Source organism: Stegodyphus dumicola, chromosome X2, assembly GCF_044657685.1.
Source record: "Stegodyphus dumicola isolate Sdum_Otavi_A_Nest chromosome X2, ASM4465768v1".
Classification (NCBI taxonomy): domain Eukaryota; kingdom Metazoa; phylum Arthropoda; class Arachnida; order Araneae; family Eresidae; genus Stegodyphus; species Stegodyphus dumicola.
The window spans coordinates 33,621,570-33,859,964 of NC_140781.1; the positions used below are offsets into that span (position 1 = coordinate 33,621,570).

At 32.9% G+C, this 238,395-nt stretch overlaps 2 protein-coding genes, 1 long non-coding RNA gene and 1 other non-coding gene across 5 annotated transcripts in view; 2 read left to right on the forward strand and 2 right to left on the reverse strand.

The window, feature by feature from the left end:
* aPKC (protein kinase C iota type) overlaps positions 1–1,632 on the forward strand; it is a 15,199-nt gene extending 13,567 nt beyond the window's left edge. The window contains exon 1 of the mRNA XM_035374157.2: positions 1–1,632. This exon is cut by the window's left edge and continues 13,567 nt beyond it. The gene's annotated coding sequence lies outside the window, so the exon portion shown is untranslated.
* Positions 1,633–20,094: 18,462 nt separating this feature from the next.
* On the reverse strand, positions 20,095–46,260 carry LOC146992723 (uncharacterized). The gene is made up of 2 exons (XR_015039228.1): positions 46,126–46,260; positions 20,095–21,188 (listed from the first exon to the last, which is right to left on the reverse strand). It is a non-coding gene; the product is annotated as an uncharacterized LOC146992723 (long non-coding RNA).
* A 4-nt stretch (positions 46,261–46,264) lies between these two features.
* LOC118183110 (ubiquitin-conjugating enzyme E2Q-like protein 1) lies at positions 46,265–159,367 on the forward strand. Of its 2 annotated transcripts, none has more exons than XM_035352538.2 (3): positions 46,265–46,397; positions 109,043–110,197; positions 157,428–159,367. In XM_035352538.2, exon 2 carries the CDS (start codon positions 109,227–109,229, stop codon positions 110,163–110,165), a length of 939 nt encoding a protein of 312 aa, XP_035208429.1. In that variant the 5' UTR covers positions 46,265–46,397; positions 109,043–109,226; the 3' UTR covers positions 110,166–110,197; positions 157,428–159,367. The 2 variants fall into 2 exon arrangements, with proteins under 2 accessions (XP_035208429.1, XP_035208430.1); XM_035352539.2 differs by lacking the exon at positions 46,265–46,397 and adding an exon at positions 74,358–74,453.
* Positions 159,368–176,332: 16,965 nt separating this feature from the next.
* On the reverse strand, positions 176,333–176,405 carry TRNAR-ACG (transfer RNA arginine (anticodon ACG)). Its single transcript has one exon. It is a non-coding gene; the product is annotated as a tRNA-Arg (tRNA).
* Between the last annotated feature and the right edge of the window lie 61,990 nt (positions 176,406–238,395).

The window sequence follows — 238,395 nt, forward strand, 5'->3', positions numbered from 1 at the left end:
ATCCTTTCACTCCTTTATCCTTTTTTAAAAATTTCATTTTCATGCCATTCTGATGGTTTTTCTTAAAAGAACATTAATAATTTTGTGTTAAAGAATAAAGGAACTTTATTAAATGATAAAGGACTAAAAGTTTCTGATCAAGAATTATCTCATTTTCATAAATTTCTTTTGCTTTCATCCTTCGTTTTTCTATCTAAATCTCTGTGTTTCTTGCACCTGCTTTTTTCAACCCCTGAAATACCATAAATAATTTGAACCACATCTGATGTCTCTGCACATTAGTAGCAGAACTTTCTTACTTTACAATGTCAGGGATGAGATTTTTCGGCAATAATTGTTGCAGAAAATTAACTTCGTTAAGTGTGTTACCAGTGCATGAAAATTTTCTTTTATAACATCATCAAATTTTCAGCTTCAAGTACTAGTCAGAGAGCTTTTTTATGGGACACTGTACAGATAGATGATCAGGAGTTCAGTGTGTAGGAAAACATTTTCCTCCACAATGTTTAGAACTGTGAATGTTTCATGTATTCTATTTTCTGCAAATACATATTTATATTTTTGTTAAGTACCTAAGAAGATATTTTAAGTGTTAAATCTGTGCATATTGCTGAATGATTTTTTTGAGAAGTCAAGCATAGATATTTTAGAATATTTGAATGCATAACATTTATTAATAAATTGTCATATATGTAAAATGTGTGTTTTTATTATGTCTAAAATGTAGTTTTCAGTCTTTACATTATTTCTCTTAATAAGTTTCAAAAATGAAATATTTTGAATTAATGTACATAAGACTGAAAATTACTGTGTGAGGATACTTGCTTTTTTCCCCCAAAGTTACGAGATATGTGGCTTATTTTGATACTTATATAATTTATTATTTGTGTAAGTACTACATTCCATCAAAACATTTTTAATTTAACAGATATGAAATCCTTAAATTTGAGTAATGAATTTTAAATACCTTGTGTATTGGCTTTTATGTTAAACTTATTTTTTCAGAAAGACTTACTTGTCTTACATACATTTTTACTCATTATACATGGTTGCAAATATGTATTTTTATAAAATTAACTTATTCAAATCAAAGTATTTAGATATTTTATGTATATTTTTGTAAAATTTAATACAACTGATGATTTATTATAATATTTGTAGACAATTTTGTATAAATATGAACTTCAAATACATTTTTTTACTTAAATATATTAAAATTTATTAAGAACTGCATATAAAAGCATTCTTAAACTGGTTTTGGAAATTTGATTTTTCATAATGCATAAAATTATTAATTCATGAAATTTTAGTGATATGCCATTCCTTACCCAAAATGGGTTCATGATCATTCCTTGGAGTATTCTTTCATATTTTAAGTATTCAAAAATCAAATTTCCTATTTATTATAACATTTTTATTATTATTCAGAACTAATTATAAATTATTTCCCCTGCTGTCCATCTACACTTGTTAGCATTTTGTTGTGTTGATTGATATTTTGTATATGAAGATCATTTCCAATTTAAAAAATTTGTGCCTTTTTTCCTAAATAAATACTTATTGTTCTTTAGCTGTGGCATTTCTAATAAAAACTTATTCATAGAATTTAATAAAATATTTTTAGTAATTGTATTTGTAAAAGAGAGTGTGTTGTAACTTCAACTATAAATATAGTGTGACTAAATCAAGGAGTTATAACCAAACAAATAGTTTATAAATTGGAGATCTAGCCATAGTTGGTAAGGGGCCTATAATTGGCCAAGGAATTTTGAATTATTTATTATTCCATGCAGAGCTTAAATAGCACTGGGGTCCACCGGAGCTTGGCTCCAATACTTCTTAGTTTTTGGGATAAATCATAATTCTAGACGGAGTGGACCGGAGCCCTAAATAAGAAGGCTCGGGCACTTTTTTAACTGGAACAACAATTTCAGCAGAAACCTCATCTCGAAAAGTTTATTCTTGGTAATAAAATTATATTAAAAATAGCTTATTAAATTTTAATACATATCTGTACATTTAATTTTAATCATTTACTTACTTTTATCTCAGCATTAATTAATTGAATAGTAATTATTAATTAAATAACAGTACAAATATTAATTATCGATATTAATTTAATAATTATTAATTATTGCCTGATTCCATGTAACAATGGTTGCTTACAGGTTCCTCAGCTGCTTAATGTAGAAGTTTGAAACATCCTGAGCTTTGTTCCTGGAAAACAGGCTGGTTGTTTTAACTTCCCCATCTTGTTTTCTGAATGCAATACAGTTTTACATGAAAAGTCTTCTGTGAAAACATTCCTTTATTCTTAAACAGATAGCTGATGAGGTCTTTGACATAATTAACCATTCAATCAGTTGATAAAATTGCAGTGCATTCTAATGCTAATTTTTGAAACTTGCGGTGTGCATTGAATCCATAGCATTTTCATAAAGAGGGAGCGATTATAATTTCCAAGATATATGAAGGCTCGATGCCTCGGGTACATATTGATTCGGTATCTGCGATGTACTATGGTTCCAAGAAATTTTGGAAAATTTTATGAATTAATGTCACAAATTGTGCATCAAGTGAGAACATGAAGCCTTATATTGTGAAATACAACACCCAAATGTTCCTAGTACTGTCTTCCATGGCAGTTTACATGATGAGCAATATGTGCAACTGATTCAATGTTCCATTTCTCATGCGATTTTTTCCATGAAGAGAATGGTAATTTTTCATTGCTAGCGAATGATCATAATCAATCTGCTTTCAGTAATACTGTACGAAACTTAATTTTTTAATCGACCTGCCGAGGGGGGGGGAGAGTGTTTTATGTAAACGAATTAATGAGTCCGTGAAACAAAAATTTCTGCGAACCCGTAATCAAAATTACCTAAGCTATCATTAATTAAAATTTTTGTAGCCGTCAACATGTTGAAGGTAGCTCGCATGTGCATTTTCGAATTGAAATTTCTGAAAGATGCTTTTACATTAAATTCAGTATTTTGCCTGACAGAATTAACTACATTACGTGGCATCTTAACTCTGTTTTCGTTGTCTTTGTCGTGAGGTTAAAGTAGTTGTAAAGTATGAGTAAAGTCATAATTTTTCCTATTTCTTGTTTTGCAAGTTACGGATCCTGCCTCTTTCCCGGAAAAGAGTCTTTGGCAGAAGAGAAACAGTTTTCTAACCAGAACTCTGTATTCTTCGTTCGAGGCTTAGCAAAAAATAAGTTTATTTGTTTAAGGGTAATTTTACATATAGTCTGGCCTCCGTTAATTTACAGTTTCTGAATCTCTGACTCTTGAAATAGGACCCTATGCTGGCCAATAAGGCTTCCAACAGGATGTTTGATAAAAAATTTGTGCTTTGTTCTATTAATGTCAATGTTGTTATCATTTCTTAAACACAGATCTTATAAAATGGGTTTAATATTTAAAAATTATATATATATAGGCTGTATTTAAAGCTTAAAAGAATGTTGTCTAAGTAAATGTTTCTGCATCTGATTCGGTCTAAAAAAAAGAGGGGAAGGATCACCAAAATCCTTCTGAAACTGTGCATGTTTTTAACTCCAAGCTTACATGATTTGTAACCTTTCAATTAAAAAAAAAAAAAAAAAAAAAATATCGGACTTTATGCCGGACACTAAGGAATTCCAAGAAGCAACACTTAGAAAAAACAGGTGTTCCATTCTTTAAAATGTAATTCCAACAGTTACTAGGATACTCGGGAGAGGAAGAGATGAGGATACTTCATGTTCTGTCGTTAATTCACATCTTATGGAAAATTGTGTGGTAAATATGTTTTGGAAACTGAGTGGTTTTGCTATAAAAAATTGAGAAAAGTAGGTTAGACGTATAAATGGCTTCGTAAGCGATGTTCCCTTGCACATTTGTCTTGAGAAAAACAGGGTAACTTTGGGATATTGAGGTACATGTAAAAAAGGGATGTGTTATTCAGATGACAGTTCAAAGAGGCTTGGCTGCGCGTACGAAAAACAGGGCTTTATATGCTATTCCGTGAGAATTAAGGGAGTATAAAATGCATGTATTCATATGTAAATCACCCCCTTAGGGGGAAAAACAAGCCTCAAAATTATGTACTGACATGTAAATTGAATTAAGCTTGAGAGAACTAAATACATCAATTTTCTACTGATGCGGCCAGCACATGACCCAGCATTAAGAATATTATCACTTCCGTTTGACTGTTTAAATAAAATCTAATTTGTCTATAAACTGTATAGCTCAATGTTTATTAATTTTATAGCTCAATGTTTATTAATTTTAAGCACTACTCATTTTTTATTATATTCTCCCAAGCAATGAACAATGAACAAACAATACGTGCTCATGAATACATTTGTTCTCATGCTTTGATTTGAAAATATCCCATCGATCGTCCTCTGGTCATGTAGTTTCGAATTCAAGAATCGATGAATTAATCTTAAAATTTCACAATCACAAAATTTTTAAAAATAGCATATCTTTAGAATTCTCGATGGAGTGTTAAGTTTTGTCATGCATTTCTTTTCCAGTCTTTTCTCTTATAGCAAACAATGTTCAGTTTTCTTTGTCATTTTATTTATTTATCATTCTAACTTTATTAGTTGAACATCACTTTCTTCGCCTTAACCTACATAAAATTGAAGAAAATTTTTAAAATCAGCATATCTTAAAAATGCCCAATGTGGTTAATTGTTGCCGAACCCCTTTTTATATTCGCTGTATTATTGTATTTTCCGTATTATTTCTTTAATACACAGCGATAAAATTTAGTGGCAGCATTCTCTCATTTAAAAAGTTATTTGATACAATAGTGAAACGAACACATAATTGAGGACTGAGGCTATGTTTATATGGCTATGAGGCTTATGTTTTCGTAATTGAGGACTTAGGGTAACATTTCACCGTTTTCGTAACAAGAGCTCATCTTCATAATGAGCTTATTCTTGTTGCGTTTAGCTTAATTCCAAGACGTATTTAATGCAATGTAGTACCGTATTCTCCCAAGCTTTTTAGTGTCAGATTCTGACATAAAAAATATTCGCGTAATTTTCCCTTTCTTCGATGCGTTCAGCGAACGACCTTTCCTAAATTTTAAAATGGATTCTTCCACTTACTTATTGTTTTTATCTTACTAATAAAGGCACACCTTCAAACTAACTGCAAAGGTTATGCCGAATCTTTTCTTTCTAATAGTTGAATTTTATGCTAGCCTCATACAAGAAACGACCGATCACACGAAACACGAACTGACATTCAGTCTACGATTTCGCCGAGTCAGCTGCACATTCATCTTCTTTAATTATTTGTGAATGATTTAACTCTTTGAAAGACGGCTTTCCTGCTGAACGTCTTACTCACTCGTGTGAGTGGTTTTCAAGACTGACCGTTTCTGAAGTTCCCTTGTAGCTCACTAGATGGCAATCAAGAAACATACGCCAATCAAGAACATAAGCCAGTAGTTAATGCAGCAATTCGTCTTCAAGAAAATAAGCATCAGCCATCGAAGAGAACAACACGACGATGTGCGCTTTGCAGTACCAAGAAAAATCCTATGAGAACAGTGTGGGAATGCAGCACATGCAAAGTTTGAAAAACTGTTTCTATGAGTACCATAGAGACTGGTTTGTAGGGATGTGTTCTGTGGCCGGTGGTCACCGACACTAACCACCAGAAGTGGTCATTTTTTTTCCACGCATCTTGAACAAAATATGTGTAATTGTCGGAAATAATTTCATTGTACGAGTAATACCTGACATTGTAATACCTGACATAATAAATAATGAGTTTTCCTGAAAAACTTAGTTGCCTTTTCCCGCCTCTCAAAGAGTTAAAGCCTAAGAAATGCCAGAGATAACATTAAAAACGGCCTAGATTCAAGTTACAATGAACTTGAGAAAGATTGGTTTTCTTTATTTAATTATGGCAAAGCATTCGAGGGTTATCTGTCTAACAGGAGGGATGCCTTCGTGGAAGAAGTTGCAAGGGAAACTGGCTCGTGTACACGTTACACATGGGGAAATCCACGAAAGTGCCCATGCAGCCAGCCCGTTCGCCGGTATTCGAACGTCGGATCGAACTATCGATGCTCAGTGACTTTATCGCTAGGCGCTAGTGAGCTTGAAGTAGGAACAAATATACGTTATTAAGATATTTTAATATCACTATGTTTTCTTACTGGAATGTGTGTTTCTTTTAAAGAAATAATATGATAATTACTTGTAGCTTATCCATGACTGCTTTGCATTTGTTATGTTTTTACTGTAACTATGTCCAGAAATTAAATTATTCGCATAATTTTCCTCTCTCGATTTTCAGACTAAAATTAGTAAAAGTAGAGGGGAAAATATGCGAGGAAATAGGGTATGTTGTTCTCAATCACATAGCTGTTTTAAATATCAAATTCAGCTTCAGTTGAAGTACACTGCTGGCCACCCAAATTGCTACACCAAGAAAGACGAGAGATATCACAACAAAACTTATTTAGTAGATAACATGACCAAGTATCAAATGATTAAATTTATAGATTTCTGTGAAGTGTGGTTCCTTCTAGAATCAGTAGCTAGAGTAGCCGCCATTGTTGGAGATCACCGCTGCTACACGGCTCGGCATTCATTCAAGGAGACTTTGGATGTGTTCTTGGGGTACGGCAGACCAAGCAGCTTCCACACGTTGCCAAAGTTGATCTGGTGTGGAGCTTGGGATGTAATCTGGGTCGATCGTTCAGCAACCATGGACCACGTTTTCTATCGGCGAAAGATCCGGAGAGCGAGCCGGCCAGGGAAGCAGTTCAATCTGGCGATTGACGAAGAACCCTTGGACAATGCGTGCCACGTATGGTCGCGCATGATCCTATTGAAATATGGCTGTGGGCAAGCCCTGAAGGTAAGGAAGGACAACTGGCTGCAACACCTCGGAGATGAAGCGCTAGCCTGTTTAAAATACCGGGAATGTGTATTAGAGGAGTACGAGAGTGATATCCAATACCGCCCCATACCATAATACCTGGTGCAGGACCAGTGTGGCGGTGCATAACGCAGCTGTTCAGCATCTCTCTCTCCGCGGTGTCTCCAGACTCGAATCCGACCATCGTGGTGTTGCAGACAGAAGCGTGACTCGTCAGTAAAGACAATTTCATTCCATTCTATCGTCCACATCCTTCTTTCATCGCACCATTGGCGGCGGAGACGTCTGTGGTTCTGCGTCAAGGGTAGATGAAGCAATGGACGTCTTGCGGACAGACCACTCTGCTGTAAACGGCGCGCAGACACTGGATGATGCGGGTTGATCTTTACAATATGGTAACTGGTAGTTTGGCGACATTTTGGAGGCGATAAAGGTTACTACCTGGGACTTTGGTAATAATGTGAGCAGTACTCAGTTCCGATTACGTATTATTTTGCGTGAGGGAAATGAGAGATCATGGGATATGTCATGTGATATTAATGGACGAATTACGGTTCTTTAATCGGAAAAGGGGGGAAATCGGGAAAAAATGTGGAAGTATTTAGCTTTATTCTGTGTTGTGTGAAACAGTGTTGTTTAATTTTTGGATCTCATGGCCCTAACTAAAGGGAATTTGAAATGGGTATTTAGGCATTGTGATAAAGAGAAGTTTGCTTTTTATTTAGCGGAGGAAGTATGGAGGAAAAATTCGCAAAAAAAATCTTTCAATAATTTTATTGAATGAATTAGAAAAGTGTATCCGCCACGTAATCAAGATTCTGAAGAAGATTAGGTAAGTTAGTATTTTTAATTATTTGAAGATATTATTTTTATGCATTGTTCTAAATGTAAGGTGGAAAGGAATTTGGTATTATTGGGAAAATTGTTATTAGCAATGATTTAGTTTAAAGTAATTAGGATTGTAAGGTAATTTTTATTAATTTAATGTATGTGCTCATTTGGGATTTTTTTTAAGTAAAAATAAGCCGACGTGTACATGGTTTAGTGATATTTTAATTAAATGATAGTTATTTTGTGAATTTTATGTTTGTAGGAATTTGGTATACGTTTAAGTTGAAATAAACGTGCATGGAAATAATTTAAATATTTGATACTAAGTATTTGTAATGCTTGCGGTATGAATTCGTTGGTGACGTGTATAATGTAATAGATGATTTAGAGGTAAAAGTTTTTGGATATTTTATGTATTTTATATGTGGAAATGTTCATATTTGTAAAGGGTAAATACTTTTTCGCGATCAGGTAATTTCATATATGTTCTTTTTACCGGGTTTAAAGATTGAGAAAATTGTCATGTATTTTCGTGAAATTTTTCTAATTTATGAGAAAAAAGCAGTGTACATGGATATAGTGAAGAGTTTGCGCAATGCCATTTTTGTGCAATTCTGGGATGTTTTTTTAAGTAAAAATAAGTCGGCGTGTACATGGTTTATGTGTATGTGTTATTTTGAAAAACGCGTAAGGAGTATGGTATTGTGCACTTTTTCCCAAATTTGCAGTGAACATTTGTCATGATTAAGCAGTTTTGTTTGATAAAATTTCTAGCATAAGTGTAATTCGGCTAGTAGATTGTTGGAAGAAGTGTTCAGTAGATAAAGAGGAAAGAAACATGTCTTTACTTCGTGAAGACAAAATGGCGGCGGGGAAAAAAATAGAGGGTTGCTGTAGGAGAGTTGGTTGCCAAATTTTCGCCAAAAAATCGCCAAGTTACCATATTGTAAAGATCAACCATTTTTTACAGACTAAATGTGCTGTGCTATGGTTCGTGACGACTGAGCGATTCGTCACTGCCATGCGCACAACGTTCCTGTCATCACGTGAAGTGGTGCACTCAGGTAGATGCGATCGAACACGTCGGTCCGTCGTACCCTCCTGTATCCAATGTTCACATATCCGTATTACAGTTGTTTGGTTTCGTCCAACACGACTACCGATTTCCCTGAAAGATAATCCACACTCTCGGTAGGCTACTATCCTTCCTCTGTCGAACTCGGATACTTGATCAAACGATGATCGCTGTTTACTACGAGGCATAATTGATCGTTTTTTTGGAAAAAAAAAAAAAAAAAACAATTGCCGAACTTGAAATCGTCGAAAACTCCAAGCCTTAAATAGCGCTTTGAAGTGGCGCCACAGGCGCGCGTGAAGTGCGTCTGCGCTGAAATTCTAATCATTTGCATATCTCGCCTCCGCTAAAGTTATTTGCATGCTTCCTTCAGGGTGTTGCATCTACGGTGGTCAGCAGTGTATAAATCAATAATAAGAAAGTGCTTTAAACCCATTATCCACTACATCAATCAATACATAGTTAAAACAGGTTATAAATTTGGTCTTCCCATTAGTATCTTTTTAGATGGATGAACCACATTATTAAAATGATTAAAAATGAAGTTCTTAGTATCAAATTCCGAATTTTCAAAATAAATACTCAGAGCTATTTAACTACATCTAGGTACTGAAAAATCAATTTATCATTATAATAATTTTAGCGCCATTTCAGGTACTGTTTATTATAAACTCACTGAAACCGAACTGAATAATAAAATTAAATACAAAAATTCCCATTTCAGTCAAAAACATTAATTTCAGAAAACTAACAGCTTTCCACAAAATTAAAAGATTTCGAATAAATCGTACTACAACAAATTTCTCTATCTTTATACGTTTCCAGAATTTCATAAAACACTAAATTCAGATTAATTGCAAATGGAACTAAAATTTATAAAAAACATCAACTTTATTTTCGAAAAAGTTAAAAAAAATCGTTAATTACGTAGCCCACAATTCCAATTTGCCTCCTAACCATTACTGGATTATTAAAATTAATCAAAAGGAAATTAAAACTTAAAACGAGTACATTTATGATATTAAAAGTTATGATTTTGAAAACCTATAGACCTCTCTTCCCTTAAACCATTGGTTTTCAACGGGGCTTGTACCGCCCTCCAGAGGGCAGCGCAAGGTTGCTGAGGGAGTGATGAACATGTTTGGGCGGTAAGGACGATGAGCATTTCTTTTGGCACTCGAAATCTGATTTACACCATTTGTACCAGCAGTAAAACGAACTTACGCGACGTTTGATGCAATTCAAAGAATGGTGAGACGAATCTGCAAAAAATTCATCCTGACAAACAAAATAAAGATTTGTTTTACCCGAACATCAAAGCCAGTTTTCTGAAAACACCGTCTGTCTCAGGGTTACTAGCAACCTCATCAAAAAAAAAAAAAAAAAAAAAAAAAAAAAAAAAAAAAAAAAAAATCGACGTTGGTTTGATAACCTTTTATAATATATCAAAATTCATTGTTAAATCAATGAAAGCTTATACCGTGGGCGAAGATTTGATACTGCCGGCTGTGCTGTCAAGGAAGTTCTAGACCATGCAGCCGCATCCAATGTTATGAAAAGTGTCCTATTAAGCAATGATACAGTGTGACGACGAATTAACGGCATGACGGAAGACGTTGAAGCTTCGTTATGCAAACATTTGATACCCACCGAATTTTCTCTTCAGGGTGATGAATCAACCTTACCAAGTACTAATGATGCTTTACTGTTAGCGTATGTCCAGTTTGTGAAGGAAAGAAAAATTATTCGAGGGATTCTTTTTGCCAAACATAAAACATATAATTGCAGATACTGAAGGTGAATCTATTTTTAATACTGTCAAAGATTATTTTAAGGAGTAAAATATTACTCTTGTAAATATTATGTCTGTTGCCCCCCCTAAATGAAGATCCTACAATGGTGGGCCGTCATCATGGGCTCATCGCCCTTTTGAAGAAAGAGATACCAAGTATTTTAGCTGTTCATGCATGATTCATAGTTTGCATGAGTCATTAGAATATGCCATCTCTACCGTAAATAAAATTGGCAGTGATGCTGTCAACGATCAATTAGCTGTGTAATTGATCGTTGAGATTAATCGGGTAGCTGTGTAACAGCGGTTCACTGGCTTTCCAAAGGCGCCTGCTTGGTTCTGGAATCTTTTCGACTCTGTACTTGAGTTCCTCGAAGAGAAAAATGTAGCTCTGGAAGATAAATTACTACAATTTAAGATTGATGTTGCGTAAATGACCGATTTATTCGCAAAATTCATTTTAATTAATTTACAGCTTCAAGGCGAAGAGCTCAATTTGATCATAGCAAAATCTGTTATTTCTGACTTTCTAAAAAAACTCACTTTGTGGAAGTAGAATTTTGATCGCAACGAGTTCAGCCAGTTTCCAATCTTGTTTGATCTCCATAAGAGCATTGAATCCCGTTCGATGAAACACATAGTTACTGTCAGCATCTTTAGTCCTCGCACAAGACTTTACTGAGCGGTTTGAGGATATTTTGTCCTTGAAAGTCCCTCAGTGGTTCATGAACCCTTTTATGAAGCAGAGACAGCAGAAGCTCAGCTTCAGGAGGAACTGGTAGAATGGTTCAACTAATGAAACTTTGAAAGCTAGCTTCCAGAATGGTGATCGTCTCACAGAATTTTTCATTCAAAGTAACATCAGTCGCCTCTACCCAGGATTGTGGACTATCGTGAAAAAATTTTTAATTCACTACCCTTCCTCTTACCTAGTCGAGGGAGGAATAAGTGCTGTGACTGATCTAGTTAAAAAAAAAAAAAGTTCCAAATCGTGGAAAGAGGGGACTTGCGCCTTCATCTCTCTAAAACTATTGTACCGAACGTTCAGAAACTGGCTCTGAACCATTAAGCATAGACATCCTATTGATCATACTTGATTGTTTCATTGATATTACTCTTTTAGTATAATTTTCTATTCTTTTTTAATTATTTAATTAAGAATAAAGAATTTTTAAACATAAAACATCGCTTAAGTAATATTTCTGGTATTAGTCATTTCAGTTTAAACAAAAGAAATCAAACAAAACAAACAAAACAAAACCTTCCAGGCGAAACTATCGAGTTAAATCAGACAAATTTGGTATGTAAGTCTACTGAAAAAAATTACTTTGAATTTTTGCCTTTTATAATTAAGGAACCCCCCTTTTTCCAAACCTAAATTACATGATTTTTACAAAGGGGGGAGTTGAAAAATTTTTCGGTCCTTAGGGGTCGGCAGCTTCTAAAAGATTGAGAATCACTGCCTTAAACGAAATCGATAATAGTTTTATCAAACTTTACGAAATTTTTCCAGAACTCCATTGATTTTTTTGGGGGAAAAATTTAAAAAAAAAAAAAAAAAAGAATTACCTACCTAAATGTTCACTTTTCCATAGTTTTAAAAGTTTAAAGATAAAAGTTTTTCTACATATTATTTGAATTTCCTTGGGCAAGAATTTTTCAACTTTCATTTGCAATCTATTTCTTTTTGTACAAAAGTTCAAGTTTATGCAAAATTAGGAACAAAAGGTAAAAAAAAAAAAAAAAAAAACTTTTAGATGCGGAGATAACCTTATTACTTTCAGTAATTCTGAGTTAATTGAAACTGCTAATATTTCAAGGAAAAGAAAAAAGAAAAAAAAAAAAAAAAAAAAAGACTTTTTTAACTTCTGTACCATTAAACTTGTACATCGGAATTGTAATATTTCTAAAAAAGTAATTACTTAAACCATTGTTAATCAAGTCCTGAAAGTAAAAATATTTGCACTGGTGCTGAGAACTTTAAAAAAAAAAAAAATTCAGTAGCTCAGAATTTCACTCATCAAATTCCACTTAATTTTATTAACTTAATTCTCCATACATTATACGTTTAATATACTACATATCGTTTTAAATTTTCTTGTTACGTATGATAGAAAATCCTTAAACCAAAATTGGAGGTGTTTACTTGGATGCGTAATAATCGTAAGTATCTTTGTAAAATTATATATTTTACAAATTATATACCAAAAAGTCTAAAATATATACCAGTCCTAAAATTATATACCAAAAGGTGAAGGCTTTTAAGTGTTATCCTCTTTTTCCGCTTCACAAGTTTTTCTACTCCCCGTTTCATACAAATTACTTGTTTTAAATTTTACATTTTTAAATACTTAAATTCAAAGCTAATTCAGTTTTCCTCACGATTAAAATACTTCTATTAAAGTTTATTTTTAAAAATTAAAAATTTTAAGCAAATATTTTTTTTTCATACTATGGACATTGATAACTATACGTGCTCATGTACACATCTGTTCAAATATACTCTTCAGACGCAAGTGGACACGTATCCGATCACACCTTATTAAAAAAATAGCCCTGTAATAGTTAGTCAGTAACTTTCTTTTTCACTTAAAGTTTCCTTGTCTTAGATTATCTTAGTTGATAATGGAAATTATCACTTTGTCAATTATAGATTTATACTTCTGGCTTTTAAAAAGTGCACCACCAAAAAGCTATTTTCTAATAGTAGAACCCTCGATATCGAAGATGTGAACGAATCCATTAGGGAGCGTTCTTTCATTGGCTTAATTATCCCAATTGGCGTTAAATGAATTTTGTTTCTAGGCAACACAACTTTCCTGCTTCATTGAAATTGGTATAAAGACTTTGCCTAAATATTTCAGTTTTTCAACTTTACACCAAGATGGCATGAGAACGAAATATTATAACGAAGCATGCAAGTTGAAGACTTATAAACTCATTCACGCATGGGTGGATTTATGTTACCTGATTGGCTACAGCTTGCGACTTTGTTCGACATGTACAAATGAATCTGATGACATAGGTATTAAGATTATGACTATTATCTCCCCATAAAGATAAATGATTGGAAGTTTCTGTACAATATAGCATTCATTTTTACTTTCTAGGTAAGCCTAAAGACAGCCAGTGATATACGTCTTGCAGTTACAAACTTTTAAAAGAAACTGAATAATTTCCTAAATCAGGCTACTAATACCGTAGATGAAAAATATAATCACGGGGAGTAACCTCCTATCGGGAAGGTGATTACTAACAGAAACTCCGGAAGGTTTTGCATAAAACGCAGGACTTCTCTCTTAAAATTAATAGTCTAACTGGAAGACTTAATCGTTCGTTCATTTAAGAATACCGCAGAGAATTATGGCATGCTAAAGCTGAAAATCTTGTGCGGGTCGCACGTCTGATCGGTTGAAAGAGATGAATCAGGCGCTGTGACAGCTCATCTGACAATCAGTCTGTCCTCCCGATCTGTTGTGGCCCTAGGTCGACCGCTACCATCATGACGCTGAAATCTGCCATTGTCCAGCCCATTCTTGTCAGCATCTTCTAATCGCCGCATCGCTTCGACTCATATGACGAGCAATTCTCCGATTTGCCCAACTTGCCTCTTCCAATCCAATGATATGACCTCTTTCAAACTCTGACAGTTGCTCGTAATGAGCTCGAAATCTGCGGCGAGGCATTTTTTCAGCTGTTGAAAGGTATCCTAAATCGCAATGCAACAGAAATTTTTAACCAACAGTTCAAGAACAGTTCCTTATATACATCTGTTGGATGCGCTGGACATCGCAGTATTCATTCATTGGACACCAAATTTTAATCATTTGCATATTTGGTCAAAACATTTACGTGTACGAAATTTCAAAGCAATCGGATGATTCTTTCTTGGGGCGTCGATTTTTTTAAAATAATTTTCCACCCATCTAGCAGTGAATGTTTCTAGTGCGTAAATGATGAGCGTTTCTTTTCGAATTTGCGCAAGTGCCACTAAAAAAAAATGTATTAGGCATATTTCAGATTAAAAAATTAAGTGTGAATAAAAATAAATAAATAAAAAAAAAAAAACACTAAATATTGTTGTACTCCCTTTGTCCCATAATAGTAGTAGCAGTTGATGAATTTAATTTGTCCCATAATAATAGCAGCAAAAGAAAATAAATATAGAATGCAACATTTAACATGAAAAAACTTAAGTTAAACGATAAAGTAAATATATTACTCATTTTTATTTTGAGTGTTCAAATAGTTTCTGGATTTTTCAATAATTTTGTTACTGCATTTAAAACTCGTAGGTAAGATCCTTTGGCTGCAAAACCTTGTATTCCTATATGCGTTAGCTTAAAATTATTGAAGCCCTCATTCTTCACTTGGTATCTCGTTGAGGCACAATTTGTTGAAGTGACAGAAACGCATTTTCCCATATTTCGGGAGAAATATTATCAAAGGCTAGGTGTTCTACTTGAGTGGTACCTCTTCTGCTGAGAGGAATATATCAAAGTTTTTCAAGTGTTTCTCCATAATGTTTGCATTTACGCCTAAGAATCAACATAAACGTAAGATTTACTTTGGCAATTATTTTCGGAAGCACGTTTTCACATTCTTGATATGATCGTTCTGTTACACTTAAATTGTTTTGCAACTAACGCAGTTGCACCTTTCTGCAAGTTTTCGCTTATCTTTCGATGCATCAAAAACTGGAGAATCGCAACTCGATCTTTGTTTGAAAACTCTTTTTTTTTTTTTTTTTTTTTTTCATCTTACTTATAGAATAAGTTAGTATTCAAGTGAAATAAAACAATTGATTTCGATCAGCGGATGAAATTGGAAAAATATTTATAATTCTTAATAAGTAGGTTAACCTGAAAAATGGAAAATGTGTCAGAACAAAAGACAGGTGTCATGAATCATTGATTTTGATTGAAGTCTTCTCAATTTTGTTCTACAACTTAACTTACAGCCGCGTTCGCAAATAATTTTCGTTTAAATATTCATTTGCTATTATTATTATGGGACAGAGGTAGTAATTAAAAGGAAAAATGAAATAAATGTTAATCAAACGGATTTTTATCACTGATACAATTTTTTGCTTGTGACAATGACTGACGGATCTCTTTTTAAAAGTTTGGTGTAAAAAGCGTAAAGTTTTTCATTGCTTTTTATAAAATGTCCTCTTCTTTCTTCATTTGGGACAATTTCCATTGCATCCTTTTTTCATTGGGTCAATCTCCATTGCAAAATAAGATAGCTCAAACTGGCCTTTTTAACAATTCGTTTAATTTCCTTTAAGTTAAAAGCGATTTATCTTTTTCTTCATTATGTCTGCTTTCACGGTCTGCTGATGCTATAAGATAAACGAATACTTCATTCATCATTTCTCGATTAATTCTTTGACTCCCTCTTCTTTAGTATCTAAAAACCCTTTGCCTCCAGTTGCTTTTGTAATTTGTACGATTTTTTTGGCTTAATTTTCATTCGATGGAAGTCCTTTAAAATTATTGATAACTTCTGGTCAGAGCTCATTCCGGCAAACATTCACTGTTGATGAATGAACGTTGAATTGCATGTGAAAGAAATTTTACTGTTTTACCATTTAAATCGAAACAAAGTAACGCGTATAAGGGAATCACGTTTCGCAAATCCACGTTCTGCAAGGGTATACTGTGTGTTAAATTTTAATAATTGCTTTTTATGTTAAATCATTTCAAACTTCAGTTACTATACAGCAAAAGTATTCTTAAAAATGGTTTTGAATAACGAAAATAATGAAATGAGCATTTAAAATTTTATTTCTTTTAACGAATGGATTTTGTTTTATTGTTAATCTGTTAGCTTGGGTCATTTTCTGTTTAATGAGATAAAATAAAGCAACGAATGCTTTATGAAGGGGGATACTTCAGTTTGGAAAAGTTTACTTTTCCACTTTTTTCATTTCGAAACGAATTTTGCAGATAACAGCAGTTACTTAACATTTTAAAATATCACTTTAATAATTTTTTTATGTTAGGTATTTCTTTAATTGTCTGCCAGTGTAGAATCGCTTATTGTTGAGCTTTATTAAACATTTTTCTTATGTTATAACATACCACGCTGTTATACTGACTAAACATAATTCATCGCTTTTTTTCTAACAGTTTCCGCTAACTGAGCAAAAGTAAATTTTGATTTAGGAAGCTAACTACCATGTGTTATTTATATATATTATACATCCTATATACACGAAAATGAGATTCCATCTTTTGCTACATTTTCGTTCTAAAATTTGGTAGGGGTCATATAAACAAGTATGATAAATGAAATTCAGTTTAATAACGATCTCCCGCAGGTGTTGTAACTCAAGGTTTGCCTGGAACATGTCTTCTAGACACAGAATCCTCGGATTCAAACTGATTCCATAGTTGGTGGACTCCACTACGAGACACATTGAAGCGTCTAGCAGCATCAGCTTGCGACATTCCCATTTCCATCTATCCGATTACCCGCCACCTCAAAGAATCGGGCAAAGGAGACTTCTCCAGGACATTGATAGACTATCCTGGATATTGTCCACGAAACTGTAATAACAACTGAAGATCAAAACTCGTGAACAAAAGTTACAGTTTTGCATTTTTTTTCTGCAACTCCTACATAAGTATTCATTTCTACAAAATAAAACTGGTAGAACATGCTGTTCCTTAACATTTGGAGGGCAGTGTATATAATTTAATTTTTAAAGTAAAATTTTTTTTGTTTAGTTTATTATTTACCTTAATTTATTATTTATTTATTTTTCATTTTATTTCGTTTATGTTTTATTTATTGTTATATTAATTATATTTGTTCTATTTTCTAGAATCTCGCAGCTTTTGGACTTTCTGTGTTAGGTATTAACATATGTGTGTGAATGGGTGTGAGTTGGTAAAAATTTTAGCCAGGAGGAGAACTAAATCTTAAAATGTCTTTTCATTTTACACTAGCGGGGAAAAGTACCTTTTTCATTTCGCTGTGAAACAGAAATAGAGCAAATTGCTAAATAGAGTTTACATAAAACTTTTTTTGGGTAGGTAAGCTGTATAACTATCTGGAACTTTGGAACAAGAAAAAAGAATTACTTAGTTTATGAGAAAGTAGACAAGGGCTATCTGGCTAAAAAGGGATGCTTTCGTGAAGGCCTCTTGAAGAGAAACTGGATCGTATTCGCGTTATCCATGGGGGAAAACACAAAAACTCTCTTGTATTTCAAACCGTTCTCACAGATCTGAATCCTGGCTGAAGTGCCAATGTTCAGCAGTTTTACCTTTCGGCCGCTGGTAGACTCTTTTTGGATAAAAAATTCTTGATAAATCCACTGCGCTTTCTCTCGGAGCTGAAACCTAGGCTTCCGTTTAAGACATTGACATGTTGACTGCTATTACACAAAAGCGAATGGAATGGTTATATTAGATTGCATATAATATTGTGTATAATGCTAGTGATAAGACATGGGGGCTATCTGCAGGTACCAAAGACATTCTTTTCTCTTTCTTAACTGCATGCGCGTAAACAATGAACTCTTCTTTACACTAAAACATATCATAACAAAATCGTGTAATGAAAATTTTCGACCATTTTGATAAATCATATTTTTTACACAAATAACCACCCCATTTGTTATAAACACAACCCTGATGTAAGTCACTGCAGTTTGAAAACAAAATTTGATTATTTTTACTAGGCATTATTTTTGACGCAAATATAATGTCTAGGTAGAATATAAATCTCCCAAGGTAGCGCGGCAGCGTCGTTTCTAAGAGAAGCTGGCTCGGATATACGTTACACATGGGGAAAATCCCGAAAACGCCCATGCAGCCAGCCCGTTCGCGAGATTCGAACCTCGGACCGAACTACCAGTGTTCAGCGTCTTTACCGCTCGGCCGTTGGTGAATCTCGCTTAAGTAGGAGTCATGACTTAGTGTATGTTACCAAAACACGTGAGACTCTACAAGATATTCAAATGTTATTGTGAATGCTTATGTTTACCAAGGAAAAAAATTCCCAAAATGAAATAGAACTAATGAGTTTAACTTTTTTTCACCGAAATAAAAGAACTGAATAAAGCCGCATACTATAAATGTTCGATCTACACTAAAAGCGTCGATCGGTATATTGGAGACTCTATGAAAAGTTAATGCGTCAATACATTATGACTTACAGCAGTTATTGACGGTTTTTGTGAATACAGCCTCCAAATTCAGTTAAATCGTACCAAAGAATCATTACTACCAAATGTCTCATAAACAATCATCAGTAAATGATCTTTGGCGACTCTGTTAAATGTCAAACATACATATTTCAGAAAAACCTTTCTAGTATGTTTGACGTCAAACATACTATTTCAGAAAAACCTTTCACAACTTGCCATTCTTCTTAGACGATAATCTGTGAAAATGATCAGTATTCCAGAACGTATTAAATATAATGGTACTGTAACATCAATGACAATAATATTCTCTAAGGCTGTTACCCTCTCGAATCATGGATGATTTTTTAGAAGGTTTCAGTGTATAATTTATAAGAACAGAAAAATATAAAAGGAAGAATACGACAAAATTTAAAATCGCATTTCCTGTTTCGATTCATTACCTATCAGAAAAAATTATTGATGAATTCATTATTTATTTGTGTGAATTATAATAAAAAATTAAGTTTAATTCTTTCTCTACTTACAAAAGGCTCCTATCTCTAGACGACTATGCGGTCACAGGTCTGTTTCGGAGCTCGCGAACCCTGGTGGCTGTCAGGTCCGCCAACAGCTTGATCCACCTTCGTGTTTAACAGTAAGAACCAATGTGTTTAGCATGACTTTTGACGTACATAAAATTCTATATTTAATATAAGACTATTAGTAGCGTGATAGATAATATTTTACTTCAGAAAACTTTTGGGACAGACTTTAGGTTTAGTATACTTATTGATTGGTATTCACCATTGAAATATTGACTTTACCTAAATATGAATGATCATGCATATAGAAGGATATTCTCATTTTAAGAGGGCTAACGGTTTTGGGATAATTTTCTAGAGAAGAATTATAAATAGAGTTGGAGTGGTGTCCAGTACAAAGTTTGCGCAAACACAATTACACAAGTTACAAACCTATAGTTAACTTTAGCAATTGCAGTTCTATAGTTAGCTTTTGCTACTCAAATAGACCTAATCGCCGATGAAGAAGAAAATACCACCAAACCTATCTTAATTAAATCCAGATATAAAATTAAAATTAATACAGATATAAAATTGTAAGTAAAATTGTAAAAATATAAAGAAAGTTCCTTTTCATGTATGAAATTCAGCAGAGCCAAAGGAAGGTAAAATTTGATGTTTAGAGATAATTAAGAGAAGTTTAGAAGCAAAAGAAATTATCACAGTCTTAATTGGAAATAAAGAAGCATATGTTTCAGCAAATGAAGAATTTCATGTCTCATAAGTAATTATTTAAAACTGGTAGGCAACAAAAATTAGCTAAGACAAAGTAGGCTGCTGTATTAAAACTTTATTTATATCGAAAGGAATCTTTTTTTAAGGGATTTTCAAAAAAAGTTATAATTAAAAATAAATAAATAAATGAATAATAAATTCAAAGTATTCCAAAGGGAGTAAAAATCTTTTACATGAAACGAAATGATGAAGACGACTTTTTCCTTCTTGTTTCCCCATTGATACGCTTGGTTGAAAACTGCAAAAAAAACCTGCCCTTCCATTTTTACCAAATAAAGAATCCTAATTTGGACTTAGTAAGATGACATTGATTAGACTTCTTATTGGCGATGAAGCTCCGTTTAATCGGCAAAAGTAAAGAAGTATGGAAAATTTGAGCAAACTATTAAGTTTGCTGATATTGACAAACATATTATTAATATATTATAAGTATTGATTTAGTCTGTGAAAAATCTTGTACAAATTCCGTTTTTTTCTTCAGAATCAATAAAGGTTTCAAGTTTGATTTTAAAACAAGAGTGTTAGTTATTTTTGATAAATATAAACATAACTTCCAGCGTTATGCATTTAGTGTGTTTGTTACCAGCAATGTGTAAAAGCCTGCATTCTATCGAATATTCAGGTATTTTAAAGAATGCCGAAAATTGGCCGGCAATTTATGAAACTATTAATATTTTATACATTTCCTAGGCATTCCGTAGAATGCCACATGACAAACCAGCGAAGTATGAAATGCATCTCTGATTCGTACATCTTCCAGCTTTACATCTACGAAATTAACTTGTGTTAAGTGCGTTTCCTTTCAGAGATTTCTTCTCGGCAGTAAAAGCAGAGTATCTGCTACAAACTTCTTCGGTTCTTCATTGGCCATATTCTGCCGCTAGAATTGTAATTCTGCTTACGTCCATCGCTTGCCGTTGCTACTGTTGATTAGCCACTGTCGTTTGTTACTACCACCTGCTTATCATCATCGTTAGAAATGTTCAAATTTTTTGAGCACGAAGATCCATTTATATATTGCATTCTTCACAGCTAGACAGCAAGTAATGTTATGGAAGTTTGATTTATTGGTATCACCCATATCAGCTGCGCTTCATTCTGGCACTGAAATACCCATTAGCTTTTGTACCTATAAATGAAAAGTACAAGAACAGCTATTTATGCAGAATTATACATGAATTTCTCAAAAAGATGCAAATGGAAATCCTAGTAAAGATTTCATAACTAAAACTTATTTGCTGGTATAAAAACAAAAGAAACTAGAGAATTCATGAAGCAGATCATTAAAGGTAGGAAGAACAACAATGCAAATAAAATAACTTTTGCAGTTCCCTAACCTGTTTCTATCACATTGATTCAAGGAAAAACTTTCATTGGCTCTAGTAACTGAAGTAATTCTGGGGATTTACGCGTACTAAAATTATATTTAAATAATTTTTAGCTAATATAATTACAGGACAATAGTAAGCCACCGTCCTCAGTAGACAGAAGCAATGTCGCAGTAAAGAGTATATGTTTAGTGGTTTAAGGTAAAATACATAAAAGAAATCCAAGATATTTTTGTAAAGGTGTAGGGTTTATATTTATTTTAACTAACATTTATTTTAAGTTTAAACAATCTTTCCTGTCAAGCCTTACTTCTCCCTGGAACTGCCAATGCCAGAATATGTAAATTTTAGTAGAACGCGCAAGGATTCAAATTATCAGCGGAAGTATTCTGATTTAAATAGAAGGAAACGAGTTCGGTGTGATATTCTTACATCACGAGCGCGGAGGTAGTTAGCGAGAAATTGAAGAACCCCGCGTTTCGGCCTATGTGCTTGGCGGGAAGTAGTGTTAATCGTTCAAGTGAGCTTCAAGTCTGCTGAATTAGCAGCGGTATTGTAAAACGCGGTGAGTTAGTTATTTTAGAGAGCCTCGTAGTTAGAGTCTTGTCTTTTGTTTCTTTTCAGGTTATTATTTTTATTTGACTGCCGACTTGGCACCGTCTGTAAGCGTCAAGAGGACGCAATTGTAATTTATTACGTTGAATAAAAAGGGACTTAAACCCTTTACAAGACTCTGTGTTTTATACAGTTTTCACAGTCACCTCTTGGTTGCGTGCAAGTTGGAGGCGCGCAACGTTATATTGGCGCCCGAACAATTATCGAACTGAAATGGCCGAAAATTGGATGGAAGCCGCTGGACAACACCAAGAAATGACAACTCAGTTGGAAGGATTTGGATACCTGGTCCAGACTTTGAGAGCGTCAATCAAGCCAAACGTCTATTTCGACGGAAAAAATTCGGTGTCGGTATTTCTCGAAGGTCTAGAAAACCACTTTCAGCTCTACCCTGTGCCTGAAAGACAAAAAGTTGCCATCGCCACATCAGCACTAAGAGGACAGGCCGCGCTATGGTGGAAAAATATAGGTAAATTTTTATTAGGGGAATTTGCAAGCCAGACATATACATTTGAAAATTTCAAAAAATCGTTAGTAAAGGCCTTCCCCATAGTGAAAGATCGCGCACGGCTGGAAGCCGAACTATATAGTTTCTATCAACGGGATACAGCACAATTGACGGACTTTATTTTACGAAAAATCAAGCTAACGGATATGCTGTATGGAAAGAAACCCGATGCGGAGATAATTGAAATAATATTACCAAGATTGTTACCCGCTGTCCAAGACTACTTTGAAATTAGAAACCCAAGCACATTGCAGGAACTTTTCGAATTGGCGGTGAAGTTTCAAAATCGCAGAATAGCGGAAAAAGCGAGAGGGGAAACATATTCTCAAAGTACCCGAAGGAAGGAGGAAACCAGAAATGGAAATCGCTCTTATGGGGGAAAGAACTATCAAGCTAACGCATCGAAACTCGAAGGTCAAGGCCCAAAAAGAAAATTTGAAAATAAACATCCGCGTACCCAGAAGACACAGATTGAAAAGAAAGCTTTAAACGAGTAGAGGGGCCTGTGAAAGGGAGGGTCCAGACCCCGGAAGTTTTAAAAAAACCCTCAAATAGACATTTAAACACGGTCATCGTAAAAAACTCACAGCTACCAATTATACAAGTCCTGGTTGGCGATGTACCAGTAGAAGCCCTCATCGATACAGGAGCAGAAGGAAATTTTATGAGTGAAAATTTCTTCAAAAAGAATTTTTATAGGATACGATTATTTAAAACCAGAAATACGGAAATTATAGCGGCGCAAGGAAAAACATGTCACTGCATCGGGAAATTATCATTAAACTTACAGGTAAAAGAGGAAAATCTCAAGGTATTAATTTTTGTGGTGAAAGACCTGCAACACTCTCTTATTTTAGGTATGGACTTTTTAAGGGCCGCGAGGGCCAAATTAAATTTTCAAGATAGTTCCGTGGTGTTGGAGATGGACCAGAGGGTGGTGGAACCTGTGGAGACACCGCAATTGGACCTTAGCCATCTGAATGACCATGAAAGGAAAGCAATACAGCAAGTGGTGAGTAATTTTTCTCATTTATTTTCAGAAAAACCAGGAAACTGCCAAATAGTCACGCACAAGATTCAATTAAATGCCGAAAAACCTTGTAGGACTAAACCTTATCGGTATGACAAACAAAAAGACGTAATCATCGAAGAACATATTCAGGAGATGTTAAAAAATAAAATAATAACGCCCATAAATAGTGAGTACGCGAGTCCAGTCGTACTATGTAGGAAAAAGAACGAGTTTCCTCCTTCGGATAAAAGGGCTTGGAGGTTTGCTATTGATTACAGAAAACTAAATAGTATTACCAAATTTCCAGTTTACCCTTTGCCGGTTATAGACGAGATCATTAGACAGATCAAATCGACAAGATATATGTCTACTTTGGACTTAACGTCTGGCTACTATCAAATAGCTAAGAGACCCGAAGATATACATAAAACTGCGTTTATAACAAAATCGGGCACTTATGCATTTTTACGCATGCCCTTTGGGTTGTGTGGGGCCCCATCAACATTCCAGAGAGCTATGGACATTGTTCTAAAGCCTGTCCTAGGAAAATCAACTTTAATTTATCTAGATGATATAATTATAACGAGTAGTACGTTGGAACAACACATTAATGACCTCGAACAAGTTTTTAAATTATTAAAAGAGGCCGGTCTTACAATTAACGCCTCAAAATGCAAGTTTGCAACTAAAGAACTTAAATATCTCGGTTATAAAATTTCGCAAAAGGGTATAGAAACGCAAGATTCAAAAATAAAAGCTATTAAGAATTTCCCACCGCCCAACACCGCCAAGAAACTTTCTTCTTTCCTTGGATTATGTTCTTACTATCGATCTTTCATAAAAGATTTCGCTAATATTGTTGAACCACTCTTAGTAATCAAAAGAAAAAGGGCTAAATTTACGTGGACAGCGGAAGCTAACACAGCTTTTGAAAGATTAAAAGAAGCGCTTATTAATGCCCCTGTTTTAAAATTCCCTGAGGGGGACGAAAACCTGGAAATTGCAGCAGATGCGTCAGACTATGCGGTGGGTGCGGTTCTTATGCAAAATAACCATCCGCTGGCATTTTTTAGTAAAACATTGAATCAGACACAAAGGAATTATACAGCTACAGAAAGAGAAACATTAGCCGTATTAATGGCTGTACACAAATTTCGAGTTTATTTCGGCAAATCGCCAGTAACAGTCTTTTCGGATCATGCGGCTGTTGGTAGACTTTACTCGGGAAAAAACCTAACGCCCAGGTTAATAAGATGGGCTTTAAAACTCCAAGAATATAATATCACAATAAAATATAAACCGGGCAAGGAAAACAATGTAGCTGACGCACTTTCTCGTATAAAACTGGACGATGAAGGAAATGAACTTAAATGCGTTGTGTTGACTTCAAAAATTTTAGATTCTAGAGATACGGTTATTACTGAACTGAAAGCTGATCCTGAATTTGGAAATATCTATGCTTATTTGAAAGACCCCGAAAGCTTTGAGCATACAGATATCGATGCGATAAGAAATAGAGCAAAAAACTATGAAATAATAGATAATTTATTATTCTATACGAAAACAACAAACGAAAATCTTGAGTATAAGCCAGTCATCCCAGCCTCGCTTCGATTAAGCATTTTGAAGGAGTTGCACGAAGAAAAAACAGCGGGCCACCTCGGGGTCAGAAAGACTATAAAAAGGGTACGCGAGGCGGTATATTTCCCGCAATTATACAAAATATTAACGACGTATGTCAGGTCCTGCAATCAATGTCAGTTAATAAATGATATTAATTACAGCCCGGCCGGGTACTTAAATAGCATTCGCGCTACATTTCCGAATGAAATTTTAGGCATAGATCTCCTTGGTCCCTTCCCCCAGAGCGAGTTAAATAAAAATCGTTTTCATTTAGTAATAGTAGATCATTTTTCAAAATGGATAGAAATTGTTCCTCTTAAACGCGCGTCAGCCAAAACAGTCGCAGATGCATTCTTACACAGATACATTTTAAAATACGGTGCACCGATAAAAGTCATTAGCGATAACGGAAAACAATTCATTAGTCAAATATTTGAAAACATATGCAATGGACTTGGCATACGCCATATCAAAATGGTTCCGTATAGACCACAGGCTAACATAGCAGAAAGAGTTAAAAAAACATAGTAAAAATAATTCGCAGTTACATGAGCACACATCACAAGCGCTGGGATGGCTACATAAATGAATTAGCTAATGCTTTAAGAACGGCACATCATGATACTACGGGAAAAACTCCAGCAGAATTATTTTTAGGCAGAAAGTTAATTACGCCTTTAGATAAATTATTCTTTGTGCAACAAAGAGAGCAGGAGTTTAAACAAAAAGATGTGCAAAAGCTCATTGATCAGGCGCTTAAAACCTCGGATACGGGAAGAAATAGGCAGAAACTATATTACGATAGAAAACGCCGTGAAGCAGATTTTAAAGTTGGGGATAAAGTATTGAAGCGGAAATTTTCTTTATCAAGTGCCCCAGACAATTTTATGGCAAAGCTAGCTCCAAAGTTTGAAGGCCCCTATGTAATTCAGGAAATCAAAGGAGTAGTCTTATATCTTAAGAACGAGAGAGGGGAAATCTGTAAAGCAAGTCCCGACCAGGTGAAAAAATACTATAATCCAAATGATTTTGAAATCCTGAAAAGTTTCTTGCAGGACTCAAGTCTAAACGAAATAGAAGGTCCAGAGACTACAACAACTATTCCACCACCCAAGAAACAGAGAACTGAAGAGAGACCTAGCACTTCTACAATCCGGACGTCGGTATCAAAAAGAAAAAATAATTTTCAAACTCCAGCGTTTAAGAAAAACAAAAATACAGATGCACCGGGTAAAGAAACCGTGGTAAAGAGAAAAACACCACCTACAAAGGATAGCAGGAGAAATTACACATCAAGGAGAACGCGCACACGGCCACAGAGTCAGGTGCCAGCAAGGCCGCCGTTCCGGAAACTGAAACGCCAACAGGAGGCACAAAAATACGAGGAACAGAAGAAATTCAAGAAGGACTCCAGACCGGAGGACGTCAAGACCAGCCGTCCCAGGGAGAAACGGAAAGGCCAACAACCAGACGATTACTCCGTCAAGAGGCCAGCATGTAGAGGACGCAAAAGAAAAAGCAACGTGGAAGACACTCGGAGGGCAGTAAGGAGAAGATTAACATCCATGAAACCTCTAACTTGGGACCAATTCTGCCAAAAACGAATGACGGAGTTTCAAGCATCGAAAACTCAAAGATAAGTTAAAACCTTCTATAATTTTTTTTTTCTCTTTTGTTCCGAAATGTTATGCATAAGTACGAAGTTCTATGTTTTGACGAAAGTCAATATGTCTCGGTTGAGACTTAGTTTTGTTTTACTTTATTTAGCTAAGGCAAAAGTATTATTTTCTTTAAGTGTAAAAGCTAAAAACAAGCATTTTCTGTTGGTCGAAAGACTAATTCTGTTATGTTAAAGCCAAAATTTGGCCGAAGATAAAAATAACTTCGTATTCTTGTATTAATAAGAATTTTACTTTCACTGCCGCCAGCTTGGCGAAGAATGAGTAAAGTAAAAATTTATTTTCTCTTATTCATTTTATGGTAAATTGTAAAAAGCATATGTATTAAAATTTTGTAAATGTATGTAAATACTTGAATGTTATGTAAAAGTAGAATTTAGTCTAGAAGCATAAAATTGTAGATGCTAAAAGTGAATGCTTAAAAGCAATGAAGTCAAAATTTAAGTATTAAACTGTAAAGTCATGCTTTAGAGCGAAAGCCTGCATGTTTAAAGATGAATGAGGGGGAAGTTAGAATGAATGTGTTTTGTAGGGTTCTCCACCTACATTTGAATTTTTAAGACTATTAAAGTAGCTCATTGAGTTGTAGAATGTCGAGTAAGGTGTGTCTATTTGGTCGTTGAATTCTAACAAATCATGGTGGTTAGGGGAAGTGTTGTAAGACTAAAACACGAATATTCCCGTTTGACACCACACACGGTGGAGAACCAGGGTAAAGTTAAATTAATGCTTGAAAAATTGAATGAATGTGAAGTAAGCAATAACTAAGAAAAACGAATCGTTTAAAAACAAAAATTTATTGTGTCAAGAAAGTGTAAATTATAATGTATGTAGAAAGATACTGATACTTATTCCTTCCAGATGCTGGAAGGAAAGACCAAGATTGATTGATGAAGTCCAGGAAAAGTTGCTGTAAGAACAGAGCTTTATAACGAGCAACAGAATTTTAGTATATAAATTGTTACATAAGATTTTTTTTTGTGTAAACGAGGTTCTCGCCAATTAGTTCAGAATTAGAGAAACTTACAACAGGTCGTTTGTAGGACCTGCTTCCAAGTTTTCCAAATTCTGGCAGCGGCAAATGTAGGGTTTATATTTATTTTAACTAACATTTATTTTAAGTTTAAACTATCTTTCCTGTCAAGCCTTACTTTCCCCTGGAACTGCCAATGCCAGAATATGTAAATTTGAGTAGAACGCGCAAGGATTCAAATTATCAGCGGAAGTATTCTGATTTAAATAGAAGGAAACGAGTTCGGTGTGATATTCTTACTTAGCGAGCGCGGAGGTAGTTAGCGAGAATTTGAAGGACCCCGCGTTTCGGCCTATGTGCTTGGCGGGAAGTAGTGTTAATCGTTCCAGTGAGCTTCAAGTCTGCTGAATTAGCAGCGGTATTGTAAAACGCGGTGAGTTAGTTATTTTAGAGAGCCTCGTAGTTAGAATCTTGTCTTTAGTTTCTTTTCAGGTTATTATTTTTATTTGACTGCCGAGTTGGCACCGTCTGTAAGCGTCAAGAGGACGCAATTGTAATTTATTACGTTGAATAAAAAGGGACTTAAACCCTTTACAAGACTCTGTGTTTTATACAGCTTTCACAGTCACCTCTTGGTTGCGTGCAAGTTGGAGGCGCGCAACGTTATAAGTGAATAATTAAAAACTGGCGAATTTATGTTTACTGGTTTTATTATGTTACCGTTAAATAAATCAATATTAAGTAGACAGCGTTAAGTAATATAAAAAAAATTAAATGTTATGATATGGGTACTTATGTTATAGAACTATTTCATATGCACGTATATATAATTGCCTTGTTCTCAGGGGAAAGGAAAAAAAACTGTTAAGATCTATCAAAGTAGGTATTAAAGCTACTTCTAAGAGGAGGGTATTCATAAAAGGGAACAATTTAACTTCTTCGCAGTAATTCGATTTATCTTTATAAGAATTAATCCGAAATTAACTCCTATCACAGAATATTTTAAACTAGTTTGTAGATGTATAATAGGCAGCTCGAAAAACGTTTATTAAATCAATTCTTCAGAATGAATGTTCTAAATATCTTACTCTAACAAGAAATTCTCATAGACAGTGTATCAGGACTGGTATTCCTCTTTACTTGCCTTGGAAACATGAACTGTCCTGACTCGAAACAGGGAGCTTACTAAAGCTATGTTCAATAAATTGTGAAGTAGACAATACACACAGGAAGGGTATACGAAACCCTTTATTTTTCTATCTTTACAGAGATTTCCGGACTTCGGAATACAGAGACCAACCACTTGTGGTCTGAACGTAAGAATATAAAAATATTAACTAAAACTCTAACTAAACTAACTTTGGATTAATATACAAGTGCCTACTTTAAGATTGGCCGTTAATTAACAAAAAGCCGTATGTAGTACAGAGAGCTGCTAAAACTACGATACGTTTGAACTATCAATAGGATTAAACCTCTGGCCTTGAAGGCAACCAGGAAACGAGTAAAACTACTATGGCAAGTGACCTGCTTCTAATAACTCCTTCCTCTCTCTTGCTTGGCAAAAAGCCACAACTTGGCGTTAGCAAGACAAATTTGCATAAATAAGTTAAAAGCTTTTAATTCTGGCCGGAAGTAGAAAATAAGAAGTGATAGTAAAGATTTAAAATAAAATAAACGTTAGTAAAATTTAGGATCCTTACAAGTGTACCATTAAGAAATACCTTAAGTAACTAAATACTTATCTTAGATATCGGAAAGAGACAGAGTATTTTTATACAAGCAAAATTATTCCGTTATTATTTTTACGAAACTATCTTCTTAACATCGTTGTAAACATCGACATCCTAGCAAATAATCAATAAGATTACCATTTACCAGCATTCGCTAACAGCGTAAGAGATATTGCTAAATGCTGCGCCAGGGTAATAAGGGATAACAAGATTATGTTGCATTAAAAGTGCAAGGTAACTTCATTATTCATTTTTCTGTTGCGGGAGTGAGGTTTACAGAAAAAAATGTTTCTTAGATATTAAGAGTAAAAACATTAGCAGAAAATTTGTATAACGTTTCGTTTACAGGATATGGAAAAACACAGGATAAATTTCTTTTTATTACTACAATATTTGATACTTATTAAGTAAATATAACTCGGAGCCCATCAGTCTTTGCTTGACTCAATGCTTTAATGATAGTTCTATTATCCAGACAAAAGCGTCATTTGTCAATTTACTGCTCACGGTCTAACACCTCGCCCGGTGACAGCAAAACTCCCATCAGATTCATCAGTAGTATCGCGCAACACATCAGTTCTTTTACGTCCGAGAGCGGAGCAGATGATTAAGCACCCGTGACATTTGGTATGCGATCTTCCATGACAAAATATCTGTTTGGAGATTGCTGTCTTTAATTATTCAGATGCGCTTCTCGTCCCCTAAAAGAAGGCAATTTTTTTTTATACGCTTCAGTACTCGCTTGATGTTTTCCTTTTCGGATCATTACTTATTTATCTTCTTTAGGTGGTTTTGAATTGGTAACAAATTTGCATTCTGTTTAAAGAAGGATTCGAGCGATAATAGCGAATGCGAGTGATATTTATAATGAATAATGACTAAGAAACATATTTTTTTTCGAATTGTCTTTACTGCTTTTGTAAAGCTCAAGCTATCTGACGATTGAGTTGATGATCAAAGACAACTGAAGTCTACATAAATATTGAGAAAATATCGTTGCAGCTAGTAAATACTTTTTATTTTTTAATAGTTAATAATAGTTAATAGGATTAAGGGTTTTTAATACGACTGAGAGTCTGAATATCTGCTGCTGGTCACAACGTTATGTCCTTACCTCAGATTGATGTTTAATCAGAATGAGGAAATAGCAGTATTTAAGTTGTTAAACATATATTAATGTTTTGGACAGCGAGCAGCAGCAGACTGGAAATTAACTCAAAAGTTGACAAAATATTGAATCTACAGTTGGTATAAAATAAATTAATAAATCAGAAAGAAAGCAGCGCATAATTATTTATTTACTTGAGTCTGTCGACTACATAGCCTGTAGTCATCGTCAGTTTAGAGTTTCAAATAAATTTCGGGCTTGAAGAGCTCATTGTATTTCTATGCCAATGATATCATTGAAACCTCCCAAATGATCGACATCGCCATCTGCCCTGTTGTAATTTTCGTTACCAGCGCTTGAAACCATAAGCCTGATAATTAGTTTTTTGTGCTCTTTTTGTTTCGTTGTAAAGTTAATCCAACATTGGAATCCACATCTGTGAGAAGATGTTACAAGTATTTCCTTCGTGGCTTTCAGCAAGTTCCGAATCGAATGCTTAGGAAAATAGGACAAAAAGAATAATGAACAACGTTTTCATTGATCACAACAGTAAAAGCTGTGAATAGACAGGGAACGTAACACAAAGCCAATAAATTGTTTTTGACTCTCCGGTTAGAGTTACTGAGCCAGCTTAGAGCATATTTAAATTGTGCAGTCTTTAGCTACTATTTCACCTCTTAACTTAAATATGACTGTTCCTTTAGTTGCTTCTGGTTGATTTTGATAACAAATGCGTCTATTAGTTAAAGTCTTCTTAAATAAAAAAAGTTGTTTAAACCTTTTCAAGTCTTAGTAGTTACTTTCAGACATAGTGATAATTTGTTTCACGTCTGTTAAGGGTTTTGGACCAACACCAGTTCCTCATCAAGTAAAACCTCGTATGTTTTACTTTATTGACGAATTTACAGTTGAAATTTATAGTTTGTTGCTGTTTCCCTGCAATGCGAAGTACAATAATTATTTATTTTTCATTAATATTATGTTAGCATCCTATCTCCGTTATGGATTTTGAAATTTTCTACGAACAAAAACCAAGTTTTCATCGTCAGAGCTCTCAAAGAAAGAGCGCACATTTCATGTTATTTTGAACACTGTAAAATAAATTAGTATTAATTCTCTTAGGCTACGCCTCAGCGAACGCTGTCACGCTTGAAACCTTTTCTTTAAACAGCACCTGCTGATGGAAGACGTTCTGCAAGTTTTTTTGAAGTTTTTTCTGCGTGACATAAACGAAGAAAGTAACATGAATGGGAAATACATTACATTTTATTCTCTTGGTGTTTGCCTAATTGCATCTACAAGAATATCAGTGTTACTTTACTTCCGTAGAGCAATTATCCTAATATCTTGAGAAGACTTGCATATTTCTTCCTCACGATCACGTTTATGCGAATCATATCTGAGAAACGATGGAATAGCAAACAGTACGAATACTAACACAATCTTTAGTTCAGATACGTGTGTACATATATATGTAAGAAACGAAAACTGAATGGTGTGTGTGTGATTATGGCAAAGCCTCGAGGGCTATCTGCCTAAGGGTAGGAATGCCTTCGTGGAGGACTTTCTAAGGGAAACTGGCTCGTATACACGTTACACATGGGGAAAACCACGAAAACGCCCATGCAGCCAGCCCGTTCGCGGGATTCGAACCTCGGACCGAACTACCAGTGTTCAGCGACTTTACCGCTCGGCCGCTGGTGGGCCCGAAAACTGAATGGAATGCAAGCGAGAGGGGATATAATATGGAGAAAAATTTAGCAAATGAATTAACACAAAAACCAAGAAAATGAAAAACATAGATTATTATGAAGCGAAACAAAATCTCAATAAATAAATAAATACATAAAGTACTGATAACCTAGTGCAATTCAATAACGAATAAAGCAGTAAATAAAAAATAGTAATTAATCTGAAAGAAAAGATGATATAAGTAAATCTTCACCAAAAATAATTTTTATGCAGCTTCAAAAGGAAAAGTGTTTTTTTATATTGATTAATAAAGCATATAGTTTAAGTTAGGCATTATTCCTGAAAGCAGAGAAAGGTGAAATTACGGTAAACTGGACAACGATAATAAGAGTAATACGACTGCAAATGACAATAAAAGTACCTTTCAAATTAAGCGGGAAAAAAGGAGCCAAATAAAATATTAATACATAAGGCACAACTATATCGGTGTATTTTCACGTATGTGCATGCATTCTTATAATATAAGTATGTACATTTAAGACACCTGTTTAAATGTTTGTCCTTTTAATTTTAGATTGACAACGCTGCCAAATCTAGAGATGGAAAAGCAAGAACTAATAACAAGAAGGTAATTGTGCGGTGTTGATTCATAAACGTGTGCAAGGCCTGCGAATTAAAAAGTTACAGTTTTTAGCTTGGCAACAAGCAAAATAAGCGAAAAATTTAGCTTACGAAGTTTCACAGTGTTTCTTTTCAGTACTGAAATGTATCGATATAAGAGTTTTCAGACGTAGACAGATCATAAAAATAGGCTGTCATTACGCAAATTTCGCCCTTACCAATGAAATATTCGAAAGAAAAGGCAAGGAAAAGTAATAACTTATACACTTAGCTTTAGTTTATTTATAATTATCCTGTTTGCAATAATCCTGCTTGCATTTGTAATATCCCGTTAATGTTGCAAAAGACTTACAAACAAGCACAAATTATCTAACCTTTAGATTATTTTGAAAGTATAAAACAAGGGTCGGTAAAATGTCATGATAATCCTGTTTTATTTTTCCAGCACTTCCGTTAAATAAGCTGGAAAAAAAAAAAAAACCCACAAATAATGAGTATCCTTATATGGTTCTGCTTCAGGCCGAGGCTATTGTGGAATATGCATACCTACAAACCAGCGCCATCATTGAAATTTGACATCATTGAACATCATTGAAGACATCATTGAAATTTGTGGACTGTTTCAGAATCTTGTATCATTTTGCCCAGAAATACTTCATCATTCGACGAGACATTTACGTAGTAATCGTCTCTTTTAAGATTTCAAGTTCCTGTTGAATCTCAGATATTTGTTCGCAAACAAGATCAAAGATAACATACGTTTTACTTTTTAAACTAACCAAGTTGTTCATAGAATACTTTTATTTGGCGTGAAAGAATTTGCATTAGACATTCACTTTCAGTCAACAGATTATAAAAATAGGCTGATAAAAAACTAAAATCTGAAAGCTTATGCTATTATATAGGTTCAATTTATATTTTAATAAAAGCATTATAAGAGTGATGTTGCCTATTTCGTAATTTTTATCTTAAAACTTTCTTGTAGCTCCTATTTCTTCCGTCAGACATCACAACTATGCATAGTAGTTTGACTTGAAATACTGAGAGAATTTGTAGTAGAGAAAGAGAGAGAGAAAGATGCGGAATCCCCCAGGCAGCTGTTAGTCCTTCTGTAGATTCTGTTTTCCACTAGTATGCCGATATACGTGTGGCGGGCGTTTTTGAATTTGTTAGCTAATAAGGATAGAAGCCGCGATAACAGGTGTCGGATTAGTTAGGAACTGAAATTATGTGTTGTATTACACAGATTCAAAGATTTGTAATTTCTAAGACTTCGCAAATAATGGCGGACAATGTTTGCTAAATTTTGATTGAATCTACAATGCGTAGATTTAATAAACCTTATAGTTAAGTTTTACATCCTCTTCGTGTTCTTTGAATTTTAGATTTCCAGTTAAAGGTTAAAACAAGAATTCGTTGAAAGTCTAAGAAACTTTAACAAGCCTAATTAATAGCAAAAGGTTTAACCGTACAATTTAAGAATATAACTGTTGGGTATACTTCATTATTTGTTTTGTTACTGCTATCATATTTTATTATTGAAGCTATTTTACACATCAAGAAATAACAATAAATTTACAGACTTATTGCTTATTGCAAACTGTGAAGATAGATACTGATACATTTTATGCATGCTTTCACTAAATGCATTATTTGACAGAATATATCAGAAGTCTACTAGCAGCTCTTATATCATATTATGTAAGTGGAAAATTTACGCTTCTTTCCTCGGAAACATAGCCAGTCTGAGGCTATATCAGAAATATACCCTCAGAAATATAAACTATTATATATATTACATAATTAAAGGGAAATATATATATAATTATATATATTATTAAAGGGATTATATATATATATAATTAAAGAGGAATACGCCTATTAAAATATATATATATATATATAGATATATATATATATCTATATATATTAAATATAAAATTAAAGGGGAATATATATATAAATATACTATTAGAATATATAATTAAACTATTAAAATATATAATTAAAGGGGAATATATATATAATTAAAAGGGAATACGCCTATTAAAATTAAAATACATATGAGAAAAAAACTGTTAAGCGTTATATTTTAGTTGTAAAGTAGTAACTTAGCACAAACCGCAGGCTATCAAAAGTGGCCTTGTTTTTTTAAACATTTAGCTTTCGAAATGTACTTCTAATAAGGAAGTTTATAGAGTTTGACTTGCTTTGGTAGCATAAACTTGACTCAGACTCCTATCAGAAGTAAAATAAGTTATCGCTGTATCTGAAACTAACCACAAAGGTCTTTGAAATGTTTCAAATAACCTTTTTATTTAAACAAACATGAATATAAATGCACTACTCTTGCTAACAGGATCGACCACCACTTGTGGCGATGTAATTAAAATAACAGTCAAATTAAATTAAAAAGTAGGTTATTAGTCAAGTACTACGCAATTAAATTTAAATCGAAGTTGGCTCAAAACTCTAACCGGTGTCACAAATTAAATGTCGGCAGCAAATAACGAAAACCTGAATAATCTGAAACAAACTTCACTGAGATGGCAGAATTAAGGTAAACTGGCCTCAAGAGGCAAAACCACGCTCCGTTCTACAATCTAAAAACCTCAGCTTAAATACTCCCTAACTCATTTGCATTTCTGGCTAAGAAACGGAACGGAGAAATTATAGTAATGGCTGAAATTATATATAAATGGTTAATGCAAAATAATAGTAACGTTATAAGATTTTCAGTATAACATAGAAAATATTATGAAAACAGTTTTGTCTCCATGAGTGACAGAGCACACTAAATGTGAATTATAACATTTTTGTATGTTCTCGTAAAGCGGTCTCCCAGCAGCTACGTGTGTGAAGTCGCTGAACACTGGTGGTTCTCTGTGGGATCGAATCTCGGCGAATGAGCAGGTTGCATGGTTGGTTTTCATAATTTTTCCTATGTGTAACATGGATATGAGCCAAATTCCCTTAGAAAGTCCTCTACGAAGGCATTCCTTCCCTTACACAGATAGCTATCGAATGCTTTTGCGATAATCAAAATAAACGAAACCTCGTGAAGCAAGACATCTAATTAGTAAAATATTCATTGCTCTGTAATAACTAAAAACAATCGCTTGTTCTTACGTAGAAATATGTACGATCAACGTTTTTATGTCACAAAATACAAATTTAATAACGAGTACTGCTTTTCCAGTATGAGATCGCTAATCACAGAAATGAATTATGTTTGTTTTGCAGTTTTTTTCCCTTAAAAACGGTTGAGAAATCAGAAATTTTCCCCTCTGACAGGAAATGAAAAGTTAGTAATTGCGTTTTTAAATATCTCCGATGAATATTTTGCTGACTGAACTTCTTGCTAGCAAAAGACCAAGCTATTATTCAGACATATTCTGTTAAAGGAAATAAATTATCTACATTAGTGCAACGAGCATTTTTATTGCTTATATAAAAGAAGCTTCCAAAACTCTATTATCATTGCCTGAAAGACTGCTTTTTGGTACATATTTCTAACCGATTCTATACTTTCATTTTAAAAATTAACAACTTTGCATATGCCATTAAAAGATTTACATCTGTTATTAGCTTGAATCTTTAATGGATTTACATATCTCTTACTAGTTCATCAAATTTATTTTGAAGTGTAACATGCCCTGCTAGAAGCGAGGAGGACAAATTTTCTACCAGATCCTGCTCCACCTAACATACTTAGTTCATTACCTAGAAGTTCGTTATTCCTAACTTGCCACGCTATTAGATAGAGCATAGTGGAAATTTTCAAAGATAATTAAATATTAAGATACCAAATTAAGATACTTAACAAAATGTTTGATTCCTTGTAGGCAGAAATTTAAAAAAAAAATATTTTAATCTTTCAACTTTCTTCATGTTACTCAGAAGAGTTGCAAGTAGTATAAAAGTTTGGTAAACTTAAAACCAATTTCTTAAAAGCCACGCCGCGTGAACTTACGACATGGATAAGGTATTCGAAAAAAAAAAAAAAAATAAAGGATTTATTTCCTTAAATATTGATTCTAGCCACGTACTTCTATTCAGAAAGTTTCTCAAAATAAAGTAGAGAACTTTATGGAAGTAGATTCAACAAATGCGGCAGAACGGCTCTGAAAATACGAAATCCAATAATAACATTTATCCTTTAGTACGTCTAGCATGAAAAAAGCGTTAAGAAGGTATGCGTAACTTGTTAAACTTATTTAAAAAGCCTATGGGTAACTTCTTAGAATGCAAAATGGTTGCACAAAGTATTTTTACCTTTTTAAACAGTTCAAAGAGAATTAAAACTAAAATACTTAAACTTTCAATATAAAACTTTTCCCCCTCTGAAAATTGCGAATGATGGAAAATACTTTGTGTGCTGATTTGATTTTCGTTCACCATTCAAATGTATCTAATTATTGCAAATTCTTATATCAAATTCAGCAAACAGTTTTTTTTTTTTACATGCATAAGCCATATGAAAGGCAGGCAGATAAGAATTTCAAGTTTTCTGCTTGTATAAGTGTTTATCGGTATACTGCTTAGGCAAGATAACTAGTTTTTATTGCTTAAACTTGCTGAGGTATTAGACTTAATATTTATTTTTTTATTATGCAGGAATTTTGCTTGTTTTAGATATTTTAATTCTTAACAAAGATAATAATCAATTCTATGTTAGATATGAGCGACCATAAAAAGTATTTGAAAACTATAGGGGGAACAAAATAGGAAAAAGATGAAGATAAAATATTTAGGAAGTAGTCAAATCGCAGGTCTGGGATGACTTTTAGCTGCAGCTAAAATTTTTACTTTAGCGCTAACAAAATTTATAACAATTGAGTGCTTTCCCCTTTTGGTTCTCTAAGCTTAAAATGAAATATGATTTTTTCCGCCGCTTGCGATTGGTGTTAGTACCCGCAGCCAGAATCTGATGCATAAATCTATTTGCTGTTTTGAATTACTAATTTTTTTTTTCTGAAAGCACTATAGTTTTTTTTTAAAGTGAAGGAAAGCGAGAAAAGAAATATAAAATTTCGCTACAAAATACTAGATACTATTTTAATCATATTTAAGTTAGAAATAATCCTAGTCCTTTCCATTTCCTTAAAAATCGCCCACGAGCAAAGGATATCCAGAAGATCAGCATTTGGGAAAATTTCAAAAGTAGAATCCACATTTATAATACACAGTTATATGTAGTCAGGTCCGAGTTTGGCCTAGCACACATATATGCTAGAGATATTTCACTGCTCCTGTCAATGCGAATCTTAAACGAGTTCTTTAAAACAACCCGACATACGGGAACCTGATAGCATGCTTTATGACGGTACCATATAATTTGCAGGCATACAAGTCGACAAAAATATTTTTTGTCGTTTGTGAACATTTTTATGACGACTATCTTCTTAAAGCCACTAAAACATATTTTCGAGGACGCAAATAATACCGATACTGGACATCACTTCTCTCTAAGATGATCACCTCCACAGAAAACCCAAATCCTCTGGAATAGTGAGTGGTTGTCTTACAGAGGTTGACAACACACCTGTATCCAGATTAAAAAAATTGTTCACGGTGTCAAGCGAAAGTAGTATGCATCCATAAATTTACAATTGCTATCGTCTTACTTTCTCATTTTCTGGTTCACTGATAATATCAGTTAATTGAAAACTTTCAAACAATTCTTTTCTGTAGCTAACAGCCTATTTTATGTTGTTGTTGTTACCATTCTCAGTTACCTGACAATGGTCAACACAAGCCCACCGTATTCATTGTCGCAAAGAGTCAAATGAGCTTGTCGTTGGCAAGAGCATTCATCACCATATAGGTGACAGCCCGACTTTAGTTCAGTTCAGCCCCCCAGCTTTAAGAAAGAGCATCCCGTGGGACGGTTCAAAGGGTCTCCCACCCCTACCACCAGCCTCTAAAGAGGGCTTTCGGATCGCCGCATATATTTAGAGTGCCCCCATGCCGCACAGAATCTATACATTTACAAACGTCCATGCCTTCTCCGGGATTCGAACCCGACAGTTCCTTACGGTAGTCAGAGTCACTAACCACTATTCCAGTTGGGCCGCAGCCTATTTTATAAAAATCTATATTATTCATTCATGCGTCATTGTATAAGGCATTTCACCCACCTTCTTGATGTGCCTTCGTGGTGTAGTGGTTCTGCACGCTGGGCCGATATTGCAGAGGTCCGTGGTTCGATTCCCGGCGATGGCGTTTGCTAATTTTTCATTTCTCCGGCGTTACCAATTAACCTAATGTCTCTACAATTGACATTTTTTAGGTATATTTTTCATATGTAATTTCAGAAAACTCTTATTATCTGATGGTTTACTAATTGCACTGTCGGAAAATTTTCAATACTGCAAATATATTTGAAAATGATAACATAAAGCTATTTTTGCGAGCTGTTTAATGTACTCTCCTCTCTATAGGATGACCATCTCTGAAAGTGAGCAGTATTTTTGAGAACATAGACAAACATCGGTATTGAACAAGAAACATGAAAAAAGAACAATGCCCTTGCTTGGACTTGAATTCCGGACCTTTCGACTGTTAGCCGAGCGTTATTTTGAATTACACCGCGAAGGAACGTGGTAAGGATGGAGAAAAACCTTTCAGTCTCCCCCAATCAAATAGCAATTTGGGAGGAGGGGACCAGGTCGCAAATACTGCCGGTGATCAATCTCAAATCCTAATGACTCTACAAGTGGTGCCCGCGCTACTTGTAGAGTCATTAGGCGTATCGAAATAGGAAACATGAAAAATATACAATGCCTTCGCCGGGGCTCGTACTCGGAACTTTTCTATTGCTAGCCAAACTCAACTAAATACATTAATAGTTTCATTTATATTCATTTAAAACTACTGTAAAAGTTTACTGAAAATATCAGTTTTTGGGTAGAATATAATTGCTATATTCTGTCACTATCAACTAAGCAAATGGAAGGAGCAGTTTCATCCAATAAACATTAAACCGTGTATTTTGTTTTCATATCATTAGAATTATCATATATTTATCAATTAGACTTTTAAGACTTCCTTTAATTGTGATCTGAGAAGCCATAAGGCTGACTCTTTCATCTTAACAGATAATTATTAATTAAGTTATTTCAAATCATATTAGCTGTTTCAAATCATATTGGCAGTTTCATTTACAATTAAACTTAATGACTGAGATGCGCAGGAGACAAGGAAGTCTTTCGGATTTTAATTATTTTTCTTATTATTCAAACCAATATGCTCACCTTTTATCATGCCTTTTCCTTATTATTTCGAACATTTAATTCATAATGGTCTAACAGTTCACTTAGATAATTAAATTTTTCCCTGCAGTGTCTAGAACTAGATAAAAATCCAAGAAAGAGTTCTCAGACTGCAATACTAGGAATGTTAATATTTATAATTAACTAGAAACTGTTATAGCATGTAAAGTATTGTCAAGGTCTACAGAAAAATAATTTGCTCTCTTTGAAAATGACTAGTTTTTTGATTTTATGTCATTTGTTAAAATGGATGTAACTTAGGTTTTTAAAAACAGGGGTTAAGTAGTGAGCTATAGGGAATTTAAGCGAGTTGAGGCTACTTTACGTTTATTTATTTTCAGGGATATCAAGGTCATTCTACTGTTGAATCCTTCTCTATTTCAGTAGAGAAAACACTTTCGCCCGTGTTTGTAGACTGCAATTCGTCTAATGCAAAACGACTAACACATATAAAACGACATTATTTCTAACTGTGAACACTACAGCTCCAGTGCCGGATTTAGCATTTTTCCTAGGTGAGGCAAAAACTTAAAACTGCCGCTCTCACATATCTTCCTTTAAGATTCCCTAACAAATTTTAAATTTTTTAATAAAGATAGAAATGGGTAGGGTTTGAGATAAAACGTAAAATCCATTTTATAGTAAGAAATTTTTTAGCGTCATTTTTGTTATAAAAGAAATAGACATAACAAATTGTTTAGTTTCTTTACTTATGGCAAAGCACAAGGGGGCTACCTGCCTGAGAGGAGAGATGTCTTCGCCGAGGTCTTTCCAAGAATAATTGGCTTCCATGCAAGTTACGCATGAATGAAGGAAACGCCCATGCAGCTAGCAAATTCGCCGGAATTCTAACCCCCGACCGAACCACCAGTGTTCAGACTTTACCACTCAGCCGCTGGTGGCCCGGTATACATACCAAAAGTTACATAGGTAAAAAACCCGTGCGAACCCTCCTAATGCAGTTTCCTCTCTGGTGCAATGAAATAATCAAATTTACATTTTCCCTGAAATATGCATTTTTTCAATATTTGCAGCAATAATTACTTATACTAATAAATGATACTAATCGAAAACGATTCAATACTAAACACTAAAATAGTTCAGAACAGTACAAAAAGGGGAATCACACATTATTAAATAATAAAAAAATTCATTTAAACAAATATAAGCAAATTACAAATCACTAATTCAAAGGATTGAATAATTTTACACCAATTTCTTTATACTAGCAGTAATTTTAACCTAAAACGTTAAACATTAATTTCACAATAACGCCTTTATGTAAACTACTCAAAAACTCTCTTATTGTTCTCACACAGCCCGATAACATAATAAATATTTACATATTCACGCTATTTTTGCACTGTAATAATCAAATTTACATTTTCCCTGAAATATGCATTTTTCAATATTTGCAGCAATAATTACTTATACTTATAAATGATACTAATCGAAAACTATTCAATGCTAAACACTAAAATAGTTCAGCACAGTACAAAAATGGGAATCACACATTATTACATAATACAAAAATTCATTTAAACAAATATAAGCAAATTACAAATCACTATTTCAAAGGATTGAATAATTTTACACCAATTTCTTTATAATAGCAGTAATTTTAACCTAACACGTTAAACATTCATTTCACAATAACGCCTATATGTAAACTACTCAAAAACTCTCTTATTGTTCTCACACAGCCCGATAACATAATAAATATTTACATATTCACACTATTTTTGCACTGTAATAATCAAATTTACATTTTCTCTGAAATACGCAGTTTTGCAATATTTGCTCCAATAACTAGCCAAACTAATGGAAAATGATTCAGTACTAAATACTAAAGCAGTTCAACATAGTACAAAAATTAGAAATGATACATTACTAATTAATAGCTGAAACAAATATATACAAGTTACATATCACGAATGCAATGGATTCAATAATTAACATACCAATTTCCCTGAATTAACACTAATTTTAACCTAGCACTATTACATACTATTACATAGATTATTGCTATTACATAAAGACGTTACAGTGAAATTTCATTTCACTGTAACGTCTTTATGTAAGCTACTCAAGAACTGTACTATCGTCCTCACATAACCCGATAACATTATAAATATATACATATTCACACGCTCTTGGTCGGTATGGTATGGCAAAGCACCCGAAGGATATCTGCCCCAGCCAACTTGTTCGCCTGCAATTGAACCTAGCGTACAGCGGTCTTCAATTCGGTCAATAATAGGAGCAAATTTTTAAGATAAACTGGCTCGTATTCATGTTACATATGAGGAAAAATCACAAAAACTGTCATGCAGCCAAATCGTTCTCTTAAATTTGAAACTTTGGTCAAATTGTAGAGACATTAGGTATTTTTTGGAAGCAGGTAAGATGAAAAATGAGCAATCGCCTTCGCCGGGAATCGAACCACGGACCTCTGGAATACCGGCCCAGCGTGCAGAACCACTACACTGCGAAGACACGCTAGGAAAGTGGGAGAAATACCTTATGAAATTACCAAATGTTTAATGACTTTACCGCTTGATTGTTGGTGATCCCACAGTTCTTGAAATTAGGCTTATGAGATCCTGTGTGTTGAACAATATATTAAAGAAGATAGAAGGTACAATATTAGTAAACGCAAAATTATGCTGAATATAGATTTACATGTCTGGTAAATGAGTTATATTTATCTCTGTGCCATCATGAAAATTATATCACAAAAATATCAAGGAAGAAGAAAATGTAATCTAAATATTAGGAGCATTTGCTATTAATTCTAGTATGGCTGAAAATTTTATAAAAATTGTAAATGACCTATAGTAATCACGTTAACTTGTTGCATTATAAATAGCGAAAGTTAGAGATATTATTAGCATAACTCAGCGTCATTTCTCTAAAAAAAATTTTTATTGAAACCTACATTGAAAAATAACATGCATACTAACGATTAGTCAACATGAAGACGTTAAAAACATCTTCTGATAACTAGTGTTATGATGCAGAAGTTTCTAAAAATTATTATTTAAATATAAATTATCATTTAAATATAAATTGCATGAATACAATACAACAATGTACAAATTCTAATATATAGCATAAAGAAGTATATGACGCAAGTTTAAAAAGAAATAGGTGAACAAGAAATTAAAAATTTTAAGCGATGAATATAAGGAAGTTAGAAATTTGTTGTTTAATTATCAAAACGTTTCATCAATCAATCAAACAAATCACTATTTCAAAGGATTGAATAATTTTACACCAATTTCTTTATAATAGCAGTAATTTTAACCTAACACGTTAAACATTCATTTCACAATAACGCCTATATGTAAACTACTCAAAAATTATTAATTAAAAAAAACTCATAATTATTAATTAAATGTGTATTATAATTTGCACATTTAATTTTTAAATTAAATCTGGAGAATGTCAACATTCACATAGTCGCTTGGTGTATGTCCGAAATATTTTCCAAATACTCTTATTTCTGACTTACACCGGTCAATGTCGACATTCAACATGTACTAATTGTGAATGTTGAACATATAAGAATATTATATTTTCTTCTCTGTAATTCAGTCGCGAAAAAACGCACTTGAGACTTAAAATAAGAACTTAAGAACATAAGAACTTAAAACACACAGTACATTCAAAATGAGAAAGTAAAATAATAGAAGTTAAAAACTGACTTAATTATACAGTACGTTCTAAATCAGAAAATAAAAATAAAGTAATAAAACACTTACTAAATTATGTGATTCAAATCTTATTAATTGCAACAACTTAAACTATTATGACACTTTATGACCTTTCTTTTCGACCTACACCAGAGCATATCTGTGATTGTCGACATACACCGGTGAAGGCCCGAATGTATAAGAATGTAATGCAATATTCGATCTTTCACCGACGTATTTGGTGAATGTTGACATTCTCCGGTGAAAGTCGACATTGTCCAATTTCGGTCTTTCACAGTAACATATACATCAAATTTGACATATATATTTATAAAAGCTTTAACTACACTTAACAACATCTTTCCGCTTTAAATAAAGCCGATATATGTGGTATTACGTATATTAAAGAACATTAATTTATGTGTCTTCTGAATACTGGCATTGAACACATGTTGAAATATATGAATTTATTTTGCATCTTCATAACATACGCATGTTTTGAGACTTTGATGCTCAATATATTATGCATATATAATGAGTCTGTATTAGTTATTTGGTGTTTTTGGTAGAGACGTTTGTAAATTATTTATAAATACATACTTTAATTTCAAGTTAATATTTTTCAGGTGACGAGAATAATTCATCAGTAGCAATTCAGTTATTTTTCAGCACTGCTTTATCACAGAGACGACTGGAACTGAAGTCTGCTTTTACTCCCCCCCCTCTTTCTTTCATAAGACTCATAAGTTAAAAAAAAATAATACTTAAAACTGAAGGTATTCATCAAACACTCGTATGAATGCACAAATCTCAAGTAATGCTAGCAACATCATACACTTATTAAAGAAAGTGTATGAAGGTTTCCAGCAAATGAGGTGCTCTACTTCTTTCCCAGACTTTTATAAGTCACAACTCCATTCAATTCGGTTTTAATTTTTTTTTCTGGTTTCGCTTTCCTTTGGGATATTTGGAAAGTCTGAACATCTATCACAATCGGAAACATATTTTAGATAATTAATTTTTGTGTTTAACAATTTTTATAAATTTTAGATAATTTCTAATTGTTTTATTCGAATTTACAGATTTTCAGAATTATCTTTTTGAAAATTCGGGCATCATTTGCAAAAATTAAAAAACAAACATACGGCTGTAATCGTTCTTATTGTACGCTAAAAAAGCTTCTTCTTCTTCTTCTTCTTCTTTTTTTTAAGGGGGCTATACAAACTAAAATTTCTTGATATTTTATAAAAAAAAAACTGAGTCATTTTGCATAAACATAATTTGAATAAATTTTAAAGATAAATATATTAGTTTTAATCAGCGTTTCATAATTAATGTTCATACAGTTCAGAAATGTTATAAATACAACGTAAAAAGCCAGTACACTGAATGAACGTATAGTAAACTGAACTGTACTAAATGAACGCTTAGTTGTAAACATTTAAATTACATTAACTAAATAAGATGTTTTACTGAAATGTTTATTGACAGAGGCAGTTTTCTTCTTTTCAGGAGTAAACTCTTACTGAAGTGAAATACATATTATTTTTGCTTCCTCATAATGCATTTCAGATTATTTTCTTTCATAGGCTCCATAGAGCATAGTTTAAAATTTATAAAGAAACATCTCTTATAATTAACACAATACTATTTTAGGACATACTAATCTTCTTTTTCTGAACTCATCTGCTTTCATTCCTATTTTGTCCGCCGAAACTTCATTATTCTCTCTTAATTTGAAATGTATATATATTGTTTATAGGAACTAAAGTGTTTCTTTACGTCATCGTATTTTTATCACCTTCTGAATAAGTTAAAAAAAATTATTCCCTATTCTGTTAGTTTGATCTGGCAGATCTTCTGTTTACTCTTTTGCCCGTACTCTAACTAACAAACTAACGGATTTCGCTCAGACTGTATATTATATTTTATTAGGTTTACTAATCTCTAAGTATCTAAGTATCTAATCTCTTTTCTAAATTTTTTTCTTTGCATTGCGAAGTTTTAATGTTTGAATTTCCGTGACAGATAGGTCCCTTTCTTTTCGGAAAGCATCGTAACAGCTGACAGCCATTTCTCTCCTCTTCCCGAATATCTCGATTCCTATTCTGGCATGATCGTCTCTGGACATTTTCTACTTATCTGTCATTAACGATTCGTATTAAGATTAGAAGGAAAAGTGAATGAATTTGTAGTGGTATTTACTTTTGCAGTCCGTGCGCATGGATAAAGTCCTCTCATCATGGATTTGAATATCGACTCTTTCCGTTCTTGCTCTAGCTCATCTAGGGAAGAACGCTAGGGGTGACCGCGTCCAGCCAATGAATGGCGTCGTATGACGTCACGTGACGCCATCATCTCCCCCGCCGCGACACGTCCGTGAAGCTGCAGTTTCCGTAGGGGGATCACAAGCTGCGTTTCAGAATAAAGCTATAGACCCACTCGGCGACACAACATCCAAGTGACTGACTCCTCAGGTACCGTTTTCCCTTTTTGTATTTACTAATTTTTTCCCTGTTTCTTTACTGAAGCGGCTCAGGCCGTCAGGGAAAAAAGCAGGGATGGTGATTTTATATCTTTCTCTAGCCGCTAGCGAGTAAAATATTTTCACTTCCGTGTATCTTTAAATCCTCTTGAATCCGGCGATTTTAATCTCGATGTATCGTACGGATCGTGATGGTTTGACCTTCACCTTTTATATACTGTTACCCTCAATCTAATGAACTAGAGAAGGCAATTAAAATAGTTTAGGACCATAAATCTTCAGATAAAAAGAGAATTTGCAATTTCTTTTTTTAAATCCGATAAAATATGAACGACGGAATTCCGAGAGCTGATAAGTACCTTTTCTTTCATTAATATGATTTTAAAATTAGTTAACCAAAGTAAAAATATTTGAAAAATTTTATTGTGTCGAACTGCTTATTTATGACATTTGATACTGATATTTAATTACAGTTTCAATTGTTTTTGTTTATGTGAAAAAATGTAATGAAAATAGCAGTTCGAGGGAGAAAGAATGCGTGAGAGAGTACGATGGGATGCTGTGTTTTCTTGGGAGTTTATCAATACATACGGAGAGCAACTCAAAGAAAACATTTTTATTTTTTCACGTAACGAATGAAACTTTAAACACAAAGTGATTTTTCACACAAATTGAATTAAATACATTTCTTATTTTACCCGCAATTTTTGTTACGAATTTATCTCTTATTCATTTACATGTAGGCTTTTTGTAAATTTATTCGTCAATATGCATCTGTTTTCTTTGCCGGCCTGTATGTGTGTATGTGCTTTTAGCGCATAAACGTGTTAAAGAATTAAAAACTGTAGTACTTCATAGTACGTTGGATGCTAAAAGTGATCACAAATTTTTACGAACAAAATAAGTCATTTAATTATTAATAAAATTGTGGCAGATAAATCAGCATGGCGCTTCTACTTGAGCGAAACTATATTCGTACTGAATATCTCCTTAAGTACATAGGTGATGAGAACTCACATAAAAGTTACAGAGCATAAGTGTTCGTGTGGCTATAATAAGATTCATATTTTAATAATTTACACTGTTTCAGGAAATAATGAAGTATATCTTGGTATAAATTTCAATTAACCTAACCCTTACTTTATAGATAATTTTCAAAAACAATGAACAGAAATTGATTTTGTTTTGAGATGTATTGAAAGTAGCAAACACTTAAGACGCGTTCTTGAAGTATAAATTTTCAATCGATCCGTAGAATATGTCTGAAATATAAAGCTAGATTACTCATGTATATAGAATAATAAAGAATAAATGCAGGCTACCAAAAAAATCACTATCGCTTCTACTTGTCATGACGTGACATGACTTGACATACAGCATTTGACTATATATATAGATATTCCCAGTCCTTCGTTTTTGATAATATGTGTTCCTATGTGCATAACTTTTCTGTAGTAACTGTGGTGTCTAATAAAAGAAGTAGCACTTCAAAAACTAGCATAATAAGTGTTATGGGTATTTAAACATCTATATTCTTAACCAAGCAACGTGGAAAATATTTTCATCCATAAGACATTTTTGAGTTTCAAAATAAATATAGGTTTCTTTAAATTAAGCAAAAAGAATTCTAGAATATCCTTCACAGGGTAAATCTTGCTCAGGGATATAAAAAATGATTCGAAGGAGTCATAGAAGATGTGATACTTTAGGATAAAACAATCTTTTTTACCCATAAATCGGATAGAAAACGATTCAGAAGTTTCAAAGCAACGATTTTCAAAAATGAAGAGTTAACGTCAAAAGCTATAAAGCGATTAGAATTTAAAGTAAGAATCTGCAAGTTATCTTAGAAGGCATTCAATTTATTCTCAAATTATGTAATGTGCTGTTTACACTTGAATAAAGTGAAATGTCTTTGGAGTTTTTTCAATAGAGTTATGGAAAGTAAAATCCACTCTAATCAGTTTGCCTGCTTTTATTTTTTCACGACATTAATTAAATCCAGCTGATCTTTAGAACTCTAATTTTTAACTTAGGTATTTATTTTTAGAATTTCGTAAATTCTGCTACTAATTTTTTTGCATACGCTCTTCGTGTCATATGTAAGTAATTACTAATAGCAAAACAATATCTTCAAACAAAAATTAATTCTATCATATGGCACTACATGCTTAAAAAAAATCTGGATGCGTATGTTTAGGATGTCGTATCTCAAGAAAGATCAAGAAATCTCTGGAACGTGCCAAATCTAGACAAACATGATTTTAGTTGCATTCCATTTTGCATGGAGAATAAAGATTATTAATCCCGTTTCATTTCTTTCATGTTATTTATTCATTTCTGTTCTCACCGTTAAATACATGATAAAACTGATACTTTGTTAAGTTTATTTGTAAGCAAATTTATAGATATTTCTAAGAAGATGTGTCACTGAAAAATGAAAAAAAATTTCGAATATATTTTGTTCATAATCAGTCTCAGATTCCAGTCATTCTGTTTATTACCAATCTCAGATTTCAGTCTGTCTTTTATTACCAGTCTCAGATTTCTAGTCATAATAAAAATCTGTTCAAGCATTTAGGATGAACTAATTTTATAATAAAATATTTTTAACGCAGAAAAGCTAGAAAACCTGTCGAGTGATTGAAACTATCTCAGTTCCTTGTAGTGGTTTGCCAATAAAGCAAGTAACTGTCATTTTTCAGATTAAAATACAAAAGCGAAAACTTTCGAAATAGTAATTGTATTAATTGTTAAGCAGTGTGATATATTTTAGGTAGACTTTAAATTTATTTTTCGAACATACTTGAAACATGGTTTCTTAATAAGAAAAAACTTTTAAAATCAGCTAACGTTTAAAATAAAAAGATGCAATTAGTTTAATCACAATATTGCTCGAAACATAGAAGATTTCAGAAGACCACATACTGGTAAGGGTTTTCTAACGAAATACAAAAAATATCAAACACAGATGCAAACATACAGTTAACGCTAATACGATTTTACCTTCGTTAACTTTTCTTAACTAACTACCTTTCTTTTTAACTAAATAGCAAAAAATGTATTGTCTTTTCCTATATTGTAACGGTTATCTCCGCGTGGGAATGTTGAAACTATAAATAACGACTAGCAATAATACTGGCAACGAGCAGCAGAAGTTGAAATTAATTTGATTAGTTTACTTAAAATGACGCTATCGCTACGAATTGCTTTTATTTACCAGTTTATATATATATACATATATATGTATATTTATATCAGTAGAACATTATCTGTTGGTATTTAGTACCAGAGCATTTGGTGTAATAGATGCTTTAGTAGAGAAGACCATGACAGTTAATTTATCATATTAAATGCAAATAAAAGATAAGTTAGGTAAACTTAAGTGATTGATAAAAGCTTTTTTAAGATATATAATTGTTAAGGAAAAGTGCAATAAAGTTTAAAGCCATAAATCAAAAATATGTTGGTTATTAAAGGAATCCGTGACATGTATTGCAATTATTGGAATTGCGGAAGTAGATTATAAAATAACTACGCATTTTTTTTCAGGTGCAGCCCATACTTAAGCTGTTAAATAAATTAAAAGAAAAATGGGATGAAATATAGCGGTAAAAGCTTGTAATGGCGTCATAGAAAATTTTTTATAATTTTGAAAACATTTTTCTGACGTGTTTATTACCGTAATGTCGTCGCAGTTTTATAAGTTAGTTTGTCCATCATAATTTGTAATCTAAATCCTAATGATAATAACATGCAATAATAGAAAGGAAACATATTTTATGGTGGCAGTTGATGTAAATTAAGGTAGTAGTAGAAGCAGGTGCAGAGCGTTTTTAGAAGCTACCATGTACTGAGACTGATGACTGGAAAATAAATTTTGTTATTTTAGAGCGTATTTTCTTTGGTCAGAATGCAATGCAACGTAGACTAATATTACTTAAAAGTTTTCAAACAATTCTACTTTTCTGCCTTAATAGTCCAAACTAATTTTTAGGTTTCGTTTATTTGATCAAGCATTCGAGGTCTATACGCCTAAGAGGACTTATATACGCCTATATGGAGGTTTTTATAAGGAAAACTGGCTTTTATAAAATTACACATGAGGAAAGCCACGAAAACGCCTATTCACTTGGATTCAAACCCCGGAGTGAACTACCAGTGTTCAACGACGATACCGCTCGGCCTCTGGCAGGCAGCAACTAATTTTCAGAATTCAGTACTTGGTATAATGCTTAATACGCATATTAGAGCATGCTGTTCTGTCAGCAAACACAACTTATCATCTATTTTTATCGGTCTGAAATGTATTTTTAACAAAATAAGTCAAAACAGTTTGTGGCGGTTGCGTGTGCAGAACATAGAGTATTTAATTTTGATTATCATTTAGTTAATATGAAACAGAGTTTGACATGTATAGTTGAATATATAGTTAATTTAACAGATAGTTTTATAATACAGATTAGTTCACAGTTTTAATAATTATTCGGCGTAAGGTGGTTGCCTGAAGTATATAAGTGTATAATCATATCTTAAAAAAAGAGAAACTTAAGTTTTTTGAAATCAGTGCATTTTACGATAATAACAATACTGGTACATATTACACTATCAGTACAACTAATTATTGAAAAGTAAATCGTTGTGAGAAGTATAAAAGGTTAATTACTTGACACCAAAGATAAATAAGGTGTCATCATTGTGAAGAGTATAAAAGGTTAATTACTTGACACTAAGATAAATAAGGGAAGCACTGAAAGCCAAATATACCTATAATGCCTCCAATTATTATAATATACGAAATAATTTAGAATATGATAAAAGAATTAGTAATTACGATGTGTAGTTTGTGGTAATGAAGTCTAAATATTTAACTACAGATTTTCAGATATTACAGATGAACTATTTATGAAATACAGGTTTTCAGTTACAGCATCTATTATAGATAGCAAACTATATGAAAACACCAGGAAAAATGTTTAGCGTGCAGCTTCTTTGATAATAGAATGTCGTTCTAAAAGGAAAAATAACCAAAATTGTCCATTTGTTGCAGAAAATTTTCACACACTGAGTTTCTGATTAATTTAGCTCCAAGCTCTACTCTTTAACCCCGTATCTCCCTTTTTTTTAGCTCTTCTCCACAACTCCGATTTTAATTAATTCCGAAATTCCTCCGCATCCCCTCTATTCAAACATCTTCTTGTTGCAGTTTTTTTTTTCACACTACTTTCAAGGTTTTCGCCAAGAATCATTAAGAGCGATCGATATGTCGTGGCTCACTGGGAACTGACTGAGTTCCTTTTATTTGAAAAGAGAAGGAATACATTCATACTTAAGCGAACATCTAGTTCGCCTAAGCTGACTGCAGCTGAATCCCAGCTGACTGCAGTGTTAGTCAGTATGCGCTGTACCGGAGGAGCTTACATCATCAAGGTAGTAACTGACACTCATGAAATAAGAATCCAGTGAGCCAGCTGGCGACTTAATAAATCCCCAGTTTGTGTCTTAAATTTGTGTGAATCAGTCTTTTTCGTGGTCGTTAAGACAATCTATTGCTCCACTTTCGTTTCACCTTTTTTTTTTTTTTTTTTTTTAAGATATCCTTCTTGATTTAATTACATGAAATAAAACACATCTAAGTTTAAAGAATGCTTAGTTTATGTAGTGACTGTTTTAGCCAAAGAATGTGCAACACATTATTTGCATGTTGTCTGTAAGATTTCTAATAGCTTACTTAAAATTTTCTGTGCTGTTTTGTGGTGAGTACTAAAATGAGTTTTGTGATGAAGTACTAAAATGTTTGCTCAGTGACTGAGGAACCTGGGAATTTGAATCTTGTCAAAATTACACAAGCCTGTAACCTAACTGGTTACCTAGGAATTATCGGCATGGAAACGAGGTGTCTTTATAGAAAACACTTTAAAAAATAATAGGGGGACCGGAAAGTAATGTCGCTTTTTTACATTAGGCTCAAACGAATAAATTTGTAACAAGTTTTTATTTTTAATCAGTAATATAATCACCTCGTTATCAGCAACCTTTTGCCATATAGTATGCAGATTTAAATCCCAGACCGATGAAAATCAATTGGTTTTTGAGTAAAATATATCGAGATGACATTTTGGACATCATCCAAATTTTCAATTTTTTTTGTCACTAAGAAAATGTTGTAGGGATCGGAATAAATGGAAATCCGAGGGTGCGATATCGGGCGAATATGGTGGGTGAGGCCCAGTACCTCCCACCCCAATTCATTATATTTTTCCAGTGTTCGTCTTGCACAGTGCGGGCCCACCAGCGGCCGAGCGGTAAAGTCGCTGAACACTGGTAGTTCGGTCCGAGGTTCGAATCCCGCGAACAGGCTGGCTGCATGGGCGTTTTCGTGGTTTTCCCCATGTGTAACGTGTATACGAGCCAGTTTCCCTTAGAAAGTCCTCCACGAAGGCATCCCTCCTATTAGGCAGATAGCCCTCGAGGCTTTGCCATAATTACACACACACACTTGCACAGTGCGGTCTTGCATTGTCGTGTTGCAGAATGACGCCTTTTCCGTTGACAATCGCCGGATATTTTTCGATTAAAGATCGGTTCACTAGATCCAATTATTCGCAATAAAGATCTACATTAACAGTTTTTTCCAGGTTTCAGCAATTCAAAATGAACAATTCCGCAAATACTCCATCAATCACCCAGAAGCGCCTTTTCGGTACTTAAACCCTTTTAACCCCTATTAAAACTGCCTTTTGAGTTTTGGATTGTCACATAGGACTTATTTTTTGTCTCCATTAATCAAACGATCAAAAAAACGGTTCTGTATGGTGCCGTTGAAGCAATACGTTGCATGTGATGGATAGGTTGGCTTTGTTCTTTTCGGACTAATTATGGGGGACTCAAACACCTGCTTTGCTTATTTTTCCATTCTGCTTTAAATGTTCTTGGATGGTCGACCAAGGGTGGTTAAGAGTGTTTGACATTGTTTTGCTTCCACTTCTGCCTTTAGCATGCTGTCGACATGCGCAGAAACGACATTACTTTCCTGTCCCCCTATTACTTTGACTTATCACATCTATTCAGAATGGATTAGGGAACTTATCTAAGAATAACCGAAACTGAATGTTAGGTTCTGAATATTTTCTCGCAGATTACTGAAAAATGTGAATGAACTTGAAATTACACATTATTTTTTAAACACATTCGCAATATTTTCAGTATAATCATATTCCTTTGCATACAGAAATTGCATATTTATTTATTATGTGACACACGTTGAATAAAAAGATCTTCAAAAATTTTCTTGAGACTAATTATACCATCTACACTTGAAACGTTTCCTGAAATATTTACTCTTAACTGTGAACACTTCGTAACAAGCGCATATCTAAAGGAACGCATGTCTTTAGCATATTAATTAAAAGAATATTGGAAGCCAGAAATTTAAGAGTCGGTAAGATGGAATAACGGGTTTTTCATAAAATTTAATGTAACAATGTTTTAGTTTAAAAAAATTCATTTTATATATGCGCTTTTATTATTTTTTTTTAATTCTTCCTACTTAAATGAATCCAAATTAATAATACTGGGAGCAATAAATTTTAATGAAGACACAGTTCTTGTTTGCATTAAAAATTAAGGAACAAATATTAAAGTCTATGCCATTAAGCTGAAAATAATGTTCTACCTTGCATTATTCATAATGATAAACAATGAAATTCGTCTTGGTAGTTTCACTGGTAGACGTTTAATGTCTAAAAGTATATGATACATTTAACTGTTATTAAATTTAACTGTCATTTAACTGTTATTGTTTTTCTTGAGTTCTTGAATAAGATTTATGTAAAAACACTTATACAATCTTGTAAATAAAGCCCAAATGCTTTAAAATATTGCGACGGTTTAAAGAAAGAATGCAATTCCTATTTGCATACTTTTATTTTTGTGTGAGAAAACAACAGAAATTCTTAATTGTATTGGAATAAAACACGGCTGCCTAATAACTTTTAGTGCTAACAAAGTTTTTCTAATAAACAGCAGTTCCTTGAAGATTTTTAGTGCCAAGCAGATATTTGCAGAAATTAAACCACGACCTCATATTTCATCTACAGCAAAATGACAAAATGATCCTATACATGATGTGGTTGGAAACAGAATTGAATTTTAAGAACACCGGGAAATAAAACACTTCTCTGTGCTTGAAATTCCTTTTATTATCCACATAATGCAGTATTTCTTAAATGAAGTTTTTGTTAAATTTCTTTTATGCTGAATACTTAGCTAAACAAATGCAAATGAGTAAAGGTATACAAAGTAAATCTGCAAAGGTAACGTAAAAGAAAGCAAGACACAAATGATCATCTGCAAAGGTATCTGACTCATGTCCATTCCGGGAAATAATTATTTCTGATAATGTATATTAAAAACCTCTATCCACTTTCCGCTGAAAAGATGTATTTCTGCAATTGCACAAAATTTCTTCCGACACTTTTTTAAATATCAGGCCGCATCAGCATTTATTTCATTCAGGAAATAAAATCGATAAATCTTTAGATCTGTTTGACTTGATGGAAAAGGAAAAGTGATTTTTGGAGGCAGACAGAATCCCGTGATTCGTCTATGAACAGTTTTTCCATAAAAGAAAACTAGCTCGCAACTGGAACAAATTTTTTATCTGAAAACACGTTCAGATGCTTCATTGATTGACCCTTTCCGTTTCGCACTACATTTCATTGAAGCAAGCGCTGTTTTAAATCAAACTGATGATAAACGAAGAAAATACCACGGTCCAATACAGGTCGAGGTCTCACTTCGTCCTTTTGCCCCAAGAGACTTCCAAAACGCTCACACGATTTTCCATTAAATGATTTTTTATTTATCGTTTCCCTAGATCACGCATTTGGACTCACGGGATTTAGAGTAGATGTTTTTCTCTGCTAGACACTACTGAGAGAATAAGACACGCGTGTGATTCGTGATATTTCAAACCCGTCACTTACTCAGAATGAATTTTACTCAGAATTAATTGATATAAAAATAAGGTACATGTCGAAGGAAGGTTACTAAGAAGGACAAATATGATAACTAAGCAAAGCGGAAGAAGCTTCTCACACACATATAGGCCCTTCAGTGGCCGAGTGGACAAGGCGGATGAACTATGGTAGTTCAACTTGGGTTCAAATGCTGGCGAAGGGGCTGGCTGCATGGGCATTTTCCCAGTTTTTTCATGTGTAGCGTCATTGCTAACTATTTTCTCTTGGAAAGTCCTGCAAGAAAGCTGTTGGCAACCGACGTCGATTCCCCTAGCGCATGCGCATGATAAGCAAGTTCTCTGCTGCGTAATACTTATACTTAGTAGGCAGTTAGCCAAAGTCAATGGTGAGTAATGCATGTAAGCGGGAAGGGCTAAGCGCTGTGTAATATCATGTTTCTACTCTGCTGTTCAACGTCTTCGTAGTTTAAATAAATGTTTGTTATGTACATAGAAGACGTCATTTTATTCTTCATAGGTTATGGGCCCAGATAGCGCTTAACTGTGCAGAGCAACTACCATTGTTAAATTCTTTCGGTAAACCAAGCTGCGTCGACTGAAATGAAAATGGCGACGACTAATACAGTGTCAATTGAAAAGTTAAACAAGAACAACTTTGACACGTGGAAGTTGCAAATGGAAGCAATACTGATTAAAAATGATCATTGGGACTATGTAACTGGGAAAATTCCGAAACCAGAACCTGGTGATGAAGAATTTGCTAAATGGAAAACTACTGACCAAAAAGCACGAGCGGATATAATCCTATCCATCTTACCCAGCGAACTTCCGCAAGTAAAGAATTGTGTAACATCTCACGAACTGTGGCGTAAATTGCATTCTATTTACGAATCGAAGGGACCAGCTAGAAAGGCCACAATTCTAAAAAAATTGCTTTTTACAAAAATGAGTGATTCTAAACAAATGACTGTTCATCTAAATGATTTTTTCATTCTTGTGGACAAACTGAAAGAAATGGAAATAAACATTGCGGATGATTTGCTTACAATATTGCTTTTATATAGCATACCGGACTCTTATGAAAGCTTTCGAATAGCAATCGAATCTCGTGATGAACTGCCTTCTCCAGAAATGCTGAAAATTAAACTGTTGGAAGAAGCTAACGCTCGCAAAAATAAAGATTCAACGTTTTCTGAACCACAACATGCGTGCTATTCAAAAGATCGGAAGTATACTCAACGACCGGTTCCTAAACCGAAACCAGATAAATCTGCAAACCGAAGACAGTATCCAGTTAACTACAGATGCAACTTCTGCCATATGTATGGGCATAGAGCATTGGAATGTATGAAGAAAAATAAAGAAACTAAAAACAAACGCCTCAGTGAAACTGCGATGTCTGCAGAATATCAGAATTCCTTGGAGCGAGAAAAAGCCGTAGCATGCACTCATAGCAATTCTAAAGACATTTTTTGTCTGGATAGTGGTGCAACATCGCATATGTGTAACAGCAAGGAACTGTTTCAAGAAATTCACGAGGTAGGTGGTACTTATGTTAAATTAGCTGCTGATAAAACTGTTAAAGCTATTGGAAAAGGAACTGTTAAATTTAAAGTTCGCATAGGTTCTAAAACTGAAAATATCAAACTCAAAAATGTATTGTGTGTACCTGATTTGAAAAATAATTTAATCTCAGTGTCTAAAGTAACTGAAAATAATCTTTCAGTAATTTTCAAAGAAAAATGTGCTCAAATAATTAATTCTAATAACGAAATAGTAATTTTGGCTAAACGCGAAAATGATCTTTATTTTGTCATGCCAATATTTGAATCTGTATCAATTGCTAAAGAAATAGATCAGTGGCATATAAGATTTGGCCATTTAAATGAAAATGATCTTAAAAAACTTCAAATAAATAACATGGTTAGAGGTCTTTCTTTTTCTCAAAATGACTCTCTTTCTACTTGTAAGGTATGCATTCAGGGTAAACAAACCGCAACCTCTCTTCCAAAAGAATCTGAATATAGAAGTACTGAATTGTTGAATCTAATTCATTCTGATTTGTGTGGTCCCATAAGAACTGAATCAATCGGTGGATCATTTTATTTCGCAACATTTATTGATGATAAATCTCGATATGTTCGTGTTTATTTTCTGAAATCTAAGGATGAGGTTAAAGAAGCTTTCAAAAATTTTAAAGCATCTTTTGAAAATAAACTTAACTCTAAAATCAGAATCCTGCAAAGCGATAACGGGCTAGAATATTTAGGGAAAGACTTTAATAAATTTCTTAATGATGGGGGAATAAAACACGAAATGAGCACTCCTTACACGCCAGCCCAGAATGGCGTCGCCGAAAGATTAAATCGCACTTTAGTTTCAATGGCGCGATGTTTGTTATTGCAATCCAATTTCCCTCAGAAATTCTGGGCCGAAGCCGTCAATACTGCTGCTTACATTCGAAATCGCTGCCCAACGCGAGGTTTAAAACATGAAATAAAAACACCTTACGAAGTGATGTTTGGCAGAGTACCTGCTGTCTCTCACTTCAGAACCTTTTGCCAAAAAGCATTTTCGCTAAATAAAAGGCCAGGAATAGGCAAATTTGATATTCGATCTAAAGAATGTATTTTTATTGGCTATTCTGATGAATCAAAAGCGTATAGACTTTGGGATCCCGAGGCATGTAAAGTGATAATAAGCAGAGACGTAAAATTTATTAATGAGTTTGAAAACTGCTGTAGTTATGACTCAGAGCAAGAAATAAAACTGCCTTTCGCTCCGGAGGAAAAAATTATAAATAAAACATGTTGTGATGAATCATCACCTCTGGACGGTAGCGAGTCGCCATTTCACTCTGAAGCTGAAAAGGAAAGCGGAAGTGATTTAGATAGCGAATCAATGTTTCCTATCCTGATTAAAAGGGGGCCTGGTCGACCCAAGAAAATAAAAACAGGTTTGCCAGGAAGGCCTAAAAAGGAATATCATTATACAGTTGTAAATAAAAATGAACAAACTCAAAATGTTGTTGAGGAAAGCATTGATCCTACGGTGCAAGAAGCATTAAGTGGACCATATGCTGAAAATTGGCATAATGCCATGCTGTTAGAATATAACTCGCTTGTTCAGGAAAAGGCTTGGGAATTAGTAAACAGACCTGAAAACAAGAAAGTTATTGGTAGCAAATGGGTTCTTAAATTAAAATATAATCACGACGGCATTATAGAAAAATACAAAGCTAGGCTAGTTGCTAAAGGGTGCGCTCAAATCCCTGGTCTCGATTTCACTGAAAACTTTTCCCCTGTTGCTAGATTAAGTTCCATAAGAACAGTTTTAGCCTACGCAGTAGAACACAATCTCAAAGGTTACCAATTAGATTTTGTAATGGCATATGTAAATGGAAATTTAGATGAAGAAATCTACATGGAAATTCCCGAAGGTTTTCGCGATGAAACTAATTCAGATAAAGTGTGTCTTTTAAAGAGATCATTATGCAGACTGGGCATCAAATGTCGATGATAGAAAATCTTACACCGGTTTTGTATATATATATTAAGTGGTTCAGCTATAACCTGGGAATCACGAAAACAACGCAGTGTAGCTCTATCTTCAACGGAGGCGGAATATATGGCTCTGTCTGAGGCCGCCAAAGAAACTGTCTACCTACGTCGTTTCCTGAAGGAGCTGGGTTACAACATAGAACACCCAACAACAATATACTGCGACAATCAAGGAGCTCAGAAAATTACAAAGAACTCTGTGTTTCACTCCCGTACAAAGCACATAGACATTCGCCATCATTTTGTGCGTGAAGTGTATGAACGCGGTGAATTAGATGTGAAGTACATACCTACCAGTGAAATGGGAGCTGATGTGTTTACCAAACCCCTGACTCCTGTTAAACATCAAAACTGTTGTACAATTGTAGGATTGAATACTGTTTAATATGTATTTTGTTTTATTTTTCAGGAATAGGAGAATCAACGTCGAAAGGGGGTATGTTGGCAACCGACGTCGATTCCCCTAGCGCATGCGCATGATAAGCAAGTTCTCTGCTGCGTAATACTTATACTTAGTAGGCAGTTAGCCAAAGTCAATGGTGAGTAATGCATGTAAGCGAGAAGGGCTAAGCGCTGTGTAATATCATGTTTCTACTCTGCTGTTCAACGTCTTCGTAGTTTAAATAAATGTTTGTTATGTACATAGAAGACGTCATTTTATTCTTCAAAAGCATCTGTATCCTTAGGCAGATAATCTTCGTATGCTTTTTCATCATGAAGTAAAACAAACTAAGCCTTCTTATGCGTGCTTATTTACCTCAAGTAAGGCAAAAGTATTTGAATCAATTACGCTGTAGGGATTTATATTTATTTTAGCTAACAAGTTAAATTTTACAATTTCCTATAAGGCTTCATTCCCCTAATTGTCAATGCCAGAATATTTAAATTTGGTAGCGCGCGGGAAGGAATGCAAATTCTACTTGGAGGAGAAAGAGTTTAAAAAACGAGGTTCAGTAGGAAAGTTAGAGAGAGTAAGGGTATTGCCGTTACTTCTGTTGCTTGAGTTTCTACTCCCGGAGTCATTGCTGGTTTGCTTGGCTTACCGGCATTTACCTTGCTGCCGCTAATTTCGACGCGGGTTTTAAAAAACAGGAATAACTGAGCTCTGTAGCTAAGTTCTACTACTTGTGCATATCTTCGAATTTTTAGTTTACTTCTGTAATTTCAGTTACCGCCCAAAGGAAGCGTAGTGTGTTAGCGTCGAGTTGACGCATTGTAAAATTTAAAGAGTTAATAAAAGGTACTTTTAACCCTCCTTCTGTGTAGTTCCTACCAGAACTTACTGCACGTACCATACTCACTTAGAAGTTAGTAGCCATGAGTGAAAGAATGAAAAAGTCGCAGAATAGTAGTAGTTCGATCTGGGTCTGATTCCAAGAGAATGGACTGGCTGCATAGGTTAGAGCTTTCCGCGATTTGCCCCATGTGCAACGGGCTGCGAAATAGTTTCCATCAGAAAATCCGCCACGAAGCCATTCCTTCCTTTAGGTAGATAGCACTCGTATGCTTTGGCGTAACTAAATAAACCAAACCTGAATGCGAGTTTCTGTAAGATACCTTTTTTAAACATATGAACATTGCTGCAAGCAGCTGTTCGGTTATGTTTCTGAATGATAACTCTAAAATATGTGTTTGATATGTTAGGAATACACGAGTAAAATATTATTATATATTATTATAGTAGTATTATAAATGCATAAATAAGTAACTCGAATTTCTGTTTGCAGAAGTGATAAAATTTCAAATTTTTAGTCTCCCGAAATTCAACTTTTTTACGATCCCTAAAACCAGTATTTTCGTGCTAAGTTGTCATAAAATACGAAATTTGGGCAATTTTTTCCAAGGGTCAGTTCTGCACTTTACGAGCAAGTAGTCTTATTTTCTAAAATATGTTTAGTAAGGTAAGGAACATTTTTCGTAAACGGCATGTATAAAAATTTAGTACATTTTTATTTATTGGTTTATAATTTATTTCTCCAGCTTTCCTAGCGTGCCTTTGTGGCATAGGGGTTCTGCACACTGGGCCGGTATTCCAGAGGTCCGCGGTTCGATTCCCAGCGAAGGCGTTTGCTCATTTTTCCTCTTTCCAGCTTTTCCAATTACCTAATGTCTCTACAGGTTCACTTAACTAAAACTGTCATACGCTGAAGGTCTATCTTATTATGAAATTCAAACTTTTTGCACGCTTCCCCTAAAATCGATGTTTTTATTGCGAGTGAAAGAGGTTTAGGTCACACGAATTTAAAGTTTTAAAGTTTAAGCTTTTAAGCGGTAATTTTGCCCGTTATAAAAAACCGTTTTTTAAAATTAGATCAAGGTTGACACTTTATAATAGATAAATGTTTTGCAGAGATGCGAATAAAATTTAAATTTTCTGCACTTTTTTTAAAACATGGCACATAGCCTATCTTATTTGATTAGTTTTTTTAAACTGGAACCGTTTGTCTATGATCAGTCGCTTGAGATATTTAAATGAGAACCTTCTTAGTAGCACCTTATACATAAGCGAAAATTACAGAACCACAATGAAGATTTTTGTCTTTTTCATTTCTCTTTAAAATGATAAAAACCTGAAATATATTAAACGAAAATGAGATAGGTAAGAAACTGAACTTCAGCATATGCGTCTTCAGTGAAACGAGATAGAAGATAGAAATTAGGAGTTTTAGAAATACCTAACCGTTAAGCAAGTATTTGATTTTTTCTGCCCCAGAAGAGATGTCTTCGTGGATGACTTTCGGAGTAATAAGTCTCTCGTATTTAACTGGTATGGCAGAAAAATCGCGAAACATACATACAGACAGCCCATTCAATCAGCAGTTCATCCCGAAAAGATCTGGCATTCGCTGATATTGCTAATCTAGCACTGACTTGTTTGATTGCATACACATACATAAATGAGTTTTCAAATGAAACAGTAACTTTGCAGAGTTAATGAACTTATTTCTATTCGTAGAGCGCAGAAATCTAGAAATTTCCCAGGAAAACAGAATCTAAATTTAAGTCGCAACAAAAAATACCTGCTGATAAAAAAATTTCACTTCGAATAAATAGTCTATACATTTACATATATTCAAAAGTTCACCAGTCTCACATATATTACAATATGTAAAACGTATTAAGCAGTGTTTCAAAATGTTATGAAATAACTCAGTCATTACTTCTGCCCCTAAAATAGTCCTAGTTACCTCTAGTAATTCCTCATGTTTTTTTACAGTCCATGAGTTATGACCTATAATCCTTTAGAAGATCAATGCTTAATATTTCATCCAACCCGGGCGCTATCATAATATCATTTTCTGATAGCATCTATATTCACCTCAAACTTAACCTATAATGGACTGATTTCTTATATATCAGAATAGTTTTTCCTGTCCCTAAAGACTGTTAGAAATAGTGATTGATATCTTCGGACCCATAATTTTCTTTCGCATATTTCAACCTTCACATGCTAGTTTGAACTTCTTTGATCAAAACCTAGTTTTTATTTAACTGAACTCGACGATTTTCTGCTGATATGAACAATCCTTTTCATATGTACTTGTTTTACATATGTACTATAATAACCCTGCTTTTTTCCTTGTTTCATTAATTTTTATCGGGAAGGCTACTAATGATCTACTTTCAGTATTGATTTTTGCTCCAATAACGAATTGTAGGTAGATAGTTTTGGAGATAGTAGACTCGAGTATTATCTGCCAAAAGAAAGAAGCCTTAATGAAGAACTTTCTAAGGGAAATTTGCTCATAGTCATATTTAACACGGAAAAAAATCACTAAAATCTTAAGCATTCAATTCATTATCACCACATGCATCGAATAAGGGGCAAACTAACAGTATTCAGTGGCATCGAATCAGGGGTGCATACGTTTTTATTGGCAATCCCCAAAATATCACTCGACTATTTTGGGGGTTGCCACGAAGGCGTGCTCAATTAATGGTTCTTTCTATAGAGAGGTTATATTTGGTTAAAACAGATATAAAATATATTGGTTAAAACAGATTTATTTAAAAATGGATCCTAATGTTTCATCGTAATTTTTCACTTCTTTTTACACGGCCAACAAATTACTCATCTAAAATCAATTTATATACTTCTGCTGAAAAAATGAACAACAAAGGCAAAACACAGAATAAAACGAAAACTATTTATTGGATATGCATGAAATTGTTCCAAGAGCTTCGCGTGGCATTACTAGGCCACGTAGCAAACAATAAAGCAAAGACATACAAAAACACATATATTACAACCATCACATCGCGAAAGACCAAATGGGTCGGAAGACTCTGCTATGGAGCCATCGCGCTAATAACGAGTATAATGCTGTCTAGCTGAAATGTAAGCTTGACAATGGTGAGGCAAGCTGGAAATAGTGTAGTTGACACCTTGCTGTGGCAGTAGCGCCCATTCCTATAGTAATTCCTGCCAGAGCTCGTGTAAGCTGCCCGGTGGTACACTACGACCTACTAACCGTCGTCCCAAAATGTCCCACAAATGCTGTATGGGATTCAGGTGCGCTGATCTAGTCTTCAGGTTCTGTCTATAAATATCCCGTCTATACCCATAGGAACGATAAAAGGGTGAACAAGAGGGTGTAGTATTTCTTCGCGATATTGGACGGCTATGATGGTAACATTGTACAGACATTAGGTATTTTTGAAGCAGGAGAGATGAGAAATGAGCAATGTCCTCTCCGGAACTCGAACTACGAACCTCTCGAATACGCGTCGAGCGTGCTGACCACTACACCATGAAGGCATGATAAGAAGGCGGGAGAAATACCTTATGTACTCCCCCTTTTAAAGGGCGACTGGGGATTAGGGGACCTCTTGGTGGAGAATCATCATCCACCACCTTTTTTAGTTCGGGTGCCACTATAGAGACATAAGGTATTTTTGAAGCAGGAGATACGAAAAATGACCGATGCCTTGGCCGGGACTTGAACTATGGACCTCTCGAATATGTGTCGAGCGTGTTGACCACTACCCCACGAAGGCATGCGAAGCAGGTGGGAGAAATACCTTATAACACCATGAAACCACAGGGTCTATGCGGCCGTTCATTGCTAACACATCCTATACAAGTAAGCCTTCTCCTTTGTAATAGTCTCTTTCGATGACGTTTCGAGCCCGATATCTTGTCCCTGGCTCTCGCTATATCATTGCCCTTCGAGAAGAGCACTGGATGTTAAATCGAGACTCATCCGTAAACAGTACATGGCTGCAATGCGCTAGTGTCCAACTGCGATGCTCACGGCCCAATTCAAACCGCTCTTTAATATGCGATGGGAACAAAGGAACACAAACCACAGGTCCTCGGGCGTAAATTCCACCTTCATGCGGTCGATGCGACACTGTTTGGCGGGATATGGGCTATCCTGCAACAGCAGGGAGATGCGACACCAGCTGTCGTGCTTTTAGTGATCTACGGTGTCTTGAACACAGTAACAGGAAACGATTGCCTGCCGTTGAGGTAATCCTCCGCTCTCCAGGCGCACGTCTTATACAGGGGTTTTGATCGATTTTGAAACGATTTCACTGCCTCTTGATGACACTACGAGGAACATTCAGCTCTCCCACAGCGGATTTTCTTGCAACATCCCAAGAACACTCCAACGAATTTCATCGGGCAGATGGTGTCTTCGGCTCTGCTTTCTGCTTTGGCCATCTCGGATTACACAGAACTATCGTTGCTTGCGAGCTGACGCATAGGTTCGGCATGTCCTTTTTAAGACGTTGTGGTGTGAAAGAAGATTGCGTTTTATGATAATTTTGGTTGCCTGTTTGCATTGGGCGATAAAACCTCTACATAACATGTTAATTGTATGTTTTAATTCCCCTATTTAGGCCCACTTTAAAATGGGTTCCCATTCATACATGATTCAAGGCAATGAAGCCGCTGACCTTCTGGCCAAGCAGGTTGCTAATGGCACGGAATTGCTAGAATGACCAACTAAACTTCCTTGGTCTCACATTAAAGGAATAACTTTGATAAGAAAAGCCTGTTGCTTTTTTGTGATAATATATATCAGCCGGCTAGCGATTACGCTAGTTTTTTTTTTTTTTAATCTGCAAAAGATCCATAAGAGAAACATGAAGATATTAAAGACATTCAAGGCTTCAGGATCACCAATTTTTACATTAACCGTTTTCGTTTTAAATTTCACCGTTCTTTGCATCTACAGTGCAAGTAATTTCTTCGTTATTCAAGATCTGAAAACTTGCTTTATTGTTTTCTATATTGATCCATTTGAAAACCTTATTATGGATGACGCCTTCGCACCTTTTTATCCACTGAAACTTGTCTACAAATTCATTACCAATTTGTGTCTTATTTAGCGTTACTTTCATTTTTAACCTCATCTTTTATGATACAGCAAACGTTAAATGAACCATTGTTGATAATAATGGCTAAAATACCAATCACTTATAGATAATTCACGAATATTATTGGTTTTCTTTGTACTACAATTGTTGCTTTTCCTGTGATTTCTTTAAACTGATTGCTGCTTTAATTTACAGAAATCTCAGCTCCACTGCATTAAGAATAATCCACAGCGACGAATTGCTAGCCCTGAAATATTTTAACTAAAAAACGTTGCAATTTTCCATTAAAAAAGCTACAGCTAACGAGAACGTATGACAAGTTTAATTGATATTTCTTGGAGAGAGTAGCGCAGTGGTTTGTCGTTAACGTCGCAAAATTTCTTTTTAAATTTTTTTTAAAAGCATATTTAACTGTCCTAAGAGTTTACCTAATGTAAGTGAAAAGATCTATTATTAATATATGCATATGTATCACGAAACTTGCGTGGTAATTAATATTTAAAAAACAGCTGTTTAAAAAGTATAATGAAGTCAAATTAATAACTTCCAATTATTTCTCCCCTTTAATGGAAAAACATAAGTAACAACTTTATTATACTGCACTATTTTAAATTTATGAACTAGGAAAAATGCAATTACCATTTTTCACATTTTCGTTATCTTCTTGTGCTCGAAAATAAGTTGTAAAAATTCCTTCTAAAAATTGAGTTTGCTTTCAGATAAGAAATATAATCGTAGTTTCGTATTAAGAACTAAATCAGTAGAGAGAGCTACGTAAAAGTGAGGCAAAATTAATAATCGATTATTCTTGTTGAAACTAAGACAGAAAATTATTACTTTGAAGCCGATGTCATCTGTCAAGCTCTATTATTTCTGTTTCTGAAATGAACGTCCTTTATCTAACCCATTTAATGTTAGATGAGTAGAGAAAAAAAAATTAATGTAACTAAAAATGCAGATACTAAATTTCACGTGACAGATCATTTTTCTTCATCAATCTTACATAATATGTTTGCTATAGAACGAAATATCTCAGTAGTTTAAGCATATGTTAATCAATAAAAAACAAATTGCACAGTTTGGTTTCCTGTAAGAAATAAATTCTTTATAATCCATTATAGAAGTTGTAGAGTCATTAGGTTATTTTGAAGCAGAAGACATGAAAAATGAGAAATGCCGTCGCCGGAACTCGAACCTGGACCTCTCGAATACGCGCCGAGTGTGCTAACCATTACACCACGAAGGCGTGCTAGAAAGGAGGAAGAAAATACCTTATACATAATAAAAAAGTATGCGTATGAAATGCTGCTTTTAGAAATAGTGATCATTTTAGAGAGATGATGGTCGCGACTGGTTTCACTGTATATTTGCATTCTTAGCATACCTTCGTGGTGTAGTGGTCAGCACACTCGGCGCGTATTCGAGAGCTCCGTGGTTCGAGTCCCGGTGAGGGTATCGCTCATCTTTCATCTCTCCTGCCTCGAAGTACCTAATAAATCTACAGTGGCGCCCGGACTAAAAAATGGTGATTGGATGATGATGCTCCACCACCAGGATTTGGCGACTGAGCCCCCTCATCCCCAGTCGCCCTTTAAAAGGAGAAGTATATAAGGTATTTCTCCCGCCTTCTTAGCATGTCTTCATCGTGTATTGGTCAGCACGCTCGACTCGTATTCGAGAGGTTCGTAGTTCGAGTCCCGGAGAGGGCATTGCTCATTTTTCATCTCTCCTGCCTCGAAATTACCTAATGTCTCTACAATACATATATTTGTAGGTATTTTAACTTTGTTGATAGAATTCTTAGCTACCTGCCAAAGGGGAGGGATGCCTTCGTGAAGGTCTTCTAAGGGAACTGACTCATATACACGTTACACATGGGGAAAACCACGAAAACACCCATACAGCCAACCCGTTTGCGGGATTCGAACCTCGGACCGAACTACCAGCGTTCAGCGACTTTACTGCTCGCCTACAGCGTCTTTACCTTGCCACAGAAATCTTAGGCAAAGTACTTTTAGTGAATTTTTAAGATTGTTGTTACATTAGCTTTCAACTTCCTCTATTTGGCTTAAAAGCAGATACGTCAATGTCAAAAATTGCTTTTTTTTCTTGAATGCACAATGGTATAATTCTCAGGTACGCATCTCAATAATTGTTTTCCTTCGAAACCCTATGAATTCTTAGATATTAGTATATCTAGCAGGATCGTCACACCCTTTTCGATGATATTTTAGCATTAAGACGTTTCTTTAAGCAGTTTTAAAATTGTTGCTTGCTTTGTACTAAGAATAAAAACTGATTTGCAGGAATCCTAAAAGGATTCAATATTGTTTCTATTCAGAAAGCTGTCTCCAAGCGTTTAAAAAATTTACAACACATCAGAAAACTCGACTTAATAAAAGTCTTTCTTTACAAGGAAAAAGTGAACAAAAGAATTTACTTTATTCAACATTTCATTTTCACCATAAATTTATTTCAAATTTGGGAACTAACATATTTTTCGATCTCCTTAGATCTTGTAGCATCACGACTTCATGACAGCTTGATTTCATAAAGACAAATAACTTTTCGCGCTATGCTGTTTAATAAAATAATGCTCTGACTTAATTAAAATTTGCTTGATTGTCAGTTGAATATGTGTTAAAACATAAAACACTAAACTGCAATTACTATTGCAAGATTATTAATTTAAAGCTAACTTGCGTATACTTCGACAAGTCGGTTTTCTTTCTTTGAAGATTCTTAAAAGTTTGCGTTTTGTGCTTTTTATATTCTTGTTAAATTATTATTAATTTTCACTTCAAATCTTTGTGCACCATTGTCTCTTAGACAATCCGGTACCAAATGAGATGACAGTGGAGTATTAATTTAATCCAGTTTTAAATGGCATTGGACAACTGCAAACAGCAAAATATTCCAGACGAAATCAATCTGGAATTTGGCGCTGACATTTTGGAGAGAACGGTAATTTAATACCATATTGACAAATGTCTGGGTGGAGAAATCGAAACTATGAGGAAAATTTCTGTCGCAGCTGGATTTATCCGAACGATGGAATGAATGTATTTTGGGCAGAACAATAGATTTATCAAATGTAAGAAGATCTGTTGCTTTCTCTGGAAAACTTCTTTCTTCGTTCTATGTTTTCTGATTTAATGCAAGAAGATAACTGCATCATATTTATTTTTATCGAAATTTGAGTCACTTATTTTGAAAATAGGATATTTTACAATCTAAATTTGCCAATTATTACAGATATATTATTTCAGTCTATGAAAACATTTCTTAACTCAAAATATTACTCGAGCTCTAAGAAAATATTTTTTTTTTAAAACCTAAATGCATTTATTTTACTTATACAAATATTTATTTCATTATAAGAAATAACGAAGCCTTTTCCAGCTGTCTAAGAATAAGTTATACGGTTTATGAAATTTATGCGAATTAATAAGAAATAATGCAGACTTTTTAGATTACTAAAATATGCTGTACGAATTTTTGGTATTTGAAAAGCCAAATGCTTGGTACTTAAAAATCATGCTGAAATTCTAAAATACTCTACTACTTTAAAATCTGGTCATTCTTGAATTAGCTAATTCATATAAGCATTCACTTATTTTCCAAGCACCTTTCTTGGCCTCCCAATAGGTTAGTGGTTAGGGAGTCTGAGTGCCGTAGCGATGGGCCCGGCTTCGAATACCGGAGAATGTTTGTAAATGTATAGTGTCTGGGCAGGATGGAGGCACTCTAAATATGTGGCAAACCGAAAGTATAAGCATTCATTTATTTTATTATTTATGTATCGTTTTACTTATGTTTTTGTAAACCTCGTGTAATACTTTTTGGTGCACGAGGGAACATATTTTTTTTCTTAACAAATAAATAATAATAAGAAGAATAATAATAAAAACTGAAAGTCCTCTCGAGAGGTTGATGGTAGGGAAAACGGCGTGGGATATTGCTTAACCAGTCTCCCTCAAAGTACTGTCCCTCAGAATTGGGTTGGGGGGGGGCAGAACTGAGCAGGAGTCAGGCTGTCACTTGTATGGTGCTCAAGGCTCATGACAACGACAAGCGCATTTGAGTCCTTGCTATGACGAATGTCGTAGGTTTGTGCTGACCATTGTCAAGGAAGTGAGATTGTGTGGTAACAACAACACATTTTTCTCAAACTAAGATGTCAAATTCAGCTTAATTTAAAATGTCGTTCAATTGCATTTTCACAGGAATATGGTAGTCTACTAAAATCTGATATATTTTGTAACTTTACTCTGCTCCAGATGCCTCCTGGCCTTTTTAAATAACATCACCGCTATTAGATAAATTCACTTTACCAAACTGCGATTCATCAGCATTATTACCTGTTAATCTAACAAAAAATATAAAAATATACTATAGGAGTCACCACAACCAGGACAAGATTGAGACAAGTGTGGCTCTTGGCTTACATGAGGAATTGGAAGGGAAGCCAGCCATACTGGCTTTGAAAATTCAGAAGTTCATTAAAACAACGGAAATTATGATTGGCAGTTTTCAACTGTGGAGCATCTCACGAAGTTTCGAAAGAATTCTGTATTACGAACCATCTAACTGAAATAAGAGAAGAATTATTAATCTAAATTTATTCTAAAAAGTGTTAAAGTTTCACAGTACTATAAATACTGTTTTCTATCATTAATTGGATCTAAATTATTGAAGTTAATTTACACATGCTTACACTAACGTATTGAATCGCTGAAACTTATCTATCCCAGAAAGCATCATGCTGCCAGCATTACAAATTCTTTACTACTTTAATCTGAACTAGAATTCTTACTGCTCTTATTTCGCCATAATGAGTTTTTCAAAGTTCACTAACAGAGCACGGATGGTGACGCAAATGCTTAAAGTTTTATTATAGGAGATCTACCGCATAAATGCTCATTGAAATGACAACGGAAGTCTGAATAAGTTTAGTTTTGTTCACGATTATTTCTGAATCGATTACGCATAGTGACAGATTGATTAAACGAACCGGAACATTGCTCTGTCTCATTCTTTGTCAAGACTGGAATGTAAAAATATAAAATAGGGTATGACTTTATTAAAATTTATTTTATTGTTTATAATGAAACAATAAAATGATTTCTTTTTAATTTTGAATATTTCAAAGAACTCTTAAGGCAAACCATTTTGCATAGATCTAATACGACTGATATTGATATAAAAAAACATGTTTTAAAAAGCACCATTGATACTTATGCAACTGAACCCTGCTTTAATGGATAGCACCTACCTAAGAAGCCCATCTTTGAAAGGAACCACGATTTCTGAGAACGTAAATGAACAAACTACAATGTTCCATCCTTAAAGTAACAGCTATGTGTGTGGAACCTTGAGAACTGGTAATCGAATAATTGCTTTAGCTCAGGAAATAGAAACGTAAACTCAAGAAAGGTTAATTGTTCCCTTTATTGTTCAAAATAAAGATTAACAGATGGCCCTTCCTCAGGACGTACAGAAAAGCTTCCACTTGGGCTTGAACTCAAGAGTACTAAAAATACATAGCTGAAGCTATCAAAATTTTAAAGAGTTGGCCCCTAAATGTTAACTAAACGGAGAAGCTATCAAGGACCTGAAATACGACCGAGCGTAGTAATAGTTTAGAGAGACTGTAGCCAAAAGGCGAACCCGTGCTAGTCAGAATCTCTGGCTCTCTAACGAAGTCAGTGGAATTCGACATAAGTACTGCTCTTCCTTCATTTGCATTTAACCGCGATTCTAAAAACACATCGTGGCAGGAAATTTGTAAGTTGAAATTAGAAGAGAAAGGAAAGTAGCTTTAACTAAAGATAAACTGTTAAAAACTTAAGATACTCTTAAAAAACTTAAGATAAACCATACAAAACTACTGAAGATCAGAGATAGTTACATTCTCTAAAGCGGGTCATCTACAGACGAGACCAAAATGAGCCGGGTAATACGGATATGAGAAAAGATCTTTGAATCCTCAACATACTAAAAACTTAGGAACTAAACAGAAATTGAAGACATTCTTCATTCGTGTCTTTCTCTGCAGAAACTACTAAAAAAAAGCAGATTAAAAAGAGAAATCTTTGATTGTATTACATGAGACTGATAAAAGAAACTTGCTTTACTTTTTTATGTTTCCCTGCACAATTCCCTGAAAAAAAAAAAAAAAAAAAAAAAAAAAAAAAGAAGATATCTGATTGGCCGTGATACTCCGGGCGAACGACCCGAATCAGAGTGATATTTCATGGTTTCATAGCTAATTTCCACGCAAACAGTGTTAGTCTCTAATTGGTACTATTTCGGACATGCAATTTCAGGCTCTAGAACCCCCAAAAGAGGAAAACGATCGTAAATTAATTTTACAGCTGGAAGATTCTACTAACATTTGACATGAAACCATAAACAGGTCGATGTACGTCAAGAGTAACGATGAAAGAGATTTTGCTTGTAGATTACTTTATCCATATTCAAATACATTCCCATATACTTGTTTCATTAAACATTCATATTGTAGATACATATCCTACATTTTTGATTGAAATGGAAGTTTATTGAGTTGGACCGAGATTTATCTTTTGTCCATGTAGAATGACTCTTTCACCTAGCATATGCTTTGAAAATGAAAGTGGGTACATCTTGATGTAAAAGAAAAGGTTGCGAAAAATAGTAAGTTTAGCCATGAATGCTTCTTTAAAAGTCAAAATAAAAAAAGTTGTGAATAATTACTAAATCAAAGTAAATTTTAAAATTACATTAAATTAAGAAAATATAACTGAAGGAGTGGCTGCCTGTGTATGATGAAAAGGCTTAATCTGAGTAATGAAATCTTTTTAATTACCGCCAATGATTACTGGGACATCCATTTACAGACTGAAATCGAGTATCTACAAGGATTTCATTGACGGCTTTTAAACATTTTTAGCGACCAGAACCGTTCTGGAGATTACAAGAACTAATTTACTATTTGTTTGTAGAATATATCATATGGAGTATGCTTAGATCGTAGAAGAATGAAGTTTGGCAGTAAAGAGAAACTTAGAGTGGAGTGCAAAAGTGAGCTAATGCTACAGTGATCTAGATAGAAGTCAGTTACTTTAATATTTATCCGTTTACTTTAATTAATTATTTACTTTTACCCAGTTACTTTAATTCGTACTAGCGACATTCTTAGAAACAATTTCATCCGAAATGAAATTAAAAAACAGTTAGTATTTTTTTATCTAATTGACAAATTCTACAGCTTGTAACGTTTTGTATAACAAAATGGATAGATGTAAAATTTTGAATTTTGCAAATTTTTATTTGTTATCAATAGATGTTTCATTATCAGTCACTTATCATTTTAATTATTTATAGAAAAGCCACATCTATCTCATCTTATTTTACTCCGACAGAGGATTAAATTTTGTGACTGGCGGCTGAGCTGACGAAACTATCCAGAACAGCGGAGGTGCTATATAGTGCTACCAAATGTTATAACCGTGAACCGAGAATACGGAAAAAGCAAATGGTTTAGTTATCTTCTTTGATTCTAGTGCTGTCTTAGAGGCAAATAAAGGTCAGTTAACACTTGCCCAAGATACTCAGCATCAATTGAAGGAAACTGACAGTCTAGGTAAGATCTGCATTCGGGAGAAGATGCCGGCTCACGCTGGCATTCCAGGAAAAGAAATCGAGACATGCTTACCAAAGAAATAAGATATCTAAGCAATGGTAGTAATAATTAAATCGGTCTTGATACTGAAAATGCCATCGCAAGGTTTTGGTTTAGAGGACATACCATCAAAAAACAGTACCAGATTTGTGAAATTAATGCTAATCAAGACATCACCAGAACTATAATTAGATTTAGAACCGACCATATTTTTGACTGTCCAACCGTTTTAAGATCCCTGATTCTTCTTGGATAATATCCTTTTAATCCTTAACTGCTCTATTCCGGAAACATCACGGAGATAATTGGCTTGGTGTTGTCTACACATGGTACTTTGTAATCAATTCTGAGTTCCTGTTGACACACCACACCATCACCATTAAAATTTGGACAATTTTTTAGTAGTGCTCAAATTATTAACTTTCCATGTTTCTCAATAGGAAAAGAACCTTTTCCATTTAAGAATGTTTTAATTACAGAACTCTTTATCTGTTTTGCTGATAGGAAGAGCTTGTATTAAATTTCAGAGTTCAGCAAAGAAACCAAACTAAAAAAAATATGTATTTGAAGTTATGATGTAAAAGAAATTTTTAACATCCATGACAACACCGTATTTCCTATTCTGATACGAAATGCTTTCGATCTGATTCCTTCAAAATATTAGACTGCACATATATTCACAGTCAAATGTTACTTGTTGTTTAAACTTGGAGGCTTTGGTTCTCATTTAACATTTTCTTCATTTTCCTTGCTTGAAAGATTTCGATAAACTGTAAATGTCTTCATTTCTTTCTTTTAATTACATTTAAATTTATTTGTTCATAAGTTGCTTAACCATTGAACCTCAAGAAGGATCTGATATTTTTCTATGGCCATTACTTTGAAGAAGATACCGATTTCAAGGCATAACTGAACCTATAGAAAACGCAAACCAGTTGTTGAAACTTATTCCCATTTCCTCAGAATTTATTTGTTGCTCATTTTACATCTTTACATCATATGAAGACTTAAACAAATGACTAAGAGAGGAAAGGAAACTCATTGGAATACTAAAAAAATCAATTTTTTTTTTACGTATTGGATCATTAATGTATTTCTACTTCTTTGCCTTTTGCAGTTCAAGTAATTGAAGCACTACTGCTTGTCATCTGCTGTGGGATGTAAATTTATTCCCCAGAAAGAATGTCTTAATATCTTTCAAAAGGGGTTACTGATGGTTTGAGCTTACTTCCTGTGATAAAGAGGAGATTGTACCTTCCACCGGCTCCAAACACTACTTCTAGTTGGCATTCCAAAACAATGCTCCCTCAAGCAGCGAATTTCGTCGGTTTAATATGCAGGGCATCACTCGATTTATCTTTAGCCTTGTTTCGCCTTGACGGCACTCTGGCGTTTAAAATTAGAATTAACGCCTTTCCATCACGCTTATTTACATAGAAGTGGGTTCGGGATAGCTAAAGTCATGAGAGCAGTAGCTGTCAGTGGTAGCAGAGTGGCGATCAGGGAAACGAAATGGTATCTTAGTTTTGCTGTGCATAACTTATAAGTTTAATTTTAAATACATTTTGGTAGAGGTATTCAGACCGTTTGGCACACATTTTTGTTACACCTTTTTTATAATATACGTGTATGCATGCAATATTTTCTTTCCTTCATAAATGTTTCTACTGTCTGTTACTGCTTTTGAAACGAAATCTTATATTTTATTTTTGTCAGAATGTTTCCTATTTTGTCGTATATATTTGTTTTTAGGTATAACGTAATTTTATGAACATCCTTACATTCAGGTTTGATTCTCTTTTGTCCGTATATTCCACTTTTGTCTTCTTATATTTGATTATGTGTATTTAAATATATCAGGGAGTCATTAGGATTTTTGATGCTGGAAACGTGAAAAATGTGTAGTGCCCTGGCCGGGATTCGAACGCCGAACCTTCCGAATACGGGTCGAGCGCACCTCCAACCACACAACGAAGGTACGCGGAAAGGAGGGGGAAAATACCTTATAACATAATCAACTATAAATCGACCAACGACCATATTTTATATTTTAATAACATTTGGACTTGAAAAAGCAACTTTCGCCAGATTTAGATTCACTTTCTTTTTATTTGTAAGGAAATCTATGTTATTTTCTGTAATGCTTAATTATTACATGCGGTTATTGTACTTCTATTGAAAGATAATTTGAAATAACGTACTTTTTGATTTGGATGGAGATTTGTGCGTCAGCGAACAAACAACATTACGTTAAGCTTTAGTAGTGTTTCACTAAGATAGGGTAATTATTTACCTCTAGTATCTTAAAAATCAGAACATGGAATATTGAACCTAAAGGCATTAAAAAACAGCAAAATCATTAAATGACAATGGCATTACGAAATTTACTTGAATAAATTCATAAAAATTAGTAATGTAATAAATATATTTGATTTGTTTCACGCAGTCTTCATGAGAAACTCCTTATAAAAAATTTCAGTTTCGTAAATGGTTGCCTCTTTGTTCTTCTACGTAGCTTACAGTATATTCCATTTATGATTCCGTTAAAAATTTACTATGCAAAATATTATTCATTTATACAGATATGGGTATAAAAGACATCCGTTTCTAGTTTAGCGTTACAAGTATTGCTACAGGTTTTTTTTCCGAATGAAAATTCTTTAAGAACAGCTTAATGTGCCTCCAGTCAAAATGGTTTGCTTTCCAAGATGTGAAACTAAGTATTAAAAATTTTTCATTTTAAATTAACACCATGTTAAGGTTGAGTTTTGCAAATAATTAAATATAACACAGACTAAAATTGTGACAGACTTAAAATTTCCTGTATCATGATTATGAAACTCTGCTTCAACAGATTGGAAGGCAAAAATATTAAGATTTCACAGGTGGAATTTTTCCAAAGAAGATTTCCAAAGAAGTATTTTTCTGAATAAAAATTAATACCGTATTTCCTGGCGTATTCTCATCCTGTTTTTACCAACTTTATCGTACGAAAGTCGAGGGCGGAAAATTTTGCAAATAATTTAATTTCGAAGGTCGCTGTTACAATAAGAACCTAACAAATGAAATATATTCATGGATGAAGTACTAGCAACTATCAAAATATTATTTATTTGAAAGAAACCTACATTCCCATAAGAATACATAGCAATATTAACAATCATCATTAGATCATTGCAATCATTGATGAATTATTGATCTATTGCAATATGCAATAGATCATTGCATTATTAGATTATTGCACCATGTTTAATAAGATCTTCTTATCCGTGTCTAATAAGATCCATATCTTCATTTCTACTTCCTTGTATTTTGAATCTCAACCGCTCTTATTGTTGTACACTGCTGCACCCTAGGCCTCAAATCATTTAAAAGCTGCTGTGATTATTGTTTGTGCTTCCTACTACAGCTTGCAAGTCATCGCCATTGCTACGATTAACATCGTCTTTGCCACCGTTCAGTCTGTACTCCCACATACAATGATCTTCAGGACGATCAAAAGTAATAGATGTCTCCATTTACTTGAAACTCTTCTTTATTATTACTTCATCAACCAGAGCTCATGCATCCAAAATCTATGACCAAATTAGTTCGTAAGACGAAAATGAACACCACGTGGATAAGTCCTTCTTAAAATTTAGGGAAGCTCTCTTTATGAAAGCCTTGAGGAAGGAGAATATTGCATGAATGCTTAGAGAATTTTCAGAGACTTGTGCTAAAATCTAGGGGTACAAATATGCATATAAATACGGTGATTAAAGAAAGTTGGCAATCGTTTATATTGGGTTCAGCATCAAGATAGCATTTTGACTTTTACGAAAAAGTGGCTGAAAAGAAAAGCGCTTTAAAATCTTCATTTGCTGAAGGTTTGACATTATCAGTTTACGAAGATCTGGGCCCATTTGCTACACTCACTGGTACATAAGTTACCAATATTTCGAAGCACACATCTTCATATCATTCTTCTCCTAATGAACACATAACTCAGTAGACTATGCCAAAATAATCACCTTCGGATATGTGCTTTTTTTTTATCTATAGCCGAAAGAGTAATTTTGCAAGATTTCAGTTTCTATCATTTTCTCAGGCGACATTGTTCCGATCGTATTATAATTCAGTATGATCCAATTCTTGAATAACAGTCTTCCGTATTAACTTTAGCTTCAAGGCATTTTCTCCGTCTAAACCTTTTTATATTTTACGATTTTAATGATTCCCCCGGGGTGCTCTCCACCAAAATTGGATGGAACTTGCCCATTTTCTCCAGTGTAAAATCGATAGCCCTCGTGGTGCACCTTGAGCAATGTAATGAGACGGTAATGAGACGGCTAAATGAGTATATTGACTGTTCTCGGCAAATGGATTGAGTAGCAAGTGCTCAGTTATTTTAAACAGCAACGATTTTAAAGATTTGTCTCCCTTCCATGTGTCTGTTCCCTTCAAGATCTTAATTTCCTCCATTAATCATATAACTTAAAAATACATGTTCCTTGGAGGCTGACTTGTATGATTCAAATAATCGAATATCGTGCTCTTTTCCATTTAGCCTTCTTGTTTATGTACCCAATAGGAGAAAAAGTCCTACTGCTGGGTATATATATATATATATATATATATATATATATATATATGTTGTATGATCTTAAATTCATTTAGTGCGAAATCGAGTTATTCTACTACTTGCGCAATTGCTGCAAAGTAAGTTAATAATAATTTATTTACTAAAGAAATATTGATTATATTATCTCCTAAGATTAATTTTAGTAGACTTATCTTAAAAGAGTGAATCCATAGGTAGTAAGTTCAATTTCGAAAATTGTTTTAAAGTAACTTGAATGTAAATTGTTAAAAATGTTTAACGGGGACTTGAATTAAATCATGAATAAAATTTCAATTGTAAAAATAAATTAAAAGCAAGTAATCATTGCCATTGATCGGAAATTAGTTGACTTTTAAAGGGGAACAAACCAACTCCCGCTCAATGAACAATAATTAAGAAATAAATACGAAGGTGTTTCGTCCTTTACTCAAGTAATAAGGCGATGCCAAACCAGCAGTTCAAGCTAGGCCAAATATTTCCCTTCAAGAAGAAATTGTTCCAATTCAAGAAGAAATTGTTCCAACAATTGCCCCAATTGTTCAATTACTTCATCATCTTGTATACTTGCATTGTAGAAGCATTATGTTTGTCGGAGTAGGAAACACGAAAAATGTGCATTGCTTTAGACGAGATTCGAATTCCGGACTTTCTGATTGCCAGCCAAACGTACTTTTGAATAACACCACGACATGTGTTAAGGAAGGAGAAAATCCTTACCTTCTCCCCCGCAGTTTGAGAGAACACACTCGTCAGTTATTAGTGATGACGAATTATCGTTCCCCATATTTGATTTCGAGGCCACTTGCAGAGTCATTAGGTTTATCGAAACAGTAAACACGAGAAATGTGAAATGTCCTAGCCGAGATTCGAACTCCAGAGCTTCAGACTGCCAGCCAGAAGCGCTGTGCAATTATACCACGAAAGCGCGCGGTAAGAAACTCCTTACAGAAACAGAAAGACCTTACAGAAGTAGAAGACTCCTTACAGTGTGACCTAATTACATTTTTCGATCCTAAACTAGAAACCAGAAAATGGTCTTAATTTTCTGTAGGCTAGTCGACCAAGATTTGAATTTGCAAGCACATACAAATGTAAGGTTTATTTTAAGTTTTTAACAGTTATCTTTTGTTCTACTTTCCTATCCCTTCTAATTCCAGCTTACAAATTTCCTGCCAGAGTGTGTTTTTAGAATTGCGGTTAATTGCAAATGAAGGAAAGTCGAAGTTCCGCTGACTACGTTAGAGAGCCAGAGATTCTGACTAGCGCGCGTTCGCCTTTTGGCTACACTGTCTCTAAGCTATTACTACTCTCTGCCGTATTTCAGGCCCTTGATAGCTTCGCCGTTTAGTTAACATTTAGGGGCCAACTTCTGTAGAATTTCGATAGCTTCGGCTATATCTTTTTAGCTAAGCATTAATTTTGATTTCCTTAGTAGTCTTGAGTTTAAGCCCAAGTGGAGGCTTTTCTGTACGTCCTGAGAAAGGGCCATTTGTTGATCTTTATTTTGAGCAATAAAGGGTAATTAACCCTTCTTGAGTTTACGTTTCTGTTTCCTGAGCTAAGTTCAAGGTTCCACACTCATAGCTGTAACATTGAGGTTGGAACCTTACACAAATAAAGAAGTTTAATCTTGAATAAAAGCAAATTTCTGAATGAATAAAAACGTGAATCCTCTTTGTACTAAAGGTTTCCAGGATAAAAAAGAGTATTTAATTCATACAATCTGAAGCTATTGGATAGTATAAAAACCTGAATCAAGAAAAATGAAAACTGAAAAAGAAGCCTTTTCTTTCCCAAAGATAATGGTTCTTTGACGTAGATCTAATTGCTTGTATTCAATCGCGTGTCATTTCCAGATGGTTTCTTTAAGCACTGATTATTTTCTTTCGATAGATTAGAGGTTGGAATCATATTTCATTCTGTCAGTTTTCGAAACACAGAATGAAACGGATTTGAAGGAAAACGATGGTTGCTAGATTTCACATTGAAATAATTCCTGAATAGGAAAATGATATTCTGCATAGAGATAAAAGTACAAACGCACATGGTGAAAGCCATTATTGGGATGTAATGTAACATGCGTGAGTAATTTTTATGGAAGGGCATCGGAGATGTAAGTTTCTGAGGGATTTAACTCAATATCCAACTTCGGTTATGCTTCTGCAAAAAAGTGAATTGAAAGTTATTCGGCCGTGATATGAGAAAGATATCTCATTTCTAAGATTTAGAATTTTTATTTTCCAAAATGCAGGTAGATAAAAAATTCTTGTGTTTCTTATTTTATTAGGACTTTCTATTTACTAGTTTGCATGCAACAAGCAATCGGCATATATGATGAGAGTTATTAGAGTCAAAATTCACTCTCTTACTCAGTCAAATAGTATGGTTTATATGATTATGGCATGCTAAGGTTATCTGCTTAAGGGAATGTATGCCTTCGCGGAGGACCTTTCAAAACGAAACTGGCTGTATCTACAATACACAACGCTCGTGCAGCCAGGCTTTTTGCTTGGAATCGAACCCAGATTGAATTTGTAGAGTTCCTCACTTCGGAATTCTAAGTTAATGTTGGAAGCGAAGAATCTAAGAACTGATAAGCAAATAATCGCTTGAGTTCGGTGACAAGAAACAACAAGATAGAAGGGTAATTAACCCTTTATTATTCCAATAAGATTTAACAAAACTCCGCCTGGGAGTGTACAAGCAAAGCCCGCACTTGGTCTTGAAATTAAACTAAGATTAACTAAAGAAGTATAGCCGAAGTTATCAAGGTTCAAATCAAGTTGGCCCCTTAACTTATTTGACTACGAAGCTTAGCAAGGGCCTGAGTACAGCCGAGCGTAATAAAAGCTTTGAGAGAGAGAGAGAGTGGCCAAAAAGGCAGACGCGCGTAAATCAGAAACTCTGATTCTCTCTCACTCAGTAAGTAACTTCGTGGTTTAAATACCGCTGCTCCTCATTAAATATTCAGAAAGATTCCAAAACTACGTTCTGGCCGGAAGTAGTAAGTTGAAGTTAAGAATTTGACAGGAAAGGAACTTTAACTTAAAATTTAACTGTTAATAAAATTAACATAATTCTTACAAATTACCAGTTTTCAGGTACTTTACCGCACATAAGGCCTTCAGCCGCGCTGAACTTGACGCAGCTACATGTAAGACCTGTAAACAAATTCAAACAATTTAAAACTGAATTTTAAATTATGGAAGAAATTGGTAGAGATAAATGATTAAAAGGCTGTCTAGTATTTCTGGAAGAATGGATGATCTGCATGTCCATCATTAAAAAAATTTTTTTTTCCTTTGTATTTTATTTTGTATCATATGAGGTTTAATTATGCCGAGTCTTAGTGGTTAAAATGATTTCTAACCGCTACAAAGTCTTCAGCATTAGCTAATACAGTACAATATTAATAATTTCCTTACCATAAGGTTCTACGTGTAATATTGCTTCAATTATCTGAGTTTGTCAAAAGCTATTTTTGATAGATGTCGACGGAGGTTCTGTAAAATGCATGAACATGAGGTACACAAGTGACGGGTAAAATTCTTTGACATTTTTTAGCACCTTCAAACCATTACTTGGTAATTTAGTTTTTGGAATCTTCTCGTAATTACTGTTCACTATTAACTCACAAACACTTGAATTATTCACACTGAAAAATGAAACATTTATAGCCATTTAGAATGAAAATAAAACTGAAGCTCAAGAAAACGATATAGAGTTCCTTACTCTTTTTGGGCTAAGGTAAATGTCGAGGAACCTAGTGAACTGTTAAGAGACTTATCGATGAGTTCAAGTAACTAAAGACGTAGACTCAAGAAGGGTTAACTACCCTTTATTTCACTCAAAATAAGACGAACAGTTGGTCCCTTCCTCGGGCTTACAACAAAGCCTCCATTTGGGCTTGTAGAATAATTAGCTTATTTCAAAGCAGGAAAGATGAAAAATGAGCAATGTCCTCTGCGGGACTCGAACCACAGACCTCTCAAATTCGCGTCGAGCGTGCTGACCACTCTACAACGAATGTATGCTAAGAAGACGTAAGAAATACCTTATATACATCCGCCTTTAAAGGGCGACTGGAGTTTAGGGGACCCAGTCACCAAATCCTGGTGGTGAAGAATCATCATTCACCATCCTTTTAGTTCGGGCGCTACTGTAGGGTCATTAGGTTATTTCGAAGCAAGAAAGATGAAAAATAAGCGATGCCCTCTCGAATTCGCGTCGAGAGTGCTGACCACTACACCACGAAGGTATGCTAAGAAGGCAGGAGAAACACCTTATAGGCTTAAACTCAGAATAAGGAATAAGAACTAAATTATAACTAACTAAAAGAGACTTAGCCACTTAAAGTTAACACAAGTATCTAACGCAGTTGGCCCTTAATTTAAACTAGCCGGCGAATATCAAAAGGCACGTAATATACGGCCGAGCGTAACAGCTTCAAGAGAGATTTAGCCCGAAGGCAAACAATCGCTACCTAGGATTCCTAGTTCACTCTCACGAAGTAAGTTGAACCTTTCTTAAATACTTTATCTAATTAAGATACAATAACACGCCGAATAAATGCAGTCAAACAACAAAATGAATGATTTTTGTTATTTGAATTCTGAATTTGTACTTTATCTAAGTCATCTGCATTCACTGCGATTCTGAAACCTCATTATGGTAGGGAGTTGTAACTAGAAACAAGAATCGATAGGAAAGCACATTGAAATTAAAATAACTGTTAATTAAAATATACCTTACAATGATTTGAAAAAACAGATCGGGATGTGGAAGATACTTAAACTCCTGCAGCCATAGAAGCTTTCGGTACTTACATATTAACCTATCAACCGTGAAAGTTAGCTTCCATCGAACCATGAAATTTGGCGGAGATCCTATCAAAGTTATGTCAGTCGCATCTGTGGAATTCTGAAGAAACTGAATTTATTTATTTAATAAACGACCAGTATTCAACTTGTTTCGTTTCTGCGTTGCGTAAAAAGGCTTTCGTCGACATCTGCTGTTTTATTTAGCCCTCCCCGATTCTGCCAAAAGCTATGTTTATAAGCTGTGTTGGCTATGAGTATAAATTTTCTGCAAGTAATTATTTCATTATTGTTTTATTATTTATTGAATGTGGTCGACAGTTTTATCGACCATATTCAGCTGCCCATATCATGTTCATTTATCTATGCTTTTTTTGATGGAAGGATTTCATAATTTTTAACTTAATCCATTGCTCGTTGATCTGTAGAAGACAGGCCCAACATTTTAATATATTTTTTTTTCTAAATAGAAGAAAATAATACAGCAATAACAGTTAATTTATATCCTGGTTTGTTAAAACTAAAGGTGGCTGGCTTATCAAGAATCAGTCCGGTTATACCAAACTAAAGTGCAGATGACTGTATTGTTAGTCCCACTTATCCATACCTGGCGATGAATCGCGCTGTTTGGGTGAATTTCGCAGTCAACGGGATAAACGTAAGTACCAATTTTCTATGAATTTGAAACGGCGATTATCTGAGCCGAGGTATGAGAAGAGTTAGTACGTATGTAGTTAATAGAACTCGACGAATTCAGAACATTGAAGCATAGAAAAATGCTTGTTCAGTGAAACATAAATAAATGAAGGCTTTTAAAGCGTTTGCAGGCGCAAATGCGAATTTTTCCTCCTTATTTTTTCTATAAAATATAATTTAATGCCATGAAAAAAATCTTAATGGTTAAAATAAGGGTCTGTTATTAAAAAATAAAGAATGAACATAAAACTAATACAACTGGAATGCAAGTAATGCTTTCTACAAATATCCACTTTCGCTTAAATAAGAAGATCAATTATCGAAGCATATCGATTATTTTAACATGTCCGGCTCCCATTTGGTTGAGATAATGAAGGATCTATGCTGCTACTTTAGAGTTCTGGTTAATCACTTGCTATCAAACAGATATCTTCATCCCTTTCTTCATACTTACGCCACATAAAATTCAATAGCAAAAACACGACATTTTTTAAAGCAGCATTATGTTTAAAATTCTCGATCCATTGCTAAGAGCTGCCATTATTTTTTCTGAGTCTTTTTTTAGCCCATCATATCAATGTTCAGTTTTCTTACTAAAATGACTTACACAACTTTTTTTGTTCTTTGAACTTTATTTATAAAACATCACTTTCTTCTCACATAGAAATGAATAGTAAAATCCCTTATCTAAAACCACCTTATCTTTAGATATCTCGATAGAGTGTTAAGTGTTGCCATACATTTTTTTCCTCTTCGCTATATTATTTCTTAAAAACCACACTTGGCGATAGCATTTGGTGGTAACATTCTTTAATTTAAGAAGTGATGCAGATAAAAAAATGAAGATCAAGGGGGGGGGGGAGAATCCCCGCAGAAGAAAACGGAAGATATTTTGCTGAAAAATAATTCAAAAATACTGTTCTCTGCTTTACACACTATATTTCTAGTATATAAGTTAATAATAGTTATTTTTTATTTTATTCATAATTATAGTTATATTTTTATTTTATTCGATTGTAAATTAATCAGAAGTGTGCCGTAAAGAAGCTGTCGAAGCATTATGTACATCTAGAAGTTTACGCATATCGATTACGCATATCGAATCACGAAGAAGCTAGTTTAGGGGATTCTTTCAATAAAAATATTGAGATGAAATTAATAGCATTGTAAGAAAAAGGCTAATTACTATTTTTTATGAAAAGAAATATGAGCCCGAAGAAGTGAAAAAATTATAATAACAACATATCTGCCAATTATAAGAACTATAAATGAGGATTAACTAATTTCTTTTAAGCATTCAGACAGCACTGATAGATACAATCCAAAAGCAATGCACTGGTTTTACTATATTTCATGTTTGTTAAGATAATATTCTTGCTGTTCAAAAGCTCTATTTCTATTTACCTCATCAACTTAATTTACTGTATTACTTACCATCGTTGTCTTTGTTTTAGTAATAGCTCTGTTTTTGATGTTATATAGAATAATGTTTTCCTCTTAACATTTAAATGAAAGAAAAATATCTTAAAAAAAATTCCATTCAATCACTTCTAAATGATTACTAACCCAAGTTGTGACAAGTCCTTTAAAGTTGTGACATCTTGGAGAAATCTCCAAATCTTCGTTACAAATTCCTACTTTAAAACTGCATTATTATTGCTGATCTGGCAAAACCGTATTTAACAGAGACATAAAATTAGAAACATTTATTTGCAAATCTTGAAAATGAGCGTAATAGTTTCAAGGGAGTTTATAGGTAGAAATCTCTGCCCGGTAAAAGGAAAATCAGATATAGAAATCAGACTATTTCAAATGAGCCTGGCGTCACATGTGGTAGTTACATAATGACAATGGCTAGAATTTTAGTACTCTCTAATAAAAATGATTCCAGTCTAGACGGACATTTCTGTTTTAGAAACGTTAGCGTAACAGTAAGCAATGGAAAAACATTGAATCATTGAAACTGACGAAACATATCCGTGCCATTTTTCATCAAAGCGAGATATCTCTCTTTAATTAAATGAGAAACTAGTTCGAAGAATAAAATAGAACCGGAAGATGAGCATTATGTTATAATTAGTTTCTTCTTTTTCTAATAAACGCATTTTATTTCATGAATTAAAACGCTTATCTTGAGTATTGAATTACAATGAGCCTTTTGTAGGGACATTATTATAATGAGTTACGGTATCCTAAACATGAGAAACATCCACAATTAGCAAATTTATTTGTAAATAAATTGTGAGAAAGTAAATACTAGACTAACAATCCCACAGACATCAGATGCTGACGACCGATTCTGGCAAACAATGGTTCTAATTGACAATGAGTCCGTTCAATGTCTATACCTACCGATAATGAGTCCGTTCAATTTCCGTATCTTTGCAGTGGTCAAGTATGGTCTCTACATGGAACGTAAATTTAGTTGGACGCATGTCCAATCCAAAAATGAAAAAGGTCAGAATATGAAGGGACATCTGTTTAGGTCTTTCTCCAGTTATATGTCGAAACATTCAAAACAAAAGGTTTTATAATAAGCTGATTAAATGCTTAATTATATACTGGAATCCAATTCCCAGTCTAAACCCAACTTTTATATTGATGCCGGACAAAGTAAAATGTTCTTACAGAGTGTGAGTGTTTCCATTTGGCTCTACAAATGACCAGGATACGTCAGAAGCCAAATAGAAGAGCAGGCTGAGGATATACAGCCATCTATTCGAGTAGCAAATAAATAAATAACAGGAGATAACGATTAACTGCAGAATGTATACCTGTAGAGCATTATGTCACAAGGGCAACTGTGAGTTAAAAACCTAGATCTTTTTTTAAAAAGTGAGCTTTTATTTTATTTCTGCTGCTTTCTAAAAGTAAATTATGAGTAATGGACAACTTACTTTTCAATGCTCCTAAATCATGTACATAAACTATTAAAATTAGACCTCCACGGGATATCCCTCCCTGTAGTGCCTAAGGGCAGAGCACGTAATAAGAAAAAAAAAAAAAAAAAAAAAAAGCATTTGAAAAGGACATATTCATGAAGATCTACACCACAATTGTGGACAGCCATGTCATTGCAGCTTAATTTATACGGTTGTTTGAAGAAAAATTTGATTGACGAAAAGACATTAAATTTAATGGGCTATTTGATATTTTCCTCAACTGAAAAATAGCTTTTGTTCATATATAATTATATATTTTTCGTTTTAGTATATATCTCTTAACGTTGGTTAATTTTAATTAAATCAAAGAATGCTAGGGCTATCTGCCAAGGTTGTTATGTACTTCCAGAGGACTTTCTAAGAGAAACAGATTCACGTTACACATCGGAAAGTTTATAAAAATCCCATGGCCCCAGTCCGTCTAGCGGAATTTCAATCCAGTTAAACTACCAGTGTTTTGGTAGTTTTATCCACTCAACCGCTCGTGTGCTTGGTTCAACGAAAGAAATTATGCATATCTTATGCTGAAATGGTTTTTCTTGATTGGCCAACTATATTATCGGTACTTTTTTGTGGTGTTCAAAATTTTATTAATGTATTTGCATTACTAATTATTTCTTAAAAATAATAAAATATTTCCTTTTAATTTGCTTCAAATGTATTTTATTTTGCGTTTACTTCCTTTTGGTCATTAAGTATAGACAAAAACGAGTAAGGAATGAAACTTTAAAAAAAATCTATATTTTATAGAACTTTGCAGCGTTGGCCTACTTATTACATAACACTTTTGAGTTAGCCTACTTATTACATAACACTTTAAGTTTCATCCTTGCATATAACGCTTTTTTAATTCCTTCATGGATGACCGTTTTAATATTTTAAATAAGTTCTATTGATGCATTCATTAAAAAAATAGAGTTATCATTTGAAATGATGGAATTCTTTCAGTGTGGTCGGCTCATGGGTGATACAGAATGTAAAAATTAAGCTGAAGTCATGAATAAATTCTTTTTTTTCTTTACCTTTCGTTTTATTTTTTTCTGATCTTTGTTTCGTTTTCTCTTTTTTTATTTCTCTTTCTTTTTTATTAATTTAGGTTTGGTCATTTAACACTGAAGACATATTCTCCATTTTATAATTAATTTTACGCCTTTCATACCGACTATTAAAAGAAATCAGAGTGTTAATATTTTAGAATGGGAAAAAATTAAATTCGACTTCGTGTTTCAACAAAGCAATTATGTTGCGAAGTTCCCATTTTGGGAAAAGACGAAACTTAACGAAAATTTTTTTCCACTTAGATTTCATGGGGGGGGGGAAGGGGCAAAAATTCTCAAGCCTGACGCAGAATTTGAGTAACAAAATCTTGAATTTATTCAAGAAAATTAGCTCTGTGTTTATTCGTGACATTTATTTTATATTTTTAGATACTCAAATCCGCAGTGCGAGAATTATACAGCAAGCTAAAAATGCATTTGCGAACACTAGAAAATCCATTTCTGGATTTGCGTGCTGGAAAGCAAATATCTCATTCTTAGTAAAGTTCATTCAGATTTTTATTTTAATAGGCTGTTTCTTTATAATTTAAGTTTTATTCAAAACTAAAAACACGTAAGAATAAGTGTACCAGTTCGAACTAAAATATGAGCAGCTATATTTTAAGATGCGTATGAAAGCTCTTCTTTTATACTTGGGGCAATTAATTTTGTTTTCAAATCCATGTAAATGGAATAAATTAAAGTGCATTAAATTCAGCTCCGTTTACTCGAACAATTAAATTAAAAATATGCAGACAAAAATTAATAGATTATTAAATTAATTTTTTTTTGTCGAAGCAGAAAACGTGAAACTTCAGACCTCCTGTTGTCAAATAAAAGTAGCATATTTCACAATTAAATTTTTTTAAAATTATGTTCAAAACATGTCTCTGTTTTTAACGATTCACCTCTCACGATATTATTCTAAGAGGCTAGGCATTTAAAAGTCCTTAAAATTAAGATGTTAAACCAGTAATATGGTAAATTTTCTGCTCCGGAACCTTTTTGACGCTTTTCGTTCCGAAATTCATCTCGAAGCCGGGAAAATATGAAGTCTGCTATACCCTCTTGGGATTTGAGTTCCGGACCTTACTCTGCTAGCCGGTAGCAGACGTTCCTAGAATGTTTTGCTAAGCGGACATCAGTCTAATTACACCAAGAAGGCCTGTAGTAAGGAAAAGAAACTCCCTTTACAAAATCACAAAACTTTGTTGCTTGTTGAATAAGAGGGATATTTGCAAACTTAAAAAAAAGTTAATATTCTGGAAAATAATGATAGCGTGTAGTGATGTTTGGATAAATGTAGGATAATTTTTACTTCTGTGACACTAGGTACAAGCGTCTGTTTTTTTCTTCGCCCTATTTTCAAGCTGACTGTCGTTAAAACTGCGTTTTGTTTTTGATTCTTTGTAAAAGCGACTGCATTGAGTTAGTTATACGGCACCGTGAAAAATTGACAAAAATAATAGTTTTAAAGTTGTTTAATTAGATTAGGACATTAAATGTGTTACTGTATCGTTCAAACTGTACGCCTTTATGAAAATTACTCTTAAACCGTTTATTTATCTTAAACCCTTGCCACACAGAAAAGTAAGCGGATAGCTAAGGGTTTCCCATTCGGGCCCAGAATGAAGAAACTGGTTTTATGTTAGTTCCAAGGAGATGCTAGCTTGTGATAGCCGGGGAAATCCCATGTGGCTCTGAATGATTAAAAATGAACAACGTACATTTTTCAGTTGGAAGAAAATATACTGTTAACACTTGGGTTCTTATTGTAACTCAAGATTTTCCGAGGTATGAAGCTGCTTTCGAAACCAATAACCGGCTTCGGATATTTTCCACTTACGGATGAAACTCGGAACTGTGGCGTTGAGAACATGATCAATTTTCGACGCTCTTTAACTATAAAACGCCTTTGTCACATTTCCCCTTCTGTTTGCTGGTAGGTATATCCCGGACAGGGTAACGCTTATGGTGGAGCCTTCCGCACTTTTCTAAGGCTCTTCTTTATTTGGGTGCTAATACTGAAACTTGTCTATTTTCCCAGTTCCACGTAATCCCCCCCCCCCAGCTGCTGTTAACCACTGAACCACGGAAGCTCGTTACTGTCTGTTGATACATTCATCTCGGAATTGAAATGCCTTATGATAAACTTGCTGTAGGAAGCTTTCTGATAAATTAATCAGGATTCAGAAACGTTTTTCTTACCTATGGCAATACTTGAAAAAATAACCGATTCACTAAGCATTTGTGCGGTAAAAGCTTGTGCAATAAATAATCCACAGATCGATTTGATGAAGGCATCTCATATCCCACTTTGTATATCTAGGTTAAGATACTTTCCAATTATGCTATCATTGCAATAGAAAGATACAAACTTCATTATTCTTTTTCTACTATCGCTGTGCTAAGATAATGTAGCTAATCATCTCACTATCCAACGATAAATTATTATTTCCCCTTAGCAAAAGAGGTTGAGTTCGTTTCAGCAAACATTTCTTTTATTTGATATAATTATTAAAAATAAACGCAAGATTTAGAATGCATTAAGTACTTTAGAAAAGTTTTCATTTCACTGCATTTATTGACGGTCTTATAAAACAGCTCTCATTTTTAAAGTAAGTGCGGAATTATATGCATCATTAGCGTCACGGAATAATCATGTTATACAGAAATGGTTTTTCCTGAGAACTGGAAATTTAATTCTTAATGAAAGTTCTGTGTTTTATTTCTTGGAAACATTGCGCTGCGGTTTATTTCTTTCTTCGGTAAAGGTATAATGCCAAGCATCCATTGTATTTGTTTTCTTATTTTAATAGTTTGTTAAAAGCAGGTGGCTTATTCATGCGCTATTATCGTTTTTGATTCGTAGATATAATAGCTAAATTTAGCCGCCCAAACGTGATAGTGATTAGTGATTTTGACTACCATACCGAAGGACTCGGGCACGAATCCCGGAGAAGATATGGATGTTTGTAAATGTATAATGTCTTTGCGTCTGTCTAAAAGTATGGCAAGCTGTCTAAAAATATGGCAAGCTGAAAGTCCTCTCGTGTGGATTGGTGGTAGAGGCAGAGGAGTAGGAGACCATCCACCCATGAATGCGTTCCCTCAAAATTGGGGAAAAACTGGGCAAAATCTATGGCAGGCAAGGCTTTTGCCAGCGACAGGAGTAATCTTGTACTCCTTGCCGTGATAAATTTCGTGGGCTTGTTCTGATGTTAGGCAAGTGAGATTAGTCGCAACAACAATAGCTAAATTTGTTTAAGGTAAAATATTTCTGTACAATCTGACATTCACTATACAGTGTGAATGTTCCCATTAAGTAAGTATTTTATGAATAGAAAGTCTAATTTTATTCTATTAAAGGGACAGTAGACGTTCAAATACTTTTTTTCAATTATTGTCATAGAATTATGAAATTTTGCATGCATGTATATTTTACTATAATTATATCAAATATCTTTGAAAAAAATTTCTGGATCATTGCAATTTAATTTTTTTTCAAATTTCTTTTGAATTTTTTAAATTTTTTCAAAATGCTCCATGCGACTTAAATTTTTCCGTTTCTTGTTATTTTTGCTTTATTTTTATTAAAAATGCATGGAAAACACAACTTGGTATCAATTAGTGAATTGCATAAAATGTTAGTTTTTAATTAATATTTCTTTCACATATACCTAAATTTTGGACAAAATTTCCCACTTTAATACACTTTAATTGGACTTTTATCCCCTTAATGAAGTCGCATTCAAAAATGCATACTAATTTTTGTTACATGTATAAATGGGAATCTAAATTAGAAATTACAGTCATTTTGATCATAAAATAAAGCGCATGGAGCATTTTGAAGATGTAATAATCGCGAAAATTTCATTGTGAGAAAAATACATTTTAAGAATATTTTTACGCTTACCTATAATATTTACTTCTTAACATGTCCTAATATATAATTTTATTTAATATAAAATATTTTAACATTATTTTACGTATGCATAAAGAATGTTTTTACTAATAAAATCGTAGAATGGCAAGAAATACTTAACATTATTTTAGAAATTTTCTCGAACACTTTCACTAAATTCATCCAAATACTTTTTTTAAAACTAAGAATCACCTTTAAAAACGTCCTGCACTATATGTTTCACCTTCCTCATTTACGTTTTCATTATGTTTACCTACCTTGCATAGCTTTTTTGGTAATTCATCTTTTCTTGTATCCAGTCGAACTCCTCTTTTTGCTTTGAAGCATACGACATTTATCTTGTCTCTGTCCAATAGATATTGAACATGAATTTATATCTTTATGTTCCATACCCAAAGTATTTAAACACTCAAAATTGAAGTCACTAATTGTTGTGATAACAGCTATTTCGAGTCTGTTTTCAGTACAAATGTTTCCTTCTGGCAGTTCTTCCAAATGTCGCTATGTGAACTCTCGTTAGTGTTTTGTATTTTTTCAGATATGGATCATGCTAAAAGCTGATTACTGACTAGTCATTGATACACCGGCAATATTTTGGATAACACATTTACTGTTGATTTGTTTTTCATCATTGAATGAGATTTAGGTTTCATATTTTTAGCAATGCTACACTTTCAAAAAAAAATTATATGACATCTGTTGGGTATTTAAAATGTCTGGGTAACGCATCCGTGAAACGAAATTGCATAAATTGCAGTCTTCATAACCTTACACATTTATATCTTACTAACAGTAAAAATAGTGTCACGTAAATTAAAATAATGTTTCTGAAATGTTTGTTTACCCTTTTATTGACATTTAAATGTCCCTTTAAATGTCACAAAAAAGGTAAACAAGCGTATTCAAACACTTATAACTTCTTTAAAAATAATTTTACATAAAAGCGGGTTTTTGTAGACGATAGAATTAAGACCGAAGAATATTATCATATGAAGTTTTTATTTCCCAATTTTTGGTCGATTTTTGCTAAAATCATCGTCTACTGTCCCCTTAAGTAAAATATATTGCAATTCACTGCTAATGAGCATAACGCTCAGTATGTATTGTTGGATCAAACTTAACTAATTTTTTACTGCCTAACTGCTTTACTAATTTTTTAAGGGCTTCCTTTCAGTTATAAAGTATTTGGAATTTAGGAAAAGAAACTCGCTAATATAAAACTTAAAATTAGGAGGCAAAACAGCAGTTTTATGTTGGTTCAGATATTAAACGAAACTCTATCAATTTCGAAAGGCGCTCAAACACAGGTCTAAAGCCTCTCTAAAGTCTCTTTAGGCCTCTTCTGAAGAAGCCTAAATTTACTTAAGAAAAAATAATTATTACTATTTTCATAAAATTAATCCTTACATTATTTCTGAAACACAAACTAGAATGATTAGGCTTGCAACAGACTTAAATTCTTTACGATAAATAATTGTGTTAAGGAGATTAAAATATAGGCGAAGTTCCAATTCGTTGTTATACGATTTGAGGCTAACGTTGTGGGATAAAAGCCAGTTTCTTTGATGTTGAGCCAATTTAATTGCTTAACCTTTCAAGAGCTCTGTGACATTCATTTGGTTGGGGTGGAAGAATCGCAACTTCTTTGTTTACGAGCGCCAACAAACGCAACCCAGTTCTCAATATGAAATTATTCATTTTTTATTAATAACTGATTGTTTATCTTAATCAGAGTTTACACGATGGCGGTTCAAAAGAGCCTGAAAGATATCAGAAATCGAAACTCATTAAATGGATATATTGTATCAGAGTTTAATAGTTAAGAAATTTGACTACAAGGATAGGAGACGTGGAATTTAAATTTAGCTGCGATAAGTTTACAGTTTTTGATTTTCTTCCTGGAGAAGGTCGTTATTCAATTTTTAACAGTGAATCACCAGATCTTATTGTGAAATATTTTTAGATTTGGCGAAGGATATGGCCACGAAAGTTGTTCTTCTTAAATGAAGCAGACATTTTCTTTTTTTATCTAAATTTCCCACAATCATGGGTACTTCACATGCACAAGACAACAATATGAAGATCTTTTGTGTTTCTTTCTTTTTTACAGGTTCTGCATTGCCCTAACGCATATTCATTGTAAAAATTGCCTGAAGTCCTCCCGCTGCTTTACCTCCAAAAAAAGCTTTACCTCCAAATTTTTTACTTTAAATATAATTATTTTTTTGATTTGCTATAGTTGCTTTTGATTTAGAAACGTTTTTAGCAGTTTTGCATTTTCTTTGGTTCAAAATTTAATTAAACAGCTAATTAGCATGTTGGTTTTAATTTACCCAACAATCTTTCTGGCTTCTTACTTCTAGAATTCTTTTTTTATGCTGTCTATTCTTTTTTTGGTACTGTATTTCTTTATTACATTACTTACATTTTTTTTTGTTTTAGGTTCACATCGAAACAGATAATCTCTTGATGATAGATTGAAAATTTTCAAATTGATTTTTTTTTTATTTTGTTGCGCTTTTAACGGATTTATTTTAATAATTTTAATTAAATTGATTTTTTTGTCTGTCACTTTCTTTTGAATTACTTCAGGAATTTATAATCATCCAGATATAATTCAGAAACGTGCCTTTGTTGAAAATTCCTCAGCTGTTCTTAACAAAAGACCAAAGAATTTAAAACAATTTGTTATATTATTTTATTCTTATCGTATTGAGTTGCTTTATTTTTGTTTCAGTTTTGATACCTGCTGTTAGACAGTTCGCGCCCTTTTTTTTATTTAATTATTAATTCTTGCTTATATTTATATAAATTTTAAAATATTCCCTTTCTGAAGAAAAAGGTCAAGCTCAATATAATTTTAAAATCTTTTCTTTTAAATCTTAAGTGAAATCTACTTCAATTTAAAGCATAAAGGACAGCACGCAGGAAACAAAACAATTCAAAATCAGACATATTTCCTGAGCTGAATTCTACCAAGTGCGCTTCGAATGGAAATGTCTGCTACCTGCAGCGAACGGAAGAGTTTATGGGTCCGTTGCAGGGTATAATTTTCATAATGTCAAAGCAAAGGGGGAATTGTTGACAGCACCTTATCATAAGTTCTGAGAAATGCCTTTTCTCGGCAGGAAACGCTGCTAGAAACTGGATAGTGTTAGCTAAATTTAGCACATAAAATAACTTGAAGAAAGGGGGAAAATCAATTTTCAGCCCTTTCTTGTTCTTACGACCGGCGCGTGGACAGAATGGCAGGTATAAAGAATAACTCCACTGCTTCACACAAAGAGATTTGAAAAAAAAAATGACTTCTACTGAGCATGCCATTTTTTTACCATTATGCACAGCATTTTCTTATACCATTACGTACAGTACGTTATTTTTTTACCATTATAATAAACTTCTTAGTAGGTAGCTTAAAAACTTTTAACTCGCTTATGCAATAAAAGTTACGCCAGAAATGTGCATTTGCTTTAAGACTGGTGCAAAACTATAAGCAGCCATTTGATAAGAACTTTGAAAAAAAAAATGAGGCAAGTCAATTAAGATATTTATGGTTCGTTAATAGTCGTAATCACCAAAGTCAATATCCAAAATACTACTTCCTTAAGCAAAATAGCACTGAATAAAAAATACATAGCGTAGCAGTTTTGAACTGTTTACATTCCTCGTTCCCCGTCAAATTAGCCCAAGTCATAAGAGCTCCGACATAAGAACAACTTGAAACTAAATTACCCATGCCGAAATAATTCCAACAAATGGCTTCCAAGAGTAAATAATTATCATTTAATAATACACGAGAATATTTACAGCTTTAATATGGTACCCCGTCAAAATAGCCCAAAACTAAATAACTTGACCAAATAGTTACAAACACAAAAATGTCCCAAGGCTAAATCTTTTTCTAAAAGAGCGTGACAAACATCCCAAATTTAAATTCGGAATATTTATTAAAATATATTTTAAGAAATATATATACAATATATTAACATTGAATACACAATACTTATATATCAAGATTATGTGTAATGCCACGAAGAAAGTTCATATGTTCCATGTTCCCATAATTTTCCATTAATACGTCCAGGCGTCGATTAAGCAGTGCACATTTAGTTTTGATTGCATCTGTGACAATTTTATAATACTTGACGTAGACTATTATGGCTTATTGACTGTAATAGTAAATGCTGTTTTATAGTACTTGACATTAATCTATTATATATACATTCTAAGATCATTATTTATTATTACTTTATAATACCTGGCATGGAATTTTATGGCTTAGTACCTGACATTAATCCATTGTTGTGTAAAAGCTGTTAAATGTTTTGTGGGTCTTCTTTAGATAAAAGCTATTTAGTCTTGGGCTATTTCTTAGGGACTATTTTGTCGATTATTAAAGTCTTGGGCTATTTTGACAGCATACCGTTTAAAAGATGCAAATATTTTCGTATATTATTAAATGATAAGTAGAGTCGACAAGATATATGATAAGTAGAACCTCAAGAACCGACCAAGAGCTATTTTTTCGGGGCTATTTTGATGGGTCACGGCATTCCTTAGTTTATATGCAATCGAGGCTTTCACATGGAGATGCAGTTGTTCTCCTGAACACTGTTAATGAAGCTTTGTCTCAGATACTACACACACACACACTTCCGTTTTATCCTTTCAACTTAAACTTATAAGAAATAAAGTAAAACTTATAAGAAAATGAAAAGAAGTTCAAGCAACTAAGATAAACCAATACTTATTAATATATATAAGGCCTTCCTATTTAATTGAATGGTATTCGGCCGATGACAAAACTTTCATGATAGCCTTTTCTAGACGATACCCTTCATAGAATGTCGGCTTAAATCATGCAAACTGTAATTACTCATCTACGATAAAATATATACTTACAAGATCTAAGTGATACGTATCATAATATAAGACTATTAAACATTCGCTAATTTTTCTCTAATCACTCATACAAATACAAAATTCGAATATACTTACATAAATTTCGTCTAAGTTGATTTAGGTATCTGCCTAATAGGAGAGATGCCTTCGTGGAGGACTTTCCGAAGGAAACTTACATGTATTCACTTTACAATTGTGAAAACCACGGAAATCAACAATGCAGCGAGCCGTTCGCCTGGGTTCGAACATGAAGCAGGTCGAATTACCGGTACTCAGCGGATCATACGAACTTTGAGCATGTCATCTAGAGTTTTCTATCAGAATAGTAAAACTTTAAATAGCTAGATTGATACTGAGAAGATAGTTCATCCAGATATTCGGAAAACAAAGATAAACGCTTTGTTTTTATTCTGATGCCTTAATACGGAAGTGATATTCCCCCTTTTTATTATATTCTACTTCAACAAAGATTATACAAATAAAAGAATGAAATATTTACATTTAAATGAAGCAAATGTGCAACACACTTCTTGAGAAAAATTAAGCAATGAAATTCTTTATTTGTTGTATTCAAACATATAACCCATTTCTGTTTCATGAAAAACAAAACAATGAAACTCATATCTATGTACGTAAGTCCTAAAATTAAACACATAACCTTGCTTTTATTTTTGCTGAGCTAAAATTAGACGAAGGAATTATTTTTCTTTGAGCCAAACAAGAAACATAACTCATTTCTGTTCCACTGCTATCAAGTCATTATTTTTTATAGCCAAAAAAGAATAAATAGATAAATTTAATACTATCATACATGTTATTTAAAATTTTATTCTGAATGTTTGCTTTAAATTTATGATTTCGATGAAAAAATATTCAAAACACATAAATAAATGAGCTTAATTTTATTTGACTTAGAAGGAAAAAAAAGCGTGATCCAAACAGTTGGAATTTTACAGCAATTGTAACATCATTACAGTAAGCAAAAGAAAACATGTATGTTTTCTTAACCTTTCATGTTGCGGAAGTAGTAATGTGGCACATTCATAACAAAATCTGTTATTAAGTGCAATAACTCGGCGAGCGTGCTACGTGCGCCATAAAATGCACAAAAAAGGGGGTAACCAACGATTTATGACAAGCAGACTGATAAAAACCGTATTACATTTAATAACGGCTAGAGGCCTTTAAAAATAATATTTTCTGTGGATTTTTTTTCTATATACTTCTCATCTACGAACATCGCTTTATTAAATATATGTAGGATATTCACCTGCTCTTTTTTTAATCACTACGAGTCTAGTGATTGATATCCATCCCTTGCAAAGGGTAGTAGGAAGTATAATAATCTACCTGCTCATGTTTAGTTACCATGGAGACCCTAATTGGCTATATTCATTGTCAGGTGGTGCGATGTCCATCTGTTGTTTTTCCTAAAATATACTGGAGTTTTACCCTTTGGGGAAATAAAAGCGATGCATCAGTATGAGACAGTAGACGACTCCCTTGGTGTTCGAGCAGATTTTTTTTTAGATTATTTTTCTGGAAGAAGATATATTTGAATAATATCTTTTACCAGGGTTGGCAACAACATGCTGTAATACGCCATTAACGCCAGAAAAGGCGAACAGTAATTTATGCTTAGTTTGCGACCCGTTTCTTTGCTTTCCCAATTACGATTTCGAAATAATAAAATAGTGATTAATCTTAAATTGCTCAGTTACGACTACTATATTTCAGAAGGTTCAAGGTTTCAGTATGTTTAAAATTAGGTAAAAAAAGCAAGCTTTGTTTGGCGTAGATTTTGAATAAAACTCTATCGATTTCGAGAGTAATCAGACTCAGGCTTCTCTTCTTCAGCAGCAAGAAAAAGTTTTGGAAAATAGGAGGAACGACAACCCCTTTTTAGCAATGGGCTAAACAGCAATGGGCGAAGCAAAGAGAACACGAATAATTTTCTTTTGCATTTTTTTATTTTATATGTTACATTCTAATTTTAGTTTTACTTAATTTACCGAAATATAACGGCTAAGAAAACCTGTTTTTATTCCTACTTTTTTTTTATTAAAAGTATTTTTAAAAATTAGCCCAAATTTTATGATGATAAACGTCTGTTGGGGTGTAAAGGTTTTAAATGCTAGAAAAGCTATCGAATTAATTATGAAATAGTATATATATATATATATATATATATATATATATATATATATAAGAAGTAGCGTTAAAATATTGGGAACTTGTTAACGTAAATGTAGTGTATATAAAGATAAATGTACTTCAAAATCACTTTCGTGGGTGCTTCCTAATTTTTACAACTGGTTAAAATATGCATTTAGGATATGTTGTGTTTGTTTATTTGAGATCAAAATGTGACGAATACTTGGTGAAGGCTTAACTTAAGTGTAACATTTGAGATAATTACGTCCCGAAATTTATTTATACAAAAATAAAATTCGCTTTCCGCATGATAAAATTTGCTAAATTGAAAAGATCAAGATTTATTGAGCTTTCGTAATTTTTTCTTTTATTTGCTAATTATTTTTCTACTATTGTTTTAATCACTAGAAATTGGTTTTCCATTTCTCAGGAACATAAATGTATGCTACCAAAATCTATTTTGAAATCATGTGTCTTGCGAGAATTTCTTCAGATATTTATATTTAAAAAATCAAATTCCAAACAAAATATCCATCAAATTTAAAGCATACTCTCTTAATTTTATAAATGATTGCAATATTAAAACTTCAGTCTTTCCGTTACACATTTTAAAATAGATTCGTTCATCCATTAGACTATTTTTGGAAATATTGTTTTTGTTTTATAGCACAAGAAACAGTTAAAAATATTAAATAAAAATTATTAAAGTTCCTGTTTTACAGCTGTAAAATCTTCCTGAAACGAAACGGTGACTCAATTCTATAAATTCCATCACATTAAGGAGTCGATGAACCGTCAAGTTATAAACAAAAGCAGCTACACTGTTTGCTGATCATGTATTTGATAAAATTCATTGAAATTGAGGAATTCATTAAAATTTGTTTGTTTAACTCAGTTTGCAAGAGATTAATTTTATTTCTTAAACTCTGAAAAGAAATGATGCATGAAACTAAAACAAAATGCCTATCAATTGGAGGCCACAAAGAGCATATCCGTAATCGAAAGTCAATGAATCATCGAAATAAACAAAGCAAGCGTGTTCAGGGAATATATACGCTAACTTCACTATTAAAAGCATTATTTAGTGTAGCAACAACAACTGTAGTAATTATTTTCAGTTTATGATGCTATATAAATGGTATTTAGAAGACAGCCGCACTGAAAATAAAGTTTCGGAACTCGCTTTACACAAGATTTGGAACAAAAATCGGTTAATGATGCTCTAAAACACATATATTCTTAAACCATAACAGTTTAAATTTAAATTAGTCATTTATATGCTTTACGGTATTAATATTTTCGTTTAAATTTTATCCAGATGTCTTTTTTCAAAGCATCTAAATAATTTCAAATGCATGATTTTGCTTTCATATAAATAATACATGCATATATTTTTTTTGCAATGTATGAAACGTAGAATATCAGATCAGACATTTTATACAATATTTGGCGATTTTAGGCAAAGTATGAAATATTAAAATTATTATATACTTTCTCTAGGCATTTTATATAACACCAAGGCATTCTATAGAATGACAAATGCTATTTAGGCAAAATATTCAACAGGCCATGATAAGGCTACTATTTTAAAAACGTGTATTACTAAAAATTATAAATGTTATTTTGAAAAAATAAGGAAAGAGTGCCACTAAAAATTTTATTCAAAATACGTAAAGAAAAATTAATTTTGTACGAAACAAAATTTTCGCTTTTCTTTTTAAAGAAAGAAATATACGAAAATGTATGAAATGTATGGATTTATAGAATAAATGTATTAAATGTATGGATTAAATGTGTGGATATTCGAAGCGAATCAGAATGGCATTCTATTCAAAATGCTAGGTATTCTATAGGATGCTGGATTTCATACATCGCCGATTACATCCACTGGTGTCCAAAATAATCATTACATGCACATAAGGACTGATTTCTCAAAACTATTCAATAAAAACGAATGAATGAATTCATTAGGGAAAAATGGCGACAGAAATCATGAGATTTTTCGCAGCTGTTAACTGCCGCTCATTGTTGCAATAGCATCTGAAATCTTTCAGCATTGATTTCTGTCTTGCATGCTAAATGCGAAGTTTCCAGGCGATGTGTATGCTACACCATGTGCCTAATACTGAAACCTGACCTTGTTATTTGGATTTTATTTGCTTTTGAATTTGCGTCTCTCTCTACACAAAAATATAGTTTTTTAATTAGCTACCTATCAGTGACGTTCTTCCTTTAATTTGACTTCAGCTTAGATTTTTTTACTATATTTTAGTTTGAAATAGTTATTAATTAAATTAAACCAATCTTCGTTAGTAGTTATCAGGAAAAAATTATCACAGCAAAAATTAATGTATGGAAATTTGGTTTCATTTTAAGATGTCCGTTCAAATCTTGAATAACGGTAAAAGAATTAACAAATGTGCTGTGATATAACAAACATGACTTTGTGATTTATGCTCATAATTGGCGTACATCATAATACCTTACTTCCTTACTCTTATCATACGAATGAGAGAAGTAATACACGTCAAAGATACGTATAAATTATGCTGCACTCAAATTTTTAGTATGCATTGAATTTCATCTATGAATAAAGTTGCGTTATTATAAGATACGATGCTGTTGCAAATCTAAGCAACGTAAGTTGCTTTATTTACCTTTAAGTGTAGTAAGGTCACCTGCCTAATTAGGTGTCTGGGAAATCAAATCTGTCGCCTGAATTTGGTGAAGGAAACATATACTGCAGGTGAAAAATGCTTACAACTACAAGTGGAATAGCGCAATACTTATCATTACATTTATAAGTCTGATAATCCAAACTCGGTAATCAAACATATCCATTCCATACATAAGTGCCGTCTGAGAGCTCTACAAATAAACTTCGTAAACTGAATAATTGAATATAAGGAGATGGCATTTTTGCTCTTGCTATAGCTTTGAAGCATGCAAACAGCACAACTTCACATAACTGGCAAATCACCTAATATGCATTCAACTATCAACTAATCATTTTTAAGGCTATTAAAGGTTCAAATAGATTTCTGAAGCTGTAGAGAGTAATAAATTCCACAGCACTGAAGACAGAGTGTATTTTTATATTCTCATCAAACAAACAAACAAACAAAATATATATATATATATATCGCTACGAGATAGCCGATGCAAAGCACTTCGTAGAGAGTTGTAGAAGCTTTAAGGACACGAAGAATGATTTTAAAGCAATTAATGATTTTCGCATTCAATTAATTAAAAAAAATACTGACAAATCTAAAAGAAATTGAAAGAAAATAATGGGACATACAAACCCCAATTGATTGTCAGTGGTTGTCCTGGTTTAGTGTCTGAGTGCAATTTATACCTTTTTTTACCATTGTGCTGAAGCCGGAGAAGACACCGTCATTTGCTATAGTGCCACTTGGTGGCTACACGGGTACAGTCAGTCCCCTTAACTAACCAAGATGGGTGTTCGACCCCTGTTTAAAAATTCTTCATGCAGTAGCAATACAGTAGATTCCAAATCATAAAATGGTTAAAAGTATTAAATGATTCATAATGCACATATTAGTCTAATATCTTTTTAATCATTGCACATATTTCTAGAATTACTACATGCATAGTTTTTTTAATGCTTTTCCTACTTAAAGTACCCTAAATTAAGCTTACATACTCGTTTTATTGCGTTACACAGATTTAATCCCACAGTGCGGCGTTTTTCTGTAGCTGCAGTTTTTGCATATTTGGTATTCACGTATTGCCAAAGCTGCTAAGCATGCGGAATAATTAGCCTTTACTAAATAAAAAAAATTAATTATATCTTTTATTTCTTTGATTGGCTGGTCGGTTTCCCAACACAAGAATTAAAATTCAGGTCAACTGTCAGGAGTCAAAGCGAAGTCTGCGCGTTAAGATACCAAATTCTGAATTTTGTTTTCTCAAAGTAGCTATTTTAGCGATTCAAACATTACTTGCATTTTACAAGCAAAACATTGTGTCTATTGTGTTGTATACTTGAGAATTATTATGTTACTTTAATTAACGCGCAGTTTGAAAAAAGACATATTTGCCGGAATGCTTCAGTTAAGAGATAATCAATTATCTGTTCATAAATATGTATTTCTGTTTACTTTTATGGTATTCATAGTCTCTAACATTTTTGTATCCTCTTGCAGAGCATGCTGCAATAATGAGATAATTTAATTTTACCCAATTCCATACGCAAATGAACGCTTCTGCCAGAGAGAAAATATTAATCATGCAAGATGCTTTTCTCGAACGCTCAAATTGTCTGGCGGGAGTGTTTTTTATAAAGGAACCAAGACATTAACACTCTTATTTTCAAAGTATAATTAAATACAACGAAAACTGTAGGATTACCTTCGGTTACCAGAGATAGAAATCCTATTTAATGCACATTTATCTGCTAATTTACATGTATACAATCACCACTCTTTGAAAAGTGTTTCGTCGAATGGAATACCCGTAAATTATGTATTTCCTCCATTTCGTTGCTCCGTATGGCGAACAGCATTAGGGAAAATGTTTATTTAATAGAATTTAATTATTGCATCGGAAAGACTGCATTGGGTAAATTATTATGTAACCTCAACATAAATATGTTTTATAACACGAAATATGCTTCTTCTCATCTTTTCTTTCACAAAGACTACCCTTTTACGGTTTTATTTTGTTTATACAGATTCTTCGTTTCAAAGAAACGAATGCCTTTTTCGTATAATTTCTTGCTTCTTGCATTAATAAATAATGAATCGGTAAACGTGCATTCGTGAAAAATAATGAGACAAGCAATTAGGTGTGTTTTAAATAACAATAGCGAAGGAGAAATAATCTAAGCTTTAATGGACATAATTTGTCTTGGATATTATTTACTGCAGCAAATAAAGAGAGAAAAGAGAATAATTGAAGTCTAGATTCTTCCATCAGCTTCGAATACTACCAGATTTTGCTGTTCTTATTTACATGATGAAAATAGAGCAATTAATAGTTAATTAGCGAATTCTGTACCATAGAACTTTCAGTATAAGTTATCAGTTTTATATAACAGTATAAATATTAACATATGTTATGGCATTCCAAGCAAAACTGATGCGTTGCAAAAATACTTTGCTAAATATGTATTTCAGATGAGAATTTTGTAATTTTCAAACCCATCAGCATTAAAACTTTTCGAGTTGTTAAACTAGCATTTTTTTAATATGGCAAATAATGCTTGAAGTTAGATCGCTGAATATGCTTGAAACTTTGTTGCTGGGGCTAGAAGGAAATATTGTACCTTTTGCTTTTCGCCTAGAACGCAAGTAGCTGATAATGGAGTAAATGCTTAGCAGGAAAACGAGAAAACGCAAATCAGAAACTTTAGTTCTACGATAGAGTTCGTCTATTATGTGAAGGGTAAATTTCGTCCATTGTTAAGGAAGTCGGGTCATGTGAAAGTGAATTTTTAAAAAAATTTTTCATTGCTTATAAAATTCATTAACACCTGAAAAACGTGTTGTCGTAAACCAAAACTGAAGTTTTAAAGCCCCACGGAGTCATCAAAGTGTAAAGAGGCCAGGAGAGCTGGGAAACAGAAATTAACGGTTCAAACCCGTACGATTTTACATGACTGTGGCATTGCCCATTAAGCTCATGTAGCAGTACGTCTACTTAATTATTACATAAGTACTACTTTTTTCCTATCGAAAACACTGAATACAGTTTTCTCAAGACACATTTTTTTCACGCACGATGCAACCTAGTTCAAAAATTAATTGGTCGATCGACATCAAATTCCACACATATATTCTTTACCTTACTGGCATTAGTTTGAACATACAATAACATTAAAATGAATAATAAATATTGTTTATAATAAATTGTTTGTAAAAAAATAAATCGATTTTTTAAAGTGTCTTGAATTTTTAATTTCCTGTTTATTTTCTCAAATTTAGGTTTAAGATTTTTGCAGGACCATATTTTAACGAAAACTGGATTTTTGATTTTAGATAATTAGAAGATCCTATACAATCTGCAGAGCGCAGCCCCTCCCGAAAAAAAAGGAGTCAAATTCGAGAAGCTGTGGCACCGCTATTCTGAATATTTATGACATCAAAAATTTTATTTTCTCATGGAATTTACTGTCAATATTACAAAATTAAATAAATGTTTTCATTTTTTATAAACAGATTTGTAAAAATGTCTGTTTATATTACCCTTCTTCCTTAAATTGGCAACTAGGCCCGCAAGAAAACCTAATGAAATTTAGTTTACATGTACGTTAGTAACTTTTAGCTGCACGTTCTATGCTCATACATAAGCGTGTACGCATATATTATTAGAATACTAAAGTAGGATTCTGTCCTTCCTTATAAACACAAAATAAAATTAGGTAAAAAGTTTTAATTAAAAGCTTATATTTGAAGGTAAAACATTGGCGGCAAAAATGTTAAATAGCCAAAAACAATGCACTAGATTAAAGAAGTGAATGATAAATAAGAATGATACTAAAATTTAAACAAAGTACAATTATAGAAAACTGACATGCATCATTTTCGTTAGAAAAAGAGGAGAAGCATAACAAGAGTCACTATAAAGCGATACATAGAAATTCAAATATTTGAAGTAATCATAAAAACAGTACACAATATTTGTCATTTGAAAGAAGTGAAAAGTACCGCAACGTTAGAAAACTTATCAGCTTAAAAGTTTCTTTCAACCTTTGCCTAAAGGAAGACATTTTAGATAAGATATAACACAAAATAAGATAATATCTGGTTTTTACTACTTTCGTAGTTGAAGACTGCCTTCCTAGTTAACTCTAGTTTTAAAATGAATTAAAAATCTAAGTTAAGGATGAAAAATAAAATGGTAAAACGTAGAACGCAGAATAGCATAAAAGTACGGCTAAAGTTTATTTAGTTCTCATTTGGCTGTAAAAACAATTAACTACAAACCAAAAATTGCTGCAGACCTTGCAGCCTGCTAGAAACAGATGATTTTGTTATTTGCTACTCAGAGAAACATTCCACAATCTACAGGGAAACGCTTATCTAGAAAGTTCATCCCAAGCACGTTTTTCTGATGCAATTTAACTATATTTAAATTTCACTTACCTTTCGCTCTCTCGCTCTGAAAATTGCAAAAGCTCCAGCAAATCATTGCACTCTTAATTTTACTTCTAATTTGTAGCCTTTTTGAATTGATGAGTTATTTGAAAGCAGAAAATCGATAAAAGAGAAGGAACTAAAACTATTTTAATGTTTAGAAAATTAATAAAACCTTACAATAATAACTACTACATAAAAATGAGAAGAAAGAAGAAAAGTAGGGAAATAAAAGTTAAAATGAGATGCAGTAAAAATGGTAAATGATATCTTTTACATATGAGTTTCTTCCCCAGTTCTCCTTCCTCATATTTTGTTTTACATGTTGCAGACCATTTCTTTCTTTCTTTATTTTTTTATCAAACAGAAGGATAAGTTTGAAATTTCAAAATTCTAATTTTATATTTTTAGCCATTTATATTTTATACATTGCTTCCTCAAATAAGTTAAATGCATTTTATTAGTTTGCCCACCAGCGGCCGAGCGGTAAAGTCGCTTAACACTGGTAGTTCGGTCCGAGGTTCGAATCCCGCGAACGGGCTGGCTGAATGGCGTTTTCGTGGTTTTCCCCACGTGTAACGTGTATACGAGCCAGTTTCCCTTAGAAAGTCCTCCACGAAGGCATCCCTCCTCTTAGGCAGATAGCCCTCGAGGCTTTGCCATAATCACACACACACACACATTTTATTAGTTTAAGGTATCCGACCACGTTCGGGTACCATTTTTTTAAAAATGATTTTTATTTTAACTATAAACATATTAATTTGAAGAAAAGCATATTAATGAGTGAAAACAATTTAAAACGTAATGCTAAGTAATTTTAATTTTGAAAAATAATGAAAAAAAGGATAATTTTTGCTTAAATTTTGCCTTTACGGCAACAACGACGGTGAACAATGTATATATAAATACAGTTTTTTTAATTTGTATTTATACTTACACTTGTTTTGTATGCAGTGAAGCAAAATAATTAAGAAATATTCGTATATTTTTGAGATATGTCAAAATGTATAGTATTTACTGTATATTTTCCTATTATTCCATCCAAAATCTAAAAATAAAAAGTAACAATTCAACTTCTAATTAATATTTCTAAAATCTTTTGCTTCAAAGCATGCATCAGATTATATGAAACATGTATAGAAAGTATCATTAAATTTTATCCATAAAATGTTGAGTTATGGCTGTTACCATTGGCAATATTTACAGATAAAACATTTTTCAGAAAACAAGTTTAAAGTTTTCATAAAACAATTTCTTAGTGAAAGAAGCGTCCCTGATAGTTAAAATTCCCCTGCTTTGTAACTTAACACCTTGTTTTTTCTTCCCACACTTTGCGACTTTTCTTTCGAACAAAGTGTAGTTTTTTCTGTGGGATTTTGTAAAACTTGTGGAATGCCACCAAAAGTCATGATTTTGCACTTTATCAAGTTTTCGAATTCCCTGCTCAGTGTAAAATTCAGGGCACATACCTAACCTTGAAAACGCTTCAAGCAAACCTATAAATCCATCATTAGATAACATTAAATAACCCAACACTTACATTTGCTCCAAACATTAATATTCGCAAGTTTATGAACGTTTCTTTCGGAACAATTTGCAATAAAATGCCATTAAAACGTTTCTTGATATTTTGAGTTTTGCCATGTAGACACTTTTTAATAACTCTTGTTTATACCAGAGGTTTTTGCCTAATTTTTTTCTTTCTGATTTTTTCCTGATTTCTGCAATCACACATTCATAGTTGCACCAATTCATTGATTATTGAGGAGGGCATTGGCTTCGAAGAAGAGCTACAATGGAACAAGCAGTTAGTACAACCTGCTGCATCTCAATTAAGTTTCAAACATGACTTCTAATTGCAATCCCTAATTCTGCAGTTTATCAATAAAAGAATCAGTCAGTTTACCTTTTTTTTTCAATTCAAGAGAGGAGTTTTTTTACTTTTCGTAGTCCACTACCAACCCTTTTCTGTACATGTTTAATGCATTCCACTTTCTTGACCGAATCTTTACCATATATATCTTTCCCAATTAAAAACCCCTAGAATACCCATCCTCGTAATACTCCGTTTGCTTCAGCTTTCGTAATGTAATAGATCATTCAAACAGGGAATTAGCACCAACTGCTTCCATACCCGAAGCTGCTTCTTTATAATTTGCAGAACAATTATATTACACTTTACATATGTCGTGCTGAAGATTGCATGCCATTCTGTTTATTTTGTTGCAAATGATGCAAAAATGTGACATAGCTTTCAAATCAAGCACTTTGTCAACGCTAATCGACAAAGCAGCAACACATACATTCAACGTCGAATACCCTCTGCGCCTAACTAAATACGAAATTAAGGGAAAAAACTAACACCAGATTCTTAAAATGTATTACAAAATATCTAAACTTAGTACGCAGGTTTATAATTTACAAAATCTTGATGATAAATAAAGTTTCTAAATAGGTATATTTATTTAAACGCTCACTTCCGGCCCAGAATATTGGAACTTCCGATTTATTCAGTTACAGAAAAAAGCTTATAACTTCAGTTCTAATTAACCTATCAACAAGCAAAAACTTGTATTTGATAGCTAAAGATGTATTCTTTAAGATAATGTAATAAAATAAAAATCGAAATTTTGACCGAAAATCGTCTTTTGTACGAGGTCGGATACCTTAAACTAGCTGTCTACTTCCCCAGCTTCCGTTAATTATAAGTAGCTAATATCTTATTTTTACGTACATTACCTTTATTCATTTGTTTCGTTTGCTTGGATACAATTTTCAGCTTCACATTTTTATACGCCTACCTCTGATCATTTTTAATTTAAATTTTTTTACCGCTCATGTTATTATTTTTAAAGTGCTTATTTTTTTATACGTTTCTGCGGCTTTCCGTATTTGTAACGTGAATACGAGCCAGTTTCCTTAAAACCTTGTCCACGAAAGCATCCGTTCTCTTAGGCAGATAGCCCTTCGTGGGCTTTGGCATAATCTAATTACCTAATCTAACATTTTATACGTCTTTAGATTTAGATTAGAGTAATTTTAAAATGCTTTATTTTCTATATATTTTAATTTTAACACTTTAACTAGATAGCGATTAGCAGAAGAGAAGCTGACAGACTTTCACACCTTTAGGTGTTTCTTCAAATCCCAGATAAGGCATGGAACTAGTGACTGTAAGGTCTTTGCTGCGTGGGCCACTTAAAATAAATTCAGGAAAAGTTCTGCCGAGAGTCTGGTATTAGATAAGAGAAGAATTGTGCTAGAATTTCGACTTCCACTTTCGTAGAGCTCTCCGCCCAAACTGGGATGAAATTCACGCAGATAGCCTATGCGTTTTTTTCCTTGTATTAAATAATCTATTTTGGCTAAGATATGTAATATTGAACACTGAATTTCATTACAGAATCATTGTTTTTGTCATAATTTAACTTTCCAACGTTAAGAGAAAAAGTATCAGCTCATAATGGGAAGCAAGCATAAAAACATGTTTAACAAGCTTTTAACATTTGAAATCTGAAAAAAAGGTAGTTAACTATGAAGCATTTTGTTTTAGTTTAACCACAATTCGTAAGTTTTCTGTTCAATTTCTTATCATTTCTGAAGGACCTGAACGGCAGATGAATGAACAATTATATGCAGAATGTTCATCTATTATTCAGTCAAGAAGAATTTGTTAGAATGTAATGTAAAACTCTTTACAAGTAAATAGATACCTTTAAAGATTTATTAGGAAAAACATTTCTTATTTAGATTTTAATATTTTCAGAGCGGCAGGTTTTTTAAAGTGTAACAGAAGAAATACATGCGAAAAAGCATAACATTGAAGTCATCAAATTTGTCCTTTTTTCAACTGTTCATTAAATTGTTCAAAATGTTTTTTTAATACTGAATTCATGTACAGTTTCTTATATCACCTTTTTATTTTCAGATTCCTCAGTCATTGGCTAGGTAGCTAATATTGTTAAATTCTAACAGCTTTTACCTGTCCGAAATGCATCAAGGTAAGCTGCAGGATTTCGTACCTGTGATAGACGTCATGTGACACCGGACTTTCAAAAACAATCATCTAGATGTATTAATCAGTATTATTCATCTTCATCACGCTTGCAAACATGGCTTCAGCTCTTAGAAAGCTTTTTAAAACTTCGGAGCGGCATAGGTCTGGCGATAGAGCAGGCGGCTGGCGCCGCAAAAACAACAGCAAGAATGGACCCGCCGATTCCCCAACACATCACAACCATTCAGCAGCTATGCGTTTTTTCGGGCATTGTCCAAGCCCTAAAATGTCAAAAAGAGATACAAACAAAATCAGCCCAGAAGATGGTGCCAACAGCCAGAAACTGGCATCTAGTGCGAACGGTGCGAGTGGAATCAGCAGTCATTCCGATTCATTCAATGCTTGCGCAGTCGACAAAACATCTTCCACAGGAAGCACTGCATCTCCAAATCGTAGTGTCCGTTTCAAGTCGTCCAAATCTTCAAAAACTGCCCCTAAAGCACCTATAGCTGAAGGTCCGTCATTAAAGCACACCCAAACGGTCCGAACGCGCCGCTTGATGAAAGAGTTCCAAGAAATTACAAAGTATTCCAGAAGTTTGGAAAAACCGCCGTTTGTGGTAGAGTTAGTGGATGACAACTTGTACGAATGGAACGTGAAGCTCTTTCAGATTGATCCAGAGTCAGATTTTTATCACGACATGCAGGAGGCGGACATTGGACATGTTCTCCTTAACATGGTCTTCCCTGAAAATTTTCCGTTTTCTCCACCTTTCATGCGTGTTATTTCTCCACATGTTGAAAAAGGATTTGTGATGGAAGGAGGAGCTATATGTATGGAGTTGTTAACCCCGAGAGGATGGGCCAGCGCATATACCATTGAGGCAGTTGTAATGCAGTTTGCAGCTAGTTTGGTGAAAGGCCAAGGTCGAATAGCTCGCAAATGCAAGAATGGAAAAGAGTTTAGTCGCAAGTCAGCTGAAGCATCTTTCCGAAGTTTGGTGAAAACTCATGACAAGTACGGATGGGTGACTCCACCTCTTGCTGATGGTTAATCTACTTACCGTGTTCACTTCGGCTCTATTAGGTAAAGTATTACTTTTACTTAATTTTCATGGCTTAACGCTGCCTAAAAATCCGAATCTTTTAAACAAATCAATTTATGTAAATAGATTTAATTTTTTTAGAATTCCTAATTTAGTGTACATAACGAAATAGCATTACTGTACCAGATTTACATGTCGTCAGTTTTCCAGAGGATTAAACAATCCAATTTTTAAAACTGCGCCTGGAGTGCTGCAACTACATTGATATTGCATTGAGATCACTTTTTATATAGAAATGCAAAAAGTAACGAATTATGACAACCAAGATATTTGGAGGCTTAGAAAATATTCATAGATAAAACGCATAAAGCAAGTGCTTTAGTTATTATTGATCAAATCCAATACAATATTAAGGGTAAAAAATAATGGTAAAATGTTGCGAGTACATATTTAGATTAATAATTTGGATTTGTGAAGCAGTATTCTTGATATATTCTCAATCTTCTGAAGCTGAAATATTTTCAATGTATTGCCTGATTAAAAAATATGAAGCAGTTTATTTATTAATGATCAGCATCCAATTAGAATTTTTTCTATATTTTTGAAGGTATATTTTTCTCATTTTTACAGTAAAGAAAGAAATGATGTTTCTCAATAAAAGTAATTAATTTCATATTCATTCTCTGGATTTATAAATGAGGATATTCAGTTATAAAAACATATCATCAACAAAAGGGCAAGATAAAGAGTTACTTTGCTCTTTCTTTTTTTTTTTTTTTTAATTACTAAGCTTTGAGCAAATTTGATTTTTAAAATGCTTCTTAAAGATGAATTTTGCGAAAATTTAATGATAAAAACTGCTAAACTGAGGCATTTTTAAATGTGTAATTACAACGCATGAAAATTTAACAATTCAGAGAAAAGAAATTGCAAATTTCATTTAATTAATGAACGATTTTACAGAGGAAAGTATACGAAAAGATTTTACCTTCTGACTACAAAGCAGACTGTATGCGTACTTTCAGAATGCCTTTCATAAATCCTTTACCTGGCTATTGTGTCATTTATGCAGATGAAATCAGCTTAAGATATCGGGATTCATAGCTATTTAATTAAGATTTTTTCAACATTTCATGAAATAAAAATTGACTTTACATTAATTTAAGATTTCATTTTTTAATTAAACAGTCTAAGTTCACATATTGTTGGGATTGTTTCTTTTACTCTCTTAACTGGTTGGTGCCTTTGGAACAAGCCTGAGGTATAAAAGATATCGCTTTCGAGTTCTTACAAAAAGAGTAAATACTTCTGAAGGGGCGGAGTTAAGCTGAGGATGTCTGTGTATAAGACAGCCACTGTATATAAGAAATATTTATGCAACTGCGGTAAATACTCATTTTTAGCTTTTTATTCACACACATCAAACAGATATGTCTAAATGTCTGTTCATATGCAGTTAATAAACTAAAATAATGTCTATACAAAAATTATTTTGATGCATTGACTCAGAAAAAGATAGCATCAATTAAATCTCTAATCTCTTGCTTTCGAAATAATTTAATACTTATGAAAAAAATGTTATGTTTTGGTGCAGGGCTAGCTTTCTTTCAGTTTTACTTTTGACTTCAGTTATATATTTGATTTTTAAAGTCTTAAATAAAACAATGGAAATCAATTTTAAACTAAATTTTGTCATATTATTTAACTAGTCCAGTGTTCAGACCCCACACCACGAAGGCACGCCAAGAAGGTGGGAGACATACCTTATATACACCCCGTTTTAAAGTCCGACTGGGGTTTCTAGGGGACCCGATCGCCAAATCCTGAGTGTGGAGAATCATCATCCACCACCCTTTTAGTTAGGGCGCCACTGTAGAGACATTAGGTATTTTTGGAAACAGGAAAAATGAAAAATGAGCAACGCATTCACCGGGAATCGAACCAAGGAACTCTAGAATACGCGCCCAGTGTGCAGACCACCACACCACGACGGCATGCTAAGAAGGCGGGAGAAACACACTATAACTGTACGATTCGTAACAGTTTGAATTTTTCAATATTAGTTGAAATATTTCGTAAGAACTTTTCAAAAAATCAGCATTGTAAGGTAAAACTTTTACTTAAAAAATTTCAATAAGATAGCTTTTTATTAGATTTTAATAATAATTTTTAATTTCCGGTATTTTTATTGTATTTGGAATCAGGCAAAAGAGCAGCTTTAGTTTGACGGAGATTATGAATAAATTTTTATCGACTTTTTATCGACATAGATTCTCCTCTTCTTCATTTTTCTTTTTCTTTTTCATAAACTTTCGAAAAAGAGGGTTTGATCATCCTGAAAACCGATGAAGTTTTATGCAAAACCTTTGCCTAACTAAAGCCGCATTTTTATTTAATTTTCAATTTTACTTTTGGATGTCTCTCTTTTAATTTGATTTTCATAATACACAGTTCAAAATATCTCTATTTTTGAAGTTAAATAAGTTCATGCTTTCATGAATTTTAACTAATAATTTTAAAATCTTACGATTGGTTTGCGCAACTTGTAATTTAAAACCTTTATGCCCTTAATATGAAGCATGAATTTCATTCTTATGCTTAATCAGTGCAGTAGAAGAATTTATAAAATATTTTGCAAGAAAATTGCAAAATATGTAAAAAAAAATAATTTTCTTCAACTTTGAAAAAATTTGAAATTTTGAAAAGAAATTATTTTTGTAGCACTTAATGATAAATTCGAAATGAAACCATTTTACCCAACTGTAAACTAGAAAAGAAATATAATTCACTTTCTTTACCGAAAATATAACATATTCTTGAATAATAAATATAAACTTCCATGCAATCATCTGTCAGTCGAAAACAGGGACGAAAAAAATAACTATGTTTAATGATCTCGGCCATTTGACCTTAGTGGGCACTTATTAGAACAACATTAATCAAAATTCCCAGGAAAAAGGATCCTTAAGTGCAAGTATATTTATCAGACATAATCGCAACAACAAATATGCATAATATGACAAATGAAAAAAACTGTAATCCATTCATTACAATCCTAAAAGTTTACCTAATAATATATATCTTCGTTATTCTAGTATTAACACGTAACTTAAAATATTTTCTTTCGCCTTAGTGTTTTTCTTTAAGTAAACTTGCTAATATATATTTTTAACCACGGCCAGAATAGATCCTTGGAAACGTATCGAAAAATGTAGCATAAATGAATTGGTATTTACTCTGAGATAAACAAAACGCATGGGGAACTGATGCGAACCAAATTGTGAAAACTGGATAAAAATTCTATTTTTTAAAGTAGAAGTTTGCGTGATCTGTATGAAATAGCAGCTTGGCGGCGTGCCGGCCCAAGACAGGTATTATAAAAATAAACTGTATACACTGTATTCACAAAAGTCCTTAACCGGCTTTTATTCTCAGAAATGTTGGTTATAAACATATCCTTCCAGTCTCAAAAATGGTTTGCATGTCGCAAAGATTCCCGTTTTCGTATTTTTAAAATTAAAAAAAAAATTTTTTTACAAAATATGAAATCTATCTTTTTACATAATTCTCCGATCATTGTACTCATATTTTGTTAAATTTTGTAAAAAAGGAAACACAAAAGCTTTGACTCCCGTATAGTAAAAATTGGCCGAGAATTCAAAATTTGCGATATTTGACGTCATTTTGAATATGCATTGAGGAGTCGGTTACTAAACAAAGTAGGATAACCCGAGAGTAGGTTCTTTCCTCTTAAATCCCACGCAACGATATGTTTTTTTCTCTGTGTGTGTGATTTATTGGTGCTTTAATTTATACTCTTGTTACATTTGGTTCTGCGAAGGAAATTTCGACAGAGGTAATTAATAAGTTTTCAGAGTCTAGAAATACATCATTAATATACTCATGAAGTTTTATTACTTTAGATTCATACGCCGGTAATCGCGAAATGTTCATTCAAATACAGAGTGTTATAAATGAATGGAGCGGTTTTAAAAATTAACAATAAATCGATGTATTACTTTATATGGGCAAACCTTATAGCATAAGCAGCACCAACTGTCCAAGTTTTTGATGCATTAATCCCAATCTTTCAATATCTACCCTTGGTCACACAACACTCATCTACCACGGTAATCAAATTCTTCTCGTACTCGGTGCAGCATGTCCGCCGTGACGGTCTGCAGTGCATGCTTTATCCGATCAAAACTTCCTCAAGAGACAGGAACACTGAAGGTATATAAACTCGGTCCTTAACAAATTCCCAAAGAATGAATTCGCATGGTGTTAAATCTGGCGAAAGAGGTGGCCAGGAGAGAAGCTTGTTGTCTTCTGTTGCAGCACGTCTAGTCCAGCGTTGGTGAAGAACACGATTTAAGAAGCTCTCGTACATTCATATGAAATTGGGGCGGAGCACCTTCCAGTTGCAAAGCATCATAACTGATATTCAGTTAGGGTAACAACCAGGTTTCCAGCAATGTCTAGAAATGAGTCACCGATCACAACCGATCACAATTTCTTGTTTGAAGAAAAATGGGCCATGAACATTCTCGCGGGACACCGCACAGAAAACGTGCATGAAACTCACACTGCACTGAAACCATAGATCTGGACATCTCAAAACGGAGCACACAAAAAGTCTTTTCCTGTTGCAAAGCCATCTTGGAAAGTGACGCTGCGGCTGCGCAGTAAGCACGACAAGCAAACAGCAGGCAGCACATGAGAACACACTTGGACAGTTGTCAATGCTTACGGTGCAGGTTTTACCACGGGTAAGGTAATTCATCAATTTATTATTAATTTTTAAAACCCCACCATTAATTTATAAATCCCTTGTACAAATGTTTTTTCTTTTTTAATTAATGAAAATGATATTACGAGTTAGCTACGTGCCAGTACTGAAGCTTTGCAGTTTTCTAGAGCATGAAGTCTATAAGATTCTGTCAGTAAGATCTCCTTTCTGAATACGTATATGTATGTGATAAAAAAGACGTAGCATTGTTGATGGCGTAGAATGTAGAATGTTGAATCCATAATGAACAGCAAACTTAGCAGTCGAGAAGGATTAAATATTCATCTCGATTTCAATTGACATTTGTGGCCATAATTCACTTGGCACTCTAAGCGAGTTTGTTTCCAGAATATTTACATTTTTGAAAATATTGCGATAGGAAGAAAGCAGCGCCGCAATGCCCTATCGTCAACAGAGGTAGAAGCAAAAGTGCGCAATTAACCCAGTATGGAGATTCACCAAGAGAAAATTTTAGTTTAGGTTTCTTATTAAGAGAAAAGTTTCATTCAGAAAATTTTGAGTTCAGGTTCCGAATTAGCTACGTCATCAGAGTTACTTAAACCATGTGACATAGACTGACCTAAAACTATACAATATTCCTCTCCCCCTGATGAAGTGGTATTAAGGCTGATTGAATTTCTCTTCTGTTTTTGTTCGTTTTTTTTAAAATTTTATTAATTTTTTTTGTGAGTGGTGTTTTGTTTGTTTGAAATTTTTTGGTTTTAACATTTTAAAATTCTTTGTTGCTTTTATATGATTATTTGAAATTTGTTAATTATGAATTTCATTTTCTAGTCTTTGTGAAATATTAGTTCTACACTTCTTACTTTATCTTTAAAGTTATATATGTAAGATAAAAATATGTGAATCAAAATTATAATTTAAACTAACGGAAAAACTTTACTTCTCCCTTTTCTGTTTTAAAAATCGCAATAACTTCTTTGGATTGCGTCATTTCTAGATCATTCTATGGCCTGCGCATCTCTGATGAAGTAATAATTCGGAACTGAAACTACCATTGTAAGCCAAAACTTTTTCTCTTCGCGTGCTTCCATCTTTCATAAATACGCACTTCAGCTTCTGTCTCTGATTTGCTTGTACGTAATTTCGCTATGCTGCTTCCTATTGCAAAAATATCAATAAGGTAAATGTTCTTGAATAGGCACGACTAGGATGCCAAGCGATCTGTGGCCACGTAATGTCAATTGGAAATAAAAATGGAATTAAAATCGCCTAGACTGCCAAGTTTTATTTACGAAGTCAACGCATTAGCTTACTACGCAATCAGAATACTTCCTCTTCAATATAGCCTAACTACGCATCGACAGTGTTCCGTCTTTTCCCCTGCTTTTATTATATCATATATATATATATATATGTGTAAGTGATGTATCAGCTTTAGTCGTAGCTTAAATAATCAGACGATAAATTTAAAAAACAGGATAAATTTATTATTATTCAGGAGAAATAGAAGTTACAAAATTCATATCTCCGGAGTAAATAAAAAAAGAATTACTAATAACTTTTTGTATGAAGTTTACTGCATCGTGACATTTAAGAAAAAGCTCCCGATATTCCTTTTGCGAGTCCTTTTATAGCCTATAGCCTCCGGAAAGGCGGAGCTTCCAAGAAATGACGTCAGCCAATCCAGTTCGCTTTAAATATCTCGAGAACATTCTAAAACTGTACGTGTAGAAAAGGCGGGAAAAACAACTTGACTACGGGGCTGTGGATTTAATTCCACGTACTTTCAAATAAGAGAACGTCGCCATTAAAAATGAAAAGAACATACAGTTAGAATTTTAAGTGTATAAGTGTATTCTTGACTAAGGAATTTTATTATTACATATACCTATATATATATATATATGTAAAATAAAAAAAAATACGATGGCTTTGCTCTTTGCGAACCAGCATCCTTTAATTAATTTTCTGCAATTCAGCATCTCCCCTTAGACCATTACCTTCTAGAACATTCGCACCTATTACATAACCTCCTCATATAAATGCTGCGTCATAAGTTTTTCTACATTTTTCTAGAATGAAAAGCAATTGGATGTAAACTACCATCAGGATGTTCTTGTTTTAAAACAGCACCAACAGCTTCTTTGGACGCATCAACAAATACATGACAGGGATATTTAGGATTAAACAAAGTTAAAATAGGTCTAGAAATCAATGCATCTTTTAATTTTTGAAAAAGCTTTTTGACATTCATCAGTCCAATTATAAGGAGTATCTTTCTTAAGTAAATTTGTTAATGGGGCTCTAATTTTAGCATAATTTTGAATAAATTTATGATAAACATTAATACTTCCTAAAAATCTTTGTAATTCTTTGACATTTTTGGAGGGTTGCAATTTCTTAATAACCTCTATATTTGCATTACTGGGCTGGTATTTACCTGCTTGAATTTCATATCCTAGAAAATTAATTTTTTCTTTAGCAAAATTACATTTAGATTGTTTTAATTTTATATTCTCTTTCTCACATATATCAAATATTATTTTAAGATGATTTAAATGTTCACCAAAATTTGGAGAGAATACTATAATATCATCAAAATAATTTAAAGCAAATTGAATCTGATATTTGTTTAAAATTTGTATAAGAGCTCGTTGGAAAACAGCTGGGGAATTTTTCCAACCAAAAGGTAATCTAGTAAACTCATACAGTCCAAAATTTGTAGTGAATGCACTTTTTTCAGTATCCTTTTCATTTAATTTTATATGCCAATAGCCTGATGCCAAATCCAATGTAGAAAAGATTTTTGCATTTGTTAATTGATCTAATACAGCATCAATTCTAGGAATAGGTTCAGAATCAGTTTTAGTAATTTGGTTAAGCTTCCTGAAATCAATACACAATCTGCATCTACACTGCTCCGTTATTTCCTTTGCTTTTATTATGACAATTAAGCCGGCAGGATAGTTTTCTGCAGCCTGAAACCTCAATGGAAAATTTAATTCAGCTCTTCAAATCATCGTTTTGTGATAAATCCAAGATAATGTGAAAGAAGTGAATCATCAAGTTTGTTTTTTCAGTGTTTAAAAAAAAAATAACAGATCATTCTTCTGCTGTGGTGCAAGTGCTTCAAAAAAAAAAAAAAAAAAAAAAATCACGCGTAGTGTTTACAGATTGAAAGTGATCTCTCGATAAATTGAGAAGTTCGAATGCCTAGTGAAAAGGAAATCGTCAGTGAAGCATTACAGCGGGTTCAAGGTCGATCCGAGTTAGTGTTTGCAAGTATGTGCGACAGAAAATTATTTGCACTTCCGCTTTTTCAACAGCTCAAAAATTATTACATTCGTGTGAATCTAGCTCAGGAACTAAATTATTTAATGATCTGCGGATTCTATAGTTTTCATTTCAACTTTGGTTAAAATTTTCTGCAATTTGTTTTGAGAAAATCTGAAATTCTTGTTTATTAATTTTGCTGATTTTTCATAATTATGTGTGAGAAAATTAGGTAACGAATTTAAGCTATTTAAATTACTCATAGGGAAGGATATTAAAATAAGTTTTTATGTTTTTGAAATTTTGCTGAGAATTTTGAATACGAATTTTATAATTATTCTAAAAATAAAGGTGTAAAAAATAAGTGAAATTATTACAGATAAGTAATATGAAATTATGGTAAATGCATATTAAAATTTATGGGTTATTGTGTGTTAAGTATAGTATGATGAGGGTGTACTGGTTCCTTCAACAGAGGCCTGTAATTACCTCTGTACAGTTGTTCCTTTTACCCTCTTCATGCAAGATAATGTTGGAGGCTCTCATTTTATGAGTGTGTGTAATTTTTTTATATTATTATTATTATTTTTTATTATGGAATGTATTAGTGCAGTTAGCAAAGGCCAGTTACCTTATGCAAGGAACGGAGGCCTTTTCAAGTAACTGCCTAGGCACCCTGGGCCACCAGTGCATAGAACACACTGGTTAGCTCAAGAGGACAGCCCTACTGATGGATATGGTTTGTTTAGAAGTATTGCGAGGCCTCCCAGTTGGTAAAATACAGGAATTGTAAATGAAAGATGATAACAGTGAAACTATAAATTCTGAAAATCTTAATCCTATTATTTATGATGTTAAATTATAACTTATCAGTATAAAAATAAGTATCATAAATATTTATGTGCATTGCATTTAATTATAAGTAATGATTATGTAAAAGTTTATTTTGTGAGATTCTGTAATAACAAGAACCTTCCCTGAAGAATTATGATTATGTGAACTCTCAAACAAAAAGACTTTTGGACTCAAATGCTGAAAATTCAATAGGACTCTAAAAATTAAAAATTTATTCAAAAAATTGATATTTATAAATTTTACTTTACAGGACAAAATTTTTATGATTTATGATTTTTTTTTTTTTTTTTTTACATTTGCTAGTGTTTTAACTCTTTCTCTTTAAAAAGGCTTCTCTGTCGCTACGCCTTTTTCTTTTTGAAGGGGGGAAATATGTAAGATAAAAATGTATGAATCAGATTTGTAATATAACTATAAACATTAATTCTTCCTCTCTATTCTAAAATCGTAATAACTTATCTGCATTGTGTCATTCAAATTAATCATGCGATCTTACGTAACCGTTAATACCAGATGCCTCTTGACGACCAATCACCGAATTGTAAACCAAAACTTTCCTCTTCGCGTGCTTCCATCTTTCATAATTACGCACTTCAGCTTTTGCTCTCTACTTTGCTAAGATGTAATTTCGCTGGCTTGATTTCTATCTCAACAATATCTAAAATGTAAATCTTCTGTGGAAAGGCACGACTAGAGTGCCAAGTGATTGTGGCCACAAATATTAATTGGAAATAAAAATGGAATTAAAACTGCTTCGACTGCCAAGTTCTTTAGATATTACCAAGTTAGCATTACTAGCATACTACGCAATCAAATTCTTCTTCAGTATGGGTCTAATCACGCATCTACAGTGTTCCGACGTTTTCCTTGTTTTGCTCATATTATGACATATATATATATATATATATATTATGTATATATAGATCAGTGTTTTTTACAATAATCGACACAGAACTGCTACCACGTTATCTCTTAACATCGGAAGCGTTTAGCGTTTCTCTGAACGACAATTTATTTTTAATTACGTACAAATGGAAGCATTTTGCTCTTCAATTTTCGTACGGCCCTTGAATAAGTTTCCCGATTTTTATATCAATTACCTCAGTCAATTTTTTGTGTTTCATTTTTAATAACGAGTACAAACATTTTCTACATATAAGTATAGGGACGTATTAAACATTAGATTTCATGATTTTTACAAAATTTAGACGTGCCAAAGCATGAATCTTTGCCCTATATGAAACTTTTTTGCAGCTTGAAGTATGTGTGTACGCCAGAAACAAAGGCCGCGTATGGACTTTTGTGGACACTGTGTATAATGATTTAAATGAGACCAGTTAATGTAATTTCTATAGGTCCACTACTAGAATTTCATTCAAATATTTAATGAGTTTAATAATAAACCAAAAGTATTGATTTTTTTATTACACTTATTTAATCAATTGTTTCAGTTCAACGATACTTGACTTTAAATGCAATATAAATTATATAATAACTGTAGTGAATACTGCACCTTACTGTACAATTTCTTTAATACGCCAGCTACTTTTAATTATTCTCCAAAAAAGCCTAAAGTAAAAATGTGTTAAAGCTCTTTCTTTTTTCAGAGCATTGTTTAACAATTAAATACGGAACATGAAATTTGGATTAGCCTTTTTTTTCATTCAGACCTTCCCAATCATATCTATATTATTTTTAGCATGCTGTCCTATTTTCAATACATTGGCAGCAAAGACATTAATAAATAACTGCTTCATTTTATTTTGCAATAGTATTGGCTCATTTCATTTTGCTTGTGTTTTCATAGCAGAATTTGATAGCAGGAGATGCAATGGTCGGTCTGTAGCAGCTAACGTATAAGTTATTTCTGTGCTAAAATTCCTATTTTCATTCAATTTATGCAGCGAAGCCTGACAAATCATTTTAAAACAACCATGAAAAAGGAGGAGGTTAATATTATCAAGAAAGAATCTTAATATTATCACATGATAGAAGACAGCCTGGATGGACTATACATAATGAGTACAATTTTGCTCTTAAATCGCTGATTTTTGATAAAAAATACATTGAATTCGTGCAAAATTTTAAATCAATAAAAATTTTCGAAAATCAAAATCCATATTTTAGATGAAGGACTGGATGTGCTCAAAATTTCGTGACTCTAGATATCGCCGTTTTTTACAATGCAAGAAACATGCATACATACATACAGATTCTTCATTATCTAATAACAGAGATATGAAAAAGATACGTAAGAAGTCCTGCTTGTGAAGTCTAGTTAGTTAATTACTCATCTGCAGATTAAAAGTTCTCAACTTCGAATTTTAACGATAGCGGAGGAGAGAAAGTAGCATTTCATCCGTAAGAAATATTATTGTTTCGAAAATGGCTAGAATACTGAAACAATTTCTATTTATAGCTTCCTAAATTTTGAGGAATAGGGAAGGGAGAAATGATGCAACTGTTTTCCCCAAAAATTTCATGAGATAACATCATGAGAAGTCTGATCTCCATGCCGATCATGTGCTTAGTTGCTCCCTTGAGCATTAAGCAATTACTGTATTGATTTTCAAGAAGGAAACTTTTCGCGCCGCCCCTTAATAAAATTAATTTTATGGGAGTCTGACCTTTGTCTCTTAATCGCCATCAACTGAAGTTGAAGAGATAATGCCAACATTAAGATATTGAAGTAATAATTTTTAGTTTCATCATCTTATAATTTTAGGCATTTTTTATTATTATTCGACTACAGCACTAATTTGAAGTACCATACTTATAAAGGTATTAAGGTGTGGTGTGCGTTGTGGTGTATTTTAATTATGGCAAAGCACACTAGGGCTATCTGCCTAAGAGGAGGGAAGCCTTTCGTGGAGGACTTTCTAAGGGAAACTGGCTCATATACACGTTACACATGGGGAAAACCACGGAAACACCTATGCAGCCATGCCCGTTCGCGGGATTCGAACCTCGGACCGAACTACCAGTGTTCAGCGACTTTACCGCTCGGCCGCTGGTGGGCTCATAAAAGTATTAAGAGAAGAACATTATGTGTTATCAAATGAAAGAAATATTAAAGGTAACCTCACCTTTTTCTAGCATTTAATATGAAATACGAAGACTGAGAATTATATATAAGAATTAAAGAACTCACTTGCATTTAATATTAAAAGATATCACGACTTACTCGTATTCAGTATTAAAAGCAGTCACAATTTATGCCAAAATTTTGATTTAATGCTTTATACATTAATTATTAAGTGATTTGCTTCAATTTAATTTATTCTTCTTTTAAATACGACAATTATTAAAAGCTGGTAAAATTTGGTTGAGATTTGAAACGAAGGCCTTTTGTTGCATATTGTCAGTCTCCTCTTATCTTATTTTTCAGAAGAAAGAACAAGCTTTGGATAGTTTGTACTTGAAAATTGAGACTTGGAAGATTTGAATTTAACAGATATGATCTGATTGGTTATAGTGCTTCAGCTACGTAATCTGATCACATGCATCCGCATTTCACAAACTAATGTCTGTTATTTCTCTTAAAAATTAATTGCTTGGTTCTAGAAGATTCATTCAATACGATTACTAACAGTTACTAAGTTTACTTGACGTTTTATGCAATTTTGTGCTCAAATTTAATTTCCGTTTTATATTTTTTTAAATGTCACAGATTTTGAAATTTAGGAATAAGCTTTGTGCACAGATATGTTCTTTCACAAAACTAGTGCAGATAATTGAGAATAAAATAGAAGAACAACTTAAAAACATTATCAGTATGCAGTGACTAATATCTATTTTCTTCCCTACCTTTTGCTGTATGGGGATGAGGCTGTGTAACAGACTTCCAAGTTTGATTTGAGATTTTACTAGAATAGGATTCTATTATGGCATAACTTTTGAACTCAGAGATAAACAAAGACAGCAAAAATCTGACATGAGATATTTATATAATCTCCACTTACTAGTTATTCCTTTCTACTGTTTTCTAAATCCGTACTTCAAAATATTGTTTCAGATTCTAGCTTCAGTTGTAAATCTTTCAGGAAATCGGATTTATTTAGATTTGAAAATAGTCATGATTTAGAATCTATCCCTGTGATTTAAACTGAAATAGCCGCGATTTAGAAGTTACTCTTTTGATTTAAATTGAACTTTTCTTTACCAGTTGCAGACGGTAAATAAAGAGCTTTGAACCCGCGAAGAGATTCATTTGCAAAAATTCACTGCAACTCTTACTTCCAATTATATCTATTTATCAGCCTTGCACATATTCTGTAGATTTTATATAAGGCGGTTAAGTAGAATTCGTGTCAAGCTGAATTATTAGTAGAATTAGAAGCTTCTTGAAGTGGGTAAGTTCGTTGTAATAGCCATTATTCATGTAAAATCATCAGTTGGGAAACAATAAATGTGCGTAAGCAATTTTTATTCTTTCAAGCCACTAGCGTTTTTTCTTTTCATATTTGATGTGACGGTAAAAAGATATAGCCAAGATTTCAACTAATCAACTCTCTTTATCATTTCCCACTTAAAATCTCTCTCCTTTCTGTTTATTTTAACTTTTGAAGCTCTTCATAACGATAAACGGTATCGGACTCGAAGGTTTACATTCGTACCAGGAAAAGCGAGGGAGAGTGCTGAAACGTAATAATATTAAAATAAAATGTTGAAAAAACAACTTTGTTTTGGGTTATTATTTATGAATTATAATGCGTTTTCTTGTAATTAAACTGCATTTATAGTTAAACTTACCAAGCAAAAATTACTTTACACATTAGCCAAAACACCTGTCGAGTAATTCTTTACGTCAAGCGAAATAAAAAAAAAAAACTTTTTAAATGTTAATAGAAGTAAAACATTTTTGTTACTGATAAGCCATTTTTCTGACAACGACTTAATCTACTCTCGAGGAACTTTGATTTAGACACATTTTCTCGCTACATTCCAAAATGAAATACTTTTAAAATCCAAGAGACATAATTTATCTTAAATAGAGGGGGGGGGGGAATCGGATGTGGACACCCGTGGACCTTATAAGAGATAGACTAACCCAGTGGGCGGGCGCGCGTCACCGACATGTCCGCAAGAAAGAGTAGGGACGATCTGGTTTACTTTAACACTGAAACCTATGGCGTTTGTATCACATAACTGTTTTTAATTATTAAATGTGATATGTTGTATAGTGATGAGATTATGAAAGTCTCAGTTTTTTTCAAATAGGATTTAATATATCTCATTAAAGCACTTTTTGCTGCATTTCGCGCATTTTTTTCATGCGTAATTCTTGTACAGACCTCTTTACTTTGGTTAAAATGGTAAAAACTCTAAGCACAAAATTTATGAACTTAATTTTGCTTAAAAATAAAGTAAAATTAAATAAGATGAATAGTACGTGATGCTTTGAAATAAATAAGGTAAAATTAAACAAGATCTGATAATTTTTTTTTAAAATTTAATGACCATTTTCAGGCAGTGATTTTTAAAACTATAATAATATTACAAAACGATTATTTATTTGATTATATCACCATTAAATTATTAACATTAAAGTGGATTATTTATTTTAGTAATTTATAAAATTCGGAGCATAAAATTTTCTGAGTGTAATGAAGGAAACAAAAAGATAAAATAAAATCTAAAAGCACTCAGATTTTATATTGCGCCCAAAAGGAACCTTTTTCTAACGTTTTGTGCGTTACCTATATTTATTGAATATCATGTTCTTCGCCCGTAAACAGCATACATTTGAAAACAGCATATCTTAAAATTTCCGCACTGGAGATAAAAATGTTATTTTCCGTACAGTGTTACCATTATTCGCTTTGAACTCGTTGAGTTTGTTAATCAATAATTTGTTAAAGTTTTACAAAATATGAAATAGATTAAAACAAATTTAAAATTCGGCCGTCCAGATGCCCATGTTTGGGTGGAGGATTACATTATTCAAAATTTGATGGCTCTAGATACTACCGTTGTTTATGTCACAGTGAGAGAAACATACATGTATTCATGCAGATTCTTCATTATTTAATTTCTTTAAATATAATACAGGGTGATAATATTTGGTAACAACAATTTGCAAGGAGACACGGACATTTATAGTGAAACAGCGCAAAATGCCGCTTCGAGCTAATAAATTAAATTAATAGTAAATAAAAAAATCTTATGCAGAACTAAAAATAAATTTAAAAAATAATCACTATAAAATACAAGCAAAATTAATTATTACGGTTAAATACAATTTTAATATTAGAATTAAATGTATAAAAATTAAGGAGTTAAAAGTGTTTATTACTAATTTCCTTACAGCATAGGAAAAGCTAAAAAAATATCCAGTCCTGAAAGCATGCAATAGCTTTATAATTATTTGGAACGCTAATTATGCTTGATAAATATGCTAAATTTTTAAAAATCAATCTCAGTTTCAAAAATAAAAATATGGAGAAATTCTAATTTGTGAAATGAGGCGCTACAACCAGGTTTTTCTTGACGATTATACACGCTGCAATAGGCAACCACTGTTAAATTTCTGCAATTCGTCCCTACTCCTCCGAATGTGATCAAGGTGCCGGGAACGCGTCAGACGAGGGAGAAAACCCATTTGGGTTGGTCTATTTCTTACAAGGTCCATGGTAGACACCACATGACATCTTTATACAGGTTATTGAATTATACATATTTTTTGCTGCGCTTCATTTAAACGTATTTCTCGAATAAAACTAACTTAATTACCCGATTCCTCATAGCAAGTTGAAAAATGACATAAAAAATTGCAAATTTTGAAATTAGATATCCAGCAATTTTTGTCAGAGGGGGGCAAACTTCTTATAATTTTATTTTTTCATAATTAGTGTAAAACTTTCCCAAATATACGTATAGGAAACAGGTCACCGCATTAAAATTTAGATTTCGTTATTTGTCCAAAATACATTTTTTTATTAATTTGACATTTCCAAAACATGAATATTTTCGTCATTTAAAACATTTCTGTGATTGGAAGTATATGACTACGACCAAAGATTGCGAAAATAAAAGCCAGGTTAAGACTTCTAAACCGAGTAAGGCGTGGGTGTACCTATATATATATATAAAGAGAGAGAGAGAGAGAAAGAGATACATCTGGTACTGCCGATTGCAATAAAAAAAGGGGGGTGCACAACTAGATGTTATAGCAGTCCCGTATACAAAATTTCAACGTTCTACGGCTAACCATTTTTGAGTTATGCGAGATACATACGTACGTACGTACATACATATGTACATACGCACAGACGCCAAGGAAAAAAAGCCGCCTTTGAATCCCTTTTAAATCCCTTAAACATTTAAATCCGGTTTGGAAAAAGAGCCTTTTATTATGTCCGTCAATGTATACATACACCAGACAAAAAAATTGTCCAAATGGATTCAGGGACCATGAAAATATACATTTCCGTTGAAGCATGACACACAAAATTTTTAGCGATTACAAGTACATCCTTTACTTCGTACAAGGAAGCAAAAAATCAACTCCCGTAAGATACTACTTCAGCCTATTAATGACGCAGAGTATACAGACACCAACCAAAAAAAAATCGTCCAACTGGATTCAGGAACCATGAAAATATACATTTCCGTTGAAGCATGACACACAAAATTTTACGATTTTGCGATTACAAGTACATCTTTTACTTCGTACAAGGAAGCAAAAAATCAACTCCCGTAAGATACTACTTCAGCCTATTAATGACGCAGAGTATACAGACACCAACCAAAAAAATCGTCCAAATGGATTCAGGAACCATGAAAATATACATTTCCGTTGAAGCATGACACACAAAATTTTTAGCGATTACAAGTACATCCTTTACTTCGTACAAGGAAGCAAAAAAATCAACTCCCGTAAGATACTACTTCAGCCTATTAATGACGCAGAGTCAGTTCGACAAAATTCTTAAGACGTAACTAAAAGAAAATAAATAATGAGCAAAAGTTAAAGGATAAAAAAGGAAATAACATTAAAAAAATAACTAAACGCTTTCGAAAATTTAACAAGATTAAAGCAATTATTTTCGGAAATAAACCTTTCGAACATAAAAAGGAAGCCTAGGAAATAACAAGAAAAAAAAAGAAAAAAAAAAAGGCTAGACTAAAAATATGTCATTAAGGAATTTGTTGGCTAAGAATTTCTCGTTTAGAGCCTCACACAGAATCTGGGAAACTATGCCTTCCTATAAACGTGTTTAACAGTTGACTAAGAAAGAAAATGAAAGAAAAAGTACACCTACATGCTTTGATTACCTTTATATAGTGAAAATGCCAAGGTTACAAAAATAAAATAGCATTTAGAAAGAACAGAAAAGCATCAAATGCGATATAATATATATATATATATAAAGAGTAAATGCAAAGTAAAAAGCAGTTCAAAACCCAATCCAGTCGCGCGGTGAAAGTAGCAACAAATGGTGGTGGTGATAATGCAAAAAAAACTAAAAATAAATACTACTTTTAAAGTTCATCTCATACTCAGTTCGGAATGACCATGGGCAAAAACCAAAAAACCAGAAGTACTCTGGCAAACGGCATGATTAAGGGGGCAAAACATGTCAAAAACAAAAATGAAGAAATTTACATCATTCGCTATATCGTCATCAGGGGGTTGGTGCAAATAGAAAAGTCAATAAATAAGCCTGTTTCTGAACCGAAAAAGGTAATACAAAGCCCAAGTTAGCAGTTTGTAGGCTTAGCAACGATATTTTGCTGCCAAACAGAACGAGTATATACTTTTTCATTTCAAAACTTTTATTGCTCTAATGTTATAGACTTTTAGAACTATCTTCTCTTTTTATTTTTATTTCTATTTTTAAGATTTTAGTTCAAAATTTCACAATGTTGGATTACTTTTGTTTTACATGTTTTTGGACGCATAGAAGGTCGGTTCTCTTAAATGTAAATTACCGTTATTAGATTTTTAAGCTTCTTTGCTTGTTTATGATGTTGCTGCTGTAAAAAGTTTTTTAAAAGTTTTTAAGGCGACCGCTATGGATACAAAATTTATGTATATTTTTATTTTTTCATTAATTGGATTGCTTATATTTGCATGTTTAGTGCTTTGGACTCAGTATGCTCAAAAGAATAATATTTTAAAATTTGCTTATGTTTTTGATGCTATTATTTTGCAATATTTTACTTTGCTTACTTCGGCTTGTCGGAGTTGGACTGATTAAAGACACAAATTATTTTAATTGTTTTTCTAAGGTTATTTTAAGTTTTAAACTTTAATTGGTGTCTTTCTTTGTTCAGAAACAGGCTTTTTTTATTTACTTCTTTCTTTGCACTAACCCCCTAATGACGATGCAGTGAAACATGTAAATTTCTTACTGCATTTTTGGTTTTGACATGTTCTGCTAAAATTTCGGATTCTCCAGAGCAGTTTGAATTCTACTTTCTTTAGCAAGAACACAGTTTAGTCATCTTTAGAACTCAATTAGCTCACGCATAGAAGGTCGTGTTAAGATTTCAGTAAGTTTGCGTTTTTCAATTTTTCAATTACTGTTTCAAATAGGTTTTAAGTTTTTAGCCATTTAAAGCTCAGATTTAACTACTTTATTTATAGAAATCTCTCAGTTTTTTGTTTTCTTGATATTAAAAGTTTAGTTTAGCCTAATCGGGGACTTCCCAGTTTTTTAGTTTCTTTAAATTAGTTTTGCTCTTTATTTATACTTGATTTTGAATTTCAGATTAGAATATTGGTTTTAGACCAATTTGTTTTCTAAATTTTCAATGTACATAATGTAAAGTTTTATAGTTTTTTAATTGTCATTTTGGCACTATGTAAAGTTTTTTCGGTTTTATATGAATTTTAAAATCTTGAATAAAAATTTGATGAAATCTTTTTACGGTTTTTGATCTCAAATGGACCAGAAAAACTAAATATATTTTTGAAGCATATTAATCGACTTTTATGAAGCTTTAATTCATTTTCCCCTGATGAGTTCTTAATTAGAGTTTCAATAAAATGAGATTAACTTTTATTTGTATAATTTTGTATATTTTCCCTTTTGCAATTTTATTTTTCGAGATTGTTCTACTAAGAATTCTCTCTTTAATTGAATTAGTTTTGATAGTGTTAAACTTTTTATACATGGTTGCAATTGTTATATTATACAGGAATTGCCTTGCTTTTATTCAATTTACTAATTTATTTAGATGCTTTAAGTTTAATATATATAGATATATACAGGAATTCAAACGATAACTTAAATTAAAGAATAAAATTCTAGAAGGGAGTAAAACTATTTAAACTTAAGTGCTAAATCTGCTTAAGATTTAATTTAGCTAGAAATTTAGAAATTAAAAGACAAAGATTAAAGTATCCTGGAAAAATTCCTTAAACTAAATTAAAGAAAGAAAAATGATTATATTTGTTAAAATTTAATAAGTATATAGTAATATGTAAATTGAAAGGAAAGTATTTTTAGAAAAGTTTTTAATAAAATTTTTGCAGTATTTTTTTAAAAAAAATTCAGGTGATTATGCGAATTAATTACTTATATTTTAATATTTCGAATCAAATTTTAAAGGGTTCAAAAATTTGTTTATATTTTATTTAAATTAAAATACGTAGTAGTGCAAAATACGAAACAGAAAAAAGCTTTATTATTATTTTCAGACTCTTATTTTGTTTAAATATATATAAAAAAATTAAAAAATTTTTTTTTATAACATCAGTTTCAATTAGAATGTACATTCTTAAGACTTTTTAACGAAATTTTAATGAGTAATTTTTTTTCTTTACTTTCTTAAACTTAGGATTAAGACTGTTTAGTTTTAATTTTAACTCAATGTTTATAAATAGAATCTTAGCAGCAATTTGAGCAGGAATTTTTTTTAAGTCCTTATCAAAGAACTAAAGAAAAGTACTTTTCTTTAGTTCTTTGATAATCGCTGAACTGAAGTTTGACTATAATTAACGTTTTCCTAACATAGTCGGAGCTACATGGTAATCAAATGATGTCGGTGCCAGTGGCTAGAAGAAGATGCAACATACGCGCAAGTAAAGAAGAGTGACATAATGGGTTAGGGAAAGGATGTTAAAATGTTCTCGGTAGAACATTTCTGCAAATTGCAGTAACAGAACTGATTGAACTGATTCGCTTTCCACTATTGTGGCTGAATGGCTCTATCTTATGGTGTAGATGTACACATCGGAATTATTACGAAGCAATTCCCGGGTGAACATCACATTTCAAGAATCTTTTTTCTAAATCTGCTAGTGACCAGTGAGCATCACCTTTGTGTCTGTCCTGATCAATGTTGAATTAAGACATACCTAGTCATACTAATAAGAAACGGCTTGCTTTGGGCATCAATTGCCCAAGCAAGCGAGTGTAGGAAAGAGGCAAGACAACGCGTGAGAACTACTTCTATTGTGAAGCGTTACACATTCCCCGCATCTGGAGTGATTCCCAAAACCGTATCCTGCAACAGCCCAACATTTTCGGTAGTTCTCCATGCTACCTTCATGATAGCACAATAGCACTTCATGATAGGACACCCTAATGCCAGTTTTGGATCTATTATCATCACAGTATTTCCAAGTCAGTTTTAAACGTGAGGATGCTCGATCACATATGGTAAGACACTCCGAGGATTGTTTTCGTAATATTAGCATTGTCCCATAGCTTTCCTGTTTACCTAATTTACCCGACTTCTTCCTGATCAAGTATGCTTTGCACTTGGGAAGACGCCTCTAAAGCAGTCCCAAAATGTCGAAGAATATGAGTTGTAAGCATATATTTCACGTCAGGAACGAATCGTTTTTGCTTCAGAGAATATTATGCGATAAACTTGTCGCGATTTGTTTACTTCCATCCATTTAACCAATTTTCATCCATTTAAGTATTCTATACATTTAACCATTTTCATAAATATTATACCCTCAAGTTGAAAAGGATAGGAAACACAGAATGAATAGGAAATACAAAATCTGCAAGCAAAATCCCGGACTGATCAAATGTAATCCAAACTGGAACAAATAAATGTTTTATAATTGATACCGTGTAAGATGTTATCTTGCAGATGATTTTGTTAGAACTGAAAAGAATTTTGTAGCTTAGCGAACCATCTTTCTCAAATAAAAATTTCCTGAATTTTCAAGAAATAAAACTTATATTTCGCCTTTAGGTACAGAAAACAAAATGTTCTGTGTATAGCAACTTTACTTAATTGTGATCATTGATTCTAAGCTGAATAAAGGAAGATTCTGAATTGATGCTACTTGTAGCGCAGCATTTTTTTCAATGCAGAAATTGCCCTTGATTTATTCATAAAACTAACTTTAACCCAAGACTTTAGTACTTTTCACATAAGTAATCTAAAGAAAGAAAGCGACGTTTTACTAGATGACAAACTCTTGTATCTTTTTATGAGCAACTTAAGATGTGTATATGTGGCATGCCAAAATATCTCTCTGTATGGAATCAGAATGTTTGTTATTCGTACTTCAAAAAGAACTAAAGATTTCAAAAAGATTCCCCAAACTTGCATTTTTCGCTGCTGTTATTGGAACCATTCTTGGTAGGAGCAAGATCAAATCAGATCTTTCGAAGAGTCATATTATTTTCTCAGAAATGTTCAATTTCCGCACTCGCTTTTAGAAATCTGAAACCAAAAATTCAATACAAGTCCATCGAAACAATAATGAGAAACTCAGGAAAGGCTGACATACAAGTCAAACAGTAATGATGTCTATTCAAAGTCTTCCGGAATTCTAGAAGATAAAAGCGATTTATTTCCGATTTTCGCGAGTAAAACAAAATAGGAAGAGAGAAAATAATAATGGCCGGAATGAGCTCGGATATGGGAAAAATTTATTTTCTTTCCTGTACAATATGGTTTATCGATTTCTTCGCTTCATGGAACATATTTTATCGATTTATTCATTATTATGCTCATCTCATTGTCTTGTGTTCCAGCAACATGTTCGATCATCCATTTATATGTTCATTGCTCAGTTCAAACTTGACTTGAAGTGATTCGTCGTTTTTGTTAGATTTATCCCTCTGTTTGAGCTATTTCGCTTCAATACAAGCAGATTTCACCGACTTTTAAGTCACACAGTTATATAGTAGGATATGTACCATATTTGAAAGTAACTTCGTATATTCGTATTATGTGAAACTGCTCATGGTAATAAATCAGTTTCAAATAATACTTGCGGAAGACATGTACGAGCAACCTCTTTCAGTTAAATGTTTTACTGTTCTTTGGAAATGAATGCATTATTTATTTTTCTATCTATGATTCAGGTTTGATTATTATATCATGTTTTTTCTCTATAACGCCAGTATTTATTATTGAAATAAAATTTAATATGTTTCTTACAACAGAGACTGGTTAATATGTATTATTGTACAATACAGACTGGTTAATATGTTTATGAAGGGCCAAAGGGTTAGGAATTTCTTAAGCAAAACTAACAAAGAACGCTTATTTAGTGGACTAATAATCATATCCATAACAAATTTAGTGGAATTAATGACTCAATGAACTATAGTATATTGGTACTAAATGAACAATTTGGAAACCGCCAACGCCATCAAAAGAGACCTCTGAGAAATTTTTACAACAAATTTATATCTTCTGTTTTGTAGAATAAAGCTATTGTAGAATGAACATATTTAATGTAGTTAACATAACTTACCTCAATTCCAGCGAGGTGTGCGGTATAGGATTCGGTAAGCAATAGGTTATAGTATATATTGGCACATGCTTATTGATTGATTTTCTCATTTAATTAACTGACTAACTAGCACATTACTGACTAAGCTATATCAGCTGCATCAACTAAAAACAGCTTTTAATCTTTCGAAGCTTTGCATACGTGAATCACGTGAATAGAGACTATTCTCATCGTAGCATGTACTAACAGACAACTAGATAGTCATACTTCAAAAGTTGAGTCATTCAATTTAAACATGAAGAAATGTCGTTTTTATATTAAATAAAATGTTTAAAACGAAATTTACTTTAAGCGGAAACTTCTTATCTGAGTTCTACCAAGTAATGCATAAGAGATGTAGATAAGAAAATTCTAGTAGTGTTTTTGAATACATAAGTCTCTGTTTATGGCAGACTATGATATTTATGAAAAACATATTCATAGAATGTGCAAAGATCATTAAGTGACGGAATCAGCTCCGTGGTTTTGAACTTTTAACATATTATTCTTTCAGATGAAATAATCCGAGTCAGTTTATCACATCAGATTTAAGTGAGAAACTTGCCCAACCCATAGAATTTTTAACTTTTCTTAGATATCTCAGAGCTTTGTTTTAACTTTTTACTGAAATAATGTCTAGTGCAATAGCAGCCTGCGTTGGTTTGAGCGAATAACGATTTCAAGATTACGGTAGTAGTAAATTGAAAAATGGTTGTAAAAATTTACAAAATACTTAAAGAAGCCTTTGAGATAAGTAATAACTAACTCAATCAGCTTGGAAGCTCCATTAACAGATTTTACATCCAGAACATAAAAATTCTCAGGTTATATATAATGAGTAATAGTTAAAGTACCAATCCAACTGCAAGACTCGCAAGTAGTACATCAGGGAATGAGAGTACATCTGAGTCGATAGCACGAATAAAAGATGATCCCTGTGTTCGGAATGAAAAGGCAGAATTGACGTTAATGTATTCAATATAATTAACATCTCACAGTAAATGAGAGATTGATTACAAATTAAACTAGCAGAAATCTTGAATAAAAATACCTCTTTGTTAAAAATGTTCGGATTTTTTTTTCAATTGTTATAAAATAACTTCACAAAATGACCAGAAATGTACATTGCAGGAATATATACGTTACGGTGAAACACCAAAATCTGGAGAATGTCGACTTTCACCGGTGAATGTCAACATTCACATAGTCTCTTGGTGTATATCCGAAATATTTTCCAAATACTCTTATTTTTGACTTACACCTGTCAATGTCGACATTCACCATGTACTAATGGTGAATCTTAAACATATAACAATATTATATTTTCTTCTCCGTAATTCAGTCACGAATAAACGCACTTGAAACTTGAAATAAGAACTTAAGAACATGAGAACCTAAAACACACAATACATTCAAAATGAGAAAGGAAAATAATAGAAGTTAAAAACTGACTTAATTATACAGTACGTTCTAAATGAGAAAATAAAATAACAGTAATAAAAAACTTACTAAATTATGTGATTCAAATCTTATTTATTGCAACAACTTAAACTATTATGGCACTTTATGACCTCTCTTTTCGACTTTCACCAGAGCATATCTGTGATTGTCGACATACACCGGTGAGGGTCCGAATATACAAGAATGTAGTACAATATTCGATCTTTCACCGACGTATTTGGTGAATGTTGATATTCTCCGGTGAAAGTCGACATTCTCCAATTTCGGTTTTTCACGGTAACATATATACGATGCCGGAAGAATGAAAAATGTGTTGCTTTCAACCAGCATCCCCGACCGAAAAAAAAAGTGCAGTTCAAAGAAATTCAGGATTGTACGATGAATAATGCTCTGAGATATATTAGATCAGAAGAGTACAAAATAATCCACAAGAAATAAACTTTCGTGCTTTACTTTCATTAAAAAGGAACATCCTTAACATGTGGTAAAGTGTCGCGCTTCGTGACGCAGTTACTGCAGCTTCTAGAAACGCCTCCTATACAAATTGTTATGCTTCCAAAAGCTCAGCAGGCAAAGGGTTAAATAGTGAGAAGCACTTGCAGAAATAATTTCGATAATAGTTTCAAAATTAAATAAAGATTTTCTATGAGACAGGTTTGTTCCTTTCTCACTCTCTCTTTAACAGCGTTGGTTTTCTAATACCTTTGACTTACTGTAGTGTTTTGTGCAGTTAAACAATATGGCATCAACTTTCCCCAACAACGTAACGGTCCTGCTACCAAGATAATTTCTAGGCACTTAAAACTCCTTTTTCACTTTATAAAGAAAAATTTCAATTAAGCACATTAGAACAAGTGTATATGTAAAAACAAAATATTGAGAAGATTAGTGATAACAATAACGAAATCGGTTTGAATTTTTTAAGCTAATTATTCCGCATTATGGTTCGAAATAAAGACCATTTTAAAATGAAAATATCAAAGAAAGCAGCAAAGAAGAAGCAGCAAAAAATGGATAAGATGAGCAATAAAAAAATCTAAGATGAGACTTGAGAAATTTTTTCTTAGCAAGACTTAGCTTCGAAGGGGAAAAAAATAAAGGATTTATTTAAAAAACGGAAGTTTTTTATGTACTTTAAATGCTATCAGATTACTATGCCTCTCTAATTAGAGCTTAACAGATAACACATAATTATTAGATTTTCGTACCGTTGAACTGAAAAAAATGTTTTTAAAAGAAATTTCAGTACTCAGTTTTATTTATTATTTATAGGAAAGCACTATAAGGTATTAAAGCGGAGGAATATGACTTTTTTAAAGAAATAACAAACAGAGTAATAGAAAACTTCAGAAGAGTTGTGAGAAATTTCTCCATAAAAAGTCTCTAGTTTAAAGGGAACAAATTAAAGAATTAACGTAAAAAAGGAGGCTTTATATGAACTTAAAATATTCTTATCCGATTAATATTCCTTACTAATTAGAGCTAAACAAACAACACATAATTATTAGATTTCAACACCGCTGAACTAAGAACATGCGTTTTTTAAAAAAGAAAATTCAGTGTTTGGTTTTATTCATTATTTATAGAAAAGCATTCTAAGATTTTCAAGTGGAAGGACAAGCTCTTGTGAAAGGCTATCTAAGGGTAAATTTGGTATTAGGGATGAAGAAAGCTGCTCAAGGATTCGCAGTTACTAGTAACAATTCAATAATTGATAGCTTTAACTATTCAATAATTGATGAACCGAATAATAAAGGGATACCGATTAACTTATTAAATCTCATTCTGGTTGAAATTCAAAATTTCTAGGTCTTCAGATTATCAGGATCTTTGAAAATAAAGATTATATTGCTGATCTGGAATGAAGGATAATAAAATATAGAAAAAAAAAGCACGATAACGTTGCACAGGTTTGACATTAGATTAACTTTTGTTAAGTTTAAAAATTCTGACTTTCATTGGGGTGAGAAATCAAAAATAAAAGGAAGAGCAGAGCAAACCACACCCTTGATATTATCCTACATTTTGGGAGGACAGGGATTTGGCACGCCATCCAACTTACACAGCTAAACTTTTATTAGTTACAGAGCCGCACCTTAATGAAGTTTCGTTAGATGGTAAAACCGCCCCTTATGTTTGATTTCCTTATATTATATTCTTTTGTTTCCATCACTAATACATTACATTTTAATTATTAAACAATACTCTGAGATTTGCTTAGGCAACAAAAATTTTCTAGCCTCTGTTGATGGTCTGCCTAATAAAACAATGGATTTTTATATTGGAGTTTAAGTGCTCCTTTCTCTATATAATACGTCTATATATAAAATTTACTTCGATCTTAAAGTAAATATCTCATTACAAGTATAAAAAGTTCAGGGGAAATAGGGGTCTTTCTTCAAAATTCTCCGGAACAAGATTTCATTTTTTAGAGATAATAAGTGGATGTGGTGTGGAAGTAAGGAACCCAATTTAGCACACACACACACACACACACAAAAAAAAATATTCTTTATATAACTCTAAGCATCAGAAATTTGTCTCGTTATTTATAATTATACTCAAAACTCAAAACTATTATGTTATAAGGTATTTATCTCACTTCCCTAGCGTGCCTTCGTGGTGTAACGGTAGCACGCTGGGCCGGTATTCCAGAGGTCCGTGGTTCGATTCCCGGCGAAGACGGTTGCATAATTTTCATCTTTTCTGCTTCCAATTAACCTATTGACTCTCCAATGTTAGTGGTGAAACTTTTAAAATGTGAACAGATTAAAAAATAAATAGGTTTGGTTTATATAATTATGGCAAAGCGCTCGAGGGCTATCTGCTTAAGGGAAGGGATACCTTCGTGGAGGACTTCTAAGGGAAGCTGACTCATATACATGTTACACATCGGGGAAACCCCGAAAACGTCTATGCAGCCAGCCCGTTCTCCCGGATTCGAACCCCTGACCGAGCTGCCTATGTTCAACGACTTTACTGCTGGGTCGCTGGTGGGCAAAAGAAGAATAAGTGGGTTTGGTTTGGTTTATTTAATTATTCCAAAACACAGTAGGGCTATCTGCCTAAGGGAAGGGATGCCTTCGTGGAGGTCTTTCTAAAGGAAACTGGCTTGTATACACGTTACACATAGGGAAAACCAGAAAGAATAAATAGGTGTGCGAGCTTTACATTATTTACATTACCAAATCTGAGTTGGAAAGATCTGAAAATTAAAAACTTTCTAGAAATCGGTGTAAATTACTGATTTTCCTGTAGTCTTTTGTCTGATGGGAGAAAAGTGACATAGAATTCCGGAAATTTTCTTTTATACTGGAAAAATGACTGGGAGTGAAACTCTTCCTTGAATTCGTATGTACAGGAGGCGAGAATCAGCTTGTTGACGCCTTTAAATAAACCTTGATTTCTATTAACAGATATAAAATAAGCATATTCCTCGCCTTGTCTTTTAGCGCCAGGTTCTGAAAATAAAAAATTATTAGCGTAATTTACTACCTTAACTCACTTTTCATTTCTATTGCCGATTTAAAGTTAACAATTTAGAACAAATTTAGAAAACAGTTACAAAACAACAACATCCTATTTTACGGGGTAAAAATTTCGTTCCCGTACAGATGCCTATAACTCATGCAAAAAAGCATTGAAAACGATTTCATACTGATGAGAAAATATCTAAGACAGGAAATAATAATATTTTGAATAAATAATAAGACATGGAATGATAAGGTGATAAACAGCAAACAGATACAGAAAAAAAATTGCTTCTGTTTCACTTGCTTCCCTTATCTTTCTCATATTTCACCATCACACAATTCTTTAATTGCATGATGAACATGCAGGAGAACATTTCTCATACCACGACCACCATTAAATGTTAAACAACATTGAAGAAAATAGGTTTAATCTGCTAAGGAGGTTCAGAACACGTGCTCTTCTTTTCGTGTTTTCGTAAGACAAACAACCTTTATGTTTCAGTGGAAAGCAATTGCGGAGAATTAAGAGAAAAGCTTATTGCAAATCCTGAGAGAAAAGTTAGCGTTTCTCTCAAGATTTACGCCACCAGTAAGGATTAGCATCGTGAAAAGATTTTCGTAACAATAGTCAATAGATTTTAATATGCAAAGTGACTTTAACTAAAATTAAAGTCTTGTCGTGTTCATTAGTTTTTCGTTTAACCTACAGAATATTAGACCACGTAGCTTTTCGACCTTCAGTAATACTTTTTTTGGTATCAATTTTTCTAAAGAATAAAAAATATAATTTAATCGCAAAGCTTTAATGTCTGAAGATGTTATTTTCAAAACTAGGAAAGAGAAACTTTCATTACAGGAATGGAATAAGGCCGATTTTCATCTTTTATTACACATAAAATATTTTAGTAAATCTTGTAATCTTGGTTTGGTTGCTTGAATATGGCAAAGCACGCCAGGTCAATCCGCCTAAGGGAAGGGATTCCTTCGTGAAGGACTTTCCAAGGGAAACTGGCTCGTATTCATGTTGCACATGGAAAATTCCAGGAAAACTAACCACTCAGCCCGTCCGGTTTTGAGCCTCGGACGATCTACAAGTTTTGAGCAGCCTTGTAGCAACATAGTCGTAACTGCGTCAAATGAACAAGACCTGTTCTAGGCGAAATATTTACTTATATATATATACAACTATGTACTTATATATACTTATATTACTTATATATAACATTTGAGAAAAACCTTCAAAATACATTTTCACTACAGTGGAGCGCGCAAAAACGCGTCCGCCATTTTCTTTTCCACATCTCAATCTCTTCTTACTCCCACCTGCGACCGAGAGGACAGGTCCGCTTCCCTATTCCGGCCGACTCGAGAAGAGGGTTCACTCTTCCTTCTTTGAAGGTGGGTGACCAAGTGTTCTTCAGAGAAAGTAATGTTATGGCCTGTAACCCAGTGGTCTCCAACCTGTGGGGACAGATTGTTCTAAGGGGGCGCGTAGGTGTTACCAAAATATCAGTTTCGAATACAAACAAACAAAAAAATAGTCAAATCGGTGTCGAAAAAGATGAATCAGCAAAACATTCATGCGTAATTCACAGTCCTCGTTCAAGTGTCTCGAGCACGAATGCTAGAAATCCATTCAATACTCTTGCCGGAAGGACATCAAGTCTCGCTTTTGGGTTCGGAGCCGAGTGCCGGCGAGGCTAGGAAACACAACACAAGCTCTCGGGTTATCTCGGCTACTCTAAACGGGAGTGAGGAGTTGGTAAACAGAAGATTTCGTGCGCAGTAACGGAGTTTGTAGTGCCTGCGAGAACCGTGTTGATGCGAAGAACGAAATATTTCGCTCTTTTTAAAACTGCAATAAAGTATTTTTAATTGATTTAAAATAATATCGCTTTTAGATGGATAAATACTTAAGTGGGTTGAAAATAAAATTGAAAGGAGCAGAGGAACCCTGTAAAAGTAAAAATAACATAAATAGTGGTTATACAATAACACGAAAGAGTAATCCTAAATATAGAAAATTTGATCCCATGTATTTATCATTAGTAATTACATGTAAGGTTATTAAAGGTCAAGTTTGACTAATGTGTTTGCTCTTTTGGCCTCAGATAACATGAAACCGAATAAATTAAACATATTGAAAAAGTATATGCAGACTACGCTGGCAAAACATGAGAATTTTTACAAAGAAAATTAGATATTTTAAATAAACAACAAAAAAACCTTTTTAAAGACAGTGCCTGTAACATCAGAAGCATTACCTGCATAGTATAAGGTCTTCTATAGAACTGCCAAATGCAAAAAATCCCATTCAGTAGGAGAAACGTTGGTGCTACCTGCGGTTATTCACAATGTAGCTACGATACTTGGTAAATCGTATGCTGATCAACTTAGAATGCTTCCACTTGGGGTTAAGAAAGAGAATTTCCGATATATCTGAAGCTTTTTGCGATCGATTCATAGACAAACTAAAACCATCATATTTCGTGTAGCACGTGGAGGAAGCAACAGATGTACGAGTACTTAAAAACGCACACTTAATTGCATATGTAAGATATGTTATAGAAACTGATTGCTACGATGCATATTTATTGTTTGTAAAAGAAAGAAATGGACTGCTGCATGGAATTTGTAAAAAAAATTAAATTAAAAGGATTAATTATTTTAATTTTTTAACTAAGACTTCGTTATTAACTTTCTTCAGAAGCAAAAAATATTTTGCTTGAGAAGAGGGGCCTATGTCTGATCGCCCACAAGATCGATAATTTTATTCAAATTTATTCCAAAATAAAGTTGATATTTGCCTCATTTTAAAAGAAACGTTTTATTTTTTTTCGTAGTAACTTTCCAGTTTAAACGTTTCCTTCATTCGTGGTTACTTTTTCACAGTAAATTATGTATTAAAGATAACAGGGACATATTTTCCGATATTACCGGTAATGACAAAAATCGTAACTTTTCATTCCCGAGTTTAAATGATATGCTGAACAAAAAACTCTCTAACTTTTCATATATGAGTAAAATCACATGCAAAACTTTGAATTGTGAAATAAATTAGACAGAGACAACTGCTGCAATGTTGAGAAATTTGAGATTTCCCTCTGCTTCATTACGAATTTTTTTTAGATCCGAATCCTGCTTGATACAACATGTATAAAATGCGCACCAAACCAAACGAGCATTCAAACACGCTGCGCTTGGCAGAATTTCAATGAAAGCAATCGATACACAGAGCTCCTTGAATTGACGAATCCAGCAAGAAGCTATGAATTTAATGCATTTTTCCCAGGTTTTTAACACACTACCGCTTTTTAGAAAAGCTTTTTAGCTTTTTTTGCTTGAGAAATTTAACTCAAGCAAAGCACTTGAAGGCTGAACTTGCCTAAAAAAGGCCGATCGATATCCGATCGATATGATTATTTAATTTAGGCAAAGCAAGCGAGAGCCATCTATCTAAACTATCCCACTTTTGACCGATGATACTCAGTAAGACTGAATGCGTTGATACGTGTATTATTTCATCAGGTACACAGCTATTAAAATAGCTCCTATCTGGAATCTGAGATGATGCTGTTTTGGGTCTGATGAGGTGATGGTGAAAGAAATGGGCCACCCAGAAAAGCCAATTAACATAGGGCAAACAAAATTTCGGAATCTCCCTTTTTTTTTTGGCCATCAGCCTCTCGAAAAGACTTTTCTCTTGACAGATTTTATGGAGATATTTTACTTTATATGAAAAATAGGTTAAAAATGCCTTAAATTATATGTTCATAATTTAGTTAAATTATCAATTAAAATATATAATCAGATTTGAAAAATCTGTCGATATAGTAAAATGAAGACGTATAAACATTCTAGCGGTCAGACAGTTGTGTTTAACATGTTTCATATGATAACAAGGTGTGACGTGCGTCGAGACGTGGGTACTATATACATTTCATTTAACGTGAAAGCGAAGTGATGTGGGCATCTTCACAAAATACACGAAGGAATAGGACAAACACTTTATTATAACACAAACAAAAACAAATGTGGCTTACGCAAAGTTAGAAACGGGATATTCCCCTGGCATACCGTGTGCTGCTTTCATTAGCGTAACATTCCCTTCTATGCTAATAATCTCGATGTAGGTCAGACAAGTGAGCATTAGTAAACGACAACAACAAAAATTATCTCCACGCTGTGCCACGTGAGGGAGGAAGCGCGCCGATCGCTAAAGTGCGCATGCGTAGTGTTCATCAAATCATCACACAAAGGACGCAAGATTTTAAGGAATCTGAGGAATAATAAACTGAAAATGCATTCTTAACAATAAAATTCTGACTAAGCAGTTGAAAACATTTCCTGTTAAAACTTCGTTCTGAAACTTTAACTTCTCTTGAAGTGAAATATATCCTCAATTATTTATGTTATTATATTGTTTGCAGAGATATACGATTATCCTTACTTTGTAATACATATTTCATCTTTTTTTAAAACTTTAAGTTTTGAAAGCGACCCTAATTATGTGGGAATTTAATATAGGTAGATGTAATTAATATTATTTTCTACTTACGGTGAAAAATAGAGAATGCTTTTGGGCTCATGTATCGTACTTCCAATCTTCTTAATAAAACGAATGAAGTGATTAACTTCGCAACATTGATAATCTTGATTTTAAATCACTCTTAAAAATACTTTTTTTAAAAAAAGGAAATTTTCTATTATAAGATATGAATCTGTGTCTGTTTCTTTTCACAATACAAACCAAACAATTCTGTATGAGGTATATAATATGTGGCTTTAGAAATATCTTTATCTAAATGTTCATAGAAACTACCAGTTTAAATACATTACAAATTAAATATATTTTAATTTACATTAGTTAGATATATTATAAGGTATTTCTCCCACTTCCCTAGCGTGCCTCCGTGGTGTAACGGTAGCACGCTAAGCCAGTATTCCAGAGGTCCGTGGTTCGATTCCCGGCGAAAACGGTTGCATATTTTTCATCTTTTCTGCTTCCAATTAACCTAATGACTCTATGAGTGGCGCCCGAACTAAAAGGGTTGTAGAATGATGATTCTCCGCACCCAGGATTTGGCGACTAGGTCCCCTAAAACTCTAGTCGCCCTTTAAAAAGGGGAGCATATACGGTATTTCTCCCACTTCCCTAGCGTGCTTTCGTGGTGTAACGGTAGCACGCTGGGCCGGTATTCCAGAGGTCTGTGGTTCGATTCCCGGCGAAGGCGGTTGCATATTTTTCGTCTTTTCTGCTTCCAATTAACCTAATGACTCCACAGTATTTTTATTGCTTGTAAATGAGTTTTTAAAGTAATTACAAATTGATTACATTAAAAAATAATTAAAGATATTATGCTTTATCAAATGGCAGTACTCTGAAAAGTAACCATGCGCAAGTTAATGTGGAAGATAAAAGACTTTTTCTGTGGTGCAATGACAACAGTTGCTTAGGTGCGTGGCTGATAAATGTATGATAGTATAATAAGTAAAGCAAAATTTTGGATAGACTGCATTAACATTTCTAAAATCAAAATAAAGGAAGCAAAATCTCATGGGAATGCAAGTATTGTTTTTTATGTTTTCCCTATGAAAATGAGCAGCTATCACCAGAATCACAGTACCATAATGCCGAATATTTTCTTTCACACTAAATGTTATTCCACAAAGAAGTTACTTAAAACAATTATATTAAGAAAAAGGGCATGCGTTATCTTCTTGGTATTTCATTAGTGGTATGTGCTCTTTTCTTCTGAAACCATTAAAAATTGTTTAATTGCATAGCGTTAAGAATAACACAGATAAAAAGATTAAAACAGATGAAAGGCAGAATAAGGAATATGAACAGATTAAAAGAGATGAAAACCAGGTTAAGACAGATGAAATAAACCCATTTGATAGCACATTTTGCAGGCGAGTTTTTCATAGATGGATTTGTGGCTTAATCAGCGGTGAAGGCAAAATAAATTTCCCTTCAGAGCTTGTGATATTTTTGGAGGATATGTTATGCACTCATATTTTGTGCTAGACAAATTAAATATACAATACCTTTCAAAACTAGTTATCGCACTATCACGCTTATTTTGATTCAGGTTTTAGCAAAATAAATGGCATTTGTTAATTCCTCCTCCAACAAAATATATTTTACTGAACGCATAAACTTTCAGTTTTTATGAATTGGATTTAAGACCTTTTTGCTTGTGAATTAAACATTTATATGGTATTTATTCATCACTGACTTTTGTGGTTCAGATTCCTTAAAAATATATAATAAGTTTTAGTTGTTACAATTCCATAATTCCATAGTCATAATAACCATAGTCATAATACGACCGAAATGTCACATCTCGTTCTCAGAACATATTTAATAGTCCTAGGTTCCTAGGTTTAAAAGGCTCTAAATTTTTGCTTAGACTGCCTGAAAAATACGCAAAATTTTAAATAGAAGTAGTATTAAATTATTAAAAAAAAGAATCAGAATATGTAAATTAAAAAATTTGCATATTCTCCCCTCAAAAAACATGAAAATGATTAATTTTTACCTATACATGACTTTATTTATAAATGAAAAATTGAAGTAATTACAGTTAAAAAATAAGGTATTTTAATCTGATTTGAATCTTAAAATAATGTTAAAAATAATGTTTTCTTCATCGAAGTCAGCGTAGTGTAAGAAACGTGCTACAAAGACAAAACGAATTTTTGTGTATTTACGAGAAGATACCGACGCCTCTTTATAATGAAGCTCTTTACAACGGCGCTTTTTATAATAAAGAGGAAAACAATAATATTAAAATAAGGAAAAGAAACAAAAACCTCGCTGCCATCTAAAGATGGAAAATATAATCAGGAGAAAAGATTCGCTTGCAGATGCGTGGTGGAAAATTGTTAAATTTTAAAGACATTGATTAATGTAGACAGATTTTATGCTTTCAAAAAGCATCCATGAAATCTAATTACCAACTAGGGAAGTTTTCTGAAGGATCTTTCGAAATGTTAGCTTGTAACATAAACTTTTCAAATTGCAAGTTTTCTTAAATTTTCTAAACTTTGAATTTTTCACTTTTTCCTTTCCTTTAACATATAGCGTATAAATTGAGAAATGTTAAAATATTGATAAAAAGAACACATCGTTTTTAAATGGCTCCCATATATTTCTTTGATAAGCAAAATGCTGCTTTAATTTGGAAGCTAAATGAAAGATCTATGCTCTTCGAACAAACAATACTTTTGTCTGTTCTTACGTATATAGCCTGAGTGAAATTATAGCAGTAAAGTATGTAACTGTCTTTCAAGTGTTACCCTTTCCATAGAGAGCAATAGGTCTTTGTAATTAAAAAAGCTTTATTTCGAATCCAAAATTTCTTTGATATATTCCTTTTGAGATACAACAGCTGAGAACCTGACAGTTTGTGGTAACCAAACAGCTGATTCCGGTATCAGCCAAAAATGAAATAAGAAACTAAAGGAGGAATTTTATTTTTGGGTTAATATCCTATTACAATTGCATATTTTTATCGGTTACATGACTCATGAAAGCCTTTTTTTATTAATATATGATAGCAACATACACTGGAGTTAGGACTAAAGAAAAATCTATATTTAAACAAACTATCTCTCCTGACAGATACTCCTCCTAGTGCTATCTATCTGTCTGCAAATAATCAGAAGATTAAATTGCGAAATAACTAGATCAAAAGCTCCAGGAAACTGTTTGTAGTTCTCAGAATGTGAGCACGTTAGGTGTTTTACAAAATTATGTTAGCCATTGGATTATCAGAACTATGTTAAATATTGGATATCACGGGCCTTATTACCAGTAAGCTGATATTAAATTTTCGTTAGCACGCTTCAAGCAAAAATAACTTAATCAACAACTTAAATAGACAGTTTTACTTAACACAAAAGGGGAAAAAACTTGAAAGTTTTTAAATTTACAGGAATTTTCTTTTTTTTTAATGCAGTAATTTTATGGTTACAATAAAGCTGCGACTTAGTTTTCTCGGCCTGATAAATAATAATAATAATAATAATAATAATAAAAAACAGCATGTTGCTCTTTCGAAAATTTTCATTTAATCAAAATCATAATAATTTAAATTTTTAAGAATTTGTTCTGCTGAAATTGCTGCTTATTATACGGAAAAGAAAAAAACATTAAAGATAAGTCGTTAAATTTCCAGGAATTTTTTTCTTATTTATTCGTCATCCATAAAAGCAATTGAAATACTTGCAAGAAACTTTACAGGTAGAAGCTAGACCAGCACCTTAGTAGTACCATAAGTGATTGAGGTAGTGCTTGCTGTACGTAGCTAACTGTTAAGCCTCATTTTGAATCTGGAATTCCGAAAGAGAACAATCTCGGGTGGAGGTCTGAAGGTTTCTTCCCCCTTTTCCCTTACTACCAACCCCTTGAGAAAATTTCGCCTCACCTTGAGGGCCCACCAGCGGCCGTGCCGTAAAGTCGCTGAAGACTGTTAGTTTAGTCGGAGATTCGAATGCCGGAGAACGGGCTAGCTGCATGGACATTTTCGTACTTTTCCCCATGTGTATACGAGCCAGTTTCTCTTAGAAACTGCTCCACAAAGGCATCCCTCCTCTTGGGCAGGTAGCCCTTGTGTGCTTTGCTTTAATCAAATAAACCAAAACCAATCGGCTCGCCTTGTGTTTTGAGTGCTCCCTTGCCGCACAGACACTATAAGCTTACAAAAATCCATGCTTTCTTCGGGATTTGAACCTGGATCCTTTGGTGCGGCAATCAAATAGCCACTATCCCGTGTGGGCGGCAAAAAAGCTTTACTATGTACTGGCTGGCGCCCTGGACGATATAGTGGTTAGCGGAGGGTAACCGGCAGTCTCAAACCAATAGTGAGGGCTAGATTCCCGAGCAAGACTTGGCTGCATGTCTGTTGATTTTTCTCCTTTTTGGTGGGTATAATATAGTCATCTTCCGCGGTGCACCCTGGATAACGTTCTTGGTAATGAGGCACTTAAATAATCAGATCTAATTGACCTAGTCGATTTCGGTCATTCTCAGCGAATGCATAAGAGGTAAATGTTAGGCCATTTAATTAAGAAATGAAATTCTATGAACAGCAAACATGTATTAAGTTTCTTACAGATGCCATGCGCTGCTATATTTTGCGTACAAGTGTAGACTTAATGGACTTGTTGCATTATTACACCCTTTCATCAAGAGCAACGATCGTCAACCTGTTTGTTATGTCCCAATACCCTAAAATTTGCAGTACTTAATTACACGCCAGATTTGTCACCTACAGACCACTTTTTTCCCTAAAGGGAAATTTCACCCTGCATTTCAAGATATTTTAGAAATTCAAGGGAAGGTAATAAGGCAAACTAAGAGGATGTCTATACTCGTTTTCTAAGATGACATTCAGTAACTCTTATCAGCGTGGAAAGAGATACTTAATGTTAAAGGAATGTAGGCGATTAAACAGTGGTAAGTTGTTTTCTTCAATTCCTTTTTTAAATTCAGTCTTAAAGATTTATAAGAAGATTACATGTTTTTATTTCACGGATTTCCGGAAAATGAAACATTTTAGGTGTTACATTTTTAAATGTTACATTACGATAAATAGTATCTAAAAATACATTAGTCGAAGAGTGAAATATTTTTAGGTAATCTTTTCTTAAAATATTGTATTGATAACATGGGAAGTATTACAAAAGTAAAAGAAGTAGTTTTGGAATTTGAAAGATGAATTCATCTCAGACATTGAAGAAAAGGGAGGTATTTCTTGTAAAATATCTCGAGGTAAAAAAAAACTTCTCATATTCATGGTTTTTAGACTGAAACTATATAGAACTAATGTTGCGTTGCAATTTTCTATAGACAAATAATTATTTAAAACTTTAGACAAAATTCAGCTTTAGATTGAAGTTTGCTTTATATGCATTTCGAAGTAGCCTGATACGGGTCCCCTTTTTTCAAGAACCCCAAAAATATTCTTCATTATTTTAATAAAAATGCTTCTTATATAGTTGAAAGAAAAAAAATGTCTGCTAAAAGAGACGAAATAAAAATAAATAAATAATAAAAGAGAAAGCGTCCAAATTAGCTTCACCTATTGAGCAAAATAAAAAAGAAAAATTATAAATCATGATATTGTGTTCTTAACCACTTTGGGAAGAACAGGATTGAAATTGGTATCATTGTAAATTGTAATTCATTCTTAGCTTGACAAATAAATCGCTGTGTAAAGCGTTTTAAGAATTTTCCCAGAACTAAGATCTCAAAAAATACGTTTGTAAAGGACTGTAGAAAGAACTTTATTAACATGAGAGGAATAAACTTAAAAACTGAAATTATGAAGAACCCTGGTGTTTTTTGTGTTTAATAAAACGGAATAACAATAATTTTATTGAGATTTTTTACAGGAGTCTATCATTATAAGGAGAAAAAACTCCTATCAGTAATAACAGCTTTGAAATAATAGAATTCCTTAGAAAAAGACGATTTTAAAACTCACCAATTAAACAGACAAAAAAGCAAAGAGTACAAAAAAGCCATTGATTTTATAATTGATTGATATGACTAACATTGAAAAAAAAAAAAAAAAAAAGGAAAATCAAGAGTTCTGAGGAGGTAATCGTGTTGTATGGACTCTTTCAAAATGCACATAGCTTTAAAAACCCATAAGAATAAGTTGTTTTATCAGTCCTTAGTTTTAAAGTCCACATTGTCTCAACTTTCTCTTTCCTGTAAAAGGGGAAAAAAACACCCATCAGCTAATTCCTTTCGAAACAACTTTTAAACATTTTTCATAAAATAAAATATTTGCGTGGTTATTTATTCTTTTTTCTTCTCCTTCTTTTTCTTTCGTTATTCCTCTCCCCTCCAATGCTTCAGTTTTAAATGCGTGATTGCTTGAATTCTGTTTTAGTATATTATAATAAACTTCCTCAAACTTGTTGAAAGTTAAACCTGTTTGAAAAAATTTTGAAAATTTGATTTGATAGTTTTAAATCAAAATTTTTCATTATAATTTGAAGAGATTCAAAAATATATTTCATTTTTTATCTGTACTTGATTCATTTATATTTTAGAGCCACTTTATAATTTCCCATTAAATTATCACTAGGAGATATTTAAAGCGTAAAATGATTTTTGGCAATTCAAAGAGAAATTTATTTTTAGTATGCCTCTGTTGTTTACGCTAGCATTTCCAGACTGTTTGGTTATACTTTTTTAGTACGAGGTTTTCTAGTTGAAAAGGACACCATAATAAAAGAATATTGAAACTTATTGGCATCTTACTTTTAGGGTCGAATTTCGAATTTTGTACTTAATTTGTTTCATTAATGAAATTTGCATCGGTTTCGGAAGGCCGAATTTTAGTATATGAAAATTTAAAATGCTTAAATACAATTTGGCTTTGATCAGAAAGCGGATATTGCCATAAACAAAAATATTCTATCAGACTTTAGTTGAAATCGGGATGCGAATATATCGGAGAATTAAATCAAAATTTTAAACCTTAACTATTCACTTTCTTTTGCGTGATAGAGAAATGGGTTTGCATTCTTATTTTCAAAACAAAAGCAAACATGTTTCATGTATTGGCATTTTCTGCGTCTCAAAGAAGATTCTTACATTGTAATTCTTTTAAAACGTCTTTATATCCATAAAAATAAACTTGCGTGATTATATTGCTACACAAATGCTTCAAGAAGAATGTTAGCGTGAGCACATAGTTAATAACAAAACTTAGAGATGAACCTTATCGTACTGTCATTATACTTACATGCCTTTAGTGGCATATGCTACCGTGCATTAACCTCTTCTCGAATCTGGAAGGCTACAGCTGCTTAGTCGTGCAGTATTATGCGTGTGGTTAAAGCACACTTTTCAAACATCTGCCAGGTGTATTTATTTTAGGTGCACTAGGTAGGACCACTTCATTCGTGTCAAAATATCATGATCAGTAGAGGCAAAATTTGAATAAGTAACATTTTTAGCAAGCACTTAAAGAATATGCTTGTTTATGCAATGAAATGTTTTCATGGTATCATTACTTTTTTATTTCGTTCTGAAGTTAAAAATAATATATTACTATTATAACTTATGTCTTTCATTAACATGCCTTTTTTTTAAAAAAAAGATTGCATTATTTTAAGCTGAAGTATTTGCACGCAATATAACTATAACTTGGAAAATATGTATTTGCTCTACCTTTCGAAATCTAAAGTTAAAAATAGTTTAAGAAATTTTCTTTTTCCTTTTATGAAATAGGAAAAGACTTTTTTAGGAAGTATTATCCAAATATTCCTTAGATCACTGTTTGTGAAGTAATTATTTGCCTTTTTCCTTAAAACAGCCCCTGCTTTTCTAAACCAAGACTTGGTAAATACTTCATAACTCCAATTCATGTTAACTGTACTCGTAGCAATAAACACAAGCTATAAAGATAGAATAAGCTGACTAAAAGCCTAATGTGGCAAAGTTGATGGGGAACGTAAAAAAGTTTATGCAGATATGCACAACAAACAGAACTAAGACTTCATTATGACCAAAAATTAAACACACCAGAATACATTCCGTGACTTAGAGCGGATGCATGCTTGTAATATGATGAATTAATATGTTATGTGACATACAGAAATATTTCATGCTTAAGTTAAAAATCTTACACATTACAAGATGTTATCAACATTAGATAAATTAATAATGAAGTATATTGTACACTGCCTTGAATGCTACAACACTTTCTTTCCGTTAAGTGTTGTAAGTTTTCTTGTTTTTCAACCACATATTTATGATCACATAGTAAAAATTCTATTACAGGGCTGTATTATATCAAGAAATATTTCAATGAAAGGCAAAACAAATTTACTATATTTGGCAAATTTTTAATATGTATTGAAAGTGAGTTTTAATTTCATTCTCATTTTAGTACCACTATAAATCTTAATCCTTTCTAGTAAAAAAATTCACAGATATTAAAAAAGAATAATTAACTTTGTTTTTCGCAAAACGTACTAATCTACTAAAGCTCGTTAGATACTTGAGAACCATAATTTAGAGTGAAGAAGTCCATCACAATATTGTAACACTAAAACAATCATTAATGGTTTTTCTGTTGAACTCCTACAGAGGTAAAACAAATTAAATTTTAATAATAAAAAAATGGAAAGGAGATTAACAATTTTTCACATCTTTCTTAAAGAATGTAAATGTTATTTATAAGTAAAACTAGATTGAAAGGTAATATTATTATTTTATTGTATTAATAAAATGTATGATTTTTAAACTTTTATATTGGGCTAGTTCTGTATCTCGCAGAGTTTCAGGGCGTAAATTTCAGTAACTTTATTTATCCGCTTCCCATTACTAACTCTTACAGGGAATGACAAGGCTTGATAAACAGTATTAATACTTTCAAATTTTACTTTTTCTAACGTATGGAAATGGTGGATCATTAGCTTCTCTTTTGAATAAAGAATTTGCAGCATATGTTAAGAAAATAAAAAGTATTTTTAAGATATTTAAACTATTAAAGAATTACATTTAGATGCGTATACTTAATGCACAGACAGGATTATCAAAGATCAACTGCATGAGTTTGAGAAAAAGTAATGAACATTTTGGTGGGCCTTATTAATAGGTGCAGGCTATCAAAAATTGGGAAATGCTTGTAGAACTAACAAAATCACTACTTAGTCTTGTTCCTTCCCCCTTCATCGAAAAAGTTAGAATTCGCGAACAAAAACAGGGCTGCTTGAAAACGTCATTTATCTCTCTCTAAATGAGACGCAATTGAGACTATAAATCGCTGTCGCTATTTTCGTTTTCCGGATGGAAAAAAATATGCATTCAAGACAAATTAAATGAATCTTCGGCATATATTAAAGTAAATGACATGAGCCATTTATGTTACAATTCGTAGTATTTAAAATAGTCATAAATTCAGTCAATAAAAAAATCAATGAAAAAGTCACACAATTCTGTCAATAAAAAGAGTCATAAAGTCATAAGATTTGATCGTTTTGGCCTATTAATGTCTTACAGCGGGGATACTGAGAAGGAACAGGAAATTACTAACTTCTGGTCATAATTTAGCATTTATTACTATATATTTTCATTTTTACGAAATGTATCGTGTTCCCCCTTTTCCAAATATATGTTCTTATTTTAACTTATATTAAATTATTATTGCATTTTGTACTTATTACTCAAGAAAAATGGATTACGGAAATAACCTGGCAATTTTTGTACAACGAAACAAGTATTACAATCTCCATTTGTGGAATCATTTTTCTGTTTATATTCATTTAGTAAATATTCTCAATTATCTTCTGCCGTTTCAAGAGATTCTGCCGTTTCAAGAGCCATTAATTGCAGCATATACTACATTACCTTGAATTTTGCAATTAACGTCTAAAAGTAAACCTGGATAGAATAGGGAAAAATTGACATTGTATTTTGAATGAAATGCTTCACACGCATGTGTTGTTCTTGCTCATCTCACGAGTCCTGATAGTATTCTGGTTTGGATTCTCATCTAGCTGCTTTCACTTTTTTTAGCAGTATGTAACATAAATAAAGCATTCTCTTATAAGTCATCCATATAGCACCTTCCGATGGACAAACAGCCCTGGAATCTGTTATGTAATTCATTTAGGTAACCTGTTCAAGGGGTTATGTTAACCTCCTAAAATTACGTTTCAATTTGATTAGATTAACTGATTACTACAATCAGTTAATATGTGTCTTAACAAATTGTGTTTCTGAATTCTTAATAGGCATTTGCACAACTAATATTTTTAGGTAAATTTCTAAAAAAGGGTTTGCTACAGAGACAATTACAGACTTCGAAAATACTGACAATTAAAATCATTATGGCCTTTGGCTATTGTAGTTGTTACATCCAGGGCCGGATTTTAGAGGCCTTAAGCACTTATGTCCATTTACATAAGGTTTACATTCAGGGCCTTTTGGAGGCCTTACGCACTTAAAAAGATTTGGTTCCTTCGCATATCCTTACGCCAGTTTTCCCCCTTTCATTCTCTCTCGCTCTTGAATTAGCTATACCATACATTTTTGTTTTCCAATGGTGGACACTAGCCGTTATAAGCGTTGGCCACTACTAAAGCCGGAAGTGGTGGTCACTTTATTATGGAGGCACCTAATAGGTGGCCACCTTTGCCTCCTATGAAAGCACAGACAATTTACATCCATGCTTTCTCCGGGATTCAAGCCGTGGTCTGGCCACCAGCGGCCGAGTGGTAAAGTCGCTGAGCATTGGTAGTTCCGACGTGGGCTCGGCTCCAGGTTAACGGGCTGACTACATAGGCGTTTTCGCGGTTTTCCCCAATGCGTAACTTGTATACGAGCCAGTTTCCTTAAGAAAGGTCTTCTACGAAGGCATCTCTCCCCTTAGGCAGATAGCCCTCTCGTGCTTTGCCATAATTAAATAAATCAAACCAAACCAATCAAGCCTTGGTCCTTCGAGACGGTACTCAGAGTAACTAATCACTTTCCCGTCTGGGCGGCGCTATGCCATACGTTTAGTTGCGAAACTGGCAATATGAAATTCTGTTGCGTCCCCTTTCTTTTTGCTATGATTAATACAACTCTGGTTGCATCACACATATTGATCTCTGTAACTACGTTAGATAGTAGATATGTTTCTTATATTCAAAACAAATTAACGCCTTCATGGTACATATTAATAAAGTCTTTTATGTGTTTTCAGTATGAAACATCTATTGCACAGAAACCCATAACTTTCCTCAGAACTGTAATGCCATGGAATTTGTATAAATTTACAGATATATTAAAAGAATGAAATGACGCCTGTATTTTACTCTATGACACTTCAAATTATTAAGCTAAATAACATTTTTCTAAAGATTTGATTTCATACCAAAGATTGCAATATATTTCTCATTCTCTATCTTACAAATGCTAGGAATACAGGTGTAGTTTCCTTCTTGTATAGAAATGCAAGTGTATCATCTTCAGAATTTGTCAGTAAAGTTTGATTTCAGCGAGCTTCTAAGCAAATCAAGCGTTTATTGTCAGTTTTTAAGTTTATTTTTAATATTTATGATCTAACTTCGAATATTAGCACCGGATGACAACATTAGATTTCAAGAAATTTAGGTTTCGATAAACTCATGATTGATCAGATTGTTAAGTATAACAAGTCGATGGGCATTTGTCACGTAATGTTTCCTGTCTCAAGGAACGATTCTCTCAATAACAACTTTTTGAAAAGGGAATTGATCGGAAAAAATTCGGTCTTTCGTCAGTAGGGAATTACTAATGAGGGGAATAAGGGTAGAAGCGGATGAATCGGCATTACTTTCACCACTAATGACACGACTTAAGATAAAACGAGAAGAACCAGCAGAAATAGACAGATGTTTTCTTGCAATTTCTTGGGACAGAGTAAGTTTTTAAAAATTAAATTAGGAAGCTAATTTCTTCTATAGTTCAAAAACGTCTTGCAGTCATGTTACAAAGAAAAAAATTTGGCGAATTTCATGCAACACAAATCATTTAAGTTCTTAGATACAGGTACAGATTGAAGCAAGGCCGGCACCTATGTATTTCGATAGGTACATATTAATCATCTCCAGACCTTATTAACTGTTAAGCTTCCTCCCCAGTCTCGAGGAAGAACATCCAGGGTGCAGATACAAGGGTATCTCTTCTGTCCCCACCACAAACTTTTGAGAGGACTTCTGTTTGCCGTATGTTTCGAGAGCACCCCTTGCCGAACAGACACTGTAGGCTTACAATCATCCCTGCCTTCTCCGGGATTTAAGCCCGTGACGATCGACAATGCACTCATCATCACTAACAACTATACCGCCTGGGCGGCAGTTCCTAGATCCAGAGGGACTGAACAGCAGTAAACTGAGGATAGGTACATCCTGCAGGATCGGGTAATCCAAACGGCGAAGAAAATTTCTGTGTACATTTCCATGAATACACGAACGTTGCATAATATAATAATAACGTAGTTGTATTCTTAAATGCCAGGCCACACTATTAAAGTTAAGGTGGTAAAATTTCTCAGATTGGTGCAGTCATTAAATTTAGTTTGTCAGCAGACAGCTGATGGAGCTTCACTATTTTGAAGTTTTCCGGTTAGGGTTAAAAGTACTTTAATTAAAGGTTAATTCACCAATTGGAATTACCTGAAATAAATGCCAGTCTAAAATTTAACATTTAGCTGTCAATACCTTTGAATCACAAAGTATTCCAAGGGAAATTCCTCACAGGTACCGACTTCAGGTAGAAAATGCATATAAATTTGAATTTTTTCATTGCGTTATTATTGCAAATGTTTATGTATATTTTAAAAATTATTCAGTAAGTGAACTTTTTCGTTTTCTTAAAAATGTTTAAAATTTTTGTTAAAAAAATGTTCTGGCTCGTCAGCTACATTCACATCAAGCAGTCGGTCCGCATGCAATTTGAATTTGACATCGCTGGTCTAAACTGTAAACTGCGTGAGCTGTAAAAGGAACTACCTTTCAAAAGTAATTTTAACATTTTTCAAAAGTTATTTAATTTAATTTGATTATGTTTTACTAAATTGCAAAACATTCATTTCTTATTTCTTAAAGTACTTGTATGCATTTCTACCTCGCACCATTGTCATGAAAACAGGCTCTGATGACACATTCTAAGGTCGACGTTAGGCTATATGCTGTTCAATGCAATTTCTGCAGTTCATAAATTCTCATGCTCAGTGCCTCTCTAAAAAATTAAGAAAAAAAAAAAAAAACTTTCTGCGGCAGCACCTGTTACTCCGACTCTGTACCCATTTTATTTTAATAAGAATTTCGAGTTAAACAGTATCAGCTCCGCACATGTGGACACTGAATTTGTTCTCCTTACCCGCATTAACCCTTCTTCTATCCCTGAACCACTGACCCATCCAGCACTCATTTTTGCACCCTGCAGCACTCGTCAAAGCAATCAACTTACAAGAAACACACCGGTTTTTGTGGACTTTTGAAAAGGACTGAAACACAGGACAGGACAGGAAGAAGTACAGGGGGCACCCAAACATCGCCATGGGCAAAAATGATATCGCCCCACTGCACTAACCATCTATGAAAGTGCACCCTCACGGGGCACGCTGATGCCTTTCTCGGACATTTGTTTACATTGCAGCATTCATAATAGTTACATTTAATGGTGCATAATTTGCTTTACAAACAATATTGACATAATACATACTTTACACGGGTCTTTGCAGTTGCATGGATAAATACAATAAGTTATTTACAGATGTATGTACTTATTTCCTTTGTGTTTCGGTTTGGAGGAGTTTTGTTGGTGGGGGGGAGTGATTATAGTACATGGTTCGTTTTTTGTTTGTTCTTTTGTTACACGGTTTACAGTTTATAAGTTAATTAATAGTATAGTTCATAGTTCAGCACACAGTTTATGAATTCATAAAGTGTTGAGTGCGTAGTACTGGTGTATCTGTCACACATTGCACAGTATGAAGTAGTTCATATTTCGTAGTTTGGAGTAGGTATGAGAAAAGTCAAGGTTGTTTCAATAAATGAAGATATTTAAGTGTCTACTAAAGGCACTCATGCATAGTCTGAGGGTGGGGAAAGGATATTTTTATTGTTGCATTTTCTGAACTTGGAGAATTATTTTGGGTTGTATGCTATGGATGATACAGGTCCAGTCTTTGGTGGTGTAGGAAATCAATAATATTTTTGATATTTTGGAAGACTTTACGGTGCTTAAAAGGGAATCTTCTAAATTCTATTCCAGTATTGGTGGGATGGCGAATGTAATGGGCTGACGTTAGCGGACACTGAAACATGTAATGTTCAGGGTCTCCGCTTTCTCCGCATATGCATCTATCCGACGTAGCCATGTTGCGATCATAAAAATACTTGGGGAAGGGACCGGGACCCGAGATGTACTGGGTGAGGAAGTAGGTTGATATTGTGGTATTTTCGCCAGTCTTGGGATAGCAGTTCGAATGTACGTCGCTCTTGTGGTCCTTGTTCCCATTCAAGCTGCCACTTTTCCTTCGCTCTTTGATTTAGTTTGTACTTTAATGCTGACAACAGTTTACTTGCCCCTCTGCCAAACATAGGCCTGGGAGCCTGCAATTCAAGAACTTGTCCAGCAAAGTTAGTTCCGTCAGCGGGGCCACCTAGCCCATGCGCTAACTGCCCCAGTGGACCGGCTGTCCCGCCATCGTTGAAAAAAAAGAAAGTTAAACACTATCTAAATACATTAAAATTCCTTTTCTGGATGTAGATGTATTGTATGCTAGAATGTATTAAAATTTTCAGCATTAGTCATTTGGATACAAATCAAAAAAATTAATTAAAATTGAAAAGAGAGTCATATGAAAGATATATTTTATGACATAAAAAAGACTTTTACGGGGCAAAATCATTAAGAGGGCAATAAAATAACAGTTTCAAAGTTCAGCTTTTTCCGTTACCCTGATCATCAAAATAATTAGTTAGCTAGCCACAGCAGTTAACATGAAGACCTCGAAGTAATCAGTGCAGCTTTAAACTGTAAATTTCAAGTTAATCAATCTTCGCTTTCCTTTTTATCAGAATTCAACTAAAGCAGAATGAAGAACTAGGAGATATCTCTCAATTTTTTCCCTATTTTACAAAATAAAATTTTAAATTCTGCATTTTACAAAATAGTATTTTAAAACTACATATCTTGTATAAAAAGTTATCGTTTTTAATTTCTTACAAATAATATTGTTTTCTTGCAGGATAACCGACATGGAATTCCGGCATGTTCATCGTCCAATGACCTGGTCTCAGTCGTGGTTTTGGTGACCATAAATTTGTGATCTTGTTTAATAGAGGATGTAATCACTTGTACTTTATTGTTTATGTGTTCAAAATTATATTTAATGCGTGAATGTTATATTTGATTCTTATATACACCTAGTTGTTCATGAATATGTTGTATTTCTTTAAATGTGTCACTTAGGATACAAATCTGTCTTAGAGATTAAACACTCGGGTTTGAAGTTGTAAATGCCAAAGATTAATTATGTTTTGGTAATCGAATTTCCTTCATTAGATTTATCACTAAAATTTCGCCCAGCGTTCTGTGCAAATTTATGGTAAACACATATTACGATTGAACAATGAAAGTCTGTGATCATGTTATGTGTTCATACATTGCTCATGGTATTTGTAGTTAATTTATTACATCCGAGATATATTTTTTAATTAGAGATTATGTGACGTAAAACGTCATATTAGGTTATTTAATATTATTTAAGACATCTTTTCATATTTTGAGAGATTTCTCACTCCAAAAAGCATGCAACATGCAATAATCTGTGATTAAAAATAAATTATTCCACGTCAGGTGCTACAATTTCATAAAGAAGTTTTTAGCGTGGTCAACCACATGAGCTTCAACTTCACATGCACCTCACTTTTATGGATTAAAAACAAATTAAGATATCTGAATAGAGCGCCAAAGCACAGATTCATGCGTTATAAATGCTTTTAGCAGAAAAGTACAGAGCTTTTCATCTTTGGCACTTACAAAATAGACCGGTCCACAATTAATTGTAATGTCCAAACGTGAAACTTCACACAAAACAGTATTTCCTAGAGGGAATAGGAATTATTCCTAAGATTTCTAATAAAGATTGATATTTTTAGGCAGGGAACGGGTAGCACCTGTTATCTTGTTATCGCAGTACACATATTTGCAAATAAAAATCATCAATAAAATAATGGTATTATTGATTCTTTGTTAATATTTCCTACCCATCTTAAATACAGAAGTAAATATCTATATTAAATACTTTATCTCAACAGTTCAAGCATATTATTGTCTTTGAGTTTCTGTATATTTCTATCAGGTTACTAATACTTACTTTAATTTATTAATTTTTTGTCTTATTAATTAATGATTAACAATTAATTATTTAATTGTTTATAATTATACAAGGTGCATTTTTTATTTAACGGCAAATTTAGATTTCAGTAAATCAGTAAAAATAATATTATCTCAGTGAATAACATGTTTATAATCTGCAGCTGTCTAAACTAAAGTTTATAATAAGATGTTTTCTGACTGTCCCTCAGGAAATAATTCGCATTATTTGATCTCTGTTTTAATTATTCTATCAGATATTAACTATTTTTCATTGCAATTAAACAACTTCGAGATTTTCGTAATAAAGATAAGACGATTCACTTGATTATTAGGAAATTTAGAATTAGTTTTGATTGCATTTGCGAAACAATAATGAATCCACGTCACCTTTAAAAATGTTAAAATAATAAAAAAGCAGTTATTTATGATTTTATAAAACCCCATTCGAAACTTTATTATATATATCGAAAATATTTGACTAAAAGTATTTTATTTTTTCCCAGCTAATAGTTTCATAGTTGTCATTCTCTTACATTCAACAACATTCCTTTTAATAGCTGAAACTTCATGTTGATGGTATGTATATTCAGTATTTATGGTCACCATAAAAACCTTAAAAAAACTTATATTTCATCCATTTATATACAACTTACAGTATAAAAACCTTCTATTTGAAAGTCACTGTTTTTTGCCTTTGAATTTAACTGCCACCGTTCTATACAATATAGAGAAAAATTTATCTGTAAATGTTGCAGTTTTCATTTCAATTTAAATATGAAATTTTATTAAAATGTTTTTAAATGTAGGCTCATGTTTTCCTTTTTATTGCATGCAAAAACACTCATGAAATACTGCCTGCTTAAATAATTGACTAATCAGTTATTTAAGTCCTATTCAATAACAATTAAGAAAAATTACAATAAAATAACAGACTTTTAAATATATGTTGCATATATCATGTATTTATCATGGATATGCACATAACATACACATCCGTCAGGTACTTTTAATGACAACGTTCATGTATTTTGAAGATGAGTTTGTCATTCCATAAATTAACTGATGTGCATCTCTTTAAATGCGAAATAAAAATAATTGTTTATTCATTAACTAGCTATTCGAAATCAAATAATTATTCATATAATTTTTCCAAAACACAGAACAGTGTTTCCACCTTTCAATCCACTATCTACTTATTCAACTAAGTCTCGTGGAAAAATATTGCATAAAGTTTGTTTATGAATGGAAATGTTATTAAGGAAAGATATTTGAAACATGTTGAATTTTTAAAGCAGATACCAACCCTATGATCTTTAACAAATTAAATTAACTTGAAATGCTTATATTTCTGTAAATACAAAAAATTAGAAATGAATTGGATATACATAGATTCCTAAAATAGAATGATGTCTGAATAATGTAGAGAGAACTAAGTAAATTCTTCTCAGAAATAAGTACATTTTTCATACCTATAACAGACTGCATTGAAGAATGAAAAGATGATAGTTTTCTAATATTTAGGGATTAATAAAAATATTCATCTTTTCTATCATAATCTAACACAAGAAATGTTCAGATTGCAAGTGAACCTGCTTAATTCCTAGCTTTTTCAAATGCAATTATTCAAAATTTTATTTACAATAATATGACAGGTTTATAATTACGTAGATAGGCTAGTTAAAAGAATAAAAGTTGAGCCATAATGCTAGTAATTTATTTCAATTTATATATATTATCTGATATATATAAATTGATATAAAATGATTTAATATATGTCAGATATATATTATCTGACATATATTAAATGGACAAGAGATTTTACATTTTCAAGGTAAGGTACATGTACTACAGCGTGATTCCTTTAAACTTTTCCATTACAAGTGTGACCCCATGTACAGACATTGTCGACAGCTCTGTTTCAGGTATACATCTTAGGCATTTTAGTGTTTTTAATAGTATATTTTAAATCTTTTTATACGATTTTAAAAATATAGCTTAATTCCTTTAAATTAAGTAATTAAATGCCTTTTTATCTTACCTCTTTGGAGAAATTTTTGAATTACTTATGAAAATATTTATTATGAATTACTTATTACTAATTATGAAAAATTAATAAACTAGTACCCCTCAAACTAAGAGAAAAGGTAAGCCAAGCAAAATTTAAAAAAATTGTGTTTTATTAAAAAAATTTATTAAAAATATTTCAAATGAAATAATTGTTAAAAAGCATTTTAATTTTTTGATGTGGTAAGGAAAATAAAATGCGATTGCTTATTTAAATAGCTTACCGTTTAGATTTAGCTTATATGGATTCAGTTGCACTTAATAAAGTAGAATACAATGCCTGTTCGTTAACTATAAATTACAGAAAAGCTATTTCTGAACATCCATGACGTGTCTTGAATATAATTTTGTTATATGGTGCTTCAAAATGTCAGAATCGAAATTTGACGCATTCTTCCTGAAAATGGAACCAAAAAGAAATTGCTGAAGAATCCTAAAATTGTATTGTTTTTACAAAATTTGCCTTTTTTTTATTGGCTGTACAGACGGTGATTCGGATTTCGACAACGTCCTGTTTTGGCTTGTGATTAAACAAATTTCAAGCAGAAAAATTAAATTAAATTTACTTCCGCTCCGCCAAGCAAAATATTTTGGTTGTTCTTAGCTTTCGTGTCTTTGCGAAACTCTTTTGCTTTTATATCTTTTTGAAAAAATTGCATTTATCCATACCTTTTCACATGATTCTAAATCGTGCACATGTACCTTACCATTAATTTAACCAATTAAAAGAGTAACTTATTCTTCAGAGTTTTTATATTTATATAATCACGAAACCCTACAAATGGTGATTTTAGCCAAGGCAAGCAATTAGAGGACTATAAAAGGTTTAGATTTTATATCAACACTCCTACTAAACATAAAAGAAACAAATACCTTCCTACATTTGAACTAAATAAAGATTACGGTGGATAATTTCCTAAACATTTTTGTCTCATGTACATGAAACTTTGAATCGGATGTGATAATTCTATTCTCATTTCATCTAAAAAGCATTTAAAGATTTTCGAGACTAATAACAATTGTTAATCAAGTATTATAAGTAATTAAGTTAAAATGGAGCTTAGTATTTCACGTGCCAAATTGAAAACTATATTAATGTATAAAAAGCGAAAAATACCAAATTTATGGCTGTTTGGTAAATGACAGTTTCATTTATAACTACTTTCATTTATTAAATCCCTAATATTTTTAATTAACGTCAAAAACCCCTTCAAAGGCTGAAATCAGTTTTCTTGTACATGTTTATATGTATATACATTATTTGTACTCCTTCACATTTTTCTCCTTTAAAGAAGTCTCAGCAAAAAGTCTAATATCAAAAATATGAAGCTCTTACATGTAACTGACTAATTACAAAAGGAAATAAACATCAGCATTCATAATTACTTATTATGTAAAGCTAATTTCCTTTCAAAACTGCCCAGTAAAAAGCAACTGAATAGATTAAGAACCGCACTTCTATTGACAGTATTAAAATAACAAAGCAAAAAGGACATTAAACAGAACACTTTCTGAAATTTTGACTTCTAGGTATGTTTTACAAAAAGGCAGCCAAATTAGATGGAACAGAATTATTGTAAATTTATATAACTTTTAAATTATTACTTAAGTACTTGATTTAAGTTGATAAATTTTAAATTACAAGTGTGTTAATAAAGATATAAATTTCAGCAATTATATATTAATATACTTATATTTCCAGTAAATTGTATTATTAGCCTTTGAAAAGATAATACTTTATTTTAATCTAAACTATTATATCATTGTAATATGAAACAAATATATATAAACAATAAAATTTATTGTTTGGAAACAGATTATTAGAATTAAGTCTATAACTATTGCAAGACCAAAAAAATATAAAAATCTACATTGAATTTTCCCCTTAAAATTTGTCTGGTAAAAGCTAAACATTTTAATAACGTTAAGTTTTTCGAAAAGTGTAGGTTATTAAACAATTTCTATGGATTAGGATTAGAAAAAATGTACATATAGAAATCTTTTTTGCCTGTTTCAACATTGCAGAAACTATACATACATCTGCAGATATAAGTACAACTCTACATCAAAGTCGACTAAAATGTTTATTACAGCACTATTATACTGAAAAGGAAATTTCATGAAGTTTCTTTAATATTTTATTCAGTGCATACAACTGAACAGAATATACCTATAAGTATTTAGCAAATAGTACTTACTCTTTAAAATCGTGAATGAGGCTTCAAATTCGAAAATGTAGATCCTATAGTTGTTCAACTGCACAGCATCTTCCATCCATATCTTTTTCAAGTAAAATTAAGCTTGTCATTTAATTTACAACTGTGTTCTGTAAACGTACGTCTTCTTATTCTATGGTGAAAACAAATGTAGATTGATTCGTGAAAACACTTTTTGCTTTCAAAACATCTACTAGAATTTCTTTGTTATATATATGTTTCATTGTTGTGCACAGCAGAAGATACTTGATTAAGTATCTCATTATTTATAGATGTTTCATCCAGCAAGCACACCTAAGGATAATTATCTGTCATTACTGGATATAATTTATGCTTATTATGCAAATGCTGTATGTATTGAAATTCCACAATCTTTCCTTATTGGTGCTGTATGTCATTGTTATAAATATGTAATTAAAAATAAATAAAATTTATTGTGTTACTATTTCAAACCATCAGCTTTCCCCCTTCATTTTCAATAATTAGCTCAGGTCATTATACAGTTCATATAAGCATTACATTCCACTTAAATAATCTTGACATAAACAGTATTACAGATAAGGAAATTTCATCAGAAATGAGGTTTCATTTATTAGTATCAACTTGGCAAAAATACATATTACTTTATGTTGAGTTGATTGATATCAATTGCTATTGAAATATGGCTGATCAACATTAACATTATTATTAAAATTATCATTAGGAATTAAATCTGCAAGAGAGTTTTAAAAAAGGTTAACATTTTTTTCCTCTATGACAGCTAATAAGCGGAATTCGAAGAATATTTACGTAGATTACTGCAAAGCACTCGAGGGCTACTTGTCTGAGGAAATGATTTCCTTCGTTGAGAAATTCTGAAGGGTAGCTGGCTGGTATTCACAATTCACACAAACTAACCCATTCGCTGAGATTTGAGCCCGACGGTTTTACTGCTCGGCAACTGGTGGTTCGACGAATACAACAAAGAGAATGTATTTGTTTTAACAAGAGACGAATTTTGCTGCTAACAAGTGAATTAGTCAAAGACTGCAATTTGATAAAAATTTTCAAAACAACCTTGCATCTTTTAATTCCTAAAAAATAATTTATTATTTCAGTTCATCTCAATTTTACTTTGTGTGATATGCCCAAATGCCCTTTTTAGCCTTAATGATTGCCGGCGTTTGGATACGAGTTCATAAACTTAGCTTCATATTCTACAAAATCCCCTTTAATGAAGTTGTAACAAATTATTTAAGGAATTATTTTAGAAATTATTTAGTAAAATTATTTTAAAATAATTAAAATCCTTCGAAGAATTATTCACCGGTATAATGCACAGTAAAGGCCTCTTCGTTCAAGACAAAACATAAAAGCTCTTCCAAGAGAAGGATTCTTAAAAAGGTGCAATGGTCGCACTAAGTTTATAAATCTCAATCTGAAGGCAAAGTCAAACGCAGAAACACACTATGGAAACAAAGTTTTTGATAGCTTTTCAGAAGCTCTAGAAGATTAAAAAAAATAATGTATACAATAAGTCAAACACAAATTTAATATACATTACAAAAAATGGGTTTGAAATCAAATACTTTTAGTAGGTGAAATTAGGGACTTTACAATCATTTTTATCTATTCAAATATTCATAATAAGAAAATGCACAAATATTTCTCCCTAATAAAACAAACGGGAACACAAAGTATAATGATTGTGTTTACGAAAAATAATATTTAGTACTACAAGAAAAGATTTCACATAATACCAGCTGTACTTTTTTAATTGAAAGTGTATTTCATTTAAAATCAAAATCTTGTATATATTTTCGAACAAAACGGCTCAGAATGAATTGCCTCTGATAACAAATTTTCAGTTACAACTGTCAGTCAATTAGAACTAATGTGTAATACACCTAATATGATTGAAAACTTTTTTGTTCTGCTTTTGAGAAATGTAAGGTCTTCTGCAATTACAAGTGAAGTTTCTTCAGTATCTAACATCATACTAAGATCTTTATGAAACAAAATGAGGACAACATTGTTTGTTTTAAAAGAAGCTGAGGATGGTTGACAGTAATTGCGATTATCCATTTAATATGCTTTTTTTATAACCTACATTCTTGTGATAATCTAACTGAAAAGTTTAATAAAAGTGTTATTCAATGAATCCAAATACTTTTCATGGGTTATATATCTCAAATAAGCTTAAAGTATTTCAAAAATCATTATTAACAGCAAATAATAGTACTTTATACAGACATAACAGTAAGAGTCAAGACAACGAGGTTTTCAGAGTTTACAATAATTGTTATTACCTCTCAGTGAAGGAAAAATATATGTATATAACGTAATGTATGTATGTAATTTGTAAATGTTAATTAAGTTAAAATTAAATTTAAGCAAACAAAAAGAAAACATGTAAGAAAATAAATAACATATTAGTAAATGAACAAAATAATAGCATTGCAAATTATTATTGGAGTTAGATTACTTGGTTTTAAAAAATTAAAACTAAACATGAAGTCAAAATGACATTTGCCATATCATATAAATTAAAATACAGCCGTGTAAATGACTAAAAAGTGGAAAAAGCTGTATTATTATTTTCAGACTCTTTGTCAAGGGAAGCAAAGCCTTTTTATGGGATAATACGCTTTATTCAGGTAGATTTATTCTGTTTCTGTAAGCTTAAAATTATCCTAGGCATTAAATTAATAATATAAATACTATTAATGTCTCCTAAAATTAAAAATCCTCCTCTACAAGAACAAATCTAACCTACTCGAAAAAAAAATCAATAGTATCAGTCCTATACATGTGAATACAAGCTAACATTTCAAATAAATATTAAAAAGGTGTTAAAAATATAGAAAAATTAAAGAACCCCTTAACTTTTAATCTATTATATTTTGAAATTAAATTAAAAAATTAGTGTCTTTATATACAACAGAAAGAAATAATTACAACGGTGAATACAAAGCCAAAGTATAATTACTTGCACATCGTTGAACTTCTGGTAAAACAAACGACCGTTAGAAATCGGAATTTTTTACTCCATTTTTAGTTTAAATTTTTTTCAATTTAGTTTTTTAAAAATTGAAGTTAACTTATTCCTTAATTGAATAATTTGCTCAATTACTAATTAAAGTTAATTGAAGTTATAATTAATTTGCTCAATTACTAATATATTGGGTATTTTTTACATATTTTTCTTTTGTCTGTTTAATTTTAATTTCAACTTAAGTATATTTACAAATTACATCTCAGCAGCATACAGTTACATATATCTTTTAATTTATGTATATATATACAAGCATAAATAAGCATAAATACATATATTAAGTTTTGAAAGCAGCTGTGGAAAACTCAGTTTTCCAAGTTATTATCTTCTAATAGTACGTTTTTAAACTTCAATGAAACATTTCTAAATCAAATGGCTTTACATCTCTTTGGCATCGTGCTTCAGTCTCTCTTCGGAGTTTAGAAGCCATCAAACTTCCGAAAAGATCCTTTGCAACTGTTGTCTTTATAAAGATGATTTTACACCCTGAGGGTGCGGAATAATCGAACATTATTAGCACAAAGCGTAAAGCTGCTGCACCATGAGTATCCGAAAACATTGCCACTGCCATTATCGACAGTGCACTTGATACTGGTTGAAAGTATTGTAAGGATTGAACTTTGAGTAAGATAATTATATAGGATTCAAAAGTTAAAAGGCAATTGGTAAAATTCGCCACTATTCGCATTATTTTTCAGATAAGTGCATGAAATCTTCCTTTTATTTTCATATTTCCTTTACTAATTAGACTTAAAAAAAAGGAAATGCTATACTATCTTGAAGTTAATTTTTGAACTCGTGAATAAGCAGATATAAGATATAAGATAACTATATGTAGAAAGGAAAAATGCAAATTTGGAAGAGAAAATGAAAAAGGAGTGTGAATTTTGCAGATAAAAACACGAAACTGACAAAAATGTTTCAGAAAAGGTATGAAAGATTGTTCATAGGAGCTAATTTAGTAGAGATTATTGCCTTTTGCAGAGCGAAACCCGAATTGGGGATTAGGGAACTCTTCGGGATTCCAACGATGGATCATCCAGCTGCTTAATTGGATGTACTAACCACTTATACTATATTAGTAAGCCTATTTCCTCTATTTAAATGCCGACTGGAAAAAGATATGAAAACTTGCTGTTCACATGCAGGTGGTGAAGAATTGTAGTCCACGACATTTTGAAAAACGTGGCCTACTAATGAAAGCCTAATAATACATACAATGGCTTGCGAACCAAAGATGGTAATCCACTATTTTTGGTTCGGAAGCCATTGTAGATATTATTAGGCTTTCTAGAGGGAAAAAAAAGCAATAAATCAAGTGTGCGGTGACTGGAATTTGAAACGCAGATTCATTTAACAGATGGGTATGCGAATCGCTTAACCACAAGAGCAATGATTTCTTATCACATTACATAGCAAGTTTTGTAAATATTTTATAGACGCCAATTTTATTACTCCTGAAGTGCACTTCTTAGTTTCTAAAATATACTTAAATGCAGCTGACGTTCTGAAGCATCTCGAGTGCCTAAAAATGACAATCAGGATTTAAATCCAGAAAATGGCAGGTCAGGCCATCCTCTTTATATTCTCGTTATCCAAATACTCGGACACGAGTATCCACCGGGGAGAACTATAAAAAGCTTATTCTTAAAAGAAGAAAAAATAATCCAGATAGCAGCATTGTGACTTTTCCATTAAAGTACAAAGCCAGCATAATGTAACTAGTTTCATCATTGCACAACTACAGCAATAACGGTGCACAAAGCAACGTTATCATATTGCCCGGACGATAGTACCGCTTCTAATAAAGCACTTCATCAGAGAATAAAATTTGTTTTTGGTCGTGTTTTCCGAGTTCCTAGCCTCTCTCGCTCACTTGACATCACTGAGATTTTTTATTGTGGAGTTAGATGAATGCTGCTGTTTATTGTGACTATGTTTCTGGTTTGGTAACATTAAGGACAATCTGTGTTGAGGATTGTTTCCCAATACATATCACATTCGGTCGCTGAATAGACCTGACACCGAAGGGATATTTCAGTTATCAGAAATGGTCACTACATAGAACAGCATTAACTTAATTGACTAGGAGATAAGATAATTTTTTTCGAGTAATGAAAGTGCTTTAAGCGACAAGCCATTAATTTCCCCTTTTGTATGCTTTTGCAAAAAGTAGGATTCAGGAGAGTCTCTATCATTCATTTATGTGTGAATTGTAATGCTATGCTGTTCTATAAGTGCACAATATTCCCTTTTGGATAACTTGAATTTTCTCGAAGTGGGGATCTGCGCAAATATTTTTTCACGCATAGAAAAAATTGGCGCATTTTTGTGACTTGGATAAACAACAGTGGAACCGTGAGAAACATCATTTTGCTTATAGGCAGTTCCAACTCTGAAGCTACAAAGCAAAGTGCAACTGAAGCAATTGAAAAGAAATATTTATAACATTTTTATTAGAAATTATTGATGAAAAAAATGTGAATACTGATGACATTAAGATATAGTACCTTTACTTTAACATAAAGATAATTTAATTTCTGATTAAACATTAGAGCACGAGCACTCTATTATTCTAAAATAACTTGACTATGTATGACAATAAATTTTTTTAAATAGAACGTCTAGTTACAGGAAGTGGTGGCATTTAACTAATATTTACTTAAAAAAAAACAAAGGTCTTCATTTATTAAAAATTAAACAACTGCTTAAAAGACAAACATTCCCTTTCCTTTTCGGTTTTATTAAAACTAAGCAATTTTCATTTATTAAAAATAAGCAATTATCATTTATTAAAAAATAAGCAATTATCATTTATTAAAAATAAACATTAAACGGAAAGATAAATATTTCCTTTATTTTTTTAATTTAAAGGAAATAATTAAGACAAAACGAAATTAAAACTAAATAATACGAATCTAAAATATAGCAACGTATGAACACGTTTGAAAACTGCTTACTTAAAAAGAGAATTTTTACTGTCTGCCATTGCTAAAATTTTCAAAGCTATCAGCTAACACTGTTTTCTTGCTGGCAGGTCAAAAAGTTCATAAAAATCGGGAATTACATTGTGAATTCTAGAACAGACCTCTTGCTGTCCAGGAACTTGTTTCAAAATAAAGAGCTGAATGCAATGAGTAAATACTTTAATATTTAGTACCATAAACTCTTACTGTAAAGCAGGATAGATTACTATGATTCATATTGTTCAGGATGATGTCGAACAGTTCAGAAGGGGGTAAAGATTATTAATTGTGCTTGTATCTTTAAAGTAAGTACATGTTTCCTACTAGCACAAGCTCGCAGTTTCAGTGCAGTGACATGTTTCCCTAAAACATCTCGCATACGATAAATCGGCATAACTGTTACTTTCCTACAATAAAATAAATACAATAAATAAATACAATAAATAAATACATAAATAAATACAATAAAATAAAATAAAGAAAAATAAAAGGAAACGAAGCCTACAATAACAGAAAACTCTTGGCCGACTTTGACCAGGCTGTGTTCTATCTGATACACTACTTAAAAAGAGATTCCAAGGTCTTGATATTCCAACGGCAGTTTGTAGAGTATTGAGACCTTGAACGACTTCATTTGTACTTGTCCCCGCCCCTTTGAATCGACTAATTACAGCGCCATTTTTACCCTTCACTTAATATGACAATTTTATGTCATTACTGATGAATATTAATCGCTTTTAGAAGCCACATTAAATGTAAACTTCAATACAAGCCTGAATTTGAACATGCGCCCATGGCTCCATTACAAAACTTTCCTTGATATTGTGTACAATCAGCGCTGATTGAAGCCAAACCTCACACCTTGATTTCATAGAATTTAACTGTTGTAATTTTTGTATTTAAAGAGTTGAACTAGATGCAGAAGTCCAACTGGGAACTCAGTTGCAGATAAATAACTTAAACAATTACACCATTGTACAGTGGTTGAAATCTTAATCAATGAATACAATTTTTCAGATTATTTTGAAGTTTTGATAAGAAGAGTATTTCACTGCTGTTCTAGAAACACGGCAAATTGGCTAACCTAGAGGCATAACAAATCATTGCATTTTAGGAGCCTTTTCAGGCCAAGTACTTACCTGATTATTACAGAGTGCTTATAATTCTAATACAGATTTCTCTGCAGCAGCATTGTGATTACATGTGTTAAGAAAAGCAGTATTAAAACAGTCCTATAAATGAATAGATTGTATCATATTTCATGTGTTACCTCCATAGTAATTGGTATTGGCTGGACAGCGTATTGATATCTTCAGTCCACTTTACAAGTATTCAGACTATCAGTTCTGTTAGGAACAACACTCTGTTAAAACAATGTCAGAGCTCGAAAGATGATATGCTGAAACCTCAGTTTCTGTCTTTGTTGCAAAATTCCGCTCAACTGCAATTACTGCAATTCTGGCTTTTAACAACCCAGATAGAACAGACACACCTGTGACGCGTATGCAATAAATGTACGCTCTGCTTAATAGCATTTATGTCTATCTGAAAGTTTGCAAAGGCAAGCACGGTACATGTGTGCAATATTGATACAGTCACTCTGAATCAGTGCTTTGCCGGTCATTTAGGTCATCTTCACGAGACAAGATTATAGCCTGCGCCTTCAAATGAGTAACCTATTCGAATTTAGAGCCTAATGAGAGGAACTAGCAGGCCATGAAAAGCAACTTCTAACAACACTGCTAGTATAGAGGGCAGTTTCGGCTAAGATTTCAGCCTTCACAGAAGAACTAAGACAAGAGGATATTCTTTTCCCTGATGGGCTTGTGAAGAAAAAAAAAAAAGCAGCACCGGTAAACATTCTTTTATCTTAAAGACTACAAAAAGAACAATTTTATGATCACGTTTATCTACTAACGCCCAGAGATACAAAAAGCTACTTGAAAAAGTTTCGCACGTAACTCACAAGTACTATCAACCCTAACAAGTTGGGGATTTAGGAGACAATTGCGCAGCCAACAATCTCCAATGAACTTATGATCAGTTACAATAATATGGAAGACATGGCAAAGTTATAACGTAAAACAGAGAAAATTCAGGCTCTGAGTTTAGTAGTCCTTCTGAGCAGCCTGTAGCCAAGAAAAGTGACAGTAGTTATCTTCAGCGCTCTTGCCTCAACTGTGATAGAGGATATTACAAAAGCGCTCAAGAAAGCTCCGAGCTTTCACTCGGAGAAGGTCACATAGAAAATACTACTGGGGAAAACTGAACACATGGCACGTGCCTAACGTATATCTTCTTAGATCGGATAGATTACGATAGCATTACGTCGAAGATTACACTCGAGGCCAGGAAGACATTATATCGCAGTAATGAGCTGCTATAAAGGCCAAAGGCTAAGTCAATGAAGCAGTAGTTGTAGAAGAACCAGAGCTGGATTAAATATTAATCGAAATGAGCATGTACGTAAATCATCAAGAAAAGGGGCCATCGTAAAAAGATGGTTAGGGAGCGTAAATAAAGGTGGCATCACAAAAATTTCCTATTATTTTTTATCGTAGAATATATAGCGTAGCTAACCATAACGGAAGAGAAGAGATGGAAGGAAAAGGTCTAAATGAATGTGGGGATACCGAAATCTTTTTAAGTTAAGTGCCTAGGACGTCTGAACGTCTTGATACGGTCCTGACAGCTCTCTGGCAAAAAATTAAATAAAGTAATTACTTTTAGACATTGATCAGTGTAAGTTTACTAAGAATTTTGTTAAAAGAATTTTGTTTGCATAGCAGCCCCACTTGCGCTCTTTCCACCTTGGAACGGTCTTAGACCTCTCAGTAACAGCTGCTAAGATTAGTTGCACATTCTGCTCTTTGGAAAGAAATCACAGCCATTAAGTTGATTCATATACATGGTGTTTCAGCAAATCGGTTACAAACTTTCAGGAGAGAAAGAGTGCACCTAGAGGATAGAGAAACACATAGCAATGCATGGTCGGAAACTCTTTCCGAGCAGTAGTGACGACACAAAGCCCAAGAAAGGAAGGACACGAACAGGGGGAGAAGATGTGCTTATTATGCTTAGTGCAGCGGAAGCTAAGAAATAAGAACAAAAATAGACAATCTTCATCAAAGAAGGTGTACGAAAATACGTTAGAAACGTATCCTCAACATGGGATCGGCACGGGTGGTCCGGTGCATAGGCCAGAAAGATCGCCAGATCTCAAATGCATTGACTATTTTCTCTGGGGAGAGGTGTATCAAGACATTGGTGTACTAAACTCCCGTTAGAATTGCTGAGGAACGTGTTGCACGCATCGTGGCAGCTGCTGGAGAAGTCCGGGACTTGCCCGGTATTTTTCAGAACATCAGAACTTTCATATGCCCGAGATGTAAGGCCAGCATCAGAGTCCAGGGTCGTAATTTCGAACACCTTCTTTGATGACAATCGCTATCTATTTTTATTCTTAGTTCTTGATTTCTTCTGCGCTAAGCATCATAAACATGCTTCCTTCCCCTGTCCATATTCTTCTATTCTTGTGTTTTGTGTTGTTACTACTGCGCCAGGAAAGCCTTTTCGACCATGCATTGCTATGTGATTTTCATCGTATAGGTGTCCTCTGTTTCTCCTGAAAGTTTGTAACCGATTTGCTGAAACATCTTGTATAAGCGGTTTAAATATTTTTCTTAATATAAAATACTTGTGAGTGCAATTAAATTATTGTACTTAAGAAGGAAAGTGAGAGAAAAGAAGAATGCGTCTGTTCTTTCCCTGCCACACAATTTAAAGTTCTGCAACTGGATTTAATTAGAGTTGGTTTGTTAATTAATTATAGCAAATCGAACCTTACTCAATCCGAATTCATACATGAATATGTCAAGAATAACAAATTACAGGAGAAAACCAAATTACTTTATTAACTTTTTCAAAGTGGAAGCGCCCTGAACATCCTTACATCTGAACATCGGGTATTTTCCTGACCGCCCGGATTCATTGCTTCTCACTTTCACGTAATTAGTTTCCCGGACTTGTTGAATGAGGATTGAATCAGTCTTTATCTCTTGGTGAGAGTATTTGTCTTTACTTGAGTGAACCTATCTCTCTCAGTTATTTAACGTCAGGGCTCCCGTCTTGCTGTTTTTCTGTATTATGATCTTTACTAATGCCGACGTCCATCACTGCAGTCTACCTAAGAGACGAAATTGAAAGAAAGAAAACAAAAAGATAAACCATAACAAAGGACACATGGAAAAGTAACCACTTCAGTTGTAGAGTCATTAGGTTTATGTGCAGTGCCCTCGCCGGGACTCGAATCATGGACCTCTCGAATACGCGTCGGGTATGTTTCTAATTACACCACGAAGGCATGAGGAAAGGAGGCAGAAAATACCTTTTATACTTCCCCTTTTAAAGGGTGACTGGGGATGAGAAGGGTCTAGTCACCAGATCCTAGTGGTGGCGAATTATCGTCCACCACATTTGTTAACACCACCGCTGTTAATATTCTTACAGTTCACCTTATTTTGGGAGAGGGGATTTCTTTCGCAAAGAAATTCGTAAACACGGATATTTCTGAAGTGAATAAAATAGATTTTGAAATCCACCGATGTGAATTTTTTTTTGGGGGGGGGTTTCTGTTACATATGATATTTTAAATTAAAAAATTACATCAAATAACTCTTTGCATTATTCAAAACATTTTTCTAACTGAAAGGACATATTTAAAACCAACGTTTGCGAAAATAATGACCGTTTAGGGACACTTGTGGATACAGTGGATATCGTTTGGAATCCACTAAAACTTATATTCTGGATATCCCCACAGACATTTTTTGTGGACACAGTTTACGGCATTTATAGAACATAACTAAAAGAAACAAGTAGACAGCAAGCTTATGAGTTATTTGGCGCCAGAGATTCAGTTCATTTAGCATGGTTATTAGTATTCAGAGCATGTAAATATTCTTTTGATAGTCAAGCATCACATTTTAGTTTTTTAAATTTTCAGCAGGAAGATAAGCGGCAAACTGATAAAAGAACAGATGTACATTAACATTATTAAAAAATGTGCATTATCTTCCCAAATACTAGACACGAAAATACATTTCAGAGTTTCACTGCAATGACACGTGCTGCATTTCACGAGAAAAGTAATTTCTTTTGATTTTGAGCACTTTAAAGTAAAGGAGAATGCTAAGCATCATCCAGAAATAGTATTTCTTTTTCATAATAACAATAATAAAAAAAAAGATGACTGCGTATTTCGCCACTATTTTGTATCCTACATTAAAATTTTAACAAAATCTTTCAAAAAAATTGATTGTATTTTCAAATACATGTTAATGTTCATACCTTATATACTAAGTGTACAGATAACTTTAACTAGTGTATAGACACTAGTTAAAGTTAACGGTGTATTGCGATTTTGCGTCGAATCACTCTGAATGTCTGTTTCACTTTTCAAACTGTTGCCACCAAATATTATTGCCCTATGTTGTATTTGAAGAAATTAAATAATAAAGAATCTGCATAAATGTATGTATGTTTCCCGCACTGTGATAAAATAACGCTACCTAGAGCCATCGAATTCTGAATGACGTAATCCTACTGCCAATATGGGCATCTGGAAGCCCAAATTTTAAATTTGGAATTTGTTTTATTATCGATTTCATATTTTGTAAAAATGTAAAAAAAATTTTCATTAACAACTCAAGGATTTCAAAGCGAGCAATGGCAACGTTGAACAGAAAAAATATTTTTATCTCCAGCGCGTAAGACTGTATATCTGAAATTCTAAAGATATGCACAATTTAAAATTATTTTGCGATATTGCTCTTGAACTGAATTTTACGGTTTAAGTGTGGAGAACATGATACTTAATAAATAAAGGTAACACACAAAATGTTACAAAAACGCTCCTTTGGACGTAATTTAAAATCTGAAACCTATCAGATTTTCTTTTTAAAATTTGATTACATAACTTTGTTTTTAATTAGAAATCAGGAAAAGTGATTATTGCTGATTATTATTATTAAATAATTTAGTTTTTTTCTTGAGAGCAGTCATATAACCGCTATCGCGGTTTTGTATAAATTTCTGCGGCTCTAGTGCTAATTAAGAAATTCTTATTCACCAGCCCAGAATCCGATCCTAATATTGCCCTATCAAATGTATTTGTATAAATCATTACAAAACAATTTAAATGCAATTTAGAGTAAGTACTAATTTATCTCTTGTAGATTTTCGCTCGTTCACAAAAAGTCTACCTCCACTAAAGGCCTTGACATGCATTTCACGATTTAATTCAGACAGCGGGCGTATCTAGAGGGGCGGGAGTGGCGGTCCGCCCTGGGCGCATTATTTTCCACTTTAAACATTATTTTGTAGGGGTTAATCATATGGATCGTCGAGGCAGGCGAAGAATAATGAAATTCCAAATTCTCGTACGAAATAAAATTATGAAGAAATCTCATTTTTTACTCTAGATAAAGTATTCAAAGAAACCACCCCGAGGTTTCAAGAAATTGCATACTCTTGTTATAGCTATTTTATTTCTTCAGAAGTTTTGAATGAAAATTACGAATCTCAAGTAAATTATGATACGGTGATATTAATGAGGAAGAATTCCTCTTTAAGAGAAAAATATTTCATAATTTTTTTCCCGTTATTGCTAAGGAAAACAACACAGGAATGTGGTAGGGCGATCCTTTTGAATTTTTGCAACGTATTTCAAAATACGATATCCAGAACATAGATTTAAATATTGCAATACTACTACAAAATGTTTGAAGAAATTGGTATAAGTGTTGATAGTTGTGAGAAGTGTTTTTCTAAAAAAAAAAAAAAAAAGCAACTGGAGCAATCAAAGTTCTCTTCAGTGTTGTTGATGGTTTTAATAATAATAATTTAAGTTTAAATGTTGCAAACAAAGTTTTTCATGAAAAATAAATATAGAGTTTTTTTATTTATTTCCCTACACGTCATTTTGATATTTTCTTAATTATGTGTTCGTATATTAAGAAAGGCGTTAAACTCAGAGACCGCCTTGGGCGATTAAAGTTCTAGCTGCTGCACTAAGTCGAGAACATGTAGTGCAACGAGTGCATGTAACGCATGTAGTGCTCCACTGAACCGAAAGCATGTAGTAAATCGTAATGTCAGTAAAAATAAAATATGCAAAGTTTGCCAAATTAAAAAAAAAAAAAAAAAAAAAAAAAAAAAAATTCTTATCAAAATGCGAAAAATTCTTAAATAGAAATATGTGTACAAAAAAATTTTAAAAAAAAAAAAATTAAATGCATATTTGTAACATTTACGGCTGGTGCCATCTATGCTTAGAGTAGAAGTCTTCGTTACTGGCTGTAGCAGGTGTTTTACACATTTTGCTATAAAAAATAATTCTTAAGCAATACGTCGTTTCGGAAGAACCCAAAAGATAAACAGCAGACGGGGAAAAAAAAAATTCTAACCAAGAAAAAAAAAAAAAAATGAACACCGAGCCAGCCAGGATTCGAACCTGGAATCTCCTGATCCGTAGTCAGGCGCGTTATCCGTTGCGCCACTGGCCCACATTACGTATTGAAGATAAATGATTTAAATCCCATGACTTCCAAATTTTAGTAGGGCTGTACGCTTTAATTGCAGTGTTTCTGTACGTTAAATTCCCTTACAAGAAACTTGCAAAAGGCATACTAGTTAGTAAGTTCGTAGACAGGTGGAAAAAAGTAAGGAATGATATCTTTAGTAGATATTATACACATATATATAGATATATTTTCACCTGCTCCCTAATAATAAGCTTTTTGCAATGGAAAATACTGTAAAGTATTTAAGATGGACGCATTTTTATTAAATATTTTTTTATTAGGGATATAGGCATGTAACTTCTTTTTCTGCAAACTGTTGCAAAAGGCATGAAATTAAATTAATTGAATGGAAGAATATCACCATTCATGAAGGAAAATTATACTAAATATTTAATAAATTGTTAGTAAATAAAAATAATATTTATTTAATGCGAGTTAACGAAAAAGGCCCAAGCAGAAGTCAAAAATATTTTACAACTCCTAAAAAAAATATTTCCACCATCAGTATGTGCTACCATCTATTGGTTAAAGAGAACACTAAATAGTTTAATTTTCAATAATTTTCGAAAAATGAATGCTACTGTAGGCATTATTTAATGAAAATGTTCACACATTCTCTTGAAAGTTAGCCCTGAGGTTGACCGCTGTTCAGAAATTAAACTCTTGTGTTTTCACAAAATAAATATCTTTTCTCCCGAGATGATGAAACTCATGTCGCCATCTATGGGTAGCAGGAATAACTATTTGCAAAGTATAACAAATAGTTTAGTGTTCAATAATTCTTAAAATTATTCTTATATATTTATGCAAGATTCTGAAAATTATAAAGGGGGAAGGAAAATTTCTGTGTAGTTGTATTTATGCAGAGAATAAGCATAAAAAACATTTTCGTACTTGTATTTAATCGCTGTACGTAAGAAACATTTCATTTTAGAAAGGCGTATTAATTTAGGCTTTCTGCAAATTAATTTGAGAAATTCTAGATTTCATTATGTTCTGCCATCTAGTGGCCTCGAAATATAACAAATAGATTAGTGTTCAAATAATTCTGAAAGTTATTCTTATACATGCATTTTGAAAATGAAAGGGAAAGAAGAAAAGTTCTGTATAATTGGTATTTATGCAGAGAACGAGGTGTAAGAAACATTTTCGTAATGGTATTTAATCATTGTACGTAAGAAACACGTCGTTTTAGAAAGTGTTTTGAGTAGCTGATTTAAATTTTGCTTCTCTGAGATCAGGTATTATTTCTAAAGGTAAATTTTTTGGACGGGTAATGGATGTGCAAAGTTCGGATATTTATTAGTTTGAAATGCAAGCAGTTCAGGAAATAAACATTTAATTTTAATCGTCTATATTTCCTCTTTACTTACATAAATCATACGATATGTAAGTAATAAATACATACATAAACATATACATATTTATTCAAACTTAACAAACATTCTCTATTCGTAAAAAGCAAATTGAAAGTTAATTAAATTTAAATAATGAAATTTAATTGCAAACAAATAAATGATTAATTAAAAGAATTTTTTTTGGAATTATATAATTATTCAGGGATTTTGATACTTGCACTTGATTTACATATGCTCTCAGAATTTAAATGATATTGTAGATTAGTTCGCAGCAATAATTAATTTTTTATTTGTTTACATATTTATTCATCTATATATATATAGATGAATAAATAGGTATTATTAAGTATTACGTTCCATATAAACATATGCATAGTTGTATATATGTGTATACACACAGACACACACATATATATATATATATATATATGTGATGTACCAGCTTTTGTCGTAGCTTAAAGTATCAGACGATAAGTTTTAAAAAACAGAATTCATTTATTATATTTCAGGAGAAAATAGCAGTTACAAAATCAGATATCCGGAGTAAATAAAAAGAATTACTAATAACTTTTTGTATGAAGTTTACTGCATCGTTGCATTGAAGAAAAGCCCCGATATTCCTTTTGCGAGTCTTTTTATAGCCTCTGGAAAGGCGGAGCTTCCAAGAAATGACGTCAGCCTCGTCAGCCAATCCAGTTCGCTTTAAATACTTCCAGAACATTCTATAACTGTACGTGTAGAAAAGGCAGGAAAAACAACTTGACTACGGGGCTGTGGATTTAATTCCACGTACTTTCAAATAAGAGAACGTCGCCATTAAAAATGAAAAGAACATACTTTTAGAATTTTAAGTGTATTCTTGACTATGGAATTTTATTATTACATATATATATTTCATGTTCATGTATTTATATATGTATATATAAACATGAGCAAATATTTTTTAGAGCTTTTAAATCATCTTGTATATGTCTTGACATGTCCTCAAGAAACCAATAAATATAGATAAAAAAATTAAGTGAAAAAAAAATCGGTAAATGTTTGGTTTGCCAATATTCAAGGCCAAGTAGCTTTTTTTTATAAACAATTAAAATCAAAGAAAAAGAAATAAAGAGTTAATAAGATAAAGAATAATGAAAATGGCTCTTTAAACACACGCTCATCAGTGAGAAGGCGAATTAGAAAAAATTTGACTATTTTAATTAAAACAAAAGCTCTAATTCTGAAATTATACAACCCAAGGTAAAAATTTAAAAATGTCAAATAATAAAAACAAAATAAAATGGCGACTAATCCGCAACCCTAAAAGATGTAGATAAACGGCCATTTAACCAAATTCAAAGCCCTATATTCAGCAAAAATTTAAACCCTTAAATAAAAAACAAATTAAAAAAAAAAAAGGGGGCAGTGCCTGGATTTCATCTAGATGGTAATAATCCAATATGGCCGTTAAGCCAAAAATCACAGCTCAAAAGCTGGTATGATTAAATAGTTATAAAAAATCAAAAAACAAAAAGGAAGAGGGAATATATATATATATATGTACATGGGCATAAATATGCATATGTTTATCTTGCTTGTAAAGAACTATCAGGTGAAAGTCTGTCTATCCTAACTCAGTCACACTATGATAATTACTAACCTAAGTCTGCCTTAATTGTATTTTTTCCTTTTCTGAGATGTAGCTTTCCAGCACATTTTAATAAAAGCACATTTTAACTTACTAGTAAATAGAATTGTTCTAAAATATTAAAGATGTACGCTTTTATTAATGATATAATTATGAGTCGTTATAGTGCTGTCACTAAGCTTTTTGGCCCTTTTTGGCCTCTTGCAGCTCATAAATTTTGCTGCTCCTAAAGTCTACCGTCCATTTCGGTAGCTGCACTACAGCTCTGATGAGCCCTGAGTGGCCGTATTATTAAAAGTAAAAGATGGCGACTAAAGAAATAATAAATTATATAGCGCTTCTAAATTTTGAGTAGTAGAGTAAGAGAAGAGATCTGAGACAATAGAAGTGCAAGTGCGCCATGAAATTTGTTTGTTTATAACTTTCTTCAAATTTAATGGCAAAATGGTCTTTTCAAACGATATTCATCTGATTTTTAACAACTGTAAATAAAAATAACTAAAAATCTTTAGTTTCTTTTTTAGTATTTTATTTTTATTAATCAAGTATTATGGTTTAAGTCTTTATTATACTTCTTTCCGTATTCCTCACCAGAATGAAAATGAGGTTTTGTATATTTATAAGCTGAGGGTTTTGAATATTTGGATTAGAACTTCTTGCAGCCGCGTTTTGCCGTTACTTACTGTTGCCAGCTCAGCCTAAAGTAATATTCCGGCTTTAGTGTCTTGCTAGCCGATGTTCTAAAATACTCGCCGGTAAAATTCTGAGCCAGCTGAATTAGTCTATTTTATGTGCAGTCTCCGACTACGTTATCTACCTTTGAAATTTAAGTTTTTGTTACGTAATTTAAATACCTGCAAGGAGCGGCCTCTTCTCTTATCAAATAACCCCATTATGCTCTGCCATAATTCAAATAATCCAATCCATTCATTGCCCGCGAGTCATGAATCTGCAGTTTCTAATTTAGGTTTACAAGTCTGGCTCCTCTAGTAATTTAAGTAAACAAACATATATTACTTTTAGAACAGATTTTGATATCCATAAAAAACATAAGTTTTAAATGTTCTGAATTTTACATCAGGTTTTTCACACACAGAATAGGGTTAAGATATTTAGAGGCCCCAATTTCTTAAAGGCTGTCATATATATTTATAGTATAATGCAGTAGTTTTCAGCCTTTTTGTCCCATGAACCTCTTTCATCCATTGAGAGAATATCATCCTCCCTCCTTTGCCAAACTCAATATAGTACATTTATTTACAAATATAATTTATTTAAATTTAGACTGTCTTTAATGTGTTTTATAAATTAAACAAAAATAAATGTATAGAAAATGTTGACAAATACCAAAACTTGAATGAATGTAGTTTTTTATACTCATAAATTAAAATTAAATACTTAACAGGTAAATGAAAGGCAGACCGCATGTCCAGTGAAACTACGAAATTCACCTATGGGAAGGGGGAAATCCGAACATGGTATTTTAATTCAACCCCTGATATTTTAATTTCTATCAGCTGAACTTGCAGTTTCAAGATCACATCGCAAATCTGAATAATTAAATAAAGTACTATGATATGCTTTAGAATTGGTAAACATGACTGATGATTGAAACTTGGACAATGTGATAATATTTATCAGGAACGGATTATGGTGAAACAGATTATGCTGAAAGTGAAATAGGGGAAGAATTATACGCAGAGTAAAACTGACTCTCGAGTAAAACCAAAGATAATTGGATTTATTTCACTAGGAGTGCTTTCTACGATTCAATACTATCATCTACATCACCTGACACTCATTTGCTGAAAGAGCTTCTGCTAAAATAAAATTTGCTCTAGTTATTGGTGGTTTTTCACAGAATTAACAATCACTACAAATGAGTATGTCAGGTGAAAAGAAAATCAAATACAAATAAAGCGATTGGTATGAAAATGGCTGAAGGAAACACTTAGATATTTAAATGTTTAAAAGTTACTAGTTTATAGAAATAGTGGTTTAAAATCCAGAAAGGTAAGGTTCTGATGCAGTGCGACATTTATATCCGGAAAGAATCACGATATGATAACAGGTACTAAAAAAAAAATCTTTGAAACAAAAAGGAGAAGCGATTTTTTTATTAATAATCCAAAAATTGAATAAACACCGATTTCTATAAATTATATTACTAGTTATAAAATGACAGATTACGTCAATTATCAGTATTGTTCCGAGAGGTTCTTGAGATTATACAGGTTCCGCTCTGAAACAAAATTTTACATAGTCTCACTACCAGAACTTTTGCTTACGCGAACTGAAGCCAGTTATTGAAAGTTCGGATAAGCAGGGTCATTTTACAGTTCAAAACATAAATAACAGTGACCTCAGAATAAAATTTTACTTTTCGAAATGTAGAAAAAGTTATAATAAATTGAAAAGAATATATATTTTTGTATTATTTATCAAGGTCAGATTTTTTTATAAAATTGCGCACCTTTTGATATCCTCAAACAAATCTTACGTGATGCATGTTCTGTTTTTATGTTTAAAAGAGCTAAGGCATCTAATTTGTCTTAGTGGCATCGTTGTATTTTGGGGACTTATAATGTACTTCAGTTGATAAAATAAACTATCAACTGAACACTTTGTGATCATTGATGTTAAACACACCCGAAAGCAAATGTGTTTACTTGGAAAGGCCTATTCAGTCGTGTCTCCTACATAAACATTATAAAGTTTGCAATGACTGAATTTTGTGATTGCTTTTATTTTTTTCTCTTTCTTTCTTATTTATTTTTGACGGCCAAAGAATTATTGATAGTTATTAAGTACAATTATAATCAGATTTAGATATTAAAGGTGACCAAATTAGGCTAGCGTAATATAGTTGAATCTCCCTTAACTAATATTTCACATTAACGGGAATTTCCTGCATCCCCAGACTTTCGGAGAAGGAGACCAGAGCACTCCCAATTAGCGGACACTCACTGATAACTCACAAAGACTTAGTAACTTGAGTTGCGTCAACGAGGTTTGATTGTAGGCGACTTTAATTAATGCAATTTAGTTGACATAAATAACTATTTTCGAAATGTTTAACGCATAAATTTTAAAAATCTGAAAAGAATTAAAGCAAGTATTCAGTGCTACCACATAGCTTCTCTGGGATGTATTCGTCTTGGCAACTGGAAAGTATGGCCATTGGAATATAGAGTTCTTTTAAGTCCACTTTATCTTTCTTAGACAAGATCAGACGCCTCTCGGCTACTCTAGACTTGAAATCAGCTCTTTACTAGAATTCACGAGGCTTCTGGACTAGACTTCTCCTACAAAATCCACTCGACCATCGGACTTTACTCCTCATAACCGTATCCGCATTACCGTACGTCTTCTAGGTAAGACTTAACCTTTGTGGTGGCACAGGTAGTCTACCTAAGCTGCATGGCGAGGTCCTGCTCAAATTTGAGCTACTATACCTGCAGTCTCTGGGTTTTACTGGTGGCGGTTAACGCTATTAGAACGAGGCATGATCATTTTTGGTCAACTGCAGAGTTGAGTTTTAAAGATTTCTTTCTTCAGAATTCCTAGAAGTTGTAGAACTTGTCTAGCCTTAAAAGTTTTCATAAACGTTTTTTGCCAGTTTTTCGATTTCATAGTGAAATGAAAACGATAATTTCTACGGTTTCTGTAAAAAGAAAAGGGAAATATTTTAGAAGATATTTTTTTTTCTGTAAATTTTTATAACAGCTATCCACCCACATATATAAATATATCTATATTATTCTTAAGATTAAAAAGTTAGGAACCATATGGCACTAACAAGTGTAAATTAACATGAATAAAATAATAATACGTAGTAAATAATGGGTAAATAATTTTGAATAAATCATCGGTAAATAGGAAAAATTAAAAATATAAATTAATAATAAACTAAGAGTAAATAAGTAAATTAATAGGTAAAAAAATAAAATAAAAAAGATAAATTAATAATAAAGTAATTACCCTTACTTAAGCAAATTAATAGGTAAATAAGAAAAATAAAAAAGATAAATGTTTAATTAAATAAGTTAAATTAGTAATAAGCAGATGAAAGGCAAATTAAATAAAAATAAATGCATCCTAACAATTTAATAATACGCAAAGTAAGCAAAAGCTGAGTAACTGAATGATAATAAAACACAGTAGAACAATATAAAAGTAAATATTTTGATTGCATTTTTTTCCATTTTAGTCTACGGAGTATAACTTTTATTCAAACTTTCTTGAAAAAGATACCTAAAATTAAAAAAGCTTAAAACATCGAATCACGTACTAAAATCACTAAATATAAATGTACAAACACAAATTAAATCAAGAAACTTTGGGTCATCTACATTTTGATCATAAAATTGATCCCAAAACGCTTCTCTAAATTTGACAGGCGATTGTTTGATTTAATCTTTAGGTATTCTGACGCAGTTATTACTAAACCTGATTTAACTGTAGGTAAAGAATTCCAAAACCAAATAAGCAAATAACTCTGAATTTCGTTCTATTGGGCTTACGTAAGCACTTTTAAGTTTTAGATTTGAACATCAATGTCGCGTTGACAGATTTTAATACTTGGAGCAAATCTCAAAATTGTGTGCCTTGAATATTATAATCATTTCTAGTTTTTTAGCTAAAAGAAGTACCTCACTCATCCTACCATTACAATGACTCTAGTTAACGTAATTTTCAGCAGCAAATATCCATAAAAGTAAATAAGTTGTTTAATTTATTAAGGCATAATACGCACGAGTATCAGCCTATTTCTTCTGTTTCTGCTGCATATTTTATTTTTATGATGCGAAGGTAGATGGTTCTAAACCACAGTCATTCCGTAAAAGTTATATCTTATCCTTGGTCTGTCAACCTAAGGGAAGGGATCTCTTCGTGGTGGGACCTGTCTTTTGCTATCTTATCTACTTACAAATGTGGTGGTTGGTAAACACATTTGGTTTTGCTTGGGATATACATATCTCTCCATAAATATAGTTTTGCTAATAAATCTTTTCAAAATGCTCATGGAAGAAATTTCACCATTTCTGAAGAAATTATGTAGAATTTAACATTAATTCTCTGGAAAGTAAATGAATCTCCTTTTCAATCTTTTTTTTTTTCTTTCAGAACTTGAATTGAGTGTAAAGAAGCGCAGCTGATTCTATATGATACCATGAAATATACCCGTCTAGAATTACAATAACTTTCAAAAGCTCATCGGTTTCTGTCTGCTCCGACTAAATTCAATTATATGCGATATATATTTTGAATGTCCCACGTAAAACCGGCTTTCTTGATTTGTATGGAAATACGCTTTCTGCTAACTTTCTGCTTTGTACATTAGAAATAATCACTTACTGTACTATTGTGAACAGAACTCAAACAAACCAGTAAGAAACTGCGGCAAATTGTAGTTTGTTTTACAAATAAACAAAATGAAACAGTATTACAAGAGGTACTCAAAAGGTGCTTCTTCTTCTTTTTTTCCGTGAAATCAGGTTTTGAATTTAACTTTAAATGTCAATGTGTTAATGTCAAGTATGACAATATTTTCATAAGCGTTCTCTAAATGTTCAGTCATTTCTTTCTTTTTCTTTTTTTTTTTTTTTTTTTTTTTTTTCGTGAGGGAGGGATGCTTCCATATAGACTTTGTCTTTCAGATATCTCCAGAGATAAAATTCAAAATAAACTTTGCTTCCTAAAAGCCAAAAGTGTTGGCTTATGTAAGCACGAGTTGGTGCCGACTGTAAACCTTATTGGAATTAATAAAGAGTCCTTCACACCCTTCTTCTGACTTTGTAGTACAAAGGACTTGGTGATAATTCGCCAAACAATCTTCAACATCGAGTGCATTTTATGATAGTAAAGATAATATGTCGCAAATTCTTTTGATTACTAAGAATTGTGTCCTCGGTCCCTTACAGTGCTCTTCTTTGCAACTGTTTACATCCGCATTTTTTGCGATACGTGTATCATTCCAACGCCATTTATGGCTTTTCAATGCTCTGATCGGATTGGGACAGGAAAAAAGTGGGTGTTGCCATTCGTAAATTTCGAAATAGTTTCCCGCTAATCGTAACCGTGAGAGCTGTATTGTTTTAAATCATCATAAAATCGACAGCATGCCTTCAAGTAACAATATCTGAAGTTTCATTTCTATTGAGAGCGGATAGGCCGCTAAAGATTCAAACATCGGGGAAATTTCTTTATGATTGTCCTGATTATTGCATTTCATGTGAAGAAAAATGAAGGGGGGGTAGTATATAGAACAACTCAACCATCCAATAAATATTTTGCAAAGACACATACATTTCTGCAGCACATTGCAATAAAAGAAATTAACGCAAGGAAACACTTGATTAGTTTAGGCGAAGTGCATGACGGTTTTCTGCCATAGAAGAGATGCTTTCTAGGAGCACTTTCTCCAGGGCATGGGTTAATATTCAACTTACATATCAAGAAATCACCAAAATCTCGTGGACCTAAGGCCGGGAAATGAGCACTGAAAAAGAAAAGACAACTTTTAATATCCTTTAGATACTCGCTCGCTAGTTGGCTGAGGATATCGGCAGAGCTCGTTTTTGAAAAGAAAATGTATAAATACGTTACACATGTATAAATGGTTACACGATGCACGAGAAAATGAAATAAAATCGTTTTAAAATGGATATTTTTCTGCTTCCATCGATTAGCATAGGACTGCGGTGTTTCGTTCTGAATTTTTATGGTAGTATGTTTCAATATGAAAATTATTGTCACATATTACATGAAAGGTATTGCATTCTACATGAAAGGTATTGCATTATGTCACACCTTTTAGGTAGATAAAAAGTTTAAACTTAAGAAGGGTAGGTATAGACCTACGGAAGAAAAATTATTTCTAATAGATGAGCCCTAGACGTTTCTTTACAAAATATTACAGTGGTATCTTTTTTAAAAATTGCATGATTTTCCTTTAATATACGAGTTATAAAAATAAACAAAATATTGTAAAAAATTGATAAAGAACTCTTGCAGAATGCGCAGAAAAGGTTAAAAGTTGAAATCTAAGGTAGATACATTTCCTGTTTGCTCCTTGAGAATTTATTAACTTAATTAACGATAATATTTTTTTCCACAAATCGGAAAATTAAATTATATCATGATCAGTCACATTCCGTAAGTTGCGTTTGGGTATGAGACACGAATCCAGTGAAATTTTAGTTTACTATCAATTTCAGATAATTTAAAATTCTAATGTTAAATATTAGAATCATTACTAACGTTAGGAAATGTTAGAATCACTAATTAAAGAATTAAATAATACTAAATATATAGTGGAAGCTTAGAATTTTCCTATACTTAAGATTTCATGAATTTAGACTAAAGAATAACTATTTAGAGTCGGATGATGTAAAGTATACTAGTTTATAAACGAAAGCTGGAAAATCAAAACAGACGAAATCTTAAAGTGTTTTAAAATATAAAACGTAAGAGACATTAGAAAATATTAAAGTAGCTTTGTGTTGTAGTTAAATGAAAAGAGTTCTATACTGATAATACAAATACATTAAAAGAAATTATAATCTCCAAGTCGTTTTTCGTTTCTGAAGTGAGGTATATTATAATACAATATTCAGATTCAGTTTTTCATTTTTAATGATATTTTTACACTACGTAATATTGTCTTGCTGAGTTTTACAAAATGGCAACAATCTAAGAACTAAAATTTTGCTTTGGCACGTTTTTCATAGTGTACACTCCAAATTTCTCTCAAACACGTTTTAGAAAACATCTGTCAATATTTCAAAATCTTGCTGCAGTTCTTCTGCTGGTCTACAGAGAATTCGAACGATATTTTCTTGCTTAGATTTCATATAAATTTAAATGTATAATTCTAGACTACTTTCCCTTGATCTATTGGCTTCGAAATTGTACTACAAACTATTCAAAAGATACAGAACACTTTTACCAACATTTTACAAGCGTTTGAAATCCTAAGGTGCTCAACAAGAGTGATGAAAGTAGACATAATCTTCAGGAAGGTTGGGGGGTAACAATCCCAACACTTTTACAAGAAAAGTGGTTGTAATTGTGCAGCAATGAACACATTGAAAAGATTATTTGGAGATCTCGTGTTCGACTCTGAGCTGTGACGCAGCTCATTTTTCAAGGATTTACTCGCTCTGAATGAATGCTTTTGATAAAACTGCTGGTAAGAGCCATTAAAATACGCTAAATATTCACTGAATTGTGATCATATACTATCTGTAAATCCGTCTTTTGACAACGGCTCGAACTTATCAAGATTGACTCAGTATGATGGTGAAATGCAGCAGGAGGAATCTGTGGTCCCTTTTTTTTTTTTTTTTTTCAAAAACAGTACACAACGAGTGAGCCAACATCCATTTGTTTGCAGACAGTTCTAACATCTTGTAAACACTCAATTGAACAAGATAAGGGAAAGTATGGACGCCACTTCAAATATCTCATACTACTCGAATGTTCCTGAGCCCACTTTGAAAAACACATTATCGGTGACACTTTGTGTTATCGCTCTGGAATGTACCACTCTCATGGGAAGATTCACAAGATAGTAGACTGCATGTAATCTCGCTTCAAATCGCGATACATCACAGCAAACACACGACTGGGTCAAACATTAGAGTAGAAAGTGATATCAGTAAAATATTCCCCAAATGATATAGGCATCATTTTCAGTTTGATAGCACTCTGATCTGCTCTTAGGATCCCTCACTTGGTTTTCTTTTGTTTTGTTTATTTAATTACGTCAAAGCACACGAGGGATATTTGTCTTAGTCGACTTTCTAAGGAAAATTGACTCGTATACACGTTACGCACGGGGAAAGCCACGAAAATACCCACGCAGCCAGCCCATTTGCCGAGATGCAAACCCCAAACCGAAATACCAGTATTCAGCAACGTTACCGCTCGACGCTTAGTGAGCGGATACCTAGCTTAGCGATTCGGGCATTTGAGCTGAATTTTTGCACTGTGTCAATTTCTTTTCCTCAACGGTTTGGTTTGCTTAATTACGGCAAAGCACTGGAGGACTATATGCCTAACTGAAAGGATGCCTTCGTGGAGAACTTTCTAAGTGAAACTGGCTCATATACACGTTACACATGGGGAAAATCACGAAATCACCCATGCAGCCTGCCAGTTTACCGAAATTCGAATGCCGGACCGAACTACCAGTGTTCAGCAACTTTATCACTCTGCCGCTGGTGGGGAACTTTTTCGCAACGGACAAGATGCCTTAAAATATTTTCCACGATACTAAATCACTGTGATATGAAATAAATCATTGAATACCTGAAAACACATTAAAACTTGCAAGGTCAAGAAAAACTGGAAACTATAACGTGATAATATTTATTAGTTGTCTACAGCAACAAAATTAGTAAACAAGCAATAGTTAGCATATTAATAAAGGTTAGCTTATTTTACATTCATTTCACAACTCATACTAGTTTGTTTCATTTTGGATCTTCTTAAAGCACTCAAGAACGTGCAGAACCAACAAAGTTCACATTCCCACGTGCTTTCTCTCGTCTTTTTGTTATTTGAACATACCTAGGAAAGTTTTGTTAGATACGCTTTACGTTTTGTAACAAGTTCACATTCCCACGTGCTTTCGCTTCTGATTTGGTTATTTTAACATGCATAGGAAAGTTTTGTAGGTTGTGCTTTCCTTTCTGAAGGTGGGATGTACGTTGGTAAATGTGAGCAATTCTTACCACACAGATTTAACGGCACATTTTCCGCAGATTAACTCCCACGGATATAACATTTCTTACCCGGAAGAGTTAATATTTTTGTCAACTGAAAATGAGAGAAATCCACTGTGATGTTTTTAAAATTTTGTGACGTGATATGATCAAACTGAATTTTTTTTTTTTTTTTTTTTTTTGTGTGTGTGTGTGTGTGTGTGTCTTTGGAAAAGGTTTACCTGTTAATATAGCTTTCGTGTAATAAGGGCGAAAAAACACTTTTGGGTTATGGTTATACTAGGTGATTTGAGTATAGCGAAGCACACGAAAGCTTTCTGCCAAAGGGAAGGAATGCCTTTGTGAAGGACTACCGTAAACTAGCACAAATGCACGTTACACATGAAAAAAAAAAAAAAAAAAAAACCACGAAAGACAGTCATGCAGCCGATCAGTTTGCCTGGGTCCGAACCTGAGTCGAAATACCAACATTCAATGGTCTTTAACCACGTATCCACCTGCTGGGGAAATCCACCTCTCTTCCTACATGTTGACTATGTGTATTTTAATGAGTGACACAGTCTGTTTTTTATTTAACATATATATATATATTTCAAAGTTATTTTTGCCTGCTCATTTTTCAATATTAGTATCATTTGCGTTTATATTTACAATGAGCAAATGTATATGTATTTTAATGAGTGACACATTCTTTTTTTTTTATTTAATATATATATATTTAAAGTTATTTTTGCCTGTTTATTTTTCAATATTAGTATCACTTGCGTTTATATTTACAATGAGCAAATGTATGTGATTTTTTTTTGTCTTTTCATTTTAGAGCTAATCTGAGATTACAGAAATGTGTAAATGAAGATCCCGCATTTCTTCATATCGTACTGGGCTTAATTTCTAAAATTAAAAATGTCAGAGTTTTATGAAAGGCCATAGAGAAAGGCAAATAAAAGTAAATAAATAACATGACAAATAACGAATAATGAAAATTAAATAAAACATAAGGAGATAAAAGTTAATGAATTAAGTTCAACTGATAATAAATTGTTGAATAATAAATAAAAATAGCATAATTTACCTTATTTGGCTTTCTGGCTTGAATTATGTTTCTACTCAAAAATTGAAAACTGCTGGAACCGGGCTTCGGCTGAGTTAAAGTCTTGATTACCTTTGTTCTTTATCAAAACGAAAACGTCCATCTTTGAGACAGATAACACTCGAATGCTTTGTTTCAGTCTATTAACCAACCAACTAACGGATGTTTGTTTCATTACATATAACTTTGTTTCTTTCTGTAAAAATAACAAGTGATTTCAGATAAAGTAATTTGGAAAATAGTTGTGAAAAAAAGATACGAATTTTGTAAATAATATTGAATATCCCTTCAACAAAGCAAATTTAGATAATTCTAAAACGATATTTTCAGATGCGCTGCTTGCTGCATTTAATAATTTATTCAATCTCTTATAAATTTTGAACTTCTTAATATAAACATTCTCTGACTTTCAATATGTATGTTGTGCAGCGAATCGCGCCCTTTTCGAAGTGTTTCTTATACTGTTAATGAAACGAACTTTAAAATTTAAATTTTGATTTATCTAAAGATGTAGTTTTCAGAAGCATGTATATATAAGAACACAACATATGTATGTTTATACAGGCACCCCCAATATTCGACAAGGGACCCAAGGACAGTCAAAACACAGAAATGGTAACCAATATGGTTTTCCTTTCAAAAGCGTTAAGATGGCCAAGAAATATCAACAACGCACATTTACCACTTGGGCGAATGCGTGCGATAGCTAACGTTTCCCCCAGAAAGTCCTCCACTTCGGCATCTCTCCTTTTAGTGGAATAGCTTCGCCTTATTTAAATTCAAATAAACACTCAATTATTTGTTGCCATCAAGGGATGAAAAAGCTGCCACTTGTACGATTCGAATGCTCCGTCTCAGTTTTGATAGAGGACCTTCTGGGAGACATTCTAGTGGTCTCACACTGCTCATCTCCTACCACCAAACCACTCGATAGGATTTTAGGCTAACTCCCTATTTTGAGTGCCCCTGTGCCACGCAGATGTTATACATTTATAAGCATCCATGTCTTCTCCGGGATTCGAACCCGGGCCCATCCGTACGGTTGCCAGTTTCATTAATCTGTACATCGACTAGCCAGGTGCTCTCATTGCCACAGGTGAACAGATGAGAGCTGGTCCAGACACCCAGGTGGCTTACACAGATCATCGCCACCGTGAAATCACCGGGTGAAGTGTTTTTAAATTAGTCATATAAGGCTATGTACGTAGAAGATTACGAATAAATCACATCACTAATAACTAGCAGTAATCACTAATAACTAGCTCTCTACTTTACTCGTATTAATTAGAATAAAGTATTATTAGTTACTGGTTAGATTACTAATAGTCACTTTATTAGTTACAATTACTATGAATATACCATATTAAATCCACAATAATCACTATTAACTGGCTCTTCATTTTATTAGTTAGCTAACCAATTTAGATCTAATTATTAGTGATTAACTTCCAATATCAATATTTATTAAGCATTTTGTAAGTGTCTTTTCTTACTTAAATTTTTTTCTTATGGCAGCACATATCCGAGGAACAAGAATATTGAATTTTCGGAAACTGCATTCATATTTCATAACAAGGAAAACAGATAAAACAAAGAATTTTGAACTCTTTGCATTTTTATAAGTCGAAGTGAAATTAGTCAGACTGAGACAGAGAAATTACTTTACGTTTTATGTAACTTTTATTAACATGCATTTAAACTGATTATGTTTGATTAGCATATGAACGTGTGCATTTTGTTTGTCCTGAATAACATGAATTTTTCACAAACACATGCTGCCGTTGGTCAAAATGTAAAGGTACTGTTTCACGCTACTAGGTAGTCAAAAGTCGTGTAAAATATTAGTTTTAACTTTTATGTGTACAAGATAATTTTATTTATAAAAGTACAAGGCAATTTTTTTCAACTCAATTTTAGATACTATTTTAAAAGAATATATAGATCTAATGTTATATGTTATTTAAAAATTTAACTATGTTCATCTAACTATACATAGAAGTTATATAAAAGTAATAACTTTTTCTAGAAAGGTACTTAAACTAAGGTAAATTTGAAAGGTACTGAAGAGTGAACTGGATACATAACTGTCAACAAGAAGATTAAAATGATTACTGTCTTATATCCTAAGAAAGATAAATTTACACATTTCAACAAGCAGTATGTAAAATGATTAACGCACAAACTTAAGTGAATTGGTTCCAGCGAATTTTGCAAGGTTGACAGATTGTAACATGTAGCTTTTTGCCATAACAATAAAAATGTAATAACCATGTCTTAGTTTTCAGCCGTGTAATTTTTATGAGCAAACTGTCTTTCCTGTTTTTCTTACGATTCCGTTCACGGAACAATGAGAACCAAAAATGCATCTTTAAAAGTAATAAAATGCTTCATTACCTGAGAAGTTTCTCGGCACAAGATTGCTATTTTTTTTGCAAACTTTTGTCGAGAAAGCTCAGTTAGCCCTTTGATGCCTATTTGCAACTGCCATCAGAAACCTTTCAAAATTCAACATTTTGTTTCTACTAAGTGAACAAACACTAATGGGTAATGTTATTGTTACAAAAGTTCATGCGAGTTGACATGCAGTAATAATGTTTTACAGTTACAGTGTAAATCGTAATATCTTATGGGTAAGTTTCGTATCGTATAGGAAATAATCAACTTAACATGAAAGCATGAAAGCCATGAAATTTGATTTTTGAAAAATGATTTTTGAAGCCATGAAAGCAGTTTTTTTGGTAGTTTTTTTTATTACATTTTCAGGCTCATTCTGAATAAATTTAGTTGATTTAGGGAAGGTAGTATGTAAATTCATTGACAGCATTTGATAATTATATTAATGATGATAATGATGGGCATACAAATGCCTATATTAATTGCATTTAGTAGTCTAAATAGATCTTATTTGTAGTAAGATCTCAACAATAACATTGAAAGCCATTGCAGGAATTGTACAATATTTGATGAAACATAATTTGGGGTATTTCACGAAAGAATGGCTAAAATAATAAATGCTCATTGAGCATCATACATAGAGCAATACTGCAAGATGTTACAGTTACGAAAAGAGGATAAATATCTCGACATTAAAAAAAAACGATTGACCCCCTTTTTTATAACGTAGGTGTGCGATTTCACGCATTGTTCCCGTTCTATTTGTTAGGGACAACAAAAGACTTAAAATTTATCGCTATAATACTTAAAGAATAATTTTCCTAAAACCATAGGCCCATTGTTTGACCACGCCGATTATAATGGCATTCAACAAATGGACATCTGTTTCAAAGGCATCGAGGAGATATATCGGACCTCTGATTCCTAAACTTAAACTTCCGTGCCTTGATGTTATGGTTCCAAAGTTTATGACACAGCTTCATTATATCCAACAATATAAATGAACCGTAACATGAGTGTCAGTATATCATGGCTATAAAGAGGTTCATATGCCTTATTTGCTTCAATACTTAAGAGTTTTATGTATATGAGAAAAGAATTAAAATCGTCTACTGCTATTACTTTTTGCTATTTTTACTCTATGGGCGATAAAATTTAAGTTATCGGGTAGCTTAAAATGATGTTAAGTCGCTTTCTTTTTTAATCCTGCTTTTTTCAAATACCTCTAAGCAAAAACAAGCAGAATAATCATGAACCTTCTAATAAATTATGTTTAAAGAAAAGCCTTCTTATTTTAAGAAAACGTAACCATACAAATTATATAATTTTTCTTTCTGAGATGTCATTCCATGGTGAATATATCAAATTTCATATTCAGAAATGAACAGTTTCGACCTTTATGTTGGGTTTATTAAATGGGCAGAAGTATTTAGTTTAGAGAAATTTTAGTTTAAAGTAGAAGAGTTTAGTTTAGCTTAGTAGAAGAGTTTTTAGTTTAGAAGGAAATGCATCATTAAACAGCTCTTTTTTGTACCATGCAAATTACAACTGCACATGTTCATAGTGCCATTTAGTAAGATCTGAGGTGCATTGCTAACGTAGCATGTTGTCAATGTATCTGTCTTTCTTTTGTTTCATATCTGTTTGTTGTTCCGTATCTGTATCTGTCTTTTCTGTTCTTTCTTTTCTGTTGTTCTGTCGTGTATCTGTCTTTTCTATTTTTTTTTTTTCTGTTGTTTCACCTGCTAATTTCAAGAGTAGCATCATGATGGTAGAAAGCTACAGAAAAGGAACTATCTGCCTCTTCTTTATTATACTTTAATGTTTAGTGCACGGTACTTAGTTTGAAATTGTTTAAAAATATTGTACAACCAATGCAATTAAAAATTTTAATTAGTGATTATTCAAAAGAGATTCGTAGCATGATTTCTATTTATAATTATAAATGTATTTCAAAAATAAAACTACTAGTTGTTACAATGTGAGAGCCTGCTTTAAAGTATAAGCAAATGTTTCTTTTCTCTGTGAGATAAAATAAAAAGATAACGTCAGAAAAATAATTGTGCTTTTTTGTGAGCTCAGTATTTGTAGTAATATAATTTCTGTTTACAATTATTCTTTTAAATAACACGCTGAAACGGGCTTCGATATTTGTTCTCCTATTCCTCTTAGTCGGTAGAAAGACCAGTCAATTTATTTTATAATCTGTATGTAATACAGTTATAATCTTGTTGATTATTTGGAATAAGGGAATATTATATTTTTATTTTTATTGAAAACAGGACTAAAACATTTTGCTAAATTATGCTCATTATTGCATCAAACTCTTCTGCATCTAAAAATTAATGGAAAGGTTTCATCAAATCCGCAATGAAACTTATAAACACCATATGGAAAACCAGTATATAACAACTTCTACAAAAGTTTAACTGCAGTTTGCAGATAAGCATTGAACGTAAATATTTTTTTTTCATATTTTGCTTGACCAGTTCTATTAAAAAAGTCAAAAATTGCTGTGCCTACGATTCATGTTCTGTCCTTTCACAGAAAAACGAGTATCCGGTTTTAATGACCATTTCTTTGGAATTTACTGTATAGCTTTACAGAGAGATTCTACAATAGAACAGTTGCTTTATTGAATGCCCATTATTTCAGCTTCATATTGTTGCCGTGGCTTGCAGCATGCATTTTATCGCGAAAGAATTATACGGAAAGAGAAAGCTAACCTTCGCATTGCAATGCCTGTTTCGAAAAAAGGCCTTTGGAATGTAATTTTTATTCAGTTTTAAAAGCTTAGAAACAGCAAACTCGGTTTTCCCCTCTATGCTGTCTTACATCATTTCTAAAGGTAATTTAAACGTTACCATAAACTCCTGAAATTTGTTAGAAAGCAAATTCGCTATTAAAAATGCGAACTTTCCATAAGCGATAGTAATTTCTGGCCTTTAAAAGTAGCACGTAGACACCATTAATGTCCGTGTTAATGATACTGTTGTATCAGGTATTTGCTGAAATTATTATTTTTCAAACAATCTGATGTGTACACCACATGAATTCCTTGTACGGAATATTAAATTATACGCATTTTTCCTGCATTTCATTTAAACTTATTACCTCGAATTTCATAAGAGGCATATTTCTCATTGAAGTAATTCAGTTCTCATTTTACGATAAGGTAAAAATACATAAAAACCTCATAATATCTTCATTACAATTGAAAAATATAAAACACCAAACAGGGTACATATATATATATATATATATAATGTTGTATGAACTTAAATCCATTTAGTGCGAATACAAGTTATTATTACTTGCGCAATTGCTGCAAAGTTAGTTAATAATATTATAATTTACCCATAGATACCTTCTTAAAATGGAAAGCTAAAATTCTTCAACGCATATCCACCGAAATCAGTCACCTCAAATTTAAAAGTACACTGAATTGGTCGCAACTTACATCAGATATTAATAAATTAAAACAGCTTTTTACTATTACAAAAATAGATAAAGCAACTAATAACTTTAGCATTATGTGAAAACAATTCTACGCTGAAATTATTCATAAAGAACTTCTCAACGCAACTACTTATCAATTAGCCAACCTTACAGAAACATCTATAATAAACAGGATTAAAACTTTTCATAAGAAACTCAATATTACGTTCAATGCAAACTACAACAGATTTACTAATCTTTATGAGATTCCCAAATTCCATAAAACACCATTAAAATTTAGATTTATAGCTAATGGAACTAATAATTACAAGAAAAATGTAGACTATTATTTTTCAATTCAACTTAATAAAATCTGTAAATTTATTTTCAATGATTGTAACACTAATCATAACTATTGCTGGATCATTCATAATAACACTCCTGTCATTAATACCATTCAAACCATTAATATCCAAAACATTAACTGCTATGATTTTGAAAACTTATATACCTCACTTCCTCTAGAAGAAATCTATACCAGTCTACTTGATCTACCTAAACTTTTCCCTAATATACTCAATATCATGACTCTTGACAAATAGAAAACCTACCTAAAATGCACACTTTTTCATCAAGTTTCAAAATCAACTTTTTAAACAAGTCAGAGGATTGCCAATGGGCTTACATTCCAGTACCTCGATCTGTAATATCTTTTTATTTGTCAAAGAATTTAACTTCCAAAAAAATCTACAACCACAAGAGTTAAATTACTACAAACACACCTACGGATATATTGATGACCTTATTACAATTAATAATTCTGGTAAAATTGAACACTCCGAGATTTATCCGAATTGTCTTACACTTAATAAAACTAATAATTCACAAAATAGCATAGACTTTCTAGATCTTCAAATCATTAACTACAAAAAAATTTTACTTTTTGACAAAACAAGAAACTTCAATTTCAATACTAACAAATTAATAAATTGGAACTCCAACATATCCAAAAAAGTAATTAACAATACTATAATTAATCAAATACAACGAATTAAAACTATATGCACAGATACAATAGATTTACAACGCGAAATTTTGATCCTTATCAAAATTCTCAAAAATAATCTAATTCCCATTCAATTTATCAACCATTGCCTTAAAAGAGCAGGCGTTAAATACTCACTCTAAATCATTTAACTGATAGGGATATGATAATTTGTTCCTAAACCTGAGAAGGCGGTATAAGTTGGATGACTGTCAGTTGGAAGATTTGTATATAGTGTAATTACTCAATTGTATATATTGTAAAAAGCTAATTGTGTTCAGACATATACTGTTACTATACTGTTACTAAAAAAATGGGCCTATTTCATGCTTTTAGACTGTCTATTAGCTCTTGGACAGTGAAAATGCCTTTTTCCTTTCTTAAATTCTTAATCATTGCGACACGACAATTAGCCAGAAATTAATTAATTTCCATTCACTAGTATTTTCAAAAAAATCTTAACAGACGGTCCCTCTCAGATAAGAACTCCACAAAATACATCCCTCAAGAATTCCAAGTCCCACCCACTACCATAAATTACTTCACCCAAGTCTTACCGACTGATATTATTCAAAGTCCCTACTGCCGCTAAGAATTTTCGGACACCCTACACTTCTGAGTCAGACACGAAGAGAACACTTTGCCAACTCCCCCACTAGAAAGAATGTAAGTTACTTAATACCTTTTCCGGCCTTTATATCTTCATGTACATTCACTGATCTTATTTATATTATTTTCTATATTATTTTTTATATTATTTTTATATTGTCTTTGATTTGTTTTTACAAAGTTTGCATTATTTATCTTTTTTATAATCTTCTATGTTTATTTCAACTTTACTTTGAATTCGATTTCATAATGACAATTTCCAATGTTTAATTTCTACAAATAATATAGTACTCAAATGCATAAACATGAAAGTGTCGGGGACGATTACTCGAGTTAAATAGGATTTCTCTACAGTAATTGATTTTTACTCCAAATCGAATTGACTAAAATGCTTCATAAGAATAAGTTCTTTGAGTATCAGCATTGGTTCATAATTCCTTCTATTCGCGGAAATATTTGGCCTGACTAGAATTGCCGGTTTGGCTTTAACTTATAACTCGAGTAAAGACGAAACACTTTCGTATTTACGTATTTTTATCAATTATTGTTCATTGAACGGGAGTTGGTTTGTTCCCCTTGAAAAGTCAACTAATTTCCGATCAATGACAATGATTACATGTTTTAATTTTTCCTTTTACAATTGAAATTTTATTCTTCGTGATGATTTAACTCCAGTCCCCGTTAAAACATTATTAACATTTTGCTTTCAAATTACTTCAAAACATCTTTCAAAATATAACTTACCAGTATGGATTCATACTTTTAAAATAATTCTACTTTAATTAAACTTAGGAGATAATATAATCAATTAATCAATACTGTTTAGGAAATAAATTATATATATATATATATACATAATCAATTAATCAATATTGTTTAGGAAATAAATTATATATATATATATACTTTTGGTGCGGCCGATTGCAACCAAAAAGGGAAGTGCATATCTACATGTTAAATCAGTCACATATATAAAATTTCAATGTTCTCAGTCTACGCAATTTTGCGTTTTGCGAGATATATTCATACGTACGTAGACTGAGAACGTTGAAATTACATACATACGTATGTACATACACGATTTTTTGCGTACATACACGTAAAAAAATCTCTTCTGGATCTACTTTAAATCCCTTTTGCAAACCGTTTTGGTTAAAAGAGTCCTTTATTCTATCCTAACCTGCAGATGTAACGCAAAAACATCGTTAAATTGCATTCGATAGCGGTCAAAATGGATATTTTCGTTGATAAATATGATACCCGAAAATTTTCTCGATTAAAATACTTCCTTTACTTCGTGCAAGGAAGTAAAAAGATCACGCTATATATGGTCTTTGGTTTGGTTTATATGATTGTGGCAAAGCACTCGGGGATTATTTGTCTGAAAGGACGTATGCCTTCATGGAGAACTTTCTAAGGGGAACTGGCTCATATGCACGTTACATATGGAGCAAACCACAGAAGCGCCCATCCAACCAGCCGGTTCGCCTGGAATCGAACACAGGTTGGAACTACCAGTGTTCAACGATATTACCGCTTCGTCGCTAGTATTCCCCCAGTTATATATGGGTATAGAATATGAATATAATGTTAAAAATATTTTTTTCAGCCGAGTAAATTTATTTATTTGGAAGCTACTAAATAAAAATTCGAAAATTTGTTCCATCTTTGTCGCATCTCCTTCTCTGTTGTGGCATCTGAGGAATAGAAGTTATGACAGAAATGTCGTGGCATTCTGGTAGACTTGTTATACAATTCACTTAGTCATCTCTTCCGTGTATGCGCATTGAAGAATAGCTTATATTATATTTTAATTCTACAATCTGTCAAGCACAATAGTGACATATAAATGTTACTTTTAAGAGGATATAGTTGCAAAAGTTCATAGAAATCCTCTTACTTAATAATAAGTACACATTTTAATACATTAAACGGCAACAGTCGATTGAAGGTATTTGGTAGAAATCCGTACGCAGTATTTTAAACATGTACCCTAATAGATGCATCAGACACCGTTTTGAGGTATCATTCAATCTTTAGCGGTTATCAAAGAGCGAATTTTTAAAACAAAACTGAATTGTATCATAATTAGTTTTCGAATTTTAAGATACTATTTATTTACCGTAAATTTTGGTTTATTATCTCGGGAAAAAGCGATAACTTTTAGGGTAATAATGGGCAAGTGATCTTGAAATGAGTTATTGTACTGACAATCTGTGGCATTTTACCATGAAATGCCACAGAATAAATCTGATGTTTGAAGGTCTGTTCTATATAAAACCTTCGCTTCATTCACGTAGTTTATTTGCATCTTTAGAAGCACTGAAGGTCATTTCCTGCACCTAGAAAAAAGGAAAATAGTGTATTAACAGCAAAAAAATTTAAATCATCAATTTTATTTAACTTTCAAATGTAAATTTTTCTGACCTTTGATTGTCGTTTGATTATGTCAATGAAGAAGTGTCACATGTTTTGTATGGTTTATTGTCTAGTTTTACGAAAGGAAAATATGAGAATTTAAACTGAGATGCTATAAATTTCATGCTAAAAGTTAATTTTAAAATTTCGAATACATACATGTATGAGTTATTCTTCCTGACTGTATGATGCTTCAGCAAATTAACGCTGAAAAGAAAAATATCTTCCGTAATGATACATAAAAAGTAAAAATGAATGGAAGAAGATTTTGTTTTAAACATAATTTTTTTAAAACAGTGCAACTATTGACTTATTAGTAAATTTGAAAACTTTGCAGAAGACAACAGTCAACATGATAAATAAATTGATAGAAAAGTAGAAATTAGCTGTAAGAACAAGGACATTGAAATAAATGTTTGTTGAGTCCTTAAGGATTTTCATGCAGGAGACATGAAAAATATGCAGTGCTCTCGCCGGGATTCGAACCTTGGTCCTCTCGAATACACGACGAGTGTGCTACCGTTACATCACGAAGGCGTGCTGGAAGGAGGGAGAAAATATATTATTTACTCCCCCTTTTAAAGGCCACTGGGGCTTAGGGGTCGCCAAATCCTCGGGGTGACGAATTGTCCACCATCTTTTAATTCGGGCGCCACTGTAGATTTATTATGTTATTTTTAAGCAGAAAACGGGAAAAATGTGCAATGCCGTCGCCGGGACTTGGACCTGGACCTCTTGAATACGCGCTACGTGTGCTATCGTCACACCACGAAGGCATGCTGGAAGGAAGGAGAAAATACCTTATGTTCTTTTACATTCAAACCTTATGTTCTGTTTACCTACATTGAAAGGACGTCATCAGTGAGAACTAAATATTTCGTATTGATAAATTTAACTTATTCGTAAAAGTCAGAATTTTACGTTACAGAGAAATGTTCTTTGAAAATCTATTGTTTCTAGAGCAAAAATAACAACAACAAAAAAAGTAAGAATTAAAAATATTTTGTTATCATTATATCTCTAGCTTTGATTGCACATTGGAACTTATTCGGCTAATTTTACAGTGGATACCGAGCCATTTATTACACCGCCTTGGTTGACTGTTGCGCTGATGAAAACAAAATGCACCCGAACAGACTTTTACAGCAACTGAATCATCGACAGGATTAAATACATTCTTTTTTAACAAGTCTATTTTTTATGGCCTGTTTAGTTCAAAGCCTCTATTGAACAACATGGAGCAATTTATACTTTTCTGGAAAGAAGTCACATGGGAATGCCCTTTTTCATAAAATATTTTGATTTGGATGCAAATATAATATTTTTTCCTGTGAGTGATAAGAGCTGTTTTTTAAAATATTGATTGGTGTTTTACTTTTTTTTTTACCTCCTGCCAAACTATACACATAGATAAAGGGGGTAATGTTTTCGGTCCAAAAATTCAACAGTGTATTTTCAGGGAATAAGCACAAATTAGGGTCCCCACAACACATTTTTAACATGATGTCTGTATGTCTGTGTCTCTGTGTAAATGTGACGATATTTTCGCCCACTATAACTCTTACATCAAACCCCCAGAAGGTTTCAATTCACGTGTTTAAGCTTTCTGCATTCATATAGAGTTGTTTAGATTTTGGGTGAAATTGAACAACCGGAAGTGCTACTATACTTGACACCCATAAAGGCGGGAGGCCGCTAGTGCGACTTTGAGCGCAAGAAGCGCTCTTGAACTTCGCTCTGCTAAAGGGAAAAAAGGGCATTCACTATTCTTACCTCCTACCAACCTATACACATAGGTAAGGGAGGTAAAATTTAAAATCCAAAAATTCGATTGTGAGTTTTCAGTGAGTAAACACGACTCAGAGTCTTCAGAATACGTTTTTACTATTTATATAATGACGTTTTTGTGTTTGCTTATCTGTAGGTATATGATAATTTTTCAAATTTTTCTTTCACGGTAACTCTTATATGAAACTTCCAAAAATTTTTATTTTCCATACTTAAGCTCCCTAAACTCATATAAAGAGTTGATTAGATTTGGGGTAAAATTCGGCAGCAGGAAGTGGTAATTAACACGAAGCACATAATAGTCTTTAGTGGACAAAGAGATGTTATCATTTATGTATTTGAATCTCATAACAGATTTTGATGAAAAAAAAATACTAAAATATAATCCAAAACTTTTTAATTTTAGTATTTAATACTTTTATATCGATCGAAACAACATATTACATTTTGGTTAAAACTGATAAACCTGAATTTATAATTTACTTGAAGCTTTGAGCAGACTTTCATAAAAAATATAGTATGATATAATCAAGAACTTACCGAATTTGGCATTTAAAATAGGTATATAACTGAGAACAACTGATTATATTATGAACATTTATAAAGTATTTCTCCCGCCTTCTTAACGAGCCTTCGTGGTGTAGTGGTCTGCTCGCTCAGCGTATAATTGAGAGGTCCGCGGTTCGATTCCCGGCGAAGGCGTTGCTAATTTTTCAATGTCTTCCGCTTCCAAATATACTTAATGTCTCTACACATTGTATTCTTGGTATTATAGTAAATGCAACGAGGATAAGCTCATTAGGAAGACGAGCTCTTGTTCTCAAGCAATCAAATGTATTAGATTCAGTCTTCAATGTTGTGCTCGTTTGACTTTTGTGTGGAATCACTTTTCAAATAAAAGGGTATTGCCACCAAATACTATTGCTATGTATAATTTTTAAGAAAATATAAATAATATAGCAAATATAAAAATATGGCAACAATTAACCCAGTTTTAGGAGTTCTAAAAATATGCTGATTTAAAAAATTTTGTGACTTTTGTTGATGAATTTTTTGTGAAGTGATGTTTAATAGATCAAAACGTTGGTCATCTTATGAACACTGATGACATAATGTGAAAAAAGACTGAAAAGAAATGTATGGCAACACTTAACCCACTATAGATAATTCTAAAGATGTGCTGCTTTTAATAATTTTGCAGTTATCAAGGCATTGATTTGTGAATCCGAAGCACTATATGACTAGAGGATATATTACGATCGATGCAATATCTTGAAATCAAAGCATGTAAACGGATGTGTATATGAGCACGCATAGGTATCGTTGTCCAATGCATGGAAGATGAGAATAATAAAAATGAATAATGCTTATAATTAGCATTGAACCGTAAAGTTCATAAAAAATTAGATTTAATTTACAAACGACGAATCGGAAGCGATAGTTTACTTAAAGCTTGTTGTTGTTCGGCCAGTCCGATGTTATAACATTGATGAGAGGTCACATACTGGCCACTTAAGAAGTTTTTTCTCTTGATGCTTGTGCACTTGACTATTATTTATCATCTACAACGTAAAAAGAAAAAAAAATACCATCTGTAGAAGTTGAAAATTTTATTATTCCTATTAACGCTTTGGACCTTGATCAGAGGAAAAAAAAAAAAAAAAAACCTACTAAGTTGCATTTCTACGACCGAAACATATATTTTAAGTAGGTAACATGAACTAAGCACTTGTGCTTTGTATAAAGTTAATGCAAGCACACACTGAATAAATAAGTTTTTAACGATTTTTCTAAGAATGGAGAAAATTTTTTTCCCTTTACGGCTCATGAATTGTGGAGTGGCTTTTTTCAGACTATTTCTATACGCATTGCAGTCCGTTAATATTTCCGATGATTCGATCGTAAAACAAACAGGACAAACGATGTAAAATATTGACTCGTTTTTTTGATCGAATCCATGATCAGAGAAGGCCCAAAATCTTTTGTTTTTCCTCTTTCTTATTCCTGCTTACTTTCTTTGTAAAGAAGTAAAATATCTTATATTCGGTTTCTAAATTCTCGTTATATATATTATAACTTAAAAAATATACGTTTTACAAAGTTTGTTTCTCTTCATGAAATCTCTAGTTTGTAAGATAACTTTAATTTAGATTTTTGAGAAATGCTGATTCTGAAATTACTATTTTTTTGCTAACTCTAATTTCAGTTTTTCGTTTTCCACAAAGTATATTACGAGGCTTACAGAAGTAAATTATAGGACTAAGAAAAATAAATATTTAAAATAATAAAGAAGAAAAAAGAAATAAAATAAAAGAAGGAATAAAATAAAGATAACTGAATAATCTAAATTGAGAATGAAATTCCGAAAAGCAGAAATTGTCTCTTTAGTCAGTAAAAGTTCAGAAACAATTGTGACTAAGATACAGAGAGGTGTTTCAAAGTAGCCTGAAGTATCTTCCTCTGTTGGACATGGTGAAAGCACTCAAGAATATGATTGATACTTTAATTGCCGGCTACCGCAGCTGCACAAATCCAAATCGCTTGAAACTTGAAACAAATCCAAATCGCTTAAATAGCTCTTAAAATTGCCATGTCCAGTCAAAAACCGAGTTACTTTAAAAAATCTGTTGAAAATTGATCAGCTTTTATTCTGTGAAAAATTGCAGAAAATAAACTTTTGGTCTATTGTGCTTTGGGTTAGGTTAGATATTCTCTGTTCCAAATACAGATAGCATCATTTCTATAAAAGCGCTTCTGAAATTACTTAGAAGAATAAAGTCACTTTGAAAAATTGACCACAAGGCTTTTTACATCAAATGACTGAATGATTAATGCTTTTTAAATATGTGACTACAATTTTAACCACTTCAAATGTAACTTGGATTATAAATATTAACACCAGGTAATTTAAGTGATAGCTATCGAAAGTTTCCTCTCAAACTAAAAATTAAAAGATATGAAACATAAACAAGTAGCAGGAGTAAGGAGCGAGTAAATTAACAATTATACGTGTAAATGTAATTTAATTACGTAAATAAATGTGCAATAATAATTATTTTTATGAAACATACGTAAAAATTTCTAGCACTTTCTAAAAAAATTAAGTTGTGCAGTAAGAATGCACTCTAGAAAATCTCATTTGAAGATAGACTCACTAATAAATTAAACCTTTAATTCTTAAGCTGGTTTAGATACCGTAAATTTAAAGTATAATTTAGTTTTCACAATTTAAATATGTATTCAATGCTGATAGATTGGACACATCTTAGTTTCTTCCAGGCGATTCTTCATTTAGCTCAGATATGATTCATTTCGTGTATTTGACAATTTTTCACAAAACAAATTCTGAACTCGGCGCTTAGTTAGCAAGCATGCATTAAAACATCGGATTTCATCTTTCGTTGGCAATGCTATCAAATGTAAGGACAAAGAAAAATTAAGAAACTAATTACTGTTATTAATAGCAATCACAAGTGGGTTCTTATGCACCGATGAAAACTTGCCGATTGAAGCATGAACAGTATTGGAACCAATGGCGAACTGCGGAGGGTTCTTGGGAGTGCTTTATCAAATCTATCTATGATTGAATGTCCCTTGGTTTATTTGTTTGCTTCAAACAAATAAATTATTTCTATGTTAACATACAGGAATCTAAAGGAATAACGTCTGAAAGCACAAAAAAAATTTCATAAATTGACCACGAAAACAATTACTGAACTGCTTTGCGACATTTTTGCAAAATAGATTATTGCAGTAAAGTAATTATGAAATCTAAAATAAAAATTTGGAAGAACTCATCAGCAATGCAGTTAAAAGCGAATTTTAACACTTGTTATCCAGAAACATGGGACACGGAAGAAGTAGCATGCCATGGCAATAAGAAGATGAACAGGTACAAACAATTTTATATTAAAACTCGAAATAAGAAATGTTTTTTGTCTAACAACAGTATAAACAAACTTAATATCATAATGAAACTATCGGTATTGGTAGCACTGGTAGCTGAACGGTGATGTGACACTTGTGCACATGGTAGTTCCACACAAGTGATATCTGCACACATCATCCATGCGGCAGCATGAAATTTTCTAACAGATGTAATCAGTTCCGGGCAACAAGCGATATTTATGCACAGTTTATCAGAAACAATTAATTATTATCTTAAGAACCCCTTTCCAATTTATCATGATAATGGCAACTTTCAATCAGCGTTTAAATTTTTATAAAATGTTCGTTTGTTCTTCGGCTCTTTCAGTTATATTTATGCACAAAGTTAATTAAAATATCTGTAAAAAGGCCTAAAAAGTGAAAATAACGTATATAAAGCCTCCTTTATTTCACTATTTTAATTAACTAAGTAACATGATAAAATATTTCCGAAGAAAATTTAAAAATCCAGATGACTTTCCGACGATAACATCGGACGGTGGTGTATTTTGGTGTATTTAATTATGGCAAAGCACACTAAGGCTATCTGCCTAAGGGGAGGGATGCCTTCGTGGAGGACTTTCTAAGGGGAACTGGCTCGTATACACGTTACACATGGGGAAAACCACGAAAACACTCATGCAGTCAGCCCGTTCGCGGGATTCGAACCTCGGTCCGAACTACCAGTGTTCAGTGACTTTACCGCTCGGCCGCTGGTGGGCCCGTCCTTACGAACATACGCTTTCAGGTTACAGACTCCAGAGGCTTCACCATTTTTCAAATATTTTGTGCGTTATTAACGGTTAGTACGTTATCGTAATTCGAGTCAGAACTAAGTACATCTAAGATGTACATACTCATTAACTGTATTCTCAGAATAGCTTTTATCATTTGTTTTTATGGCGCAGGTATAATAAGTCTGATTTTCCCTTGTTAATGAAAGACAAAAATTTCTTGACTTTGTTTGGGCTCTTTGTATTTCCTACCATTCATTACTCGCATATGTCTTTATTTGCTGCGAGTAGAATTTTATATTTTGTTTTCAGTAATTAACGAATTTTAAAAAATACTGCTATAAAATTTTAAAATAATGTTGATCAGTATTTCTTATTCTTATTACTAACACATTTTTCCCATCGAAATGTTTTTAATCAATCATTATAGAGAAGCAGAAATAAAAAAGATCATATTATTAAAGCAGTTGCAGGGTAGCTTATGTTAATTAAACAATTATAATTTCAGTCTTTACTTCTCCTTCCCGAATTCCTCACCAGAATGCAAATTATGGTTGGTATGGTTGTGGTTATTTAAACTGAAGTTTTTGGTTTTGAGAAGGTATGTGTGATTATGGCAAAGCCTCTAGGGTTATCTGCCTAAAGGGAGGGATGCCTTCGTGGAGGACTTTATAAGGGAAACCGGCTCGTATACACGTTACACATGGGGAAAACCACGAACACGCCCATGCAGGCAGCCCATTCGCGGGATTCAAACCTCGGACCGAACTACCACTGTTCAGCGACTTTACCGCTCGGCCGCTGGTGAGCGGTTTTGAGAAGGAGAGTGCTTCTTATATCACATGCTCGCTACTGGTTAGTTCTCACCAGCTTTAATAATTGCAGCTTTACGATCTTCTGGCCACCGAAAATTTACGTGAAGATGGTGTTTGACGATTTTTTGTAATAGAAAAATTCCTTAAAATTCTTCCATTGAAAGACCGTACTATGAAGAAAGATACATTTTTGTTTTCATAAGATTTGACAAAATAAATAAAGAAAAATGAAAAACGAAATAAAATTAAATTAAAAATAGATAAAATAAATAACAGAAAATAACACTGAAAAAGTTCACTGCGACATACAGCGTATATGCAATTACTAATAAGATTAGTGGATTTATCGCCTTCTGCAACCGGGAATCTACGTTTTCTTCTACTTTGCGTACCACTGTATTATCATACAACGACCTCTGCCTGCAAAAGTAATAGTTTTGAAACAGTTGCAAATAAATTATTAATTTAAGTTGTAAAAAAATATTTAATTTATAATAAAAACTAGTAGTCGTCAACACAGGTTATTTAAATTACTTTTGGAAGATAAAAATACTCCTTTCACGGATTTTCTTTTATACATTATGGCTGAGCAAAGGTGAAATGTTGAAGTTGAATGTAGTAAAACAAATGATCCTTGTTCTACTACATGTAAAAGAATTTATTGTATCACGAAGTGAATTTTGTAAGCAGCTAGAAAATAAAAATTAGTAATCTATCTTAAATTTTTGAATGATACAATGGCAAAGTTCAACGTATTAAATCTAAAATTGCAGGGGGGAAGGGATTGTCATATCGTTAATATGATATGAGTGCAGAAAATGCACTCAAATCTCATTTTGCGCTGCTAGAATTTCATTAAATAAAAAGAAATTCATTACAAGAACTTCCTAATACAAAACATATATCATTGAGAGTCAGAAAACTGAAACTTTTACTAGCTACCGAAAATGTCGAGTTTTAAGGAATAATGAATGGATTAAACAATATTCATTAATATTTCCGTTCAGTACCTAAATACATGACAATTTTATAAGTACTTTTATTCTTTATCCAGTCGCTTAAAGCAACCAATTTCATTTTTGTTGTCATGTTAATTTGCTATATTTTCTTCTCGTTCCACATTTTTCTCTTGCATAGACGATACAACACAATACTTGTTACGTCTAGATATAAACTGAGAAATACTATTTAGAATGAACTGAAAGTTTAGCTTACAACTGGGTACACCTATTAATTTTCAGGCAAGCCTATTAACGGTTAGCTACAGAAAGCAATGGTAATAGAAAATTTCTATTTAATCTGACTTTCTTTAGTCATTTTGCTACTGAACGATCTGGATCTTATTCTCATAACTTGTAAGTTGTAACTTGTAACTTGTTTATAAGGTTGTAGAAAAATTAGGATTTTTTGGAAGCCAGAGAGATGAAAAATTAGCAACCGCCTTCGCCGGGAATCGAACCACGGACCTCTGGAATACCTAACCAGCGTGCAGAACCACTACACCACGAAGGCACGCTAGGAAAGTGGGAGAAATACCTGATATATACTCCCCTTTTTAAAGAGCGACTGGGGTTTTCAGGGGACCCAATCGCCAAATCCTGGGTGTTGAGAAACCTCATCCATCACCCTTTTAGTTCGGGCGCCACTGTAGAGACATTAGAATTTTTTGGAAGCCAGAGAGAGGAAAAATTAGCAACCGCCTTCGCCGGGAATCGAACCACGGATCTTTGGAATACCGGCCCAGCGTGCAGAACCACTACACCACGAAGACATGCTAGGAAAGGGGGAGAAATACCTTATAAGGTATTTTCTCCCTCCTTTCTACATGCCTTCGTGGTGTAACGGTAGCACACTCGGCGCGTATTCGAGAGGTTCAGGTTCGAACCCCGGCTAGGGCATTGCTCATTTTTCATGTCTCGTACTGTAAAAATATCCTAATGACTCTACAGTTGCGCCCGAACTAAAAGGCGGTGGATGGTGATTCTTCACCACTAGGATTTGGCGATTGGGTTCCCTAGTCTCCAATCGGCCTTTAAAAGGGGGAGTATATAAGGTATCTTCTCCCTCCTTCCAGAATGGCTTCATAGAGTAAAAGTAGCACATTCGGTGGGTTTTCGAGAGGCCAGGATTCAAGCGAGGACACTTCACATTTTTCAAATCTAATGCTTGCAAAAAATCCTAATGACTAAAATTTGTATCTGCAATAACGTGCCCAAAATCTTAACAACTGTGAAATAACTAATTGTTATTTGAAATGTCAATCTACGTACTTTCTGTTAAAACCAAAATGCAACAGATTACAACTTAAACATGTAGAAGTAAAGTGCATATATTTTCTTACGAATGAAAGAAGAAATGGGTATTGTTCTACTCTTTCGATCTCAGAACTTAATATATTCGCTCATTCGCTTTCAACAAAATCACTCCGCAGAGGTCAGTAACACCTGAAACTGCCTAGAGCTTTTGACCTTGCATCGCTGGCTTCGGTTGTTTTCATTGAACTGTTTGACCCTTTCACTTTAGCCCCTGGGTGGGCCACATGAAACAGTTTCACTTAAGAAAATTTCCTGAAGCGCAGTTGGAGCATAAGTTACTCATAAAACCACTCACTCGTCATAATTAGTGCATGGAGGGGCAGAGGAAAACACTGATTGGCACCTTGAATTTGTTCCATGTTAATGTACGATATAGTGCTGCACTGTCTGCGCTAAGTTTCTATAGGAAAGAGAGAGGGAGAGATGGATATTGGAGTTGCGATGATAAAATTTCTATATATATATACATATATATAGAAATTTGAGAAATATATATATAGTGTTTTCACTGCTGTTTTTCATATATATATAGAGCATATATATATATACATATGTTACGGTGAAACACCGAAATCTGGAGAATGTCAACATTCACATAGTCTCTTGGTGTATGTCCGAAATATTTTCCAAATACTCTTATTTCTGACTTACACCGGTGAATGTCGACATTCACCATGTACTAATGGTGAATGTTGAACGTATAACAATATTATATTTTCTTCTCCGTAATTCAGTCGCTAATAAACGCACTTGAGACTTGAAATAAGAACTTCAGAACATGAGAACCTAAAACACACAATACATTCAAAATGAGAAAGGAAAATAATAGAAGTTAAAAACTTACTTAATTATACAGTACGTTCTAAATGAGAAAATAAAATAACTGTAATAAAAAACTTACTAAATTATGTGATTCAAATCTTATTTATTCCAACAACTTAAACTATTATGGCATTTTATGACCTCTCTTTTCGACTTTCACCGGAGCATATCTGTGATTGTCGACATACACCGGTGAGGGTCCGAATATACAAGAATGTAGTGCAATATTCGATCTTTCACCGACGTATTTTTGTGAATGTTGACATTCTCCGGTGAAAGTCGACATTCTCGAATTTCGGTCTTTCACGGTAACATATGTTTATGTATATATATATCATTAATCTCCTAAATATGGAAAAGTAGTATAAGAAGTAGAAATATTTAATGAATAAAATAATGATGAATCAGATAGCAGTAAAATTATTTAACGAATTCATTAAAGTCTTAAGAACTAGAAAAGGAGGAATGCCGAAAAACTTTATATTTTAATGAGTAATAATAAAATGTATCCTGTAAATGATAAGTTAAAGGAAACCTATAGCTAGCAAATACAAAAGCCTTTTTGGATTCGTAAATTAAATAAAATATCTTTTAAAATCGCTGAGCGGTGGGCATCATGAATAGCATTTTAAAAGTTGAAACTCAAAGATTTTTTTAAATATGGTAAATAGACTCAATTTCAGTTAACCGGAGTATATAGCGGGACGACATCCATGGTTATCTCAAAATCAATGCTAAACTGAGCTAAACTTTAAAAAAAAGCGTGAAAGAGTAAAGTGTGTATAATGCATAATATAATTTAACAAGAAAATATTATTAGTAATTTACCTACATTTTCAAGCTGTTTCGTTTGGGTACTAAATTCCTTTGATTGCGTAAATTAAATCAGAATTCAATACAAAACGAAAGCATTGTAAACAACTGAAGGATATCGTCATTAGAAATCAAGAAATTAAACTATATTTAAAAATTTAGTTAATTAATTAACTGAACTAAGTTATAAACTACGTTATAAATGCATTGAAGAAGAAGTAAAGCTTGAACAGTATCGCTGATTTCAAGTTCGCCCAAAAATGTCGGTTAGAATTTTTTATTTTTTGGCAGCGTTCGTTTAGCAGACATCAACTGCCATCACTGCTGTTATTTCACTCAGTTTTTGCATTTTTTTGCAGGCAGTTAAGCTGATGATTTTTGGCAGCATTTTCCGCTGTTCTGCAAGAAGCAAAATTAACTTTTTTCTAACGCAAGACCTTGTTTATCTGTCTTCGGTTAACCGGAGTTGACAGTAGAGGATGAAGTAAATTGTCTGAATGGCAGATGCAATATTTACATCATAAAAATAAGTTTTAATAAAATAATAGAGCTGTTTCGAAATCGAATTGATTTTTCAGTGAGGAAGAAAATTTAGGGGAAAATGCGTCTGCAACTCATCAAATCTGTTTTGCACTGCCATTTTCTTTTAACAATCTCTGTTTTTGCTGTAATGTTGAACACTTCTCAGTACCTGTGATGTAATGTGTTATGCTGACTCAAGGAGGTATTTTAGTTTCTAGAAGGTTGGTGTTTAAACAAGTAATTATCTTCAATCTAGTAAGATGATGTTTAGAACAATTTATTATCTTTAGTATAGAAGCGGTATAGTCCCATAACAAATTATTGTCATCACATTTTTTTACAAAATGAAGGGGTTGAGAGACAAAATGTTATGAAAGTTCCTTTAAGTTTACAAAATGATTAATAGTATATTTTCAAATAAATTAGCATCGATTTTAGCTGACCGTCTATACTGTCCTTCAAGTAGTTACTAGATAAACGCTTCACGTTTGTTGTCTTTAATTTTAGTGCAAGACAAAAAAAGTTCATATATATTTTACAAATTATATACATTCATATTATTTTATAAATTATATACATTCATATTATTTTATAAATTATATACATTCATATTATTTTACAAAATATATAAGTTCATATATATTTTTTATTTACTAATACAAACGGAAATCCTAGGTGGGGCAATTGAAGATTTAAATGTAGCTAAACTTTAACCTTAGATTAATATTGGTTTCATGATACAGGAAAGCTGTATAAATTTAGAGGGGGACTGGTAGAAATTTCTCTTTTTCAACGAGAAAAAAATTCTGAATTAATGGTAGAATAATATTTCTCCTTGATGGAGATGATGTTATGCCAATCGCCTCAAAATGCAGAATTTTCTACAAAGCCAGCGTAAGTCTAAGATTGATTATTATGGAGCCATTTCTATAAGAAACAAGAGTTTAAAATTTTCACAAGTGCTCATTAAACGAAAATAATTTTTCTTTACTCACTTATTTTAATCTGCTCTTCAAAATTCACTTCTCATAGCTTACTAAACACCTGCCACCTGTCAAAGACAATGTTTTTCCTGAAATTCTGTCAAAAAAATATACCGACATGAAATTTTGAATCCGATGACAGTTGAATAGGAATAATTTCAACTTCTGAAGATATATTTTGAAGTTAGATACTATATGTTGTTACATAAACAAATAAAGGCTTCGAAAAAACGTTTTAAACACCTAAACAATTTAAGAGGACTCATACACCTTAAAACCCATAAGATGTTCGAATAGGTGACTGTTGCAAGAATTGGGATAACTTATTTATTTTAAAAGCAATTACTACCAACGTTTTACAGCTGACTACATAATATAGCTGCTTTCTGAAATAGTAAGCAGAAAGTTTGTGTTGCCACAAATATTTTTATAATTGAATCTGCTTTGTGACAACATTTTTCGTCATGTTTCCACCTTGCGCGCATAGTTTAAAACATTCTGTTTCATAATTTAATTCCATATTTAATATACAGCTTTTATAACATTTGAAAACTACTTTGAACCTAAAATTCTAAAAATTTCATGTTAAATTTTTATTTTATTTTGAGTTGAATTTATAAAATGTATTTTATTAAAAAAAATTTTAATGTTTTCGTCCATAAAATTTTTCAATATTAAAATATTCATAAGATTGTTGGTTCTGTTAAAAAATAGTGCCCATATAAAGAATTCCATGAAATTTCAAGTATGTATCATTAGCCATTTTTAAAATATCATGCGCGCAAGGTGGAAACATGGCGAAATATTTTGTCACAAAGAGGATTAAGTTACAAAAATACTTGTGGCAACACAAACTATTTGGTTACTAGTTTCCAATGCAGCTATATTGTGTAGTCAGCTGTAAAAAGTTGGAAGTAATTTCTTTTAAAATAAATAAAATATTCCAATTCTTGCAACAGTCACATATTTGAAGATCATGAGATCATGAGGGTTTTAAGGTGTATGAGTCCCCTTAAAGGGGCAACTGTAAGTTTTAAAGACAAATTAGTGATATTTGTTTGCGTAACTATTTACGTATTTAGAAATTAAGGAAAAAAGTTAAAAGATGAAAATAGTAAAGATAGAAGGGGGAGAAAATTTAGGTGCTTAGATTTAGATATATGCTAGCAGCCTTAAAACTGGTTTCCTTATTATAGAAACTTTGCGCAATGCAGAAAAAATTATTAGTAGAAAAATGCAAGTAGTCCTCGACTTAAGACGAGTGTGTTATTTCAGCAGCTGCCTTTTCGATTCTGACATAAGTCGAGGACTTACTTTGTCCTTGATAGCTTTTACAATATTTTTATAAACTAGGCCTTTATTTAACAGGAATATATTATTTAACATGAACAAGAATGTATAAATTTATGTAACATTTATAAAATATTTTTGTTTACATGAAATATTTTCACTTACATATAAAATATTTTCGTATTTATAAATCTCATTTTTTAAAAATATTCTTATATGTTTTCACTTACATATCTATTTTATAAAATTAACATATACACTTCCGTTATTTTCTAACTTGAATAAAATCAGTAAAACATATAAATGATCTATTTAATTAAAAATAATAAATGAGTAATTGCTAATCATTTGGATATTCATTAAACCAGAAAGAGTTTCTTTAATTAAAAATTTTGTTGCCATTGTCTGTTTTCCTTCTTTTTCTCTTTATAGATTTCTTGATGACATCCGAGTTCTTGAATTTGTTTATCAACTCTGACAAAACGATCAGTGTTTTGATCCATAGTTTCAAGTACCTGAAGTCCATGATTTAATTTAGAAAATATTTCAGATAACCCCTTCTGAAGTAAATTATTTTGACCCTTCTCATGTTTTCCCTCTTCCTTGTTATTTCATTCTTCTTCTACAGCTATTTAATTTTTGGAAGTAATCAAATCATCATTAGACAGTTTCATCTTCGTAATATATGTTCATTCTTCTACAGCTTGTATACTGGTGACTAGATTTAACGTATGTGTTATTTCCACCACTTATTCGTCAATTTATTTCAAAATATCATGCTCATTGAGCTACTTCATGTGGTAGAAACTTTTTCCAAGCTCATAGCGTACATTATTCTGAGACTTCATTCCACGGAGATCCAACATTGTGGATACATTGATCAACATCGTAATCTTTTCAAAACACGTGTACTCTCCAGGACGTCTTTTTTCAGTTATTTTAAGTCTCCAAAATATTTTATTTTTTACCACGACAAATAAATAATGGAAAATAAACAACATAGGCGAAGATTTCATCGAGCATTTAGTGGATGGAGCGACGTTTTAATGGTCACGATTCGTTGCGTGTAAAAAACAACACATAGATGGCGGTAAATTTAAATTAGAGGGTATTCAATCTTAGTTTCTGGCAGTTGTAAAAGCGGTCATCGTAGTCGAAAACTACCTGCTTTACTTCATGCAATCTATGTATTTCAGATCGTCATCTTCAGCACGAAATTGCTGTATTAGGAAAAGCAATAAGTTTCAGTCAGACTTGGAGAGGATACCAAAACATTTTAAAAATACATGCTAAAATTTTAGAAGGCTGCAATTTTCACTAAATTTCTTTGAAAGGGCGCAAGTTAATGAGACATAGTATGAGCTCATAAAGTTATTTTTGAAAGCTTTTTATTCAAGGAAGTGAACCCAAAATAAAATAAGAGTTCCATTATTAAACAGCGCTTTGGTCAATTTTTATGCATAATTTTGGGGATGAATAAATATAATGGAATTAAAATAAAACCTAATATCATTGTAAATAGATTAACTTCAATATTTTATCTTTTTTAAAAAATTTTATTACATTTTTCAGATTTATTTACTATTCCTGGCCTTTGTTGCCACGACAGTGATGGAATTCATTAAACTGCAACAAATAAATAAACACATTTACCATAAATAATTACCAAAACGTAAACACGTTTACCAATGCAACAAATGAATAGCACATTTAATGACATTTATTAATTTGATATTTTGTCACTCATTCAAATTTGAATTTACCGCGAGATTTTCCAACATTTCCATCTTAAAAATAAATTTGAATTCCCATTTCTTAAAAGTATTTCCCTTTCTGCTATGCACATTTAATGCAAACGTATGAAAACGAAATGAAATCCGAAGCGGTTAATATTCCTCTAATTTTTCAAAAGTTATTTTCTCACTGTCAGAAGTAAAGAAAAATAATCGTGCTCACAAATTTATCACTGAATTTATTGCCTCCTAATTTCAGACTCTGAAAAGAGCCAGGAAAATATACAGAAACCTCAAACTCTCATACTCACAGATATCACATTTTTGAAAAATAAGATACCACCAATATCGTGCGTTAACAACTAGTCACTCGATCAGAATTCGCTGTTATTGTTAGATAGATATTGTTAGCCATTCGATTAGAATACGCTGTTATTGTTCCAAATGGTTTTAACCTTACAACTTAATTCATTCATCGGGAATGACACAAACCCATCAGTTATTTAGCCATCTTATCAGAGAACAGTGCCCAGGTTTCACCGCAGGATTGAATTGGATTGGATTATTGTAATTTGGCACAAAACCTGTCAAGATTATCTGCGCCAGACAAAGGGTAACAATGCAATTAGTTATTTGTAAAAACTTCTAGCTTAGGTAAAAAGAGACAGATTACAGTCTATAATAAAAGCTGATATCTTTTAAAAAACAGGTTAAATTCTATTATAAAAGCCAATATCTTTTAAAAACAGAAACAAATTTAGATGATGTGTTTTTCCAATTAAATTTCCTAAGTCCAGTTCTGAACAATTAAAATGTTTTTGGCGAAAATAATTAAAACTCTGGCATTCCACCAAGATGTGATGGACTGTCAGATCTGCATTGCAGTTTGGGCAGCTAGGATTCTCTTCTCCCTTCAGAAGATACTCATGGGTCAGGCGACAATGGCCAATTCTCAGTCGAGTCAAGATTTTCACCGCAGGAGGCCACCGAATTGCACTTGTGACAGAGGCGAAGCTTGTTTCCAATTTTGATGGATAACATCACCGGGGAATGGGTTCAAGGGTCTCCCAACCCTTTAACCTTACCACTTACTTCTCGACAGTACTTTCGGTAGTTATCATTTTAAGCGCCGTCATGCCTCAAAGACACTGTACGCTTACAAACATCCAGATTTTCTCTGGGATTCAAAATTGGGACCAAGACTGGCTCCCTATTGGCATGCTAAAAGAGTGGGTTCAATTAGAATATCGTTAACCCAATAAAACTTAAATTTATTAAGGAAGGAGAAAATAATCCGGAATTGTGAAACGAAAAAAGAAAATATCGTGAATAGAATGAAAACGGATTTTAATAAATTTAACAAGGAATCAGAAAATAAGTAGCATTGCCGACAGGAAAAAGAAAGTCTTGAATTCTTCAATTAGATGAGTATATATAATTCACAGTTTGCGAAAACTTTAAAATCGCGTGCCATCGAAAGGGAATATTACAATTCATGCACGCTTCCCGCAGTCACTCGGAATCATGAGATTTAGAATGAAATCGAAGGTGTTACATCTTTCTCATAATAACATCAATGCGACTGGTCCAACCAAAACCAGATCTGGATCGGGCAGGGCCAAATGAGTGACCTAAATTCTTTTCTGAAAATTTAGGTCAACCAGCTCTTTACGATTCTCTTCCTCTTCATTCAATTTCGTTGTATTCCGATCTTCCTTCAAGACACGTAAGAAATGCAGCTGACGTCCGTCTGTAGACCATGACGTCACTATTTCATCATCAACTTTAACGAAACCTTAGAAATAGGTTTGTTTTGACTGAAAGATGCGGATTTTATCCGAAAAGCAAAAACAGAATAAATAGCTTGCTAAACATAAGTTATTATACTTCAAAAATTGTACAGATGCAGAAAGCATAAAACTTTCAAATATGTTCTCTACAAAATACTATATGAGACTTTACTATTTATTTTTTAGGTCTTATGCAAATATATTCATTCTGCATGGCTGGACTTTATGGTAGTCACTGAACTTCCAACTAAGATGCTATGTTAGTAGTGTATCGGGAATAGTCGCTCGATTCTTCTCATTTTGACTTTATTGATTCAATTATGTAAATGTTTGAAGAAATAAGAATCTTATAGGATACTTGAGGAAGCTGCAGAATTCTTCGCATGATGGTAGTTGGAGCTGTAAATAGATAAATTTCAGATCCTCTTAATTTCCATGCATTAGAATTGATGTCGAATTTTCATTGGCATCTCATGTAGCAAATAAAAAAGATTAAAAAAAAGTTTTTATGAAACAATCTTTTATTTAAAGCAAATAAAATAATTAACAACTTGAAAAGAGAAAAACTCAAAAAAATTCAATGTATATATATATTTACAGGATGAAGAGTCTGTTTTATTACCTGTGAAAATTTTAAATCTATACAGCAGGTACTTTTTTTGGACGATAAAACTGTAATGTATGTTAAACGAGTAGAGTATTACATATCACATTTAATCTAAGAAAATCAACTTTTAAAATTCAATGCACAGAAAAATATGCATAAACGTACAAGATGGAAAAAAATGTAGATGACACTGTAGAGTTCATTGAAAATAATTTTCCATAAATTCTGTTGTTTTATATAGTAGATCGAAAAAGAAAAAAATGAGATTAATCAAATGAAATTCATACCATTAAATGGGGAAAAGAATCATTTATAAATTAGCAAAAGAATGCTAATTTATAAATGATTTAAGCTTAATTTCTCCACATGTAATACTTTGTATCAGAAGGTGGATTTATAAATAAGCAAATAAATAAATTCAGTACCTATCCGAAAGGGAATAGTGTGATGTAAAATGACATTCGCAACCTTCGAACCATATTTCCAAGTGCAAGCACTTGCAGCCTGAGTAAGAGCGGAAAGTTGCCTTTTGCTTAAAGCAGGCTTGAACAAAACTATAAAAACATCCAATTAACAATTTTTAATAATCTTTTTTAAAAAAGGGTAGTTTTTGTTTATAATTTGCGAAAGTTCCAAAGCTTGATAACGGATATATTTATGAACGCTGAAATTTTGAAACAATTGCCGAAAAAACAATCAAGATCAAATGGTCCAAAACAAATTAGGTGATTTTTAAAAAATAGCCAAAAATCAGAAATTACATATCAAATTTCACATAAATTTCATTAAAATATGTTTCTCCCGCTCTATCCGATGGTGCAAACAGTAAAATTCTGAGATTTTTAATTTGTTCATTCTACAAAAAAATATATAAAAAAAATCGACAAAAAATTATGTGAACATTAAAATTCGACAAATCTAAATACAATTTGGAAAACTTTGCTTCATCATATTGCAATACATTCATGAAGAATATGTGAGCAACATTTTAGCTCAATGGCTTGCCTGGAAATAGTTTAAAAATCAATGTCAAAGTTTTGATCAACAGCGACAAACACCATGGGCAAGTTAAATAAAAGCTGATAAAAAACACCTGGATACTTTATTTGTAAATAACTTCCAAGGACATCTTTTGGAGTTTTCTGAAAAATTAGAAAAGATGTAGTACTACTCTCCACACCTTTACGAAGGACAGTGTTGAATTTTAATCCAAAGTCTTCATGTAAGTGCCAGTACCTTAAATACGGAGACATCTTTACACCATTAGAATACTAATATACTTTTCTGAATAATTTATTAAGCGGGAGATGAATCATGATATCAATACTGAAAATTACATTATTTACATAACGGTACTGACACCGTTAGTAGAATCGCCAGAGATATACATAAGTGGTACTGGCAACTTTAATATCGGAAATCTGGCTTAAGATATTGGAAGATTTAAAAATTATTAAATTGCTGAATTAGAGGATACAAAATACGTATCTTAGTGGTTTTTATTTCACATATTTATTTTTATTCTCTTTTACGAATATGCTACATGACTCCGCTGATTTTTTATAAACACTGTCTAAGATGCTTTTCCCCAAATTTATGCTTAATGTTTAAAAAATGCTTAATGGTTAACAATTACGGCGCATATATCTCCAAAAATATGTTTGATGGCTGCAGAGATATTTTATAAAATTAATTTAGACCATTTAAGCATAATATTTTCCTGAAGTATTTGTCTTCACGAAAGAAATCGAAAGTTATAAAACCAACACGTGTTCATAATAGAAAAAATAAACATATAATACGTAGAATGAAAGAAATATTGGCGTTTCAGTTATGTGACTATGATAAAATTTAGATAGTTGTTTGCTTAAGTTGGGTCTATGATGGAAGAAATAAAATTTTCTTTTATTAAAAACGCAGTTTTTTTATTCAGTTTCAAGGGAGTTTTAGTACCCAAAAATCGATGAAATTACTGATTTTCCAAATTTTTACTGAACATATACTTTAACACCTTTTCTATACTAAGAAGAAATTTTGAAACGATCTGACTCTAACAAATAGCATAAAAAGACTTCAAAATTTTAAAAACATCCACACCAGCGTTTGTTTTCTTATACTTAATTACTTTGGTTATTTTTTAAAAAGCTGTGTAGAAGAGGAATGTAATTAGATATGACTGCAACTACAAGCAAATTCTATTTGTAGGTGTAATCTAATTGATTTTAAATACTGAATGAATATCGAAAACAATTTTTGTTTTCATCACTTATGAACGTGCAGGCTCTTTCTCCCCCCTTTTTTTAACTCAGCTCAACAAATATTTCTATGTGTATTATCAGTCAATTTTGTTATGCCTCTTTTCAGAAATTATTAATGAGTGACGCACATGAGCTGAAAGAGGTGGCATAATGAAAGTGATCACGTTCTTGAATTTAGCATTATTAAAAATCGTGCTGCAACAAATATTAAACTCTTTAACTAACTAAAGTGCTCCTAAATTAATTGAAAAGGCAATTTATGTACGATAACAAATGAATAAACGATGAGAAAAATTGACGCATGATGCTAGGTGGTTTTTATAAAAAGATTTCTACACCTGTTCAAATTTCAAAATCATACTTTTTGCAAAAATCAATTAAACAACAAATTAATTTTATTGATATTATTATGAATGTTTTAGGAAAACTTTTATGTATTAAAATTTATGTATTAAAATTTTTTGAAGGAGTTTTACTAAACAAAAACAGGTAAAAAAACCATTTTACTCACATTTGCTGATTTGTTTTGCAATATTTACGAAATACCTTCTTAGGTAGCATAAAATTATACCAGACCTCTAAAAGACTAATAGCAAATTCTTACTATGTTTTTCAAGTAACACAGAGACGGAGAAAGGGTGTAAAGGAGTCTTTAATTAATCCAAATAAAGTTTAACAGATGGCATCAACTCATGCTTACAGAAGCCAATAGTTTTATCTTTAAATCAAAGATAATGGGTGAAAAAAAAACTAATAAAATTTAAGTACAACCTAAAGACTTCATAGTATAACTAGCGTGAAAGCTGGCTGTGAATGAAGTCGGCGTAAACAAGCTTACTGATAAGAATAACTCAACGCCGCAAAATAGTTATCACTAGAGAATCAAATTTAGCAAGCAGGCAGAATGTCCTCTGATTCACCCTTCAAAACATTCCTTTAATTTCTTTTTTCTACTTAATTTGAGTATCGCACGAGCTAGAAATTTACATTACGGCAAGGTAATGGAAACGAGGTTGATAGGAAAGGAATTAGCACAAAATAACTGGATCCATATCAGACCTCCCCCCCCCAACGCTTAATTCTCCGTAAACACATTAATTTTAGTATACACTTTTTTACTTGAACATTACTCTCATACTGAGTTACTTTCATTGCAATTGAATCAACAAGCTCAAAACCCAGCATTGATATCAGAATTAAATAAAAGACATAAATGGTTTGCGCAGTAGTGAAATTTGTGAAATATTAAAATTACATTAGATACTTCCCTTATTATTTTTTTTCATTTAGATGAGTAAAATATATTGCAATACTTTATAAAATTATACCAAACAATTTTTAATTAAATCAATTAGTTGTACTCATTTATCAATTTAATGTTATTCCATGTAAAGCAGATGTGGAGAGACTTATCCAAATTTAACAGGCACTTAAATTACCTTTAACTGCAATAAACATTTTATAATAATGTAACGAATTTTGCATATATTTATATATAAAAAAATTAGTTAAATTATATGTGAAATTGTAGTATCTTTTGTATAATGTAATATGAAATGCTTGAAAAAGCAAAGCCCCGCCGGAAACTTAAGGTCACAGGGGCAACTGTATTTAACGTTGAGGTAAATGATTATCTCTCTAAACTGGCGAGATATCGCCAAGCTGGCGATGGTTTTGGCGAATAATGTTTTGTCGCCAAACTTAACATCTCTTTAGAAACTATTATCAGGTTCAATGTTTCTTCTAACCTTCTTCGGAAACATACAATGACCTGACTAGAACAGAGAGCTTACTAAAGCTATGTTCACTAATTGTAGTAAGTAGACAGGATACAGACGAAGGGTATACAAAACCCTTTATTTTTTCTTTATATACAATGACTTCCGTACTTCGGAATACAATGACCCTCCACTCGGGGTCTAACTTAAAAGATATCAAAATAAAACTAAACTCTAATTTAACTTTAGAATAAGATTGGCCTTATAATAACAGGAAGCGTATGTAGCACAGAGACTGTGAACACTACAATACGTTTAATTTATCAAGAGGATTAAAACCTCTGGCCTGGAAGGCAAAGTAGCAACTGCGTAACTTCTAAGGTAAGCGGCCTGCTTCGAACTCACGGCTTCCTCTCTTCTGCTTGGCAAAAAGGCCACACTTAAATACTTGGCGTTCGCCAGACAACTTTGCATAAACTCCTTCACGCTTATAATTCTGGCCGGAAGTAGAAAATAAGAAGTGATAGTAAAGATTTAAAATAAAATAAACGTTAGTAAAACTTAAGATCCTTACATACTTCCCGCCAGAGTTAATTAGTTTGAAACTGAGGTCTAAAACGACCTTGTTGAAAACTTTTAGCTCTAGAAACTAACGCGAGGCCAAACTTTTACAATCATAACTTAGCTAGAAACTAGAAAATTTTAAAAGAAAGAAATTTGTTACAATAGCAGCTCCCGGAATATACAACAATCTTTTTTCTTTTTCATCTGTACTGCATCAAAACAGGAGCTTTATTCAATTCTGGTTCCTTCCAGAGATCTGGAAGGAAAACTAGTTTAATGAAATGTTACAGAATGACATTGCAAATAACATATAGAATATACTTTTCTTAACATTCTTATTTCATTCATGACTATTTTAATTATCTCTCCCCGTGCTCTCTGACATGTGTTGTAAAAACACCAAACACGAATGTGTTTCTGTCTATGTGTTCAACACTTCCTCCTACAATCAAAACACTAATGTGTTAAAATTCAACATACGAGACCTCTTAACACACCCTAATTGCAACTCTAGACCCTGAGGTACTATTCTGAAAGTGGCTAACTCTAAAGTGTAGCGTCAGAGAGCCTAACTACATCATTCAACCTTTAACACATATTCACCATGATTTAATCTTTACAGTCACACGAATAACAAATTTTTTAACATTACTTTCACTTTTACCATATCACGTTATTTCTAAACATTCAAAATAACAGTTCACATGTATACAAGAACATATCAAGATGCCGTTAATTTTACACATTTGAAAACATACATTAGTAGTACATTGTTAACTTCTATTCTTTTCAAAGCAAGTGCCAATTCTTTCTACATTGAAATAATACTACATTTCAAAAAGTCTTTCAGACTAAAACTTCTTTCTTGTTAGAATGTTTTAAATAAAATTTATACAATAACTTTTTACAATATTTAAGTCTTTATACAACGCTATTATACATCAACTTTAGTTTTACGCGCGAGTAATTGAAAAACATAATAAGAAAATCGGTCACAACTCATTTCTCGCCCTTTTGGCGATAAAGGTAGACCTCGCATGAGGTAAAACTTCTTGAAATCTGCCACTTGCAGTAAGAATGAAAGATTAACTTAAGTTTGTAAAGTAACATAAAATTTTACTTATCTTTGTAATATTCAGACATCCTTTTCTGGGCCCAGTCTTTAAAGGTGCTGCAGACCGTAGCTTGGTTGATCCTCCTTCTTGTACGGAATCGCCCTTCAGTGCTTTCCTCTGGAAGCTTCCGTTTTTCACCACTACGGCCACCCTTGAACATCTTCCTTCTGTCCTCTGCTTGTGGTCTTGGCCGTTTGAAGGCAGCTGGTCTTGGTGGAACCGGGAAACTTCTGTCGTGATCCTGCTTGGACCTCGTTGTTGGCCGTTCAAATTTTTCTTGTACTTTTTCCTCCGCCGCTGATGGCCCTTCCGCAGTTCGGCGACTTTTGCTGCGGAGAGTTCTGTCGGATGAGTCAATCTTCCGTTTCACAGCCGGGTTATAGTTGCCGTCCTTTCTCCCGGTCTTTTCCACATACGTCGTCCTTCTCCCTTCTTCATTCTGGGGGTGTTCGTGAACTCTGTTTTTTGGACGGTGGAACGGCTTCTTTTTCTTTGTACCTTCAATTTTTCCGCGGGGCAATTTTCTTTTCACTTGCTTCTGTATCTCATTGGCTTGCCCTTGTACTTGTCGTTTTCCCACCTCTGGAACTTGTACCTGCGGTGTCTGCCGTACCGGATCCTGCAAAAGATCTGAAAAGATTTGCATTTTATTACGGTCATAGAATGGTTTTATCTGGTCAATGTTTGCGGAACAGGTTTCACCATTTCTTGCCTTTAACACTACAACAGCGTGAGTTATTTTTTCTATAACATATGGTCCTTCAAAGCGTGGAAAAAATTTGGCAGTTTTATCTTCTGGTGCTGAAGAAAGTGAATGCTTAATTTTTAGTACTTCATCCCCTACTTTATAAGTTACTCCCCGTCGTTTCAAGTCATAATACAATTTTTGTTTTCTTTGTGCTACTTCCGTATTCTTTTTTGCTTCTTTTATTAGTTTTTCTATATCACCCATTTTAAATTCTGGGGCTCTTTGTTGCACATAAAATAGTTTATCTAACGGTGTTATAACCTTTCTGCCTAGAAATAACTCAGCAGGAGTTTTGCCCGTTGTATCATGTTTTGCGGTCCTAAGGGCGAAAGCAAATTCATTGACATAGTTATCCCAGCTTTTATGAAAATTTTTAACATAACTACGGATAATTTTCACTATATTTCTGTTGACCCGTTCCGCTATATTTGATTGCGGCCGATACGGGACCATTTTTAAATGACGTATGCCCAGTTTTTTGCACATGTCTTCAAATATATTACTTACAAATTGAGGACCATTATCCGATATAACTTTTAGGGGCGCCCCGTATTTTAAAATATATTTATTTAAAATAGAATCGGTAACTAATTTCGCGGAGGCTCGTTTTAAGGGAACAATTTCGGTCCATTTACTAAAATGATCAACTATAACAAGGAGATAGCGACTTTTGTTTAACTGACTTTTTGGGAAAGGGCCCAATAAATCGATGCCGATTATTTCATTTGGAAATTCGGATTTAATACTATTTAGAAACCCGGCCGGGCGGAAATTAATATAATTAACGGCTTGACATGTTGGGCAGGACTGGACATACGCCCTTGTTAACTTTTGCAGTTCAGGAAAGTAGACTGCCTCGCGTACGCGTTGAGTAGTTTTTCGAATACCAGCATGAGAAGCTAAAGGGCTGTCATGGAGCTCTTGCAGGATATTTAATCTAAGACTAGCTGGGATAACAGGTCGAAATTCGTTGTTGGAATTCGTAGTTTTTGTATAAAATAATAGACCATCTATTAGTTCGTAATGGGCCGCCCTATTTCTTATCGCCACAATATCTTGGTGGCTAAAATTTTCAGGATCCTTCAAATACTCATAAATACTTCCAAACTCAGGATCCTTACCCAGTTCGGTTATCACAGTTTCTCGGGAATTTATTGTACACGCTGTCAGCATTGCAACTTTTACGGTATTACCCTGTTCGTCTAATTTAATTCGTGACAGGGCATCTGCTACGATATTTTCCTTTCCGGGGGTATGCTTGATTACCAGATTATATTCTTGCAGCTTGAGTGCCCATCTTATTAACCTTGGGGATAAATTTTTTCCAGAGTACAATCTAGTTACCGCCGCATGATCAGAATATACTGTTATCGGCGCCTTTCCAAAATAGACTCGGAACTTTTGCACTGCTAACAGAACTGCAAGTGCCTCTCTCTCGGTCGCGGAATAGTTTCTTTGTGTTTGATTTAAAGTTCGGCTAAAAAATGCCACTGGCTGCTGATTTTGAGAAAGTACCGCTCCTACCGCATAATCCGAAGCATCCGCTGAAATTTCTAAATTTTCATCCTTTTCAGGAAATTTCAACACAGGGGCTTGCGTTAATGCTTGTTTTAATTTTTCGAAAGCACTATTGGCTTCGGCCGTCCAAGAGAATCTTGCCTTTTTCCTTTTTAATTTTAACAATGGCTCAGCGATAGCCGCAAAATCTTTTATAAAGGACCTATAATATGAACAAAGTCCTAGAAAAGAAGAGAGCTTCTTTGCCGTGTTTGGAGTCGGATACTTTTGTACAGCGATTATTTTTGATTCATCTGTCTCGATCCCTTTTTGCGATATTTTGTAACCTAAATATTTTAATTCAGGGGCTGCAAATTTGCATTTTTCGACATTAACTTTTAGACCGGCCTCATTTAATAAAGAAAACACCTGTCTTAAATCCTGTACATGTTGGTCTAGATTATCACTAGTAATAATGATATCGTCTAAATAGATAAATGTGGACTTTCCGAGAACAGGTCTTAACACAATGTCCATGCATCGCTGAAATGTTGCTGGGGCGCCTGAAAGGTCAAACGGCATTCGCAAAAATGCATAAGTGCCAGACTTGGTTATAAAAGCAGTCTTAGGCACGTCCTCAGGCCTGATCCCTATTTGAAAATAACCATTCGTTAAGTCTAAAGTTGTCATAAATTTGGTTGATTTTATGTTCCTTAAAATTTCTTCTATAATCGGTAACGGATATACCGGATATTTCGTTATGGAATTTAATTTACGGTAATCAATAGCGAATCTCCACCTTTTTGGATGCTCCAAAGGATAATCATTATTTTTCTTACATAAAACCACCGGACTAGCATAACTACTTGAGATAGGCGTTACGATCTTTTTACGTAGCATATCGGTAATATGCCATTCTATAATTTTTTCCTTATTCTTATCATACCGGTATGGTTTTTGACGAACCGGCAATGCATCTCCGGTGTCAATACTATGGTTAGTAACCTGGGTAAATCCTGGAATATCACTAAATAAGGAAGCAAATTCACTTACCACTTGTCGGATTCTATCTTGCTCGTCATTAGGCAGGTGGTCGAGATTTAACCTTGGCGGTTCAACCTTTTCTACACGCACTGGTTTCATCGTCAGCTTAAGAGACGCTTCATTAAAATCCAGTGTAGCTTGTGCGTCTGAAAGAAAGTCTATTCCTAGTATTAAGTGTGCTTGCAAATTCTTTACTATAAAAAACATCACCTTTACTTGTTCGTCCTTGATACGGATATACAGAGGTACTTTACCTACGCACTTACATTGTTCTCCTTGCGCCGCTAATACTGTTGTATTATCCGCATTATATATGCGGTATTTGCGAAAATACTTTCTAAAAAAGACTTCTGCCACACAGGAACACTGCGCGCCGGTATCCAGGAGTGCGGTGGCCGGGATATTATTTACCAAGACTTCAATCTTCGGAAGAGTTAAATTTTTCACCATTACTGCATTTAACTTGTAGGAAGAGGGGTTTTCGTGGCCTTCGGATTTCCGCACCCTCTCGTCAGCAGAAATCCGTTTTAGTTTAAATTATTTTTCCTTTCGGTGCTTTCCTTCTTTCTCCACTGGCCTTGAGACTTTTTTCCTGGGTTGCTATTGAACTGTCGACGTTCGCCGGCTGTTTTTGAATGCTCGGGTTTCCTTGCCCACTGATTCGCTTTTTCTCCGTAGCCATGTGCTTGAGTTTGCTGTAGTCTTGGCGTACCAAATTGGTTTCGCTGTTGATATTGGCGTCTTCTTTCGACGTCCGCCGTTCTTCTACTTTCAAACTGGATTGCTAGCTCAAATAATTTTTCCAGTGTAGTCGGATTTCTCAATTCAATAAAGTCTTGCACTTGGGGTAGTAACCTCGGCAAAATCACTTGAATTATTTCAGGATCCGGACGGTTTCCATACAAGAGCTTGAAAACGTGAATTTTTCTTAAAATAAAACTCGAGATGTTTTCCATTCTTTGTTGATATATACTGAAAAGTTCTGTTTCTAATTTCGCACGATCCCTTACAACAGGGAAGGCTTTTAGTAGGGCAGTCTTGAAATTTTCGTAGGTATAGGTGGGACTTCCTGCTTGACCCAAGAGACTTCTGCCGATACATTTGAACCAGTTAAGCGCTTGGCCCCTCAAAGCGCTGGTAGCTAAGGTAACTTTTTGAAACTCGTGCACGGGGTAGAGCATGAAGTGGTCATCCAATTTTTCCAAAAAACTGGTTACCTGTGAGTTTCCATTAAACGTTGCTTCTGGTTTCATCGAAGCGCGCATGGTCTGGACAATATACCCAAATCCTTCCAGGGCGGCAGCTGGCATTTCTGGATTCTGAGCTGTTTCTGCAGGCAGCACAGGTTCTTCTTGAAACTCGGCCATGGTTATTCTTCGTCGGGCGCCACTATCAGGTTCAATGTTTCTTCTAACCTTCTTCGGAAACATACAATGACCTGACTAGAACAGAGAGCTTACTAAAGCTATGTTCACTAATTGTAGTAAGTAGACAGGATACAGACGAAGGGTATACAAAACCCTTTATTTTTTCTTTATATACAATGACTTCCGTACTTCGGAATACAATGACCCTCCACTCGGGGTCTAACTTAAAAGATATCAAAATAAAACTAAACTCTAATTTAACTTTAGAATAAGATTGGCCTTATAATAACAGGAAGCGTATGTAGCACAGAGACTGTGAACACTACAATACGTTTAATTTATCAAGAGGATTAAAACCTCTGGCCTGGAAGGCAAAGTAGCAACTGCGTAACTTCTAAGGTAAGCGGCCTGCTTCGAACTCACGGCTTCCTCTCTTCTGCTTGGCAAAAAGGCCACACTTAAATACTTGGCGTTCGCCAGACAACTTTGCATAAACTCCTTCACGCTTATAATTCTGGCCGGAAGTAGAAAATAAGAAGTGATAGTAAAGATTTAAAATAAAATAAACGTTAGTAAAACTTAAGATCCTTACACTATGTCTTGCTGTCTTCTTGTTAACTTCGTCTTCGAAGAGTCATTTGTCCATCTGATGAAGACGAAATATACTTACGAATATCTCTTTAGAAACTGTATTTTGGTGTCTTCTTGCTAACTTGGTCTTCGAAGTGGCATTTTGCCAAACCTTTGTCACTTCTTTATGACACATTAGTACGAGTCTAATGTCTGACAAACAATTTTTTTCTGCGAGAATTTCTTACTCATATTATCATGCGCTTTTAAGTCTTTGGTTATTTCTTTTAAACTGATATTTTTATGCAATCTTCAACCATTTGAATACAGTTTTACAGTCATGCACATAGTTAAGAGTGCAAGGCAATTATGCACACAAAATGATATGCTAATGTCTCTCCTATTACTTATTAAGTAAGACGAAAAAAATATCCTTTAACTACATAAAATCTTAAATTAACCATTAATAGTATAATATGTTTTCCCTTAAAATCAATGCGATATGCCATATTCTTTTAACAGGTTTAATTTCGCTGTTGCACTTTTTAAGAATAAAATTAATACTATACTCTAGTATTGAATTGTTTTCAAATCACATGCTTACGGGATCATAAATAACACTTAAAATTTGTTCTTATGTTAATTACAAAAATGTTCTAATATATGTATGGTAGGATAGCATATATCACACCTGCTAATCTATTAAACTGCTTAGATGCAGTTATGCACCCACTATCTATCCTGGTTACACAATCAATCGTCTAACGAAAATGCATAGATTGGGAATTCAATATCAGTGTTATAAGAGGTCTGTAAATTTTATAGCCACATTAAACTAATTTTAACTAAACATTGCTATTAAGTAAATTAATTTATTAAGTAAATTAATTTCTTTCGAATTACTATTATCACTTTTCCTGTTTATGCATATTGGTAAACGAAGTAAAAATATAGTAAAATAAGCCTGAATCGAAATGATTACAGCCTGACGAGGTTTTTCGTTTCAGATAAGTTTCTTTTTTCACAGAGACTGGTAGTTCAGTCTGAGGTTCGAATTCCGGGAACGGGCTGGCTGCATGGGTGTTTTCGTGGTTTTCTCCATGTGTAACGTGTATACGAGCCAGTTTCCTTAAGAAAGTCCTCCACGGAGGCATCCCTCCCCTTAGGCAGATAGCTCTAGTGTGCTTTGCCATAATTAAATACACCACACCACACCACACCTTTTTTCAGAGAGAAGTATTGTATTAATTAAGACTTAGTTTTCTGTAGTTCTTATTCATCTATTAGAGTGATTCTGTGCAGTATTTTCTGCTTTCCGAAGATTTCATAGCATTTTTATTTCACTTAAGCAACATTTCATAAAAGATACTTTCAAGCCAAACTTAATCCTTTTATAATGAACTAATCTCATCAAAATTCACAGTCCTCAAATTATAAAACAGTTTTTAAGCAAAAACAACACAATGTACTCCTAATTATAAATGTAAAGGCAGCGTGAAACATCCCCCTGACGATGACACGGCCAGATACGAAAAGTTTTAAATATGCAAACAGAATCTAAAACAACCTACAGAAGTAAACCTGTTCCCCTCATAAACATACTGAAGAATTTCCAAGGCTGTTTACTTTTTGCTGCTACAATAAGTTACTTCTTAGACTTTGAGGTCACGTGAACTCTAATTCAGAATTTATTGAAATAATACCAATTTTTACTAAAGCACTGAAATATTAGCTGTAAAAAAAACCTTCAAAAGTTTTAAGAAGCTTGTTCAAATAAAAAAAAAAAAAAAAAAAAAAAAAAAGATTCACCCTTTCTTAAATAAAAGATTTCGCAGATAACGTAGCCAATAATTGATAAGGAAAATCAACTCGAATTTTGTGTGGTCAATAATGACCTTTTTGCTTTGCTTTTTGTTTGTTTCCAGTAATAGAAGAATGAATTATCATAAAAAACATGTTTAAATGTCTGCATGTTCTTTGGACCTATAAATTTTAACGAATTTCTTTGTTAAGGATCCATGAAAGTTAATATATAGAAGAGAAGCACGTCAGTTTGTGCTCTAAATTGGCAAATTGCAACTTAGATTGATGATGATTTCCTAAGATTCGCTTCATTATATCGAGGGATTTGTGTCAGTGTCACTTAAAATGCACGCATTTAAAAAATGACATCGCTCAATGAAAGTTGAAGTGAAGTACTAAAATTCGTAATGATCTTTTTAATTACATTTGCGAAAAATTGTTGAAGATCTTGCAAAGTATTTCCTAAGAAGTATTTTTTTCTTAACACTATGCCAAAATTTCAATATGGAAAACTTCTACTGCAGAAGAAGTTTTATTTGAACTTTAAATTAATCAAAATTCAACTTCAGATCGGTGATAATTTGAAAGACTTTCAATAATATCGGGCATAAGTTTCTCTTCATAAAACAAAAACACTGTGCAAAAGAATAATCTTTCTTTTTGAAAAGAAACTTATATTGAATGCTGTTGAAAGGTCCATATCACATCTTTCAAATTAATGCTACTGTGAGGTCGAATTGGTTGATTTTAAAGAATAGTCTCTTATGCTTCGCTTGCATTATAAACATATGTTACGGTAAAACACCGAAATCTGGAGAATGTCGACTTTCACCGGTGAATGTCAACATTCACATAGTCTCTTGGTGTATGTCCGAAATATTTTCCAAATACTCTTATTTCTGACTTACACCGGTCAATGTCGACATTCACCATGTACTAATGGTGAATGTTGAACATATAACAATATTATATTTTCTTCTCCGTAATTCAGTCGCGAATAAACGTACTTGAGACTTGAAATAAGAACATGAGAACCTAAAACACACAATACATTCAAAATGAGAAAGGAAAATAATAGAAGTTAAAAACTTACTTAATTATACAGTACGTTCTAAATGAGAAAATAAAATAACAGTAATAAAAAACTTACTAAATTATGTGATTCAAATCTTATTTATTGCAACAACTCAAACTAATATGGCACTTTATGACCTCTCTTTTCGACTTTCACCAGAACATATCTGTGATTGTGTCGATACCGGTATATGTCACCGGTATCGACATATACCGGTGACGATCCAAATATACAAGAATGTAGTGAAATATTCGGTCTTTCACCGACGTATTTGGTGAATGTTGATATTGTCCTGTGAAAGTCGACATTCTCCAATTTCGGTCTTTCACGGTAACATATATATATATATATATATATATATAATGTTGTATGATCTTAAATCCATTTAGTGCGAAAACAAGTTATTACTACATGCGCAATTGCTGCAAAGTTAGTTAATAATAATTTATATCCTAAATATCGATAGTATTGATTAATTGATTATATTATCTCCTAAGTTTAATTAAAGTAGAATTATTTTAAAAGAGTGAATCCATACTGGTAAGTTATATTTTGAAAGATGTTTTGAAGTAATTTGAAAGCAAAATAGAGAGAGAGACCATTATTTTACTCAACCATATTGAATTCAACATGTTTTATTACAATAAACATAATTTTAGACAAAATATCTACTCTCTTTACAGATATATCTTTTAGCATTGCACTTATGACAAATATATTCTACATACATAATTACTTAATGTTAGCAGCAAATAATTTATAACCTTTATAGTAACTTCCTTTGGAGTCTTTTATAAGATAAGAATGTTCTATTCACATAATTACTTGCTGCAATAATACAAGCAAATAACCTGTAACGGCTGCAGGTATCCCTTGGGATTTTACATGAGAAAAATATATTCTGTTTACTTAATTACTTGCTGTAATATTACAAGCAAATAGTCTTTAACAATTACAGATATATCATTTGGGTTCATACATCAGAAAAACGTGTTCTACTTATATAACTATTTTCTGTAATATTACAAGAAAAAGATCTGTAACTTTCACAGGCATAATTTTTGTAACGTTACGAATTAATGATAACCGATAACCTCAAATAACCGATGGCATCACAGTTTCCATGAGTTTTTTTTTAGTATGTTACAGAATTTTTTTACAGTGTGTCAGATGTTTTAGATAGATAGGTAAGGAGAAGTATGGATCCGATATACAGTTAATTGGATCCCAGTTTAAACTAGAGGTTCATAATTTCTCAACGGTCGTTTCGTGCATATGTCTCTTTTAGGGCCAATCAAATTTCATTGAACAGACTGGATATACAAAGTAAAAACATTATATTTTTTTCTATTCAACAAATCAAAATATGCGAACTAGACAGTATTTCTAATACTGAATTCAAATACGTAACGGAATTTTCCTACCACGTGAGATTTTCGCCGACATAGTCAGAGCTCATATGAGCATACATTAATTAATATATTTATAAATTTTATAGCTAAAAGAAGTCTTTAGGCTTGAGGAATAGCTCTTTTAGGGGTCCCAAAAGGGGCTGAGCGGTAAAGTCGCTAAACACTGGTAGTTCCGATCTGGGCTCGATTCCAGGCAAACGGGCTGGCCTGGAAGTTTTCGTAGTTTTCCCAAGGCAATGCAAGCCAATTTCCTTCAGAAAGACTTCCACAAAGGCATCCCTTTCCCCTAAAAATAGCCCTCACGTACTTGGCCATAATTAAGTAAACCAGACCAAACCAGCTCTTTTAAGGCTCAGCAGCAGTTACACCATAGAGAGACTGCAAAATTTCCTAATGAATATTCTCACTAAACTCATCGGTGACAGCTCCGGTTAACAAAGAAAAGGTAATTCTGAGAGAGCTAAAATTAAAGCTTTCAGAATCCCATCCCGTAGCTTTGAAAATGTTAAAAGATAACCGCTATATTTCGGTAGCTCTCTGCATTAAACTTGCCTTAGAAATGTTTGCAAACAGTCTCGATCGATTCGTATATAATCTACCAATATATTCCCAATATATTGTACAGCTTTCCCAACATTTAGTCCATCTTCGATGATTCTTGTCATCACAATTTTTATTCTATTCATCAAAATACATTTGAGTTCATCACCAGGTTATTTTTTGGTATAATTCGAAACGTCCAACTGTTCTACAAGGGGTAGGGCCTCCGGCCCAAGTACCCTGGTATACCGAACCACCGTTCCACTGAGAAGCCCATTATATTTTCCTAAAAATGCATTCTTTGGTTTAACATCAAATATGCCAGTAATCTCAAACTGGGAACCTGCGTGCGATCCTAAAAGCAAATTTATGCAGCCCTCGAATAAATTTCAAGTTGTTGCAAACACGACGCTGCAAGTATTTCAAGATCTTAGTTATCTGAAGTCCGAGTCTGCATTATTTTCATTACCGTGTAGAGTCTTGCATTATTATTTTTCTAATAGTTTATTTTTTGTTGGAAATAGCTTTCTTTCACACCCTTATTTTCCTACCTACGTTTACCTGCCAGAGTAAATTTCCAGTTTTACTTTTTATGCAAAATAGGATAGAAACTACTATTTAAGCTGAGATCTGAGCTACTTCAGTTTGAGCGTGTTCTGTTTTCGGCCACGTTGCTGTTACGATTTAAAGCTTGCTAATTTAGAGCCGCGCTTATTACATACTTTTTAGTCTACGCCGGTGAATTCAACTAAGAGTCAACTACGCGTTTTAACGACTCTGTGCAGCTTAGGGTGTGATTATTCTACTTAACATTAGTTTAGTCTTACGTTTTCTAATTTAAGTTCAAGCCATAAGTGCTCACTTGCTGTACGCCCAAGTAGGGCCGTCTATAAATATATTTGAATTAAAATAAAAGCGTTTTTAACCCATCGTTTGTGCTGTTAATTACTCAAACAGAACATAGCAAGTAGTCCCTTCACAGTTCTACTAGGTTCTAGCTTTCAAATAACTTTATTTTAGCTAGAACACTACAACCGTTAAAACCAAACGTGAAGAACGTACCAAAAAATTTATAAATTGAGCAGATTAATTCACAATGTGACATAAATCTTATTCAAAGATTTGGAGGTTCAGATTTAATTAATTTTTCTTCGCAGTTGTCAAAAAATAAATAAGTTCAGTTACGAATTTTTGCGCTAAGATTAATCGTTTCAGCCGGGAACACATTTATATGTGAAGAGCCTTTTCAGAATTGAAAATTAATAAAAAAAAAAAAATGCCAGATTGACCTATGAGCATCTGCTATCTGTGATGAGGTTGATTTCAAGTTATTTTTTCCAAGGCTATTATTTAGAATAAATTAAGAGGGCAGCTATACAGAGAAAAAGCTTTTGATTTTAATGATTAGTGATTCCGTCTTTAATAAAATAATGTTTGTTATTAAATTTGTAACTGCACTTTAATGAAAACGATTTTATTAGCTGTATTCCCTTAATATAATGAATTTATTGACTATTCAGCTTTAAGGGATCATGTCAAAAGTTAGGTGTTTTTCCCCTCTACACAGCATCGCCCAAAAGCAGTTTCAAAACTATTTTCATACGATTATACGGTTTGCCTCAGAAAATGTTTTACTAATTGGGTGTATATGACTAATGGATATTCAGATATTATTTGGACGTAGATATTAATTGAGACAAATGGATTGCGACAGCATCATTTATATTTGGGACTTGAGACAGAATCAACCTTTCTGGTGATTGCAGAAAAGAATAGTCACTTTCATGTGGTCGTTAGAAAGAAAGATTTCTCCGTAGTCAGGGAAAGAAAAAGTGTATAAGGTGTTTCTCCCGCCTTCTTAGCATGCCTTCGTGGTGTGGTGGTCTGCACGCTGGGCGCGTATTCCAGAGGTCCCCGGTTCGATTCCCGGCGAAGGCGTTTCTCATTTCTCCTCTTGCCTGCTTCCAAAAATACGTAATGTTACTACAGTGGCGTCCGAACTAAAAGGGTGGTGGAAAGGGTGGTGGATGATGATTCTCCACACCCAGGATTTGGCGACTGGTTCCCCTAAACCCCAATCGCCCTTTAAAACGAAGAGTATATAAGTTATTTCTCCCGCCTTCTTGGCATGCCTTCGTGGTGTGGTGGTCTGCCAGCGGACGCGTATTCCAGAGGTCCGTGGTTCGATTCCCGGCGAAAAAGTTGCTCCTTTTCTTATCTCTTCTGGTTTAAAAATAACCTAATGACTCTACAAGTGAGCATATGGAGAATTGCTCGCTTTCAGAGCGTTTTTAATCTCGATAAGGAACTATTATAGAACAGTTGATCCAAGTTACGAGTGCCTGTGGAGGGGGGCACTAGCCGTACCTTAGAGTTGAATCGCAATAAATGTATTTTTATATTGTAGGACTCCCAGTTATCCGGAAAATCTTGTAGAATCTGAAAATATAAACGTTTTTTCGAAAAGCTCATGGATAATTAGAATTTTTTCCAGAAATTCAGGAATGGTCAAAGAAAGATACAGATTAATACTGTCAAATAATAAACAGTACGTGTTTTAAGTAACTCACAATAAGTGAAATTTCAAATAATAAAAAATGTAGAAATATCTTTGTTTTTCTTGACGAAAATATTTCATTCTCCTATTTGATTCTATTTTATCAACTCATAGTTCTCTTCATAAATTACTGAGCTCCTTTTACTCTTCTCTTCAGAAGAGTGATTGGCTAGATATATTATAATAAATAATTATAAAAATCGTACATTTTTTCAATCCATTGTAATGCTAAGGTTTTTCAATTTATTTATTTATTTTTTAAACATTAAAGAAGTTTAAAATTAAGCGAATAGCAACCTAAGTTTGACATAGATTTTGAATAAAACTCTATCGTTTTCGAAGTCGTCAAGAGCGAAAAGTAAAGATTTTGAAAGAAGATTTTTGCTTCTGAGGAAGGGGAACCTGTGTCTGATTGCCCTTGAAATCAATAGAGATTTATTCAAAATCTGATGAAATATTTCCCCTGGACTCGGATATCTATATTCAATGGAAGTATATCTAGGGTTAATATTTAAGGAAATAAAGTTCGTAAATATCTTTTACGAATATCCACTGCGTAAATACGTATGTACGTAAAGGCAAAAAGTGTGAGTTCTAGAAACTTAAGGGAAGAACTTTGAGGGCAAAAGGTTATCTAGGGTTAATATTTAAGGAAATAAAGTTCGTAAATATCTTTTACGAATACCCACTGCGTAAATACGTACGTACGTAAAGGCAAAAAGTGTGAGTTCTAGAAACTTAAGGGAAGAACTTTGAGGGCAAAAGGTTATTTTATCCAAATAGCCCTGAAAGTTCATTGTTCCGTTGAAGGCTAAATAGAGACTGAGAAACATTCGCGTTGGCTAATAAAGAGTGATAAACAGCCACATCAAATCATTATAATTTTTCCTATAGAACATATTCAGAATTAGAAAGGGAATTAAGGAAATAATTTGCAATTGAAAGTAAACTAAATATCTCTCTGGGAGGGGGTGGAACCATACCATCTGAAATATTTATAACGGTAATCTGTGCAGTTAGAAAGTTTTCGTGAATGGACCATATTTACATGTAATTTAACGGAATAAAATTTCCTCAACATCTTTGGTTTGATGGTATTTTTACAAAAAGACCCATATTTAAGTTTTCGAAAACTTGAATCCATACTGTACAAATCTATTGCCATAAACGTCTTTAAAAATTGTTTAAAATTTAAAAAGAATTTTAATTGGATACAAATTCTATTAATTTTAAAAACATTTTGCAGATATTTTGTTAAGAAATGTAAAACAAATATTCCGTTAAAGAGTGCCCTTTTAAAATAATAGTAGTACTCACTACTTTACCAAAAGGACATTTTTAGAATCATATAACCTTTCATTGAATCTTGTTCTAAATCTTTTAATAAACATTGCTTCAAAAACTATTCCTTTTTTTGTTAAATTATAAATGAATTCAAGAAATAAAAGCAAAGGGACAGTTGTGAAACATAACCTTTAATGTGCTTATTATGTGCAACTTGAAAATAGAAAAATCGTTATTCTTTAGTTTTCTTTTCTTCGCTATATAACAGACAAGAAAAACTCACAATTTTTATCATATCGAGTGTCTAAAGTGAGGCTTATCATAAAAAGGCGTTGTTCTTGTATTTAATTTCTCACCTAGCTGCATTAAAATGTGAAATATATCAGATTTCTGAAAACATGAAACATAACTTCTTGCATAACATTTTGATAAGATCTGAAAAAATATTGTGAGGTAAAAAAGAAAGAGAATACTTTTCGAGATGTAATGGAAATGAACTCGATGCTGAAAATGTGAACTGTTAGAATTTCTTGGGATTTTCACGGATCAGCGCTCTCACGTTACGCTT

Coding starts and splice junctions, on each gene's coding strand:
- LOC118183110 (XM_035352538.2), top strand. CDS start 109,227: ATGGCTTCAGCTCTTAGAAAGCTTTTTAAAACTTCGGAGCGGCATAGG.